The sequence below is a fragment of the Lagopus muta genome, chromosome 5 (genome assembly GCF_023343835.1).
Source record: "Lagopus muta isolate bLagMut1 chromosome 5, bLagMut1 primary, whole genome shotgun sequence".
NCBI lineage: Eukaryota > Metazoa > Chordata > Aves > Galliformes > Phasianidae > Lagopus > Lagopus muta.
The window spans coordinates 21890856-22159056 of record NC_064437.1 but is presented as its reverse complement, the minus strand read 5'-3'; the positions used below and the strand labels follow the sequence as shown (position 1 = coordinate 22159056).

The 268201-nt window shown below is 35.7% G+C and overlaps 2 long non-coding RNA genes across 4 annotated transcripts; both read left to right on the top strand.

Moving 5' to 3' along the window:
- The first annotated feature begins 84439 nt into the window (after positions 1 to 84439).
- On the top strand, positions 84440 to 96516 carry LOC125694142 (uncharacterized). Its single transcript, XR_007377425.1, has 4 exons — positions 84440 to 84521; positions 93744 to 93810; positions 95702 to 95761; positions 96048 to 96516. It is a non-coding gene; the product is annotated as an uncharacterized LOC125694142 (long non-coding RNA).
- Positions 96517 to 103781: 7265 nt separating this feature from the next.
- LOC125693565 (uncharacterized) lies at positions 103782 to 263332 on the top strand. Of its 3 annotated transcripts, XR_007377151.1 has the most exons (6): positions 132622 to 132679; positions 162640 to 162713; positions 185362 to 185504; positions 247076 to 247222; positions 256721 to 256800; positions 261778 to 263332. It is a non-coding gene; the product is annotated as an uncharacterized LOC125693565 (long non-coding RNA). The 3 variants fall into 3 exon arrangements; XR_007377152.1 differs by lacking the exons at positions 132622 to 132679; positions 162640 to 162713 and adding an exon at positions 103782 to 104633; XR_007377153.1 differs by lacking the exon at positions 162640 to 162713 and having other exon boundaries at positions 132595 to 132679.
- Positions 263333 to 268201: the final 4869 nt, after the last annotated feature.

Sequence of the window (268201 nt, the reverse complement as noted above, 5' to 3'; positions counted from 1 at the left end):
AATTCAGTTTTGCTGCAAGAAGAAGGTGCTGCTTTGTTAAGAAGTGCAAGTAAGTGAGTTGGGCTTTCCTGTGAATCTCTTGTGTTATGCTGGCCCCATATTACTGAAAACAGTATCCTTCTGCTAGTGCTGGACAAGCCCTTGTCACAAGCTTTGGAAATCTAGACTTAACTGGTTGGTATGGAGAAATCTTGAAGGACTCAATGCAGCTTTCTGCAGTTTTCATTGAAAAGCCCTGCCCAGCCATTAGCTAGTCTTTATATCCATTCTTTTGGTTTGGGCAGAACAGCTCTTCCACAGGAAGGCTCTGTTATTGCTGAGAACTGAGTCTGTTACTCAGGATATCAGACAAAGAAATTCTTTTGTTCCTCTGAGTCCAGAAGGCATTTTCATGACAGATTTCTTTTAAAATTTACCAATGAAACTTTCAGCAAATATTCTGGGGATGAGTCTATCATTGTTTAGCAATGTCTGGGCACAGTAGTTTGCATCTATAGTCTTTTACTTCCTGTTCATTGCATTCTGTCTTGTTCTGTTCTCTTCCTGTGTGCAGCTTGTTCTTCCCCGTCTGTTGCCCATGCTTTATTACTTCTCTCCTTTTCTGCTCAGCACTCATTTTCCAAGCTAGGCCAATATCTCATGCTGCTTCTGCTTATGCCCAGTGGCAGAATTCCCAGTGTGATGCTCTGACACAAGATATTCCATCACAGGTTCTCTGGACCTTAAATATTTAAGTGTTTACAGTACTGTCTTTTTAGGTATGCAACAGAGTAATTTTAGGCCCAAACTCTGCATATGCAGCCATTCTTTACCTAGTATAGTGCAGCCATTTCCTCAGTGACAAAGAAAATATTGAGTCAACCAAGTGTCTCTGGTGAGGATCCTGAGACATCTGAGTGGGGCACACTGCAGCTGAGTGTGATGACTGATGCTGGATCAATACTTCAATATGCAGTCTTTTCTAGCCAGACGATTCTTTTTCTTCAAAGATTTGAGGAAAAATTTCTTCATATAGAAAGGATGTGCATTTTTTTTTTCCCCCTTCATTTCCACTTCTCCAATTGCAAATCCATTACAGTTCAGTTTTATTGTCTCCAATCTGCACACGCTCATATTTCAGGGCATCTTGGGAGTCGCACTCTGTCGCAGCTTACTTTTAAAATACTTTAATCAAAGATCATTCTTTGTTCTATGGCCATCCTCTATGGCTTCATAGATATTCACAGGCGCTGACTGAGATCTCTACTGCTTTAAAGCAGTAAATTCTCCTATTTCCTATATTGTTTATTTTCTTTGTGTCTGTGCTCTTTGTGTGTGTGTGTGTGTGCGTGTGTGTGTAGGCTGTTTTTCCTCATCTTTCATGTGGAAATGCTTTATGATGACTGTTGTGATCGAAGATGCATAAGAATATGTTCTTTGATGTAAGGAAATCATTCTGCCCAGAAATTGATGCTGCAGCAGTTTAACTCTTCACCGCCTTGCCCCCAAAATCATGACTGGAGGTTGAAACTCACAGTAAATTCAGGCATTGATTTTTAAAAAATCTTTATTAAAAGAAGAAAAACACTGCCAATAACAGCAAGTTTATACTGGGATTTAAATGTAATGATACAGTGTGTCATGTATTTGAAGAATGATAGTTATTATTCCATAAAATCCCCAAAGCTGACTTCAACAGAGAAGATCTCTTACCATGAATTCTTATCTACTTAACCTCTTCCCTCAGAGAGAAAACCCCAAACTCTCTGCAGTTTTGTGTATATTTTTCATTCTGCAGGCTACAGTTGAGGAAATTTCCAATGAAACCCATGGCATCTATACTTCTGTTTCAAACAGGCATTTCTGTGGCCTTTGGTGACCGAAATGAATGTTCTCTTATGTTCTTAAATAGCCTGTTTTGCTGGGCAAGAACTTTTGTTTTCTGAATTCTGCAGTGTGATACGAACTAGGCATGCAGTATGTAGGCAATTAAGGAAGGAGGAATCTATTTTTAGTATTAAACAAGTTGTCAACAGAATAATACATTCATAGGGGCTGCTGTATTGTGCTCAGTGACATGGCTGTCTTATCTGGCTGTCAGTCTTGTGTATCTGCTGGAGAATAGCTATCACCTTAATCAAATGTCTGCAGGATTCTGTCTTCTATAAAGGGAAACCTGTGGAGTTCATCAGATTTAAAGCCCAGGGAGAAAGAAAACCTAGAAGAGAAAAAGTCCAGAAAGCTTTTCAGATGTATGTTTTCTAGCATAAAAAAGCTTCAGCTCTGCCAGAGGAGAAATGATTTTCACTTCAGCAGACTGCAATATTCAAGAGAGGAGAAAGAGAAGACATGAAAGTTACATATAGCTGCTTGTTTCACGTTGCTGCTTTCTCAATATTTCTCACTCTATTTATCAAAGTGAGCAGCTGTTTTAGATAAGATCTGTAAAAGAAGCGCATTTTGAAGGCTTCATGTTGTGAAATTTATTCTTCAGGTTATTAGACAAAGATATTTTTTTCAGTTATTGACGTACTAATTGGCTTCACTTGTTGTGTGGGAATACTGGCTTTTTTCCGCATTCGTTACTACCTTACTGTGAAAAGATAACATTGCAAAAATCAAAATAAATGTTAGTTATTCTTCTTATCTCTTGGTTGTTTAACAGTAACCTAAAATCAGTGCTTTAATCTGCTGCAAGCATTGTTGGTTTTGTTTTTTTCTTTGTTTTAACTTTTTAAAGCATTTGGTCAGAGGCTTCTGCTGCCGTATAACTAGTTCCCAGCAGAAGCTTCAGGGTTGCATGTGTGGCTGGAGGTGAGAGCCATGCAGTCTACCTTGTTCTCCATTTTTCCTTCAGTGAATTTAGGTTTGGACATCTCCAGACCTAAGACTTGGTAGGAGAGAACACATGGAAGAAAGGCTATTTATGAAGCCAAGAATGGAAGAAAAAAGGCAATAAATAGTCCATCTTTCCCATTTGGGGAAAAGACATGACAGATTGCTGGGTCACAGGTAAAGAAAAGAAAGTAGAGGTGAGAAAAGGATGTGCAGCCAGTAATAGTAGGTGAAGGAGCCTTGCAGCAGTCTCTAGTGCGTAGGCCATGAAACATCTGTTTTAAATAATTCAACAAAACAAACTAAAACCTCCCCTACCTCCATCTCAGACTCTTCTGCATGGGATAGATTTTTTTTTGTCATACTTTTATTTTTCTTGCCTGAGTGTATTTAAAAAAAAAAAAAAAGGGGGGGGGGGGGAGGGGGAGGGCAGGGAATCTCTTCGGTCTCCAAAAGTTGGAAGTGTCTGTGCTTTGAATACCAATGACAGCTGTCCAAGGGCAGAGTAGGGAATGAATTACACTGGCAAAAATCCTGTGGATGTTTTATCGTTGTAATATCAAGAAAAAATATCATTTGTGGAGTCAGAGTTTCTTCTTACTCTAATCTGAAGTATTGTAATATTCTTTTGGTTTTGTTTTATCTAACCTGCTTAAAACCTTTTGCATTTTTAAGACCCTCTTGGTATCTTTACACCATTACTCATCAGTATGAATATAAATTAACTGGCTGTTATTACGTTTTTGGGTTCTTTGGTTTTTGATAACACACAAGAAATTTATTCCTAAATACCGGAGTGGTGTAGTTTGCAGGGATTTCTATGGAAAATGGATATATTCTGACTGCATAAAAAAGCATCTAACTTTCTACACTTGCATCCTTCTGAATAATGCTTAATTGTGGGGCAGAATTCTGTTATAGGTCTCAATAGAAGAAGATTTAATATATCCCTTTTTTCACCTTGATGGTGTAGCTGAGGTATAAATGATGCTTTGTATCAGTCAGAGCTAGAAGCCAAGCTGTCATCGCTTAATAGACAACTGCCATTTGTGCTGGATATGAATTGGAAGTACAGGAAAATATAGTGTGTGGGGGAAAAAAAAAAGTAATATAAATAGCTTTAATATCAAGCTTTATGAGATTGCCTAGATGAAAAGAAGGGTAATGTTAATGTACTTAATACAAGTAATGCTTTGGAAATGGAAGCCTAATATGTACATTATATGTCATATAAACAGTATTCAAGTTACAATACTGAGTTGAAAAACATGACGTTTATTTTGAATTGCTGTTTTTGTCTGTGAGACTGGTAGGTGTGGAAATAACTTGAACAGTTGATAGCCTGATATACACAACTTAGTAGAATTCTCATGCAGTCTTAAAGACAAAAGGTGATAAAACAAGGTTTTCTGGCAGGAGTCTTTTTTTTTCTTTTCTGCCTTTTCTTCTGTAAAATCACGTGACTTCTCAAAACTCCAAGATGTGGCTTCTAGGAGAAATGCTGCTGTCACTGGAAGGAAAATGTATAGTGAAAAGTGACAGATATCAGGTGGCAGAAATTATGCCATCTTAAATATTTATGAACTTGAAAGTAACAATGTATTTCTTTGTCTGGAAGATTGTGTGGTACTGGAAGTTACGTTCCAGATATTTTTTGTTGCCCAAGGCAGTATTGTAAGTGGTAACTTTGAATTTAGAAAAGCTATGTTTTTGTTATCTTCAGTCAATAAGAGAATTAGGAAGTGATAAGGAATTATAAGTGTATTTGGTGTTCAGGAAAGTATATCAGATGGTTCATCTAAGAAGACATGTTTATAGAGTTTGTATTTCTTATTGTTTCACTATATTTTACAATAATTGTGCTTTTCAATCATGTTGCATGTAGTTTTTCAGTGAACAACATCTTACTGCTGCGGTTCTGCTATTTGTTTCATTCTTTGATTTTATGTCTTATAATCAACTGCACTTCAATGCTTTGAGTATATGAGAAAGCAGTAGTACTGATAAAGCACTCAGAAAACTAACAACATGTCTGAGACTAACATCATAAAAGTGGAATAATGCAGGAAGTAATTTGCCTTGTGTTCTTGCGTTTAGATGCAGTCTTGCCTTTGGTAAAGTGGAAGAAAATCTAGTATGCAAAAGATAGTGTAGCCTCCAGTGAAAGACCATAAGGATGCTGACTTCTCCTACTTGCATTTCTTAAGGTACAATGAGTGCTAAATAATTCAGTGCTGTTTCAACAGCATCTCCAGTTCACATGCCTCAGCAAAGTGCTGAGTGTGGTAACAACTGAAGACAATTCATAGTCAGTGAGTTGCCACAGTATGTCAACGTGCTTTTAAAGACCATTGCCCTTACATTGCCTCGGATGAACAGAGCAAGTTATTTAGAGTTAGAAAAGTTGGAGTTTTTGGAAGTGAAACTGCAAGTATAGTATGGAGTTTTAAAGGTTGTTTAATTGTGCTTTTGTTGCTGTTTTAGATGGATTTGAACAGCATTGGATAACAGAATGGCTTGTGTGAAGGGTCTTTTTTAGGCTAAGTCATCTATTCTTGTGAATCAGAATAGAGTTGTTTTTTATTCAGTAGAGACTTGAGGAGAATAAGTTTGTGGGAAGTCACTAGTGACATAAAATCGGATCAAATACAGTGTTTATATATTTTTTTCTCACAAGGAAATCTCAAAATCCTGAATCAGAACTTGAGAGACCTTTTAGTCTCACCCAGTACCAAGACTGGCTCATGAATTTTAGTTAGCTGAAATGACAATATTTGATCTAGTGTAATCTATCAGTAACAGGAACATAGATTAAAGATAAAACTTCTCAATATTCTCAAAATAGAAGACAAAACTAATTCCATCGCCTTAAAAGTGTTAAAGAAGTTTACAGTTTGAAAGAGAAGGTAATGGAAGTTCAACGTGTGTGTAGACAGCTTGAGAATAGAGTTTCTGGATTAATTGATGTATGACCTTTTTAATTTTCAGAACATATTTTAATAATGTTTCCATGGGTCAGTGCATTTGACAGGTTTAAAGTTTACACTTGGTCCTTCAAAATCCTGAGGAAGACTGTTCAGAAAAATCTGTGCGCTTCTAAGTGCCCCCAGCATTACTTACTTGAAGAACTTATTTCGTAACTCAGCTGTTTTCATAGATCTAGGTCTAGAACACATACGATTCATTTTTCTCCATCTCTTGCTTTAAAGCTCTGTGGTTCGATATCCTACATCTCCAGGCAGTGCTTGTGGTTCAGTTCTTGCTTAGGTCTTTTACTGATGTATACCATTTGCAGAAAGCAAATAGGACCTTGACAGTCTATTATAATCAGAGGAGCTATGCTATTGCATTTTTTTTAATACTCCTTAAGAAGCATGACTTTAATATTAAGAAGACTACTTGCATCTTCAGGCAAAACTTCAAAGAGGGGGCAAAGTTACTAATGTAGATGTTCTTAACAATTTATCAAATTCCCATGGTAGTATGCATCTTTGCCTGGAGCGCTTAGGTTCAGTTTCTTTTTCTGTCACAACAAAAACCCACCTTATAGAGGAATATCCTAAAACTCAGGCATTAAATATCCGTAGGCTGAGATGATCTTTCAGGCTGTCTTATCGATTTAGTTTAAATTTGCATGAAGCACCCTAGAACAACAACTGGAACTCATTCAACCTTCCAGTAAATATTTTAACCTCTCAGACTAGAAAATCAATCTGTGGCCTAATGGATGTGCAAGCGTAATAGAATTATCTCAGAAGAATGTGATGAATTGATTATTTCCTCAGAATTCCTTATGAACTCAAAATCCTGGAAAAACCATATCCCCTTTAATGAAGAAAATCAACAATATATATGCAGGGCCCAGATCTGACAGAAAACCAAGTGCATTTTCTCATTGGAAACAGGCTTTTTCTAGATATGTAGTAGGATAATATGGTTCTTATAGCAGATATGGAAACTTGGGAACTACTTTTATCTTAAACAGGATCATATTGCAAATTTTATCAAAATATGAGAAGTTTTAGTTTCAAGCATTGTAGTTGGGCTGAGTTTGGTAGGCTTTTATCCAGTCATTCGTGTTCCTCTTAGGCTGAAAACCTTTACCCTGTGAGATCCATTTTTTTGTTTGTTTGTTTTTCTCTTCCCACTGTTAGTCAAATGAAAGGAACAAAAAATGCTTGTAGCAACAAATATTTGTGTACAAATACACATAATATATTGTACTGCTCTGAAATATTGCAGCACCTTGGTGTTCCCAGAAGAGATGAAAACTTGTTGAACTAGGAGCTTTGTACACAAACAATGTGAGACAGCCCCAATCCAAGTTTAAAATAAAATCCGGCACAATAGACCCAGGAAACAGTGGCATTGATTTGCTCCAGGTAAAGGTCATGGCCAGAATTAGAACACAGCGTGCTACAGGAACACTTGAAATGAGATTTCCTGCCTGCCAACTCAGTGTGCTTTATTGGACCACAGTGCTGTTGAGCAACACTTTTATCTTACCAGCTATCCCTTGGGGAAAAACAATGTGGAAAATTATGAATAAGGCAGTCATTCTAAGGCACTGTCATAAGGGATTAATTTAATCTTAAGATTTTACATTTTTGCCTTCTTTTCCAGATGTATTTTTCTATTCAATTGTTTGGGAAAAAAATATACAGAAAAAGTGGAGGGAAACACAAGCAAACTTGGGTAATATTACTATTCCAATGAACAAACCTGATCAATGATAAGATGAAAACGTAAATCTAAAAGCATGTTTTAAAGATAATCAGTTTCCTCATATGCTTCGCGTTGCAGCCTTAGGCTTCATAAGCGAAAACATTCTTTTAATTTTTTTTTTTTTTTTTTTTTTTTTTTCACCTCCTCTAGCTACCAGACTAATTTTCTACTGAGCTGAGGTTATTCATCCTTGGCTCAGATGATAGAAACTGATAGTAGTATCTTCATGGCTAACATTCAGACTGAATTTTTCAGGGACAAAATTATCTTTGGTTTTCTGAAGAAAAAAAAAAAAAAAAAGAAAAAAAGAAAAAAAGAAAAAGTTATTCCAAATATTTTTTAACACTTTATTTCCCAAAATGAAATTAGATTGTATATATTTTTTGAGATTGAAATTAACCATTGTGATCAGCCCTTGTGAATATCTTTTGTAGAATCATAGAATTGCTCAAGTTGGAAAAGACCTTAAGACCTTAAATATCAAGTCCAACCATGGCTTAACCATACTACCCTAACTGTAACAACCCTTCGCTAAATCATGTCCCTGAGCACCATGTCCAAATGGTTTTTAAACACATCCAGGCAGGGTGATTCAACCACCTCCCTGGGGACCCTACTCCTGTGCTTCACAACCGTTTCTGTGAACAAGTGTTTCCTGATATCCGACCTAAACTTACCCTGCTGCAACTTGAGGCCATTGCCCCTCATCCTGTCACCTGGCACCAGTGAGAAGAGACCAATCCCACTCTTGCTCTGAGCGTCTTTCAGATATTGGAAGAAAGCAATAAAGTCTCCCCTCAGTCTCCTTTTCCCCAGACTGACCAGCCCCAGTTCCTTCTGTTGCTTCTCATAGGGGCATATTCTCCAAGACCTTCGCAAGCCTTGTTGCCCTTCTTTGAACCTGCTCCAGCACCTCAATGTCCTTTGTGTACTGAAGCACTGTAATGGTGTTACGATTTTTGGTTATCGATATTCCACATCATAACATCATGTCGTACTCTGGGAGTTAAACTGTTAAAGTTCCGGTCACCTGTCCGGAAGAGAAGAACTACATACCTCAGGGGGCTTTGTAGTCAGAGAAGAGATATAACCTCTGGCAAGATAACCTGATGGGCTCTTCTTCATCAGGCTCTCCTCCCAGCTGCTCAATTGGACTGTGCATCTCTCCTCAGTGTTATGGTGAGGCCTATCCACCTTTCAGATACTCTCTATCATTATATTTGATTCAATTCTAATTATATCGTATTATAGTGTGTTATCTTGCATTCTGATACCATATTTAGTAAATTAGTTTGTTTCTCCTCAGATTGTTGCCACTGTTATTAATTATTTCGAGGTCTCCTGTTTCCCTTTTCCAGAGGCGTGCATTTTGCGATTTCCCTCTGCCCACGCTGAACCAGCCCATAAACTGTTGACAGCCCAAAACTGAACACAGTACTCGAGGTGAGGCCTCACCAATGCAGAAAACAGTATTGCATTTAATTCTTGGTTTGTAGCCTGTCTTTAAACATTTTTCTTCCATAGTTTCTGCGTGCTTTGCATGCATGTCTGTAGGATAAGGTTGTAGCATGGTATCCACTCTTCAAGGAATCTTTAAAAAACAAAAGAAAAATGAAAACAAAAAATAAAGATAACTAATCTGTTTTTTTTTTTCTCCCATACACAAATATTTTTAGATGCATGTACTAAAAATGTTTCTACTACATCCACCACGAACAACTTCTGTTTGCAGGGGCAGTTTTGGTTTTAAAGAGAGTATTAACTATTTTTTTTTTCTTCCAAGCAGTAATTGCATGAGTGAAATTTGCTCTTTTTTTTTTTTTTTTTTTCTGTCAAATCCTTTATTTTAGCCATTGAATGAATTCAGGAATAAAATATGAATATAACTGGGGCATACGGTAGAATAGATTTGAAATCTATTTTAAGTAAATATCTGAATTGGTTGTAGACGTGTGTTCTATTTTGATTTTATGATGTAATATTGTGTACGTTTTTGTACTGCAGTACAGTAAGTTTTGGTTTTCCTCCGGAAGTGTTACTGATAATTTGTTAGTAGGAAAAGCTTAGCAATGGCATACTGGTAAAAACAAACAAACAAAAAAAACAACAACAAAACAAAAAAATCTGTGATATCAACAGCACAGAGATTCTTAGTCTAGAGATAGGCAACTTCCACCCCCAATTGCTAAGATTTCATTTTCTGCCTGTTCATGGAGGTCTTAAATTTGTTTCTGTCCTTAAACACAGAAAATGGAAATGTGACAGGTTTATGGGGAGGGGAATTAATAGGTCTGAAAAGTATGGGGAGCAAAGGAATACCAATACAGATGATCAGAGAAGCAGATCAGAATTTGGTTTGAGGAGGTGAAGAAGGCTATATAAATAAATAAATTTTTAAAAAAAATTGGGAAACTAGTGTTTGAAAAATATGCTGTCATAAATGGCCATGTTGATAAATGAGGGCTCCTCTAAGTCTTCTCTTTAGATTTGACAGTATTTTGTGATGATGTAAGGTGTGGAGTAACTGCAATTGTTTGCTTCTTAATTAAGAATGTATGTTTCTATCAGTAAGTATAATTTGAAAAAATTAACTATCTTTTCTTAGTAGAATGTGGCAAACTACTTGTGATAATTAGAAGTCTTTTTAATTGCAGATGCACTAAAAAACTTGCATACAGAAACTTTTGTCTGTGTAATACATACTGCAGTGGGGTTCCAATTTTGTTGGTATTTTTCCTTGGGATTGCAGCTGTGATAATGTAATCTTCAAAATCCTTCTAAGCACGTGGAAAATCTCCCTCTTTAGCTTAATGAAAATTTTATCACATAGTATTTTTTCTCATTTCGTATAGATTCACAAGACTGAATTCAAAAGGTATTTTTCTGTTTATTCCCTTAAAACTGTGGGAGTGTTCCTACAAGACAGTAGGGACAGATGAAGGTTCGCTGGTCCTGCTTTGACTTTATTTTTCGCCTTCGACTCTTGGCTGGTACTCTCAGGTTTGCAAAGGACGGTACTGAAACGTCTTATTCTCCTGTGCCTCCTGTCTCCGGAGAGAGAACACGTACAAAGAGCACATGAAAGAAATCTGCCTAAAAGTAGAAATTTGGTCATTTTCTGATTTAAACTGGAACTTCTGACATGGTCTGAGGTGCTGTACATTCAGCTGGTAGATTCTGTGTATTCCCCAGGTTTGAGAAGTAGTCTATTGCAGTTTAGATGAATCTCAGATATGACCAAACCTGTTAAGAATGTGAAGACCAAAGCTTTTCGTATTCTCAAATAGAGAATGTACATGTAAGCTGTGTGATTCAACCTGTTAATATTTATTAAGTGTGAATAATTAAACCTGTCTTCAACTGTGAATGTTTAAGACAGCAGGATTGCAGGTTTGCTTGACCTTCTTGTTGAAGTCAGGTGTTTAAAGATACTTGAATGAATTATCTATCACCTGAAAGAACAGCTTTATTGCTTTATTATTGTTTTATCTCAAATATAACCTGGAGAAGTAGTAGCTTCTCTAGCTACTCTCCAAAAGAAGTAAAGGAGAGAACATAGGGTGTATATTTATTGCCATAAATCAATATAGATTTTTTTACCCTAATGAACTTGCATGGAGTTTTACAAGCTGAATATATCCATCAGTACAATAGACACAAGTTGAAAAGTTTGTGTAGGGTCTTCTGTAGGTTTCCTCCTCTTTAATACTCAAGTCCAGGTATTGGGCAGATCAACTAGAGATGAGACATTACCAATCCTGATACGTGTCCCTCTGCACTGCTTCAGAACTGATATCTGTAGCTAGCTCTTGGTTCTAATTGTCTAAAGTGGTCTATGTCTAGATCCCTTGGTATGTGGGCTGCGTATCTGCTGCACAGTTGCTAGAAAACTCTTCCAAAATACTGTAGCTGGCAGCACAATTTTTCTGACTTTACTGTGGATTAGCAGGTGTCATTCTGCTCACTGTTCTTCCTATTTCTGTTGCTGTCACATCCATATATTCTGATCTCATGCCTCCACATTGAAAGTATGCCTTGTCTCACCATACTTTCTAATTTGCTTATTCCTATGGTGCTCATCTTTTTTCTCTTAGCAGAATAAAGATTTTTTTTTTCCACCAGAATTCAAGATGAACAATTTCAAATATATATATATGTATATATATATATATATTTAGCAAAATCGTCTGCTCATATCTGCAGTTTATATTGATTTTTTTTTTTTTAAGGCACAAGTAACTTGTTTTGTATTCCATGTTACATATTGAGAGCTATCTTGATTACAGCTACTATGCAAAACCTAATTAATTGAAAAATAGTCAAGGAACCTTTTCACACCTCAAATATATTCTCAAATTTTGATAGAGTGTATACTAATCAGTTTTGATCACAGTATGGAGAAGATCTTGATCACAGCAAAGCTTGATTTTGTGGACCGGCTTGCCTCATTCATCTTTTTGCACTCTTTTTTTTTAGTGTGCATCAGCCATGAGTTCGGTCTGCACCCATCTCTGTAACATACACAACTTGCATCCGCTTATGAACTAAAGCAATATGATCAAAGAGAAGTCATGGGATTTGTGTTTATCCTTTAAGGCCAATTTAAACTGAGGAGAAAATCTTGCTGTAATGAGTTCCTGTAATAAATACTCCTTTAATATAGGAAGCAAAAGATTGATCAACAGTGGAATTAATATCTATGAATAGAACAAGAACGTACAGCTCTAAATATTTTAATCAACATAAGTTGTGTTATTATGAGACAACATAATTACATACATGCCATTATTAGGAATCTCTTCAGGAAAAAAAACACAAATGATCAAAAATTCGCTAACATTCTGTGACTAGTTTCTCCTTTATGAAGAATTCTGTATGATTTTTAATGTGAGATTTTTTTTTTCTATTTTCTACTTATTTTGGTATCTTTATTGACACAAAGCTAAGTTTTTTTTTAAAAAAAAACCTTTCTCACTTTCTTAGAAGGAAAACTATTTCAATATCTCAGAGCATTATTTTAGTAAAACTATAATGTTACATAACAGTTCTCTTGAGTATGTAGGTCACTCTGAAAGTAATGTCTCTTATTTATTTCCACGGAAACTACAACAGGTAAAAGAGCACACTAATGCTATTAGATAGAGCAAATTCTCATCTCCAAAACACTACTTTTTTTTAATATGGTCACCACCATTATCTATTTACTATCGCCTGAAATGAACAAGAGCCCGCAATCTGTTCTTGTAAAAATCTGAACCAGAGGTGGTGATGCACTCTTGACACTTCTGAAACACACCACTCACTGCCTCTGTGCTCATATCCACTGTTAGATCTCCAGAAACATTCAGCAACCAGAAGGAACTTTAATGGGTGCAATTTCTTCTGCGTGGAGAAATTCAATTCCATACTTCTATGTTAGACATCATTTAGTCATATTGCCTCCCTGCTGCCATTTGTCACATAGCAACAACATTTAATGGAATGCTAGTGGGAAGATTTAACCCCCACTTCCATGTCACCAACATCCACCTTTGGTGCTGTGGGTCAATGTAATGAAATAGGAGGAATTAATTTTGGAACACTCCCCATACATTGACTGGTGAGACAAGTGAAATGCCGTGACAAGAGTCACTTAACCCAACTTAGCAATTCCTGGGATAATGGCTATCTTGATTTAAATTTGTAGAATTACAAAACATTTAATAGAATTCAACTTGTAGTTGAGTTAGTAAGAATTATGTTCAAGTTATAAAAATATATTTATTTCCTATCAGTTTTGTTCAGAGATGTGTATGTAAAAAATGCTGCTGTTGCCGGAATGTGTGCATGCATGGTTATGTAAGTAGTTCCTTTCCTTTGTATCTGCTTGTAATTTTGTTTTGATTGTTGATAATGTTTAACGCTAGCCGGAATATTTCTGTCAGAAGAGGTGGTTATTTCTTGAAATGTAAGAGGCGCAAAGAGGGCTGATAGCAAGAGATGCTGTTGTCACAGGCAGCATCTACCTTGGTGATCATGTGCTAATTCATGACTTGAATCAAACTTATCTAGAGACTAAACACAGAACCCTGACTAACACACTTGACAGATGTTTGCACAAGTGCTTTGATTAGCAATTAATAAACATCTAAATTGACAGCAGTTATTTAAAATTGTATTACCATACTTACTGTCATTGTCAATAGGAGGAAGATCAAGTTCTATGTGAAAGAATTGGGTTGTTGTGATCAAATCTTAAATTTTAAGAGCTGTCTTTCCATTTAAACCAACATCTAACCCAGGATGTGATTCTCTGGGAGCATCAATGCAGATAACCTCTTCCTGAGATATGTTTCCTGATGTTTCTGAATAGTGGTTGGTACAACGTGAATCATGCTTGCTTACAGGCATAAATCTGTGGATGTCCATTTGCACATAAACTTATTCAGATTTATGGAAAAGGCGCTAGAATAGACCCGATCGTGGTTCCTGAACATTAATTAATATCCTTTCTTTTGATATCATTCTTACCTACACATGTCCTCTCAGCATATGTGGACTCCAGTTCTATGTCACACTACATGATTTCAAACCAGCATGTGAATGTGGGAAAGGCATTATTTGGAGAATGGCCAGGTTTGAGGAACTGATGGTACGTTTCTACTTAGTCTGTGAAACTGGCAGAACTGCAAGGGACAGACTTGATAGCCAGACCTTTTCCTTTGTTTCATAATTACTAGCTGATTGAGGGCTCCAGTTAGTCTGTAAGTGTATTAAGATATGGCCAAATAGACTGAAAGAAACTCTGGTTCATCAGATAAGAATCTTAAGTGTGAGAAAATTGTTACATGTATTTTTGCATTTATTATTTGTAGATTATTATCTCTGCATATAACCAAAATGGAAGTGTGTGTAAAATACTGCCTTTTTGTACCTTTAAATAGATGTCAGTCATCAGTAGCTAATAGTTAAGATGTATTGCATTCAGAAGAACTTGATGCTCTGGTTATCTTGTTTTTTTTTTTTAATGATTTTTGATGACTTGTTCCAATCTCCTTTTTCCTGTCCAAATAAAGTCTTTCCTTCAACTGAGAGTGTGCAGAATGAAATTTATGTGATGTGGTGTTTATCCACAATTTTGAAAGTTTTTCTCCTATATTTGTCACTTCCTTTTTGCCCTCCTTGTATATATGAGGGAATGGTATATTCTCTAACAAAGTTTTATGCCAAGTCTTTATAAACACTATATTTTTAATATGAAGGATAGGTCTGGATAAAAATCTGTTGTTGATGTATTCCCTTGTCTCATGTTTGGCTCCTATCTCTGACTAGAGCAATAGCTTTGTTCAGTATTACAGACACGTGGTGCTGGTGTTCTCTAATTCTTCCTTTGCTTTATAAATTTGAGCTGATTACTGCCAGCATATAAAATGTATTCTGACTCAATTAAAATTTCAATCCAAAATCTTTTTTCCTTTTTTTTTAATGAGGAATAAAAACAATAATGAAAAATCTTAACAACAGAATTTCAAACTCAGTAGGGAGTTTTTAAATTATTTTATCTTCTTTTTTTTTTGAGCAATTTATTCAGCAGTTGGAGTCTCTTCTGTAAAGAATCTTGATGGACATAACTTCTATTTTCTCAGCTGGAATTCAGTAGGTGCAATACGTGGCATACGAACTTGAAAGTTTCAAGTACGGATCCCTGCAATACTGTATTTGTTACCAGCATCCATTTGGAGTAAGAGGTGCTAGTTAGTACCCTCTGAACCCAGATACACAAGAAATTTTTTACCCATCTAGCTGTCCACTGACCATAACGTTATGGCTTAGACACAGCAATGCTATGGTAGATGCTGCTGAGAGCCTTGCTAAACTTGAGATAAATGGTATTCATTTGTCTCCTATACGGAAATTCAAACACTTCATCATAAAATGCAGGCAGAATGGTCAGACATGACTAGACTTTACAAAGTTATTCTAGTTGTTCTCAGTGAGCACACAGCACCCATGCAGAGAAATGTGGTCCTGTGGGTCCTATGATGTTCTCAGGGACTGAAATCAGGTAAATGTGCCTGTTATTCTCTGGGTTGATCTGTCATTTATTTCTACATTTCTACTAAATGACGGGTATTTCAGCCTTCACTAACTGAAAGTGAGATACTTGGACAAACCTATTTGGTGTTTTGGTTTAATAGAGAAAAGTAAAAAAAAAAAAAAAAAAAAAAAAAACCTTTTGATTTAGCGATTTTCAGGATCTATTGAGTCTATCACAAAATAATTTTGTTCTTACATTCCTGTCCAGAATAACGTATGAAAATTCTGGGTGATTTCATTGGCTTATGGAGGAGATACTGCTGCTATTGTTTTTACCTGCAGGATATGCGACCACCTGCTGGTATTTGATCAGGTGTTTATTATAACCATCCCGTAACGTTTCTGCATTTATTCATTCTACTTCTGTGACTTCATTAATCTGGCAAAGGGCTTGGAAGCAAGATATAGAAGGAAGGTGTTAGACTCTGTAATAGCTACTGTTCCAGCACATAGATTAAGTAGAATTTTCAGAAATATAGTTTTAATGTGAAAAACAAATCGATTCTTTATTACATTGCTGATCTACATGGTTTGTTTGCCTGCATTCTACGACGATAGCCCATAAATGAAAAATATTTCTTAATCCATGCTAGAGGCAAGGGCTTTCAAAGGAAATCTTGACAAAGTTTCTTTATTTATCAGATGCTTCTTATGAATTTATGCAAACTGGAATACAAATAAATCATTTTTATATATCAGTGCCCTTTTATAATTGGGCATAAATGGTTCCTCCTGGAATTTAAAATTTATCACTGAAGACTGAAGCTTACAGTCTTTGTATTAAGAGGATGGCACGTGGACCAACACGTTTTTTCAGTTACATTCCTTTGTGGTAGATTGGTCAGACTGAATTAATTTCTAGGGAGTTAAACGATGACTTCCCATTTTGTATTTTAAACAGCTAAACTTCTGTATCCATGTATTGTGCTTAGGGTTTGAGGGATAACTATGGAAAAATTAATAAGCTCTGTAAAGAAATATCTTTGAATTTACTTTGAATCTCTTGATGAAGCATCTTCTAAATCAGAGTGCGTGTTTTTTTTGTTTGTTTTTGCCTGAGCTGTATTGGCGTCCTATCTTTAACAAAAATTAAGCATAGCTGAAAAAAGACACACAAAGACTTGATCAGCTCAGTGCAGTATTCTGAGTAAATTAAATGGTGTTCTAAATTATTAGTTCTCATGTTCAAACTGTATATTTGTGTTAGAGATTGTATGGATCTCTAATATTGGTTACAGAAGAGGAACAGTCTTATACGCTGCATTTTAAAAGCAAATAGATTTGTTTGGAGCCTCCTTAGGCTTGTGAGCTTTCATTGACATATGGTACTGATAATGGCTTTTGACCTGAAGTGACCTTACCAGAAATTGTATCATATGTCAGTGATTATGAAGAGGGAAATGCTAGAAATAACATGATTTTGCTTTTATCGGCTTGAGCTTCAGCTTGAGGAGAATTTCAGTCCTTTGTTCAAAATTGTTTTCTTTTTCTGATGTGTCTTGAATTAATCTCTGAGATAGCACAGATGAAAATTGTTGCTGTTTAGTTGACTAGTGTGGTACAGCAGAAATATTGTGGGCCATCATTTCAAAATATAACACAGTGTAATGATAATGATTTTAATGGGGTTGTGTAAATGGGTTGTATTTCCAACACTGTCAAGGGCATGAATGGTAGAAATTACTGCTAATTTATGTAAACTAGTGTTAATACTTCAGTACAACTCAACATATGAATATTATTTAGCTAATTTGGTACTTAGTACTTATGATTCAATTATTTGTCCTTGATTTTTTTCTTAATTTTATGTAAGGGGGAAATTTAAAAAAATATTTGCTGTTGAAAAGTATCTGATCTCAGTTATTATGAAATAGATCTTCTTTGTACAAATGAAATTACACAGACCTTATATTACAGTGAATCTTGATTTTTACCCTTAGTCTTTAAACTAGTCTTACAAAAGATTGGCAAGTATTAAATAGAATAAGTAGGTCACACGTGTGAGATTATGCTGCCCCTTATCTTTAAACAATATTCTAATTTGACTCCAGCACAATGAAAGGAAATGAGTACTGTATGTGCTCCCATGTGAGCTGTCAGAAAGATAAAACTGAATATTCTCTAAATCAGCTTTTCCATGGGCAACTGCTTCATCATCATTAGTATGTATATCCATATTAATATTTAGGCCACCCAGTTATCCTAGACTGAAGCTTTTCATAATTTACAGCTATCCTAAAATTTTCAGTAAGAATGTCTGTATGACCTATCTCAGAATTAACTGCTGATAAATTTCTATGAATCCTCTCAAAGATTTTTGATAAGGAGTATGAATAATTGTATCTATCAGTTTTCAATAGTTGTGCTTATGCACAGTGTGGTGATTTCTAGCCAATCTATTTACTTCAGTCACGTCTGAAAGGACTGGTCACTATAAATTGCCTGGGCATTTGGAACTGAGACAGTTTTGCTTGTGAAGATAGACATACAAAGCTTCCAGAGTAATATCTAAGCATAAGGTTCAGATCGGAGAAATTCTGAATACTGCCCAGTTTATATGCATATTATATTTTTAAGTAGTCTTTAACCAAATATGGGAAATTTTTAAAGTTGTTCATAGGCCACTCACAAAAGGATCCCTTGATCTGATTGAAAAAATTAGCTTAAGACTGGATGTTCATTCATAATAGAAATTAGGATAGTTGAGAGTGGAATAGAGATGACTGTGCACAAGTTTCCCTTAACTCTACCCTGCAAACAAGTGTACGTAGCTGATGCTATGATTATTGGAAGCACTGTTTACATCTGTCAAAGAATAACATTGTAAGCTGTACTGTACAAGGCAATGTAGACTGTACAAATTTGAGTGATTGACTGCTGTGGCAGCAACATAAAAAAAAATGGAGGGTTCAGCCCATTGTTCAGTAGAGATGGATTTTCAGATATAAATTTCTGGGTCGGGATTGACTGCATTAGATTAGAAGTTTTAAATATCTTAGAAAAGCCGAAGAATTTTTTTCATCCCTCCCTCTAGAATCCTATATACGGAGTGAAAAACAAACGTTACGTCTCATCTTAACAATTGTGCTATTAATTACAACTCTGAGAAAGAAAGAAAAATACGTATGTATAAAAAACCCCTCCAACTCAAAACAGAAATCAGCGAACCAGACATCAGAAAAACACATAATGTTTGGAGATTCTTTTGGTGTGAGAGCTCATCCATAGTTGAAATCAAATTATGCTGCTCCTCAAGACAGCATCTGTGTAGCTTCAAACCAGGTGCTGTAGAACTGGACTAGTGCATTGATAAGACAGTTTTATTTTCTTAAGAAATGATGAAACTCAATTAATTTGGCTAACAGAAAATACGTATGTGTAAAAGTGCGTGATCCTACTAAAGCCTTTAGAAACCAAGGAAGATCTTCAGTTGAATTTCTTAAATAAGTGTTGAGAAAAGCATATTGGATGATACTGAAGAATCCTAAACTGAAAATAAATCTTACAGATCTATGTTTTTCAGGATTAGTCCGTGTGTATTTCCAAGGCATGCATAAACAAGCTGGTGTTTAACAGAATCTATTAAAACATAAAATTAAATTAGTACAGAATTTCAGTATTTCATTAGGGAAATAATGAGTTAAAGTTTAGCCCTTCAGAGTGTTTTCCTGTTGATATGATGAGGTGAATATCTTAGTCTTAGACCTGATGCCTAAATGTGAGAAATCAACATAAGAAGCTAGGATCAGAGGAATCTTTTAGCTGCTCTCTTGTGTGGCATCACTGAAGAGGAAGGAATTTAAAGTTTTTAGGATTTGGAGCTTGAGGTTTCTGAGTGGTCCATGCATTTTGTGGAATAGTATTCAAGGTTTTTTGTCTTGTAAATTTTTATTGTACTAATGTATATATAGAGAAAAATATCCTGCAATTTTATGGTTGGACTTGGAAATACTCTGAAAATCTTTGAAAATCTTTTAATTCTTCAATACTTCTGTTGCTTGTTTGGTTTTGCTCCTTTGCCATATTCCTTCATGAGCACTGGAGTTTAGCAGGAGTTATTTTGTTGCAAGTTTAAAGGACCTTGTCTCTGTGTAGAGACTTGCATGTGAGTCCATGCAGGGGATAAACTTTAATTTCAATACTGGTATCTTCATTTGTTAGAAGTGTAACTTCTCATGCATTGCTGTGTTCAGTTACGAGCTGATTAAGGTGAGTTGGACACTTCTAATGAAAATGTCTCAACTATTGCTGTTTACAGTTAGGGCGAATATGACAAAGTAAACATTTATGTTTCATCCTCTAGAGAAAGGTTATGAAATAGTGACTTAGTAAGTAGATTTTAGGCAGAGGTTGGAGAGGGGCTACAGTTGTGAGAAAGCCTGTATTCAGTACACAGAGATCTAAACCATGAAAAGCATTTTTAACTCTTGGAGTGTAAAAGATAAAAATAATATTTCATGTAGATTTGTACAAACTCCTGTCTTCCTCACACTTCTTGGTATATCTTGCTTGAAGCTCTTTTTGTGCCCTTTGTGTTAGCTGCCATCATCCTATGTTAAACAGTTTGTCCTAAAGCGCAGTTATTCTTAAGTAAACACATTTTGCTTCACATGGTGAGTCAAATGAACTCATGAGACAGAATGTTCTGTTTTTGAGTCACGGCTGAATTTGCAGATGGTTAATATGGAAATCTTAATTGTTGGAGTACTAAAAAACACAAAGTAAAAAGAAGTACTATTGATTTGTTAAATAATTCTGTTTCCAGCACAGTCTCCTCTGTGAATGATTTTCAAGGTATGGGTTAGTATATTTGTTTGTAGCAAGCACATTTGATTTAAGACATAAGCTCTCTGAAGAAGCTCTAAAGAAACTCTGAAGGTGACCAACATTTGTAGGTTTGACATCAAGAAAAGTCAGCAATCATAATTGTTTTACAGAACTTCTGTTTTACAGAACTCAAGTACACGTTAACCCAGGTAGTTTCCTGTTTTGGAAGTTTCTCACTTTTATTGATGCAGTTCCAACTTAAATCTTAGTCTAAATCTGAAAAAAAGTCAAAGGGAATTGTATTAATGCAGTTCTAATTGATGTCTTTAACATGAAGTTCTTTCACAAGTAGTTTCTCCCCTTCAGAAGGAACTCTGACTCAATCCAAGAATTGCAAATGAGCAGTGATGTCTATTAAATTTTATGTGCTTTGATTCTGTACTTTTATGTAAGTGATTTTCATCCTGTATAAAGTAGATCCATAGGATAAGCGTTAAGTCTTTCAGGAATTAGTGATAAGCTTCTTTGGCTCACAGCTTCAATAGTAGATCACTAAATATTTGCACCAAAAAATATTTAAAGATTTATTTAATCAAATGTATTTTCATGCAGTATTTAACATTGTAAGTCAATGTAAGAAATGCTTAGCTGTGCACTTAGAATATTTCTGTAAGCCTGGACTGTCTGGAACTGCTCTGAGCACATTGAATTATAATAGTAAAACATGGCAATGAAAATGAGAGTATTGTGATGTTCACTTCCATTCTGAGATGAGAAATCAGCAGTAGGAGAATGAGATTTTTGGAGAGACTCAATTAATAAATGAAGGCTCTTCAAATTTTCCCTTGCATAAGATGAATAGAACATTTCTTAACTTATGAAAAAGAGACAGGCAAAGTTCAAGGGAATGATTCATGCTGCAGCGTTGGTAGCAAACATTTATTTCTCTTTAATCTTTTCAGCAAATGTATGAATTCATGCTTAACCAGATTTCTGTTACTGAAGTATGCACATTTGTCTCCAAGCCAATTTTTTTATTCCTTCAATCCCTTTTATAATACTGATTGTTGTTCAGTGATACCTCAGAGTAATCAAATTAATTAAAGGCTACATATTATAAAATACTTAATTTCTCTAGAAACAAATAAGAATTATTGTTCTAAGCTGCCTGCTGCTTACTTCACTAAGTAGATTGAGTTTTCTTCTATAAGGTTAGATTTAGGAGGGAAGAGGGAAAATCCTTTTTTTTTTTTTTTTAATTTTTATTGGGCTATTAAAGGAGAGCCTGTGTATGGATCTCTCTGTCACACTTCCTATAGACAGTTTTTCATGTGCCTGGACAAAGCTGGACAAACAAACTGGATTGATAGGGTGTATGTTTGGGATGAATTCCCACGGTTATGGAGTCATAACGTAGAGCTCAACCTATGAGATCCACAGCTTTCAGGAACTGCTGGAAGAATTGAGAATGTCCATGGGTTTCTATGGATTTATTAGAAAAAAGTGTCTCTTAAGAGCTTGACATCAATACTGCACTGCTACTGTGTTATGTACACTCATGCTCTGATAGATTTGAGGCCAGACTTTTATTTCATGTTATTCTTCCTTTGTTCCTAGATTTTCTTTTCCTCTTTTCATGTAAGACACAACAGCAGAGAACTCCACTTTCAGAGTGCTCTAATAAGTATAGTTTCCTTTTTAAGGTTTTTATAATGCCAAACAACCTCTTAAAATGTCATTTGACTGATATTGACCACCTGTAGGCAGACAGCCAATCTGATTATGTCCTAGATGAAAGTAAAACAGCTTCCATTCGAAAACAAGATATACCATCACTCTTTTAAGACTGCCACAGGTAAAATTTGTTACTGTTACCATGGATAATTTAATATTGTTTAAATGATCACCACTCTAAATTAGCCATCCCGTAATGAAAAAGCAGTTAGGATTTCCTCATAATTTCTGAAGCTCCCTTGACTGAGACGTGGCTAGTAGAAACTAACAAATTAATTAAAACACATTCTATTGAATAAATGTGACGATATTATATAGGAAAAATACTATTTATTTACAATTAGTTTCTTAGTTGGATTTGCTCCTTTACCATTATTTTTTAGCACAGACAAGAAATTGGATTATTGCTGAGAGAAAATAATATGTAAAATGTAATTACTCTTAAAACAAACATCTCTTGTAGTGAGTTTTGAAATATTAATTGTTAATAAACTGTGAAAAACAGGTCATAGGTCAGTAGAATGTTATTTTCCTTCTTAATAGTACACTTTAAGTTCAAGGTGTTGATATAATAAATACTGAGCAAACATATATTTGGAGATTGTCTTGGCTACTGCAGTATCTTATTTTTCCCCATGTTCCATTTGCCTAGTCTCTCAGACATGACTTCATATTTTTCCCCATGTTCTGTTTGCCTAGTCTCTCAGACCTGACTGCCTCACCTGCCCTGGAAGTTTAATTAAAAAAAAAAAACAAAAAAAAAAAACCTTCTACAGAAGAAAGTTTATTAGTCTATGTTATATTTTGTCATTCAAAGATAATATACAATAACTCAATAACTTATGCTACTGTACTGTTATCCTTTCACAACCTTCTCAGAAATCAACACAACACAAACACAACATAGCACAGCACAACCACAATCAGCAATTATATAAAAACTAGCAAACTAATTACTTAATAAGACTGGAGCAACCTTTTCCTAGCAGTACCAGTCAAGAAGGACAAACCATCTACCAAGAAGAAGATCTTCTCTTGGTGTTATAAGGCATGTGTGTATAACTCATCTTGGAGAGTTCTATATTTAAGAAAATGAGAATAAATTGACAATAGACATAAATTTCCAATTGACCTTTAAGAACAGAAACCCCTTACAGATACATAAATAAGTGATATAGAAATGATAAGAAGCGTAAAAGCTTGGGGTTGGTTGGTTGGTTTTCATTTTTTTTCCGCTTTTCTTGAGCTCTCATTTTGTTTTTAATCTTTAGAATTATTCCTTTAGTGATTTTTGCATTACAGCAAGTTTGTTTCATTCTGCGTGAGATAATTGTTAGCAGATAATGTTTAAGGTCATTTCAGTTTTGTGTTTTACTGTTAAACGCTTTAATTTTCACTGAATTATGCCTTGTTGTCTATTGACTGCCACATCTTACAACTGATCTGTGGGCACAAGTTATACCTTTATAATTTGTAATTAACAGTATGCTTTATCCCTTTCTTTTTCCTCATAATTTGCAATTTATCTTCATTTTTTTTTTTCTGTTTTAAACATGCAGTGTAGTCCTTTGTGTCTGGAAAAATTTTTAGAAGTATTAAGCTTGCAGAAAATTGTTTTCCCCATGCCCATAATTCTGACACATTTTGTTTTTCTAATGCAGAAAAATAAAATTAGAATTTTATGTGAAGATAAATTGACGCCTTAAGCTTAAGTTACTGCTGATTTTCTACTACTAAAAGTTAAGTATCTTTTTTGAGAAATGTAAGGTTGGGATTTTTTTTGTTTTTTGAAGGGGGACTGACAATCTCAAAGCAACTATTCTAGCATGACAGTTAATCTCAGAAGAGTAGGTTTGCTGCAAATTAAAAACAAACAAAGCCTCCATTTACCTTGTAAAATGTTCTAACTCATTATATTTTGGGATCCAGCCTAATGTTTTTACAAATTAAAATTATGAGCTCATATCAAAGTAAATGGAAATAAAAAGGTTAATTGTAATGTGAATTTGTGTTCCTTCTATAAGCAATTTCTTACAGGACTACTACTGTGTCAGAAGTGAAATCTGAATCGCCAGATATTAGCCTTTGAAAACTGCAATTATTGCGAAGTCATATTGTTCATTATAAAAATGAGAAGTTTTAATTTGGTAAATTGCAAAGAGACTTCCTAGTTGTTATAAAATGAATCTTAACGCTCTTACTGTGGGAACCAGTAGCATTGCTTTTGATGCATCTCATTAATAACAAGAAGTCTCATTCCAGTTATTAAAATACTCTCGTATATTCTGTAGTGATCATTTTTGAATTTTCTACAGTTTGTTGCTTGCATTACTCCCCAGTGACACGATCTGCGTAAATTGTTCGCCAAGTATATACAACTGAATAATAATATTAAAAACTAATAACTTCCTTTGAGTGTGCAGTAGAATTAAGAAAAGAAAACATCTTTAAAAGTTTAATATAATGAAAAATTATATTGGAGCTTTAATATTCTCTTGCTTATGCTTCAGTTATTGCTTTCATTAAAGTTTTAATTTCCAGAGATATTGCTTTGATAAAATTAAGTAAACCTCTCTGGTTTTGGTATCTGTGCAGATGCTAAAAATTATTTGCCTTTTCCTCCTCATTTACTGCCATATACTTTCCATCATAATTACCTCACTAATACACATATATAATGCAGCAAGGCTGATCCATGAAAAATGATTTGGGACAGAGAGTATTATCTTCAAAACAAAGCATTGCAGTAAAAGAACAGAAAATTAAATTGTGGGGTTTTTTTTACTGCAATGCTCCGTCGGTTCCACTGATGTGTGTATTTTAAAATGATAAAACATGCTTACTGGGAAGAATACTTACCTTTTACAAATATCTTTATGTTTTCAAATAATTCTGTCATTTACTAATTACTACAACTATTTCATAATATAACTATGACTTATTAGTCTAAGTGATGCAGATGAGGCCACCGAAACCAGAAGAGGTTGGATCTAAAGTTGGATGAAGTCAGTGGGATGCTCCATCAAAAGAGGATTGGGCTGCAAAGTGAGCTGCTGGAAACGCAGTCATTGAAAGGGGAAGACTGTCTCCCAATTTATTTATTTATTTATTTATTTTAATATTAACCTTAATCATAGTATTTAACCATGGTATGTGTCTGGGTAATATTGTTTCCATTAGCTTTATATCAACTACTTAAAGCTGTGTTTGTATACATGCCTCTCTAAGCAAATAAAAACACAGACTCATGAATTAAAGCTTCATTTACAGATGATATAGGGCAGGAACTGCAAATGGACTGTGTACTGTGGAGGGGATATACATATGCACATATGTACTGATTGGTCTTTAGAGAAGAGGAAGAGGGAAACATTCGAAGTGATGTGTGAAAGCCCTTAAGGCTGAATGAAGTGGGTTTTTTTTTTGTTTGTTTGTTTGTTTGTTTTGGACTTTGAGACCAAAAGGAGGAGTAGTCCAAGAGCTCTAGTCTGATACTCTTCATGTAGGTGTGCTGGATTTTTTTCTACACTTGAGCTACTGTAGCTGCCTTTTACACCTTTTTGTAGCAGTTACTGCTGTATGTTGGCCTTTTGGTGAGCAAGGTTGAATTACTGTTTACAGTTTTACTGTTGAAAGCTAAATATAAAAAAAGCATGAAATGAACCATAAAATAAAAGGATTTTTGGAAAATAGACCCTATCATCCTAACTCTAGTAGTTTGTGAAAATAAGAAACTTTGAAAAAAGTCATTTCTTCAGAACTCCCCATGTACAAATAACAAATGAAAGTTCTAGGTTTTTTTCCCTATTTTATATTGTTATGAATTTCCTGTGGTGTTTTTTTTTTTTTTAATTTTAAATGGGATTTCTCTGGCTTGTGTGGCACCCAACTCACCACGAAAGATAGCCAAACTTTTCCTAAAACTGCCCGATAAGTTGAGCTACTGAAATCTCTGTTTTCTATGTCTGAACAGGTAAATACAACAATGTCTACTACTAACATAGTTCTATGCAATTGAAAATGATATTTAAAAACGAGAAATCTTTTAACTTAAATTGTGGACAATTAGGGAAATGTATAACAACACTTTCCGAAACCAAAGCTGATGCAAGTATGATCAGCTTAGCTACACAAAATTAGTGACCAATGTAGATGGTATGAATTGAATCACAGAATTGCAGAATTGCAGAATTGTAGGTGTTGGAAGGGACATTTGGAGGACATCAAGTCCAACCCCAAGCTAAAGTTGGTTTCCTATAGCAACTTGCACAGATAGGTCTCCAGACAGGTCTTGAATATCTGCAGAGAAAGAGATTCCATAAGTTCTCTGGGCAACCTGTTCCAGTGCTCAGTCACTCATATAGTAAATATAGTTCTTTCTTGTATTAGCGTGGAACTTTGTGTTCCAGTTTCTTACTTCTGCCCCTTGTTCTGTTGCTCCCTGCCAATGAAAAGAGTCAGCCCCTGTAACCTTGACTTCCGTACTTTATATACTTACAAACAGATATGAAATCTCCTCTCAGCCTCCTCTTCTTCAGGCAGAACAGTCTCAGATCTCTCAGACTGTTCTCATATGAGAGATGCTCCAGGCAGGACCTAAGTTTTTGAATTTTTTAATCAATTGTACTCGCAGTGAAGAACTAAAATAATTATAATACAATAAAACTTAATATTTTACCTAGATTCACTTTGAAGAACTTGACTTTAATCATCACATCCAGTCTTTTTTTTTATTATTTAAAGTAAGACTAGACCTCTAACACGGCCCCTAATGTGCTAAGAATATGTGTGTAACTCCAGAAAGTAGAGAAACAGAAAGTGAATCAATCCTTTACTTTTTCTAGCTTAAGACTGTTTGCATTTCAGCCAGAAAAGAAAGTGGTAAATTGTTTCATATCTATTTATATGTATACACATACTAAGTGATGTATGATCACATTTCATACATATACCACAGCTGTATGCAACTTTTGTACTATAAGTTAAACTGGAACATTATACTTTAAGCTGGTTGTGATACACAATTATCAAAGGAGATGAATATGCCTATGACACTGAAAACTACATTTTGCTATGCTATTCTTGACCCTTGATGGTACTTCTCACTTGCATGATAACGAGCAAGCCGTGGAGAATGCCTAGTGCAGCATTTGAAGGTCAATCTGCTTTGATACTGCATAGCAGCTGGAAGTACTTGGTGACACATACTCTAGAAGCTGAAATTTTTCTGAGCGTGTTTAGTCTAAAACAGAACAGTGTTTCTGATTACTTGCTACATTAGCAGTATCTACTTGATCCTGTAGTTATGGTTACTGTGTTCTATTAAATGTAAGAACAAATATTTTTCAGGAAAATATTCACAGTTTCATACTGTGTTAAGGAAAGCACTGTATGATAAATCATGTTGTATTAATCACTTATCCACTTAATAAAAAGAAAGAGGACAAGGGACTCAGCACAAGCTGTTTTAGAAGTACTCTCAAATACATGATTGTGGGGGATGTTATTCAAGTGAAATTAGATGTTGGAATAGTATACCTCTGAGATGGACAGAAATTGCTTCGTATATTGGCTGGTTCATAGAAAAAAACAAACTCAGTCTTCCAAAGGATTCAGGAAGATTAGGATTCCTTCCATTTGAATCTCTCTTATACTGCTTTTGAAAACTAGGTCAAAGTACTTGTTGCTATTACTGTCATTTAAAAAGCTTTACTTCAATATTCTTGCTAGTGAGCTTCAGAGAAATTTCATTTCAGTCACTGCTGTAGTGATTCAGATTTATGGCTTCTCAAATCATTGATGTTGTCTTTTTTCACTGACTGGAAAGAAGAAAAAGCAAGGATTTTTGTTTGCAGCAGTTCTATCAAAAATGTACAGAAAATTGTGCAGTGCTACAAAAGGGCAGACAGTTGAATTGGTTTTTTTAGGCATTAGTATTGTGGATGGCTTGCGGGTAAGCAATAGATTGAATATTTAACCATGTCTTGTTAATGCATAGCTATTTTCCTAATGACTCCAGGTTACTTCATTGTAATTGTGAACAAAGGAATTTTTTATTGTTCTCTAGATTTGTTATCTTCACAGTAGAAGTCCAGCAGACAAACTTGAGGAAAAACCACTGATTTCCCTTATTATGCCTAAGATGAAAACAGTACTCTAGACACTCACATGATACTCTTAATACTCAGCAATCATTCATCTTCTGTCAGAACCTCATGGCCACAGGTCATAGTTATTAGGAAAATAAAGAAGTCATTATCAATGGTTTATTCAGAATGCAAGGTGTACAAGTTGCTGTATGCAACTTTTTAAGACAAGTTATCCCCCAGCTCTACAGGCATGCACAGTGACCTTGACAGGAGATGACCACGAGTTCAAGAGATGGACTGAAAACAATATTCTGAGTTACACAATCTTGTCTGAATGGCTGCATTAGTTGGACATCTTCACAGTTAACTTTTTTTTTTAATTTGAAGGGCACTTCAAAAATTAAGCATTTTTAGAGTAATTTTAATTTACTGTAAAATTTTAAAATTATGAGTAATTCTGTATTTCTGCTATCTATGTAATGGCAGCAATGGTAGCAATACGTACTAAATGCACAGAACTGACTGAACACCTGAAGGTTTTGGTATCTGAAATCTTGTTTTCACTACTTTGTGGTTTGTATAGGTCTTTCGCATGGAGCAAGAGAATAATTTTAAAGGCATAGGAAATTAAAGTTTTATATGAGTTTCTGCCCACCAGGATTGATGTATCAGACTGACTTCAAAGGAAAATGGGTTTTCATGTTGTCTGCTGCTTTCAGTTTTTCTTATTCTAAAGGGGTGGGAGCTATTCATGCATCTTAATCTCTCTCGTACATTGCATCTGAGTCAAAGTGATCAAAGCCTTTTGGTTAATTTCAGTAGATTTTCAATAGGCATTCAAGTCAGTTTTGCTAATTGGAAGAAGCGAGAGAGGGAATTTTCAGCCACTTGAAAAGTGAACAAGTGCCCTGAAATTAATGCTGAGAAATATAGTTGTCTGTCAGTTCCGTGATTAGTTCAATAACCAGTGTGGTGATTTACTTCGTATGGAATATGCTTGCTGTATGACTAAATGAATCACATGGTTTTTTTAAGTGCATTGTGTAAGACTCCACTGTGTCTGAATAGTTATCTGTACAAACGAGATATCTTCAGTAAATGTAAAAACTTCTATTTTTTTCTTTTAAAGAGTGCTTTTAAACTTTTGACTATGTATCAAATTTTTCATGCACTAAGTATGCCATTTAGTTTCTTTGCTGACACGCAATATGATTTTTAAGTTACCTTATGACAAATGACTGTATGAACCACAGGAACTGGAGAGGGAAGATATAAAGCTCAGGTTTATTAAAGCTTGTCATCATGGTAGAAGTGATGTCTTGCAGTTGAAAAGCCAACTATGACTCCCTCCAGCACAAGTGACCCTTCCAACTTACCTGCACTTGTTGTAAGATCAGTCTTTATTTTGCCCAGGAGACAGACACATGGAGTGTGTTCCAACAGCTCCTATGAACAGCACAATGCATTGCAAGAGGAGAGAGGGATGAAAAAAAAAATCAACACAAAATGTGTTAGGAAAGATCAGTTATTCAAAAGTAATTTGATATATGTTAGCATTAAAGGAAAAAGAGTGCACCTACGCACTTTTGTAAATAACACACTTTCAACCACTTTGAACTGTAAGTACCTATTCATTTCTGGTCCAAACTTAATTTACTATATAATTCATTAATGTCTATTAATTGAAACCAATGGAAGGTCATGTTCATTTAGAACCTATGCCACCTGTGATAGTAGTTTATATGATGTATACATATGTCATATAAATTTAACTGGAATACAAATTGTTGCTTTTGCATAGATTTGGAAGTCTGTATTTGATGGTAGAATGACTTGTTGCCATCAAGCTGAACATCAGTCAAGTCCGATGTCTGAATGACTCTCCTCTGTTAACACTTCACAGAGGTACTGCAACCTGTTCTGGGCTGAAATCTGTGTAAGTTCACAGATGGCTCTACTAGTTTCACGTTAAGAATTGCTGGGCCTACCTTTGAGTAGGAAGGCTCAGATGGAGCAGTTGGCTGTGATTTGAAATATGCAGATGGACTTGCTCTTGAGTGACACCTACAGGATATTTTGCATTGGTTGAGATGAATTACTTAAGTCTGTTTCTATAGACACTGCATTTCCTCTCTTGTAGAAGATGAGTATATTTCCTTCATTTAAATATAAGCATTTTAGAAATTACATGTAAATAAGTTCTATATCAGAAGGTTTCAGAACATAAGGTAGAAAAATCAAAGCAGAAGAAAGCTGTGTCATTAACAGGAACGAGAAGCTGTAAAACCTAATATATTTAGGAGAATAGATTTAGAAAAGATATGTTGCAATTTTTCACAGTTGATTAAAAAAAAAAAAAAAAAAAGTTTGGTGAAATAGTAAGGCCAAGAAGCCTAAGTTCTTTGTTATTCTTAAACCAGTCAAATTCATCATTTGTGTGAAAAAAGAGTCAGAAATTGTTGGAGCAGCATTGATATAAGAATAATATTCATAAAACTGAGTTATTTTTATTACTGTTTGCACCGAAAGACTGGATGAAGAAATCTGGGCATTTTTAACATTATGTAATGTGCTTTGGATTTTTTCTTTTTTTTTTTTCTTTTTTTTTTTTTTTTTTTTTTTTTTTACAGGAAATTTACAGGAAAGGAAAGTTTGTTCTAATAACATTGCCTCTGCTGGCAGTCTGATTCCTTCGAGTAATTCCAGACTGGGTACTGTTAGCATAGTTTTATTGTTAATTTACAACTATTAGACAAATATTACTATTATATATATATAATATAATATTAGTAATATCAGTATATGCTATCAAAATCTAATAATCTTATGATACATCGAGGTGTAAGGGAAAACAGCTTGTTTTTGACAAGTAGATCTTCACGCCACACTATCTCAGCCTTAACTATAACAATGTGTCCAAACCTATATAAACATTAACAGAAACAAAGGCACGAATTGATGTAGCTCTCTCTGTGGTCATGCTGGCAGGATCACGATCACCACATCTGTGGAATCGCTGAATTGTCTATGAATGCCTTCCTTCCAGATCAGCTGTTATGTTCCACCTCTACGTAAAGAACTCTGCGTACTTATCATTGTTTCCAAGAGCAGTCAGAAGCAGTGGGAGTCCCTGCTTCCATCCATGTGTAATCATGCATGTATTCCATCTCCATGTCTTCTCCCCTCTTCCCCAGTTTGTGTTCAGATTTTTTGTTGTTTTTTTTCTGCTTCTCTCATGGATAGCCAATGTGATTCCTGTGACTACTATTTGAGCCAGGATGTGTGGCACAAAACGGATATAATTCTGGTTAAAAACCCCCAAACTTACCTAGTTGGGTCATAGAACTGAATATGCAGAACTGACTATTTGAGTACCTTCTGCCAGAGGCTTTTTTTCACCCATACAGAAGCTAAAGGTAAAATTGTCATTGATGTTTTTGAGCTCTAGGCCTTGCGCTGTTTGTAAAATTTCCATATTTTAAAGAAAACTATTTTTTAACATTAACAGCCATTTCAGTTGTTGACTGTCTAGCAGCAATTGCAATAGGTATTTTTATTGTATGAGTTGTCAAAATTTGGATTAGGCTGGGCATATTTGGAGCCAGCATTACTGGGATACCAACATAATTGACATCAATAAAAAAATGCAGCTGTTCAGACCCTGAGAATCCTAGATCATGGTATTTAATGCCTAGCTGGCATTAACTTAATGCCTAATCTTTCCTGGCTCAGAGAGCCAGGGGATCACAATCCATGAAACTTTATCAAAGTGATAGAATGAATTGGTGTGACTCCTAGGGTCTCCTGAGTCACTTGTCTAGTTTATGAACTTCTGTTTCTCAAATGATTGAGCCACCCACGTGTGGTTTTCAATGTTACAGAACAGATGAGGACTCCAGTCTGGGTGCCACTGATCCCAGAGCATGCTGCTTATGTCCCCCCACCAAAGCTGGGACCAGGAACCCTTTCAAATATTGTTATGCTTTTGGCAATAATTATTGCAAATTTTAGGAAGTGAAACTGCAATGACTGCAGGAGTTATATAGTCTTTAAGTGACTTTGCTTGTTTGTTCACTAAGGCAGAATAAAAAAAAGATACAGAAAACTTTTTGTAGTGATAAATTCAGCTTTCTTTTCAAGCAAAATAAGAATGTTTTGTTGCATATTGAGCAAACAAATATTTGATTAAATTGCCTAGCCAGACAGCTGCAAAACATTTCTAGGCATTGCTATTCTTAAGAAGAAAAACAATCCGTCTTCAAAATCATCCCTTAGGGTAATGCTGCTTCTCTCAGACTCAGATTTACTAATCTTCATCATTGTTACTGGAAAATATTCTTCTGTTGAGAATGAAACAGACACAGAAAGCTCCATATCTGTGCATAGGTCACATACTACACAATCACTTGATGCTGCTACAATCACTTGGTGGAACATCAAGATAAAAGAGGACCCACGTTGACATTTGTGTCATAACTTTAACATTTTTCATATTTGCATCCCGAGTTTAGTGCAGCAAAGCCTGTTTGCAGTCAGTGAAAATCTGAACATTTACTCCATTTTCAAAAATGAATTGAGGTGAACTGCAGGGAATGCTTTTATGTCTTGTGCTTGGTAGAAAGCAAATCACTGATTAGCAAATTGCTGATACAGCTGTGTCACGGGACTGTCCTCTGCACCACAGCTTGTTGGCAATCTGCAGGTTTTTTTATTGTATCCCAGCGGTCTCAGTCTTCTCCTTACACTGATATCCCCATCTGGTAATTTGTTAAAGAGATTTTTCAAGAGGTCGCCTAATGTAATATTTCATGCTTCCTTTCCTGAACATTGCATGCAATAAGTCCTTTTTGGCTTCCTAATGTCACTTAAGTAATTTCATCACATACTGAAGCGAAGATCAGCATCTTCTCTTAGGGATGATAGCAGCAATTATGATAACTTCTTGTCTTTTGACAATAAAGTTAAATAATTGTTTTTCCAATTTTCCATCTTTTGTTTATAAATGATATATTTTCTAATGATGTACAGGAGACTTGTGGATAATTTAAAACTTTTGGAGCTGTAGCATTGCTGACTGCCACTTATTACATAGCTGAGATTCCCTAAGCTCTACTTGCTTCAAATTCACTAAATGTTGATGTCTTTGAAATCTATGATCAAAATCTGTCTTGCCTAGCAATTTCTGTCTTGTTACACTGAAACGATACAAGAATACCTATGGTAACAAATCATTTAGTGCAGGCTGTTTCTATTTCACATTGAATAGCTGCCTTTAGTTATCTACATCAAAATGGCTGATAGACATCATCATTAGAATAGACTCAAACTAAAGTCTTTTTTATTCTTGGTTGGTTTTTTTTTTCCCCTCTCTAATAAAATATGAACTGAGGTGGAATGTATCAGGCACATGAAAGTTTTTCCTTCTTGATCATCAGTTTTATCTCTTTCATAAATTACTTTTGAACTATGAAACTCTAGTTTCAAAAGGATATTTCAAGAGCAAAAACTACTTCCCTTACACTATCAGGGTAGCATCTTCACGTCTGTGACCTTGTTCTCTTAAAATTTTTCTTAATCATTTTCCTCCTCCAACAAGCAGTGAAATGTGTATGAATCTGCTTTGTATATTTCATCAATACATCATTTTCCCAAATGATTGCTGGCTTTCAGAATAGGTGGACAAATACTCAAAGCTGAATACTTGGAGAGAAACACTGCTCATTCTTTTCAACATCCTTTTTTGAGAACAGTGTACATTTGCTCTTTGTGTGACCTCGGTCCTGGGAATTTTACCACATTCAATACTTATTGATGTTAGAAAATTTTGTTTGCAGGGCTGTAGTCATTGATGAGCTTTTTAATTTTAATTTCTGGTTTTGTTGCCATTAGTTTTCTGGAAAAAAGTATGTAGTAGGTGTAATTTCTTTTCATTTTGAGAGCAGAAATAGATTTTTTTTTTTTTAAATGAAAGTTTCTATTTAATTATTGTGGTGTCCTTGAAAAGAAAATCTGTACATACAGCAGACCTGGCCTTGTCTTTGTACTCTGATAATTAGGAAACCTTATTTAAAACTGGTCGTGATCTTTGTTCTCCAGAGATTAGAATCTTTTAGATGCATGAAGTTTATTTCAGAGTAATTAAATTCAAAAGGATTTTGGTCCAATTGCACTTGTTAATTTTTATTTTGTTCTTGTACATGAACCTTTTCTGCTTCCTGATTTAAAACTATTGTCAAAGAAGGAGGGAAATGGTATCATTGTTTGTGGTAAAGCACCCGCTTCTGTTGTAATTTGGTTATTCACAGGTGTGTAAGTGATCAGTGTGTGAGATGAGGTTTGATTTAACAGGCAGAGAGAGTAGGGGAGAAATAAGGGAAGGGATGTGCTTGAGAATTATGCTGTAGGTTGATAGCAAAAACAGGAATTCATCTTCAGGACTCCAAGTAAGTTTTTACCTGCAGAATGTCAACTTCAGGGCACACTGCTTTTCCTGAGGATTTGAACCAGTTTCAGTCTGGAAGAGCACTGTGTATTTGAGGATCCTCACCAGAGACCCACCCCTTCTTCACCCAGGAGCTATTTTTAAGTTCTGATACTTGCCCTTGGTCTCTGCTCAGTCTATGCTGAGATGTGTCTGTGCCCAGTCTTGTACCTTTCTGATGCTGATCCAATCCAGACCTGCCTGACACTGCAGACACCTCTGACAGTCTGGATGGTTGGCAGAAGCTGGTAACAATCTCTGGACCTGCCTTGCATACTCCCACCAGGCTGAGCCTTTGGCACAGTGGCACAGCTCTGCCTGCCTTCCTGTGGCTTTGGGCACCTGGCTTACTTTCCCTTACAAAACAACCTGCCCACGATGCTTCTAAAATTGTCTTTCTCTTTGTATGTGATTGTATGTAAGGTGCAAAAATGAAACAACAAAAATATCCTTCAAATATATGTACCGCAACATATATTTTTTTCTTAGCTGAGGTAGTAGCTTATATTGTGGTGTAAAGAAATTCAAAATCTGTCTTTCATTATTTTATTTGTCATGCTGCTTCTTTAAGGTAGATGTTGCCTCTTCACTATTCTCGTCATTATTGCCTCTTGCTGGACAATGTTTTATCACAATCTAAGAACAATATAAGGTTTTAAAGGAAAACTTATGATTTGCCTTAATTCTTGTAATGCATAGACCACTTCTTGGTGCTGTTATTTTAACAGTGTTGTTCAATGTAACAACAGTGAAATCAGATTGGATTTTGCTCACATTTTATTTTGCATGCCCATGCTGCCTAGAGATTACATGGTGACTACTATCATTATGTAAGTTGTAGAACTGGAAGTCGAAAGAAACTGCATAATTCAGTATCGGATTAATATCAGATTAGATCAGATGCACAAAGTATCTTTATATTTAATTGCCAAACTAAATCCTTTAAAATTCTTGTTTGCTTTTATGTTTTTGTGCCGGTGAGAAAAGCAGTATCTAATTTGGAAAACAAAAGGTGGTTAAAGAGAACATCCTCTGTAAAGAAACTAGGGCACTCTAATTTGCATACACTGTTTTTTCTACATGAAAATGTAGAAAGGATTTTCCACTCTGAACTGACAGTCAGATCCACATTGAAGTTTTTTGGCAGTCGCTTCCTGCATGGTTTGTCATATGTCTCCTCGATGATTTCTCATTGTTTGGAGGAAGGGGTGAAGGAGGAGGACCTAACAAATGTTAATTAAAAAAAAATAATCTTAGAGTTTGTTACTTGGAAATGTCATGCACACCCAGCAAAAGACTGTGTTATCTTTGAAGTATGGATCCTGCAAGGCAGTGTGGGTGGCAATGCAGATACTGCCACTGCTACATAGGTGCATTTGAAAAGATGCATTTGAAAGGCAGAATCTGTGTTGAGTGTAATCACCCTCATGTTTAAAAAAAAAAAAAAAAAGGGTTTTCAAGCTGAGTTTTATTATCAGGAATGCCAGTATGCCAGTTTCTTCAGAACAGATTGCCCTGGAGGCAAAAGCTCAGTGGAAATCTGTCTGGAAAGGACATCGCTAAACGTGCTTAAGTTGGTAAAGATGTTCTTATGCAGTCTACATCCTCTTATGCCATCTACTTCCCTCCTCGGGGAAGAACCACAGTGTATTTGCATAGGGACTCTTTAGTGTAAACTTACACTTTATGCTCTTAGGTAATAATTCAGTTTCGGAAAGACCAGCGGGTATCAAGTAGAAGAAACTAAAGTTTTCTACAGCATCTCATTTTTATTTCCACTTGATTAAAATCATTCCTATTTTTAGTAGAGTAATGCAGTTACCTACTGAGAAATGCCTGTGGGATCGTCTAGAACCAGTTAAAACTTCTGGCTTCTGTTTTGTGCTTTGTTAGGATCTAGAAGAGTCCCAGATCCCTTTGAAAGGTAATAAATTATTATAAAGTTTATATAAAATGATTCTCACTTGTAGTAGTGTCAACCAAAAACCAAAAATCACAAAACCATGACAGGTAGTTATAAGAATTGATGCTTTTGGGGTAGCTCTTTGTCTCACTGATAGTGCATATAAATACAACTAGTTGAAAAAAAAAAACAATTAAAAAAATACTGTTATATGCAAAGCTTAATCACTTATCTCACCAATAAGCAGGAATAAACTAGAGTTGATTTTGCTGGGTTTCATACAGTCAGAAAGCTCAGGTTCCATTTATATAGGACTCTGATGATGGATTTTGACATCAGAATTCATGTTTCTAAAATTGATAACTCCTTACGTAAGAAACAATAGCAACAAAATGTTTTGAAGCAGTAAAGCCTGGAATTTTGCAGTCCTTCAAAGCCTGAGACTTCTTCAATAGTACAGTTCCTTATTATTCAAGTTAAATGAGTGTCTTTGTGGAACCATCAGGATTTGAGACATTGAATTCCTCTGCGATAGTGCAATATTAGAAGTTTTTGCTTTATCCTAAAGGCAGTAATGTTTTGGATTGCTCATATTAAACTGCTTTTCAGAGATGTGCAAAATTTAACTTTATTTCACATTAAAAAGATAAACAGAAACAAAATTCTGAGTTCAATCACAGACTTTCTCAAAACGTGCGACATGTTAGATAAAAGCACTGTGTTGCACCTTCTGCGCTGGCTGATCTTGTGCTGTTTCATAAGAGGACTGTGTCTGTCCTTTTAAGGGGCTCTCCAATGCCTGTGGACCAGCATTACAGTATATTCCCAGAATATCTGTTCTTACCTCATACTGGTATTCAGCTCCATTTAACTCCAAGGAGGTTGTATAGTGTGGGAATCCTCCCACATTTTTACTGTAAAATGGCATTGACTTGATAATCTGTGAAGAAACTTGTCTTGAGGTAACTCCATTATTGCAGAAAAAATGCCTCATTTTCCTAGAAGTGCCTGTACTTTGTTCCCTCTCTTTAACAGTGACCTTGGGAACTGTTTATTGGAAGTGCTGTTTTTACTCTAATGAACATGTTTATATTAGAGGTAAGCAGAAACAGTGGAAAGGCAGAATTCAATAGTAGGTTAAGACTGTAAGAGAAGTAAGAGCATCTTCAGTTCTGCTTTTGTTTAAGCAGTGGTTGGAGAAAATCATAAATCTGAGCTGGAGCCTTACAATATGTCATCAGTTTAACAAATACCTCCCTTTGTCATGCATCCTGTCAAGGTAATAAAGATTTAAGCTCCAAAAATGTTCACACTGTGTATGAGAAACAAATTTAACAGGAATTCTATTTCCATTCTTTCAAGACATTCTGCCTAGCACTTCTGTATGGATCTTTAGGGATCATATTATTTTGAGTGTAGTTTTACTCAGCACCTCTGAGACCAACTGCTGTGAAATCAAGTACCTGCACAAGGAAATCTGTCTGCTAATCACATTTCTCTTGCCTCTGTTAACTCTGCAGTTCTTGCATTGGAGAAAAACCTTCATCCACTGTGGAACAGCATTGTGCAGCTCACGTAGACTTGCCCAGCCTGTGGAGCTGTGCTATTTTAGCAATGCCAGAGTATCTCCATAGGCCCATATCTACACATTAAACTCTATAATTTGGAAAGACTATAAATATACAAATGAAGTGGGCTTTGAAGGCTACACGAGATTATGAGGAGCATATTCTTTCTTTCTATGCAAGCAGGTGTGCTAGACTCATTTAGAAGAGAGCAGAGAGTGCAATAACTTCAGATGAATTCATGTGCAGCAGGATGTGAAGGATAACCTTTGTACCGTGTGTATGTAAGAATGCATTTCTCTGAAATGTAAATACAAGAGAATTCAGATATTTGCTCTCCAGCTGCAGATGTTTTGTAAGGATAAGGAAACCAACTTGTGATGTGGTTGCAAGTGGTAATCCTTATTATTCCCTGGAATAGTTTTTAAAGAAGGAAGCTACCAAATATGTATTGCAATACATGTCTGCTGTTAATTCTAATTTGTGTATTGCATAATACACTTAGCTTTTCAAGAGTATAAGTTTTGCAGTTTCAGGGTACTTAGTCAAGGAAGTATGACAACATATATGAAAGAGAAAATAAGGTAATGTGAAGAAGTGAGCTTGCTGCTCAGTCTTTCTGAAGCATATTTCATGTTCTTGTCTTGAGAAGAGTTTCACTGTTACCCAGAGAAGGTTCAGCAATGAAAAAAGAGCAGATGGTCTCCAGGAAATATCTACTATGGATGGAAGATAAGAATTTTCAACCCATATGTGTTACTTTTTTGTTGTTGTTGTTTGTCTCACTGGGATCCTGACTACAAAATTAGCAAAATGATTTGAAGCATGTCCTGTCATTATCACTGCTGGTGCTGTTTGTTAGAACTCCAGATGCCAGTGGTCACAATAATTAAAGGCAGATTAATCTTTCAACAGACACTTTGAATTTGTCTAAATGTACTTGGATGTTTTCTAAAATAAGGTGTTCTTCTACCATCAAAGAAAAGTGATCTTATTCATGCTTTGCAAATTGGGACAATTTCATTGATTTTTCTGGTGAGAACCTAGGGACCTTTTGAACTGGATTTTAAGGGACTCCAAACATTCCATTTCTTAGAAGACTGTCTTAAAACTAATTCTTGCTTCAGTGTTATTATCTCTCTTCTTAAACGGATGTTGCAGACATGTCCATTTTGAGGCAAATTTTGGAGTAGATCTTATTATGAAAATTTCATTCTGACTTAATTTTCTTGGGAATTTACACAACTTCATTGTTTTTCATGGAAAAGGAGAATCTGGTTTATTACTTGCCATGTTAATCACACTTTTTTTTTCAATCCATACAGTTTTATATCATCTTCATAGGTGTTTAGGAATAAGTCTATTAAAATACTTTAAAGAGTATTTTAAATCTCCAGTCTTCCAGTGCCGTAAATAAAAACAATCAGTTCTAGGTGTTTATGAAATCTGTACTTCAATGTTCATCTGTAGGCATGTTTCAAAATCTGTGCCTAGCACCTTACCTGTATATTTCTACCTTACTGTGGAAGTATTGCTGTTTTAGTGCTATATAGACTTTTCTAACTCTCTTGATTCTAAATAAAATAAAATTTATAATGATGTACTGTAGCAGAAATGCTGAGTCATGACTGAAGCAGTGATTGAGCACCTGGTGGGAAGGCAGGGCCAACCTGGGGAAGCTCAGGTGTGTGCAATGAACATGAGTGATGGAAGGGCTGAAGCCAGGATCCACCCCTTTCCAGACCTCATGTAAGTGCTGGCAGTGGAGGTGAGGTTATCTGTTGCTCCAGATCACTGTGTACCTGAAGCTTTCCAAATGTGAGCAGCTCTTTTCCTTCATTTCTCTATCTGTGGATGCTGCTTTTGGGCTTGTTCTCATTTGCTGTAGCCAGTGATTTTGCCACCGTGCTGCTATCATCCCACTATAGTATTGCATGTACCGAATGCTAATACAACAGTATGTCCTGAATATTACACGTGTAACAAGCACACAGCTTGTTATAGCCCTGCAAAATTTGAATAGCCCCATTGTCTGTGGCAAGCTAGCAGTTACATATGTTTTATTAGCCGTGTCACTTTGCAAGTAGGAAACAGTAATGGGCATGAACATTTTAGCGTCACTTTGTCATATTTGTGGAAATGTTGATTTTCCTGCTTATGTGAATCTAGGTATCGCTGGGGTCCAGATGGTAGGAAGCAAGCTTAGGGAGCAGCTACTCACACAGGCTGTCTGCAAGGCTGGAAGTAGCTGCTCTCGCTTCCCTGGGGAGCACACAGCAGTAGCAGAGCAGCACAGAAACGGGGCCTGCTCGGATGAAGATAGTCACAGAGAACTTCTAGCTATGCCTAGGAACAGGCTGTAATGCTGGCATGAGCAAAGCATGTGGAAAGGCTTGCAAAAGTCTCCTGTTTATATTAGAGGCACAGTTTAACGCTTCAATCTTGGATATATGCAGATAGCTTTCATGTACCAGAAGAAGTTTAGATTAGACATAAGGAAAAACTTTTTCTCTCAGAGAGTGGTCAGGCACTGGAATGGCTGCCCAGAGAGGTGATGGAGTCACCGTCCCTGGCAGCGTTCAAGAGGCATTTGGGTGAGGAGCTATGAGATGTGGTTTAGTGGTCTGTGGCAGTAATGGTAATGGGAGGACAGTTGGACTAGATGATCCTGTAGGTCCTCTCCAACTTTGTGATTCTATGATAACTCATGAGTTCTTTTTGTACTTGTTTGTACTAGGCCTTAACACTCTTACCTTAATTTCTTGGTAACTGATACTGATGTGTTGTCTCGTAGGTGTTTACGTTACTTCGCCTACTTAAGCATGAGATGACATCAGATAAAACTGGGATGATGCTTTTTATTTATTCCTGTTCTGGGAGCTACAATTATATATATGTTCTGGGTGAATATTCACACATTAATGTTAAACTCTCAGTGTCATTATATTAAAACATTTTGGGGAATTTACTCTCTTTTTCAGTAAAATGCATTTTCCTTTGTATACTTAATTCTTTACAAAACCAGAATGTTTTTGATGTATGTTAAAGATGCTTTTTAAGTTTGTAAAGGTCTTTTTGTTGGTAGCTGATATCTTTGGGGAAATTGCTGATGAACCAGTAGTTAAATCTATTGTGTTAATTTGAACACATGTGGCAACTAATTGGCACCAGTTGAAGCTCATGTGCCTTATGGCTTCCCAGCTGTTCCACAGAGGCTTAGGTCAGAAAACAGAACCTTGTCTTCTAAAGTTGAAATAAGTGCACCTGCCCAGGCAAGCTGCTGAGTTAAACACAAGAGGAATGTGCTGTAGTGAAAATATTTAAAGACAGTTAAAGTAATACTGTTGCAACTCAAGGTATCAGGTGTTCTTTTGTGTTGCCCTTCTGCCTTCATAATTACTTATTTTTATTAAGATTTACATTTGTTCTGTCATCTTAGACTGGGAACTAAAGCAATGTACTTGTTTTACATATGTAGTCTTTATGCTGTGTATAATGCTCAAATTTCATAAAGGAACAATGTGATGTTACAGAAACGGCCAGTGCTTGACAATTGGACAGTGATTTTATAGACAGACTGTGGGTTTTATTTCCAAAATGGACTATTTCAATGGCTTTAATTTGGCTTAAGTGTCTTATTTTTGCTAATTTACTGTGCTGTTATTGTGGTGGCAGAAAGGAAGGCGGGTAGACCTTATCGACCTCCCCAGACTGCGTTAGAATTTTGCAGCCACGTTGAATGGGTGAAAAATTGAGATTCATATTGAACAAACACTTGATTTCTGTTGATAACTGCTGGGGTAATAGCTATCAGTACAATAAGCACATGGTCTGATATTCATAAGACAGGTTGATTTTTCATGCTAATGATGAACATAGTCATACAGCACCTTTTTGGTAAGAATTTAATACATAAATATGCTTGAGAGCTTCTAAAATTGTATTCTGAGTGCAGCTGTCCTTACTCTTGAAACAGAACACTAGTGTATTGTCAAGAAAATATTTGGTCTTGTAATTACTTAACTTCTGCTTATTGTTTCATAATTACAATCCAGTTTACTTGTACTATATTTGTCAGGGTTTTTATTCTCTCGTTTTTTAGATAGAGCTAGTATGTCTTTGAAAAAACCCAATAGTTAAAAAGATTTATATATTTAAATTTGCTTTGCAAGTCTGAATGCTTTAATAAATGCTTTAAACAAAGCAGAAGGCTTTTAAAAGACTTGTATGAATTTATACAAATACTTTCCTTGCCTCAGTAGGGATTGTCAGAAAGACTTAAATCAGTAAGAGTATACAGAGTGATTACAATTCGTGCTTTGTTACACAGTTGTTCAGTGACACATTCAACTCTTGGTGTGTGCAGATGATATTTAAATAATTGCAAGTAGGGGGAAAAAAAAAAAAGAATCATTAAGAATACAAACTGGATATATAATCAATAGTAAAGACCTCATTTAAATAATAATTTTTAAACAAATTTGATCAGGACTAATTAGAGATTACTCCTTGCGTTCTAATTTGTCCCGCTTTGAATCCTGCATCCTGCACTTCCTTGTACCATGTGTTTTTGCCTGGTGACTTTTCAATTCTTGTTTTTCGTAGTGCTCTTAAAATGCTGCTGATGCACGTGTTAGTGGAGTGAGTGTGGGCTTAAAATCTTAATCTCAGTCTTCAGCCTAAGTGTAACATCACCTCTGAACACTGAACTGTTGGCTTTCCAGGATAAATTCCATAAGCACCATGCCTGTGTATAATGCTGTGAACTGTATGCGTATACATTTGTGTTCTGATTTCAAACCAATGCAGGATTACATTAAATACAGCAAATCTACTTTGTGATTCTGGAAGGACTCTTCCAAGATCATCAAGGCTGAAATAAAAACATGTTGCAGTGTAATGTAAGGTTGTAATCTAAACTTACTAGGCAAATTAGAAGTAGATTGTGAAAGCAGGCCACTGTCCAAGACAGAAGTTATTGATTTGGTAGGAAGATAATTATTAATTTGTTCTGACCTTTAAGCTTAAATACTATATTAGCAATTAAAGGAACAGAAGATGTTTTTCAACTTATATGGACTTCTGCTGAATTTATTTCCCCCCTGAAGAGGGAGAGAAAACATTTAGTATTTAAGATGTATGGTTCTCTTGCAGTTGATGATGTACTAATTAGTGTGTTTAATACTTCCTATTTATGAACTCTTAATGATTTTCTATTAGTCATCTTTAGAATGTTACATTTGGTTTTTAATTATGTTGTGTAGTTTGATTTATCCAAGTTGCATACTTCCTGCCATATCATAAAAGACATGCAATACATTAGCATATTTTTTTAATTTGTCTCTCTTTTATGTGTTGCTATTCAGCATATTCCTAACTTCCAAAGGCAGCTAATAAGTTTTCTCTTTGATTTCTTTTTTTTTTTTTTTTTTAACTTGTTGCAGTGTTTGTCACCTGGCTGGAACTGATTTGCCTTCTTTTCAAGTCTGAGGAAATCTCTTAAGTTTAAATTAAAATGTAAAGGATTCCTTTAAAGAAAATACTGTAGAAAGAAATAAGGCTGCAGTGAGTTTGTTCACATTTTCACAGTCTCAGATTAGTCAATACTTAACATACCAGGAATAATTCCACAAAAGTCTTACCTTTAAGTGTTTTAACCGAATCTAACGCTATCCACTTTCAAACACAATCCAGAAGGAGCCTGATCAACAGTACATATGTTTTTGATAAATTCCAAGCACTGTTTTCCATCCCTTGCCAAGCCTGCAAGTGCAGTGGTTCTTCTGTTTCCTTCATCTGTTCTGTTTTTTCTCCTACTCCAACATAGTCTGATTGCATTTTTCTCACATGGGAAGACCAAGGAAATTCTTGCTTACTTGGCTATGTAGGGCTTAACCCTTTTTTTTTTTTACTTTTTGCATATAGAACTCTTGTAAAGCAATCTCTGTGGCATCAAAATAATCTATAGATTCCCCCTGCCCAGTAGTGTGTGTGTGTGTGTGTGTGTGTGTGTATGTGCATGCACAGGTATATTTAAGTAATCTTATCAGGAAATAATTTGAGAATAATTTGAGAAAATATCATTTTGGGATGCATCTGGGAGAAGACTTCTCAAACTGTTCTGAGGTTCTGTTAATATTACCAGCCTCCTTCATAAAATTCAATAAATACCTTGTCCGTGGTGATTGCATTTGTAGAATTGTTTTGCACATTAAAAAGAATAATGGGGCCTGAAATATCTCATGTACCGTGTAAACTGATTTTGCATGAAGGAAAAAGTGTGATTCAACTGCAGTGTCACTGTGTTTTACTTGCCAAGTGGCACAAATGCATCTAATATGTAGTACACGTGGGTTTCAATTAGACTGCATGTCTGGTGCACATGAGAGGGGAAGTTAGCAGTGCACTATTCCTTCCCATCCACTGTATTCCATTGTTGCTTATGCAGGCTGTGCTCAAGGTACATGCAATTGACTCTTGACAAACATTGCTAAAAATCACATAATGATATTAAATATTTACAATTTGTGGGGCTGGATTACTGGCTGTCCAGGGTTGTATGCATCCTGTGAGCCAGGAGCTGGACAAGGCCCACATATTTCTGGCTCACCTTTCTTTGTCTCTGCCTAAAAGCAGCAGGGATCCCTCAGTTTTCTCAAGAGGGCTGCCAAGCATTCTCCAAGGCTTTCAAGCCTTGTCTCTAGAACTCTAGAAGGTTCTGGAGTTTTTTTGTTTGTTTTTTTTTTTAAAAAAAAAGTAACACAAAAGACTGCTGCACAAGTTGCTCTACATGTTGAGATGATACATGAAGAGATTGATAAAGTAGAGGTTGGAGGAGACTAAGAGGAGAAAAGGAGGGGAAGAGAAGGCCAGAGAAAATGTTGTTAGAGAACATGGGGGTGGGGGGAAAAGCCAGAGAAGAGCAGAGGGGAGAAGACCAGTGAAGGACAAAACACAAAATGTCAGAGAGGAGAAAAAGCTTAGGAAAAAAAGTCCATGTTTGTATTTGAGAAGTAAGACCTCTGCTTCTGTTTGAACTTTTGGTTGTTTGTATATCAGTTTTCACCTTAATGGAGCTTGGGAGTGAACTGCTGGTTAGCAGGGAGGCTTTATCCATTATGTTTTAACAGATTATCTACTCTTTGTCTTGATAGCAATGATGGGAAATAAATAGGATAGCAAACTTTTAAACTTAAATCAGCAGCCGTAATTTTATTTGTAATCTGCCACTATATCTTTGTGCAATAACAGTTAATTAATGAGGATCATGTTTTCAATGGTAATTATCAACCTTGTTTTCTAGAAATTCTCCTGTAGCTACAAGTCTTTATGTTGAGATAGTTTCTAATATTTCATATGGTAAGTATGAATGGTTATCATGTTATCATATGGTTCATATGATAACAATTTTCAATTATAATAAAGGGTGTAAATATAGGAAGAAATTTAATTGCTTGAAATTCTCTGCATGAGCAGAGGAAATCAGACGCATTGCATTTAATGTTTAGTTCTTAAGGTATCATTGATAAAACTCCACGTGCCTTAAAATTACTAGCTCTCATCCGCAGGGAAGTAGCTCCTTTGAGGGAAAGCCTATGGGAATTGGACCATTAACTTAGTATGACAAAGGTCAGAAGGATATTGAATAAAATAGTTGAGTTGTACATCACTTGTCAACAGAAGCTAACTTTTTAGAGTCTCCCTCGCATGGCAAAGGTAGAAGTACTCTTCATTTGATATTTGTTTCCCTTTAAATAGCACTAAAAGCAGTTCAGAGGAAAGATAAATGTAGCAAATGACAAGAGAATAGGATAGGCAATGCTGTGGATGCATTGTGTGGAAAACCCTGAAGTACCAAAACAGCTAGTATGTTCAGGTTGGCCTTTCTTCTTAAAAATAGTCTGAATGGCATGAAGCAATGTTTTAGCTTTTTTCCGTGTGATATTTATATTAATTTTAAAGGCAACTTGATTTTTTGATAAAGTTTTCATTTTGCTTAACAGCTTATAAACAAAATTTGGAAGAAAATATCTAAGGAGTTCATTTATCGAGCTAGGTATTTTAACTATTGTTTCTTCCTAAATTCTGATTATTCCAGTTAGCACAGTGGTCAAGAAAAGAGCAAAAGCCTACCATTCACTCACAGTAAAATGTTAAAGCTGTTTGAGGCCTGTATTCATACCTGGGGTTCTAGAGTAACAGGCTGGACAAAATTCAAAGCATCTATCCAAATCCAGCAACAACCATAAATTGTCAAACTTCAAATAATGAATACGAAATGTTGGCTGTCATGGGTAAAAAAAAAAACAAACAACACAACAAAACACAACAACAAAACCCAAATAATACAACTATTTGAGGCATTTTCTTTCTTTTTATGTGTCTCTAAATGCTAGAGAAATGCTGTATGCTTGAAGTGAACATACAGAGAGGAGGTATTTACTGTTTTAATTTCCCAGTAGTGATTTTCAAGAACAGTTCTATCTGCAGAAAGTTTGAAATAACTAAGCTAGTTTTCAAGTATAGGAGATAATTGTTGCTTCTCTCTATCGTCCACAGTGTTGACTGTGATGACAGCTTCTACAAACAAAATGCAAGCATGAAATAGTGAAGCATTCCCAAGCCATAGGAACTTCCTGTTTCCGTCAGTCATTCTTTCAAGGACGACTACTCATAGATTAATTTTGTACTGAAAATATGAGCTCTGAAACTAGGCGAGGTCTTGCTTGTGACCATGGTGACTGCTTCTAAATCAGAATAGCTGTGTCTCCCTGAGGACTCAAGCAGTTTTCTGCTAAAATTCCCTAATCTCCTTTGAAAAGGGTAACAAAAGTGGTAATAACCCTAAATTCACTTTCAGATATGAGGTTTTTATCTGTTAGTAAAGGAATGATTGATTTCTCTTGAATCTTTTGTGAAGGCCACATGGGCTAACAGACCAAGCTAAACTACCCTCTCATATTCATACATCTATGTGTTCAGGTAAGAGACGCATGATCTGGATGAACTAGAATTGTTTGCCCACTTCAAACGTCACAGTTTTTCCTTTAACAGCCTAGTGAAAGTTCAAAAGCTGTATCAGCACCTCTTAGAGTAAATAATATAAACTGCTGAAGGTTCACAGATGGTTAGGGATGCTCCTTTTCTTCCAAAAATCTCTCACCTAATTTGAAATGATGTTGTCTGGGGTACTGTAGCTTTATTTGATGTCATGATGTCTCCCACCAGTGCTAATTGAAAATTGCAGTGTTTTACCAGCGCACTGTGCTTGTACAACTGCTATGCTCCCTGTGCTGCACGAATGATTGATGTAAAATAACAGAGAAAGGTCATTTGAACACAAAGATTTTTAAAAAGCCATTGGAAATTATTTAGTTACAGGAGTAAAATGGTGTGATGGATAAGAGAAGAATACTGCATATGATATATCCTATGAAATTTAACTTGCTTAGGAAGATACATGTTTGCTGGAAGTCAGTGAAACTAAGACATGGTAAGTGTTGTAAATCTAACACTATTTCTGCTAAAAAAAACTTTGGCTGCTTTTTGTAGTCACTGAGTAGCTTCAGTTTTTCATTATACTGGACAGAGTTAAGGGGAGTGGGGGGGAATTAAGGTTCTTAATGGTCAAATGGTCAGTTGTTTATTTTTAATCAAGAAATAAGCCTTTGCGTGTTTACTAAACACACATACAAAAAAGGACATGCCTATAGAAAGAGATACATAATTCTGGGCACAGGCTGGTCTCTGAACTGTGCTAACCCCAGAAGACTTCCAGCAGCTTTCCTTTACGAGACACTTGCTGCTTCTTTTTATCTTGTTCTTGCAAATGGTACTTTAAAGTAAGTATGAGACATGAGGTCCTCCTCGTTTCTTGTCCAGGTTCTCTCACAGGAGATAATTTAAGCACTTCTGGGGATGCAAGAAAGTAGTTCATGTCATCTATATTTAAACATCTAACTGGTATCTAAATCAGAACTGTAGTCTCGCAGGTTGCACCTAACATAGTCGATGAAGAGAGAGAGCAGCATTCTGAATTACCCTCTGGAGGGCATGAGGCTGAACAAGCTTGCCCTGAAGGAGCTGCTTTATCACTGCAACCATAGGAGGAGGTGAAGCTGTTTCAGCTAAGGCTACCAGAACTCTAAAAACGTCTCTTGGTACTGATTATACCAGTAAACACAAAGAAAGTGAGATAGCTTAGAGTAACAAAGAAACATTTGCCACTTAGTTTGTATTCTAATGATAAAACCAGGACACTTATAAATTATTAGGGATATCCGTTTGATAAAATTTTGGCTGTTTAGTCACTAATATTTCTGGTTTGCTGTCCTTTCCCCCTCCCCTTCCCCCCCCCCAAAAAAAAACACCCATATATTTTCCCCATATATAGAGCATATTCTGGTTTCTTTTTATTTATTATCAGTTTTGACCAGGTTTTCTTGAATGCCAACTGATTTTATCTAAGACTGTCCTTTAATGAGAGCCTGGACAATAACTGATCACTTTGAATTTTATTCCTGGTAATTTTTCTAACCAAGTAGTTGCAGTACATAATGCTTTGTTTAGTACAAGTCTAACAGGCAGACAGAATGCTGGGTTTGCTTTATGCTTTTAAAAAATATATCAGAGATATTCACATGCCATTTTTTTTGTCTGAAGATAGAACAGAAAATTCTTCTACAAAAGAGAAATCTGAAATTTTCTCCAAAGTGAAGTGAGAAACCTAAGAATCTTGCGATTTTTTTTTTCCAGAGGTTAATGAAAACAACTTGTAGGATATTAACTCAGAAGAAAGAGAGAATGTTGTTAAACAGTTTCTAAAATTATATCAACAAAAGCATGACATCCAGCAGGCTTTCATAACCATTAATTTTGTTGGCAACAAAATTGGAGTGAAAAACAAAGAAATGCGGTTTGTATAGGAAGAACTTCCTCTTACTGTGAAAAATAACTGTTACATTGATGGTTTGTTTACATACCTCCTACTTAATTGCACTAATGTTTTCAGTCATTCTGAACAATACTCTTTAAAATTAGCAGCGTTGTGGTTTCACCCTGGTAGGCAGCAAAATATCACGCAGCCAGTAACTCACTCCTCCCCAGTGGGAGAGAGAAGAGAACAGAGGGGTAAAAGTGAGAAAAGTTGTGGGTTGATTGACAGATGAAGCAAAAGCTGCACATGAAGCAATACAAAATAAAGAATTAGTAAAGAATTCATTCACTACTTTCTATCACCAGGCAAATGTTTAGCTATTTCAGAGAATGAAGGGCTTCCTGAGGTATAACATTTACCTGGGTAAACAATATTCCTTATGCTTCTTTACCCCTCCTTTCCCTCAGCTTCTCATGCTGAGCATGACATTACAAGGTGTGAAATATCCCTTTGTCAGTTGAAGTCAGCTATTTTCTCTCCTTAGAAATGTATATTGATACTTTATTTCTCTTATATTGCTCATATTTTTAGCATTAGTGCCTTTAACGGCTCTTTCAGTGTATCCTATTTGTTGTTGCTCCTGAAACATGTGCCCAGTCTTATTATCCAAAAATAATTCTAAGTTTAATGGGACTACACATCATATAACCAGTGACTTCACAACGTCTAAACCTTCGAGTGGTGGTTGTGTTCGATGGTGCTTTGTTAGCTGCAGTGCATTTACTGTGGGTCACAGCTTGTTTTTGTTTTAGTAAGTTCAGATTCTATTTTTAACTCCTTATATATATCCACTTAAGTGCTGCTTTTACTGTTGCCTTTTTGCCTGAAAATACGGAGATGGTATGACTAATTGATATCTGATGAGGATGCACAGTAAACCATTGTAGTCGGTTGAATCATTACCTTATTTTGCTATCAAGATGGCAATCTTTTAAAATCAGACTCCCTGTTTGAGGGTACTTGTGAATCTAAGCCAGTGACAGGAATTGAATTCAGTATGAAGAAACTGAAAAATTAGTCTGTGTTGTTTTGTTTCCTCAATAAACGGTTCTACTGTTTTTTGATGCATCCATAAGTGTGAAAATCTCTGAACTTTTTTAAAGAAATTGTTTTCCCATAGTCTTCAAATAACGTTGAATACATTTTTTTAATTAAAGTAATAAATTTTCAGAAGTGTAGAACTCAGTGAAGCAATTTTCTCAAAATGAGCAATTGAAGTGGTGATATTAATATCAGTTAAAAGCATTTTATTCCTAACATTGTTATGACTATTGATTATTTGACATACTGGCTATGGCTTTTATTCTGGGGAGGGGTTGCTGATGTAAAAGCTGGTGTATGTGCTTATGGTAACTAATATAATCCTACAAAAATTAGATAAAATTTATGCTTCAGCAATCCTTTATTAACATGATTTCAAAGGAAGTTTTTCTGATGTCAATTCAAGCAGCTTTAGTAATATGTGAATGGATAGCATTAGTTATTGTATTGCCATTTGAACCCAAGGAACCAAAATCCATATGCTGTATGTGGATAAGAAGTGACTCATCTTTTTATTGCAGAAAACAGTAAGCTTTGCTTTTCTTTTGTATTTTATCTACCTATGTCCATCTTTAAAAATAGTTGGATATTCTAAGTTTAAAGCAGAAAAGTCATGGCTGAACTGCAGGTCAGATTTTCCCCTCATTTTACTACATCTGCACAGGGGTATAGAATATGATCTTTCCTGAAAACTTAATTGCCATTTCTGGATTTACATTAGCAACAGAATGATGAAATGGTTATTTGTTTGTTTGTTTGTTTGTTTGTTTGTTTTTGGCAGTGGTTTATCTTGGTATTCCTCAGGTTATAGTATATGTATAAAATGAAATAGTCACTGCTGTGTTTCTACACTGGGATCTCATTGTCAGTTTATTGTAGTATCCTTAGGGATACCAGCACTTTAACAAAAACTGACAGGTACGTTTTGGTGTGTGTGATAATTTATTGATGTAGCTCAGTGAGGTATGCAAATAAAGCATTCACTCTAATAATAGGAAGAGTTCTGACCTGCAACCCAACATATGGCTAGGGACTGTGCAGTTACGTGTTGTGAGGGAAAAGTGACTGGAAGTTCCTGTCAAAATGTTTCCTTCCGTTCAGAGATCTTCCAATCGACATAGAGAATGTTGGAGTCTTTCTTTCTAGGTTGCACTGAAATAATTCCATAACATGTCTTCATTAAGCTTCCTGTGGCCAATACCAGCCAAAGAATTGGAGAAAGGACAATAAATAACTTAGAGATTTCTAATTGACAGGAGCCAAAGTTATAACTTAGAGTCACCTGGAATAAGAACAAGATTTAGTTTTTATTTGGAGCAATAATTCCACGCAAAAAGCATTTTGATCTCCACAGTGTCCTCTCATGCTCATAGAACGTAAACTGCATGTGGGTGAAATGTAGGAAGGAGTGTGTGTGCAACAGTAAGGCTCTTTTGAAGGCAAATAGAACATTTTTTTTCTCTAGCTATATATTATTCTAATTTCATTTTGTATTACCTTATAGAGCTTTCTGTGAACTTCAGTCTTTCCAAATCAATCTTTCTCCAACTATTCATCAGTGTGGGAGTGCAAGACATGCTCTATGAATGATCTTATACTTCTGCAAACAGCCCCTTCTGAAGAGACATCTGAGAGAGCACAGACAAAGAGAGTTAGGTGTGATTCTTAAAGGATAGTTCCAGTAAGTAAAGAAATTTTCTCTATAGATAATATTTCTAAAGCTCTTCTGAGAATTATTTATTTACCCATAAGATTTGCTGCAGAATTCATAACACCAAATTAAAAACAAAAGTATTTCTGAATTTTTCTGAATACATTGAGAATCAGAAACCTGGATCCTTTATGGAAAAAATCACAATCTCATACAGTGCCTACTCTCAGCAAAGATTTCTAAAACCCCTGGGAATGTTTTCAGTTTTAGAACAAATATGTTACTTAAAAAAGTTGAAAGTGTTATGGCCTTGCCTAATCATGCTGTTCAAGTTAGCTACATATAACATTTTGTAAAAGAGTGGTTTGTGCTCAGGCATCTGCCTAGTTCAGGGCCTCAAAGCATCTTAAGTACTCAAGAACCATGCTATATCTGCATGTATCTCCAGCTTTTTCCTGAATGAAATGCTTTTGTTCTTTGAACGCATTTAATATGAAGAGAGATAAAAATCTGAATTAAAATATTTGTTCACGTATTTTGATTTACCAACCTGTCTTCCTTTTCTATCTGTTTAAAGAGTTAGGTATTTCTTAGATCGTCACTGCTCACCTAGTCAATCTGTCCATCCTTCTAAATGATAAAGAATAAATCTGTGACTATACACGGCTTACAGTATGAGGCTTAGAAGAATAAGAAGCCATTTCTTGTTGTTCTAAAATTTCCGTGGGTTTGTTTTTACTACTTACGCTATACAGAGACTAGGAGAAAATTCTTACAACTGTCAAGTGCATGTGTTGAATGAAATCAGATTGCCGATAACTTCTGTTCTGAAACGTTGGGCATAAGCATCTTTGAGAAGCTGATTTCTTTAAATATTTGAGGAACTTATTTTCCACCTTTATGTGTTTATTATATTTGATTACATGTTAGAATTGTGTTATTGTGCTCTTATTGCACTCTGAACAGATATGATTTGTATTTTAAGGTACTTGAATGTACTTTAGAGTGCATTAAAAGAGGAAACATTGTTTGGAAGGTATTGAATTTGCTGAAAATAACATGGCTGGTAACTAAAATAGTGTATTCAGTGCACATACAAAGAATAAATTAGAGTTCTGTGTATGCCATTTATCCAGAGCCAAATATACTTGAAATTGACATTAGCAAAGGACCTAAGTAATGAATATGAACACAATTTTTTCAATCTGCATTAATTTAACAGAAAAAATAACCATTCCTAAACTTTCATGCAGAGAAATCCAGAACTTTTACACAGTTCTTTTTATTTTTTTTTTTCCACTATCATACTTAAATATGTAAAGTATACATTTTTATCTATGTTCATGCTTATATTTATGGCACGGATATGATAGAGTTCATGAATCTGGTTAATATAGTATTCCAATAACAACAGTGATATGCATTCAGCAAATCACCTGATGTTTGAGCAGAAAATAACAATTAGTTTCTGTGTTTTTCATCTTCTTCACTTGCACAGGTCCTTGCTGTTTCACTAGAGTTGAAAATAGTTGTATGCTTTTCCCAAAGCGGGGAAACTGAAGCCAGCTCAGAACATACTTTTTTTACAATACTTTGTGTGAAGAGTGACAATGTGCTTTTCAGTTAGCCTTAAAAAGCAACAAGGCATAAAGCATGATCCCACAGACTGCTGTGTGCTTTGTACTGCACTTACTTTCATTCATCATGCATTTTTATAATATATAGAATATAGTTTCACTTAAAATCATCAGTAATCTTAGAACATATTTCTTCTTCAGAAGATTTGCGTGAAGGATTTCCATACCGTTTGTACCTCTTTTGTTCTTGGAGCTCTAGTAAGTTTCCTTAAGATGCCCATGCTTATTTCTCTAAACTATTAATCAAGAACATTTGTATTCAGTTATATAGGTAGATAATTTTGGTTGATGAAATCCATTCATTAAATACGATTAGAATTTTAACAGTAATTACACTCTTGATGTTAATGTACTATTCTCCAAGTAAAAATAGAGCATTTGTGTTTGGTAGATGTTCAAGTAATTTCATTATCAAGAAAAATAATCGGATTGGCATTGACAACTTCCCTAATTGCAGTGCTTGACAGAAAGCCGATGCTAATTGGAATTATATATATTTAAAAATATTGCAGTTTGTAATCAGTATAACATGCTTCAGTTGAAACAATTTGAGTAACTACTAGGTTGCACTTCAAATTTTGTGTTTATAATGAAAGGGGAGTTATCTGTCACTTGTGAAATTTGAGCTTGATACTGTAAATATATCATTCTGAAACAGCATTTTCAGATAGGTACTCTTCTACGTGAAGGAATTTTATGAGAAGAGAATTCTGTTTATAAATATTTTAATTGCTTTTTTAAAGAATTCACTATTGCTTTTACTATCTATTTCTTAATTAAAACTAAGCAAGCGTAGCACAGACTTATAGCTATGTTTTCCCAAAATTACTTCCTAAAACTTTGGCATTATGTACTTTACATCTTCTTCAGTGTCTCTCTCAGCTAAATTATATGGTTGAATATAAAGAAGATACCACTGATCTTTAGCATGTGCTATCTAGGGAGCTGTTGGAAACATTCATTGTCTTTCCCTTAACGCCTCTAGTTTTAAAAAGGTCTGAGAAAGGCTGAGAGCCTGAAACTTACTCTCCTGTCTCTCTACTCCCCTTTCATGAGAACCCCCATGCTGAACTGCATCCAGCTCTGGCACCTGGACAAGGGTCTGTTGGAGTGGGTCCAAAGGAGACCACAAAGATGATCGGAGGCTGGAGCATCGTTCCTGTGAAGTAAGGCTGAGAGAGATTGGGTTGTTCAGCTTGGAGAAGAGCATGTTCTGAGAGCATCTTGTAGCAGCCTTCCGGTTCCTGAAGAGTACTATATGAGGGGTGTATAGGAAAGTTGGGAGACACTATTTATCAGGGAGTGTATAGATAGCACAAGAGGTAATGGTTTTAAAACAAATGAGATTAGATAATAGTAAGAATTTTTTTACTTGGAGGGTAGTGAGGAACTAGAACGGGCTGCCCATAAAAGTTGTGGATGTGGATTTCTGGGAGTGTTCAAGACTATGTCGGATGGAGCTTTGAGCAGCCTGGACTAGTGGTGTGTGTCCCCATTCATGGTACGGTGTTGGAAATTAGATAAGCTCTAATATCCCTTCCAACCCCAAATCGCTTTTTAATTCTATGTTCTGAAGGGGACACCAGAAAATTCAATATCTGACAAAAAAAAAAAAAGCATTCAAGCATTTTTCCCTATAAAATGACTGTGCAATCATACTGATTTCAGAGTGACTGCTTTGATATGTAAGTTACTTAAGTTACTTAAGAAGGTAAATCAAAACCAATTGATTCCTAACAACTTTTAAAATATGTCTGCTTATGGAGGAAGTGATAGGAAAGCCAGGAAATGCAGACTGGTGTGCATATTACTGTTTAAGTCAGAGTAATGGTGGCAGCATTTATTCAAGTTATACTGTCAACGTTCAAAAACTTTGCAACTCTTGAGAAAGTTCACATCCAGATTTTGAATTTTTCATGAACACACTTCTGCATCCAAAAATGTAATTCTTCGCTCTAGAGATTTGGATTCACTTCTGCTGTAAATGACTCTGGGAAGTGAGTGTTTTGTGTGGCCATATGAATGTACAGCATCTAGCAGTAAAAGTCCCTGAGTTACAAATTAGTAAAGATTGAAAAGAGCTATAACGTGCTCTCAGTGTTCTTGTAGACGAGTCTATTGATAGTGTCCAAATGTTGGGCTAGCTAATAGTTCAGTTAAGTCCAAAAATTATAGCTCTACTTTTACAGTAATTCTCACAGAAACAAATTACATCTTTCCAGCCACAAGTGAATTCTTTGTGTTCTTCTGTCATCAAATAGAATGACCTATGTTGACTTCCTACTTTGCATAGCTGGAGGACATGTATTATATTTTCCTTGTCCTTATTTCTTCTGCATTGCTGCAGTTATAAACAATGCACAGATTTAGAACTCCTCCAGGGGGTTACAGAGTAGCTTTGCATTTTGTACTACCATTCATAGTAGTAATAACAGTAGAGAACTTATTTCCTCAGCATCAGTGTGTATGTGACATACTCAGTGTCAACTTAGCATTGGATTGTTATTTTGAAATGTCTTTTCTTTTTAAATTGGAATTTAGAACTCCAAATGCAGAAAAAGAGACAATAAGAAGGGAGAAACAAATGCAAAAAGAACCACAGGGAGAGTATGGCTTGATCAAAGAGTTCTGAATAGGCAAAAAAGATTTCATTATTTGGAGTAAAAAATGCAAATTCCATGCTTTACATGTGACATAAGATTTATTTTCAAAACTGTACCGATGACCTTTATGGAAAGAAGAGATCTAATGATACCTGCAACATTTTCATTACTTACCCAGTGCATAATTTGAAGTAACTGTTAAGCATATATGTTTTGCCTAAGTCTATTGTTAATAGTGAAGTTTGTTTTAGTACTGAGTTGATGTTACCTCCCGTAAGAATGTGGGCAGTAATGCAATTAATTTGCTTGAAATGTCATTTAATCACTTTTGGATCTCTTCATGTTCCACTGGGGTGGTCTTTTCAACTGATAATTTTCTCAGAAATCCCAAACAATTGTGGAGAATTTAAATCTATAGCATAAATCCTCTAAAATAACATAATCTGAAGGGAATGTTCTAGCAGCATCTATATGCAGAAAGAACTTAGTTTTATACTTTCAGCTCTTCACATAATGCTCAGGAAAAAAAATCTGCTTCCACTGCATTTCTATAAGCCTGATGCAGTTAAATTTTACCATTAGACCTTCTTACCAAATACTAGCATTCTTCTATTCTTTTACAAAACAAGTGATTTATTCTTTCCTCAGCTCCATAACCTTCAGTGAAGCTGAAAATTGGTTCAGCTCCATTTATCTCAATAATATTACACCTACTTAGCCTAGCAGACTTTAATGAGTGTGTCTATGAGATACACTTCTACCCAGCATAGATTCTTCTTCTTCCACCGTGTCAGTGATTTATTTAAAAGAAAGTAAATGGTCAGGAATGCGATTTCAGTCATATGAAATAGTGAAGCTGTTTGCTTGATACTGTTTATTCACGCACTTGCACTGAGAGCACTGACAATGGAAAAGTTTGTCAGAAGCAATAATCAATGCACGGCAAAGGAAGTGACTTAACAACAGTGAAGCCACTTTGGTAGGAATTCTGCATTTAGCCCCTAGAATATTTATTCATATCAAAGCTGAGCCATTGCTTTTTATTGTGTGTCTGTTTAATAGAATACAGGTGTTATATACAGTGCATATAATGTTACTGTTACATGTGTGTTTCAGGCAACTATATGTATGACTGCTGTACTGTATTCTCATGTTTCTTCTCAATATATAGGTTTTTTTCAGTTCTAAATGACTCATCTGCATTTTGCAAATTGGTAGTTCAGAAGAGCTGTTTGTAGTGATAGACAAAAGAGCTGTCCATAGTGATAGACAAGTAGCCATTTTTCAAACAGGAAAAATAGTTCAAAGAGGTGTTTTAGTGATTTTTAATAATTCATTACGTTCTTACTGCAACTATTTTTAAAACGTAGCTAAAGAATAGGGTTTTATCTTTCATTGATAAGTAGTTTATTGTGTTATGGCAGATAAAAAATGTCTGTTCTGCTATTTTGTAGATTTCCTGTTGTTAAAAGAAAGCTGCACAACTGCAGAAATTGCTAGAAATGTCACTTGGAATTTTGGAACACTACAAAACACAGATGAATGAACTGAAATGGTGACAAATGTCAGATAGAAGACTTTGCTTTTACTATTCTATTTCATCAGATCTCTTAAAAAATTATCAACTGTAATAGATTTAAAAATTTAGATTAGGAAAATGAATTTTATTAGACGTATAGAGTATTCACTTAATCACAGTGAACATGTTTTACGAGCTTAAGAACAAAATGAAGAAAGTATACACTTGAATCTGGTAAGACAGCTATTATTATTATCTTTGGTAATAACTGTTTGAAGAATACACTAGCAGAGAATATTTCAGTTTTTACAATATATTTTTCTCTATAAGCAACAGATGAGTAATCTGTAGAGAAAGGTCTTGTTCACGTGGGTATGCAAAGGACTACAAGTACAGAGAAATGTCATATGACATCTTTTCCAAGTATTTGAAGTTTGAACCAAGCGCGCAAACCCACTAAGGACTTAATACATCATCGTGCTGCACATGCATGCCACTGGGGGAAGGTTGGTTCATGCACAGGCAGCTTATGTTCATGGCAGTCGGAGGGGAGAGATTGAGATTGAGAAGAGCAGTGCTCTGAAACACATTATTCTCAATGATATTTGTGGTGTAGATACAGCTCTTCCTTTCTTGCTTGCTACTTTCAGTCGTACTTTTGACTCATTCATTCATGAAGTAATTTTTAATTATACGTGCACTGTCACTTCATTCATGAGCTTTAGGTATCTGCCACAATGTGTTCCCATCTCAAGGGAAATTAACTTCTATACACTAACAAATTTCATTTTATAGACCATCAGAAATCATTTGCAAGATCTACTGCACAGGAAGAATAAGTAAGAATAAAGATGCATAGATGCACTATATGTTTGACAAAAATGAATTTGTTCTTCCAATGCCAAGCCTTCAAAATCCTCTTTGACTTCACAGCCAGTTTTTATGGATTGCAGACAAAATTCTTACGCAAAATATAAGTAGATTTTATGTTCTGTGATTTGCAATTTGTATTTGCAGGGAAAAACAGGGGAAATGATTTATATGCTTCAGCTCCTTACTGGGAAGATTAGTTTTCTTTTTGCAATGAAAAGAATTAAGAAGTAAAAACATTTCTTCCAGTTTGTAACTATGGGGAAGAAAATTGTCATTTTCTGTTTGGAGGGAATAGGATCAAGTCCGTTGTGGGGTGAAGCATGTTTACCCACTCTGAGTAAAGAGGGGACCAAATGTTCTGATGGTGTTCAGTTATAAAAACGAGGAACAGTACAAGGGGAAATAGTTTCAAACTTAGAGGTCAGATTTATGTTGGACATAAGGAAAAAAAAAAAAGTCATATTCAGTGAGGGTGCTAAGGCTCTGACACAGGCTGGCCAGAGAGGCAGTGGGTGCCATATTCCTGGAGACACTCAAGGCGAGACTGGACCGGGTTCTGAGCAACCTGGTTGAGCTGTGGGTGTCCCTGTTCATTGCAAGGCAGTGGGACAAGATGATCTTTTAAGGTTCCTTCTAACTCTAAGGATTGTGATTCTGTGGTTCTATGAGAAATAGTATTTCTTGCTTTAGGAAAGTTTGAGTCTTACTTCGTTGAAGGGTTGATTATATTAATATGTTTAGTTTTCATCAGAGTATGTAATAAAGTTAGTTGTTTCATGAAAGAACTTCGGTCTACCCAGTGGAAGATTTGGATGATATTCATGTGGCTGTTTTTGATGGGTTGTTGGAGAATACTGTTCAAAATCTGTTTTGATCTGAACTGTTATCAGGACAATAAATAATACTCTAAGATGTAATTTGGGTAGGTAGTAGGAAAGAAGCAGCAGCTCTGAATGTATTTTGCAGCAGATTTACATGCTTCTAAAAAACACATATTTCTGTGATTTTGCGACAGCCTGAGGGCATGCACTCAAACTGTGGTTTAGTAAGTGTATGATAACCAGGTTTAGCCTTGGTAATGGAGTGATGTACATTTTGCAGTTGTTCATGGGCTGATGGAATCAGATATGTTTAAGTGCTACAGAATTGCTCTCAGTTTGTACAGCTAGATTCAAGTTAATTGTCCAAGTTCATATTTATATTACTCATGCCTGCTCTTAACAAAAAAATTACTTAAAATTTGCTTGAAATCAGTGGAATTCAGAATGGCTTTGTGAATGTTTTTAAACCATGTGAGTTATTAAGTGATTTTAAACCTTGTAATGACAAGCTGAGTTAGATTTAGGGATATTTTTCTATTTTATCTAAGTGTTCTAAAAATAATACCTTTAGGCTGAGTCAACTTGAAGTACACGTTTCCTTGTGATGTTATAGAAGTATTGAGCAGCAGAAACCAATGCTAACATTTGAGCCTGAACTTCTGAGCAGCTTTCTTGAAAGCTTCAGTCTTTATGGATCTGTCTTAAACACATTTAAGACTGTTCTCAAGCAGCAGTGGATTAATATTTACTTTGTAAAGATAGCACAGAAGACTGTTTCATACTGTCTATTTTAAGAACTGATTTTATTAAGGAGAGATTTTTGACTACCAGTGGTATTTTAATTTAAAAACTAATTGTTTTTGCCCAAGGAAAAGGAAGATAAACAGTCAGACCTGCTGGTTCTGCCACTGCCACATTGCACAAGAAATTCTTGCAATGCAGTTTAGTCAAATGACAAAAAATAGAAGATAGAAGTAGGACTGATAAGTCATTGAACTTAATCATTGAGATTAAAGAATTAATGAATTAATTTTTGGTTAAAAAAAAAAAATTGGATACATGAAATCTGACCTAGATTCAGTTCAAATACTGATAGTCATATTCCTGATTTTCTGGGGTATTACTACTTAATTGCTGAGCTTATACAATTTTTTTTGTGTTGTTAAACACAACTGTTGTTCTTGATATATTCAGGACCTTGCTACTATTTGTTTGTTTTAAGATCTTGTTTCAATAAATAAAATCCATATATAATGACAAGTATGTCTAGATTTTTTTCCAAAATTATCTACTCTACCAACTTATTGTAAAGATGTACCTTAATTTTAATGAGGATGATTTATGTGTTCAGGAACATACGGCATGAGCAGTGCATCACAATAAAGGTTACTATAGTAACACTTCTGTAGTTTTAGGCTCATATTCCACTATATCTTATTTTATTTTTCAAGGGCTCTTTGTGAACACTTTTAAATTAGCTTATCACTTGAAAACACTTGCGAGGGACTTTTTACCACAATATTATTTAATATCGTTGTTATGGCAACAATATATTTCACTTGAAATTTTACCTGTGAAAAGACAGTGGCTCTGTCTCAAGCAAATAAGGAATGGAAAAAAAAGTTCATTTCTATTTCTACAAACATGGAACCATGTAACAATAGTGATTTAGCATGAAGCATAAAAAGCACCTACTGATGGGTTTGAGCTATTTTCCTCAGACTTTATTAACTAACACAGGGAAAATCTTTGGAGCAATAAGATTGATGACATGTTGCTCTTCGAAGATTGATGGTGAGGTGATCAGTTAAAGTGAGTTACATTGAGACAAAATAGCATAATGAAAAGTACGTTTCAAAGAATATGTAGAAGTCTATTAGCAAATGGAGCCATGAGAAAGACTGAAGTTAGAATGAAGTAATGTCCATATTCAAAAGGATTACTGGTTTGGCTGGCACTTGGTAAAACTATAACAAGAAAAAGTCTTCCTGCAAGAGTTTTATATTCTAACTATGTAATGCGAACAAGTATGCAGTGCAGGAAGTATCTTAATTTTGCATACAGAAGACTCCTTATTTTGATCCTGTCTTAATAGGAAGATCATGAAAACAAGAGTCTATGAGGTATCTGGAAATCACAGTAGGGATTCTGATGCTTTTTTCTACAGATTGTTAGGAGCATGCAGAAGTTCATATCAAAAGCCCTTCTGGGGGAAAATAAGAAATGATCCTGTAAAGAGCAGCTCTCATGTCCTTGTTCTATCCTGTCCATACATATATTATACTACAACACTACAACAGTGTCTGTACACAATCCTCCATTCAGTTGACTTAAATATAATTACAGCCTGAGATTAAGGTGAGTTTTTGTATATGGCAGCGGAAAGGTAACTGTATGTACAGATATATTCATGCAGTGTCATCACTGTTCAGGTTGGTATGGAAATTTAGCTTGTAGTTTTTTAGATAACAGATGTTTTAAATAATTTCATGACTGTTATTTATGTTGGTCAACTTGAAATGTATAGTTCACATTAAAATTAGCATTACAATACAAGTGCCTTGTCATGGTTTAAGAAATCATGGTAGGCATTACAGCCTACAGTCATATTAAGAATTATTTACATTCATTCTTCTGAGTAATGAATAAACATCTATATCCAATTTTTTTTTTAATTAAAATGAACAGAACAGCAATATTAAGCACAATGTAGTATTTCTTAGAGTGAGAAGTACAATACAATATTTCTGTAATTACTCCTAGCATATATCAGAGTATTACAAACTAAGCTTTTGGAATCCTTACTCTGAGAAATTAATAATTACTTGTAAATTGAGTCTGTGATCTGAAAAAATACTGTCTTCACCATTAAACGGCTTCTAAATAGACTGAAATTTTGCTAAAACTTAACTTCTTGTACCAGTAAGTGACACAAGAGTCTACTGCTTCTACATCTGCTGAGCAAAGTGCTTATTGAAACCTGCAATAATTCAAGTTTTATGATTGTACAGCTAATCTTTTTATTAAAGACATGCATATAGCTGAGAGAGAACCTCTTATAAAAGGTTGATAGTAGAATCAGTAATAAATAGCTGTGTGTAAGATCAAGAGTTATTTACTACAAAAGCTATGTTACTAGTTCATATTTTAAGTAGAGTTGAATGTATTTACATCATGAAAATAAATTCAACACTGAAGAACACAGTAAACATAATGGATAAATCATTCATGGGTAGACCTAGAGTCTGTATGCATTTGTGCAGTGCTGTGATGTCACCCAAGGAGCAGCTCCACGAATTTTTGATAATTGGATGCGCTTGCAGGTGTTACTGAATGCATTGCTTTGGGTCTTCATAAATAGATAATTTTGTGCAAACCCTCTCCTAGTTTTGATGCTGCAAATGTGAGTACTCCAATAATGGGATTCGTTTTGAAAATAAAGTAGGCACGTATTAAATATTGTATATTGTATATTATAATATATTGTTAGACACTTCTTTTAACAATACTATGTACTGGAAGTTACGAGTCCAGTTTATAATCTTTCAAGGTTATGCTACCATTTTTTGTTGATGAGATAGATTGAAAATATTCCTGAGACATATCCAGTAGGCAAGAGAGGGGTTTTAATGCATAAAACATCTGAGGCTTAGTTCTGCATGATACTGATTTGTTTATCTATAAAACTGTGCTTTTAGTTAGTTAGGTCAAATGTGTGCTAGCCTCTAGGATCAAGCAAGAAGATCTTGGAGAACTGCAGGTATTAATTTCTGCACAACAATTACTTCAGTGTGTGTTATCAGGTTGTGAATATCTGTTCAGATTTCATGCTATTCAACAAAGCAGATAAACACTTCATCTGTACCTGGTTAATTAGTTAGTTTTATTTTGAAAGAATAAGAATAAGCAATGAAATAATTGCTTGCAGTTTTTTCTGAGCAGATATTTTTTTAGTGTCAGAGAGATTACATATTTTATTATTTTGTAATATTAAGGCTTCTCTTAAACTATGTCTTATCCTATACGGGCTCTGCATCCAGCAGAATTTGTTTTAGTTAGTATTAAAAGGTTAGAACCAATAGATCTTTTGTAGATCTATCTGGGGTACCCAGGTGAGGTATAGTGGGGGACGACTGTGCCCATGTTGGAACTAGATGATAATTAAGGTCCCATCAGATCTAACCCATTTTATTATTCTATGATCTCTGATAAATCCAAACAATTCATCTTCCCTCCTCTTTGCAGGAAAAGGAGTTAGCAGATTTTACCATGAACATTTTTTTATTGCAGTATTAGAGGATGTGTCTTCAGTTTGTTTGAAATCCTTCCAGGGTATTGTCAGAAGTGCAGTCTGAATCTGGTTGACTACTCAGTTGCTGTTGGATCCTTAGGCCAGTTTTACAACCTATCTTGAATACTTGTACAGGACAGGGATGGAAATTAGATGATCTTCAAGGTCCTTTCCAACTTGAGCCACTCTACAATACAAGGATTTTTCCCAAAAGCAAGGAATAATTAGCATCAGCATATCTGTGTAAGCTGTTGCGGACTCCTCAACACCCACTGTTTGACTGAGCCAGCAAAGGCTTCATACTTTTATCCAGGGAACTTCTGCTAAGAATAACCTTCCATCATGCGTGGCCTTCATTATAAAAAAAGGAAATGTCTGATTTGCAATAAACTGTGTTCTTGCATTTGATGTTCAGTGGAAGAAAAATATTTTTTGTGGAGAGAATATAAACGTTCAAAACACAGCATAGTAAGGATTTGTATAGCAAACCTTTTTTCATAGTGATTTGCCATACCAAATATTGAATTAAATAGAGGTGAAATAATATTATTCATTCAAACTGGTTTTGTTAGAATAATTAAACTGTGTCAAAAAGATTTCCCTGCACTTTGTTTCCAAAATAAAGTGTAGATTTATGAGGGATTCTTTCAAAAGGCTTGCGTTCAACTTTTAGGGGTCACTGAGGAACTCTGGACTTTGACTTCTACACTGGAACATGGAAAAAACTGATGTAAACTGTATGGTATTCACTGTGCTCAGTGAATGGCAGTAATTGACAGCAGTTTATATAAAGAAAATAAAAACAGAAAGAAAAAATAAATAGGATAACATGAGAAAACAAACTAGGCTTTCTGAGATAATGTCAAGTCTTCTGCTCAGCAAAGCAACTAGTTGCCTGCTGCTGTTACTGTTTTTCCAGTAATGTATTGCTTAAAAATTTTCACTTTCAAGCTCTGAATGTTTATCATCTCTGGGCAGTGAGACTCCATGTAAACTGAAGCTGACCATGGTGTGAATTACTGTTATACTAGCAGCAGTCTCTGCTCTTTAGCAGCTGTACTGCAGCATACAGCACCACATGTTGCCCTGCTGCCCAATAGAGATTTCATGGAATCTCTTATTTCTCATAATACTTCAAAATTACTTCGAACTACTATGACATTAACCCGAGTGCTCACTCCAACCGTATGCTGATTTGTTGACCTCGCAGGTTATTACCAAAGCAGCATTGTAATTTCCACTGTAGCACTATTGTAATTTCTACTGTATGAGAAATACTGAGTTGCGAGATGCCTTTGGTCTTTCGTGACTCAGACATTAAATGTATGCTTTGACTGTTTGACCTGGATACTCAATGGCTCTCACCATCAAATATTTGGAATTCACTAAGAATTTATTAGACTGAAAATAGACAGCTCTGAACACTGAGTGCAAAAGTTTCTCATCCTTTTATATTTGCTTGACTTGATTATTGAAAGCTGTGGTCAGCTCAGGCTGCACTGCACCACAGAAAACACCTATATTCTCTTGAACTGACTATGAAAAAGCAAACCTATTCTGTTCAAGTTCCTGCCAGTAAAAGCCACGCCACTGGCAGTGTAGTCAGCAGCTATGTTTCCTCCTCACCTGCCCTGTATGTGGTCATGAGTTTATGTGGCCGCATATTCATTAAAATCAGTCCGCTGGTCTGTCCGACATCTGGAAGGGGATTGAAACTACCCATTAGGAATATGGGTTGCAATCAGATAAGGTTCAATTTAGTGTGAAGCTGAACTCTTGGTCTATGTTGTAGCAATGTGTTCTACCTCAACAACCATAATAATTTGCTTGACTATGCAATAAATTAAATTTACAGGTGCTGCTCTGTAGGTAAGACTTACGGTCATTACTCAAGTTTTGCGTTAGCTGCAAGTTTAATCAAATTTGAATGCATATAGCTTGTCAGAGATCAAAACAGAAAGTTCCTAGGAAATTAGGTACTGCTAAATTGTCACAACGCTGAGTTTCGCTGTTAGAGTATGTAAGCAAGATATAAAGGAAAACAGCTCTTGTATAAAACGTTGCTGTGTATTCTGTGTTCTGTTCCTTAAGTGCAGAATTACTGGCAAGTATCACCTAACAGGGCTGCATTGGAAAAGAACATTTGAAGTAACGTATTATTCAAATCTTTCTGAAATCACTATGACCCATCTTATTAATTATTTGACTTTAAAAAAGGGTAAGACAACTTTTTTTTTTTTTTTTTTTTTTTTTTTTTGGTCAGATAGAATTGCTGAAAATAGTTTTGTGGTGTACACGATTATATTCCATCCAGTTTTATCATTAAAGAGTGAATTACTTGGTCAGAAAGCCACGTGTCAGCTGTGAGAGCAACTATTATGTAACTCTTCAAGATACTGAGTTTGTAAAACAAAATATTTGCATGCAGTGATTTTTCGCATGCACACAATGACATTAAACTGTGAAGAAAATGGAAAATTCTGGATGTAGCACTTAGTGGCAGTTTGTTTGAAGAGATGCACATCCTAGAAGCATGGATATTTGTCTGCCTGTACAAATGGTGCTTTTGAAAATAGGCTTCAAGTCTTATTTGAACACATTTTTAGTACCTTTGCTTACGGTTAGATAATAGAGGAAATGTTTCAAGTACTGTTGTTCAGAAGTGGACAGCAATAAAGAAATCTCTGCACTGCAGGAGCATAATGTGGTGCAGAGATAAAATATGTTATGACTTTTACCTTTTTCTTCAGTCTTTTTCTCCTGACAAGTTTGTTTTCTGCCTGTACACAAACTTGTTTCTGCAGCAGAGAGGAGAGCAGTCAGGCAGCTCTTCAGTTGCTTCACCATCTGTTTCTCAGCTCTTTTTTCAAAATCCTTGCTCAGAAGCCCATAAACTGTGTTGTCTTCTGGACACAGGTGAGGATATTGAGGCCTTTTCTATTATGCTACTCTTTCTTTGTGCTTGTAATTTGTTTGCTGTAATTATGATTGAATTAATCCTCAGCAGAGGCAGAAGTACCAGTGTGCATCAGAAAGGGTAGAGATTGCCAAAGTCTGAATAAAAAATGAATGTATGTATTCTTGTTTTAAATACTGATTGAGGTCAGTTGCATCATTAATTAAGAAAAGGATGTCAACTCACTAAATTCATTACTTCTATTTAATGTGACCAATCGCAAAAAAAAAAGCCATGAGTGACTTGTTGAAAGGAGCAGATTTCTTAAGCTTCTTTTGAAATAGCTATCAACTTTGGCTTTATTGATTGCCTTGCATTTTTAGAAATTTCTTTAGGAGTCTATTTTTAGGATCTTCTTTTCAGAATTTGTCACTAATTCTAGCCTGCAATTCATTTTTTTTTTCTTCAAAACAAAATCTGACATAGGCAGCTTCTCTGGCCTGTTCTGTGTCCTTATGTAATCTTTAGGCTTATTCTGTGCTGTGCACAATGAAAACTTCTTAAGTATCTTTGCTGCATTTTCAGCACTGTCTGTCCATAAGGGAACGTGTAAGCACTGTGGGCCAATGCTTTAATTCAAAATATACAGAAAATGAAAGTAAAAAAAATCATACCAGAAAGGATTCCATTGTTGGATAATCTTTAAAAGAATAGAAGTGTTCAAATGCACAGATGATAAGAATCTATATGGGACTCTACCACTTCCTATTGAATAAACAGGATTCTGTGGGAAATTTTTTCCTAATCTGAAGCAGTATTCTGATGTCTTTACGATGCTGATTATTGAAAAGTGGAAAGGAGAAGAATGATATCACGGTGCTTTAAAAGGGCGAGAGAGATCTTTTTGCTTATAGTCACACACAATACTCATGATTGCAGAGAGATACGTTACCATTTTCAGCCATGAGATCTCTACTTATGAACCCACGTTGCATAAAGTGTGGGACTACAAGATTTTGGCTTGTCTGGGCTGCACTGAGTGAAGAAGAATTATACTGGGCTGTCTATAAAATATATAATAATGTGTGTAAGTAACAAAACTTATGTTTTAATGTATTTTTTTAAATGTAAGAACAGATCAACAAAAACATAAAAGTAGTGGGATCTGGACAGGCTGGAGAGCTGGGCTGGAGCCAATGGGATGAGTTTCAACAAGGCCAAATGCCGGGTCCTGCACTTCGGCTACAACAACCCCAGGCGACGCTACAGGCTTGGGGCGGTGTGGCTGGAGGACTGCATAGAGGAAATGGACCGGGGGGTATTGATTGATGCTCGGCTGAACATGAGCCGACAGTGTGCCCAGGTGCCCAAGAAGGCCAGCGGCATCCTGGCTTGTATCAGAAACAGTGTTGCAAGTAGGAGCAGAGAGGTGATTGCTCCCCTATATTCAGCACTAGTGAGGCCGCACCTCCAGTACTGTGTCCAGTTTTGGGCCACTCACTGCAAGAAAGATATTGAGGCCCTGGAACGTGTTCAAAGGAGGGCAACAAAGCTGGTGAGGGGTCTGGAACACAGGCCGTATGAGGAGAGGCTGAAGGAGCTGGGAATGTTCAGCCTGGAGAAGAGGAGGCTCAGGGGAGACCTTATTGCTCTCTGTAACTTCCTGAAGGGTGGTTGTAGTGAGCTGGGGGTCGGCCTCTTCTCTCATGTCATTAGTGATAGGACCAGAGGGAATGGTTTCAAGCTACGGCAGGGGAGATTCAGGCTGGACATGAGGAAGTATTACTTTTCAGAAAGGGTGGTCAGGCACTGGAATGGACTGCCCAGGGAGGTGGTGGAGTCACTGAGCCTGGGGGTGTTCAAGGAAAGGCTGGATGTTGTGTTGAGGGACATGGTTTAGTGGGAGCTATTGGGAATAAGTGAACGGTTGGACTGGATGATCTTTTAGGTCTTTTCCAACCTTGGTGATTCTATGATTCTATATTTCTGTGAAATTAATGCATCAACTTCTGGTTCAGTTGAAGTGGTTCAATTCTTAGTGAGGTCTCAAGATGCTTGTCAGAGAGTTTTGATTAAATCTTACTCTTCCTGTGACTCATCTTTGAAAAGGTACGTACTGCCAAAAAGCAATGACCTGAATGAGGTGTGATTGTGAAGTACAGGATATTTTTCTCTGTTAAGACTGATCTCATAAAAACCTACTAGAGAGACATGATCAAACTTATCCTTGAGTTGAATGTCTGATTGAAACTCTACACATTCCATTTGAAAATGTGCAGGTAATGTATTTATGTTATTTGAAAATGGAGTTGTAAATATACCACTGAGTTTTTTTTTCAGAAGTCTTGAAACCTGTTCTCAAATTCCTTTCTAAGAACTGAAAGCACAGATACATAGTTGTTGCTATTCACAACCAACACATCAAAATGCATGAAATTATTTGCCATAACTTGAGCTTGCCATAATTTAAGTTTCTTTTCCTTTGTTTAAAACTTAGCATTGATAAGGTGACTTTCACCTTGAAGAGATACGTTTAACTCATGTAAATGGGTGGTCAAATCCGTCAAAATAACCTTTGAGTTTTAGCATAAATTTTCCTTTTGGTTCCATAAATGATTTGATTTCATTTCTCATATGATAAAATCTTTTTAGCATCCTATCTCGCCTTAGCCTCCTTCCTTTGGAAAAGCAAATGATGTCCCTATCATTAGCATCCATATTTTAAGGAGCTCCTGGAACTGGAGATGATTAAATCCATTGGACTTGGGTCTAGCTTTGGTATCAATTTGTGTGACTCTATCTTTTTTTTAAAACTTACACACACAAATCTTGATATCCAATGCTAGGATATTTCACCAAGTATGTTTCTAGTGGTAGTTGCATCATCTTCTATTCATTTTAGAAGTCCCTACTTTTTTACAAGCTGTCACTGGGGCACCATCAGTAGATATTTGGACAAATTATACCCACCACACTTTCCAAATATTTCTTAATAAACTTAGTATCTGTAAATGGTTTTGATTTTTTTGCAGTGAGATTTGCTACCACTTAACTAGCTTTTATAACAGAGTCCGTTTGAGTTATAACTTCTAAAAAAGATTTTGTTGAGATGACAGATTTTTTTTCAGTTCCACTATTTTGTCTTTATGAAGTATTCCTTGATGTGCATCAAATTTGGCAGCATGTTTTTGCAGGCAATGTCTTTTCAAATTGTAATCTTTGAAAACTGACACGGTTTCCTTTCAAAACAAGCATAGTGATTTATTATTTGTCTGGGCAAAAAAAGTACTTGTGTCTTGTTGCTCGTGATTTTTCTTTTTCTGGGTTCTGTGTTCTTCTGGGGTGCCATCATGTAGATTAAAATATCAATATCAGCAATCATCGCTCTCAACAGGCAGCACAAGTGCATGCCACGTGTAATACACGTGGGGTTCAATGTGACTGAGTGTGTGTGACAGGAGTGAGAGGAAGAGTCAGCACTGCACTGTGACCTCCCCTTTTCCCCTGATTCCAGGCCAGGCAGTGCTGAACACACACTGATGGTTTGGCTGTTGATAAGCAATGGGTGCGCACCTAGGGCAAAGCTGCCCCCATCTATGCCAGGCCGTGTGTGGCAGTGTGCTGCGGGTTGGGTATGACTAGCATAAGGAATGGTGTAATGTGGGAGGTATATCTGTTCTGGTCTGCTTGGCTTTCATTTGAATCTAAGTCATGTTTATTATATTCTTATCCTGTGCCTTGAGTACTGAGGCATAAATTGAACTGACTATATTATCCTTCAAAATCCTGTGAGAGGAGATGTAAAATAAATGCAGGTGTCATTTGCACAGCAAGAGATAGTAGAGATGAAAAGCTGGCATGCCTTGTACAATGCTGAATGCCATGGAAATAATCAGTTTGCCTGATAAAGTTTATAAACAAGAGAGGAAATTAAACACCAAGCAATTTGACATGATGGAGCTTTCTTGACAGGAGATATCTGGCAAAATAAAACAGTAAAGAAGCAGCAGAGAAGTCTAAAGGCTGTTGAGGTGTGTAGGCTTAATTTCAGGGCGCAAGAGGATGAGAAGAAACTGACAAACTGATAGAATACTGTGGTATATGTCGTCTTGAAGTGTTTAAATCTGTTCTGCTGTAGCATTGAGTGTGCTTTGCTTTTATTAGCATATATATGCCAGTTATTTCATTAACTGACTTTGTTAAATGCCTTGAGACATCTTGTATCACTTAATGAAGTTAAATATGGCAAACCATTCCTATAGCTCTATAAAGCAAGTGTAGTTAAGAAAAATATTTGCATACTGTAATTGTTTGAGAACATTGCAAAAAAGAGCATTTGGAAGAATAGACCTTGCTGGATATCGGTCCTAAATTGCAACTCTGAAGCAGAAATACTGCATAGCTTTATGAGAAATGAAGAAAAATAGAAATATGATTGGTTTTATAGTCTTCTGCATATATAACATTCAGCTTTGTTTAATGCTAATATTTTTCTGCTGCCATTTGTGGATGTGGTTGAGTGAGTTCTATGAATATTAGTGACTCATGCACCTAAATCTACTTAAAATATCCAAGCTTTTATTTGCTATTCAGCTATTTAGAATAATGTTCAGAAATCATATCCAATCAATAAAGTTCAGGGTTGTATCCAGGTTGGCTGGTTCAACCTTCTGTCCTTCTAATACAGCTGAAAGTAAACTTTCCAAGGTTTACTTAAGAACAAGCTAATTGACATGCTTGCATTCTTAGCATGTATTGCGTGTATAATATCAGCAGAACAGAAGCAGAGCGCTTGCATGTAAAACTTAGTGACTGTGAGCTCCCTGTAGATGAACTCTAAGCAGCTTTCTATTTTCTATGTATGAATATAAAATGTTCTGGAAGAAAAGAATACAAGCATATCATATAGAATATATATATATAAGTTCTTGGGGCATATGGAAAACTATTCAGAAAACATAAACCTATCTTGAGACTAGCTAACCTTACTTGGATAGTGTTTTTGGCTGTAGGACTTGCTACACCCAGAATTCTTGAGAACTGGTTTGGGGTAGGTTGTACTTACATAAGAAAAACTGTGTGTAATAGAACTGCCAGATCTGAAAGGGAACAGGAAATTTGTACAACCAGAACTGCAAAATATTATCACTTTATTAAGATATTTGTTGTCACAGCTTAATTAATGCAAAAAGGGATACTTGAGTGGATAATTAATGAATTTTAATATTTCTTCCTTACAGTCACAGTTACAACTGAAAAAAATGAATGCAGTGTTACATTAATGACCCTCCAAATAGAATCTGAAAGAATGGCAACTTAGAAAGATGAATTGTTTTATGACAAGTTATCTAATTTTATTCAGTTCTTCAGATTGTCTCAGTTAAAAGGGGAGGTTTTGCCTCCAGAAAGAAAATTCTGAAAAACTCAGTAACTGAGTAAATCCTCCCCTCTCTCAAGGCTCCTTAGTTAGCTCACTTAGGTGAATTCACCCCAACGAAAAGAGCAATCATTTCCTCATTCAGTCTTTAACTATCATTAATTACTAAAGTGTTGAACACAGACCCTTGATGGCCTTCTATACAGGTACATTTCTCCCAAGGAGCAGTGATTAAGCTGTAACAAAAGTGGAAGGGTTGGAAGCTACATAGAATATACAACTTTGGTTTAAAAAGACAGAAACAAAACAAAACAATCAAACAAACAAACAAAAACCTCAACAATTTGATGCAAGAAAATCATTGTTCTGGGGATACAGCTTTCCTAAGGTGGGTTTCTGCACAAGCTTAGTTTGTATATCTAAATCTGTATTTGAAAGGGAATGGCTCTTTTTGAGAAAGCTGTGAAGAAACAAAATTTCTGGATTGATGATATGGGGGGAAAAAAAAGATACTGAGGACTTTGTGTATTGTTAATTTTGGAGGACTTTACCTCAGACAAGTGCCTTTTGCTGTTGAGACAACTATCCCCAGTAGAGCTGTTAGATAATATTCAGGAATAATGCTTTGCTTTTTTTGAGCTTTCTCTTACTTCTTGCCCTTGCAGAAAGTGATGTCACAAAAGTATTCTTGTAGGAAAGTTAATATTTAGCATACGATTTTTATCATTCAGTGTATACTGTAATTAACATACAAATTGATATTCACAGAGTCTACCCAGTTGTCTTGAACTTAATAGAGAATATTGTATTGGGAGATATATTTCCACAATCAAAGATAATCTCTGCATCTCAATTCTACAGCTTTACAGCTACTCTACTGTAGTGTTTTGCAATTTGAGATGAAATTCAATTCTTCACATTTCCACATTTCATTTGGTAAATTTGAACAGTGCATATGCATCTTTTCCTGAAATTGTTGAACATCTCTTAAGTGATTTCAATGTCAGGTCAACTCCTAATTCACTTTTTACTGCCAGCTACCCAGTGGCATAGTGGTTTGTTTCAATTTGCATTACTGTTTGCAGTGTATTTGTATGCGTGATTCCTTTACAATAACTGCTTTTCTGCTATGGCTGAGTCTTGCATCATTCCTCAGTTCTCTTCTGGGGTCTCTGCACTTAAAATTTAGAACAGTACTGAATAGTATGAAGTTGCCTAAAGTGGTGTTCATTTGTTCTTTAATGTCACTTTTTTCACACTTGTCCTCTGATCTAGTATTGATCACTGTTGTAGGACCTGTTTAGGTAACCAATACTTTTTATTGTGGTGCTTTCTATCTCCTTTTTTTTTTTTTTCTTTTTTTTTTTTTTTCCCCTCAAAGATCCTTTTATGTTTTACTGAAGTATTTTCTGAGGCAGAGAATTCTGAATGAAATCCAACTTAAACTAATCAACTGATCTTCCGCAAACTTATTCTGCTGCTTCTTGGTTCCTATTCTTCTCATTTCTTTTTTACCTGCTCCTCCTGCCTATATTCACAAAATCTACATTGTAAAGGTATCTTAGAGCTGCACTGCGATCCTGCCCTTTTGTACACAATGTTTCACAATGTACTATTTTTTTTCCTAGTACTGCTAAATATTTCTGTTTAAGTTGTTTCCTTTTGGGTAAACCTTGTAACCATCTTTCTCTGATAATTGAGTTTGATATTCTTCAATCACAAGAAGTAAATCCCTCTTCTTGATTTGTCACCTGACCATGTTTGCTCTCATATATATTACTCTGTGTGTTTTTATCTTTTTTTCTGTCAGAATTTCATCTATTCTCATACATCAGCACAGTCCTACAGCTTATTTGTGCCTCCAGGTGTAATGCACTTACTGAACTCAATCATGAAGTCACTGTCATTGCTGACCTCAACTGTGTAGCATAGCTTTTGGTACCTTAAAAGGCCTTCCAATTCTTGTGTGTCATCTAAAGCAAAATTTAAAGTAAATTTGTCTTTATGCTTAATGTTTTCTCAATGTTATTTTCTGCTAGCCCTTTTTCAGGAGTTATATAGCAAAGAGGCTACGTTTGCCAAATGTCACTTCTGACCGGTGTGTTGGAACCCTGGTAAATATTTGTCCAATTTACAGCTTTGCTGCTGCAATACCTAATACCATTTTCTGGTGCAGAGATGAAACTTCTGAAATATTTACATGATCTCAAGCAAGTTGCAAGTCATCAGCTGAGGCACATTAACCCTACCCTACATGTATATTCCTTGCTTATTGCCAGTACAAAGTAAATTAGATTTACTTAAATCATTGGGAACTAGATGTGGTAATGATCACAAGAACTTTCAACAGCAGCAGCAGCACATTAATATTTAATCAGCTTTCAAATTAACTCTGCTTCGAGAAAAGACTGCGCTAGATGATCTCCATATGCTCCTTTCAATTTAAATTCTTCTGTGACTCCAAATAATGCATTTTCCATTTAGAACTTCAGGAAATACAACCATTGAAGAGAACAAATAGAAACCCTTTTAAAAATTGTAGTATGGATTAAATACTCTTACCATGTTTAAATTTGTTTATTTAAATAGATTTGTTCATTTATTCATTAGTCGTTGTTCACACGAGATTCTTCTGTGCAGATTCACAAGCAGGCCACAGTCTTCTCTTCTGAGGTATAGGTTGCGGTCTCACCTTTTGACTTGCTTCTCAAGATCCTGAATTCTGCCTTATAGTCACTTTGTCAGGATCTGCTCCAACCAAACACTACTAACTGTGTCCTGCTACTCAGCCACAATAAGATCGTTAAACTCAAGGGGATATTTTCTAGTCATATCAACAGGCTTTTGCTCCTGTGAGTCACTAATACTGAGGCTTGTTTTTTTTAGTCATTATGACTGAGGATATATATGCTGCCTGTAAACTTAACTAACTGTCTGAAGGTTTTGTTTGTTTAAAATTGTCCATAACATAACTATTTTGGCAAATAGTGCTTTTCTGATGCCCTCAATATGTAGAATTTTAAAAATAATATCTATAGCCTGGTGCATTATTTTTGGCACAAATTTGTGAGGGTAGTTCCCTGGACTCAACAGATTTATACAAATGGAAAACAAAAACGTGCATTACAATTGATTTAAAGAGTACACTTTTAGTGACCTTGAACAAAACTATATACCTACTCAGCCTGTGGTAGTAAAACTTCAGTATTGAGATGTGGTAGCATGAAAGATTTTTCCCAAATGTATGAATATAAAATAAGAGCAGAGGTCATCAAAGTACAACCACAGCATGATACTAAGGGCCCCTGAGCTGTAAAAGAATTCTCTAGTTTTGGAAGTAGCCATGCATGATGAAGGCATCAGTTGCCACAATGGCTCTTGAGCCCAGAATCTTGAAAGGATTTTACACAACTACTGTCCAAAACATCTTTGAGAATTGCATGTTTTTCAGAATACTCAATTTTGTTCCCCAGGATGAACAAAGAAAGAAACGAAAAATTTCTATCTTTTGCGAAGAAAGATGGGTTCTTGTTGTTGGCAGTTCCTCACTGGGTGTATCTTGTTTGACTGTCATGAGAAAATAAAAGATTTGGCATTTATCAGTTTGTCCCCATTAAGAAAAAATGACTAGCTCTGTTATGATGCTCTATTCTTAGCAGAATTTTGAGTGGATTGAATTATGTCTTGACAGAGATGCATTGATATGATAGGGTTTTGAAATGGATTCCATCCATGATAAATAAAATAATTTCTGTTAGGCTACTGTAGTGGAAGCTACTATTTTCACAAGCTTAGCATTAGTGACTAAAAAGCTGTAGACAGATCTATACAAACTGCAGTTTCAGGGGACACCGTGTTATTGACTGACATTTGGGATTTTGCCCTAGAATATTATTTTAAATAATGATGCTCAAAACTGAAATGAGAAGTATTGAATTAGGATTACCTGAAATCCTTTCAGTGATTATTCTGTCACTCAAGCGGATATTGCCTGGTCTACGATTCAGTGCATAGGTGAGGTAAGCAAGAATTTTGCGGATAAAAAATATTTGATAGTTTGTACAGGAAGACACGTATTTCTAAAATCACATCCATATTATTATATGAAATAATTAAACCAGAGATTAAAAAGAATTTTAAAAAGTCTTTCTAATTTCTTTTTATCTTGTTTTTGCAATCACCTGGGGAGAGGACTACTGCCATGTAGCAGAGAAGAGCTTGAAAATAGGATGGTGATCTTGATTTACAGAATATGATGCAGCAGAGATTAAATTGCATTAAATTCAGTGTTTTATGAGTGATGGTATGGGCTACAAGCAAACACCTAATCTGATTAAATCTCATTTGAAGACTGAGCAAATTATTTGATTGGTGGTACCATGTCTTCCTTTAGAATAGGATAATAGTATAGTAGTTTGAGATGAAGAGCTAAGAAAATTTAACCATAACATAAATTGTCCAGAATAATTCTTGTAAATATGGATATTATTTAAAATGTAAAGCCAAGATTATATTTATTGCTTCTATATTTAAAGCAACCTTCCATGTTTGTTGTAAAGATTCTGTGATTTCACCTGTGGCTTTAGCAGCATTTAATTTTTGATGTGTTTAAGGAGGAGATATAATAGTAGATTTATAAGCAGTAGAAGATTACACATTTTCTCTATCAGTAACTGGTAAAACTTCTGTAAATTCAATTGTTTAATTTATGTTTCATAGAAAGGGTTTACCTGAAATGATGCTTTTTCTGTCCCTTTTGTAAACTAGTGCCTAGGTTTTCATTTGGGAGGCAGAAAACTTGTCTTGTAAAGCTTGTGCTGTATATATCCCATCCCAAATTTTCTCGTTGTAGAACAGCTGAGCATGAAAAATATTCTCAAAGAACTTATGTGATTTAAATTTGTACCAGTCCAGAAAGCCATAAACTTTATATGAATGAAGTCTCTGCTTTACATCTTCCACAGTTAATCTCATTATGTGCATAACAAATATCTAAATAAGTAGCAGCTTGTAATGCTCAATAGATTCTCTTGTAGCATCAATCTATGTATGCTGTTGTTGACATCTGCAGAAGATATGTATTTCAATTCAGTCTCACGCTGGCAAAAAAATTCTGATTCAGATGGAATACTTTAGGATAGTGGAACTGTGGTGTTCGTATAACCAAAGAAAAACAGAAGTTAACTTACAGGGAGCAAAACAAAACAAGAAAGACAAAAATAGATATATTTCTTTTCTCAGGCATTATGTTTTTCTATTGTTGTAATTATAACAAATAATCTTCTTATGTGGAATACTTGGAGATTATCTTGCCCTTGGTGATTCTTCCAGAGACTTCGTTACTGGAATAAAAGCCCCATGATAATTGGTCATTAAAGCAAAGCTGCAAAAGGCCATGTACAGTTTCCCTCTTAGGAGAGCTGTAATGATAAATCAGAAAAGGATAAAATAAGCATTAGTAGCAAAGCAGTCCTGAGATAATATAGCAACATAGCAATTTTATCTTAATTTCTTCAGTCTTTCCAATTCTTAAATGATATCTGTAAGACACCATGTTAATATTAGAGACCATTTCTGAAACCTTTTTCATTTTGAGGAGTAATTTGTGTGACAGCTTCATGGAAAATCATGGTAAGGATGAGCATAAGTCATACCAATGCAGAAGTTATAATTTTTTTTTTTTTCCTGGAATGAATGTTTGTCTTTTTGGAAGAGATTGGCACTGTTTTTCAAGAGAATAGTAAATGAAATCTGTGAAGACGAATTGTTCTGAGAGCTGATAGATGTAGTACCATTAGGAAAGACAGAACATGTTTCTGCCAGGCATGTTTGGGAGTAGGGACTTGAATATTTTCATTAATCTTGTCATAGCGTGTTGCTGCTAACTTCCACAACAAAGACAGATTTTCATTTGTAGCAGTGAATGATTTTGAAGTCAAAGACTTCCCAAGCTTTTGACAATCTACTTTTTCCATATTCAGTTACTTCATATAGCTTTCATTCTTACTAGAACTAAGTAATTCATTTCTTAATGGAATTGAAGTAACTTAAAAAAAAAATATAAAAAGAATTAAAAAAGCTGTACACGCTACTTCCAAATCAATTAAATTTTGTCAGATTGTTTTCTATTTCTGAGGTTGAGAAGTAACCCTGGTTAATACTTGGGTTATTCAGTAATGAGGTCCACAGGCACTGTGGTGACTTGTGCTGGATTAGAAAGGTCAAAATGCTAGTTCTTCAAAACTAATAAATCCCTACTGAAGTTTCCTTATTATTTCAGATTTCAACGAGTATATCTCACCTTATGCACTTCACATTTACACTGGAAGAATTTGTTATCTGCTGGCATCATCCTGGAGAAAAAGTAAAAGCAAGACAAGACCTAGGTACAAATATTGATCAGGATCTATTGACAATCATTTTGAAAGCATCGATAGGATAGCGATTCAGAAGCAGTGCTTGATAGCTGCAGGAATGGCAGTAAGAGAGAAGTGACTTTGCAGACATGCCATGTGTTGTATGGATGTTTGTGGTTCCAGAAAGCATTTGCTTGGAGAGTGGTCTCAGAAACAACTCTTTCTTTTGTGGAACTGGTTTTGTGTCAAGTCTACTTCAGGCTGAGCAGCGTAAAATGACACTGAAAAGAACTGTTTTGAGTTCTATCTTATTTTTGAGTGTAGCATCCATTTATTTCTCTGTGGGCAACCGTTCATTGCAGCGAACAAACTCTGTTCATAAGCAAGGGAAAAAACACTCTCAAGACTTCTTCTTCAGCATCAGGAAGAGAAATGTTTTCAAAATAGCTTTAAACAGGAGTTAGAAGCGTCTTCAGCTGTTGGCTCCGTGTTGCTTTGCAGACAGTTTTTTCTCACTGTTTGAAACTTGAGCTGTATACGTTGCTCTGGGGACTCCCTTTTCCTCATTGGTTCTCAGCAGCCCAGGACTAAACATATCTGATTGCCTAATATGTATCCATTAAGCCAGTCATGAATAATTGCTGAAGTGGTTTCCTTTAGTGGATGAGTGTCTGACACTTTTCTGATGTCTTTTATTTTAAGAGCTTAAATTGATTGTTAAGCTCTTAAATTAAGAGCTTCATCCTGAATAGCCAAACAAATCGCAGTGACATTTTTGTTATAACCTCAAGGGGAAAGGCATGGAACAATGAAAGCACAATTCCTTATCTGTGTGTCTGGTACTTCTGAGGAACCAGTAAGAATTCAATTAAAAAGCAGAACAGAATTGCAGCACGAGAATCTCACGCTAGGCCCTCTTCAGCTGGGAACTGGAGTTGTTAGACACTATGGGACTGTTTAGGATCTCTGCCTGAAGTGGAATGAACAATAACTGCTGGAGCAAAATAGGCTCAGGTTTGTACAAATCCTGCAAGCTCAGTTTTCAAAAAGGCACTTAATTATGCTTACAGGTGTACATGTTTAGATGCATGCATTTATATATATATACATTTAATATAGTAAAATTAATGAGAACACTTTAAACCTTAAGTAGTAGCAGATGGCTAGGTAGTACAGAACTGACAGAAAAGAGAGAAGGGAAGAGCAAGTAGGCCCAGGTTGTTGTTTGGTTTTTTTTTATTTTTTAATTATAGCTATATTTTCTAACTGAAGGTGAGCAGCATTTTAAATGTACTGGTAGGTGAAGCACAAATAGGAATAGGCTTAGTCTAGAAATGTTGAAGTGGTATGCAAATAAGAATTGCTCTTGTTCACAGGACTAATTTAATAAAAAACAACTTGAATTAAATAAAAACTTAGAGTTTTTTTGCTGTATCCTCCTTTTTAAGATTAATAAAATGTATGCCATTGGGCTTCTAAGTGTTAAGATTTGTTCCTGATGACTTATTTAACAAGCGTGAAAAACTGAAATGCAAACAAAGATGATTGATTTGGTAATTTCATTTGGATTATTTGTTTTAGCAAGCAATAGTACTGGAGAAGCAATCTCTTATAAGCACACAGATGATGGATCTGAAAGGGCCCATCACAAAAGATCCTAAAGGAACATAGGAGGAGGATTGTGATGTCTGTCAAATGAACAGATCAATAAAAAGTAGAAATGGAGCAGTAGTTCTGTAGTTCTGCTCATGAAAGATGCGATTATTTGCCTTATGACTCTGTTTTAACTGCTGTGGTCTCCCTTGGGGTCACAACTGCTAGTTTGGTAACCACTGAAGTAGAGTGAAGAGTTAGCCAGGAGGTGTGGAAATGAAGCTTGACAGCAGGCGGAAATGCCTTCCAGCAGAGACAGTTCCCTCCACTGCTTTGAACTGCTGGTCTCTATAGCAAGGAAGGTGTTCTATGTTGGTGTTCTTCGATGCATGTCAAATAAAAGCTGTATGGAGGTACACTACCAACCTGTTGTTAGCCTGTATTTGAGATTATGTAAGTAAAAGTATAAAAGCATATATTACAATAGCTCTTCCACCACCCACACGTTACGTTCTGCCTGAAGTCATAAGAAAACTTATTTTCTTAGGTTTGTCCACATTTGTTTCTTATTGTCTGACTAGAATTAAAATTACATATTGCTCAGTCCAGGTTTTCTCCTAATAAGAATAGCTTATTGCAGTCTAAGTCAGACTTCAGATGTTGAACTACCCTGTAGTAACAATTTCTGTTATTACACAGCAGTAAGCTATAAGCCTTCGATACATGATGCCTAATGAGTTACTGGTACAACAGCCAAAGATCATACTTGTGCTGAGGAGGAAAATAAAGCTTCACTTGCAGGAGTTTAAGTAGTGACGAGGATTCTCTGCTAGTTCTCTATAGAAGGAAGGATAAGTGCACAGTCTGCTCAGTTATTTTAGGAGGTTATTTATCTCTGTGGGTGTCAGGCAGACTCGTGGTAACAAAAATATGCGGTGATTGACTGGAGTGCTGCATCCCCTGCTCACACTATTGCAGAGGGCATGGCTGGCATCAGAGCCACCCTCAGCTCTGCCTCTGCTTCCACTACAGACCAACTAAATCTTTATTTTTAATTACTTGTTTATGATGTGTTTGTATGAACTGCATGGAGCTTCGTTATGGATGAATACACAAGAAGACGTTACTTTATTTGATCAGATGCTTGCAAATTAAAATAATTTTGAGTTATTAATAAGTGGTAACTGATGGGTAAGTGTGCTTGCATCTCTCTAACAAGGTGACAAATGTCCATACTTTCAGAACTAGCTGTTTTAACGGGAGATAATGGAAAGATTCAAGACTGTTTGGGATCTGTATTTTGAAACAGCTAGATCTGAATGAATGTGAAAAATCCTGTTTTGTGAATTTAGTATCTTCTACTGAAGTTTTGATCATAAAACGTGTTTGTATGTTTGGCTACCTAGGCTTGTGTAAAAAGGGGTATCTGAAAGTTTGTTTTAACAATAAAATAAATGAATCTAGGATGGAAACTTAGGAAGGTGGAATGATAATAAGTTACATGTGAAAGAAAATTAAGTTTGAGAACTACTGAAGAGGCAGGCTGTTCGAGAGCAGAGAAAGAATGTTAGAAGATTGTATGAAGAGCTGTATAAGAATGAAGTAATGTGGAGTTAATTGTAGGTTACTTTATTCCATTCATCCGAAAAATCGGAATTGACTTCATTTCACAGTATTCAATTGTTCAGAAGTTTGTGTATGTTTATTAGTGACATAGTAATTCTGCTTTTAGGAAGTACTTTTCTATATATATATCAGTTTGCTATAATTTTTAACAAATTTCAAGTACTATCCAGTGAGTATTGTCTTGTGACTACCTCTATCTCTTTGAAGGCTGGACTACAACGGATTTCCACAGAAAATACTATGCCACAGATTAGTGCTTAATTATTACATAGAATTGTTTAGAATCCTAGATGAAAGACACACAAAGGGAAGAATGGCAACTTGTAGAATGCTATTAATTTGCAGTAATTGATTATATTCAATGCAATCACTGAATTTTATGAAACAGTCAATAAGAATCAAATCATACATATTTGCAGTCGCAAAGCTTAGTCTGTCTTTCTTATTAGAGCAGCTGTGATTCATTTCCTCCACAAAGAGGGAGGGAAATGGTTTCATGAGGCAGCAAAAGGGTCAGGAGATGTCAGAGTAGCTTTCTCACATAGAATTATGTGCAGAGCATCCGTATATAAAGCGTTACTCATGAGACTCCTTTTTGCTTCGTATTTCCTTGCATTTGTTTGGAGAAGATTAATTTAATCCATTGGGATAAAATAAAATGTTAGAAGAGGAGGGGTATGACTAGATCATAGTAAACTTGTCTTTCTGTCTTTAAACAGTAGGCTGCCCACATGCATGATATTTTGAGGGGCAAACAGCCCTAGCCTGAAGTGGAGCTTAAAAGAGAAGACATTTACTCCTTCTGTAAACCTACAGTGATAAAATATTTTGGAATTAGAAAATGTACCATTTACTTTAACGAATTCGCATAGGAAATTGCTTAGTTATATACTTGCTTATCTTTGTAGCACTCCAGATCCTAGATTTAGTTTTCATTCAATTTCTTATTTCCATTTGGAAGGCCTTCATGTATTTTACTCTCTGATTATAACAAAGTGGATGCATAAGCTCTTTTTAATTATGAAAGAAATCCAAGATAGCAATAAAGTCTAATAGTTTGGTACTCTGTGCTGATAAATTGCTATCTACAATCTTTATATCAACTATTTACTATTGAAGTCTAGGATCTTATGAGTAGAGCTATGCACATGGTAAGATTTCTAGCATGGTTTATTTAAATCAAGAAAATGCTAATGATAAAAACACGCCCAAATGCTGAATTAGTCAATTTGTCATAGCTGAACAGTGTATCACCATTAAGGCTCCTAATGGGTTTTGTGAACTGAGCAGCTTCTCATCTAAATGAGGTTTTCCAGGATTTATATGTCTTTAACTGTTAAAGATTTGTAGATGTTGAAATCAAATTTAGGTGCCAAGCTGAAATGTATTCAAATGTTATGGTGTTGTTATTGGCTTTTCCCAAATGTTATCAAAATAGATTCACAAGGTAATAAATACCTACCATTTCAAAATATACTAATAGTTAGAAAGAGGAGATTTTTCACCTTTTTTTTTTTTTTTTTTTTTTTTTCCAAATAGTAGATGACTGAGGCTATCATGAATGCAGAAAAACAGTAATGTACAGTATTTAGCGAAACAAGGTGAGAGTAAATACTAAACAGGACAAGAATGTACTCTGTTATCTCATCTGAAGTACTATATTCATGGAGTAGTTAATTGCTATGCTAAATACTTTTGAATTGTATGTGTTTGATTAAATTAGCAGAGAAATTTAAGAAAATGCAACAAAAGATCAGTTTCTGGGCAAAGGAGTAGCAAGCCTTCCATTCTGTTATCCCCCTCAACCAAACAAAACAGCCTCCAGCATAACAGGCAAGCCAGGACTTTAACTACCCTCCTGGCTCAGGTCTGCTAAGAGTACAAAGCAGCCTGGAAATCATAGAATGATAAATGGCTTGGGCTAGGAGGAACCTTAAAGATCATCCAGGTCCAACCTTTGTGTTGTTGTCACAGTTGCTTCCAGGATTGGGGCATCCATATCTTCTTTGGACAGTCTATGCCAGTGCTTCACCACTCACTGAGTGAAAACCCTCCATCTAGCATCTGATCTAAATCTCTCCTCTTTTACTTTTAATCCATTCCCCCTTGTCCCATCGTTATCTCCCTGTCTAAAATCGGTCTCTGTCCCCTTGCAGGGTTTTAGAGTCGCTTGAAGAATTGGTTTGGAGATTATGATTTGCTTTTCTGAATCCTAAACAGACTGTTTTCATCATAAAATTATAATAGCTGATATGTTAACAATTTTCACTCACCCCAGACACAATCTGATGCTGGATTTTGGCCCCAAAATAGCCAATTTACGCCAGTGATGAATTGATATTCATGAATGGCTGTGCTGACTGCAGGGCCTGAATCATAACATGAAGATGAAAATTTGATGTGCTGTCAATTTTTTTTGAAATACATCTTCAAATGAAATGCTTTGGATGAAACTTTCATTAGTATATATTGGTGGTGAGGCATGCTGCTGCATAATGAGGATTAAATACCAAGTAAGAAAGTGCTAAGTCTATACAGTGAATATTCTTCAAGGAAATTTTCTCCAAATCAGTCAAGTCAATCAGTTTTCACCCATGACTTGAATACAGTCTGATCCAGCCACAGAACTGCTTGCTTGTAAGAAATAAATTTCTGGCTTGTACCTAGGTTTAATGTTTGAGACTCCAGTCAGTATTGGCTAGCTGAATCAGAAATGTGAACTAAAGGCACTCTCTGTTATGGGTCAGAGCCTTTTCTCTCCTAATACCATTAAAATGATAACTCAAGGGTGCTTTCAGTTAATGAGGTTATTATGCTATCCTGGATTTGACCTTGGAGTTTATTACTCACTTAACAAGAAATGAGAAGCTGAGATATGTCTTTGTTGCTGGACACATCTTGAAAATTTTAAGTATAAGAGCCAATCAAAGCAAAAAGATTATGGTGGTGAATTGAAGCATATAAATTTGCATATTAATAATATTGCTAAGAAAAAACTGTGCAGTGGTCATGCAAATCTTTTAACTGTGGCTAATAATGGCTGTCTATCAACTGCAGTGCGGGGATCCACAGGCCACGTTCTCGCTGAGAAGCACTGGTCCAGCAAATTTGCAAAGTGCAAAGAAATACATAAGAAAACTTCCCTGCGTAAGTAAGCTCTCATTTGCTGAATATGTCCCTTAATGTTATATTTTGAACACCCTTACCGCCTTTTAATGATAGTAACTTTGACTAAATGAAAAAAAAATACAGTAAAAACCATCAAAACCCAGCATTGCTTATGAAATGAAAAAAAAAAAAAAACCAACAATCATTTGCTTTTCTTTAGAAAAAATAGAGAAGAATGTTTTGAATAGAAGAACAGACTTTGCTGTTGTGAAACTTAGAAATTAAAGCATTATCTCAAAAGATAAAAAGAAATAAAGTCTTTAGGTGTAAGGGGTTAAAATTTTCTTTTAGGTGGCACATGGAGGCTCAGTTGCCCTGGCTATGCAGTTTTACTATGGAGAATATAGAAGTCTGTATTTTCTAAAACTCCGAGGAGAACAAGGAACAAGTGTAGCTCACAGGCAAATTTAGCTTTGGGAAAAGAAGACATAATCAGATGATTTTTATTACTTCTGTTTGTGATACGGTGTAAATGATTTTGATATATTTTTACTTAAAGAAAACATAGTTTTTGTGCTTAAAAAACCTTCTACTTAATGAACTGGATTGGTTTGCAGTACTCAATAGAGAGCTTTTATTTAATTGATACTATGAATTTTATTACTACATTATGGTATTATAATCTGGTCAAATATATTTTCATGGACTTTGTGAATTAGGAGATGTACGATTTTAGAGTCTTTGTAAAAGCCTTTTTTTTTTCTTTTCTGGAGTGTACTTCCATTTTAAGCATATGTCCTTTTCTTTGAAGGATGTTATTTGTAGGTTTGTGGAGAGGAAAAATGTATTTATATAGTATACACACTTGCTAATACAGCTTAGCTTGTTCTGTTAATTCATGTTATACCAAACCTCTCCTCTTATCCCTCCTAGCTGAATACGTCTGTTAAATTTGTGTACTCCTTCCACAGCCTGTGACACGTCTACTAATTATTCTCCTCTGCCAGCAGCCTTAGTTTCCCGTTTGGTTTCTCTGAATGCATTGAAAATATTAGTTATAGGCATTAAACTCCACTCCATCGTTTTGTCCTGACCCTTACACTGCCTAATAAGGGGATGCCTTACCCAAAGATGGTGCTGATATTATATATGTGACTCTGAGAAGCAGAATAGGAAAGAGAGCAGAGCACGAAAAAAGTGCCGCTGTTACTCACGACAGTTCTCGTTTGTCCAAGCAGGTGTCTGAGCTTCTCATCTTCAGGAATGCTCTTCATATTTGAAAGCAGTTATAGGTCAAAATCAGCACAGGGCTGGATTATCTGCCATTTTTTCCTCTTGATTGTCACCTCTGAGTACCTCACGCTCAGTACCCTTGTCCTTCATATATCCATAACTATCCTGGGAACATCAGTTTTCTTTGTCTTTCTGTAATGTAACCAGCACCAATAAAATCTAATCTGCGAAACAGGTATGTTTCCTTTCTCACAACCGTGCCTATTTTAATCTACATTCAAATCTAGCTTTTAACAATATTTCTTAGTGATGCACATGAGCAAAAGAGTTCCATTACAGTATATAAAAACGTAAACAGCAAAAAGGAAATCCAGTTGGAAGTCACTTGTGTGCTCTATTATTCTAACTTGTATATTTAAAGAAGATAAAATGAGTGTTAGTCATTCACGTGGGTTTTTGGTCATCCATTATTCAGTTAAACCATTTTGACAGTACCATAATTAAGCTTCAGTTTTGCTTTAGTATTGTTTTTCTAGCATTTTGAAATGTTATTTAATATGATTACGTCCAATAATTTGAGAGTAAATAAATATTTCAGATATTCCAGTAAAATTATATATATTTGTGAGACTCAGGTAAAGATATAAACATAGCATTATTTTTCATTTTGATAATGTAAAAATCACAGAATCACAGAATCACAGAATTGTAGGGATTGGAAGGGACCTCCAGAGATCATCGAGTCCAACCCCCCTGGCAAAGCAGGTTCCCTACACCAGGTAGCACAGGTAGGCATCCAGGCAGGTCTTGAACGTCTCCAGAGAAGGAGACTCCACCACCTCCCTGGGCAGCCTGTTCCAGTGCTCCGTCACCTCACTGTAAAGAAGTTCTTGCGCATGTTTGTGCAGAACTTCCTATGCTGCAGTTTCCAGCCGTTTCCCCTTGTCCTGTCTCCACTCACCACTGAAAAGAGTCTGGCCTCGCCATTCTGCCCCCCACACCTTAGATATTTATAGACCTGGATCAGGTCCCCTCTCAGTCTTCTTTTCTCAAGGCTGAACAGACCCAGTTCACTCAGCCTTTCCTCATAGGAGAGATGCTCCAGGCCCTTCACCATCTTCGTGGCTTCAATGGTTCCAAGTGAGTATATATGTAAAATTATAAAGGCAGAGAAATTTCTTGCTCTTGTACTTTGACTAGATTAGGTGTATAGGTTTGTAATTGACCAATTGCAAACAAAAATAATTACAATTGAGCAATTGTTTTTAATTTTCATGTACTGTTTTTTCTTGAGATTTGTAAAAAAATAATCTTTGAGAGTAGTAAATAACAACATTTCTTAAAATAAACAAATAGATAAATAAAAATAGGTAAAGAAACATTTACTAATTACCTGAAAATATGTAGGTCGCCATGAAAGTATTGCCTTCTACTTATTTCAATGGAAACTGTGACAGAAACAAAGAGCACAATGACACTGTTTAACAGAAGAAATTCGGTGCTAAAATATCTGATTTTTCAGCATGATCACCACCATTGCCTGCAATGAACAATAGCCTACCTGCTGTGCTCATAAAAATCTGAATCAGTTGGTTTTATTACACAATTTTCAATTCTCATTTTCATTTGATAATATTTTAGATATTTCAGAATTGTTTTATGAGATTAGACAAAAGACAGAATTAATTCCAATCCAATCAGAAGAAAAATATTCTATAAGTTAAAGTTAAAGTTTAAGGAAATTTTCAGATTAATAGATTTTTCCACTCACTAGAGGCTCAGGTAGCCAAGGCCATGTTATCTTTTGAGTTTTTGAATTTATATCTATATACTTCCCAGAAACTAAATCACTGTGTTTTTGCAGTGCCTGTGTAGAGTAACCGTACTCAGAAGAATACTCAAGTATGCAAGTCTACCTGGTATGAAAATAAGGTTTCTTGAGTATTTTTTCACATTTGGTAGAATCAATGGATCTGTATGATCAAAATGTCTTATATCAGCCTTCCACTGAGTAAATTCTCAGTTTAAAAGATTTGTTCTCTCAGATGGCAAGTCTTAGCTGTCTGTCTCTTGTATCAAAATGTTATCGTGTTGTTCTTTTGAGTGTTAGGTAATTTTCTTTTAATTTAAAAATAATTTAGAAGTATAAACATTTGAAAAAACATCTGAAAAATTGGACATTTCTTAAAGTCAAAATTTCACTTTATTCCTTACATCCTTTCTGCTAAGCTGTAAAGTATTTTGGGAATCACTTGAAAGTAAGTTGAGTGTGAATGTATTTCCACGGATCATACATAAGTAGAAAAAGTCTAGTACAATGTTGAGATTACAACTGTGTTACAACTTTTATTGTAAGACAACACGAGTTTGAAAACATGCAAAAGATTCTTGTAAGAGTAAAAATCTTGTTTCAGTTTTTGATATTGATTCTTATCTACGATTTGGCAGCAAATGAACAAATATAGTCCAAGCCTACATTAGCAACCCTACAAGTGACTAACTTGGACAGCAATAAATGCTCTCTGAACAATTGATTTTCACATGTCTTCTTAGGTGTTAGACAGGATTATGGAAAACTCCATGTTAGCTGCTGAAGACAAATTCTTCTTGAGGAAAAGTGAAAAAGATAAAAAATAATGAATGGAAAGACAAGCCCATAAAGAAAGAAGACAGCAACTGTCTTAACATCCTAGCCAAACCTGGGGAAAGTAATTGTGGTGGTGTGATGCTCTTTATCAAGTTTTGTTAGCATACTGGCCAGATTTATGCTACTGAAATATCTGTAATGAATTTGGAAGCTAAAAAAAGAGTGGAAGGAGCAGAAAGGCTGCCATACACTTGCTTCAGTCTATTCTCATCCATTCTTCATCATAATTTATTACTGATGCTCCTTTTTTTAAGGAGCTTTAGTGATAGGATGAGAATAGTATATTCCCTCATTACTTTCTATACCTAAGCCTTATTTTCAGCATTCTGATTTCAGTCCATCAGCTTCTAGTGCTCTCATTAGCAGATCTAAGGCAGATACAGTCAAGTTGCTTTCTTTTCCTAGTTGTTTCAATTTCAAACTTTTGCTGACTACAGAAAAGAATTTTATTTAACCAGATTATTACAGCTTGTGGCAATGCAGATATCAGACTTGTATGTGAAGTATTTACTGCTGTTGTATTGGTGGCTACCGAGAACATATGATGTTTCCTTTTCAGTACTGCTTATTTGTTGGTATGTTTCTGTTATTTACCTTAACTACTCAGTAAGTTAAACAGGTACGATTCACCATGGTAAATAGGTACTATACTGCGGTATTTCTGTCTGTTTCTGTAGTACAATAAAATCAAAGTAAAGAACCATCAGACAATTGAAGACATCTGTTATCCTCTAATGTTTGGCATCTTGAATTACACTGTGTCATTTTGGAATTACAAATTTTTTATTTACCAGCACACACTTCTGACACACCCCAAGTCTTCAATTATATAAAACATATTTTTGATACGTGGCGTGTTTTAGAGGTAAACAAATCATAATTTTATATGTATTTATGATCTAAGAATTCCTTATATATATTGTAAAATTAACACAAAGTTGGATTTCATATGTCTTTGTTCTTCTGCACTATGCTTGTTAAAAGTTTGGTTTTGGTGTACAGTACAGAAAGCCGTACAGAAAAAAAAGAATTAATGTAAAGAATAGAAAAGCAAAATGCTTTCTCTATAGTCTTCAGATGACGCTTCTGGAAATTCAAGTACTTGCTACCTGCTATTCTCCCACTTTTTCTCCCTGAAATTCCATTTCAAACTAAGTATTTGTAAGCTAAAAATGCGCTAGAGATCCTGGCTAGTAAGAGGAAAAAGAATGTTTAAATTGATTTCTCCATTTACTTTGTGGTATTGTTTTTTAAGAAACCCATGCATTTTGATCAGTCCGCCAGAAATTTCTAGCAGCCATGTGCATGAAGTATGCTTATCTGTAATGCTCATCTCTAATTGACAATAGTGTCCAGCTGATTATAAGATCAAGGCTCAGTTGTGAACATAGAAGATTCTGAAACCGTAATGTACTTTTCATTATTTTATGCTAACAAAAATATAAGATTATTTTTTCAGGTGTAAGTTTCAACCCGTGACTTCATACTTGCTTCTCTCCTAAGTCAGTGAAAGTTCAGTGGTTATTGGCTCAGTAAGAAAATTCCACTTAGCAAAAAAGAATACATTGGAGACAATGGAAGTTTTGTTGCCAGATATCATAGAATGACTTGGGTTGGAAAGGACCTCAAGGATCACCAAGCTCCAGTCCCCCTGCTGCATTTAGGGCTGCTAACCTCCATAATTAATACTAAACCTGTCATATTCCTATTATCAAATCACCTGCTCTGTTATTTTATCAGAACTATCTTTTTAAAAAAGTATTGTTATATTTTTATTGCTAAATTATAGAAATATGTATTTGATCTTCCAAAAAGTTTCTTCTTATCCCAGCTCTTGTGGTAAAAAATATTTACTCTTTCACAAATGCTGCTGGTAATGCTGTGTCAATAATTATTAGGCTTTATAATTAGATGGGTGCTCTGTTTTTAGATAAAGTATCCAGCTTCCCACTTAGTGTAAGGATTGTGGAAAAAAAAAAATACCAAAACAGGTCACCAGTGTGACTGTTTAATACATAAACTATAAAGTATAAGTTTAAGCACCTCTTGTTAGAGAACTACTTGGAAAATGCCACTTTTTATAATGAATAATTTCATTAGCAGCTCAACATTTTTTTATTTTTATTTTTTTTGGAGGAAGGCTCAAAATGTGGATAGATCATGAGAGAAAAAGGAATAGAAAATGACCTGAGATACACTGTTAAAATGACTTTTCTTCTTGCAGAGGGAAAAATAACCATTGACCTTCCATTGACCTGGGAGGGAAGCTAATATAAAGTTGCAGGTTGAAACCACAGCAATTATTTTGAGAGAACAGCTAAGTAAAAGAAGGGGAGAGGATTCATGCTACTTCCTCTGACTCAAAGATGTATTATCAAATTGTAATGAGACCAAACAGACAGGAAAGGGCGCATTTGTAGTGAGATTAAATGTAGTTGCTAAAGGATAATGGACTGTATGCAAAACTCATACTTAAAGCTCATATATTAAGTGCATTTTTCAGTTGGAGGATGAGAGATCTCCTGATAGGTGAAGAGGACATTTGCAAATGATGGGTTGAAAGGCAATGTTACTGAATGAGCAGGTTAGGAGGGAGTCTGTAGCAGGAATGGATTTAGGATAGCAAGGTGTTTAGGAGCTGACAAACAAGTGTAATCATGCTAAGCAAAACAAAAACAATCTGTGAGGACTGGGCTTTAGTGGATTTCATTAAGGTCTGAATCAGAATCAGAGTTCTCTGAAAAATTACCTTGAAAATGGGGAAAATATTTTCTCTGACCCTATGCTATAGGCAAGTTTGGTAGACAAAATTATTCTTTAAATTTGTACTAGCTCATAGCAGGGTTTATTTATTTATTATTATTATTATTTTGCAAATGTGTTTCTGCTTGTTAAACTTGAGAACTGTTTTTCCCTTAGATATAATAGCTTTCCCAAGGGCTAAAGTACAAATCTAAATTGGATGCGCACTCTCTACTCATCAAGAAATTTTGGCAAGAGGCCACTGGGGAGTTGTCCACAGTTAGTGGAATTGCTGCATTTTAGATTCCACATTAATGCTTTCTGGGTATATCTCCTATTTGGAAGTCTGCACTGCTTGAGAAACCACATAATTTTGACAGAAATACATTCTGCTTTCGTTCTCAATGAATAATCAGAAGACTTTTCCTGTCCCTTGTGTGACATCTCTTAGTATAATGATGATTTTCTTTGAGTGATTTTCCTGGAATTGTAGGGGGAAAATAGAAGGAAAAAAAAAGGAAGAAAGAAGTCTAATTAAGAAAAAGGTGTCATGGAGAAAATATCGATGTATACTTAAAACTTCTGGTTTTATGTGAGATAATTTGACTTTTCTTTTTTAAGATGAAATCATTTTTATTTCATAACTTGAATATATCCAGTGATATAACATAATCGTAGAATGATTTGCTACAAAGAATTTGTGTATAGTAACTATTTCTTTTAATTATTTGTATGTGGTTGGGTTTGTTTTTTTTTTTTTGCTCTTGCAAGATTATACTTCATTTTATACGGTGTTTAAATAAAATGTGACATCTGATATCTATTGACTATAAAGAGGTTTAACTTTCAGCTTATTTATTCTGTAACATGCTATGAACCCTAACGAAGGCATATAAAACAATAACCAACTGAGTACAGTATTTGGAGGAGATATTCTATAGTTGTTAGTAGCTGTTGGCATTTGTTGTAGACCAATTTTAAGAGAAATAATGTAGTCATACATTGAGTTAAGCAAATGATTCAAAAGAAGGAATTGCACTAGATACCTCCATTTAAAAGGGTTTTGTATATTTTATTAAAAACTGATAAAATAGGGAAACAACAAGGAGGCTGTAAATCAAACCAGCTTTCATCTTGTTAAACTTGTATCTGAAAGACATGAGGTGTCATTGCTCTGAGAACAGTGATGTGAAAGGTGGGTGGTGATCTGTGTTTCCAGCAAACAAAGGTGCTCTGCTCTGAGAAGCAGTTAAGGAAGAGCAGCGTCCAAAAAAATAATTATCACTGATTTAAAAAAAAAAAAAAGTCAAGTTGAAAAACCCAAGGCCCCATACATCTCATGGGAATTTTGATGACAACTGAAATGCAATTATCTTTGCAAGGTCTGTGTGCTAATTTATTTAATGGTGTCATCCATAGCATTGGTTTTATTTGTTTATGAATTCTGGCTCTTTTTGTTCAGTTAGTTTGCAATGGTGGGTTTAGATAACATTATTATGAACTACTTCTGCAATCTGAGTTGCCAATATTTTCATTTTACTGAAACCCAAATATAGTAGCACTGTTATTTCCTATTCCTGTATCTGATGTGAAGTTCTCAAGTCAGATTTACTTATATATTTATGAACTAGGACATATCTGGTATTTGATTGCTTAATTTGGACTAAACTGAGCTTTCACAGAGTTCACATTATACTTATTGAATTTGAAAAGATCTGGTTATAAAACAATAAAGCAGTATTTCTTTTTCTCAGTCTTTGCCAAACTTGAGAAGGAAAATATAAAATTCCTCAGAAGTTTCCTCGTTTCTGTCCTGATCTCAGACTTGCAGCAGATCAAAAATGTTTTTGATGTAAAACATATATTTTATGATAGAAATGCTTTTCTTGTTTTGTTGCAGCACATAACTATTGAAACGAAACATCAGATTACAGGAAAAGCAGTTCTTTATTTGTTGGTTTGCTTTAGTGGGCTTTTCTTTTTCTTTTTCTTTTCTTTTCTTTTCTTTTCTTTTCTTTTCTTTTCTTTTCTTTTCTTTTCTTTTCTTTTCTTTTCTTTTCTTTTCTTTTCTTTTCTTTTCTTTTCTTTTCTTTTCTTTTCTTTTCTTTTCTTTTCTTTTCTTTTCTTTTCTTTTCTTTTCTTTTCTTTTCTTTTCTTTTTTCAGAACAACAATGAAGGCAAGACTACTTACAGATATACTTCCAACAAATAACTTTAGTTTTGTGTGAAAGTAGCATTAATAGATAAAGGGAAGATGTAAAGACCTTCAACTTGAGGGCTGAAAATACTGCCTCAGTTTTCCTGAGGGGCGGAATATCTGCATCAACTTGTTACCTATTTTTTTCTCAAGACTTTGAATTTATTTCTCATAATTATCTGCCATGTTTCTTGAGAATGTATTGCAAATGCAAACTTGTTCCTTTGCTACCAGTTTTGCTGCCACTATTTCTACTGATAGACATTTCCAGGAAGTACATCACACATTTGATTTTTCTATTTGGATTCTTTCATATGCGTTTGATAATTGAAAGAAACCAACACTTGCTGCCATATACTGTGTTGTAGTTGTGATGCTTTAGCACATCTGCAGTTGAAACTTTCAGGTGATTTCATAATGAGCAGACTTTACTATTTTACAGTTCCAAGCTAAAGAGAGAGAAAAGAGGGAGAGGAGAAAAACCAGAGATTGTAGCTCCACACCCAGTGGTGAGTACATTTGTGCTTTTCTGATTTGGGTTCACAGCTGCCTTTTTCCCTTCTATTTCATCTACGACTTCATACTGACTGTTCCATCTTTCTCAACTGATAAAGCTTGATTGCTCTGGCTTGAATGTTAAGGACATGGATAGAATGATGAACTTCATGATGTTGGACTGATACTAGTTTGTAGTCTGTAGAGATTGAGAAAGGAGAAGTATGAAGCCTTAGTAGTGGCATTTAGCATAGAAAATGGAATTGTTAGGATGGATTTTATTTTTCCACTGACGCTGTATGGAAGAGTTATTACAGAAATGCAGACTAGATAAATATGCTTTTTCACCTAATGGACTAAAAGTGTTGTAGCCACAACACCTTTCCACTAGAGTTAGGACTAAGGAAAAAAGTCTCTTCCTTCTTGTAAGATATTTTTTAGGAGCATATATCTCACAAAGAGAAAAGAAAAAGCTTACTTCAGCATAATGGACTTCATTAAAGTTTAATTCTTTCAAAATGTCATTTGGATCTCCTCTGAGTATTTATTTCCAAAAATGTTGTTCTTACATTCTCTAGTGAAAGTCTTTTCCTTTCTCCTTATTTTTTTTTCCTTCCTTCTTTTTTCATCCTTCCTTTCTTTTTTTTTTTTTTTTTGAGATATAACATAAGCCAAGAGAACAAAATGTACTGCAAACAGAGAAATCGCTGCTGATGCTATCTAAATTAGAAAACTCTGACTCTGCTCAAAAATACACTGAATTGTTCCTCATGTTTAACATGTTTCTTATGTTGATGTTTTCAAATGGAGCTGAGTAGGGGAAAAATAAAACACTTCTGAAAAGTGCTTCTGTAGAAAAAATAAATCCTTCTGTAATTCTTATTCTTTGTCAATGATAAAGTAACAGAAGACTTTTAGGGTTTATGAAACCAAGGTTCTCTTCTTCAGCCTGCAGTTTCCTTTTCTACTCCTCAAAGTTATCCAATTTAAGTATTTACCAAGGCTGGCCAGCTGATGCTGCAGGTACATTTGGTAGGTGAGACAGGCCCTGCATCTAAAGAAGCACAAATCTTGCTATCGCCCATATGGTTCCCCCTTTGCTGTTACTGGTGTTTACTTGGCCCATTGTGTGCTTTTTAAATCACTAACCACCACCAAACTTCTTTCCCTTCATTAGCCTATGTACTGATTCCACACAGTGACTTGACTCACTAAGAGGAGTGAGTGTCAGAGACAGCTGAAGGAATAAGTAAAGCTCTCAGTGATTTTAGGAAATCATTCTTGCATGTGTATAGTAGCAGTTGGAATGCTTTTTTGTTTCCAGCAGGTAAGATGGTCTTATTCTGATTCCATTCTGCCTGTTAAAGACCATTTCCTTCCTTTTTCTCCCACAAGAAAAGTTCTAGAAAGAGTTCTGAAACCTGTATTTTCTGATGGGTGATGGGAGGAAGGCCCACTTGGAACATTCTCAGATTCACTGCTGATTAGATTGCCATTCCTTTTTGGTTCAGTGTTTAGATACTTTTCATCTCATACATAACAATAGTCTCAGGTTATGAGATAGGATATAAGGGAGAACTTACTCTATCAGATATTCTTATTGTGCTCTTTGTATCTGTTGTAGTTTCCAGGGAGATAAATAGAAGGCATTGCATATGGAGAAACCTACATAATTAACACTGGGTAAATGGATACTGCTTATATGCTGTAGCACACAGACAGTGTGCATCTGACAAATAGAAAAAGTATAATTTCAAATCTCATACACGTATAGCCTTACATAAAATGTATATCACACAGAGCTTCTCAGGGTTTGCTATACTAGTAGCAGAGATTTGCAATGCCTTTTATTTTCTTCCTTAAAAAAAATCTTGAAAATTATAGTTGGCTTGCTTTTTATTGCAGTGTGAATTCAAAAAGATCTTGTTTCCTCTGGAGACTGCGAGCAGTTACATATCATTGCAGGTGGGAACTGTTTTCACTAAGTTGTCTCTTAGTTATGATATATAACACACCATTTTACCTAAATCCTGGAGTTGCTGGTACTTTCTGCGTGGCAACAACTAAGAATCGTATGTCAGTAATTTATAACCACATCAGTGAATCGCTGGACCATAGCCATAGTTTGCAATATCACTTTTCAGGGATTAACAGGTCTTATACCACGCTTTTCCATTATATCTTACAAAATCTGTAGGTTGCTGTAGAAATTATTACACGTTGAGACATCACAAATGTTTGTGCATTACAGGAAGTGTGAAGAAAATCTGCTGCAAGACATTTACTTCATTTCAGCATTCTGAATGCGAGCCTCACTTTTTCATCAGTGTACTATGTCATGGGATCCTATCACGTTAAATAAATGCATTAAAGATTGTATTGGCTGTGTAACAAGCCTGTTTGACATTGAAAGATTTTAACATGCCTTCTTTACCTAGAAAAAAAAATGAATACAGGCACATTTTATGGGCCAAATGACAAACTATAATGATTCATAGACCTATTTAAATGAATAATTGTCCTGTGTACTGTACAAGTTTATGTTGTACAATGGCTATATATGCAGCAGCTGACAAACTTCTTCTATGGAGATGTAAAAGACAAGAATTGGTAAAAATAACAGAACACAGCTGAGCCAGGCCAAGCTAAGAGTAAGCCTGCAGCATATTTCAAATGACCTCAGTGAAGTGGAGAGTATTTATTGACATCTGAAGGCTTCCAACACCCTCCCCCAACTTTATTTCAAAGTCTTTCTCGATTTACTATAGAAAGTCATGTTTTAAAGACCTAAATTAATCCTAGTGAAACGAATCAAGGCAAATTTTCTTTGTTCTGTACAAGATCTTGATAGAGAGATTTCTATTTTTGCTTGCTTAAGAAGGAATTAGTGTGGCTACTGTAGGTATAAGGGAATTGGAATTTATGTGATAAATACTTTAATTTCTGTCTTACTTTTCATTTCCTGAGCACTGTCATGAGAATTGCCTGCTGCGTAGGCAACTGTCACAGTGCAGCTGGGGGATGTGGTGTGTTTCTTCAATTAGTGCTGACGTAGCAAATTTATCTGTGATTAACCAGGTTTGATCAGATTTATTTTTAACCCTAGCATAGACTTGGACAGGTGTATGTGAGTCTTTGCTTTCATGTTACAACATTCTCTGTCACAATACGTGATCTACTTGATACACTTTATAGTATCACTATGCTTCTTTTTAAAGGTTCTTTATGCTTTTTTTGTTGTTGTTGTTGGATATTTGTCACTTTTGCTGTTTTTCCTTCACTATAGTCTGCCAGAAACCTGTCAATCCTTGTTCCTACCAATTTACTCATTTGATAGTAGAGAAATTCCGATTCCTGTGGTTGAAAGATCCAAAATTACATTGCCTTTCTATATTTGTTGTTAAAAGTTAAAATAATTTTAGAATAAAGGAGGATCTCACTGGTTTTTATTTCCATAGCATTAAGAACACTATATATATGTTACAGTATTGGTCTAAGAATAATTATTGAAAATTAGTTACTTGGCCAGATTCTTCAAAGAGACTCATATAGGGTCACAGAGAACAAAAAAGATTTCCCTTTTGTTAACATAGTGCCAGTACAAGCAAGAATATGAGAAAAGAAGGACAGGAAATCTCACTGATTTAATTAAGGACTTGCCTATTTCTGCTGTGGACAACACAGATTTGGTGTGGGGAACATTAATTTTTCAACAGTTAAAATAGATTTTGGTATTGAGAAAGTATAAAAACTCACTTTTCCTTCCCACCCTATAAAAAAGTACTTTAAAACACAACTTCCTGAGAAGAAAAACCTAATGAAAATAGAATAAGAATAAAAGTCAATGGCCAGTAAGCCTGCGATGCCCTTACAGAATCTCCCTATCATTCAGATCAGCTTTTCTTTTCTTTTTTCTTTTCTTTTCTTTTCTTTTTTTCTTTTTCTTTTTTTTTTTTTTTTGGAGGCCTTTTGGCAACAATAAAGACAAGTAGAAATAATCTTCAGATAACGTATGTCCCCAAGGCAATACAGAGTGCAGTCTGCAGAAAGAAATGAAATAACTTTCTTAAAATGTTTTGCTACAAAAACATATTTTTACAACATATATATATAAAACCCATAATTATGTGGACTAGCAAAAAATAATGCACTGCAAACAGCATTTCTGTTTCAGACATCTTGATGCTATTGCCATTTCAGAGTTCCAGGGAATTATCAGACAGTACTATAAAAATTTGCCCAAGCATTTCCTGTAGATTAGTGAAAATGCTGAAATCACACATTTTTATTCAGAGACAGAACTACTGATTTCTTTTCAGCCTAAGATTCTCACATTTTCTTTTCACCTGGTTTTACTTTTTCATTTTAGCAGATTTTAGTGTAGGGCAATGGGATGAGAAGTCTGTCTTTTTTTTTTACATTTGCACCCTTTCCATGCTTATGCTGTTAGTTTGTCCCTTCTGAAGAAAACAGGATTTTCCATCTCTGATCCAGTAAATGGAAAATTGTGTTGAAATCTACGTTGTGGGGTCATGAGAGGCACAGTGTGAAGGATAACCTATCAAAGGTTTATGGGAGAGTATACAGTTTGCGAGGGCTTCTGTCTCAATATTATGAATGAAGGTTCTCCTGATCTGCTGAGCTTTGCCCAGTTAAACCACATCAGCGATGGCAACTCTGCTGCCCTGGTCCTTTGGTTTGCTTGCATGTTTGACTGTGGTTCTTGATTAGTTTGTGATTCTAACCTTATTTAAGATAATTAACTTAAATAAATTAACATACCACATTTATGAAACCTGACAGGTGTAGATGAGCAGTTTTGTTGCGTAAGAACATAGGTTTATTGTTTACATATGAATTTTCAGTTAGAAATTACCTCTGATATCAGCTGACACCCTGCAGTTGTATTTCAGATCTTTCACGAAATTCTTGCATCTATGTTTGATTTCTGTATGGAGACAGAACTGACTGAGAAATATCACCTCACATTCACTCAGTCCTAGAGAGGAAAAAAAAAGTCTCTCGTCCTCTTGTGTCACATAGTTCTTGTTATTTTGACAATGATATATTTAGAAAAGACAGATGAATTGTCAATGCATACAGTTTCTTCAAGGAAGGAATAAGAGTAGAAAAGCAATATAAAGACGCTGGGGGGGGAGGGATGAGGGAGGGGGAAAGTAATATACTAACATTAACAGTGTCCATACAGGATCAGAGATACATGTTTATTAGTACCAGGATGCTAATAGTGTAATTAAAACTGTAAAGGTCTTTGCTTTGTGACATTAATTTCTTTTTATTAAACTCTAATGTAAGTAATGTAATTAGTGTGAATAAAGTGCAGGAGGGAGTTAGCTGTTCAGCCTGTAAGTTGGAACTTTTCAAGGTTGTGTCCAGGTATACAAATTTAAGTTTGCAACGGATACAGCTTGCAGCCTAGCAAAAATCAATAACCTCAACAAATCACATTACACAGAGTTATGTGAATGCCAATTAAGTAAATAAATGGACATAATGAGATGTTGTCAAGGAGAGATCTTAAAAGGAAATAAAAATGACTGAGGATGGAGAATGTAGGTTATAGGAGAAAAGGCAAGAATTCAGAACGACTGAATGTCAGAATGTCAGTCTGATTAGTAATCAAGGCACATTTGGATAATAAACATATCAGAGAGGTCTGCAAATCTTCAACCACATCCAGAATGCTCTAAAAGATGACTTCAGAAGTTAATTTATGCAAGCAATTTGTTCTCTGGTTCAAAATGACATGAAATATTAAAGACTATTTACAAGATGACTGTGGCATAGATTGTCAGTGTGGAGAATGATAAAAATATTAATCTGGGAAGAACGTTTCACTTGGTCAAAAATACATAAGATGGTAATGCATAAGCACAGGATGCAGAGTTTAATATGCTCCTGTGATATTTCTAAAGGAAGGAAAAAGAAAGAAATGCCTAAAACTGGAATTACTCTGCTTTTCCTTCAGTTTCACTGACATCCAGAGATAATGTGTTCCATGACTGCAGCTTAGGTAGAGATCTTCTAGGTTCTGTGTTGCTTGAACACCTGTCAGCTGGAAAACAGCTCGTCTGTGCCTGCTCCTCCTTGCTTGTTTTATCTTTTAGTTTTCTTGGGATGCCACAATCCTTGCCTTTTTAACAATTCTCCTTTCTCAGTGCAGACCTCAGGTTTGTAATGTAAAATCAATCCAGCCTGAATGAGAACTTGGTATTTTCCTATTCCATTTTTCTTTTCTTTTTCCTTCTGACTATTACAGCACATGTTTTTCTCCCCTTTCCTTCAGTGGAGACTGTTTCTTGTCTGTTTGATTCGGTAGTTATTCAGGTTCAGTAACAATGCAGATGTAATTCTAAGCAGTAACATTTTTCCCTTTTCTCTAGAGATGCCTTTTTTACCCATCCCTACAAGTGATTGACCTGTAGGTTAGGAGAGGTTATGCAGGAAAAGTTCAATGAGGGCGTACTGCTTTAAACTGCAGAAGCCTTTCTAAGGAGCTCCCACCAGAAAATTTACTGTGTCAAACAGGTCTCTACATTCACTGAGCAAAATCTTGTCACTCACTAGCAAAAGCATTTGGCATTTTTCAGTACCCGAAAATCTTACAGAGTGGTATTTGGGACCTGTTACTTTGCAATCCAACCACTTGTTAATTATCTTGCTAATGTATTGCTACTTTTTAGGTGTAATGTTTTTTTGTTTTATCTCTAGATGTACTTACAGTATATATACCCACATTCATTTTATGTAATATAAATATATGTTATCAAAGAATAGTGTGTTTTTGATACTGTGACATCCGTAATGGCTCTTTTACTCTTTAAAGCAGTATGAATTTTATTCAAATGTTGTAAAGACAGTCCATGGAGAATATTTTGAGACCATTTCTAACAAAATTCTTGCAGCATCACTATCTTCTGTGTAACAGCTTATCTTTACAGTCTTAAAATAATGTATTTTATATCTTTCAGTCTATCTATCTTATCTTCTTTTACCTATTATATCTCAGAATTCCTTCCAGAATATCTAGAAAAATGTTATTCACTTCTGAGAGTGCACCTCAAGAAATGGAAAGTATTACATTCTTATGTTGTATAGGAAATTTGTCTCACAGCAAGGCAGGAGAGATCTTGGAAAGTTGCATCTGAGTGATCCAAAAGTAGCTCTGAAATGCTATTTCAGCTCTCCAGGAAGATGAAAGAGCTTTTTACTTTCTTGTTACTATTATAATTTCAGAGTGACAAGTGATAAAAGCGGCACTGGGCTGAGTGCTTCCCACAGTTTTTAGCAGCATTTCTGAACCATATGTAATGCATTCCTTATTGACAGAAGTGCAGAAGGTAAGTTGTCCATTCTAAAAAATGGAATTTTGGAGGTTATGCTTCACTCTGCAACTTGATGTGCACAAAGGAACAAGCAATTAGCTGTACAGACATCAATAACACGCACAGATCCTTTATTCATAGCTATTTGAATGCTAGTTAGTTTGAACAGATAAACAGAGATAATGATAAACTGTCAGTTCAAGTGTTTGCAAGGCAGGTAATGATGACAACAAAAGAAGGGAAATGAGCTGAAGTGGGAGAATAAAAGAATTATAAAAACTTTTGAGTATACTGACACTTGCCAGATGACTTTGAAGTATATTTTGAAGAGGACAGTAGCATGATGAATATATGGAACAAAGCCCACACAAGTGACAAAAGCATAAGCATACTTCTTCCTTGAAAGTATCTGAAATCAATTTGGGCCCAATTTTTTTTTTTTTTTTTAACTTGAGCAGACTCTGTTTTTCCTCCGAACTATTGTATTCCATCTGCTACTGTTTGTCATTTTGTTTTTTAGACATACTGATAAGGCAGACCTTATTAACAGCTTGAGTCTTAAAGACTACAGTATAAATGTGAAAATAGTGACATACATTCTGTAAAACAGAATAGGTTGCTAATCCCATCAAGCAATCTATGCTGTTTTACTGTTATTACTTAAGGTTCCAGTGCTGTAAAAAATGAATTTAATAATGATTCTGAGAGTTCCTTCTTTAGACATACACGGTGTTTCTATCCTGTCTAGATTCTTTTTTCTTTATGTTCCTATAAACCATTCTGTACATTTTTACCCCTGCAAGAGGAAAAGTTGTCTGTATTGTAAGATTTGAATTTTTTTCTTCCAAAACAATGCTTCTATTTGTCACCATGCATTTTTTTCTGTCTTCGGAACAGTGGTACTCACTGCAAGGTCCTGGATTGTGTAGTTGCCATGAAGAGTCCTTACAGAAAGCTTATGGGTGATCATTAAGTTACAGAACAGCCATCACTGTATGTGGGAATTTTCTCTAACGACAGGTCAAAATCATAGAACTGCCTACAACAAGGTGATGGACAGAAAGCACTGGCTGCACAGATGTGTCTTAAGCTTGCCTTGTTCAGGTCTGCCTGTTGCTGAGCACCTCAGTCATCTAGAAAGGATGATAGAATCTGTTATGCAGAGAAAAATAGGAAGCACATGGTTTACATTATGGAGCAGAATAATTTTCTTTCATTTATGGTGGAAACATCCCACTGCAGGGACTGATAAATATGGATTTAGTACTGATAAAAATATGGCACTAAATGATTTAAGAAGGGTAAAGCGAACAGAGAACCACACTGATAATTCCATTTCCTTGATATGCTGTAGTTTCATGCAGGAATAAGAATTTAACTTGGAATGTAACCCCATAGGCTAGATTTAGAAGTTCTATAGGATACTTTGATTAAAAATCAGATAAATATGGAATTTGTCTGAATAATTTGATAGAACATTATAAAAATAATGTAACCTCTCAGTTCATCTGTATTTGTTAATGTCAGATATAATTATTCATCCAGTTTCCATTCATCTACCTCATTTATGTTCAAGGGTGGAACCTCAATTATTTCTTTTCATAAAAGTTTTTTAGCACGCTATTTAAAACTCATTGAAATGGGAAACATTAACATTATCTGCATACAAATGAACAGCAGGAGGTGAGGAGGGTAATGCTGGCAAATTTCCAAAGGCTTTGTAGTGCAGGTCAAACAGACACTTAGCATGTGAGGTCTATATTTAACAGTACTTAGCACTGGACAAATATTGGGGGTTTCAACAGTTAGCCTTTATCTATGAAACTCTCTGCTTGTAATGGGAAATAGCATAAATCAAGTGTCTGTGGTGCATTAGCATTAAAAAACGTTGCATTAGAGTGAAGGGTGATGTTCCCCTCCTGCCTCCAGCAGTGGCCTGGAGTTGGCTCCAGCACTCAGGAGCTCCTAGCGCTTCAGATATGTTTCTTGTTGGACACAACTACTGTTACTATGAATGGATTTCCTTAAATGCTGTGCATCAGTCTTTAAAGGATATTGTGCCTCTTCTTGTTAGCAAATTGAACTTTAGTTGCCTTGCTTTGTGCCATGTGCATGTGAAACAAGCTCTGAAGTTGATGCAGGCTCTCCAGGTGGTTCTCAAGAGGCCAGGCCACAGAATTGCTGCTCTGTGTTTCACAGAATCATAAAACGGTTTGGGTTGGAAGGGAGCTTACAGATCATTGAGCTCCAGCCCCTGCTTGAATCCCCTAAGATCAGGCTGCACAGGGCCACAGCCAACCCAGCCATGGGCAGCTCCAGTGATGGAGCACCCACAGCTCTCTGGGCCATAGTGCCAGTGCCTTACTGCCCTCTTCTAATTTAAAGCCTTTTCCCCTTGTCCTATGACCATCTACTCATATAAAAAGTCAGTCTCTCTCCTGATTATAGGCTCCCCTCAAGTACTATAAGGCCTTAGTGAGGTCACCCTGGAGCCTTCTCATCTGCAAGGTGGATAAACCCAACATTTAGTTGCAATAAGAATGGTGGCAGTTTCTTTATTCCACTGATGGCAAGCAAAAAGCTCCAGTGCTTCCACAAGACTTCACTGTGTAATAAACAGTACTAGAAATCAGGCATCCTGTTACATGAGGAATGGTTTGAAAACAGGAGCTTTCAGGGCTGTCAGTACAATGGTTCCCTATGACCCAACCCACACATGTGCCCAGCACCATGCCTGCAGTGGTCATGTGAAGGGAAGGACCAACACTGAGCACTCACAAAACGTCTGTTGTGCTTTCTCAAACTGTTGCCATAACATGCTAATAGCTATTTTATGATCTTACTAAATAATAATTAAAATTCCTAGTACCTGTCTCAGCTGATTAAGGTAATTATGGTGCTTCCTAGTACGGCAGTACCTCAGATTACTGTTGCTGTTTGCTTCTCTTGCCAAGAATAAACCAGGAATTTTTGCATGGCCTCATTCAGGAACCATTGCAGTTAGATACAAATTTGCATGCGTGCAGTTGTGCTCATTTTGTACTGCTTTCAGTGACCAGCGTGCAATGATAGGTCACTAAATGTCATTCCCTGATTCGTGTAGATGCATTAGGAACTTGCATCAAAAGCAAACAAATCAAAGAGAAAAAGCAGCTCTTCTTCCACGAATCCGCTCCCACGTGCGAAGGGCGCTGTGTTTCCCACACCTCAGCCGGATCGGTGCAGCTGGTTGAGGCGGAACTCGCGGCTCTGCTCCGCACGAGCACCGGCGCTGCTGGAGGAGCTGCTCCCCAGGCGCGCGCCCCGCCGCTCCGCGCGCAGGCGAAGGTGTGAGGGCGGGGAGATGCCGGTGCTCGCAGCTCGGCCCCGGCTTCTGTCCTCAATGCACCGCGCCGCTACGGATTTCTTGCGTCATTTTGGGGGCTCTTAAGGAGCCGTCGAGGGTTTCTGAGACTCTGCAATTCCGTCTCGACGCTTCCTGCGGCCGCTGGGTAAGAGACTGGGGCTTGCGGTTGTTGGGGCTTGCGGTTGTTGGAGCTTGCTCGTTGTTGCGCGTGTGCACGTGAAGGGGCGACAACCTCAGCAGTGCGTGGTTGATTTGCTTCTGCTTAATTCTGAGAAAGTTTAACCTGGTACTACAGAAGCGCTGAAGTTTCCACCTACGATGCAATTGCAAGAATCAATGATAATTTCACCCATCGTGTTGCCAGCACGGTGAGTTTAGCGCTTCTTCCTTCAAAAGAAAAGAGACAGAGTGCATCCAGTGCGCATCACCGCGCTCGCAGCTCCCCGCTTCTGCCAGGGGGAGCGGCTCTTTGCCCTGCGGAAGGGCGCTGGGTGGAAAGCCCGAGATTGCTGTTTTCTGAAATCAGATATCTCTTGATTCTCTTCTCTTTACCTAGTTAGCTTAGGGAATTGAATTCACATTCTGCGTCTGCTTCTTTATAAAAGGCAAAACAGGACTGTTCCTCTAAAATACCTTTTTCCTCTTTTTTTTCTTTTTCTTTTTCTTTTTTTTTCTTCTTTTCTTTAAAATGGATTGTGGAGGTGATGCTTCAAAACGAGGACTGTAAGGCTGGAATGTTCAGTTAGAGTTAAAACGGCTGACTCGCATGTTCGTGGGCTGCCGTTATTGCTTTCACCTGGCTGCCACCTGGGTGAGAAGCGGCGATGCCCTACAAACCTACCGTCTTGCAGGCAGACGTTTTAAAGTAGGTGGCAACGATTCCTACGTATTCAGGTCTGTAACTTTTAAAAAGTGAATATAACATTCTTGCGGATATAAATGGTGTGCTCATTTGTCCTCTTTCTTTTGCTTCATGTGTCTTACTAGTTTCCAAAACTCGGGGTATGTTTGAGTTTTCAGAAGCTGTGTACTTGCACGTGCACGCAAAGTGCAGTGAGCCTTAAAAAGGATCATGTTCTAATTCAGAGGCTCAGCTGAGCCCCAGCTGGACTGCTCGCAGGCTTTGAACTTTAACGTGTTCTTCTGTCAATATTTGTCTTGTTTGTTGTCTAAATGGACTTCACATTTTTCTAGAGATCAGGGATTTTATTTTTATTTTGTATTTATTTATTTTTCAAATCCCTGAATCCTCATTCTGTCACATACACGCACATTGATATATGAAAACCTAAACAGCAGTATTTCAAAAATAGCGGAGTAGAAAGTTGGTTTTCTAGTTATGATGGTTCTTTAAACATAGATGGGAAGATCACGACAAAACCTCTTTAATACAATTGGTACAGAACCTTAATGCATGTTTCTGATCACCGCAGACTTTATTGCTGTTTTCTCTAAGCCTGTAAATATTTTTTAAAAGCCAGCTGTGAGGAAGTAATCACAATTGGATTTGGCTGAAATGTATGACTGTTCCATTTCCTAAATAATGGAAGTAAAGCGGGAAGAGACTGTTTTAAGAAAGTGTTTTATGTGTTTTGTGCCTATTTTATGTATTTAGCATGTATTATTCGTACTGAATTAGCATGGAGATGTACGAATGTGTGAAAATCAAGACAGGTTGGATCTGGATTATATAAGAACTAAAATTTGAGCATTAATTATTTAATTATGAGTTTTATGAGTTTTAAATTATGACTTTTGTTTAATTATTTTTGCTGAACTAATGCAGTCTTTTTGCTGACTCTACTTGCTTTTTGTTATTTCTTGCTTTTCTGTAACTATGAAGTATTTTATCTTGGAACTGGGAGACGAAGCCATTTTAATCTAGCTTCAGTCTGTCAGAGAAGAAGACTGATGAGGGAATAAGGTCACTTTATCCGTGTACTCCTTATTCACCTCAAATTTTTCTTTAGGTCTTATCCATTTTTTCCTTCTGACACGCTGTTGGGCATAATTTGGGGTAATACAGTATTTACTTAAATAATGCAGATAAACTAGGGTGTTTCCTTTTCCTGTATTCGTTCACTGAGAAGCAACAGCAATTGTGAGGCAGAAGTTATTTTAGTGTCCTGAGGAAAAAAGAGTTTAGTGAGCTGTATTCTCACTTGTTTATTAGTACTGCAACAGTACAAAATGATACCAGTGAAAATTTGTGCTCACCAGAAGTGTTAGTCTGTATTCAGTCTTATCAGTGCTGGTCACTCATTTTTTTCCTGCTTGGCAGGTAAGAATAAATGGCAGATGGCAGTACTGTTTGCATTAGAGTGTTCATGCCTACTGCAGCATGATCATTCACAGGGTCATGTTTTCATTGACGCTGTTGTATTTTACATTATTTAATTATTGAGTAAAACTTGTTGCTTCTGTTCTGAAGGTTCAGGAAACCAAACACCTGATTAAAGTGACTACTCATGTATTGTTTCCTCTGTATGAAAAATCTCTATTGAGAAATATGCTTCTCTATATGGACTTTATTTCCTAATCCAGAGGAGATCTGGAGTTTCCTAAATAAGCAAGAGTTTGTTTGTATTAGGCTCTTCTGAAGTCTTAATACATAATAGAGTCTATATTAGTAGAGGCAGGTTTGTCTTTATGGCCTTTTACAAAGCTTTGTGGTTTTTTTCTGATATTCTACTCGTGTTAACACAAACTTATGCTTGCAGGTCTAGGCAAAAAAAGCTGGGGAAGCTCTGTTGGTGAGCCTTTCAAAGCTTAGCTTTCTGTTGTAGTGCCAGGTAAGATGGCACTGAATGCAGTTGCTAAGGGTAGTTTTAAGTTGGTTAGATATGCAATCATGTCTTAGGAATAAGAAGTCCAACAATAAACTCTTCATGTTTTGTATTATAGCCTTTCGGCCTGTGAATTAGAACATCTAATGATGTTTTCATTGATGCAAGAGTTGTGAGGCCAGAGCAAATTACTGTTAGTTCAAAACTTTTTCACCCCCTCGAGGCTCAAAGTATTTGTGGTGAGCAGTCACATTGTATTTATGACTGCTGTTAATTATGTGCAATTCACTGGGTCACAACTTCACATGTTAGAAATAATGCTCATAAAGAAAATCCAGTAAGATATAAAATGAGTAGCAGCATTATTAACTAGTGTATGTGGCAAAATGGAGCCTAACCTCCTTCCTCATGGGGGTTATCTCACTCTATGGAATTTCTGATATATATGTTTTAATATTTTGAATTTTACAGTGAAGCACATCTTAAAATCTTCTTTGTAATGTGCTGTCCTCAGTGTTGTACGCTGGCACTGAACGTTTTCAAGTAATGCTGTTCTGTAAACTTAAGTGTTATATTAACACAAGAAAAAAAAAGAAAAGTTACTGTTAACAATTCTCTTTAGAGGCTGCAGTAAGTGAGAAGCTAAAGTGTGACATGAAAGCATGTTTTCTGTCATCTAGGTGTATCGGCTTAATCTAACGTTCAAACAAACATAGTTCCAGTTAGCTAAGATTGTTTTTAATCTTAATCTGTGTAAGAAAACACTGACTGTTCTACAGAGTTGAGCAAGCAGAGAAGGAAGACAGCTTCTCTATCCCTATCATCAGTATTTATGTTTTTACTTCATAGCTATTAATTATGATTCAAGTTTAGCATCTTTCACATGAAATTTTATTTTTGTTGTCTTTTTTTTTATAAAAAAGAAGCTTTAAAGAAGTATAAGAAGTGTTTTTAGAAGTATATGATAATGCTACAATTGTCATGGCTGCTAATAATAGCAGCCTAATAAGATATGGTATGGTAAGGCTGTTGATTATAGGACTTTGGCTACAAAATGTTGAGAAATTAATGACATTTACCTAACAGTCTCCTTGAAACAGATCTGTAATACTTCGGCCTTTGTTGGGGTAAGACCAACAGCCATATTTGTATGCGTTGGGATTAAATTATTAAGATGATGAGAAATTACATTAGCCTACTGAACTGTAGTATAGTATGATCTCAGTTTGGATGATAAAGGGCTGCCATGAATGAAATAAGGAACTGCAGTTTCAAATTTGCAGAGGTGCATAAAACTGGAGCAGAGTAGACCAGCTGGTAGGTGGTGGTTACAAGATGACAGTCCTTTCTAAGAGCTAGAAAACAAACTTGAAAGGGTTTTTGAAAAATACAAATTACTGCTGTGAAGACTTGTCAGGGTCCCATGCCATTCCCAGGCACAAGTTATATGCTGGTTGTAAAGCTGAAAGTAGATTTAGTTCCAGCTCGCAGCTTAGGTGCATAACTGTATTTGATTGCAGTCCTGGTTGGTGGGTGTTGGGCAGGGCACTCACGGGATGTCAGTTGTTACCCAGTGTTTTATGGACACACCTCACTGCTCACTTGCTTTTTCCAAACATGCATTTAAATGACAAAGTAACTCGTACAGAAATTTGTTAAGGAAACTGCTACTTACAATGGGTGACTGTCATAAGATCAGGCAGAAGTTTCTGATGGCTGGTCTTAATTGGATGTTTCAGAAGAGCCTCTCTATCTTAATAATTTTTGCTGCAAGAAGAACTAAAACACCCAGACGCTGTGATGGACTGTCTGGACAGCTGCTCTCTCTGTTTCATAACTGTCTCAAAGCAGTGAACCAGATGGGTTCAGTTATCTGTAAAATAGACTTCTGGGAGCTTATGACAAAGAAAGTTTGTAGTGATACATGGAAAGCCTTACGAAGACAAATGTTCATTGCTTACTTTCTAAAAGGACCTGATGTGTACTAGCAGACTTCTTTTTTGAAAGTTACCTCACTTGCATCTTGCAGAGTTTGACAAAGTTGTAACCTTCAGGCAAAGAAATTACAGAAAAAAAGGCTTTCTATGCTATAAAGTGAGAGTTTGCTTTTTTTTGTGTAGTTTTGCATGTATATACACATATGCAGCTGTTCAAATACTTCTGGTATTGAAATTACTTTTATTGATCCTTGTTAAGATTGTTATTTTCTTCAGGTAAGCTTGCATTCTTCTGTATGCATGAGAGGTATATGTTACACGTTCTATAAATGTGATTGTGCAATGAAGCTATCAATTTAAATGCCCCAGAGGAAGTTACTGAGAGCTCTACATTGCATTTGTGTACTGAATGAAGCAGAGTTGCAAAGAAAAAGTACAGCTGGTAAGAACTTAAACAGAACTGGGAGAGAAAGAAGGAGTGAGAGAGATACGAAGTACTGTCTAGTACTTAAAGAGAGGAATGCCTTCCATATCTCTACATTGCTTTCTCAAATTTTGACTTAAAATAAATAACTCTTGTAATTGTGCCCATCCAGTTTTCTAGCAGCTTCTTCTTTGGATTGTGTAGTAATTTAAAAGATAACTTTTTCTCTGCAAAAAAAAAAAAAAAAAAAAAAAGAAAAAAAAAACCAAACCCCAAAACAACAACATCTTCCATCAATTTGAGCGTTACTGTTACTTTTCATCTTTCTTTGATGATATTATTTTTAAGTTACAAATTTATCACTTTAATACAAGTCAGTGGTTGAAGTGCATCTGTGTACTCTATAACATTGTGTAACTGGTGATTTTTTTTTTTTTTTTCCTTTTCTTAAACAGTTAAGTAATGACTGAATGGAACAGAGAAGAGGTAACCATAGAAGGTGGTTCAGGGAACAGAAACAGCATAGCTTTATTATTGAGATACCAATTCAAGCTTATTAGCCCTTATTGATGGCTATTTTGGCTTTCTTAAGTGCTGTTGCTGTGCACATTGCCGTATCTCATTAACGGCTGCTTAGTGCTCAGTGGAGTCTTGTTTTCATGTGCCTGGTATATTTCATTTTATTATTATTATTATTGTTGTTGTTTTTTACTAACTATGACTTGCCAGTCCTTGGTTTTGTTGCGATAACAGGTCATGACCACAGCTGTGCATTCCACAATACCAGCAAAATCCAGTAATGGTCGAATAAAAGAAGGTAGCATTTTCAATGAAAAGTTTTCTTCTTGGCCAGGAGCAAATGTGAAATCTGGATTTCGTGTCAAGAAGGTAGAAAATGTAAATGGCAATGAGTGTTGTAAATGAGCATGTGCTCACAGGTATAGCCAAAAGCTTTGTAAAGTAAAGGTTTTAAACTTGGTTCTTGATTTTTCTTGTTGAAATTATTTTAAGTACTTACTAAAGCTCTTGGAAGGAAAAACTGAAAGTCTTGCATGTTGCTGGAAGCTGGACTCCTGTCTGATTGATTGTTCAAGTATGTGAGAAGGCTAATGTCAGGAAAATAGAGTTAAATTTTTAACCCATTTTCTTCTAAAACCATTGTTGTGACAGATTCTTGCCCAGCATATCCTTATGGGTTGCATTCTAATTTCAGATTGTGAGCAAATTCACAGAAGCACTTTTACCTTAGTTTGAAGGACGTGAGAAGGGCTGGATTGACTTACTGACTGGATTCCTGTCTTTCTAGTTCATAGTTTCTATAGAAGATAATTACGAGTGTGAGAAGAGAAGACACTGCAGTGCTGGTAAAACTGCAGTTTTTGTCATCTTAGGGAGATATGGCAGGTTTGCAATGATTTCTTAGTGTTTAGTTTAGTCTTGAAACAAAGTTAAAGCCATGTGCGCCATATGCAACCTAAATCTTTTGTGTTACGCAGATGTAAATATAAACAATTTTCAATGAAATTAATGGTTTGACTTCAGGTTTACACTGATGCAATAGAGTTGAATACAACTTTACCTTCTTAACCAACATTTTTGTGACAGATAGGACAGTGTGTATATATGTACACATTACTTAATTGGTGTAACTGCCATAGTAGTTGAAGGGATGCTTTAGATCTTTATTGTTTCATAAAGAATAATAGAAGTTTAAATTCATATGCGTTAATTTTCAAAGATCATTACTGTAAATTGTCTGCTTGGGACATTCAGTGACAAATGTACGTGGATTTCAGTCATTCAAAAATAGTTCTTTCCATTCTATTTATTTTTGCCTGTAGAAATCCAGCTTGGCTGAAGTCCATTATTTTTGTTGTATGTTTTCAGTTTGGAAAGGAAATTCTGCATGATGAGTAGGCTGGTAACTAGATGGTAGGATCCTAAGGAGAATGAATTTATAAGCTCATAATTTGTCCTTCACTAAGCAGCCCTGCCACTATCTGTCAATCATAAACCTGTACGTTGCGTACTTGTGGAAAATGCAGGTTCCCTGGATTGTCTCCCATTGCCAGTCTGGGCAATGTTGCTCTGCTGATCTGGAAATTGGATGCTAAGAGGAATTTTATTACTGAGCTAGACAACTGAGAAATTTTATTAGTGGTGGAAATAGAGTATACATTTCATGGCTCGATGCTCGTAATGGTTGGCGATTTCAATCCCTCTTTGGGATGGAGGAAATAGAATTTAAGTATGAGATCCTAACTGATCTGAATCAGTAACTCCATTAAAGCTGCATTTATTGTACAACTGCTGACAGTGATCAAGGTATCATTTAATAAACATAGTGGTGATGCTACAGTGAAATCCATGTCCTTATAAAGCTACTGAACAACTCATGTTTCATGCTTTAGAAACATATTTTACCTACTTTTATAAATCATACTGTCATGGTAGATGGAGCTTAAAAGTAATAGCGTTTGTGTTATTAGTTAGGCAATTACTGAGATGTTGACTTGTAACATTTAGAAAAATATACTCAAAGAGTGAAGTACCTACTATAAGGTGTTTTGCTAGTCTAAACTATGTAAAATCTCAACTATTTTTAAGTAGGAAACAAAACTGCAACCTTCATGAGTGTTAGGGTTTTCAGTTTTTGGTGTTTTTCTCTGAGCACTCTGGATGCTTCCAAATAATCATAACAGAATTATGAAAGTTGACAGATAGAAATTAACACCACCCCCACCTTGCTCCCCTCCTGCCAAGATCACAACCAAAATGCCATCCCATTTGTTTGCTGAGTCTGTGAAATATTAGACATTCATTAGAAAGCCACTGAGCTGCCTAATAGTGTGGAAAACAGACTATTTACGTGTCAGAATTGAAATGTAAAGTGTGAGATCTGTTTCACATCTGTCTGTAATATTAATGAGATGGACTAACTTATTCTTTGTGCGTAGTAACAAATTCCCCCAAACGTGTATAATCTCTGCTAAAACTGTTTTAGAAATAATGGGTGTATTTTAAGTTGTTTGACACGCTAAAATTTTTTGACAGGAGGAGCTTGAAGCATTTAAAGAAAAATGACATTTCCAGTATATGAAATCCATTATTTTTCCATTTCAGGAAGGAAGATATAGATACTGATTCTTTCCACTTCCTTCCAAGCAGAGCCTCATTAAATCGATCCTGTTCCCTCCTCTGTTTCAACAGTGCATCAGATCTGATTCTTGCTCCAGTGATATTGAGAATTTTGCTATTATCTTTAACAGGAACAGGCCTTTAGGAAAAGGCGTTAGATGAACTGAAATGAAGAAAAATGAATGACAAAGTGAAAAATGACACTTGTAGATTATAAAAACTTGTCCCATTCAGCAAACAAATTGAAAGAGAAATTATTTGTAAAAGTATCTCAGTTTGTGGTCTAAACAAAAAACCCAACAAAAACATAATACTACTTCTACTCTAGCAGAATGGTTGCACAGTGGAGATGATATACACTAGAAAATTTCATTTTTGCAGCATGAATATAATATTTCTCTGAATTGTTTTGATGCTACTTTATAGGTAGTGCATTGTTGACTCTGTAATCAGAAGAAAAGATTTAATGCATATTGAAAGGCATAGGACCTCAATTCAGAAGTTTCATTGTGTTGGTATCAAGTATAACAGCATCTTGAATACTTAAAATCTTGAATGTTAATGGCTAACGAGATTATAATGGATTCTTCTGTACCAGTGAAGGCCTTGATTTTGTTTGAACAAGATTTTCTCCTTGCAAGACAATATGATATCTCTGATTGTTTGTGTTAATTGTAGGAAATGAGTGTCAGAAATGATTTATATTGTTTCTGGAAGACCGGTATCTCAGTACCCTGTTCTGTCCCTTTCCATTTAGACTGGATTCAAATGTTAATGTTAAAGACATGGGGTGAGAGGTAGGAAGTACTAAACCAGTCTCCAGTTTTCTTTTGAGGAAATTTTTTTTCTGTTTTCAGTCCAGAAGTTAATGCAATATGTTGTAGTATTTCTTTAAACAGTTGACAGGCATTTTTCTTCATTATATGGAAGGAGAATGTAAGGGAAAAATCACTTGAATTTATCAAATACAAAAAGATCTGATGTTAAATGGGTTAACATTGAGTTTGAGTGTTTGCCAGTTCACAGATAATGAGGATACTGTATTATCTGTTTGGTTTGGTTTGTTTCTTTTATTTGGAGAAGGAAAACAAAACATTGTCAAAGTTTTAACTTTGCATTTCCAGTGGGAATTCCTGCCATAAATGTAGAATGTGATTATCCAACCTGAAATTTTTGGTAAACAAAAACTAAATCAATGAACATGAAAAAGGATGCTGCATTACATCTGTTTTGTAAAGAAACATTCAGAGCTAGCTGATGAAAGCATTTTAAATCCAAAGCTCTTTCAATCCCCAAAATGCTGAAATGAAATTGGAAACTCCTGTTGCATTTCATAGGCTTTGGATTAAGAGCCAGTCATCAGGATGCTTGAAGCAGTGACCTAATGTTAAGAACACTTATGATTTTATTAGATTAATTGAATTGTTCATGATATTGAGTGCTTTGAGAGCTGTGCGAGCAGATGTGAAATCATTGTGTACGTAGATTTCCCTGCAAAGTAGAGTGCCAGGTGACAAATAATTGGGACAAACCAGAAAAAGCAGGTACAGAGTCTCTTTCCAAAGCTGTTTCTTGTAGAGCTGTTGTTTCCCTTAATAAAGGAACTGACTTCTGGTGTGATTTGCTAGGTAAGGCTTTCCTTAGAATAAGATCTTATGCCTTTACGTGTTATTGTGTATCCTCTGTGTATAGCTATGTTATATTTATATTAGCTATGCTTGTTCCACATAGCTGCATGTTTTGAATGTAGAAAAAGCTGATAGCTTGTTCATATGGGACAGCTGCCCATACATAATATATGCCCCATATGTTAGAAGACATCTCCTGACTGTATTATCAAAGGCTTTTTTTTTTTTCCCTAAGCTTGATATCCTTTATTCAGGATTGCTTTTCATAAATAAATAGGACATAATTAAATAGAAGATGACCATCTCTGTTTCCTCACTTCATTTCTGTAATTTGTTTTCATGCTGTGCTCTTGTTATCATATTTCTTTTGTTATTAGCAGTGACAAAAGGAGAAAAGTGTACAGATATGACAACTGAATATCAGCTATTCCTAAGGAATTTTTTTCTTATTTTAATACTAAAAAGAAACTTGGGCCAACAATTTTTATTATCAAATAATTTTTCAGATGATTCTGGGTAGTCAGGGTTCTGCAGTCTGTAAATCATAGAACCAGAAAGCGGCTTGGGTTGGAAGGGACCTTAAAGTTCTAACCCCTTGCTACGGGCAAGATTGCTACTTACTAGATTGTATTGCCCCAGACCCCACCCCAGTCAACCTTGCTCTCCAGAGATGGGGCATCCACAGTTTCTCTGAGCAAACTCTTTCTGTGAATGTTGAGAAATTTCCTCACTCGTTTACTTTCACACAGGCTCGTTTCTCACATGTCCTTTGTTTTGTGTGACTCAACTGACGGCTTGACGGTTATCAGTTCACTGTGTGTTTTTGTGAGTGTTTGAGCACAGTATTTTAGTGAATCTAAATAAAGTAGGACTTGTACTGTAAACTTCACCGCATGGTTAATGAAGAGAAACAGCTAGCAAAATTGAAGAATATATCTCTTTCATAGAAGTTCTACTTTAGAAAGTATTTTTCAGAAAAAAAAATCCACAAAGTTTAACTGTAATTAATACAAAATAGCACCATCCTTCAATTTTGGAGATGTACTGAGACACTGTATACTTTTGGGAGGAAGAACAATTTGCTATTTACTTGGAAGTACAACTATATACACAGTCTAAACCTGTATTCATTCAGAAGATATGATGTGTATTTGTGAAAGCACGTAGAGCAGGGTGTCATTTCCTCTAACTTAACCATATGGAAGACTTGATAGAACCTTTCAGAGAAGCAGCTAATTGCTATAAATGTTACTGGTTACTAAATAAGAGTTTGTATTGCTTGCTTACCTTTGGGTTAACGTTAATGTTCTTTGAGCTTTTTCAATCAGAATCTTAGAGATGTTTCATCTAACTTTATGAAGAAGTAAAGATTTTAGTAAGAAATTTGCTAGGTGTTGAGGTGTTAGATCAACATATCCTAGATAGGTCTATCATCCCTAATGAAGGATTTCAGTGTACATTCTTGGTTTATTTATTGTTTGATAAAACAAATGAACTGATTGTGTCTCATAAACACTATCTAATGTACTGACAGTGCTTGATGAGAAGCTTTAATGTGGTTTCTAGCTATATATTAAAGAGTACCCTATTGTCCTCATAGTACCGCATTTGTTTTTGGGTAGCAACTCTTGCTACAGAAACCTAGAATGAATAATATTTAAGGAGGAATTGGGGCTGGACTGTGTAGTTAAAAATCAGCAACAAACACAAAGAGCACATAGATTTTAAATGAAATATGAAGAATCATATTGTTTCATCAAAGACATTTAGAACAAAGATGAAAAGCACTGTGTGGCTTCTAGCAGCCATTGCGTGGCTTGGGTCCTCAGTGGCTCCTCCAGGCTGCTGGAGAGGCTAGCTTTAAGTTTCTTGGTCTTCTGATAGATATGTCTAATGTATTCTCAAAGGGCGCAGAAAAAATGAAATTGGCTTATTTATATACTTGATGCTATCTGATTCTTGATAGAAGCATAACATCTCCCACTGCTACTGCCTACTGTGGGAGGAGGAAATAAAAGGCAAAATGTTCATAACAAAAAATAAAGATGTGGAAGATGCTGAGAATAGTAATGGCAAGCATTGGTGGAAATATCTTGTCTCAGATGGGTATTTTAACCAGTAAAAGAAATCATTATGTAGTTTGAAACTGTCAGTATCTCTGCTCTGTTGTGTCCCTCTTCATTAGAATTTTCATGGTTTCTCCTTCTAATGTAATCCTGACTTTAGGTTTTCTAAGTAACATGCTTATTAAGCAGAAAATAACTCTGGAATGATAATGGAAACATCATTTTGATGTTGGTGAGCTGAATTTGAAACAAGTTTAAAGAAGATATGTATACCGAGCATAAACTAGCATCTTTTTTCTTGCCTAGTGCTAGTACATTTTGCATTTCAGCATAGCCCTGGTTTGACTGCAAGGCAGAATAGGGGAGAAGCATCTTTACAATACTCCAGTGTTTTTGAAATACGTATGCAGCTTCTGGTGCTCAAGACACATTTACCACCTTAGCTATTAATATGGAAATGTTAGAAATTGAGCCCTTAAAATTCTAAAATTGAATGTAAAGTGGAAGAAATTTTTTACCTCCCGACGGAATTGAGGGCACGGGTCATCTTCTGTGTTTCCTGTAGAGAATAAGAACGTTGAAAGAAATGGAAAGGTCAAATCTATAAATACTTTGCTTCATGGCTGGTGCTACTACCAAAACTTTGAGTTCTTTGACAGTGAAATGGCCAACGGCCTACTGGGCTTGCAGGGTTTCCCTTTGCTCAAAGGAGGAAGAAGGTCCCTGGGGAAAACTAGCAGGACTCACTGGCATGGCTTTTCAACTAGGTTTGAAGGGGAAAGGGAATTGTAGCAAGCCTGTCTGTGATAAGGTGTTGGACAGCATAACTAGGTTAGATGGACAGGGTGCTAGCAGGGGCTGAGCAAATTGGAAGTCAGTAGATGAGAGTTAGAGAACAAGGCAACAAAGGGAGTCTTGGGGTTGGTTTTCTACTAGAGCAGCTTTACCAGGCTGAGCCTGTTGATGAAACCTTCCTCCATCTACAAGAGGTATTTTGATTGCAGGCTCTCATCCTGCTGGGGGACACCAACATCTGTTGGAAAAGTAGTGCACCGAGATATAAGCAATCCAGGAAGCTCATGGAATGCATTGAGAATAACTTTTTGAGCCAAGTAATAGACAGCCCCACCTGGGGGATGCAGTACTGAACCTATTTGTTCATCAGTGAAAATGAACTACTTGGTGACATCAAGATTGGAAGCTGCTTGGCTAGTGGATACGCACTAGTGGAGTTCAACTCCTCAGGGATATGAGATAAAGAATAAATTCAGGGTGCTAAATTTTAGGAAAGCCACTCTCAATGAGAAAAGGTAATATCACACCCATTTTTAAGAATGGTACAAAGGATGACCCAGGGAACTTCTAACCTGTTAGCCTCACTTTTGTGATGGGGAAAATCATGGAGCAAATCCTCCTGGAACCTATGGTATGTGGAAGAGAGGGAGGTGACATGGATAACCAGCATGGCTTCACCAAGAGCAGGTCCTGCCTGACAATGTAGTGGCCTTCCACAGTGGTGAAACTGTGTCAGTAGTCAAGGGAAAAGCCAGGTCATCTAGCTGAACTTCATTAAGACCTCTGACACAGCCCCACACAGCATCTCCCCCCATAATGGAGAGACGGATTTGATGGTTGGACTGTCTATTTAGTGTGAAACAGTAATGTATGGTACTTAAGAATCAAAAATGAGTAAATATCTGTTGTGTTGTAGTTAATAACTGTTAATGATGTACATGTTCATGTACAAGATTGAAGCTGATAAATGAGACTCAATTTAATTAACCAAGGGTGATTGAGGAGGCATATTCCGCAACAAGCAGAGTTCTGTTACGTAGAGATCCAGTGTAATCTGTAAGTATTTCATCATTGTCTTTGCCTATAAGTGGTGGTGGTTGTTTTTTCTTTGTTTTGTAAATCCATGTGCACACATGCCCAGAGAATTGGACTTTTAGACTTTGTATAAAGTGTAGAAAATTGTAGAGGTTGTGAGTAGGACTATATAAGTTTATGTTGAATGAATTACTGAAAATATTAGCCTTAAAAAAATCTTGAAAACAATTTTGAGACAGGATTTTTTTTTTCTTTGCCAGTGTTAATCTATTAATCTGTGAAGTGTTGACCATTAATTGCTAAATGCTTATTAAAATGAAACTTGGAGGAAGAGAATTGCACAGAAATTGAGCTTTTTTTTTTTTTTTTTTTTTTTTTTTTTTTTTTTTTTGTCTGTGTATAATATAATAACAATAGATGTACTTTTCAGGCAGTGAAAATCAAAGTATATTTCCTCAACAATGTGTAGGCATTGTCCTAAGTAATAAAATAAACTTTGTGAATATTTGCAAATAACATTCTGGCCATTTAATTTTAAAAAGGCTCCATTTGTCAATTCTGAAAACTATACTAGTTATTAGACTGCCAGTAGCTGCTGTCTGTCTTTCTTGCTCCTGTGTTTGTACATGTATGTGTCTGTAAGGCTGTTGAAGCATTTGAGCAAAACAGCACTTTCATAATTATTCTTGTACTTCCTTCTTATTAAGAGCTTCCCTTTTATTCTGCTTGTGTGCATTTTCAGGGACTCTTAAAGTAAAAGGAAGGCGGTCCTTTCTTGTCTGGTCTTACCACTGAAAAATTAAAAACTTTGAGCATTCAACAAAATATTATTGATAAAATTGTCAGATCTTTTTCGCAGAGTTTTTTTTCATGGCCTGATGTACTTATTAGATCACATCTAGCGAGTAAATATTGCAAACAAATGTAAGCAAATTCTCCTTAGGCTATGGCCAAAAATAAAAAAATATCAAGACTCGGGCAGAATTTGAGATTATTGGAATTATGAAGTCAGAGGTTTAACCTCCCCAGATGCTGGCAGAAGTCATCTCCTCTACAGTGCCTCACTGTATGTCATATGAAGGACTGTTCCTGTAAGAGAAAACAGTGTCTGGTGATTAAGACATAATGGCACGTATTTCTGTCTTTAAGAAAGAGGAGGAAAAATAATTAAAATTAAGTTGCAGAGCTGTTCTCCAGTCTGCAGTCTTTCTCATCCTTTTGAGTCATGTCTATAAGTGCAATTAATTGGGAAATACTGTTTATTGCTGTTTAGTGACAAGAAGGATCCTACAACAGTGAGATTCAGTGTTGCTCTAAGAGACCTTTCAGCATCACAGAGATGCTAACTGTACAACAGCAGAAGCAGAACACGCATTGGTACGTGCCTGTTCCAAAGCACAGAGTGATTATTTCCAAGTCTGTAAAGAAAACAGAGCTTCCTCAAAAGCTGCTGTTCTCTTCCTGTAGAGCCACAAAAGGGATTCTTTTATGTCAGATTTTTGTGCCTGCAGGTATGCATGGAATAATCAATGCATGAGGCAGCAGCTGAGCTTTGAACTTTTTTTTCTAGTCAGGCATGTCCACAGTGGCATTGCAAGAAGTGTTCTGTATGACCATTAGTATGTTGTTGGTTTTTATTAGTGATTTCTATTTCCTTGAGGGCTCCATCGTTAGTCTACTTCTGTAAATTTCCCTTTGCTGTTTTCCCTGCACCTTTTCGCTCTTCCAATATCTACAGGACAAAATTACTGTATCATGAAATACCTGCTGTGGACTGCTATCAGGAGAATATGCTAAGGGGCTATGAAGAGGTACTGTAAGAAAAAATGAAATTGTGTTTAGCCTGGATTTCAGCTTGGTTTTGCACAGAAAAAATAGAGAAAACTTACTTGTTTTGCACATCGAGGAGTCAAAGTGACATGAAAGGAGTTAGACCCCTTCCTGCTTACTATCTCTTGGGACCGTCTTCAGTTTTTGTCATTCCATCCCTAATCTCAAAATCTGGTTTTGGAGACAGTTGAGTTTATCCTGTTCTTGGATGTTTTTTGTGGAAAGTGAACATGCTGCTTCCCCCTCATTCCCCACCCACATGAACAGTTTCAGTAAGAACATAAGGTAAATGCCCTTTTCTTCTCTTTGTCTCTGTACTGTGTTCTGTGATTTAAATACTGCATTTTCTTTACCAATGTTGACCAATTCTCATCTTCCTACTGAGCCCAAGTAACTGTCCTGGCCTGTCCTTAGGCTGCTGGTTTCTTCTCTTCTGCTCGTTTCTGGTATCTGCCTTCATGCTTTGCATGAATAGATAGGAAAAGTTGCAACAGACACTGTTGTATACAACCAAAATTCAACCCAGCATAGCACTAATTTAGTTTGGACTAAAATATCGCTTCACAGATCACAGCTGATACAGCTCGGTTGCTATCACATACATTAAGGCAGAGATAGCCTTAGGAAATCATTAAAGAGGCACTAGACTTTCTCAGAGTGATTCAATGCCATGGATTCATTATATGATGCTCAATTCTCCCCATTTCTGGAAATGAAAATGTCTCATTCTGGAAAATAGCATATTCTAGCTGACATGCTTTTATGCTCAACCAGCAATGTGTTTTGAGATGGAAGAAAAAATTGGCCTGTTCTATTTAAGAAGTCCTGTTTAACATATAATTTTCTTTGTTGACAGTGCTGACATGCTTCCGTCTCTTTCTGGAGATCTGGCCGACTGCTACTGTGAATAGTGGTTGTCTTTTAATCTTTTGGTTTAAAAAATTGTTTCTGATCACTGGTTATCAGAAATCTACCAAGACATTAGGGTCAGATCTGGACACAGTGTTTTGTTGGAAAACAGTATTTCTTTTTTTCCTCACAGGTGATATAAAATGTTTCATGCTGTAGCTGGCTACCTAGCAGATTGAAATTAGTAGTCTAATGCCCTTTGTTCATCATTTATTGACCATTTTTTGTATCATGGTTGCCATTTTCAGCTCCAAACCTTTGCTGTGGTGTGCAGTGACTGATGTTTGGCTCCGAAGGGTGTTGTTAAAGCCACTGAAAGATGTGCTAAATGTCTGTCCCTCTTTAGGAAGCAAAATTTACAGTTGTCTATTGGGCAAGGAAATTGTTCTGTGACAACTGATTATGTACATCACATTTTAGAGACAAATTTTGATGGTGGTAAAAGACAGTGGTTAACAGTAATTCTCTGCAGACTTGCAAAGCATCCAAATGCTGACCATTGTTTCCTTTCATTCTATTCTAAAATAAGAAATTTACAGTAAAACCTTTTCATTCCCTCTTGAGCAGTTCATCACTAGACAGCTCTGGCAAAGGAAGCTAAGCCTGAAAGCTGTTTTTAGTCATGTGGTGGTTCTGGCTTATGCATTTCCAGTTCTAACCTGGTTTGTTCCTGTCTCTGATGTACAGTGCACCACTTTACAGGCAGATGAATATGAGTGTTCAGTGCAGATCTGGCAGGGTCTGAATCAGGACACCTATGTGCATATGGATAAAAAGCTGTCTTTAAAAAACAAACAAAAAACAAAACAAAAAAAAAAAACAAAAAACCTCAGACTTCTGATTTGATTCTCAATTCAGACTTGCAAACAGTTGTATTGGTACAAGATGAGGAGTGACAGAGCTGCTAAATCTGTAACTGCAGATTAGGAAAGACAATTTCTTAAACTGGCAAAGCTGCTCAAGACCTCATTTTGTGAAACTTCTGCCCCGATTATCTTTTTGTCAAGTAGGTCGCTGATGGAATTAGCTTATAGACCATCAAAAACCAAAGAAAAGAACAGATAACAACAAGAAAGCCTCAACAGAACAACAAAAGCTTTGCATAATGTGTCCCATTGGAAAAAAAAAAAACAAAACAACTTTGAGTCAGCTTTGTTTGGCTGATTTTTTTTTTTTTTTTAGTATCTAAACTTTAATTTTTTAAAAAATGTAATAAAGCTTATGGCCTGGCAGAAAAAATAAAAACTATAAACTTCACATTTCAAGTTTAGATCAATGCTAAGGTATCCTTAGATAGCTGTCTTTCCTTGAAGGAGTAGAAAATTATGCGGGTTTTGATTTTTGATTTTTTTTTTTTTTTTTAAAGTATACATTTCAAAAATAATGTAGAGATAAAAACTTAAGTCCAGGCCTAGGAAACTTGTACAATTTCAAGATTTTATTCTGTACTTCCTATTGCTGGACAGTAGAAATTTAATTTCTAATCCTTTTGACAATCTCTGGAGTTGATAATACTGCCAAACTATTACTAAACTATTTGCTGGTCATCTAGAGTACAACAGAATGTAATGATAATGAGGAGTACTATAAACATGCCAAGCTTTAAATATTGTTTGTGCTACCTGTATATTAATATAACTGTTCTGGAGAAATGTACTGTGCGATGAAGCTTTTAATGGAGACGCTCATTCTGGAACTACAATAGTTGGAATAAAATTTAATGCTGTAGTTCTGCAGTGCTTTTACTACTTGTTATAAGAAAAAAAGTTTGAGTTTCAGTAGTTCGAGAGTAAATTTGCAAATACATTGTAACATAAATGACATTTTTTTTCTGAGAGATTGTTAAATGAATTACTATTGTAAAATTAGTTACAGTGAAAATTGTCTTCAGAGTAAATTAAAATATATATGTATGGTTTTGTTTATGTTTAGAAAGGGTACAAATTGCTGCTATTTCACTACATGTGTTCAAATAGATACAAGAGAAAGCATCAGAGGTGACGTGTAGAGTGTAAGATAATGATTTATCCTAATGTATAAATTACACTCAAATCTTGAAGGAAAAAAAAAACAACTCTGTAAACAGGTATTGGGGATGTCATTATGTTATTAGCAGTGTCTGCTGATTCAGTATCTGTGTTCTTGATGACAACGTAGATGGTAAAGCTTTGTTATCTCTAATGGAACTCTGTTTTGTTGTGAAATTATGCCCAGGATCTCCATCTAGTTTCTATTAAAGAGGGAGCTAAATACCTGTTCTTAGCTGGGATAAACCAGTGCTTGTAAAATAATTCCACACCACTGCTTTGATTCCTATGCTCAGTGAGCATTGTTTGTCATGTGAACTCTTTTCACCCACTCTTGGAGCAGAATTACACTATTGAAGAATAGAGTGGGTGTTTTAATCTCTTCTGGAAAATGTAATGTTTAAGCTACAACAGCTGAGTGACCTGAACTGAAAGTGCAGCGAAGCACAGCAGACATAATTTTTTGGCTTGTTTGCAGTCCATATTCAAACTTGCCTAGGCAAAAGAGTCAGTGTTAATTAAGGTTCTTATTGGTAAGCAAGGGTTGCTAAAACAGGTAGTTTTAGGCATTTTAGTCATAAGCATATACAATAGAAGTGAAAATTTCCTTTTTCTTATGTTTGGTGTACCTCTGCAGAAAGTGAAGAGAGCTTCTCCGCTGAGAAGATTGTGTAGTTAGAACTAACACAATTAGTGCTGTATTTGATTCAAATAAATAGATGTAGTAGTTTCATGACAAAAGCACTTTTAAAGCCCTGGAGTTAACCAGCTGTATTTAGTTAACGTCTGCAATACAAATGACAGTAGAGAGTGAATATTTTTTTAAATCATGCTATTTAGTTCACTTGCTAGTAAGGCCATAGGACTTATCTCAGTTTACAGCACATTAGGGTGCAAAATGTTGATGCCAGAACAATTCCCAAAGCTGCATATGTAGCAAAGCATTCTCTTGGTGCCTCTCCAATGCAAATTTAGCTACCTTTGTGCTGTAATGAGATAGGAAGTGATTTTCTTGGTTTTTGTAGGCATAGTCTATGCCTAGCCTTCTTAAAGGCAGTAGAATCTGAACCTTGCTGTTTGCATTGTCCTAACTCCCTTATAAATACTGGAAGAACTGTTACAAAATATAAGGCTGGAGAACAGCTACCAAATGGGAAAATTAAATAGGAGCCTTGTAATCATAGCATGTTGGTATTTGAATTGCACCCAAGTAATGTAGTTCAGTTTTGTATATGGATGTAGATTTGATCTTGGTTGTCAGGAAAAAAAGAAAAATCAACACAAAGGCAGCTGATTAATTCTTGGAATTGTACATTCAGACACTATCTCCAATCTGATCTCAATTGTTTTAAAATGCCTGTTGCTCTGGGACAGAGTTTCCACATTTGTGAATTAAGTTATTGATTGATATTGGGGGAAAAATAGGAGAAGCAATAGCTTTAACAGAAACTAAATGCAGGTGGATTCTTGTATTTCCCAGAGGTCCTTCAGTTATATGTCAGAGGAACCCAATGCATATAATTCAGGTTCATGCTTGACTATGAAACAGTGCAGTTGGTATTCTGCAGTGATTACATTTTTGAGTGACTTAAGAAATTTTTATTACTCAAGAACATATTTTTGAGAATTCTGTATGCAGCATCAGAAGTTTCTATTTGGAAGAGGTTTCCATTCCATAATAATGTTTTTGGTTAAAACCAGCCCAACGTTTTTTTTATATAGCCTGTCCATCTTTTATGGAAGCCTATCTTACTGGCTAGTAGGGAAGATTTACCTTTATTGTGATGAGTCAGAAAGGTGTTTTTTTAACAGCTGAAAACTTTGGAACTGTTTAAAAATTACTTAAATTACTTTCCATCTTACTCAAGGGTGCGATCGTGGAAGCTGTCGTCTTTTGAGATAAAGTTTAGCATAGACTTTCTGAAGTACTTTTATTTATTTATTTATGAGCTTTAACAATTGGATGAACACATAATCAATGAATATACAGGTGTTTTAATTAAGAAATATACAAGAGAGTTTGGCTAAGCAGATTATTACGGCAAAAAGAATAGAGAAAGGTCTTATCCCTGTCCTGGGTTTGCTAGAAAACTCCAAAAGGAGGGATCTCCAGAAAGAGATCATTTCTCCCTGGTACTCAGCTCTTAAATGAGTCTAGGAGAGATGGAGCTAAGCTCTACCCCTTCCGGCAGCACAGGTGAATTGCCTTCACCTGTGCTCCCAGGGCTGACTCGTTGTTTGCCTCAGGTGATCAATCAGAGGTTCAGGCCATGACTCAGCAGTTCCCATACAATGAATTATTGTCTTTTATCCTGACTGGTATGAACTGTATGGAATTATGCTTGCCTCAAGGTGATCTGAGTAAGATACTCCTTCCATGTTCTATTGAATATTGAATTGAATATTCTATATTCAAGTTTTACACAATATTTTGTTGTTAACAAGATTGCTTTCATTCAGTGCAGGATGAACTGATCCCTGTGTCTAGCTTATATAGCCAGTAGGGTTCTCTGGAATAAAATGTACTGTATAAACATCAGACATAAAAACTATGCAATTTTTGTAGCAGTTACATTGGAAAGCATCAGTGATATATGTATATGTTTACTGCTACAGTGCTAGGTATAACAGCATTATTTTTCTGTATTTCTAGATCAAAATAATGACTAGTTCCTTTTAATGCAAGGTGTTCTAAGTTCGTAGAGCGTTCAACGTAACTCTATCATTGTGGTACAGAATACATCTACAATTCAATTTATCTTGGCACTAGCTAGATACATTAATAAATGAAAGATTTGTTAGAGGACAAGTCAGCTGTTTTGATTTTATCATTGGCATAAGGAAAAAAAAATCACTGACATGAATCCTGTTTTATTGTCTTAGCCACTGGTGAGTGCAAAAACGATGCCTCCCATTTATAGAGCTGTATAAGTTAATCTGCAATCAAAAATACAGTCGCTGTTAAAAAAATCAAATTAAAAGACCTAACATGAGTGCTAAAAATAAAATTTCTATAACCATTATTATATTATATTGAGAAGTCAAGACCACTTTGGCAGGAGATTAATTTCTAATTGTATGATTTATGTGTGTTTTCATTTTATATAAATGATCGTATGAAGTACATAGTTCTTTCGTAAGTATTTTCTGAATAGAAGAGTTATGTTTTCTTAGATATTGTTATGTAATGATTTGCAGCTATTGGATGCACGTGAAGAAAGACTAAAGACATAAGGTACTTTTTAGTTACCTAAGGTATTATCAGTCAATATTGTGTCTGTAAGGTTAACATATTTCTTTGGGGAAAAATATGAGAGAAAGGAACATTGTGAAAAAGTGAAGTGGAATAAAGAAAGGAGCTACAGTAGGACAGTTCATAAATCTATAGATTTGTAGTATTTAAGTAGGTTCTAATTCAATTCCCCTGCTTTGAATCAGGACCTGACAGTTGTGTTAATTTGTTTTTGAAGAAATCAATAGAATTGGCTGTCTATATATTCTTTTGTTATGTAGCGATAGTCAACTTTAGGCACACAGTCAACTGATAACATTTTTAGGTTAATTGGCCCTCAAGTCCTGTTCTCAAAAGCAATAAAAACAGCTTAGACAGAAGTATCTATGATTTTGTTATTATATGAGATAATCAAGTACATCAGACAGCTTGGAAATTTTACTTTCCTCACCTAAAAAATGAATTTCTTCTTGTACTTTTGCCTATTGTTTATGTCAAAATAATTTTGCAACATAAAGAAAATGTAAGAAAGTAACAGCATACTTCTAAATTAAAAAAATATAGTTTACAACATGATGGCTTCACTTGATGAGCTTTGTCTCAAGTAGATCATGTTTGTGGATTTCTGAATTTTCGTAATGAGCTGTAATTGTTCTGTTGCTTCTGGGACTGGGATACTCAAATTGCTTTCGTCAAACTTCAAAAAAAGAAGAAAAAAAAAGTATCCAACTGAAAGGTGTAGATAACTAGAATTAATAAGTAACCTCTCTTGACTGTTCAGCAAACCCTGGAAGCTTGCTAAATGCTCTGTTTTCAATGTGATGTTTAAGAAAGGCTTAATATTGAAGCCACAGTATTTTTTTTTGTCATTTAGTATTTGTGCTCTATTTATCAAACAGTAAAGCATGAGAAAAAAGAAGATACAATGACAAGAAAGTTGTAACAAGTAAAAACAAAGAAAAAGAAACAGTTATCTCTGTAAATCTTACTTTAAAAAAAGAGATTTAGATATTTTTAAAAGGAATCCTAATGTCACCAAAAATACATACTGAACTTTTAAATGCAGTAAGTAATTATTATGCCTTAAACTTTTTTTTCCCCTGTTACTAGCCGATATACAGCAAAGTGAATAATTGGATGTTAACTTATACCGTGTCACATTGAAATTCCTGGGAGAGTTCTTTGTGTGGTATATTTCAAACTCTTGCCAGCACCAAGAAGAGACTTATGATTAATATAATTCCATTTTTCATATGATAGGTGTCTAGCAATGACAAATGTTTCCACACGTAGCAATAGAAAGGTTCTGTGATTTTACCAGTTTGAGCACTGGTACCTGACATGTAATGCACAACTACCTTCCCCTTGAAGGGGAACTCTGCGAGTGAATGCAAACATTTGGGTATCGATATCCTCAAGGCTTAATTGCAGGATAGTTTTATTCTATAGTAGAAATAATTTCGGAGAGATCAGCTCTGTTGTGTTTTTTTTTTTTTCTTTCCTCCTGGTAGTAATAATTTGACATATAATCATTTTGCATGTACCGATGTGACAAGTTAACAAAAGGCTGGCATACTGGAAATGATGGCTTGTACAGAATCTTTTATCTCTGTTTAGTCTATGGTGAAGTTTTACAATGACGAATGGCTTTCAATTCCCACACTCTCCTTTCATGGCACTAACAAATTTTCATTCAGTGCCAAACTTTCAAGTCAGACAGATTGTACTTTACAACTGAAAAACTTCCATTATGGGACAATTTTAAAAACTATGCTGACAGTAGTAAACTTGCTAAATCAGTGTTTGCAGCTTTTCTACATCTTTTTTCTTTGCAGTTAAACTCATGTAATTAACTCTTCTTCTGTAAGCAAGTCTGCAATAGCACTCCTGCTGCACTGTATACTCATATTCATGATGGACTCTTGACCTGCTTTTTGTACTAACCAGTGTATTTTCTCTTAGAATAACCTCTAAAAATCTGCAGAGATGCTTAAATCTAAAGAGCATGAAGGGCTACAATTATTGTGGAAGCCTGGGGTACTTGAATACAGCCCTTACAGTTTAAATACAAACTTGCACTGAATGTCTGTTAAATAATAGCATTAAAAATCCTTTAGGATAGGAGAAAAGATGTGGAAAGTTAAGTATTGCCGAACTTCTGTTTTAGCAAATTTTTGTAATAAGGGTATTAAATATTTTTGTGGGTCAAAATAGGAAGTGTTAAGAATAAAATACTTGAATGCGAAGATAATTTTGCAGCTACATATGAGGTTCTGGTTTATTATTATTATTTTTGTTTAATCTGGAAGGTCTCATGTCTATCTTCTATATGAAAGGGTAGTATCACTATTTTTTTTTTTTTTTTGTACAGGAACAGATTCCTACTCTATTTATTCAGGCATTTGTTATTTTCTAAGTTCTTTAGTCCATCCAATCACTAGTTAGTATCCTCTGTTTTTTTTCTGCCTCTTCAACATTTAATTATCAATTTACATGATGTGAGTGTAGTATACAGTGAAGTTAGGTGGGAGGGGGGAGGAGAAAATAGCAGGAAATAGTTTGACAGAACCTAATAGTATTTTCTTCTTTCTTTTATTCTTTAGTAAAATCCTCAGAGTATTTTCTTTTCGAGGAGTCTCACAGTGTGTGTGTGTGTGTATAATTTTTATTTCCTGAAAGCATCAGTAGGCCTTAGCATGATGATAGGCGAGCAGCACAGTCTTGGTCATAATGTGAAAGTTGTTCTCTGTAATATTATGTTTCTAAAAGAAAAGCCAATTGTGTTGTACAGATGAGCACTTGAAAGTTAAATGCTGACAGCGCAGTCTTATGCAGCGTTAGTCCTTTAACTAGAACTAGGTTTATCTACAGGACTCCACCATTATGAAGCAGTAGTAGCACGAGTAGTTGTATAATCAGTTTAGGCTCAGTGGATACATAGGTTTAAAGTGGTGTGATAATTAACTCAGGCTTGTATAAATTGCCATTAGAGTAATGTTCTGATTTTTGCTCTTCTCTAACAAAATGTGATAAAATAATGAATGCCTTAATGTCTACTTTTTCTTCCAAACCCCTCCCCCCAAGTTCCATTAGTGATGATGCTGTCTTATGTTATTTCCTTAGCATAACTGGGTAGGCATGAATAAAAAACATTCCTCCAATGATGTGTTGGGCATTTTAGGTGTTCTTGGGAGGTGTATAGGAATCAATAAATGTTAGCTAACTATACAGTTCGGTAGTTGCTCATGGTTTCACTCATTCTGAGATGCCCAAAAACAATGTCTGTGCTATAAAGCCTGTTTGCCTGAGAACTTCTTCTGAGACTTCTATTCCAGTAACTTTCATTGATTCCTTTTCCTCCCAAGTTTTCTGTTGTGATTGACAAAGGTTGTGTGTGCATCTATTCAGGATGCAGTACACTTATAGATCAGCATGTTGGCCAGAAAACAGTTCCAGATTGGCTAAAGTTACCTTTTCTGTTTTTTTGAAAGAGGAATAGTATAGTTAAAAATAAAATGATGAGATTTTTCACTGAGGTTTCCTTAAGAAATTGAAAGCACTATAAAGTCAAAGTAATCTTAGAACGAATGAATAGCATTTATCTTTTTCAAAAAAGAAAATAAAATCCCAGATGAGAGATTTTATTTTTTTCCTGTTGGGGAGCAAAGGGGAAAAAGCAGAGGAGGGGTGGTGGGTTGTTTGCAACCTTTTTTAATAGTCACAGGATTCAATTGCTATTGGAGGTTTTAATAACCTAGTAATGTATTATAAGGAGATGGAGCAGAAAAAAAAAATTCTTAGATGTGTTGAATTTTCATACAAAGAATAATGCAATTAGACATAGGCTTTTGAAGATTAGACTGTGACTGATAAGATGAAATGTATTTAGGATGTCAAGGTTGAAGAGAATGGTGAGAGCAAGTGTCTGGTAGCAAGTCATGATCCCTGAGATAGGAAGGAGGGAATAGCAGTGAAATAAAAACAATGATTTCAGTATGACATGCTCCATTACACTCAGAATTGGTCAGTAAAGCCTCCTTAGAGGCTTCTTAAAGGCAGTAAAGAAAATGACACTCTCTCCAATTAATAATATTAAAAGCACAGATGCATACTGTCCCATTACAGAAAAGAAGCATTAACTACATGGAATCACTCAAGCAAGGTCGATCTTGTTACCCATTTAATTCACTTCTCTTGAACCAATCTGGTGATTTGCTGGTCTAGTGAGCAAACTTGAGAACTTCTAATTTTATATATTTGTGTGTATATACATACATACACATATATATATATATATATATATATATATATATATGTGTGTGTGTATATATATATATATATATATATATATATGGTCTGTGTATATGTATATACATATATATATCTCTATAAATATATGCAGGTATCCCTCTATGGACTTCTATGTTTGGGGGAGGCTTGGAAATTGTTCAGTAGAGACAAGTGCAGTTTATACTTCAGCCACAAAGGAATGGTACACAGTTACATGAGAAGGAACAGCCAGCTAATTAGTCATTTTAGAAATAAAACTTGAAGCTGAGTAATCAATAAGACTTCTGAATGGGATAAATAAGTTGACTAGACTAAAATCAAGCACAGGAATGTGTTAGCAGTCCTGAAGTACCAAACTGCTGCTACTGCAATGGAGAAAACTTGCTGAGCATTATAGGCATCCTACTGTTTTCTTCAGGTTTCAACAAGGAAAAATGAGATTATATTTAAGAAAAAAAGGGAGGGAGGAAGGGAGGGATTGTCGGAGGATCAAATAGTTAACTTCTTTATTGTTTTAAATGCGCTGTAGTAGCTTTAAAAGTCTGAATATAAAAATGCATAAGTATGTATTTTAAACAGCATGCTATTACCATGGGATTGTCTTCAATTTAGTCCTGGTTCAATCAAAGTGAGCACAGCTGCATGTGTTTCAGTTCTGATAGGGAACGTTGTGAATGCTAACAGAGGAAATGCAGAAAGTGAATTCTCATCCATCACTTTAACACACTCCACTATGGGCTGGACTGAGATAAGGAATTCTTGTCACACTGCAATTTCCAGCTTTCTGAAATACTCCTTTTGTGCTTTCTGCCTTCTGGGAGTGGGGGGGGGGGAGGGGAAGTACAACGTGAACATTTGTGGAAAGTTGAGTGAAATTGCTCTGAAGTTGCCTCTGATGTAGCTCCTTGATGAGTTTGTTTCATAAAGGATGAGCTTGGTTTAAAATCTGCTTTTAAAAGTTTGCCTTCCCATTTGAATTTTTTTTTTTAAATTGTTACTTGATGGTGGGATCTTCTCATTTCCAGTGACTTTGTATCATTTTGCACGTAAAAGAGTTGTTGAAGGCTGTTTGTGCTCCGTTATGCAAAATCTTGTTTGCTTTTTACAGAAGCTGTTAATAATAAGCCAAATAGCTGTACTGTCCCTTATTAGTACTTAGGTACTTTATTATACATATAGCAAGTGAAATTAGAGCACAGTATGGTAAAGACTTTGATGTGTCTGTATACTTAGAGGGCTGTTTTTTTTAACTGATATTTCATGTAAGAAATAACTGGAGGGCCTAAGTGGTTATCTGCATTCAGTTACAGAAGGGATGAATCTGTGCTTTGTAAATACCTGATAGTCATCCTACTATTGTTCTGCATTAAAGCGAAACAAAGCTTACTCAATTTTCTATTAGCAGGTCTTTATTTAAAACTGTAATACTTAATTTAAAGCAAGGCTAAGATTAGCAAGGTATTTTGTTGGAAGTTAATTACTTTGTTAAAAAGGTTCTTCTGTAAGCTTAAGATTATGTGTAATGTGTTGCAAAATATTTTAGGGAGTAAACATCATTGAGAAAGAGAGAACCTTCTCTTAAATAAAATTTACTTAAATAAAATTTATTAAGAAGGATCAATCCTTCTTAATAAGTAAATTTTATTTAAGAGAAGGTTGTTTTTATCCTTAACTAAACAGGATATTTGTCTCACATCCTGTAAAGTATTTCCTAATTTTGAGAACTGATCATTGTGAAATAAATATGTAATCCTTTCAATATCAAAGTGAAGTTCTGTTTTGAATATCCCTTAAAGATGGTCATGTTTCTCTAATCACGTTCAATTAATATGACTTTTTTTTCTTTTGCTTACCATATTTGTATGGGAACTGTTGAGTCAGGCCTGAAGCACTGATTGAGCACCTAGGGAAGGTCCTGGTCAGCCCTGGGAGCACAGGTGAAGGCAGTTCAGCTGTGTGAGCAGAAGGGGTGGAGCCTGGCTGCACCTCTCTTAGACCTCATTTAAGGGCTGACTGCCACTGGGGAAGGATCTCTGGTTTGAGATCCTTTCTTGTCAAAGCTTTCTGCTGTGAACCTGGAATCTTTTGATACAGGTAAGCAATCTTACTTTTCTTTATAGCACCTTTCTATTGTGCTGGTCCTTCTGTCATCACACCTTTTTTGTAACGCCTTTCCCATTCTATTGATCTGTCTAATTGCTACAGTATTTTAAATGTAATGCTCTGCTGTAGCCATTCAATTGAATTTAAGAAATGAAATCTTTAGCAAAGTAAGTCTTTTCTATTCTTAAATAGATTTCTGAACATTACTTGATAATAAGTGTATCTGCTTAAAAATAACAAAGTTTTGTTAGTGACAACTTCAGAAATACGAAGTGGTGCTACTGGGAAGAATAGGCCACTATTGTATAGCAGACCAATAACATGCAAATATTTATTCAGGATTTTCTGGCTCTAAAAAAAAGGAGATAAAAGCAATTAATTATTTATGAAGTGGTGTGTTTCATTGCAAGCTGGAATCTCTGGATATTGGGAGTAGGAAGTAATGTGTAGATTAGTTCTGCTTATTTTTCAGGGTGAGGTATGGTATATGTAATATGGTGAAATATAGTTTGGTCAAATTTTAAAAATGTAAGCCACTGAAATGAATTAATTACATAACATCCAGCCACACAGTTTAGCAGCAAATTTTTATGTAACAATTAGCTTTTTGTTCTCCGTTTTGAAGGGCTTTGTTTTCAGGATTTCTTTTTTTTTTTTTTTTTTTTTTATAAGATTGTGGTGGTTGTTTTTTTTTTTCTAGTTTATGCCTTGTCTTGTAGTCTTACAGCTCAACTCTATCATTGCAAAACCTTATGTGCAAAGATACATGACGTACATAGTAAAATGTGTTCAATCTTGTAATAGGTAGCCATTGGCTGTTATCATCAAGGATTCTGTATGACAGCACAATTCACGAATAATAACTTTATTGGTGTCTCTTTTTACTTCAGATAGAGCACCTGATAAAGAGGTTAAAAAGTCAGTGGGTTTCAGAGAAGTCAGAGAAATCTAAAATTAGGAGTACTAGGCTGACATTAATTTTTCTGTTTTTATAAGTGCAAGCAACTACAAAGATTAAAAAGCTCTCTTTTTGAAAAATAAGTGGCAGAAGCACATTGATTTCCAAATTCATCTGGCTATGCCAGAATGACATAGTGTTTATTCACTTTTTATTGTAGGATACATTTCGTTTGTGTAGTTTTCCCCATGGGCGTCTATTTCAAAGACATGTAGCTGTAATGACAGCGATTTGTTATTCAGAAACTTTCCCACTAAACAATCAAGTCCTGATTTCATTTCTTCTTTCTCGTTTGGCCAAGAGATTGGGTACTGTTTTCTTTCAGTGGAAAAAGAAGAAATGTTGGAAGTGAAAGGAATGCAAACTTCCATAGTACTTGGTAGAACTAATCTATTTTTTGTTTCGTTCCTTTGTTCTTTTGCTCATTTTTCACTTTTTCGTTTCTTCCTTGATTAATTCAGTATTTCCACAGTAAGACCCTATGTGCTGTATAACTGTGCTAAAATCACACAGGATAGATTTGGAGGCTTTCAGATTTCTGAAAGAATCACACAGAACTGTATTTTGGTGTTGTGAATGCCCCTCTTTGCTTTTTGAATCTGTGTTCTTTAATTTTAGGATGAATGGCAGGTATCATTTTGTCAGTTTGAAACTAGATTGTTTCTGATAGATGCATTTCAAAACTTAAAGCACACGTGATAATCTTTAATAGAAAATTAAATCTTAGGGACTTAATTCATTGCTAAAAAAGTAGAGTGAATTATCCGGAATTCAAGAATGTAGGACTTAAGCCAAGGAATTACAAGAGCATGTTACTGTCTATTATCTGTTAATCTTGTGAAAGCTAACAAAGTGGTTGAGGTTGATAGGAAAGTAAGAGGAGATGTATGTGAATCTGATTCTGCTTTTATTGTAGTTTTTAAGAACCTTGGCAGCAAATTGACATGGCTTTGTTTCTATTAGATGGCATTCTTAAAAAGCAAGCAGTCTTTAGTATTATTTCATAGCTGAGCACTAGTGACGTGACTGTATAGCACAAATGCAACAAGCATCCTCTCAGTTCGCCACTACAAAGTATTTCATCCATAATGAGATGATGATTATGTGCCCTGGAGTTCTCTGTCTTGCTACTTAATGCTCTTCCATGTACGTAGGTTCTTTCAAAGAGGAGACAGTTAACAGTGAAGCACCCCACTGCTAACCGCTTGGGAGTAGTTCAATAAATCTGTTTTTATAAACAAAACATCTGTCTGGAGAAAGGTGGGAAAGTTACTTGAAAACATCTGTACTTCATCTTTTTAAACAATGTAATGGGAATCTTCTGTAATATTTATGTAAGCAGCAACTGTGAGAGTGGATCAATAAAACTACAGATTTGCTACACAAGTCTGTGGTTTGCCACTAACTTAAGACAACTTAATCTTGCTCTGTATTTCATGGTTGTTGCCAAAGGATAGTGTCTTTCTTTGCATTGTGTGCTTACTGTTCATGCTTAAACAGTTTTTATAATGGGAAACCTTAAGGCTTCTTAAATATTTCCTTGAGAATTGCACATAACTGTAATTTTTTTACTTCCGTCTATTCACTTTTTTACTTATACAGAAAAATCTTGAAGCTCTCTTCCACCCCTGCCCCTAACAGCTGAAGTGTTCTGTAAATCATTCTGGTGAGCATTACTCCTGGAACCTCTTGTATAAAGTAACTCTAAGAATACCTATGTTAGAGGCAGCAGGTTTTTAAAAAGCATAGAGGATTGCAGAAGTCTACTTTTTGTCAGTTTTAGCCGTGTATTTCCCTGCTAGTACATTGGAACTAGATGGCAAGATTAACTGAGGCAAATTTGTTCCTCAGATCTATATGTTCATTAAATTAAACTGCATACGCTTGGATGTAAGTTAGTATTTCAGAGTTAATGTCATCCCAACTGGTGTAAATGAATAATATGTGAATGATGTAGTTGACAAATGTAACTGTACGTAACTTTTGGTAACAGGAATTGGTAAATTTTTCTGTTTATTTTTCTCCTCTTGGACGTCTGGCTTTTTCTTTTAGGGTGTTATAGCAGGCAACTGGAATGATCTCTTCTATGAACACAGCCTGAAGCCAAAGAATATATTTAGATCACAGGTTAGGAAACTGAAGATACAGGTATTCTGAGGAAAGGCAATGCATGATTTCCCTAGTGAAACGTATCTTAAAGTGGGTCTTCTCTGGAGATCTCTTGTGAAGGACTGGGCTTTGCAGCATTTCACTGTGCTTGTGTGACTACGTGTTCTTCCTAATTACTAACACCTTGTGTTGTGGGCATATGACTGAACTGTGTATTTGGTCTGCTGCTAGTTGAACCAAAACACTGGGTTACAGTTAGCCTTCCTACAGGAACACAGACCTTTCTGAACATGTGGGCTACAAGTTCTTCAACAAAACATGCTGGAAGAGGTGGGTTTAAATTGCTTTCCAAATCTTCACTCTGGATGCAAATCACGAGGAAATATACCTCATCATGTACTTTCCTACATGTTCTAGTATAGGAAGGCAGCTGACTTTGCAAAGTGTGGGCTGGGATACCTGTTCGTTCTTGAGTCTGCATATCTTCTCTAGTCTCTTCTTAGCTTTCAGCTGGTACACTAAAAGCTACTTCTAAAGCTAACAGTTAAGGAGAATGATTGTACTGTCTTCAGTGCTGTGCCCCAGGAGGTGTGTACATATTTATGAGGGCTGTTGTGGAAGTAGTGCCTCCTGTTTCTATTCTGGCCCACGATGTCAGAGGTGAATGTTGGTGGTCTGGCAGTAGAGGTTAAACCTTCCTGCCAGTATTCCCAGGATTACAATATCAGGAATTGAAAGGGACCTTGACAGATAATTTAGTTGAATCCCCCTGCTGGAGCAGGAGCACTTCTCCCTTAGATTTGTTACCATACGACAGATGGCAGCAGAGGGGCAATCTGACAGAATCACAGCTGACATGAATGTACAAAGCCAGGGTGTGTCATTAAATTCCTCCATGCAGAAAACATGGCACCTATTCATGTTCATGAATTCCAGATGAATGTTTATGGAGACCAAACAGTGTCTGTGAGCACAGTGAGGCAGTAGGTGATGTGTTTCAGCAGTAATGACAGTGGGTCACCTCTGCTGGTGCAGACTTTTGTGAGCACAGCATGAAGGCTCTTGTTGATTGCTGGCAAAAATGCGGTGGTGACGGCAATGAAAACTAGTGCTTTGTAGCTTTATCAAATAGTGTTATTGTGCCCTTCATATCTATTGCAGTTTCCAGGAAAATAAATAGGAAGCATTACTTTCAGAGCAACCTATGCATATAAATGATTTTTCTGGTCTTACTTAAAACAGAATGAAGTTTAACTTAGTCTTAAATTTTCTGTAGCACCCCTGATCACATTCTTTTGTTAACTATATGGAGCATATTACTGCTAAGTATTGTTGATAATTATGTTCCTAGAGATCATTTCTATAGAAGAGCCATATGGTGTGGTGCGTAAAGTGCTTTTCAGTTGCCTGTGAGTGACTAATTTTGAAATGAAAGCATGCTTATATTCATGCCTTGCATCAAAATTTCTTGGGTATGTAAAGAAATGATGGAAAATGATAGAAAGAAAATGCTTTCATTTCTGTCACTTTCAGCAAAGAGAATCTATGGTTTGTTCAAACATGCACATGCATCAGTTAGGAAATACTCAGTATTTAATGATGTTCCACCAAAACGTTCTGTAGGTTGGATTGATAGAAAAAATTGTACAGCGGAAAAAAGTGGAACAATAACTCATCTTCCTGATTTGTTCCAGCAGCTGAGGCAGGTAGTATATTTGATTGATTTTAATTTGGAGTTCATAAAAGTTTTGCCAGCAGCATACTTTCTTCTGTTTTTAGAACCTGGGAGGGAACATTATGCTTCCGATAAGTTAGAAGGAAGGTTGCAGATGTGCCGTCTTTGTTCACAAGAACATAACTTTAGTGTGAACACTTAAGTGTAAACAGCTGAACAGTTATTGGAATGCCTTCATGTGATCTATATTTTCAACTCATAAATAAGCAAAGCCACAACCCTTCAACCTTCTGATTTATTGTAGTAGTCACTCTTGTCTGTTTTCTGGATATTATTATTATGGCAACGCACACAGGAAGTAAGTGCCGCTATGAATTTCTTAGTCCAGTTTCTTTTTCTGCATTTCACTGTAATCTGTCTAGCCTAATGTGATGTATTCCAGATTAACTGAGCAGGAAGGTCATTCATTATAGCCAAAAAGGAGGGAGCTGAGTTAAAAGCCTCATTACTCAAGTAAATGAAAATTGTCTTTTTTTTTTTCTGATTACTTGCTGTTCGTGGAGTGTGGACAATTTCGGAGTCCCTTTTTAAAAAGAAAAGAAAATGGTTTCACTGTATCGCTTACAGTTGTTCAGGAAATACTAATTGTTGTCCTTTGCAGGAACAAACACCTTCTTCTTGTTACTTTTATCTTGTTACGAACTTTGAACAGTGGAATTTCAAGTAGTAGTACTTATGTTGCTTTCATATGGTATTCATAATACAACTAATTGGCAGCATTTAATAATTTATGTTTATTTAGTAACTTTAAAATTTATTCAAATATTACTTCCAATACTGTCTTAGGCTCAGAGGAGGTCCATTATAGCCATCTTTACAATGCAAGATCACAGTGTCATTCTAGCTGGTTGTACTTGCTTGCCTTAACTGAAATCTTCCCACAAATTGGTTTTCCAAATACAAGTTTTGAAGCATGTGCCCTAATACGGGACTTCCCTTCCTCACTGGGAATGCTCATCTGACATGTGAATAGAAATTAAGAACAAACCTTCACTGCATTCCTGTCATCTAGAAAGTAAAAGACAAATGTTGCTCTAATTTTGTCTTATTTATGCAAGAATCTAACAGAAAAAAATTGGCAACAGAGAAGCCTGATTATATTTTTAAAGTACATTGTATGTGTCAAATTCTTAGGAAAAATACTCCACAATCATGTTACCAGAAGTGTGTTTTTTTTTTGTTTTTTTTTTTTAATTTACAAGGTATATCTCTGTAACTCGGAGTTTGGAACTGCTAATGAAAATGTGGGCACTCTTGGTACCTTCAAGAAGAAAATAGCACTTAGCTTCAAAATTTGTTGTTACATACTGAGATGACTGTAATAGTAATTTTTAATGCAGATGTACATAATTTACATCGTTATGATATAAACGCATTACTGTTGAGATACAATTTCCAAGTTCTGCTTAAAAACATATTGCTAAATACAGAAAATACAGATAATGTAGAACCTTTATGCTCACTGTGCATAACAAAAGCTGGCTTAAGTAAAATTAGCTAATCTAAGTAATGCTGAAGTTTGTTTAATTTAGACAGTATAGCAAGAATGTTAGGATTGCAGCCATATCTGGCACAAAATTTGACAAAATTGGATAGGTATTATCAATATATTTAAACATAAAGTGAATTAAGCATTTCTGACCCCCATTTTTTTTTTTTTGAGAATGCTACAGATTTTACCTGATTTTTTTATTTTTTTATTTTTTTTTTTTTTACTTCCTCAATACTTAGACTATAGAATTTTTTTTGTTTTCAAACTACGTTCCTATCAATTCTTTTTTTTAATATTTTGTATAAGATAAAAGCAGAAATCATGTTAGGGAACACTTGACTTCCAGAATTGGTGAAACGTAAAAACTCTGGCTATTAGATAGGAAACAGTTGAAGATACAGAACAGTTTCTATTAGGAACGGGGGCTGTGGAGAACACAAGGGGAAGGAATTGGGGGAATTTCACGGGTTATGAACCTGCAGCAAAGAGGAGAAGACTCATTTAGATAGCACAGTCATTAGTAATGGCTCTGGCAGCTCCAGTGCACTTCTCGAAGCAGGGAGTTTTCCTTGTCAATGCTGTTATCCAGACTTTTTTGCTTTCCATTTTGCAAGTGCTGGTGGAATAGCAGAAAAACTTAAAAGAGGAGAGGAGAAAGGAGGGTCTGCATCTGTTTTGGTGAAGATAAGCTCACTTAGAAAAAACATTTGAGGTTTTCTGTGGAGTTCTTTCCATTGTCTTAATGCCATGCTTAAATGTAGATGTCAACAAACAGGCTAATCTTCAGAAAAGAAAGTAAAATAGAAAAATCTGCAAGTATGAGATAGAGATTGTCTATGATTAGATGCCTTTAATATTCCCCTTAGTTTAAAGGAAAAAGTGTTGGAAGAATAAATTAGTCCCATAGCTTATTTCTGCATGTGGTCATGGTTAAACACAGTCAATAAGGAGAGCAAACAGTGTTTGTTTCATTTTGTTTTTTTCAGAGAAAAGTGTTGATATAATCAGAATAAAAACTTGATCGCTAATGTTACTTTAATACATTACTGGTTTTTCAAAGTCTCTCCAGTGCTTAAAATACATCATGTATGGTTAAACAAAATAAGCATCAGCTTTCTTGGTTGCTTTTTATTTCTTTTTTTTTTTTTTTTTTTTTTTTTTTTTTTTTTTACTTATATATGTGAAGATTTGCAAACACAATCCAGACTGTGAGTTTTCAGGATTTGGAAAGACATGATACAGGTGACATGTTCATATTTTCTGCTTCTTGGTATTCATTCAATGAAACTCACCAGGAATCACGATTTGGTGTAAAATTACACATCCTTTTATTCAGGTTTTTCAAAACAAGTTTAATTTGGAAACAATTACAGTAGTTAGAGTGGTTGAATTGAAGTCAGAATAGAACTTGAATGGGATGGAGAAAAGCAGTAAGCCTCACTTCGCAAATAAAGAGGGATGAGCAAGGTTTCCCAAGCTTTTTAAACAGTTAAGTGATTTTTCTTTTTATTGGTCATTTTTCTGTGTAGATTTACCACTTTGCACCTCCCCACACTGTAATGAATTTCTGTTAAAAAGGCCAGTTTGTCACTTTTTAATCCTTGAGTTTATCAGGTAAAATAACAATGTCAAATACGTTTTTTTAATACTCACGAATAACACTACTTAAATATGAGCTTTTCCACCAGTGTGTTACTTTAATGTTTGAACTGAGACCTGTGAATGAATCTATCATGCTGCCTATGCGAGTCTTAATACATTAGCTTTCAGTTGAGAAGAATACTAATAACTGAATTAGTTATTATATACTAGCTAAACAAGTTTGTTACTGAGAAACTGACAGTATATGATTTATGCCAGTGATTCCTCACTCAGACATAAGTGCATGTCTTCTTCATAAACGATGAAGTTTCACACGACATTTCGGCAACCTCTTTCTCTCTGGATTCTTGCACCAGCTTTCCTGCTCATTAGACTTGCTGATATTTAATTTCCCTACTGAGAGGGTTATGCACAGAAGGCAGCCGGCTTAGGAAAAGGTGTAGGATCACTTTAACTCAACAGTTTCACAGATCTTCGCCAGGGGTTTGAAATAAAACTGAGTTGGTAGGGTAACCTGAGTTGGTAGGGTAGTGACTCTAAGTTTGGGGCTGACTTCAGGAAGATTCTTTTCAAGTATGTATTTTGCAGTGTGATGAAAAAGCATCTTGTTCAAAACATTGATCCATGTCAATTTTGAACTGTGAATTACTTGTAAACAATAAACTGAGAAGGGTGATTTAACAAACAAAATAATAACTTATATTTTCTTTTTTTTTCCCCCCCCCAACTGCTAGTTTGTTATTGAATCAGGATTAATCATTTCCTTAAACAATTCAGTTCTACAAATCTCTGCATTGGTGTTCAGTGGCAGCAGAGATCAGTTTTGTCCCTATGGGTGAACAATTATGGTTCTACTTGTTTATTTCCCAAAGTCTTAGCACTTTGCACAAACAGGCAACTTTCATAATATTTTCTGGTGGCTTCACTATTTATCAGCAATTTGATGTCTACTGAATGAGCGTTCACATTCTTCTTCTACCTCACATTTTCTGTCCTCTTTAGTTTAATTCACCTTGTTTATGAACTGATCTGCAAAAAAAGTTCTGCTGTCTTTCTGTTGCAGTGGAAACTATATGATTGTTTCAGGGTACATCAGGGAGTTAGCTTGCCTCTTTCACTCTCACAGGCTGTCAAAGCATATGTAGGTGCTCCACCTCCTGAATTTCTCTGACTATTTCGAAGGTGGCAGTGATGGCTTCGATAAAGGGTCACAATAATTGTTTTTTTCCTTAAGTAACTTGTTCTGTTTGATAAGCTTAGGAAAAATACCAAATGTTAGAACAACCGAGGAGTCTTTGCATGAAAAAACAAGTACTTCATAAAAACTAAATCCTTGTTGCACTGCTAGTGAAGGCATTCAGCGCAGCGGAGTGATCCAACCCTATTAACTAACAAAATAAAAAATATCAATCCTGTCATTACATTTATTGTGAATAAGGCTTTCATTCACATGTGTAATCTAATTATTATTGTGGGAAGAGTCAGTGAAACTCCTAACTACTAAACCATCTAAACTGTAAACCAGTAGTGTTCAGAAGGTAGATGTTCGCTCAGCACTATTGCTCTGCTATGTGCTTTTTGATGTTTAGCAATATTGGTCACATGAGGGCTTGTCTTGGCTCAAGTACTTGTTCAGGACGGTTAGACTGAAGGAAGGACACAACTCCATCAGCAGTATTTCAAAGATTGGTTTCAAAGATGAACAGCAATAGGTTTTTTTAACTGTAGTAAACCACTTAGAGTTAAATAAAAAAATAAATGTTAGTTTACGTAATGTACTTTTGTGTTGCATACAAAATTATGGACATTATACTGTTTATTGGAAGACTAGCAAAAATGCAGCTAGGAAGTAATTTAAGGGAGTTAGTCCTACAATGGATCTGAAAGAAGTGAAACGTAGGTTTGTATGTAAATTTCCATATGTTCAGGGAGTTTTTATTTGGAGTTATATCTAAGCAGCATATCTGTCAGCTATATAAACCCTGACTAAATCTAGCATTTTCAAGGTTCTGAGCTCATTCCCTGCTATTTATTTTTAGGCTCATGTTGGCTTATTCTGTTGTTTGAGTTTCTTTGGTGATTTCAGATGGGTTTGAAAACCCAGTGCTCTCTGATCTTCCTCACCAGTTAAAATCAGGTTGAGTTTCCTCTGCTGAAACAAGAAGCAAAAAGAACAGGTTTTCTTGTTCTTTTACCTTAAGTAAGATCACTGAGGCTTCCAGCGTGTCTTTTCGTGAACATTGCAAGTAAAAAGCAAGTCTGTAGTAGTAGTAGTAGTAAGCCAAGGGTTCTTTTTTTTTCTGTAGGAGGAAGTAAAAATGGTTGTTATTCAAATTCATACTGAATTTCATTTTAGTACATGAAAGATGTGAAATTTAACAATTTATTTTCCAAGTGAAAGATGCTTGTTTCCTAGGGAAATGAAAGAACGTTATGAGTAGTTGTTAGAATGACTTCCTTCTGGTAGTTGAACTGAAAGCTGCAGGTGACTTCAAGTTGGATGGAAGTAGGGGGGATGGTGCTCTAAGGCAGATTTGTAGCTATTCAAGACATAGAATTTGGATCTGTTATATGCAAAACTAAAAAAGTGTAAAAACTAAAAAAAGTGGGATTTCCTTGTCTCTAATATCCTATTTATATCTCATACATTTTGATTTGCTAAGCTGCTGGTCCTGCTGGAAGCATTTGCATGTGTTGCATTTTCTTTTTTTTTTTTTTTTTTTTTTGAGAAACCATCCAGGTATCCTGTTATTGGAGGGCAAAGAGGGGAAATGAACTTGGACTTCAGATTCTGTAATAAAAACTTTGACTTAAGATAAAATGGAAAAGTAGTATCTGTGTTGGCATGTTATTTGTTTTTTTCCTTTGCATAGTTCACCATTGCCATTGATGGTAGATTTCAAATTTAAATATTGAATGCTATTGATTTGGAACTGTGTTTTTCAAATCAAACTTTCTTAAAAATAGTATGAGTTTTAACCTTGTAGTTAATTTAAGTCAGATCTCCTCCTGAAACCTGAAATGACTATATTTATTATTCTCTTACTGAGAAGTTAATTGCTTCTTATGTTTTTTTTTTTTTTTCATGTGACCTTAATTCATGGTTTTTACTGTCGTTTATATCACCTTAGTAAGATTGTATGTACCCATGATTAGAAGCCAGGAAGGTTTTGTACTCTGTTAGATACTTCTGTCATCAGAAAGCTAGTCTTACATGAATAGGAGCTAAACTTCCCTAGATACCCAAGAAATTCTGTGGATATTGAAATGACACTGTTGTTACTTTACAATAAGACATCATATGTGATGTCAAAGAGATCTTTCAGCCAAGAGAAGAACTTAGGGCCTCAAGTTTTGAACCTGTTATCTAATGGAGTGAAACTACTTACAGCCATAACTGTCCATGCCTGAGAAGAAGCACGGTTTCTATGATCCAAAAATGGATAAGCTGTCAGTGCTCATTGTTGTTATGCCATGAAAGCATGCTACATGATGTTTTCTTTTCTCTACTTAAGCACATTGATTTGACAGCAATGAGGGTGCTAAAAAGCTTAACTGCTTTTTCAGCTTCATAAGAAAAATACATACTTTCTTGCACTAATACAAAGTAGATAATGTATTTCCTATTTCAGAATCTTTTTTTTTACTTATGGTGTTTGTTTTGGTATAGATTTTTTTTCCCCCAATTGTTATCATAGAATTAACTTTAGTAATTCCATTTAGATGATGTACGTCTGGTAGAATTCTAGGAATCAAACTCATCAAATTGCTTTTTTAATGACAGTTTGCCTCTGAGGTGTTAGTTGGTGAGGTTGTGCAATATGTTTTAGAAAATACATTACTTTCACTGGGAAATGGTTTATTCATACAGTAATAACAAAAATGCATTTCATGGTCAGGGACTGCATGTAATTCAGTTCTGGATCCTCTGCAAATCTTCTTTTGTACAACGAGTGAAAATATGATCTACCAGCAAAATGACTCCATGGTGCTGGTAGTTATAGAGGTTTTGTAGGTTTAAGCATTAAAAACATACTCTGCTACTTGAAAACTGCATAGATAGAATTTTATCTCTTGAGAATTTCAATAGATTAGGAAGATGATGGTAAAGGAATTGTGCTATATTTGTAGGTGTTGAGAAAATTCATAATTTTTGACCTGTTATTGGCCGATGTGTGTTCATATTGGGTAACAGCTTTTCTGTTCCAAATATGAACAGGATAGAAGAGCAGCGAACTTATTTTGGTTATTGGCACTTAGCAGGTCATGACACAACCATTATTGTACTTTTTGATAATGTGATGTACCATACTAATTTTTGTTTCATACTTTTTACATATCCATTTGCAAAGGTCATTGGAAAAAATCTGATTACTTTGATTCTTTGCCATTTCATTAACTAAAGAGCTCATGTGATTACAGTATATACTTTTCTTTCTCTTTCATGCTTTGCTACATCCACAGAATGTAGCTTAACTTAATATCTTTCAACTCACCTGTATTCAAATGCAGTTATTTCAATTTGAAAATGTGACTGATAAATGAAATATTATCTTATTACCTGAATATTTTATATTTGTAGTGAGGATCCAGTAATAGTAATAAGTCTTAGACTATTATGTATGACTCCCTTGCTTTGATATATTCACTGGAATGCAAAATCAATGGATGATTACTTTCCTTGATGTGTGTGCAAAGATCCTCTAGGGAAGGTACTTATGCTGTATTGTCTTAAATTTCCCCTTTAATTTTTTGAGCTACAGATCTCTTTTAAGATATCCAATGTGAAAGTATTTATACATCAGTATATGGACTTTTCCTCACATATTTAACTCAAGATGGGCAAAGGGAAAATGTCTGAACATTTTTTTTTTTTTTTTTTTTTTTTTAAAAAAAGGGATTCTGTGATTTGGTAGAACTTATGAGGTTTGTTAGGGAAGTTAAAATGATTTTATTTGAAAAACAAGCCCATTGCAACTATTTAATCTTGGAAACATGCAGAAGTGCATTGGGCAAGGGGGTGCAGTTCTTCATGGATGTTTCTCTTTGTCAAATGTCCCAGAGGGATGTGCAGATGGTGTGTAAGGGAACATGAGAGGAAGTCTGGAGTAGCCAAACTGCCCAAGAGGTCATAGGTCCAAAAAGTTTTTTTTTTCTTTTTTTTTTTTTGCTAAAGATAGCTGTCTTTTAAAGTAAAAAATAGGTATTAAAAAGATACTCGAAATAAAGGAGGTGTCAGCTTCAAGAAGTTCGAAAGAAACATGAAAATATGTAACAACTGCATCCAGCTGAAGGAGTGACAGGGCAGCAGCAGCAGGAATCCCGTGGATATCTGTATGTGTCTCTGTGACAGCTTTTTTTTAACAGCGTGTGTGCATTAGCAGGTTGCAGGGAGCAGCAGGCATGCTGTGAAGCTGGAGTTTGTTCTTTTTGTCTGTATCATCTGACTTTAGTGAAAGCTGCTGTCTTACTGAAACTCCCGAAATAAGCTTTGGATATTGTCTTAATCTTAAGGAAGACAATAGGAATATTCCAGTTGATTGAGTTGAATTTTGACCATCTAATTCTGATTAAGTAGTCTGTGGTGGCACTGTTTTACCTGTAATGCCGAGAAGTGCATGTTTTTTTTTTTTTTTTTCCAAGTCTGTAGTCTGCTTAAAACTTTTAGTTTCAAGGTGTCTCTTAGTGGTAAATCATATTTTTTTTTTGAAGTCTTCCTGAGGATTGTCTGTAACTTAACCCAAAGTATTTACAAAAAATTACGAAAAAATTTTAAGGAGGTTTTTTTAGTCGGGATCGTTCTCATTGTTATAAAGTTCAAGCTGATAGAGCAGGTTAGCTTCCCGAAAATGCTTCTTAGGGAGTTTTCCTAGATATTTTGTGGTTTAAAGCCATGATTTTTTTCCTTTTATGAACTGCTGATCTTATCACATCATCCTTACTGTGGAGGATGAGTTTCTTAGATGGAACATTGTTGCTATATAAATATTTGAATGTGTCTTAGTTGAGGAGATATTATATAGTAGGTAGTCATATTTAAGATGCTAGAACAATAATTTTACATAGTCATGTGCAGAATACATCTGTATCCAGGAAAAAAAAATAGCTTGAATATTGTGTTTTTAATTAATTGCAAGTAAGAAATGAATGGGATGCTGCAATGGGTCTTTGTCAGTCCACTAAGGGAGAGTCCTTCCAGTCCTGAGTAATTTGTCTGGGGAGATATTATGTTGACTGGACAAGGATTAACCATCTGGCGGAGATGTGGTAGGAGTATTTGCTTCATAGAGGTGTCTTTGTACTGATAAGCCAGTAACCCAAATACTTAAATTTGGAATTTCTTAGTGAAATGTATTTTCATTTTTTTAAGAATATGCAGTATTATTCAAAGCAATTCTTATTTCAGGCATAAATATTTCTATCAAATTATGTTCAGTTTGTGGTCCACACAGACAAGAATGGAAGAAGTCTTGACTTGTAATTATCTATATTCTGGGATGTCAGATGCGTTCCTTTCCATTTTCCTTTGTGGAGGGGAGGAATGCATGAAGAGAAGGCATTGAGGGAAACAGACTATTTCTGATATATCCATCCATCAAAAAAATGTCTTCTAATAACTTACAATATATCTGCCCATATTGGCAAGAAACACTTGCCTTCTGCTGACGTACCTTAAATTAGAGCTGCTATTGATTTTGATTATGGACCCAAGCTGTTTTCAGAAAATGTCTCTAATCAGCTGTACTGTTATAAATATGATGGAATGGTGAAATAATGTTTGTGGGTTGACCCTTTTTATGCATACATGTCATTAGACTATTTTCTGAAATACAATTTTAAGGAATGTATAAGAAATAAATTACTCAATATGCCAAGAACTTCTCTAAGTACTTTTTCCTTGTTTACCTGCTTCTTCTAACTCATAGTGAAACTCAGTTATTTGGCTGCATACACAGAATGGGAAAATTGTTTCCTGATTTTGATGGACATGACTATCAAAAGCAAGTTATTAATCTGATATGCTTTCCCTAACAATTGCTTATAAAATTATTGCTTTTCAATGAGTTATCTGTTGCTAGAATAGCTTTTAAATATGTACTGGAATGAAACTGCAATCTGATAAAACTAGATTATAACTAGATTTTAAGCGCCTGTAAATTTGAAAGACAGATATTTTTAATTGTCTTTCACTGTGTTAGAAACAAATACCAAATGAGTTGCATTTTTTTCTCAGAGTTGGAGATAATGGGGAGAGTATTTTCAGCGGAGAAGCAATTGCTCTAGAGAAAGAACTATCTGGAGGGTATGCTGCTTGGCTGATTTTTAAGTGTGTAAGTTACAATTTTGAGTCTAACAGCTGCTGACAGAATCAGGAATATTCAACTTTTTGTCAGTACAGCACATTCAGCTAAAATTTCTCCAGGAGCGGAGGGGAGGATTTCTATTTTTTGTGCTGTCACAATTAAACAGTAATTACTGATAGTAATAATTGTGATCAAGTAAACAGGAGATAAAGCGTTCTTGATTACTGTTTTAAGAAGATGATACTTCCAGGACCTCTGGTACTGCTTCGTTGCATTTTATTTAATTTTTTTCATCTGTTGTGAAAGGAGAGGGTGTTTTGGTGGTTTTTTTTTTTTTTTTTTGGTAACTGCTGAGTTGTTTACTCTTTTTATTGAGCTGTGTTGTTGGTATTAGTAAAAGTTCAAGGCCATGATCCACAGCTTTTTTTTTTTTTTTTTTTTAAACACTGTAATTTACTGGCAGTAATTGGGCTTCATCATTCTTCTTTTCTTCTTGGGACAGTCTATTTGAAAAGACACACCTTTAAACATTCAGGACTTCTAATTCCTAATTAGACAAACCTTTATATGCAGTGTTGTATCTGGCACACAGAGAACTTGAGTCATGATTATTTGAAGTGAAACTTCAGGAGCTGTTACTGTATCAAACTTAGGACACTGTCATTAATGCAAATGAGCCTCCTGTACATTGTTGTTTTTTTCACTGTAACTTGAATCTGAAATGCAAACCACAGTTGTGATCATACTGTTGTTGAGACAGAAGCCTTAGTTTACGTGCTTCAGTTAAATTGTTTCATACAAGCAACAGAATTACAAATGAGACATCAAGAATGACAACAATCCTTCCATTTGTAGGTGACCATTAATGTTCACTGAAGATCAATGTAAGTCAAAAGTTGGCCAGCCATGTAGTAAATCAGCATGAGATACACATCTCTTTTGACACCAGTGAAGATACTGCAGTATGGACTCAGATCCACATGGCAAAAGCATAGACTGTAAATTTCTGGTTTTTAGTCCAATTTTTAACAATGATGTTTTAGACAAAAAGTCATATGGGTCAAATACTCGTGAACATACAAGTATTAAAGGTTGTTTGATAGGAGTATAGTCTATTTTCCAGAAAACACAGTTGAAATGAATATTTAGAGTGTTGCGCTGCTTTTGGCTCTAAGTTGCAAGCTGTTTATAGCGCTCCTGAGGATGTTCCAAGTTATGCCAATTGGAGGTGCTTGTGCTGTCTCCAGTTTTTGGCTCACCAAGGACTAGGATTCTCTAGGTGCACCACCCCTGCCTTGGATGTTTCCCATTCTCACAGTCTGTCTCAGAAAAACCTTAAGCCATCTCGCACGGTAATTTCAGGCCCCTCTGCGCTTCTAGTCACCTCTAAAGTGAAAATAGTCTGCTCCCAGATCTTCCTTGCTCAAGTTTTATAAATCATCTGTGATGTGCTAAGCTAAAAGTAGCTAAGAAAATTGTCAGCACTTATAACGTTAGGATAAATAATGGTTTGTTCTCTATGTTATGGAAGAGCATAGCTATTTATAGCACTTACACTGTCCCAGAAAATTAGACTGCAAACATCTGAATCTTGTAAGTGGTTACACAACGTTGTGATGGAGACTGCACTTACTGTTAATCAGGTAATGAAGCAAGACAAATATTATTTTCTTATGATTTCTCAGGTTTAGAGAGACTGCAGAAATACTAATTTGACCATTGCCCAGGAGTGTTCTCAAGGCCTGTATGGCCAAAGTGCTGTCAGGTAGAAATTTCTAAGAACAGTGTAGGGAGGGCACGGATTTGTTTGGCTGGAGGGATGAGAGTGCAGGGTTGGGTGGGGAAGGACAGAGACTGCATTATACTGTGTACTGAGAGGCTGCTTGGTAATGACTTGAGCTAGAAGTGTAGCAGGAACAACACCCTTGGTTTACATGTGCTAAATTCCAGTTCTCTGATGGCTGAGCTGTGCATCTCTGCTTCACTCATGAGAAATCTTTCTGTTGGATACATAAATCTGTTTATTCTATTTTTTTTTGCATGCAGAGTATGACAACTTTAGCTCTTGACAGATAGGTAACCTTCAGAGGATCCTGAAAAAGTGCATGTAAAAAACTTGTAGGCTTTCCATGCTTTATTTTTGTTTAGTAACTGTAATGTTACTATATGTTAATTAACAATAAGTTAATTTGACTGTCAAATGTGGACTCCAAATCTTAATTAGCAATATGTAAGGGTAAGAATGACATTCCTTATGCCCCAAAGCACTTGAGAAATGAAGCACTGGCACAAGGACAATGTGAAGTCCATCATATTGTCTTGGTTTCAGAAAGCACTGAATCATAAATCACATGAGTCAGAATGAAGGTGCGATCATGATTTATTTGAGATGATTCCTTGAACCTTTTGTTCATTTGCGCACGTAATTGAAAATCAGTCCTTTTTTGAAAATGATGGTTTGAAGTGCTTGACATTTAGTCAAGGTGACCACAAGCAGATAAATTCTCAAAAATCAATAATGCAAATAGTGGTCTTAGGAGAAATATCAGTGTGAGGTCGTCTTTAAAAATGAAACTCACTTTACTTGCATCATTTCCCTTTGTGAAAAGAGAACAAGTCACTGGTTTAATTAATATCTATGCTATGTGACACTGAAGTGACTGCTTGTAGAGGCAGTCTGCCAGTAAGAGCTCGTTTGTGTTTTTTTTTTAATATGGAGGAAATTTAGTCTAATTTTAAGCTTGCGTACTCATCTTCTGTTAGCAAAGCAGTCAGCATAATAAATAAAAGCAACGATGACAGGTTTGAAACAAATGATATGAATTGTGTATCAGCAGGCATACTGTAATATGGTTAAATTTTTTAACAAGACGGTTTCTGGCATAGGAGAGAAAGAAAAGTTCTTGTTTCCAGAAGATAAAGCCTATACGGAAGGATTATGTAAGATAAAAAGTACTGAGGACTGTGCAGTCCATAATTCTGTTTTTTTTCCTGCTGAAAACTTCTTGATCTTCAAATGTAACTTGTTTGGATTTTAGTTTGTGGTAATTCTTCTAGTACTTATTAATGCTGATACAATAGTATACACAAAAGCTTGCTGTATGCTATTAATTAAACTTCTATAAGAAGTTGCTTACTAAAAGAGGGAACATTTTTAGGATTTATGAGAGGATATGTGTACATTATATTATTTAGAAGCATCAGCTTTAGTTATGGTGAGAAAACGCAGAACTGAGAATCACAGAATACGTGGGGATGAGCCCAAAATGCAAAGTGTTTGAAGTGTTGTCTGTTATATCGTACTATGGCGAGTGGAGTGCTGGGGAAAATGAAATATCACGTTTAATGTACATGCACTTGCAGTATATAAACTCTGTTCAGATAAATGCAGGTAGATGCATGAAGCACCCCCACCTTTTTTGAGGGATTAATAAAATGGAGCTTTAAGAAAAGGAGACATCACAGAGCTTCTATCAGGCTTTTGAAAACTGTGACAATTTTTATAGAGCTTTGACACATTTAAGCTGGTGAAGGCACATCTGCCTGGAAAGGCAGTGGAAAGATAACTGTTCGTAGTTTGCCTGTTGAGTTATGTTGGTGTTCAAAAGTCTTTAAAAGCTCCAGTGCTAAGAACTTGTGCAGTATCAGTCATTTTCTTAGTGCTGGTAAGCCAAAAGTTTAGGAAGAATAGATTAAATGCTAATCTGTTAACAAAATGTATGCAAGGCACTGTATTTTTTTGCTGTGCTCCTTGGTACTGAATTCCCAGAACTGTGTGTCTTTGTCAAGATTTCTAAAATAAATTGTCACTTGTGACCATTCAGCTGCTTTGTCATAAAAGCCTTATTCAGTGAAGCTCTTGAACACCACGTAAGTACCTGCATAGCTTGTGGGAACTGAAGTTAGATGCAGACTGAAGCTCATCTGGCTCCAGAGGATGTGGGGAAGTATTTACAGTAGATGTACTATGTTAGGAGAAATAATCTGTACTCATATTTTCATCTGAAATAGTGAGTAGCTCTGCAGTAAAATTTCCCAGTCAGGAGTGTGGTTTCTGAAGAAAATATGATCATCCTTATCAGCTGTGCTTTGCATCATGGACCCATGAGACAGAACTGGGCAGACATACAGTCAAAGTCTCTCTCACAAGTGATGCTATTGAGCTGAGTTCACTCCATGACAGCATATAACACTGAAACAGTTGAAGTATACTGTAAAATTGCTCTTTAGAAAAGAGTTATCTCTTGTCAGGCCTGAGAAAGATCCAATGGAGTAGTCAAAGAATTGTGAAAATAATTCCATAGCAATCATTCAATAGCAAATTCAGTAGTGACTGTAAGTCTCATTCAGTGATGGTAGTCTCTTATGGTGCCGGAAACAGCTCTATTTTCTTCTATTTTCATTTCCGAAGTTATCTCAGTAGTGGCTCAAGCAAAACTATGTATGTCAATACCTTAGCAATGTATGAAGCCTATGGTTTGTGCTCCCCTAGTAGTGTTCCCAGCATCTCCAGAGCTGCTGAGACAGGTGAGCAGCCTTTCCTGCAAAGTAGTTAAGTGGATTAGCTGGCTCTATGGTCTGCTAGCCAGCAGCATGGCTGTGCCTTCCTGCAGGTTCTGCTGCTGAAGGAAGGCACATCCCACTATTGCCCATCTTATGTGCCTTAGTGCTGTTCATATAAAGAAAGCCAGGCATTATATGGTTCTGTGTCCAGAAACACAGAACCATTAAAACATCTTTTAGATACAACACTCAAAAGCTATATGGTGGCCCCAATTTCATTATCTTTTCCCAGAGGTTATGAAGACTAGAAATTTGTGTTTTTCTAACTACTGCTCACTAAAAAAGAAATCTGATATTCTCATCAGCTGACTGGTCTTCAAGGAGGAAAGAAAATCATGAGTTTTCTGATGTACTTCATAAAACTGTAGGAGCTGGAATCACTGTGTTCGGTCAGGCTTGTGAATAAGTGATTTATTCTGTGTAGAACTGAAATGCATATAAAGGTGATTAAAGATGATCTGTTACTGTGGACAGACCATAGCAAGCAGACTGTCACATATATGTGTGTGAAAGTGAGGTTTTAAGACCTGTTTGCAGTCCTGAGTCAGGAATGATAGCACAAGAAAGTCAGTCGGCTAGATTTTGTAATGGCACGACTGAACAGTCTGCTCAAGTGTGCTGATATCTGCTGGGTAGTATTGTCACATTTCATAACAGCATTGGATAATATAGAATATGACTTCCTCGGTAGATGGACACCCTGGAGGTGGTTCAGCTTGTCATACTAGATAAAATGTGTCCTTTGCCTCTGTATTAAAGTTCATCTGTATTTGCTCAAGTCTGATGAAATTAGACAAGGAAAGTTTAGAATAAAAAAAGTCAAACAACTCAAATTAAATGAAAAACTATGCCATGTGACAAAATGAATAACATTTGATTACAGCGTTAAAAACATATTGAAAGAATTGAAGTAAAAGTATATAAATGTTGTAAGCAATACATGACAAATTTACTTTCATTTGTTCTTTGGAGTATTAATACTGCTCTTGTTCTATGATGGGCATTAAATAGTTGATGGTAATTCCCTTTGTTCTTAGCTTTTTTTAAAAAAATTATTGCTATGAACAGTATTTAGGGTTGAGGAGTTTAGTAAACGTTTTGAATAGTAGAGGTTTTTTTCATTTTTCCGCCTTGTAGTGACAATTACCTTTGTCTAACATTCTGTAGTTTTAGTGGTCTTCTAATTTTCTCAACATTTGTCATGCTTTTAATCAGTCTCTATCAATGTTGGCATTCCTTTAGCCAGCCATTCCTTTAGTCTTTCCAAGGTTTTATTTCATTGTGTATTAGAGTTCAATGTGATCGCACTGATGGCTTCCATTTATATAAGTGCTAGTGAGCTGTTCTCTCCAGCATTAACTATTGCTTTCTCTCTGTGTCTGCATGTGGTTTTTCTCGCACTTTTTTTATTTGTCTATGTACATGCCACAGTGAAACATTCAATACGTAAGCAGAAGTGTTAAAATGCTGTTAATCCTAGGTTTTATGCCACCTGTGTAGCTGCATGCTGTGGGTTTTTTGAACAGTTTAGCTTGATCAATAATACAATCCTGACAGTTAGCACTAGGTGATTTTCAGAAAGTGTCTCCCTGGTTCTGTTACTATAAATCCCTGTAGGTTTTTTTTTTAGTGCTTTAAATAAAGAAGGTCTAGTGTGTTATACGCATATTGATAGCTTTCATAGTCTTCAAAGAGTGGTTTATTCAGAATAATTTGTATGTGGCTTTCTAGGTGAACAAAACCATCATTTTCATAAATAACACACTGTTTGTGCTCAGCCTGGAGTTCAGTGGCACTGCTTTTGATAGCTGGATTTGCAAACTCTAAATAATAATGTTCAGGCAAACTATCAATGTGGGTTTGTGTGTAATTCTCCATGTCCTCTTTTTAACCTGGTAGAGCTGAGGGCTACTGGGAGGGACGCTGTTTACTGAATGTGTTCTCCAAAACACATTGTAATTATTTCTACTTGACCCTTTGTCACAGTCTGTGATGTTTTGTAGTGTTCTGTCATTGGAAGAATCACCCTTCCTCCAGAAAGCCTGACATGAATGAAAGCGATTACTGTTTCCTAGAACACATTGCAGATAAGGGAAAATGTAATTGCTTCAGACTGGAAAGCTAACCATAACAAATGTTGTCATCTTTTATCAATGATAACAACAGGTGAAATAAAAACGACTAAGAAACATTTTTTAGAGATTATGCAGTGTGTATTGTAATTGTTTGTGACAGGCTGAACCTGAGGCTGGTACTGACCCTTTTTTATCTATTTGCTATGAGGAAACAAGAAAATAAAAGCCGTGACTTTCTATATTGGTAGCACATGCTTTGGGACAGTCTGGTTTTGTTTTGCTTGTTTCATGAATAAATTTCCTCAAGAAGTAGCTCTATCAGGGTCAGACACAGACATTTATTTGCTAATGATCTAGCATGCTACTATATTAAAAACTAACTCATATTAATCTGTGGATGAAAAATGCTTCTATGGTGAAGTATTTACAGAATATCTGGTGAAGTAATTATAGTTAGAGACATACCACATAACAAGTCCTATTTAGTATGCTTTTTAAGTGGTAGATGTAGAAGGGATGATTTACAAGCTTGCATCAAAAAGCAATGGCTTGAAGGTTTAAGATGGTAAATAATGCGTAGAGCAGAAAAATATTTCTTTGGGGGGGGGGGGAGAAGAAATTACATTTTCATATAACCTAAAGTAACACACTAATCTTGCATTATAAATTACTTTCATTTACTATGGCTGTATAATCCCAGACAGATGAATTTTTCAAATATGTAAATTGAAGAAACAGCTTCAGAAATCCCATAACAATATTGTATGGATGTCTCCCACTCTTCCTTTCTCAAAACCTCTGTGTAAGATTTTATTGACTGGGTAATGGCATAGTTTAAGTTTTATGCAGTTGTCTTGTTTAGTGTCTGTTTAGACAAATAACAAGCCCAAAATACAACTACTTCTTATGTAGTAAATCAGCATCATCAGTTCTGAAATCAATACATGTATCCTTAATGGCTTTATTTTTTAGATTAAGTTTTCTTGCCTTTTCAACAACTTTCAGAAATGGGAAATACTTTGCAATTTCACTAACATTTCATGTCAAAAGTAAGGTCATTCCCAGATAGAATACATGGCTACTGCGTTTGTCATCAGCTAAGCTGTCCTGAAAGATTTCTGCATATGGATGTTTGCCAAAAACAAAGCCAATATTATTTGATCACACTTCACTTTCTCCATTGGTTTCTCACCTCTTTTAGTTCTAATGAAATGTTTTTAACTGATCTGATTATGAGACCTGGCTTAATAGTTTAATAATAGGGTCTGGCAAATTTCTTGATGTGTCTCGCTGACTTGAACTACATGCAGGATTAGGGCCAAAGTCTCTCATAATCCATTCTTCTTCTGAAGTCTGTAGAGGTATATCTCCTGTCTTAGTTAGGATTGGCAATGGCAAATGATTTATTTACAGAGAGTTCTTGTTTATCTTCACTCATAAATACTAGTTTATCTACTGCTGATGATTTGTACTAGAAAGTTCTACATGGCAGTCAAATTCTGTGTATATTAATCTAAAGTGAACCTCTGTACGAATCTAAAAGCTTTGGCAAATAAACCTCAGATATAATCTTGTTTATTCTTTAATATAAATCTTTATATAGGAAAGTACATATAAATATGTGTATACATACCCCTAACAATGACAAAAAAAAAAAGTATTACAACTAATGTGGCAGGAGAAATGGCCTGAACAGACATCTGGGAATAGATAAGAACAGCTAATTTATGTTTCTTGTTGTCAACACATTCCTTATGACCTTTAAGGATGCCATTTATTAAACTCATTAAGCAGAAGGCTTGTGATCTTCACATTGGGTGCTATTTTAAAAGGTGAGCGATAAACTCAAGAAAAATGTATCACTATATAGCTACTATGAGTGTCTTAATTAATTTTACAATGGTTTGAGACTTCTTATGAATATTAATAGTATGGGAACCATAATAATTTGAATATTTATAATTACTGTGTAAAAAATCTTTCTGAGATTTTCTCCCCACATCCCATCAAATCTCACGGCATCTTATCAGGCACTGTTTTACACTCAATGCACAAGACTGTAAAAAGGATGCAAATTCTTTATGTAAAATGACACAATTTACAAGAAAAGTAGATGTGAAGCAAGTACTTAACATTTGTTATCTACCCAGGATTTTCTTGTGATTATTTTAAGCCCAAAAACTCAGTTTTCCCAGTGAAAATTTTGGAAATGAAGATGAATTTCATGGGAAGAACAGAGCTCGGTGTTAAACCCAACTCTATGTCCAGTCCAGTAGATAAAAACTTTCCATCTAGGCTTCTAGTCCACTGCTATTGAAATGAGAGTACCGAGGATTTAGTTTTCTCAGACTTAACAGACAACTTCTGCAGTAATTCCCCCCTCCTTTTTTTTTTATTTTTAGTGAAAAATGTCTAACATAATATCCAAGCCTCCTCTCAAATTAATTCTGGGCTTTAGGATGTTGGTTGTTTCAGCCTTATCCAGTTGTAATATGTATTATGCTTAATATAGAACATATCCGATTTACTGGTCAACTGAAGCATTTTGTAGCATATTGTTTTTTGTTCAAATTCAGACAAAGATGCAACTTAGAAAAATGATGAGACTATTTCATCTGGTTTTAGTTTGCTGTTCATTTTACTGTTTGTTTTTTGACAGAAACAGCATCATGCATAGTATATAATATGAAAAGTGCTATAAATGCTTGTTCAGGCAGCAATTGAGGCAGTTGGAGAAAGTGCAGAGAGGAATGTAAATGAGGCAAACTTCCATTTTCAAGTTTGTAACACTTTGATAAATTTGAACAGCATTCAAGTGATTTGCGGATTCTGCATTAAAATTTTCAGCAGAGTTATATGTGAAGTTTTTCTGGGGAAGTTAAATTCAGATGCATCTAGATGAACTTGTAATACATAGCATACATGGCTGCAGGATTTCCTTAGTGGTCTGACTGATGCACTTATTGTCTCGCTTCTTGCACTGTCCTTCTTTGGCTGCACAGTCAAGAAAGTAAGTTATTAATCACTGTTAATATTGGATCTTTACCAATTATTTCATTCAAAGCTGATAATCAGCAAGCAAGACAGCGTCCTAATTTTGCTGCTCTCTGAATGCCTTTTTAGGACAACCATTTGTGTCTCACAGATGGGGAAGCACTAAGAAAAATCTGTGTACTTCACTGAAGTTAGAAAGCATCGGGTATATGGTAAGGTAGTTGAGTGTGAGTAAATAGTAGATCAAAGGAACCAAAGGGTCAAGCAATTTTTCGTTTGGATATTGAGGCAGCAGGATCTCCAGGGCTATATGCTCTTATTGCTGCTATTCAGTGAGGGAAGGAAAGACTGAATGTTGTGGCAGACTATTCTGGCTATCTGAATGGTTTTTCTTGGTAATCAAAGCTAATGCTATCTGCCAACAGTTGTACCACACCTCACTGTATGTGATGGATGATAAAATGACAGAAAACTTAACTTTCACAAAGTCACAGTAAGGCACAATCTGTGCAACAACACACTCTTAATCTAGCTATTAGAAAACAATTATGAAAATATTAGCTCACTTGTCAGCACTAAAGATGTTAAATGAAATATTGAGGAGATAAAATGAGTATTAGAAAAACCTTGATATTTTGCCCAATGAAAATGGCCCTCTGTATGTGAGAAAGATTGTCTGAATATTACAAGACTTAAGACGGTGTATACACAGAAGGATTATTTGTTTTGCTACTGTTACAAATGTAGAGAATACTTCTATTTCATCAGCTATGCTTATATTCTCCACTATGAACTATGAAAATATTAGAGGAAATGTAACTCAAAATAAATACCGGAATCCAATGCTGGGTAACCATCTTTCTTTTTAGAGTAACACCTAAATGGGAAAAAATACAGGAAAATGCCTGTAGTCAGCACGTAAAACATTACTGCAACTGGATTGATACTACAAGGAAAGAAGAAAAGTGATTTAAGTTCACAGGCAGTGAGGTGTTTTTCCGTTCTTAAATGTTAAAGAAAATACTGCTTTAGGATTCCAGGAGGTATTTCTGTCCTTTGCACGATATACTGAGATATACATCTTGTGCACCAATGAATGCTGCTGGTAAAGTGGTTTCTAACATCGCTTTCTTTACCATTACAATACATTTTGCGCCTTCTTTTTTTAAAATGAAAAATGAGGAAAATAAATAAGAAAAATAGAAAGCAAGTATAGCTCTAAGACTTCAGACCTAGTACACTGAGGATGATGAAGTACTTCATGTATAATGAATAGAGTTTTTGAAGTCTTGTTTTTTCTGCCCTTTTCCTTCCTGCTAAGGATACTATACAGTATTTCGTTTTTAGCTCTAAACCCTCAAGCTAGAGTTCTAGGAAATGGCTAATATCGTTAACATTTTTTTAAGCAATGAGTTTATGTAAAAAAAAAAAAAAAAAAATTCCTCAAAACAATATAAAAATGGAAAAGGAATTTCATAAAGAAATAAAAAGCAAGAGTGTATTTTTTTCCCTGAAAAATAGAGCTGCTACTTTCAAATGGTCTAATGGTAGGCTTTAGGATATACTAAGAAAATTAGTATTGAACTAAATATCTGTACAGCTAAAGCATTTGTAGTTATCTTGTACTAAAGCTGCAAAATCCTCAAGAAAAGCTCCAAGCTAATGACAGTATGTGAAATCTTGTCTCAGTAAAAGAAATTATCCACCCTGAATAGGCTACTAAAATGAAGGTTAGGTTGCAGATGAGACTGAGAATGTTGTCTCGTTTTTCTGTGTGTGATGCACTGCACAACTCATCTTCAGGGACCTGCTGTTTCTGCCATTCCTGATAATGGGCTGCTGATGATATTGGATAATATTTCTAGAGACAGACCAATATTTGAATGCAGTGCAGTAGGATCGGAGTTATCAGTAATTCAATGCGTGTGTTTTTAATAGTAATGAAATGCAGTATTGAAATTAGTTTTAGTGCCTTGGTTGTGACCTTGCAGTTCTGATTATTGCTTTGCTGAGGCACTTTGCTAGTATTCCTGTCTTTTTTACTATCTGCTTTCTTTGTGTGCAGAAATAACCTTCCCTGCACACCTCCCCTTCTCCTCATTATGTCACAGAGGATACTCCATGACTTCAGATGCACGAACCAGCGTGTGCAGAGTATGCAACGTATGTAAAATTTTACTGCATACTTGCTACGCGGCGGCAAGAAAAAAGTGCAGAACCAAATACACTGAAAAAGTGGATGTGCAGAAAGAATAAACATCAGAAAATGAACTGCCACTGCAAAAAGGAAAAAAAAAGGAAGACATAAATCTCTTATAAATGAGTTTAAGAAAGCCTGTAGAGAACTGAGCTTACATATTCATGATTTTGGAAAACACTGAGTCTCCTGAGAAGTGAATATGAGTGGGATCCTTAGAAGAACATAATAAGGGTTGGATGTTCAGTGAATAGCTGGTTATGCTATTTCTACTTCTTTCAAAGCAAAGTCCTTTCTATATTTTTAGCAGTAAGAGTTGGTTGATTTGATCTATAATTTCTTGGAGGTCTAAACAATCAAGGACAAGTAGAAAAAGACTGTCCGTGCTTAACAAGCTGGTAAATATACTAGTGGGAGATGTGTGCAGAGTGCTTCAGACTCAAGAAGTAAACAATTTATACAGCCTTTCCCACACACATCTTCAGTCCTCATCTAAAGCTCTTTTATACTAGCCCTGTGAGCAGTGTGACCGGATGGCGGTGATGTAGGACCAGTTTCCTTAAACTCACATGATTGAGTTTCCACAAACTATCTTGCATGGAATCATAGAATCACCGAATAGTTTGAGTTGGAAGGAACTATAAGCTTATCCAGTTCTACCCTCTGCCATGAGTGGGGACACCTCCCACTACATTTGATTGCCAAAGCCCATCCAGTCCTTGGACATCTCTTTCCCTGGGCAGTCTGTGCGGGTGCCTTGCCAGCCTTATAGTGAAGAAAATACCCTTCCCTCAATAAAGGGAGCAGGTTCCTTTCCTCAGTGAACAGAAAGATTTCAGTTTTTTTTGTTTTTTTTTTTTTAATCAGCATTTTAGTTGAACTTAAGACTTCATAAGCAAGAAAAACAATATTTAACCCTTTCTACATGGACTGTTTAGACATGAAATCAGACCTACAATGGATGTTCTTAATGACTCTACATGTTGGGCCTTTTATCATCTTTTTGTTTAACTTGAGTATCTTAATTACTCCCCGAGGCCGGTGATAGGAGGTGGACACATAGCATATCCAGGCTAGAGTACTATGGTTCTTGGGACCTTACTCATTGGTAGTCCCACTTGTGCTGCTTATTAGATTCCTGGGCTGTTCTATTTATTGGTTTCTGATCAACACTGAACTTAAGATATTTTCCAAGTTTTTTAGATGTGTAAATGTTAACTGTGGATTTTTACAAGTATCTTAATTTCTTAACAGTCACAAATCCAATTAGGATTTGGATCTGTTTTGAAAAACTCAATGCTTTATCTCCTTAATTCTTTTGAAAATTTGGCATTGTTACTCTTTAATTTGGGATTGTCTTGTGCACAACCGGAGGCATTTGGAAAGAGAATCTGTGAGCAGGCTGTTAAAAATATGATGCAGTTAAATATTGATAGAGATATACGTGCAATAGATAACTAGGTTTTAATGATACCCTACTGTAAGGATTAGTATGCTCACTTCCCATGATAAGAAGACCAAAGAAATTTGGCTAGCAGGCTGATGCTAGGAGGAGGGAGGGAGATGTTGGCCTCTGCCCTGCCAAACCAGAATCATGATGTTGCTCACTTGCCATCTTCTACCCATAGCCTATTGTGTTAGGATTGTATACCACTCCATGTCCGTGTGTATTTCTGCTGAATAACAGAGTAGCTAGCCTGACTTCAGCAGTTCCTCCTATGAAGGCCCCAGGGCTTTTGCTCAGTGCTCAGCACAGCTGTTTAGTAAACCATCTTGGTTATTGTATCATGCCAAGGCCTTGCATCCCTGAAAGATGAACAGTACAGGGGAGGTGTGGGGCTTACTGATTTGGACCTGTTTTTCCTATCAGTAATAATAACTATTATTATAGCTATTATCAAAGCTACTACATGAACTGTAATATATTATGTCTTGGCATTAAAATATTCTAAAGTTTGGAGACAACATAAAGCTTACTAAGTCAGTAGCCTAATAAGGTTTGTGCACTTAACATGTGGCCATCATACATTCTCGCATTCTTGCAAACAGATGTGGATTTTCAGAGGAAGATTTTATTGCTGAGGTACAGATGCATGAGCATCCCTCAGCTCATATTGAAGGTGATGCTGGTCCTGTTTTAAAATAAATAAACAAAACCCTAGGGCTGCAGGGCTGAAAGCTGATGATTCAGAACCTGGATGGCAAAGGCCTTATGAGGAACTTAATTCAATAACTGTCTTCTGGCTAGAAAAAAAAAAAAAACCAATTGTGTGATTGGAGAGGCCAGCCTCTGGTCTGAGGATGACACAGAATTTGCATGTTGGAGACATAAAGAAGAAACTATTTAGACTTCTATCTTGCCTAGAGATTTTTATTTTGCTTTATTATTTTTCACGCTATGCAGCTAGATGACTCATTGGCTCCTAGCTAGTGCCAGCATATTAGTGTTTTCAGAATCATGCTGCCTCTGACCCTATCTTTGTTTCCTTTGTAAGTATTAAAAAAAATCTAGTAATTGCTCCTCTCTATTAATTTTATATTTACACACCAAATTTATATCATATTTTAATACATATAGTGTAAATTTAATAGTGACAGTTCTTAATCCGGAATTATTCAGATTACTGAACAGAGGTTGTCTCAGATGTTTGGAATACTCTTTACAAACAACTGATTGATATGTGGAGGGAAACGGAATCTGAGTTTCTAGTGGGTGAGTTGTGGCTTTTCCTGAGTAAGAAAATCATCCCTCTGACACAGTTGTTGATTTCACTCAGCATGCTTTCATTATTATGATTTTAAAAAGGGTTGTGTTTTGAAAACGTATTTTTCTTCTGGAAAGGAGAAAGGAGGGAACAAAATGCCACAACCAAGTGCTTTGTGTTGGCTGACATGCATTTTTTTTTTTGGTGTCTCCTTGAGATGGTGTTTCTTGGTCTAAGGAAGATCTGTGAAGACTGAAATAGAAAATGAGGAAGCAGGGAGGAGTGGTTACAGTAAGTATGTGCAATCCAGAAAAATATTTTCTTGGAAACTGTTGAAAGTAGATCAGTAGAACACTGCAATTAGAAGCACTGGTGTGTGTTTTATGTTGTCTTTAGTATTTTCAATTGAGAAGATATGACTGCAAGGATTTAGTTTTTTATTCTTGCCCTGATTTCAAGTTATTATTATTGGTATAAGGTCCAGAGAGCTAATATTTATCCAGCACATTTATAATTGTTGAATGCATATGTTGTTGCTAGACACTTTTCGGTCTATTTACTCCCATCGATATGGTGAGCTTGTCAGTGTTTGCTCTCATCTCTTCTGCATTCTGATGGTGGTGGTTTTTTGAGTCCCATCACTCCATGAGGAAGCATAGTTGTCTACTTGAGAATGTACTTCAGTCTTCATTGTATATCAAAGTACAGTAAATCTCCTATTAAAGAGTCTCTAATAATGATGTGTAACAAGCTTAGTGTGGGGGAGAGTTATGCAGGCAGAAAGATATCTTCAGAAGCACTTAAAAGCTTGCAGAAAATCCTCAAAAATGTTTTATTTGTTCTTAAGCTTGCATGCATAACAGACTGATGGATGTCTAACCCAGCAGTCCCAATGAGGCAGAATGCACAACAGCTCTGTCCGCCAGCTTGTGTTTCTATTTACAGATAATTAATAGACTAAGCTATAGAGAACATAAACTGTCAATGAAAAGTATAAGGGGACTCGTTTCCTCAAACAAATTAGGATGGGCATGGCTTTACAGAATGTTCCACATTAAAATATTTGTTTGTAAATGAGCCTGAAACTTTAAGAAATCAGGGCAGACACTGAAGAAGAGGCAGCATGGCAGAGGCTGTTCTCTGTGCAGGTAATTAATCTTGCCACAGGCATTCTGTGCCAGCCACAGTTTCCCCAGCATGTTCTGAAAGCAGTGGAGACCTATGCTGCTGTTCCTAAAGTGATAAATAGTCCCTAAAACATTAGGCATGGATGTGTACAACAATCCTCACCAGAGATAAATAGAAATGTTTTTTTTTTTTTTTTTTTTAAACTTCTGAATCTTGTTGCTGGGGTCAATGATAAATGTGTTAACTACTTTGGAGGGAGGAATACACAGACTATTTGGAAAGGATTTTAGTTTTTTGGGATTAATAGCCATGGAGAAATTAATGAGGAACATTAATTTTGTAGGAAATGAACTTAATAGTGGAGGTGTCCCTCGCACAGTCACCCTCCATCCTTGGGAGGGAACAATACCTGCAGTTCTGGGCTAAAACAGCTATTGGCTTCAAGAATGCTGACACTGTTCCCTAATTCAGAGCCAATTCCCTCATTCCCCCATCCAGAGCATCACACCGATCTGCTGATAATTTTGGATGGGTCTGGATGGGACCCAGAAGAAATGAGCAGAACTAGCTGGAAGCAGAGAAGCTTGGCTATTTGACAAATGTGCTAACTGAAAATTTTACATGTGATTTCACCTCCAATTAATCGAGTGAAATAGCAGCCAGTTCTGTCGGTGGAGCACCTGGAGCAGAGCAACTTACCCGCTCCCTGGGCTGCGCCATGACTGTCGGATTGGGCTGCAGCCTTGGCACTGGGGCAGGCATCACATGTGAGGTGGCTGGTGAAGGTGTCCCGCCTGCCACATTTCCTCTTGTGACAGCCTCTGCTGGCAGGTGGTGCCTGTAGGTCCTTCCGTCTGACATTTTTAGAGTTTGCTCCTGTCCTGTATGCAGATATGCCGGTATTCTTTGACACATCTTAGAACCTGCAGGAGGTGAAGAGCAGGCTGGGCTGTGTCTTCCTTCTGCACCACTCTTTTTACATGAGCTTGACATTTGTTCACTCAGTTTTGAAGCCAGTTACTTCCTTGGATTCTTTCCTAATCTTTCAGAAAAACACCTGTGTGCATTCTCTGTATTTCACAGAATAGTCTGTTGGAAGTAGCAGATGAGTAGCATCTTCCACAGCTAGGTAGATAAGGACAGGATTTGTTTGCAGAGTGAGGTCAAAGACAAAGCAGAAGTACAGAAGCAGGCCATTATTGTGAAGTACTGTGCTGGCGGGAAAGGCTTCTCTTGAAAATACAGACAGTGCTGGAGATGTGTTCCTCTTATTCAGGCATTGATTTCAAGTGTTCTGTGTAACTTTTCTGCTCCAGTGATGTAAGATTCAGCTTTGGCAAGAGTGATCTCTTTTATAGGATGCTCTTGCAAGCAACTGCATGGACTAAGTCTTGTATTTAGTTAGGGGGTTGTATAGTCATGAAAGTATCTGTTTAGAAATACAGACTATCACCTATTCTCTTCCTCTCACAGAATGGGAACCATAACCCTAAATAGCACACCTGTCCTTGGAAATTGCCAACAAAGGATGTTCAAAGCCTAAATTAAATACTGTACTCTAGTCTTTGCCTAGAATAATCTAAATGGTTGATCAGTTCTTCATACATCAGTCTTATCTCTTGTTAAGGATACAAAACGAGACACTGATGTGATCTGTATTTTAAAAAAAAGAAAACAGAAGCAACAATTTGATCATAAGAAACTCCCTGTGAAAGGAGGATTTATTTTCCACTGCCAGGGAAGGAGCTAGGAGGCAAATCTAAATAAGTTTCTGTCTTTCATGGTATGTTGAGAGAATTGCTGCTGGTCTTTAGTGAAGTCGTTTGTTCTTTAACTAAAACATGCTTTAAGTTAGTAAAAATTACTGATAATGAATGCTGACAATATTTCATGTGAAATATTCATTTACAAGGAGTAGAGTGTAAAAAATCCTGGAATGTTTGATCAAAGTGGTGTATGTTATTTATCATTTCTTACAGCTTTGTTTAAGCTGCAGTAGATCAGAAATATATATAAAATGTTGTGTGTACATTATATACCTGAAAATTGACATATTCTCAGTGGATGTGAAACTGAAATTGTGAATAGAAAGAATACACAGGATTTTACTGTGCATTTCCTGGAAGGATGCTAATGAATGAAGTCCAGGAATTGAGCAGAGATGTGAAATAAACTTTTCAGGTTTTATTTTTTCACCTTTGATGCAAAGCCTGATAGTACTTCTCTATTTTGCTGTAGTTATTTCAGAATGCTTTGGAGCAGAACTCCGCAACTGTTTTCATTTGAGCCACACAAAAAGTATTTCCTTCATAATTTTTGTTTGGAGGCATGATTTTATAAATCTGAATATAAGTGTATTTTTCAGACTAGACCAAAATAGAATACTCTTGTTAATCACTAAAACATTGTTAACTGCAAATTCTATGCCTTGTGATTCAGTCTATCTCACTTTATCATGTCCAGCTTTTCAATGAGGACAGGAGATGCTATTTCTAAAATAAGAAAGGCAGAAAAAGGAAGTTTTTTATACCTGAGCTGCTGCAGGTGAAACACACATGAAAGGCTTCCTGTAGCTCCACTTGAGGCCTTTCAAGAGCACCAAGTGGAAGTGCTCCCAGCCTCTGAAACCTAGCAAAAAGAGCAATCGCCAAGGATGCAGAGTTTCAGGTCTTCATTTGAAGTCTGAATGGAGTCGTGCTTCTGGTCCTTTAGAGTGTGTTTGGTTCAGTTTTTCATTTTCAAGAAATTGGAAACGCAGGAGACGTTTGTAGTCACAGTTCTGTGTGTAGCCAAGACTTTGCTCTTGTGGCCACTTGAAACAATGCATCTTACAGCAGTATTTTTTTTTTTTCACTTTAACAGGTAGTTCCTCTTTGTGGGGGGATTCATCTGCAAAGCAGGTGGTTGGTTTAACTAGTGCCATTTCTACATGAATGAGGAAGTTATTCAGTTCCAAAATTTTGCTATATACATAGCCTAAAACCCTTAGCAAATTGGTTAGAAACTTCTGGGTTTAATGAGAGATTTTTTTAAAAATAAAGCTGTACTTCAATCAATCCTATAAAAGAAAAACCCACATGAAATGTAAAAAGGCAAATAACTGTGTCAGCAAGAGCTATTCTCAGGAAGTCCTGTGTGTTGGGAACTGCTAATTGGAAATTGAAGGTCAAGAAAAACATTTCCCTTGATTTCTGCACATCCCCTATCACTCCACTGCAACCTTGGTCTTTGGTCAGAGTCGAGGAGTTGAATGAAGTACTTAGGGCTGCAATAATATTATTTAATAACATTCTGTGCAGTTACAATTAAAGAGTGTGTCATAACTATGATGAAATGGAGTTTGTAAAAACAAAACAAAAACCCAAATATGCCATAATATTAGAGGATATCTATAGTAACCTCTAAAAATTGTCTTTAAAATTATAGCAGGTAGCTGCTGGGACTGGGCTCAAGCAAACTCTGAGGTGGTGATTTTGGCTTCAGCCCAACTTCTGTGTAGGTGAAGAGTGGGCTGGACAAGACAGATTTCAGCAGAAAAAGCTGAAAATGAGGTTTATAAGAACAGTGTATATCCACTAAACCTGAAAGATGTATGGGAGACCCTGTGAGAACTCTCGAGTGGCAGTAAATGAGTGGCTGTAGTTAGCAGTAGTGTAATTACAGCAGCTTCTAGGAAGTTATGAAATAGCTTGCTGCTGTGGTAATTGGGATGTAGAAAGTAGAAATGAATTATTTGTGAGTTAGCTTAAGGAAGAAAAGCAAACCAAAAATATCTTAATATAAGCTTGAAACCTCTCAAAGAACAGTGTCATTCAGAGCAATCAGAAATATATCAGGCTTTCAGATAAACAACAAGAGAGAAACTTGCATGGAGAAGTAAGGCCTGGATGATTGTGCCTGTGACAGTGGAAGCTGATGGCACTAATGGTGATCGCAGTACCAGTACAGAACTGTGTGCCTTCATGTGCAAATGAAACATTTGGTGGGTTGGCTTGGCCTGAATGCACTCTGTTCCAGCTTTCAGAGCACGTTTACACCTGCTGAGGAAGCTGTTACTTGCTGTAATAAGCAAAATGGCAGAGGTCTTTTGCTTAACTTTGGCAATACAAAGAAACAAATGACTCGATATTAGTTCTGTGGTGATGTAAGGAGAATCTTCTGATATTTTCTGATGTTTGTTTTATTTTTATTTTTAGACATAAGTAAACATGTTTTCACTGCAGATGTAAACGTAAAGGTTTGGGCTTCTGATGCTGGGATGTACTTTAATGATTTGACAGTGGTATCTGATTTTGTCAAGAAAGAAAAAGATAAAATCCAGAACTACTTTCACCTGTTAGAAACTTTTTATAAACTTGGAATTAATACATTGTTATATCTAATTTATATCTATATCTGGTTTTGGTCATGTGTTTTTGATTATGGGTGAATATATTGTAGGTTCTAAATGTAAAAGAAAAAAAAATGGCTTTGATTTTTCCTGCAACAAAATTTAGTGCTGAGGTTCAGCTTCCATGATTTTCCTTGGTCTGCCCTTCATTTTTCAGCTTTCTGTCTCTGTCTGTCAAGAGATGCTTGCAGTCGAAAACTTCTGTTCTAGTACTCAGCTCCATTCAGTGCTTGTGCATTAGGAGTCAAATACCAGATGTCAAAGACACACGGGTCAGTGAGTGTTACAGTGCATGTCTGAAAGAGGATAGTGTGTATCCCTCATTGGTCAGCCTGTGCACTGCCAATAATGGGTACCAATTCTAGGCTAAGTTTTTAATTATTTTGTTAGGCAACGCTAATTAAAAAATCTGGGTAACTGATAATACAGCATTTGTCATCTGAAAAGCAATCTCTTTGAATAGAGAATTCTGGATCTTTTTGGAAGACATGGTGGATTGTATATAGGGAGGAAAGGTTTTCATTCTCATGGCTCTGGCTAGCGTTGCATGCTTCCCTTCTGTCCTTTGCTTTGCTCAGCCTCGATCCATCTGCTCATGTATTTCTTCATAGCACAATTAGCATTTACTTTGTGTACAACTGCTATTAATTTTGTCTTTCTGGTGAATTTACATAGGAAAACTGCACTTTGGGAGACTCTACCCTTGACTAGAATGTAAATCTTCCTTTGGGGGAAAGAGTATTGACTGATGCAGAGGAATTTATGCAGAGGTGGTTGTGGTTCTTGTAGCTGTTATTCTGTCTGGATAGCTTGTGCAGCAAAACTCAAGTATACATGTTGAATAAATATGCAGATAAAGTAAAGGGAGGTTAGCATACAGAACAGTAAATACCCAGTAAGTTTTACTGTGCAAAATAATTGTTCTTCCTGGTGTTAATGTAGTCACGCTGATAATACATGTAGCTAAAGCTTGTTTTCAAATTTATTCTGATCAATGTTATTAAGCTATGGAGTATTACTTCAATCTTAAATATTTCTTAGGAATTAGACTTTATCTTGATAGAGTGAAATCTAGCAGTTACATTTTCTGTAAACTTTGACTATTTTCTTTGTGAAGACGTTGGACTGCAGCTTCTCTTGGTCCATGTTGTAGCAAAGGATCTCAAATCTAAGTCTGAAGAGTCACTTTTATCTAAGTTTGAGCTCAGTCCTAGCTGATAATGATTGAAGTAAGGTGATACTTTTAGTTCAAGTGTAATACTGGGCCACTGTTCTCAGATAGCTTCCTGTTAACGTGGGGCCTGCAGACAATATATGCGTGCTGCTGCTTCATCAGCCCTTGCTGGGGGCTTTATTTGTGACCTTCAAACTCCAATTTCTAAAAAGGCTTAGGAATATGTCTGATCATCAACTTGTGAGATTGCTAACTCTGAGATTTTTCACCTTATTAAGGAGATTACTTGTATGCTTAAGATTTGCCTTAGATCATGACATTTAAAAGAAGTAAAGTCGACCCAGAGATAGAGATAATGGCTACGGATGACTTATGAGTACCTATGGATACTAAAAAGAACACCATCAAATGATTTGAAAAAATAAAAAGTACAAAACCTCGTAACGTTATAAAATGTTACTTGTAGGAAAGAAACTTCTTGGACATCCAGGAAACCACTTGAATTTAATTGTGGAAATTATGAGAAATCATAACTTAAAATACTGAACACCTGGGCTTGGATTTTTCTCTTAATATATCATCTTTTTAAAACAAACCACTACGTTCTGGCTTAAAAATTGGATTTTTAAAATTAATCATTTATACTTAGTTGAAAAAAGACAGATTCACTTGATCTGTCCTCCAGTTTGACTCTTATTAATTTTATGGGCAATAAAAAAAAAAAACCTTTTCAGTTAGTGCTTGCTGTTATTCTCTGTGTAGGGCATCTGAACATAAATTTCTGCAATTAGAAATGCCATGATAAGCTTAATTCTTGTGCTTTTGTGGTTCTTGAAGGTACAGAAAATCTTCAGCTCTGTAAACCAAATTTGCAGCCTTTGGAATTGAGCCCATTTGTTGTCAAACATCTCTAGAGGACCTGGAACTTCTTAACATAAGAAAAGAAGTGAATGATCTGATTTGTTTGGTGAAGTAGTGACTAGGTAAAATTAAGAACAGGAACAATTCTAAGGATTTTAATGCAATTTCTATCCTTGATTGTAGTTCAGTTTCAGAAAACTGGTAAGAACTCTGAAAGATATAACTTCCTAACACAAGATTGCCTTACAGTAAAACAAAAAGTCCTGCAGGACTTCTTACAAAGCTTGCACTGGTTAGGTATGTTACTTATGTGGGTTATGTATTTTTTAAGCTTGCCTAATGAGCAGAAATGTAGGTTGTGAATGTATGTAATCTATGTACATATGTGTATATTTGAAAAAAAACAAACAAAAAAACAGCAGTAGCAAAGACTTGGGTTCTTTCTACTGCTCTAGTTACCTGCTGTCTTCTCCTTCATGAAAAATAATGTAATTAGATGATGAGAATTTTAGATGATCAGATTACTTGTGCTACCAGCTGTGGGTGTGACAGAATTTGGTGTTAGTTGGTTGACAAAAGGTTGGCCAAAATGAGACAAATATTTTAAATAGGCTTGCTTAGAGACATCCTTGCATGTGTTATACTTTGAATAGACGTTGACTTTAGGAGGTTGAATGCAGGTTTGGAAATCTCAGACATAGCAGTCAGAGTTTTGTAACCAGTGTTGGGTGCTGTGACTGCCTTCTGAGTTCATACTGTCTCATGATTTCCACTTAATACAATTTTCTACTCCGTAAAAAGGAGTAAAATGTTTTTTCTGAATGCCTATACTTAATGTAAAAAGAAATGAAAAGTGTTCTTTGACTACTAGATAGCTGAAGCATTCATGAAATCCACACAAAGCCTTTCTTTGTGTCCTTTCAGCTGTAGCAGTTGCAGTTAATTGCTTATACTTTTCCCAGAGGTGCATTGGCAGAAACACTCCATTATGGTGGTGCATCAGCACTGGAGTGTGCTGAAATGTTTTCTTATGTGCTGGTTAAAAAAAAATAATAAATAGGATTTTAAAGAAAAAATATGTTAGTGCTAACTAGATATGTCAGATATGGAAACATAAAACCTTGTAGGCAAGTTAAATAGTTGGCTTCAGGATTTCTATGAGAATATTACTATAGAAAAGGTAAAAAGGAATTTAAAAATTAATCACAATTTAGTGAGGACTATGAAAAGTAATTCAGAAACAATTCTGGACACTGAAGATGCAGAAATATGGACAAGTTTATGATAAATAGGAAGTGTTATGTTCGATTTCAGATGAAAGAAGTTGCTACAAATATAAGCAGTTGAAGGCCAGTGCCCTATACAAAGGACTTATAAATAATTAAAGACATAAAATTACTTGGTTTCCACTATCAATATAGGTGGAGCTACGCTACTCTGAGATGTGTAATAGAATCATAGAATGGCCTGGGTTGAGAAGGACCATAAAGATCATTTAGTTTCAACCCCCCTGCTATGTGCAGGGTTGCCAATCACAATGGCGATTATACCTGGGAAGGAAGTTTGTGTTGAGTTTGTGTAAAATATTCTTCCTTCGTGTTTCCAAAAGTCTGCTTTTTTTTTTTTCTGATTCTGATCTGCCCGGATTCCCTGAAGTCTGTTCCATGAGGAAGTGACTGATGACCACATCACAAACATCTTGTAATGAAATTCCTGGTGGAGAATCCTGTTAAGTATCTGTTAACTTCATCTTTCTCTTGTTCCTTTCACTTCTGCAGCTGCACACTGCACAGCCTCATTGAAGAGGAAAGGTCCCCAGTGGCTTTTAAAATGTATTTTTGAAAAAGCCAAGGAACTTATGACCCAAAAAAAGAAAAGGGACACAAACTTCTTTTTTTTTACCAATTTGAATAAGGCTTTAAAGTGTTTTGTGAAATTGACTTGAGAAAAAACCATTCTCAGTGTATGTATGGAAACAAAATGATATGGGATTGATGGATTGATTGTTTTCTAGATAGAAAGCATCTGTGTTTTGCCAAAATTCAGTTGTTATTGACTTTAATGAACTTGTCTGAAGGACTCATGAAAATGAGACTGGTAGAATGTAGAAAGAATGAAGAACTGTTGTTATTTGAAATTGTACAGTTTATGTCATCTGTGTTTGGTCCTTCCTCTGTCTTTTCAGAAGAGTAGTTTGAGGGAGCTAATCTGCATTGATGCCAGTCAATAAAGATATATTAAAATAAAATGCATTGCAGCTTGTGTGATTGAGCTGTTAATACTTAAAAGGCTTTTGCAGAGAAGTTGTGAAGTTCAAATCTGTATCTGAATCCACTTGCTAGTAATACTTCAATTTGCTTTTGAAATGTGTTAAGAAATATAGTATGTAAATTAAAGTGGAATAAGACTTTTCTCATTTTTTGTAGCATCTTGGAATTTGTCAAAGGCATAAACCTATTTGAAAGCCGAATACCAGCACTGTGTTTTTGTATGATGACACAACATTTTATTAATGGTCAGTATTTCATTATTTGTGATCATTTAATATTCAGTAATGTATGTCATTTGATCTCAAAAGTAAAGTTCAAGGAAATATTAACAATACAGGATTGCCTCCATTGAAAAGTACTTTAAGTCAACAAAATGGTCACGCAATTTCAACATCTTCTTGTCCTGGGTTAAATTCTTCCCTTGAAGCATAATGTAAAATAGAAAGGATGAAAATATAATTATACTTACAAATGACACATGCTTTGCAGACTGTTTATTTAACCGATCTCAATGTCAATGTTCTTTGAAATATTATGAATTTAAAATCATAGTAGGTTAAGGACAGGTGAAGAAAGAGGCAAGTGTAGTCCAACAGCTGCTGTGTGCTGTGATACAATTTTTAAATTGTTTTGCTTAATGCTTGAAACTTTGAATAAAGAGCAGAAGTCTAATCTAAATGCGTGACATTAGCTAAAAAGACTTTTGACATAATTGACTGTTGAGAATTAGGCAGTGTCCAGATCAGTTACTCAGTCTGCCACGGCAGGCAGGAGTGAAGCTGCCTGCTCATTTGTGCAGGTAACCATTGATTTACTTGCATATTTTCAGAAGTTTTCTATTTAGCACAAAATTTTATGTCAGGGATATGGTACTCCAACGTTATCACTACACACAATCTGTATTTTGTTACATGTATTTACTATCAATTAATGTGTTTGAGAATCATATTTTTTTATGAATAATCAACATAAATATGCAGTCACTGCAGTTAGGGGTTGTAGTTAGGAATACTGTTAGTAGAGTGATGCTACAAACTTAACTAGAAATATGGAAGTGTGATTAAAAAAGAGAAGCTGTACCATCTGCTTGATACATGTGCAAGCATGCAGAGTGATTGCGTGTGTTGTACATTAATTTGCTTTCCTGGTTATATGAAGAATTGATCACTATGCATTTAAACACAGTGCAGTGAGATGGAAGCATGCTAAGCTTCCTGTGCTCTCTGACAGTGAATGCACTCTGCTGTCCTGTCTCAGGAGACTAGAAATTCAACTACGGTGTCATTAAATACGATGCTCCTGTTTTTCTGGTGATGCTGCTCACTGCACTGGGTTAAGAATGGAAAGGGTCTGCTGTTGTATCAGATCATCATTTCAGTCCAAACTTTAGCTCCCTTGTGCTTAGGGTCTGCAAGTGTGTCTCTTCACCATGTGTTTCTCCTCATCTTAAAAATCCTTGTGCCCCAATGTGAGGTTTCCCTGCTCTGGTAGCAATCACATCAGAGTCTCGTGGAGCTGCCTCGTTTGCTCCCTCCTATGTCAGCAATAGCAAGGTGTACAGTCAGTGAGTGATGGGCATGCATCTTCACAGTAATACAAGAATTCATCAGTGTGGACTGTGGCACAACGTAGTTACACTCGGAGTAGTCATCATATAAGTGTGTGACCTACGTCTATGAAAAATTCTGATATCCTCTCTTTTTTCCTCACTTCTGGTTTGACCTTGGAAGTACTTTCTATTATTCAGTATTACTCAAAAATAGATTCCTGTTGGTCAGGTGTGGTTGTAGCAGAGTTCCTTGTCTTTGTTCAGCGATTCACTAAGGAATCCTTTGAATTTGATGTGGAAGAGCTAGTGAAGTATTCAACTGGTCTGAAATATTCTGCATGACAGATCAAATGAAGAGATGGTAGATAACAATCTTTATAAGGTTTTTGTCTTCCTCTACAGGCTTAAGGATATCATAGTGTTTAAAAAGTTCTGAGGCTTTGATAGCAAGCCCTATCACATAGGGCAGGTGAATGTGAAACATTTTTAAATGTAATGGACAAGAAGTGCTTGGGTATTTACTTTTTTATTATTATTTGAAGCATTGAAAATGAGAGGGGGAAAAAAACTCAAACACCATGTTACAGGCCAACCTCGAGGCAAGTTTTCTTTGAGTGTGCCTTGGACTCTAATCTAGATGGGCTCCCCTAAACAAAAATGGTTTGAGTAACTTAGTTTTATCCATAAGCTGGCAAGAAAAAGGCCTCCAAAAATAGCTGTGAATTTGAATCAAGTAGAAAATGCCCCAACCTTTTTCTGTTCTGCTGCTTGCTATTTCAATTCCAGTTTGTGTATTCTGAATTTCAGCTTTGGCCACAGAACCAAAATTGTGAATCTTCTGCTGAGAGCTGGAAAGCTGGGATTTAATTTAGCTACCACAAATTGCTGTTCAACATTCGTAATGTTTCTTGTTCATACTGCTAGGCTGTTTTAGTTTGAAGTTTACAGAAAAGTGATTGAAATCCCTAAAATTCTGGTTCCAAACTTCTCACTTCAAGTACACGGCCTTTGGTGTTAGATGACAGTCATCTGAATAATTTAGCTATGGAAACAAGAATGCATTTTAAGAATCTTGAGAAGAGCATCATGCAAATATTTGAGCAAGAGAATGGATGTGATCTTCAGCAATTTTTTTGCAGTATTGTTCTATTTCTGTCCTAGCGAGTATGTGGATTGTCTTTTGCTTCCTTGAGTGCTGGAGCCTCCTGTCACAGATGTGTCAGTCCACATTGTATTCAGCAGCTCTAGTGGAACAGTGCTGCAATAATGACTGTACAATAAGCTGTTTTAGGAAAATGTTCTGAAACCTAATTTGATTGTGTGTAAAATTCTGATTGTTAGTGTTCTTATGAGAAGAACTCGATTTTTGAAGTGGTGTTGCTCAGTTCTGGTTTTAATTGCTATTGATGCTGTGTAATGTTTCCCTTCTCCAAGTGCTATAAGCAGGCTTCAGTTCCTTATATTACTTCCTGCGTTCTACAGTGAACAATTAAACTTGCATAGTAAGAAGAACATGTACATTTTTGGGTCCCCTGTGCCTTTTTTGGCACTGACTGGGTCCCCTCTGAAATCTCTTCCTTTTTCTCCTCCCCTAAAAAAAAAAAAAAAAAAAAGCCTAATGATGTTTGTTTTTGTTGGATTTTAATTGGATGTCCTTGAGATATAGTCAAAATACCATTGTTTAACCCACAAATGGAAGTTTATGCTCTTGAAACTGGTAACCAAATTCCTACTGAGAGCTGAAATGTTTTGAATGGGGAATGAGAACGGAAGGAGAAAGTGTGTTAACAGAACATAGGATGACTGCGACAGAAACTTATTATCTATTCAGCCAGGGTACTTTCACAAAAAAAGAAGTGCAATTGTATAAAGAGTTGGTGAGAATGTCAACTGGAGACTATGACTGTCTCCAGTTGCTCAAGATCAAGGAATACAAATTCAAAGAAGATTGAGTGTAAAGTGCTGTTCCTGTGAGGTTAAGAGACAAATATGCAGCAGGGAAGATGGGGGAATGAAAAATGACAAAGAGAAGGGAGGTTTGGAGTGCTGATGAGTCAGCTAAGTGTGAATTGGGTTGTGCCTGTTCTTTGTGAAAATTAAAAGTGGGAACCTCTTGGAAAAAAAAAAACAACACACATTGTTATGTATGAGATCTTTGAAGTGTGCGTGTGACTTGAATAGTATAACTGTAAGGTTGTAAAATATTCACATTAGATTTTCTGCTAATGAACCTCCGAAGTGACTTCATCTTTTGCAGATGTTTTTATACCTTTATATATTTTCATATTTTGAGTAAGTAGTCTTTGACATACTCATTTAATCATGAACTGCTTAATTTTGTTCACTTGCTATTAGCTATTTTACAGTATTGGATTGGTACTTAAGTAATATACTGTAGCTACTACTAGCTTGGTAACTTAAGTGTTCTGAATAGCATTAGAATACAGTCAATATTTAAAATTCACATATTTCTAATGTGAGATTATATCATATAAAGGTACATTGAAAAGTACATTTGAAAATGTGAATTATAAAGTAGCAATTAATGCAGTAAGATATATTGACAAAGCTTAACTGGATGCAAACAGAACGTAATAGAATTGTAAACAAGGCCAGACTATGAAACAATGTGAAAATCATTAATTTCCAGAGGAAAAAAGGAAGATGGTTTACTCTCCGGAAACTTATTATTTAAAGGAAATTATTCATCTGAAATGAATTGTTTAACAGGAAGTTATGAATCAGAGTACCCTAAACATGCAGAAGAATTGTTCAATTATATTTAAATATCAAGTCATCTAGATATCTATGCAGGTACCTGAAGATACCGTTCAGTTTTCTTGCTGTCAAATGTCAAGACAGCTAATCTCGTTGTTTCCTTTTACACTTACTTTGATCTGTTATTGTCCTTTATAGGCTTTATTCCATTCTTAGCATTTTACCTGAGCAGAGCTGGTTTCTCCAAGGAATCTGGGGATCTGTCTTGCTCCAACTGACAGGAGGGAGAAGAGGTTCTTTTTAATATATGTATATCTGGCGTGAGATTAAGAAACAACGGTTCAAATGTTGATCCGACCAGTTTATTCCAGATCCTAATTAGGGAGATGGGAAGGGGAGGACAAACACTATTATGAATTAGGTAATGGGGAAGGGAAGGAGGGTGATAGAAAAGATAGGAAAGAAGAAGGAAGGAGTCTTTATAGGAAGCAAGAGGGAGATAGTCACCACTGTGGATCCAGTGTGTTTTGTAGTTCAGTCACTGATCCTCAGTAATCGTGGGTCGTTGGGTGGTGGTGTTCTGTTGATGATGACGGTGACCACGGCGATGATGGCCACTTTTGAATGGTAGTACCAACTCATCAATAAGTCCAAAGTGGTAGAGTCAGCTCTCCTTGGAATGGCAGCTTCTGGCTCTGGGACCTCAGCATAAACTCCTTTGTTCCTATCTTCTGGGCCTTGGCAGCAGATAATAGGGAGCAGGGATGCCCACCTGCATCCTGTTTTTCACAGGACACAATGGTATAATTCCCCAGTTTTCCCATACCAAGCTGGAGCTATTTAGTTACAGGGCAGATCTTCCACCAGTAAACACTCCTGAGCACTCTCTTCCAGAGGCAAGCAGCTCTGGAGGAAAGTGCTTTCGGATGTCCACAAAGTGATGTTGATTGTCACATGGTAGCACCCATCACTTGCCTCCTCAATAAATCAATCATAATCTTATCACAAGAAATACCTAGGAAGTGATCTTTGAGCCAAAAAACAAAGAAGGATTCTTACAGAATCATAGAATGGCTTAGATTGGAAGGAACATCTAAGGTCATGTATAGTTTCAAACCCTGTATCATGAGCAGGGTTGGTAGCCACTACGTCAGGCTGCCCAGAATCCTACCCATCCAGGAATGGGGTGTCCACTATTTCTCTGGGCAGCTGTGCCAGTGTCTCACTACCCTCTGAGAAAAGAATTTCCACCTAATGTCTCACCTAAATCTTTTCTTTTTTTTCTTTTTTTAAAGTCATTCTCCTTTACGTTGTCACTATCAGACCATGTAAAAAAAAAATCAGTCTCTCTCCTGCTTAAAAGCTCCTTCCAAGTACTGGAAGGCCACAAGTAGGTCTGCCTGGAGCCTTCTCCAAGCTAAACAATCCCAGTTCCCTTTCTTCATAAGAGGGCACTTCTAGGGCAGAGCGGAGGGGGACAGTCACCTCCATCTCCCTACTGTCCAACTCCTCTGTTAATGCAACCCAGGATACTGTCAGCTTTCCAGGCTATAGGAGCACACTATGGGCTCATGTCCAGCTTTTTGTCTACCAGTACTCCTAAATCCTTCTCTGCAGGGCTGCTCCCAATGAGTTCTCCTCCCAGTCTGTACACGTATCTGGTATTGTCTTGACCCAGTTGTGACACGTTGCACCTGGCCTTGCTGAACCTTATTTAGTTGACATGGGCCCACTTTTAAAGCTTGTTGAAGTCTCTCTGGGTGGCATTCCTTTCATCAGTTGTATCAACTTCAGGAGTAAGCTGAGTGGTGATTTTGTAATTATACATAGTAAATAGTGAAGTAGAATACAGTCCAGACGGCCCCAAATCTGTATATGGCATTGTACAAAGATGCCTCCAGACATGCAAAGAAGGAACAGGCGAGTAATTTCCCACAGTCAGACATTATGGCAAGAAGAACAGAAATGAGATGTCACTATACCATGCACGGAACTATGTTAAATGTATTCAAATATTATGCCCAATGGGGAATAGTGACCACTTAATAAATATTGTTTTGTTTTTAAAGATTTGTAATTGCATTTTTTTTTTCACTATTTTTTTGATGAAATCATTTATATTTATTCTCATCTAGCAGTATTCCTTTATTGGTCTTCCTTTTAGGTAGCTCCAAACAAGTTGTTTTCTTCTGCTAAGGGAGAGAATTAAAACTGCATGAAATTCAGAAAATATAATTTCAATAAAATGTGTGATCCTTTTTCCTTTGCTAAAGGGGCTAACTAGAACTATGGCAGTTCTTTGACTAAAGAGTCAAAGATTGATTAAAGAATTGCAGTCCTGATGAGTTTTAAGAGCATTTTGCTAAGCCTTTTTATTTTTAAGTTATTTGCTGTTTTTTGACTGTGAACTATGGCAGTGTTTGTATTTCACAGAGTACTTTAGGCTGATATACTAGGGTCTGCGCTGAAGTAGCTGTCAATTTGGATCATGGTTGAAGATCTGCCTGTAAGAAGATAATGTGGAAGAGTATATAAATAACTGCCTCTATATACTTTGTTTCAATGTTACTGTGTGCATATATATGTATATAATCATCTTTATCATAATGAAATTGAAAAAAATGGTGAATGCCTCTAATCAGAATACAAATTGGTTATGAGAATGCATAGTACGCATCTTAAAATCAATATAAGATTGTTAGAGACTGATTCAAGTGAATTTCTGTTTTTGGGAAAAGCAAAGATTGTTTGCCAGTTAGAGAGGGCAGAAGCTTATTACAATTGGTTCCTCATATATGCAGTAGTAGTCAAAGTATCTCCATTACAATATTGACCATGTCTGCTCATGTCAATTTCCACTGGTTTACGTGCTTTGCATTTAGAATTGTCTGTCAAACTGATGCTGACTGAAAGTTTCAAATGAATGACTCGGTGTGTATATGAGAAGTTCATCTGTGTCGAAGGTATTGATCTAAGTATTTTTTAGATCAGGGAACTTTTTATTCATCTCATCTAACACACCTACTTAAGTTGATAACTAGAGGAACTTCAGCAAAAAAAAGGTCTTCTCAACTACAGGCCGCATCAAATAAATTTGCAAGATTTTTCTTACAAATGAACTTAATGTCAGTATGGAGTTGGCATGCATATCTCTTTCCTCTCAAAAGGAAAAGAATGACATAAAGCTTTCTTCATTCTGTGAAAATGAGGTCATGGTAAATGGACTTTTGTGTTTACTATGGCAGTTGTAACTTCTTTTTTTTTTTTTTTTGTTTTGAGGTGTTAAAATTGAGCTCCAAGAAAACAAGGAGCTGGAGAACACAAATCAGAAGTGAGCAATGATGTTCTGTATTTTAAAAGAATGGGATAGTGGGATGTTCTCATATGGTGCTGTTGTTTATGGATTGATGGCCAGGAACTCAGCATAATTTCACAGGTTGATGCCATGGTCTCATACTTCGTGATCTTCTCAGAGTTGTTTCATACAGGTTAAGGTACTGTAATGAGACCTATTGAAAACTAACAGACTTGCTGATGAATTAATGTAATTATCAAATCCTTTTTTTTTTTTCTTTTTTTTTTTTTTTAATCAATTGATGTGAGTTCTGGTTGGAGCACTTCTAAGGAAGTGAGCACAAAAAGATTAGGTTCTTGATGAAAAAGAATGTATTTCAGTTAATATACTCTAGGCAATAATGAACATTTTCAATGTTGATAATGAAAAGTATACGTGCTCCAAATAGAAGTTAAAGCTTGAGAATTTTGTTACCAGTACCAGTGTGTAAACTGACAGATTATGCAGTGCCGTTCATGGGAGTTAATGTAGTTAAACATCTGTTGCTGTTCTAGAAACCTTAAACCCAGAAGAGCATTTTAGTACCTTTTTAATCATTCCTTCAACTCATGCTTGAGCTTGTCTACTAACTGTTCCTTGGTGATGAATGAAGTTGCAGCAAAAAATGGCTTTCAAATGAATGAGGAAAAAATAGGATTTGAAAAAATAAAGGATCAGTTACTGCATATCCCTCTCAGCTGTCTTTTGTTAGTCTGCATGCCTTTTAGACAGGGTACCAGTGCAGAAATATTTTTTATAATCCTTATTCTTAATTGAATCAAAGTAAGGGAAATTGAGGTATACAAGGAAACTTGTCCAGTGATTACATGAAACAAATTTATTCAAGATGCTGTGTATCTGTTTACAGGATGTTGAGCAGCAATCCTTCTTTGTTTATGGAAAAGAAAATGTGCTTTGTAAGAAAACTGTTCATGAGATGCCCAGAAGTAAGGCCTCATCTGGAGTACTGCGTCCAGTTCTGGGCTCCCCAGTACAAAAAAGACAGGGATCTCTTGGAAAGAGTCCAACGGAGGGCCACGAAGATGGTGAAGGGCCTGGAGCATCTCTCCTATGAGGAAAGGCTGAGTGAACTGGGTCTGTTCAGCCTTGAGAAAAGGAGACTGAGAGGGGACCTGATCCAGGTCTATAAATATCTGAGGTGTGGGGGGCAGAATGGCGAGGCCGGACTCTTTTCAGTGGTGAGTGGAGACAGGACAAGGGGAAACGGCTGGAAACTGCAGCATAGGAAGTTCCGCACAAACATGCGCAAGAACTTCTTTACAGTGAAGTGACGGAGCACTGGAACAGGCTGCCCAGGGAGGTGGTGGAGTCTCCTTCTCTGGAGATGTTCAAGACCTGCCTGGATGCCTACCTGTGCGACCTGCTGTAGGGAACCTGCTTTGGCAGGGGGGTTGGACTCGATGATCTCTGGAGGTCCCTTCCAACCCCTACAATTCTGTGATTCTGTGAAAGCCTATGGGATAATATAATCTGAAAGAAAATTAAGTACTTTAGTGTTCAAGTTGTTATATAGCTAAGAAAGTACTTCTGTTGTTCGTGAACACTCAAATTGTGATTTTCTTAATCAAGACCTTGCTGCTCTAAGCTGTGTTATTCTCAGAAGTAGTGTTTCCAGAAAAAGAAGGGAAGGTTGAACATGCTCATCACCAGTGCTTGCCTGTGTTTTGTTTTAGGAAGGAAAGTTCTGAGAATACCAACATCAATTAGCAGAAGTTTCCTTAGCCGAGATACAAGAAAAGTGGAATGAATACTTTAGTTATGCTGCTGTGAATGTCTTTTTCTAATTGTATATTGCCCTTGTAAACAAACAATGGCAAAGCACACACGAAAGAAACCTAAACAACTAAATATACTCAAAAAAAGAAAAAAAAAAAAAAAAAAAAAAAAGCCCAAACCAGCCAAACAAAAGCCCTATCTTCTATGTAACTGTGAGGAAATACAAGCTGTGGTGAACTTGTTAGACCTTTTGATCTGCCTGGCTGTATATGTGTGAGACAGTTACCATCCCTGTATGTCTTCTGCAGAGATGGTTGTGGGCTGATGCGTGTAGCTGCTATTTACTGCGTGAAAGGAATTGGGATACTGTGGGTTAAATGTACTTTCCTAGTTTGCAAAGATATCCTCTGGTCAATCTCCTGCATTTAAGCTATTAAGAGGTTAGTTTTACACTGATTATTAGTATTTTTATGTTTTGTTGCACTGTGTCCATGTTATATGTATTTTATTTTTTTTGCTCAGAATTAAGACTGGTAAATGTTATGACCTGAGCATGTTTTGTCCTTCAGTTGCTGTCATTCATCCTTTCTCATTTCCCTTTCTAATGAATCTAAAAAAAAGTTGAAACTACCTCTTCCTTCATTGGTTGACATAGAAATCTTCTCAACCTCTGTTAAAGTGATCGGGAAAGTAGCTGCAGCCTTTTAGTTATGTGCGTGAACAACTTTCTTATCTCTTGGTCTCTGCTTTTTTTCTGATTTCTCTTTTAGCAACTGATGAAACAGCTGAGAAATGTGCATTCCCAAGCTGAGCGATTTGCCACCCACAAACCCACGGCTGCTTGCATTTGATCTGTTTTCTATGATATGGGCACAGAAGTGGTGTTCTTATATCTTCTGCAGAAAGTTGTAATGAAGATCTTAGACATTTCTAGGGAGAAAATCAAAAGGCTTTCCACAATTTTCCTGTAGCAAGAAGCGCTGTCTTTTTAGGGGGTTCTCAGACTTGGTAATTTTCCGAAACACCAAAATAAGCAATAAATGTTAAGTGGGATTTACTCAAAACAGTTGAAGTCCAGCAGTTGCAGAACAGTGAGGAGTGCTGGGTATACCTGACTTGAAACTAACTGTGGAATTGCTGTATTTTTCAGCTTTTCAAAGAAATGCATGCCATTTTCTGTTGGAAATGACATGGAATATTAGCTGATGCTTTAATGTTATAAAAGAAATATTCACATTTCTGGTTTAAAAGGGTTTCAATTGTTACAGGTTTTGTCTGTTAACTGAACAGTCAGTGACTGTATCCGTGCTCTCATGCTCTGATTAGTCCAGTTATTAATTGGCATACTCACATAATATTAACATAACAGCTTAGTCATTGAAGTGCTTCTGGTTAATTAAATCGGGAGAAAATGCATGTTTTCATATGCTTTCAATGCAGCACATTGTCCTTGCATGCATCTGCAATCACTCATTTAGACATCTAAGTATGCAGCATTTTCCAAAGAAGAATCAAGACTCTTAAAACATAAAATAGCAAAGGAGGGTGCATTTTTAATGTCAGAGGTATAGATCCATGTTTCTGTATTTTAGTTGATTTTTAATATTTGATATTTTAGGGTGATCATTTTATCATGGTGTTTGTGGTACACTGTGAATTTTAACACTATTTTTAATATGGATGCATTGGTTTCGGCCAGGTTTTTTTTTTTTTTTCAGTATATATAGAGATCTTCCTTGCTGCTTTGATTTAAGAAGAAAAAAAAAAAAAAAAGGAAAAACAGGGAGGGGCAAGGAATGAGCTTGGAGTAGTTTGAAGGTTGTTTTTTTTTTTTTTTTTTTTCTTCCATTTCATAGAATGCTGTTTACACCCTATGCTGTTTTTTTTTCTTATATTTAGTTGAAGAAAGGAATTATCTGAAAGCAGCTATTACCTCTGTTCCACGTTCGTTTCTGGCATGAAGCACCAAAGGAGATAAGGGCATGAGGTGAAAAGCTAGAGATTGTACTGGGATGGCTCAGATATGGAATGGCAATTGCCTGGAGTGTAAAGTAAACATAAAATAAATGAAAAGAATCATCTAGCAGTCACAGGGAAGGAGGAGCTTCTCAGGGGAGTATTAAATGACTTCAGAGTGAATGAGTTTGTGGTGGTATTTCTCATGTAAACCAAATACCGCCGTCTTCCAAAATAGGGTTTTGTAGTCTGTTTCACCTTTTCTCTAACAATGCAATTCTTCAAACCGCCTTTAAGACATAATATTTTCTAATTTCCCAATGGCAGGTAGACAACTTAGGGTATTATGCAACTTAAACAAAAAACCCTTGATTGTACAATAAAGCAGAGAAATTCCCTTGGATGATTTTATTTAACTCCTCCGCATTATTAAAGATATCTGAAGCAAGGTGCTTAGATTGCAGAAATAATGAAAATGTTGCCCTGTACACTTTTCCTGTACTTTTCCTTTCTTTAACTTCAGTGTATATGCCGTTAATATCAAGTAGTACAGTTCTTTCAGATGTACAAAGTGAAATTTTTCTTCTGCATCACTCAATATTGATGGAAGTAATTGGAATAGGATTTCTCAAATGAGTAAGGGTAGCAGAACTGAGCAATTCTCTAATCCTGAATCAAAATTGAATTCTTATATATTTTTTAAAATGTTCATTCAGATTTAGCATGTGCAAATAAGACCAAAGCTTGGAAACACAAAACCAGAGACAAGTGTTAGACTATCTCTACCCTCTCATGCCCAATTCTGTATGTGTGAAGTAGCATTATTCAGCTATTTACACTTAACTCTTCTATCAGTTGTGGTGAAATTCAAGTTTGGATTTGAATAGTATAGTTAAGGAACATGTGTATGTCCTATTGTGAATATGTAAACACAACTGAAAATGCAACGTTCTGCAGTCACTTCCTATGCCCTTGTTAAGCTGGTGCTCACTGAACATCCAGAAAATTATTCCTACAGCTGTATTTGATAGAGACTTTCAAAGGCCGCAGTTTGTGAACTAAGTAGATTTTTATTAGCTGACTGTTCTGAAAAATGTTACCTGTTTTCTTAGACATGATTTTGTATTGCTGTCAAATCTGTTCATATGTATCATAATTTAATGTACGGAAAATAATTATGTTTGTGACAGGCAGTCTACATGTTTTTCTTCACATTTTTCCTTTTGACTTCTTGAGTGATGGTTCTAATTTCTTGGTTGCAAAAACTTAGCGATACATATACAAAAAAGGCAGCATCAGAAATATATTTTATAATACTGCAAATGAAATAGTTTTCTAGTATAAATATGTTGGGAATATTATTTTTACTTCTAATTTGCAAAATAATTGCAAAATCTTTCTGCAGGATCTGATTTCTGTGCAGGCTGCGGAAACCTTACATCTAGTTATCTGCAGATTTATTATTTAATACTGATCTTTCTGCTTCTAACAGAAAAATGAACCTAAAAAAAGATGTGATCTTGAACAGGAGTGAGAACACTCAAAAGCAAAGTAGAACTGGGAGGCTAAAATGCAGTGTTCTTTTATTTTATTACACTACTACCCATCTTACAACTTGGAAAAAAACTTTAATGTGCAGACATTAGGTTTGTTTGCCTGACCTTCAGGGGAATAATCTGTTCATGTTGATTTATCTGTGACTAACAAAACCAATATAATCAAAACACAAAAACCGACAAAGAATTCCAACTTAACAGGAGCAAGCAGAAGATTCATATTCTATCCTTCCTGCCTCTATTAACTGCATCCACTTTTTTTATAGGTATGGAGAGAAGCAGCTTTAGAAGATGCTCTTGACAAAAAAAAAAACATATTTGTACGAAGTTTGCACTAGACAAAAAGTGATGGAGCTGAAGACAAATGGCAACACTAACTTCTCAAGGCACTCTTGACAGAAGTCTACACGTGAGTCATATTGAGTTTCATTTATTTATTTATCCAAAACTCAAATGTATCATTTATAATTATACCTGATAAGACAAGGCAGGGAGAAAAAATTAGATCTCTGTAGAGCCACAGATCTTATTTATTTGGTTTATTTACAAAAGCTTAGCAGTTATGATGGGGAAGGAGGGAATCGCAAAATTCGATCAGGATTTGTGTTGGTCCATTTTTTGGAAAGCCTTGTCTTCACGATCCTTAGCATCAGGATAGCTGTAGGTAATGAGTAATATGTAAATATAATATTTACTTGCATGTTAGTTATTTATTTATATGTTGTGCATATTTACACTGATTGAGGAGAAGGAGAAATTCTTTACTGAGAGATCTTCAAGGAAAAACTTGCAGGACCGAGGATCTCATTCTCAGCAATAAAAATATGCGGGAATTTTGTTGCTCCTTGATGCTTTCTCCACTGAAGGAGAAAGCAATTGCTTGATTTTAATTTTCTGATGCTCATATGGACAAAGCTCATTAAAAATGCCAAAGTTGCAGCTAATATAAAAGCTTCAAATCTTATCACCATATAATTAATATCTGCTGTTGATTTATGTCCAAGGTACACTTAGTAGCTACGGAGTTGAGTTGCTTATCCTGTCATTGTGTAGTCTACATTGAAAAAAAATGAGAAATCCTGTAAAAGGTCTTTTATTGAGTTTATAGTTCTTAGCAATAAATAGTTTTATTGGACAATTAGACAATTACGATGAGCATAGGTTAGCTTTCGAATTTTCATTCCTTGAGTAAGGCTCTGATTACACAATTCTTTCTGTCCATTGTATCACTGAAATATTGAACTGCCAATTGGCTCACTTTCAAAACCCATCTCATTTACAATGCCAGTGCTCTGGGACTGTGCTTTCTGCTTAGATCTCTGCTAGCTCTCTGTCAGGCTCATGCGTCTGAAGTGGAAATCTCATGATCTTTTCTGGCGCTGACTATAATAAGAGACCATTACGGAAGATGACAGAGCTATATGATTTTCATGGTTGTGTAATGCTTAGTTTCAATCAGCCCATTTAACAGTTTTCTTCTTCCCTCCTTCCCTCCTTTTCTTCTCTAGAGATCTGTATCTTTTTTAATTGAAACTTGAGAATAAGTAGTTGAAGCTGTTTAAACTGTAAGAAGCAAATGTGAGAAGTATGAAGAGCAGGTCAAAATAGGTGTATGTTCTTCACTTAGTTTCACTTATGCTTTGGTTTAGAGGATTTTCTCAAGTTTGTTTACTGAAAAAGTCTGTGTTAGGAGAGCTGGAAAGAGCTGAAAGCATTCCTACTAACCATACTTTAGCCATTGAAAATAAATGATCTCAACTGTAGCACAAATTTTGTTTGGAAATGTCTTGACCCAGTTTAGAGGAAGGCAAAGTAAAGGTGTCCTGAAAAGAGTAGTGACCTTTTGTGTGAGGGGGAAGACAAGGCTCAAGCTGTTCTTTGGCAAGCCAGCAGAAAGGCCAATCTTAATGCTGCAGTTGGCTGTCAGCATATTCACCTAAATATGATTTGTACTTTCTGATAATATAATTAATGCTAAATAGTTGAGAAAGGAAACATTCTGTGCTGTGTGCAGCTGTGATCTGAAATCACAAGTTTTTTCATCTTTCCATTACTTAAATAGTTTCGTTACACCAAAAGTTTGGCTCACAGTTGGCTCTCTACTTAAGAAATTAGATACTATTCATTATAATCAAGATGAAAGACTCCAAGTCTCCAGCTGACTTCCTGGAATAAATTTGAAGGCTGGACTGAGTTCTGGGCTCACTAATATGTAAAGCAAGTCTGGTACTTAAGTAGCACACTGGAAGGTGACTGCTATTGATATTGTTTGCACACTCAGCTTACACATAAGCTAATAGCAGTCCTCCCATTTGAGACTCTTATTACTTTCTAAAATGGGATGACTAGGTTATAATCAGCTCAGTGGTGAGGAATTTTTGAGACAACACAAATGTAAATAGTAGTCATAATGTTATTCATTTAGATGAATAATGTCTAATCTGCATTGGTGATCCTACATTTCAGCTCATTACGTCTCAGTGTCCAGATCTCAGAAGCAAATTAACTGAACTATTTGTATTTAGGTAGAAAAAAAAAGTGTTCATTTGCTGTGTATAAATGAACAGGATGGATTATCTTGTGAATGCTATTAATTTTATCCTTAAAAACTGGATTTCAATAAGCGCATTTTATAGGTATTTAACTAGCTTAAGGAATCTGGTAAATGAGAAATAAACTACCCTTTTCATCCTTTGGAGAAGTTGTGAACGTTTCACAAGCATAAAGACTAACAGAGTGCTGATGTTTGTGCCAGAATGTTTGTCTGAGCCAAGTATAGCTCAAATTTGTAATGAAAGCTTTCCAAGCTCCCCAATGTGTTCCTTTTCATACTCATTTGATGTTTTTCTGGCTTGACTTCATTTTTGCATATAAGAATTCTGTGCTATCTTCAGAATCAGCAATATTGGAAAACTCTAATGCTTACAAAGCTAGTTAAATATATGCTCAAGTATACACTCTTCTAAAATAGAAATCCAGAGGTTTCCCAGCTGAATGTCAAAGAGCTGTTAAATCTTCAAAAGCAGTGGCTCCTATTTATTTCCCTGGAAACTACAACAGGTGCAAAGAACACAATAAAACTATTAGAGCAAATTCTTAGCTGTAAAATCTTCTTTTTCACGCAGTTGCTACCATTAGCTGTGTGTTTTCACCGGTGAAAGTGTAAGTGAAAGCAAGTTCACCACTTGCTTCTAAAAATCTGCACCAGCAGAGGCAACATGCTGTTAGCACTGCTAAAACGCACCACCCATCACTTCACAGCCACTGTTTGGTATCCATAAGATGTTCAGCAGGCATTAGTGAATGTCAATAGGTGTGATTTACGCTGCATGGAGGAATTCTGTGACGCACCTTTGCTTCATACTCACTGGAATGTCAGATGCCGTTCTGTAATACTGCCCCTCTGCTGCCATCTGTCGCACAGCAACAAACTGGCAGAATATTGGCAGGAAGATTCAGCCTCTATTGCCAAACATCTGACTCTTGACACTGTGGGCTATAATAATAAAACAGGAGGGACTGCATTCAAAGCAGCCTTCGTTTTTCTCCCTCTTACTTCTATAGGATAAAAAATTATTGGTGCATGTTGTGGTACTCTTTAATTCACTCTCTTTAATTCAAAACACACACCCCAGCCCTTTTTTAAAGGAACAACTTAACGAAATAAAGAACTTCATAACTAATTAAGAAGATAAATTTATTCTGCTAGTATTTGATTCTCCTCTTCACGTGTATAAATTGCAAGGCACAGGGCTCAGTCGCAGCCATGAAATATTGCCATCTCTGAAGTTACTGGGAGTTTTGCCATTGAACAATGGGATCAGGATTTCAACCAGAGCATTCTAGCAGACAAAAATCATGTCTGGGTGCTGTGCAGCCTTCCTGTACAAAGCCAGAATCCTCTTGGAGGGCAGAATAGTGTGCTATGAATCCTGAAATGTAGTGATTTTCAGAAGATGACACTGAAAGAATTATAAAATATTAATTTCTTGAAGTACTGCTTTTCGTATGGAGAATGCATAGAAAATTCTTCTTAGAGGAGGGTAGTTGCTTCAAAAGGTGTATAAATAAATATAAATTGGAAGAACTATTCTCTTAATAACTTTTAATGCTTTATAAATACGTCAGATTAGTTTTGCATTACTTACCATACTGAGTGCTTGAGAGTTAACACTGGTGATAGTGATGCTGCTATGTAGCTACCATGCTTTTTTCTCAGTTTAATTTGAGAATGACTTTGATGTGATTTGTATTTAAGGTAACTCCACCTTATTTTTCTTATCTGTAGCTTTTTTTTCCTTTTTTTTTTTTTTTTTTTTTTTCAAAAGTCAGTTTGAGCAGATACCATTGAGAAAACTTTTTATTGTCTCCTAATGATGCTGTGAATAATAATAAAGATTTCTATCTCTGACCTATGTTGCAAACAGATGTTTGAAGAACTTTTTCAGGTGCTGTCTCAGTTGTTGAATTGTTCTGCTATGGGTAGTGTGCATCTTAGAATGATTTGGCTGCAGACTTGGGCTTGAGCTGCTGAGTATGAAAGATTTAGTATGACCTTGCTGTATTGTCTTTGTACCTGTTGCTACTATTTGAACGAGAAGTAAAAGGGAAGTTATTATTGAGGATGCTGATGCAAATCTTACATTTCCCAAAAGATGATTCTGTAGGCAAGTCTTGTCACATCACTTTCACCAACCTAAGTAAGTTCTGGCTAAAAAAGCTCTGGCTAAATTATGGAACTTAGCCTTTAACAACCTTGATCATGTTTTTTGGTTTTTGGACTTTGTTTACACGGTGAATGAACTGGGGCTCCTGTTAATTGCTTACACCTCAAAATTTGTGATGGAAATTTTATTTTTTCTGACTTTCTTTTCCTACTTATAGTATTCCAGAAATTGACTTAATATCATACTGAGATTTAAGAGGGCAGTCCTTGATGTAAATGATCTGTCTAAAACCACAGGTATTTGCAAACCTCAGTGATCCTTGCCTTGTTTACATAAATTACTTGAGGGGAAAAAAATTAGTGATTTGGATTTGCACCTCCCTTAGGCCTGCAGCAGCATAATATTTGTCGCTCTTTATTGTGTCTTGTTCCATTTTTTCCTGTTACCTGTTAAGTATTGTCATCAGTATTTCCTGGTTGTTTCCTTTTTTGGATAGTAGTATAGGCAGGCAGTTGATCTGGAAAGATGAAGCATATACAACCTCAGTAAATACTTGGATGGTTTGCTTCTGACTGACATGAGCTTGCTCATAGGACAAGTCTCATTCACTTCTCTTTTCCCACTACTTATATGATTCTGCTGTTAGCTTTTAGAGTGTGGATCAGTACAGTAAATCAGTTACTATACGCTCCTAAAACCATAGGGTTCTGTTTTGTACAACCCATACTGAAGCAGACGAGAACGGGAACGAGAAAAACTAACAGCTTATTATATATTGCACTTTTAATTGAATGTTTAAAAACAAAGCTACTGAAGTGAGTATTTTACATTTAGTTATGAGATTAAACTTCAAAAGTCAACAGAAGAAAGATTTCCTCTTTCAGTATTAAGAAGTGATTATTTTTTTTCTGGCATTTGCAAAGAAGCAAAGTTTTAGTCAAAATCCTCTTAGCTGGAAAGAATGAGAAGAATTGCATATCTGAATCTTAATACTGAAGTTCAAAACCATATCTCCTTTCATATAGTAGTGAAACAGTTATTTTTTTACTTCTGAGGAATTTGTGGAGCTTCTCCATTCCATTCAATCCAAACTCAGAACAACTGAAAGAATATGTGGAAAAATTTGAGAAAAAAAACGAGGAAGAGTTTTTTGTATGGAGAATACTATATAAATCCCTACATTTTATGTAATTAGGTACTGTAACACCTATTAACTTTAGATTTGGATTATTTAGAAGGACTTTTGAATAGTTCAACATAAATAAGAAAAAAATAGTTAATTGATAACGAACCTCACAGCATAGAGGTTTAGTCTGGAAAACCCAGCTCATGATTATTTATTTTTTGAGGTGTCAAAGCTTTCTGTAATTATCTTCTTGATTTCTGAAATACTTCAGTGCATGTATTTCCTGTTATTGATTTCTATTCTTAATTTGAAGGATGACTCAAAATAACTTCAAGAGCTTTTGATTAATTGCAGTCTATTTGTGATATCCATTATGTATTAATAGACTGCCTTATTCCTCTGCAGCTTTTTTTGAGATATGAAAAATGCCAATGAAGTGAAATAGAATTAAATTTCCTTATTTAATAGTGTTTAATGTAATCATTAAAAAAATCCATGCAGAGTGATTGACTTATGGAAGTAAATTTGTTTGCCTGCAACTCTCGTCTCCTATAAGTACTTCAGAACCACCTGTAGTAAAGATTTGGGAATCGACACTATGATAGGAACATATAGTTTTTGAAACATTGGGTATTGAATCCTGAAACTAGGATTTTCAGGTGTAGTAGTTCAGCGTAGCTCCGACAGTAACAAATTTTCTGCTTCTGCTAAAGATTAAACCCATATGCTGAAAGGTATATTATGTTTTGGATGCAAGTGTGCTTTTCCTAATGGAATCAATAATCTATTGAAGTACACACAAGATCAAAATTAGTCATGGAATTATTCAGGTTAGGACTAGAGGTCTTGATGCTGTTTAATTTGTTTAGTGCAACTGAAGAAATTATCATGCATGTGATGCAGCATGGCAGTTGGCTCCAACAGGAGATGGGTCTCCCACGGAGAAATCAGGACCTTCTAAGAGTAGTCCCAGAGTAATTGTTGTGGCTTTGACTCCTGTTAATACTATCACGTTGAGAGTTTTAAAATGATCACTGCAGGACCTACAGAAGGATTTCTGTCTTTTACTTATAGTAAATAATACCAATACTGTGTATGTCAGTTATGCAGAATAGTTATTTATCATCATAAGATCTGGAATGCTGTTGGTGAGATGCAAAACTTAGTGGGCACCAGTAAGGTGATGTCTGCTTCAAAAATGGTATTTTATTACTCTGTTCTGCAAATGGCTCTCATGGCACTGCACTCTGTACAGAGACTTCTGTACATTTTGACAGTCAGGGATACGGTATTTTGATAGTTTACTGAATATGCAAATAGTACTAAAGATATTTAATGTAAGGCTATTTTTATTGTTTTTAACTCTTTCCCATCTAAGAACGTGGAAGATATAGTTTATCTTTTAGTATTAGAAATCATGTGTTTCACTAGAACTGATAAACTGATAGTTATGAGCAGCCTGGATAGTTGTCTCTTTTTTTTGTGTAACAGAGCTTCTGAAAGCTGCTTGTATGAATATTGTCTTTTATAGATGGCTGGATCTAGTAATAGCAAAGTAATGAATGCATTTGAAAAGTAAATAGTTGAATAACAGTACTGTAACTCAGATTCCTTTCCCCATCAAATTTATGTGTAGTAGTGAGGTAACTTTATTATCCCCTAGGCTCTGTTTAGAATACATTAAGTTAATTTTTAGGAATTACTAATTCTAAATGTCAATACTTCATATGTGATTTTATACAAACTGCATCTGATGGTATTCTTTCTATGTAATATGATTTAAAGCTGCAGAGGACTTGCTTTGTAGAGATCTTATTAATGCAATATGGAGTCCAGTATGGGATTTAGTACAGTAGAATGAAATGAGTAAGGGCTATGCACAGGTTTTGTCAGTGCTATGGACACATTATAGTGTGGCAGCTTTATGAAGTTGTGATACAAAGTACAATGAGGCCCTCTTGAGCTGGAACCACTAAGCCGAAAACCAAAGCCTGAGAGATAATTGTGGAAGTTTGCAATCTGTGAGATCAGAAATAAGCAACTGGCTCTCCAGTATCATACTATGTTTTTTTTTTAAAGTGTGTTTGAATCCCGAGAGTTTGGTTTTTATATAGAAGCACTGTACCAAAGCAGATGAAGATGCTGTAACCTGGAGGGTTTGCTATTATTTTGCACTAAGTTAGAATGTTTTCTTGGTCTTGTGTCAGTCCAAAAGAATATGGCACCCTCAATCTGAGATTGCGTTGGAGGAGTTGATGGTGTCAGTCTTCAAGGCAGAGAGGTGGACTTAGACATCTCCTTGGCAAGGGAAGCCAGAAATGAAGTAGGCATCTCATCTCCAATGTGTGTTACTGGGGTTTATGTAGGCTTCTATGTGGACCAAAACCAGTATGGTCTAAAGTGCCAGAACCAGTTCTGATTCTTCCATGTGAGTGTAATCTGCTGGGTGCCATCCATTCTAGTTTATTCAGGCAGGTGTGAAGTATCTATGTACTGCCTGTTAATTGTCTTACTCCACTCAGTAGTTGCAGACTGAATGTTGTAATATTCATTTTGTACGCACTTTTATACAGCTATGCCAAACATTCATCACAAAATACTTTGCTTTGTCATCTTAATCAAAGCCTTAAAGTATAGTTTAGGTACATGGCAAAGAGAGTAAAGTGACAGGTGGAACTTTCACAGAGGGGAGACCCTCTTCCTCAACACTGGTGCAGGGTGAAGCCTGTATGAAAGCACCACTCAGATCGAGACCTTGTCTTGTAACTCCCTAGCTCTTAGGTAGCCAGGAAAACAAAGCACAGGTAACTGTTAAAGAAGGGGCTTACCTGAAAGCTCTGCCCTACATCTGTCTTGTTGCAATGTTTTGGATACATGTGGGAAAGAGACAAAGAAACACGGGAACTTCTAACAATTCTGTGTACTTCGTGCCACACTGGGGAAGGAAGTAAAAACCTGGTAGTAGCATGTGTGTTGATCAAAACCTCGCAGTAACCAACAGACTGATCCACAATCATGAGCAGGAAAATGAGAGACTGATCTGCAACAGTATGACTGGGAAAGCCATGGGCCTTTGGCAGCCTCCTAAGCTGGAAGACCTAAAACCCAGACATATGCTGCAGGTGTATGAGCCAGCAAGGGAAGCACAGGGCATGGGGCTGGGCCTCCAGGAGGTCCCAGACGTGCAGAGTGGTCAACAGTGTCCAGTTCCTGTTACTCTGGGTCAGTGGTATGCTAAATGGAAGGGGCAGGGAGTGTAGTTGGTGCAGAAAATGCATGTGAGAAATCTTAGATGAGAAATTGCTTTCTATTTCACACCTGTTTTGATTATTTTGTCATTATTTATTGATAATAAAGAAATATCAGTACAGTGCTAATTTTCATAGCAGTGCTTGATTCAACTCTGTGGAATTGTTTGTTGTGTACTTATAAATAGATACACTTTCAGTATGACAATGTTATTCATAACTTTGAAGAACATTTTGAGCAGGGTACTCATCCGGATGACCTTAAAAAGTGAATTATTCTGTGATTTTTTTTATTTATTTATTTTTTTTTTTTTTTTACAATTTTTTCTTTGGTAGATGTTTATTCAAACTCATCATGGTACAAGTAAATAATGCAAATAAGAGACCTAATGGAAAGCATTTGCTTTATGAAGACCATTGAGGAAAGGAAAAAAAGGATGTTAACTGAAATGACTGTGCAGTAGATTTAGGAATTAATTTTTATTTTTTACCTTTTTTTTTTTTTGACATTTTTTACTGAACCTATTATGTGGACGGTAGCTGCTTCTAGTAATTGTAAAAGACTCAGGCTAACTGTTGGAGGCACTTGGGAGATTCTCTTTTATTTCAAAGACTCTATTATCTGTTTTTAAAGAAAAGAAAAGAAAAGAAAAGAAAAATAATATGCTACTTGGTCTTCGGTTTTATACTCATTAACCAAGAGTGAATCCCTCCCAAAGCAATTTATGAAGGATAATGAACCAAATTAATTTATCATCAAGATACTTCAACTAGTGTTCTCAATTTTGTTCAGTATCATAAAATTGCATCATTATTTATCTCTAATTTTAATTCTTAAGCTAAATTGTTTACTAGAAGGAATATTTACTGTGTCTCTCTCCAACAACGATCTATTAAGCACAGAGTAAACAATGACAATAAATCAAAAGCAAATTGAGACGACTGCTGACTTAGTGAACTTGTAGTTTCTTCATGTAGCTTGTTATGCAAGGCAGGCACTCTCAGTTATTTGCAGCTTCTTGTATGTCACTAAAATACTGCAGCTCTCTGTAAAACTTACAGAGGTGGAGCATAACATGGAGCACTTGGATGTGGTAGAACCTGCTTCAACGTGACTCCTTCACATGAGTTGTAATAAAATAAAATCTCTTAAATTAGTTTGACCAGACTGAGTAGAGAGCAAAACCAGTTTTGTGATGACACAATGGATTCTAAAATGGCTATGGAAATTCATAGGGGCAGGTCAGCTTCTGTTTGTCTTCTTGTTCCCTATTAAGGCAAATACCTTTCTTAAATCCAGCTGTTTCTGTGACTGCACCTTAGCATTACTGTTGTCATGGCCTAACTGCAAAATCATTGCCTAACTGCAAGCATAGTAAATTCCTTTCACTCTGCATTTGACTAAGTAACACTGTAGTTGTCAAGGAATATATAGAGTACTTCTTTGAATCTATTGCTATTGTGTGATTATGTATATCAGATACTAAATTAAGCCAAAATGAGGGGAGTTGCTCTGCTAAGGAAATTTTTTTGATGTGCAATAGCAACTATACAGCATTTCTGCTCTGGTAAGTGGTATAGTACAAGTTAAAAGGGGGTTGTAGTATATAATTAATAGATTAAGCTTGGCTTAATCTGAATTACTGATGTAGATTTATTGGGCAAAATACGGAACTATTTGTAGAGAAATGAATCTAACAGTATGATTACACGTTTAAAGTAAGTTAGAATATTAAGGTACTAGTGGCTGCAGATATCAAACTATAAAATCCTCACTTTTTACATAATTAAAGGAAGCAAAAATTTTTTAGCAGTTAAGTGAAAGGAATAAATGGGTTAATGTTCTGATAACTGTGAATTGTGGGAGTCAGAGTAGGGTGCCTTCATATCTGCAGTAGATTTACTATTTGTAAAAAATTGGATTTGTGCAGCACAGCAGTAAAGGAATCACTGCTTTGGAATTATACATATTAAATACCAGTGCAAGATGAAATGCAGGGTGCTGACTGCCAAGGACTGCAGAGCTAATAGGAACTGTGTTGTATTTTTGAACTTGGCTGAATGGGGAATTTCTGCAGCTTCAAATTATGATGTTAAAAAAAAAAGATGAGGAAAGTCTGGAAGTCTGGAATTTACTGGGGCTATGGAACTGTTTCTAAAGGCTTGTATTACCTTTATTTAATCGACTTAATTGACAGGTTAAATGGTGGGAGCTGTAATATGATATTATATTGATGTTTCGTTGGCATAGAATAATCTTTCTACAAAGATAGCAGCAATGAATAAATGTAAATAAATGCTAAATGTTGTCTTCTAATAGTAAACATAATACACGCTGAATGAATTTCTTAATTTTTCATTAGTCAGTTAATATAGTGTCTTTTTTGCCCTCAGTATTATCTCCAAGAAAAAAATAAACAGATTTATCTTCAACATTAGAGTTTAAACATACCTGTGATCCATGAGTATACAGACTTGTATTAAGGAAAATAAATACTTAATTGTTGGTGTCTTAAGTGTTATGCAAAATAAGCACAGGTTAGATCTCAGAAAATAATTAGAAATATATGATTTTCAAATTTTATAACTGTAAGTCTAATTTTGCATTATTTTAAAACTCTCTTCAATCTACGTGCATTGTCTTCATCTTTTCTCTCTCAATTTATCTTCCTTTCTACAGCAAGCATTTGAAGAGAGAGGGGCAAAATAACACATGCACACACACACAAAAATAAACTACTAGAAAGCTGGAATTGTTTCAAGTCTAGAGAAAATCAGGACGTGGCAAGAACTCTTTTAAATCACCATACACATAGTGTTCTTAGAGCACAATTTCGGCATGAGATTGCTCTGCATGTGCAAAATCTACTGAAGTTTTTGTTGAGTTGTAGATGTTTGTCCCTTTGGACTTTTCCCTAAAGTAATAAAAATCATTATACTGAATGAAAGCAGTATAGGAAAGAAATCCTAAAGGATGTTTAATTGTTACCAGAACTTGAATAAGATGAAAGAATATATATAGAATATGAGGCAGGAAGTTAATTCTTCTTCTGTTGCTGTAGATCAGGTATCAAGAAATGTTTTTGTCATTAATCCCTTCTTCTAATCCCACTTAGAAGCTGAGCAGAATTTGTGTACTGTTCAGTTTTGCAAATGGTTATTTTAAGAGTGGTTGTTGCCCAAGATATCAGAGGTGTGTTACTGTTGATTTCTGAGAACAAATGCATTAAGTTAAGACAAATGAAGTTTGCTCAACTGAAACATACAGGGAAGGAAATTTTGGTGAAAGTTCTAGAAGAATTTCTAGATTACAAGTAAATCGGAATACGTTCCAGTTTTCTTGAATATTAGTTTAAAATTTAGCTTTTTTTCCTATATATTAAATTAAAACATTTATATTATTCTTCAGTGCTCAGGTCAGGGTCCAAAAAGTCATCATTACATGTACAATTTCAAGTACGTAAGGAGAGAAAAACATGTAGTTACACGTGCGTATAGAGACTGTTTATATGTACATTTTGGCACATAGTATGCGTACAGATATATCTACTGTGCCACATGGACTTTGTTGAAAGAATGTGAAGTTCTACAGAGAATAGTTACTGTTATGTAATAACATCTACTAGAGTGCAAGAAAATAGGCTGTATCTCGCCTGCACCCCTTTTCTTGGAAAGGTAAATGATTATTTAAAATTATCTGACTTTCATTGTCATATTTTATTACGATTATAATTTAGTGACACACGGGGGAAATAAGCCACAAAGCCAAACCTTAGTGTTAGTTAGTCAAAAGTAGTTAAGGTATAGTGTAATTCGTGGCTAAGAGAATTTGTTTAAAAAGGGAAGCAATTTTACAGGAAAAGATTATTTCTTATTTAGGAAATAATTGTTTTGTTTTTGTAATAAAGGAAGTGCACTGAAATACCAAATAACTTAAAATGGATTTTTCCTTATAATACTATACTGCAACTTTTGTAGTAGTGGCTGCTCCATCCCTGGAGATATTTCAAGGCTAAATTGAATGGGGCTTGTTCTAAAGCGTGGAGCCAGCCTGTGGCTGAGGGTTGGAATTAGGTGATTTTTAAAGTACATTCCAACCCAGGCCATTCTAGGACTCATCTGATAATGATTTGGTACTTTCTCATGGTAGTGAGAAAACAGCACAGTAGAACACGTGAATAGTACAGCAGAAGGAAAAGAAAGTGTGTTAGTAGACTTCTGTGCATTTTTGTGACCTGTGATTGCCATCTTTATATTAGGGAGGATACTGCCTAGAGAGTTTCCTAATTTATTTAGAAAAAAAAGATATTTCTAGGCAGGGATTCAGGTCATCGGAATGTTCACCTTCGCTTTAAGAGCTGTCTGCATAGTTTTTTCTTGTATCGTGTACTCATGTTAGTATGCATATTTTCAGAACCTGATGTTCACATGAAATCAAAATATTTAATTATGAATAATCTGCTCAAATGATTTGCTTCATTTCAAATCTGTTTATATAATTATTTAATGGTGACTAAAATGAACTGCTAAAGAGCAGGAGCAGTCCAACAAAAGCTCACCTGATTTTAATTTTCAAGGTCAGTACATTTTTAAAGAGTACTCTCATGATCTTTCTTGCTTTTTTTTTTTTTTTTTTTTTCTTCCATTTAAGCAGCTTGTCCTAAACAGAGTGAATGCCATCTTCATTTGCCTTGGGACGTATGTCAGATTGTTATTCATGTCGTAGGTGATAAATAGATATCCCATTCAATATCCTTATGTATATTATCTGTTGCCAAGGACAGATTTCAGCCTTGGCTTCTGCAAGTAAGGCATTCCCATATTTCAGGATTCTAAATACAAGTTTTTATGTGAATCATAGCAGTTCCGGGAAACCTCTTTTGATCTTAACTTTGATGTGCCAGATCAGACCTCAATTCATTATGATATTTAAACAGGTGATTAACAGTAAACAGATGTTTGGATCAAATGTTGGACAGAGAATATCAATGAGCAGTGGCTGACATTCTGTTTCATACAGAATCCAAAGTACTTTAGTAAAGTAGGGATTCAGTCATAAGTTTTTCTTTTTTACATGAAAATTCCTTCTATCTCTGGAACTATTAGTACTAATGTGCCTCTGTTTAGGGAGAACACTCAGAGCCCACAGAGTTCTCAATTTTATCCTGTTTATTAATTGAAGTCAGAAATAACCTTAGGAGCAAGGTCAAGATCTGAAATTTGTTCCTGGTAGATGCTCTGTCTGCTTAGTTGCAGTTGTAGTTTCTCCCATGTTCTCTTTCTCTCACTGGTCTTTCTGGAAGATCATGGGACAATTTCTTCCAAGATGGTTTATGGTTTGTTGGCTAGGGAAGGGTGTTGTGGACACAACGTTTCTGAACCTTCCTGTTTCCTGGGTAATTACTGAAACAACTGGTCTTTCATACAAAGATACAGCCTTCCTAGGTCAATAGAAGTAAAAGGCATAATTTTACTGAATGTTAAGAAACTATTGGTGTAAAGCTCTCCTGCTGATACTTGTGACTATATCTTGCAATGCGCTTAACAACAGTCCGTGGTCATGTCCTGCTTTTAACATACATTTTCTTCAAAATATCAGTTTTAAGTTTGCATCACTGAAGTATGAGTGTAAGCATCTGTTTGTCTTTGCAAATGTGTTTGACATTTCCAAGATTATGGAAACATTAGCAAATTTTATTTTGAGGCTATGACTTACCCTTACAGTTATGTTGTGAAACAGTGATAATTAAGCTGGAATGTCTGCCATGGCAGGCACTCTGCTACCCGTCCTAGGATTGTGGAAAGGGTGCCAACTTAAATGAACTGTCTTTTTGTATCTTTGGGGAATTTAATGTTTATCTGTGGATTTAGGGGATTTAGTGTCAGAGGATCATTTGACTGTACATGTGCAATCTCACAGAACAGGAGAGATTTGGGCCAGAGATTAGAGAGAGAAGTCAAATTATTTTTAGCGTAGCTACCTCTCAAGTAAGATAGTTTAGGTACTCCATTCTTAAACGTATTGAAATACCATTCATTTTTATTGGTCTAAGATCTTATTAGGTAAGACAGTTGTTAACAAAATGTATTATAACATGAAAGAGTGTTTTCAAATTCATGTGGAAGTGAATTGACTTCAGAATAAATACTATGGAGATGATAAATTTAAGTTCCTGTGCATTGGTGCTCCTGTGGTTTTAAGGTTTGTCAAGGAAGCAAAAGGATTGTCTATTAAAACAGACAAACAACAAAGAGCATCTCTCCCAAAGAACAAACAAATCAACAGGAAAAACTCCACGGAATTAGTAATGATTGCAACAGAGGGCAGGGCAGGAGTTTACTGAGTGTAACCAAGCACTGATGAAAGAGAGGAGAGGTGGTGGAAAAAGTGGCCTCCCATGACTTGAGGTTTTTGTTGCAGAATTACGTTGCTTGCATTCTTGCCTTCTTCAAGTAAACATAAAAGTAAAACACATGGTTGGCAGTGTCACTGTTGTACAAATTAATTAGTAATACCAAAGTTACTGCAGGAGTAGCATTTTTTTCAAGTTGACAGTTGTAATATGTCTTCCTATTCAGAGAGCCATAAAAGTAATCTGAGCTTTAATGTATGCTTCATAGTAACTCTAATCAAAAATTAAATTTCTCCTATTAGCCACCTAGTCTGTACATGTGCAAATATATATTTAATGTATTTGGATTTATTAAATGTATTTTGAAGTTTTTTCCTCATTGCTCATGAAGTACTAGAACTAAGATGAGTGTAATGGGATTTCATTGTGCTGAGTCCAGCTGTGCTCTGGCATAATGGTGGCTGGTTCAGAAAGACACAGTTGATTCTTTGTTCTTAATCTTGATAAAATCTTGTCCTATATCTTTTAATGAGGTAGTATCAGATCTCTTTCAATAATTTGACAGGTTATTATTTCATTTCTGGAAATGAGAATATTAAATACATCTTTATATACTTTATAAACATGCCAATGAAGGAGACTGATATTTTGGGCTTTACTTGGTTGTTTTTAAGCAAATTACCGAAGAAGTGCCTTTAAACAAGTCACAATATATTGACAGGCTGGTACTATATTAAACAATGATGTATGCTCTCTGCAGTTCAGTATTCTTATGTTTTGATATCAGATCTTTTAGGAAAGGGCTGGTTTTGTGCTAAAGAAATTAAATTGATTTGCAGTATGTAAGAAATGTCATCTGATAGCATATGAAGATGCAAAATGGAGCAGAAACAAAAATATGTGATGAAGAATGACTTTGTTTCCATAGAAAAGTTACAAGCTGTGCCAAACCAAATATCTGTAGTCTCTAAGAGGAATCTGATAAGAAGCCATACAACTGTGTGTTGTGAAACTGAAAAACCCAGGCTCAGGAAATGTTCTTTACTATGGTAAATAAATGAAGAGTTCTTATTACCATAGTTGCTTCACTATACCTTGAGACATAGTGCAGATGTGATTATCTCTTCCTACCTGTGAGGAAGCCCTTTCAAGGACTTTAAATGCGAGTATAACACTACAATCTAGGGAAATATGCCAGCATATGATCAGAATAATTGTAGTTTTATTTGTTTTTCAGTGTATTATTTTAATAGTTTCATTACTCCCTGGCTGCCTTTTTTACATTATTGAAAGTGGTTTCAGTAAGTAATTATATCAGCAGAGTAGAATATCTTATTCGCAGACAGCCTTCCAGCTGAAAGGTAGCACGAAATTATTTAACATCCTACACTGACTTCTTCATTTTTTTTCATGCTTTTGTTTATTATCTACATACTATGGTAATACTTCCCCGTTCTGGAAAGATACACGCTTGATAGTCATCTGGACTCCTGTCCAAAGGCTACAGATGTGGGTTGATGTCTCTTAAATTGCTTTGTTTCTTCCCGTGCACCTTACCTTATTAGACACAAATGCTGAAAATTATGTACTTTGGTCCCCTTATTGCATCTCTATAATAATAAAAAATAATTGTATTTGACAAAGTGTAGTTGCTCATCTGAAGACTAATACGAATCACTCTGAATTGCCTCCCTGTTAAATAGCCAATGTAAATTTCTTTGTTCAGTTACAAAAGATCTTCAGACTGTAGAATTGTTTCTCAGATGGCTGTATTATCCTTGATGCAAAAGCAGTCACATTCTAATGTTTATAATTGCACACCTTGCTTGACCAGTAACTGATGAAGAATGAATTGTTATGATTCTGACAGTTTTCAATGTGATCGTCTTTTAAAGACCTTTGCTGTTTATATTGCTCTTAAACTGCAAATCAGAGCAGGAGACACCTGGTGTTAAACTCTAATTGACAGAGCAAGACTTTATGGCAAGTTGATAACAAGCCTGCTGGGCCAGGGCTGGGCTCTCATGCAGTTAACATAAGGCACTGTTAACAGAAAGCCAGTGGCATCCTACTAGCAATGTAGTGTTTCTCCTTCACCACTAGCTAGAGAATTTAGATTATGCTTATCTTTAGGTTCAAAACAAGCTGAAAGAAGTCTGGTTTTTTTTTTTGTGCTTCTGATTTTGGAGTTGCAAGAGATTCCAGCGGAAGAAAACGTTGGTTTTCTGAACGCGAATTCTCAGAACAGCCTAATGGCAGAAAGAGGTAGTCTCAGCCTTGAGTGTTAACAGTTGAGTGTAAGACACTATGCAGATAACTTTATTTCAAGAGATGACACTGGTTAGGATGTTAATGGGGCAGTACATCTGGTTCTGGTGCACTTTAGGAAAACTAGATTAAAAAAAAAGATTGAGAAAATCTTTAAAAACAAAACAAAACCCTCTGGAGTTCATTTACTGATAGAGAGCTTTAGGTGAGATGCAGCCTTTCGACAGGTTCTTTTTTCTATTTTTAGAAGGGTAGAGTGAGAGAGAGTACCGATAGAGAATGACACAGCTGCCAGTACTTGAGGTAAAACAGAAAGCCATATAAACCTTCTGTGTATTCATTTTGAATAAAAGTGAAGGTGATTAACCACTGGGATGCTTCCCTAAAGGAATGATCTTCTCTTTTGGTTAAAATTTAAACTATAAACCTCTGAAGAAACATTTCCCTTCAGGAACAAAATGTTGGGCTGAGTACAAGTAAATGAATTTAATGTAATAGCTCTTCATATAAGGTATGTTAGCCTTTCAGTCTTTCTGACTTATACTGTTAAATTAAAACCTAAGTACTTGATATACTGTACGTAAGTTGTTAAATGAGATATCTCTATCAGGAGTAAAATATTCTGAAAAAGTTAAATGTTCCAAATGCTTTATAACTGATGGAGGGAATCTTTTGTTAAAAGGTTAACTATACAACCAGATAAAGAACTAAGAGAAATATTATACAAAATCTATCTGAAATGCCATGAAGATATTACCAGATTGTATCAGTAGTAACCTTATCTTGCCTTAAGACTGTTGGGGTAGATTGAAAAGCTGTGTCCATTGGTAAAACAGAGGCATAGTAAGTGGTAATTGCAGATAACAGGCTAAAGCCAAAATAAAACAGTCTGGATTTTGAATAAAACGTTTAAAACCCATGGAGAAAAGCAGTAATTGAAACAAACCCCATTTGCAACTTACACATTCAAATAGTGGAATAGAATTATGCTAATCTAACGTATCTGCCTTATTGTGCTTTTCTGTTCATTATGCTGCATGCATAAGTATGAGATGGTTATTATCCCTTTGATAATAGTCCTTACTTATCTGCTTCAAATTGGTATGCTCTTTCTGAGTGCTGCAAATGCTGTCTTTTGAAGGATCTTGTTTACCAAATGAGCTTTCTCTGCTTGTTATATTGTATTTTAATTTAGTTTTGTTTACATCATGTAAAACGTAATTCAAATGATATTTACTAAGTTGTATTATAGGCTACTTGATGCCTACATATTGGTGGGTATCTCCCACATGATCTCTGGAGGATTCCATATCTATTTCCAAAGAATTATACTGCAGGATAAAAGTTGATAGTGACTGGCATCCTCTCTGGTCATAAGAAATGCTGGGCACTTTTCAAAGGAAGATGCAAGATGTCTTTGCAGCGTGCCTGATAGTGACCCTGGGAGGTATGTCTTTGGGAAACCTACCTGGTTATCACACCATCTGAGCAGCCTTACAGCTCTTCTGAGCTGTGCATTACTTGTCACTTTATCTAATATTTTTTTGTAGAAAGACTTTCTTCTGTTTAACATTGCTGCTTTTTCAGAGTACTGCCTGAGTGTTTAGTGTTTTGCTAACACACATTAAATACTGGTCACACAGTGAGATGTGACCTTGCATTTGCAGTGAGGTCCATGAACACTCTAGAGCATTTTCTGTGAAATGCTTTTGTGCCCTGAATTTCAAAATCTGTTCATCAGTATAATGCTGAGGTCCTGTTAAAATCTTGGTCTTAAAGTGCTGTTATGACCATATTTCAGTGTGAGAGAACTAAAAATAAAATGAGCAATTCTCTAAATCTGAAATGATCATTCTTATCGCTTCTTTCACTCACGTGTTTAGTTCTTATGTTTTCCTGGAATGTTTTCTTTCTAGTAGCACGGTATCAGTGTGAAGGCTGAAGAACACCTTTCTTTGTCTTCTATGTTAAACTATCAGTAAAACAATTGCTCAGAATTCTTGCTTGGTAGACAGGAATTTGAGCAATGTTGGGCAAAAAAATAGATAGGCACTTGGTTTTTTTTGTTTTTGTTTTTTTGTTTTTGTTTTTTTTTACCCCATTGATTATTGCAAAAACTAAACTGTTGCGTTTTTTCCTTTTTTGAAAAAAGAAAAAGTCCAGGTGAACTATGTTTATATTTGATTCTGTTGGTATGATTTATTTGCACTCTGAAAAGTAGATGTATATGAATTTCTTTCGGTTTCAGATGTAAATTGGGATCTGAAATGCTGTAAGAAATCTGCCCGAAATGAATTACCTCTGTGCATTTTCAAATTAAAATTTTCAGCCTTGGAGGGATATTAGAATTTTAAAGACCTAAATTCAATATGTACATATTGTAGGCAGCACTAGGGAAGAAAACAGTTTAATGGGACATGATGGCAAAGTCTTTCTGTTTCAGATATGATTGTAAGTTTATTTTAATTGCTGCAGAATGTATTTTTGTAAATGATTCTTGAGTGAATCACTGGAAGACTTGAATGTAACACATGATGCAGTAATATATTTCTGTAGTTTGGGAAGGAAAATGATCCAGTGCATTTCTTATGTGTATTCTCCTTTTATTGTAGTGAGAGTTGCAGAGAAATCCTGTGTAAACTTTGGAATGGCCCATGATTATGTTATAAATACTTAGGAACTTTTGTTGTGTATGGTTGCAAAAATAAGAAATTTGCTGATGAGATTTAGGTAACAATAAAATCAGTCTTCTGAATACTGAGGACAGGTTTTTTTTTACTGGATTTTGCAGGAGGGTATACTGAGATCACATATTTACAAAAAACATGCTCAATAAGAGGATGCTAAGCTCAGAGAGTGGTGTCTCAAAATGTAAAGAGGAGTTGAACTTTGAACTTCTGACTAAAATTTCTTAGAATGTGAAGTAGTTAATCCTCAGGTTTTGCATCTCATTTTTGGATATAGGAGATCTAAAATCTTCTTAAAATGCCCTTTAGGACACCAAAGATCCACTTTTTAGATCCCATCCCATTGTGCTAAAGCACAATAATTATTTTCAGAGGCACTAATACTTTCCCACAGATGACACACAATCATTTTAATTCTTTAAATATCCAATCTCATTCTACTCTGAAAGTGTAGTTGGGAATTAGGCAACAGTTATTTTAGTTATAATGTATTAAATGAATTCTACAGAGAAAAATTTTAGTAATTTATTTATTTATTTGTTTTTTGGAGATATATCAAAAAGTTTGTGTTTTTTTAAATGTGCCTAAAAGACTTATTTCAATTCAAACAGTGATGCATAACTCAGATTTAATCATGGCTGGCTTTCTGCTATGTACAAACTCCTTTTTCAGAAGGGAATGAATGCTGAATCAAGTACATCTAGGACCTGATTTGGTAAAGGACAAAAGGCCTGAGAATCCTCTATTTAAGATAAGAAAGCTATGTGTATTGAGCACTTATCTGTGTTGACCTCAAGCACTCTGAAAAACAGCAGACATAGATTCCGTCTAAGGATGGTTATGATTGCTATAAGAAGAGCACAACTTTCATGTCCATCACCACTATAAATTGGTATCTGTTATTTAATAATTTATTTACCTTGTTATACTTCAGATTTATGATAGATGAAAAAAGTTCAAAAGTTTCAAATGTTTTGATGATAGAAATTTTTTCAACAGGAAGTGATCAGAATGTAACTGTGAATAAAGAAATGATTTCCAGACGAGCAGTCACAGCCTTATGTTGAATGTGATATTAAAGGGATAGTTCTTATGTTTTCCAAACCTATTTTGAGTACTTAAACTTTGTGTGACTGAGAGAATTATGTATTTATAAGTATTTATTTGTAGAACGGATTACTGTAAATTATTTTTTTGCTGTTAAACAAGACTCACACAGTTCATATTGGAGCCTCTTGGTCTGCTCTAATGACAAAAATCCTCTCAACAACTTATATTCTCAGAAGAAAAAACAAAATATTTATGTTCTTTCATGGTACTTAAAAGTAGCTAAGCATCTATATTTGTGGATTAGAGGTTTTGACGTGACAGTAGGATCAATTAATATCAATTGTATACTTAAATGCATTACAACTGTATACTTAAACCACTTGCCAAAACCCAAGTGTTTGGACTTGAAGCATCACATCATGAATGAAGAGTAGCATGAATGTTTTTGAGCATAAACAGGAGTGTGCTTACTAATTTTCAAGTGCTGGTGTTTCACAGCTTCCTAGAATTTCCTTTATATTACAGTGAAAATTTGAAAATGTGATCTATTCTGCAAAGTTCTCTTTGCCCAAAGATGTGTATTTTCAGAGTGGTCTTTACGGTATATTAGGAAGTTGTTAATTCTTTACTTTGGGAGGGTTGCTAAAAGGAAATAAAATAGATCTTGATGATTCTGTTCTGTGCTTCTGCAGTGGCAAATAACTTTCTTGATTTCCTGGTGATAAAGGGAATAAAAAATTTGAATTAATTAACTACAAGTTTCTTGTGGCATAAATCTTGAGCTTATTTAGATATCTTTTAATCAAATTTTGATCCAAAATATAATCCATCTTCTGTGCTTATGTTAAAGGTAATTTTCTGTTATGCTGCATTTAGTTTCACTTTCTGGGAAAATTACTGTGATTCATTAGTGAGCACCTCTGTTTTAACTCATTGGTTCTGAGCTCAGTCATGTGATGGTGACATTATCTGTATTCTCTAATGAATGCCTAGCACTAAACTAGAAAAGGCAAATAAAAGTACAAGAATTATAAAATAGGTTATGTAGCAAACCCTGATTGCCATCAAAGATCCGTTTAAAAGATAATTTCCCAGTGATAAACAACCAAGCAGCAGAAGTAGGGTAGAAGTAGTAGTATCACACAATAATTTATGCTGAAAGCTAGAGAGCTCAGCCAAGATCAGGGTGAGGCCAAACCCCTACTCAAAGCAGAGGTTTTGCCCTTGAGTGTGATGATTGGCTTTTTGCCATCATCAGGAACCTCCCCTGTTCACCACAACATTTCAGGAATGACAGCAAGTGATCTCAGTGATGTTTGTTATTGTATGTCCCATGAACAGGCAAGATATCAATTGAAGAAATGCACAACGGAGTCTGGTTTTGTTTATTCACACAACATATGTTGTGAGTAGTACACTAATGATTATGGCAGAGGGCTTTGGTAGTGACTTTTCAGTTCACCAACTATTGCTTTAAAGAAAGGAAATACAGCATAAATGAGGAATTGAATTAGAAGGCCACTTTTAAATTTAAGCTAAAAAAATCATACAATAATAAATTCAATTTTAGCCTATCAAAAGCCCCTGTTCATCCCTACAGCCTCTTGATAACTTTTTTCTAAAAAAAAAAAAAAAAAAAAAGGTATCAACTGTTGTATTCCAGAGAGAACAATACATGATGCGTTATGCTGTTCTTTCCTACTGTGTGCTGACTTGAAGAATAGAATTTTTATAATCTTTAGATGAAATGTTAAAGCTAATTAATAATTAAATTCCTCTTCACTTTTCTGTAGTTAAATCAGAAAATAGGAAGCTTAGCATCAGTTAAATGGTTAACATTCCTAATATCCATCCAGTCCAGAATAAGGAGCTAATACTGCACTGAGATGATGAGGATATTATCTCCCTTGTCATGTGACTGTTTCCAGCTGTCTGCAGCCTTAGGCAGACATCCTATACATGCTACATTTAAAAGGTTAGCTCTGTATCTAGAATAATGTTTAGAGCCTTAGGCTCAAATTTGACTAAGTTTTGCTTGATATCTACTATCACAAGGATATATAAAGCAACTATAAAACTGTCTAGCCATCCTGTTAATCCCAGTTTATAGTTACTCTGCTTATCCTGGATAACGTGAAGTTGTAGGAGCAAGCGAACAAGTCTGGCAAGTTTACATTGAATGGAAGTTTACATTTTGAAGTACAATTATGTAGAAATGAAAAATAAATAAATTGGCAATTACATAGCAATTTATATGCTTGCATAGTCAAATTATGCACGAGACCCTGCTTGAACCTTCCTTTGAAAATATTCAGCAAGTGCACAGTCTAATCTCCTTTTATACACAGATGCACAGATCCATTTAAGTGACACAAACCCTTGGCAAATGTAACCGGTGTTGTAGTACTTGTAATGTCTCGTAATGTAAATGATCAAATATTAATAGCAAGGATGGACAGAGGCAATTTTTTTTGCATATATTTGCATAACTAAAATACTGGGGTCATTTTTGGAAAATGAATTGAATTTATAGAGAGGAAGGGGAAAATGTTTCTGGTAACCTAAAAACATACTCCAGTGAGGTTTACTCTAAAAAATTGTGCCGATTTATTATAGTTATGTGCATGATAACAGCTGCTTTATCTGAGTAGGGAAGAATATTTTTCTGTTCATTATGAGAAAATTTTTGATAGAATGCAACTTCTGAAGTTTGTCTAATTAAATCTATTTTTAGTTCTTATCTTTCATATGACCAAGAGGATAAGCCAAAAAGAAATAATTAAATTAACAAAGAATATAAAAAGAGAAAAGTAAGTCAGCATTGAAGTCTGATGTCTTATTTAGAATACTGTCTGAGGAACATAGCTTTTTTCTTTTTTTGATGCTTTTTATATTCTGTTTCTAGAGTTTACTAAAAAAAAAAAAAAAAAGGCAGAAAATTAACTTAATCCTGGGGAGTTTAGTTCTTCTCAAAATAAGTCTGACATCTTGAGTTGGAAGTGAATGAGAATATTCTGTGGGCAATATATTGTGTTTTTAGGTGTATACAGTTCCCCTCAAACAACCTTAAGCTTTTTCAAAGAATTGGAATACATTTCGATGATTAATCTGTTGCCTTATTGACAGGTAATTCTGCTTACTCATCTGAATGCTAGGACTCATCAATTGCTCACACTTGTTGAGGTCAATAGGAATAAAACCCCAAATTTCCAGAGAAGATTTAGGGAATTACGTACTCTCATGAAATTAGGCTTGCAAGCGCCTTGGAAACTTTACCATTACTTGAAAAATTTGAAGGTGGGAGGGGGGACTGTTTTGTCTAATTGCAACTATGTTGCAGTTAGATATCTGGGCTCCCTGATGTCAGTGGAAAATGATGATGATTAATCCCATGTATTTTAGCTATCCAAGAATAGCCTGTTTTTACATCAAATAATGCTTTCATACACATGCTAATAATAAGTTTTTTACAATGTGCAGTTTGTATTCAAGATGATATATTTTTATGCACATAGCTGAAGAACTATGTTGTGGATCCAGTATAATATAGCAGTAAATCTGTGTGTTAAGCTACAGATCCTGCTTATAAAAAGGGTTATATTTGTGTAATTAAGGATTCAGATTATTTCAAAGTGGTTATTATTGCGTTTTTTTCCTATTCTTAATAATTGTCTAGAAGATTGTCTAGAATCATAGAAGTTTTTGAAGCGGAAAGCAAGCATTAAACCAAATTAAACCAAAGCAAGCATTAAGTGCCAAGAATTCTTTTAGCTGGTTAGGACATACCCCTTGTTCTCTGAGACGAAAACCCCGCTTTGCAGTGACTACTTTTGCAAATACAGCTAAACATTAAATTTAGGGAGAGATTTCAAAACTTAAATTCTTCCATCTTGGAAGGTGGGGGAAGGGGAACTATTTTAAGTTCTAGTATATAGACTGTAAGAACTTTATTCACGTGTTAAGAGTAGGCAATACAATGACTTTTTTTTTTTTTTTTGAAATAATGTGATTATGATATTCACTTCCAAGGGAATTTCACTGTTATTTGATATCAATTAAGTTGACATAAAAATCACTTGTAATTCCCATTTAAAGCAGAAATATTTATCTTAAGTGGCAAGTTATGCTTAGCTTTTTTGATTTTTATGTTTATGCAATTTTATACCACTATTACTAATTTAACATTAATTAATAATCAGATTAGCGTTACAATGCTAATACATTAACATTGGGAATTGCTAGGATTTTGCTTTCAAGCAATTTGGCTGACGCATGTAGTTGGAATCAAGGGAGAACTTGTTAGAAAGCTGATAGAACTGCCTTTGTTGTACTCTGTTCCTAAATAACGTAGTGAATGGGATTCTCTATTTCTTCATTAACATGCTTTAGAAAAGGTGTGAAAGCATCTAGGAATTATTCCAGATTATGACTAGGAACTACGTTCTGAGCTATGGGATTAGCTTTCCTGCGGTGTACGTCTCTCACTTTGTCTCTGAAGGGAACTGCAATCATTATTTAATATCCTTCAAAAATTAGCATTCAGTAAACTATATAAAGGCAAAAATAGTCAATTTTTCTGTTTTATTCCACTAATCATAGATAGTGATTCCATGGCAAGATATTTCCAGAAGAAGTTTTGCGTTTTCTTTCCTTATACTGCAAATATATGCCAGGGAAATACATGCAAAGGGAAGGACCTGGGACGTATTGTACTTGCCAGTAAAGAATAGTTAAAGCTGCATCTCCACGTAGTCCTTTTGTTCCACAGGTGTTTGAACGTTCTGTGATACCCAAATATCTTTGCCCTGCTGGTAAATCAGCTCTTTGTGTTAATTGTGATTAGCCTGTGGACATGCTGCTGTCTTGAAGTCTGTGTTTGCTATTCAATGAATATTTCATGCAGATAAGTTTTTTTTGCCTCCAAATCATTCAGTGCTTGCTCAAGGAAAGATTTAGTTTATAGATAAGTTCTCCTGGAAATTAGTCTCTTGAGCCAGTCGCTGGACATGTATGAAAAGGTGGTGAACATGCAAACCTGAAAGCTCACATAGTCCTTATTCATAATTCTTATTTGTACTACATACCCTTTTAGAACTAATTCAGGAGCATTCCAAATTACATGATGTAAAAATAATCTCCTCTACTTACATACACATGTGGCTGGCTAAAATGGCATGAATTGTGATTATGAATTACTAGAAAGGAATTTCATGCAAAGGGTAAGATATTTTCAAATTGTCACTCTAAGGATCTTTCTAATTTTTCACAAAAGTGGGTTAAAGGAGTTTTGCTGTAATCTGTACCAACTGGTTTGTGTTCTTTTTTTTTTTTTTTTGTAGCCATTCTTTTTGTAAGCCTTAGCTTCCTTCAGCAATATTCCAAGTGTCCAATTGTGCAGTAGTTGTTTGGCAGCTCATCTTTCTGTTGTCATCAGAACAGCATCCATCTGATGACATACGCAAACAACCAGTTGACGACTTGGAAGCAATTACAAAGTAGGAATTAATGACCAACTCACAACTCAGTTGTGCAGAATTCTTTTGGTATTGTTGTACAAATTTTGAGTTAACAGCAACACAGGTAAAAAAGAAAGTGGGAACATACACAATAAGCTTGAGGTGTTAGTAGAAGGAAATTAGAATGTCCCAGCAAGGTGTATTGCACTGCTTTGGAAGTTGCGCAGCAAATGGAGACTCTGTACAAAAAGAATTGTATAAAGAACAGTACAGAACACGATATATAATAAAAAAGTTATCTTTATGGAATAACGTTTTGATTCATGACTGGGAAAAAAAAAAAAAATCCTGAAGGGAAAGGCACGAGTTCTCATTGTCACTTCTATCTTGATTTAAATGCAGAAATTAATACTCTTCAGTCTAAAACTGGTTCTACTGAATAGAAAATGCCACCATCTTAAAACATCGAAGCATGATCCCAGCAGTTGATTTGAGTAACTTATGTTTCAATAATGATGCTTTTGTTTGTTTCCTAATACTCTTTTTAAGTAAGAGTACTTAAAAAGTACTTTTTTTTAAGTTAGAGAAATCTGGGAGGAAGAAGTATGTGCTATTAAAAAGTACTTAGGAAAAAAAAAAGTCCTGCTTTTTGATGCCAAATTTTGAAATGGACTTGGAGACCTAAACTTTTGTCTTGCAGGAAATATTACTGGATGTGTTATTTTCCTATGTTAAGAAGCATTTCATTAAAGTCTGTTTGGTATGCTTAGACTATTCCTATCTCTACAATTTGTGAATTCAAGCATCTACTCTATAAACTAGATCCCTCTATATGGTGCCACTATATCTGTAGCTGAAAATGGTTTAAAGCTTTCTGAAGGGAAAAGGTGTTAGGTATACAGCGAATGACTCAGCTAGCATTAACCATGGGATTTCAAAGTAAATCTGCTTGTTTAGTTTCTTGCAAAAGAAATCCTCCAATTGTGTATGTACCAAAACTACTCTTAAAGGTGCATATTTATTCTTGATATTTTATTAGTTGCTAAACCTGTGGTCAGCTGTGTCAGTATGTGCACTGGGAACAGAACAAAGAAACAGAACAAAGCCCAAAGAGCTAGTGGCAAATGCTCTTGTGCATTATTTGCCCTGGTTACAGAGAGCTTACATTTCTGTTGTCTCTTAGTGGGATTTAGTAGATACTGCTTTACTCCCCCAGGTGCTGCTCTGATGACTTTTTTGTTGGCTTAACTGCTGCATGCAAACCATTTCGTAAAGAAATCAGAATACAGCCCTTCAGAGCTTTGTGCAAACCAAGTTACCCTCCACTACTGTGGTACAACACAGGGCCCTCAAAGAGTAAACTATTCATTGTTAGTGCTCTTGTGAGGTGCCGCACATACACCGGAGGAGATCTTTCAGCCCAGATGATGTGAAAGTAGTAGTATTTCATGAAGTTTTGGAAGAAAGTGTCAATACGAGGAAATAAAATCAGGACTACCATTTCCGATCCCTGCTGCCTTAATCACTAGCTAATAAATCCAGACCTACAGCGCTGTATTTCATGTAGTTCAATTTTAAGGTTGATACAAAAATATTTTTTTGACAGCTAGATGTCTTGTCAGCCTCTGCGGCACCTGAGATTTGGTTTGCGTCCGTGGGACTGCTCTGTCTTGATACCAGTGTTGTTGTGTGTTAATGATATCTTTTGTGGTTGTGAGACAATTTGAAGAGGCGGCAGTTTTTTCTTTGCTCAGGGTTATATACTATATTAGGAAATAAACAGCCCATGCAAGCTTTCTACTGTAACCTGCTGAGGGGTAAATGGTATAGCTAACCAAATACCAGACTTGTTAAATGGTCCTTTATTTACCTTGAAATGGGATCCATTTGAAATACAGGCCTTTTCAGGTAACCATCATTTAGCCTTTTGTATGTTTCTTGATCTTTTTGTACACAAAATTTTGCACTTCACCACAAGATGTGAGAGAGAGATTGCAAATATATCAGAAGCAGCTCAGACTTTTTTAAATCGCGCAAGACATTTAAAATTGCTCTGGAAGAAGTAGGACAAGCCAGCCAAACACTAGGGAATTCGACATGAAAGTTTGATTCAGATCACATGGATAAGTCATACTTCACGTTCCTTCTTCCAGCTCAGGGTAATTCGTGCTAAAATTCTAATCAGGAATGTATTTCTAAATGTTACCTCCTACTAGAAACAGCCTTGTTTCTCTGCACCTTATTCCTTTACCGTTTTTCTATAAGGACGTTCTCTAAACAGCTAAATAATTCTCCGCATTGCTCAGCTTTTGGGGTTGGGGTCTGGGAACTTTCACTGATCTTGTCACTTAAAATTCTGAAATGCCTCTTTTTGTCTTACTAGAGACAGTCACCAGTTTTGTGAATTGTTTTCATACAAGTTTGCCCTTCTGTCTTCCTTGAGGGTCTGTCTGTTCAAGATACTTTGAAGTCATTGGGAACAATCTCATTTTCACGTTTCAGAATTCTTTTTTTTTTTTTTTAAGTGTGTCAGGAGCATCTCAGTTCAGTCATATGAATCTCAGTTCATATAACAAGAATGCTTTTGGCATCCTGACAAGAAGGATTGGTCTCTGTTCCAGAATATTTATTTTCACTTGACTAAAGGGAATTCAGTCTCAAAGTTGTTTGATTAACTTCAAGCAAATGTGAGTTTTTCTCCTCTTCTTTACAGGCAGAATTTGTTTTTAAAAGAATAACTCTTTGGCTTTTGTACAGTGTATTATATGAACACATGGATCTGAGGTAGGCACAAAAGTTGAAAGATGTGAGTTTGTGTGGCTAGTTAATTATTCTGAGTAAATTCACTGTTTTTAAGGCAAAAAATGATACTAAAATCTTCTGTGAAATATCTTGCACAGTTAAAATCTTAGATAATCAGCCAGTTTACACATGATATATGTGCAGTTATCAGTTTCTTGTCACATCCTTCCTCAGTATTTCAAAGTTAATGGTGGCCTAATTGCTAATTTGTAGGTTGAGTTGACTGGAGTGTCTATTCCTTACATTGCCCTTAAGACATTCATTCCCTGCTTTAGTATGAAGTAAAATTCATTTTTTATCTGTATTGTAAAATACTTCGCAATCTCTTAAAATAAGTTCAAAATGTCTGTTTTCCCGCATGTGTATGTATGTATAAATATATAAATGTTTAGCAAAAAGAATTTTCTGCATTCTCTAAGCAAGAAAGTTAGGTGAGTCAAACTCATCCTTAACTTGAGAATCAATGCACAAAAAAGACCATATGCAATCAAAAGCAGACTTAGCTATAAAAACATCTGAGAAATGAAAATTTGGTTTAAGTTCTGTCATTTCCCTTTCTACACTTTTCCATGTTATTTTTTTGAGTAAATTCTTGTTATGTAGCATTATCTTCCTTGTCAGTTCTTGGGTGTCACCATGCACTATCAATCTATCTCCTCTTTGTTCTCATTAATTATTTTCTATGTAGTAGAAGAAGCAGTTTTTTAGGAAGGTTGGTAAAATTCTAAATATGGAATTTCTTTCAGTACTTATAAAATACTTTTGTAGCCTATGCAGTTTAATGCATTTTTTTAGCAGCTCAATTTTTTTCTAGAGCCTTTCTTGCAGTTATACTTAATATGTAAATCTTGATCACTTTATTGAATAAAATAGTCCTTGGAGAACATCATTCAGATTGTGGGATTTCTGTAGAAAGTTTATTGTTGGGACCTGTGATATTAATTCATAGAGTTGGCTTTGCAGTCACAATCTATAAGATACAGAGAGTCAAACATTAAAAAAAAAAAAAATACATTTGGCAGTAAAAGATTGGATTTTATGTGTGTATAGATGTTGAGAGTATTGTGCATTGAAGTCTCAGTTTCCAAAGCACATTCATCTCCTATATCTGAAATATTATATATTGATTATGGGATGAAGTTAAAGCCAATTTATATTTTATTCTCAGAGATGAAAAGGGAGTGGCAGTTTTCTCTTGTGAGCCAACTCCAGTCAAGGCTATGCTAGAATTAAGGCAAAGAAAGGTTTATAGAGAAGCCAAGGGTTTATAGAGAGGATCTGCTCCTGTGCAGGATTCTAGAGAGAGATGCATTCACATTAAATTATTGGGAAAAAAAAAAAAGAAACATTTTGTCTCATAGTGTGCAGCCTGAATTATCTAATTACTGAAAGCTATTTCTGAAGTGAACATTCAGACACCACCTGATCTTAGAGTGTACTTGAAAAATAGCAATGTGTGTTTTATGGTACTCCTATCCAGTTGGTAGTTGGTTTAAAGCAGTAATCAAACAAAGAAGAAACTCTTCTATATAAACAAATTAGGAAACAAGACAAGTTCACACAGGTGAAGCACCTATTCTTGACTTCACTTGACCAGTTAACAAGTATGCTTCTGCTTTAGAAATTTTTTTTTTAAGAAAGTCTACGTGTTACCCATGCTATTTCACATGATATAGGATAATATAATGAAAAACAGATTCGTTTTAGTAGTTATTGTTGCCATACTGATCTGTTTATTCATCTGCTTAGAGAAGCCATCTTTGAAATGTCCTTTTAAGTTTTTATCCATATATTTTGTCTTGTGTTTTTCATTTCACTTGTAGAGGTCCATCAAATTGATATGGGGTGGAAGGATACACTGCCATAAATATGAGGTGTTGCATCAAAACTGGTTACTGTCAAAAGTCAGTAACACTGTAAGTGTTTCCTCTTTTAAGCAATGCCAATGTCTTCCAAAGAGGTATCAGATATAGTATCGCCAAATGTTACAGTACTTCCTGTATGTAATGTAGGTGGTTACATAATACTTTCTTCCATTGCATCATGTATCTGGCTTTTTACTTTTTGTAAAAAGTGTTGCATTAGATGTTTCTTATGTATTAACAAGTATGTTATACTAAGCGTAATGAAGATGCTCAGTGAACTGATTTTGAGTATTATTATTTCACATGAACCTATCAGAAATGCATATTAATTTCATTTCTCTAGGTATGTAAGTCATTAAATAGAGAGAAGAAAAGTTATCTTTTGTAAGTAAGAAGTTTAATAATTCTACTGGAATTCAGTTCCTTGAAAGTCTGTATTGTTCAGATGGACATAGACCAATCTTAAAACTCTTAGTTTTGCTAGTGAAACTGCACTGTATTTCACTGTTAAAATGTATCTTGATTATGGGATCTGTTTCTTCTTAAATTTACTACTGAAATAGTTTGGATATACTTTTCTCTGGTTTAAGCCAGATGCAGAATACAAAGCCTATTTTCTAATCTTATACCCACTGGGAAACTCGTTGACCAGCATAAGAACATAGCTCTGATTTTATACATTTGTTGCTTTTATTTAGCAGTCAGGCCCTTAGTAAACTCTGAAATATTTTCCATTGTTTGAACTTGCTACTTCCCTCAGGAAAGCTTTTCTAAAATTGTCAAGCTTGCCAACAGGCACATCTGAAGTATTCTTTGTCTTTATGTAAGCTCATCAAAATGAATATGGATGACTTCAATCTAAGTGTGTTTGCACTAGGAGCAATATTTTATCAAAATAAATTTTCTGACTCAATAACTTTATGGGCAGTACAGTGTCCATAAGCACTGACAATGTCAGGCATCAAACCTTTATAGCTAGAAAGCTGGCAGTGAAGTTTTATGTAGTGTCCATTTTATACAACTGCCTACTACTGTTTCAGTGGCAAGCTGCAGTCAGGTGAAAAATGTTTTCTCATATATCTTTTGTGCAGATCTAGGAGGTGATTAGAGCTGGATCTTCAGCAAAGTCAAAAGTTGTATTCCAGATGTTTGTGAAACCACTGTGATATAAGACAGCTAAAGGAAGGATGTTATGTATGATTTGGTTAATGTGAAATTTCAAGATAAGAGTAAGTCAGAGGATTTCACTGCAATCTGCAATTGCTGTTAAACATGCAAGGTGTAAGTACTTGTCCATGTGTGTTAAAAGTCTGATCAAGGGTTGTACTTTCCCTTCCTTCATTCAGCCAGTATTCAGTGTAATACTGCCCTGTTCTTGGACTAAATTTCCTAGGTGCTGTGACAACATAACTGTGTTTTAGTAGTAAATGTGTTACGAAGTCCAATTTGCAAACTTGTTTGTAATAAGATTACTGCTAATTACAGATGTAAATCTTTATTTAGAACCTTTGTTCTTTTAGGCTGATATCTAGACAAGTAAATCACATTGAGATTTGCCAAAACTGGGCATTCAGCTCACACTGGCAATGAAAATCACTTACATGTTTATAGGTACAGATGCTTTCTGAATAATTTTCAATAATTTCTGCATTTAAAACATCCTTAAATTTTCTAGTACTTCCATTGCTTGATTATTCTATCTGCTGTACTTATAATTGTGCAAGCATAATTATAACTAGGTATAATTTCTCACTGGGGAAGTAATAAAAACAAGATCAGTCACAAAGCTGATTACTAAGCCAGCGGAATGCTGCCAGTGAATTAAAGCTGGGACTCATTCATTTCAGAGCTCATTCTGGTTCTTCAGTCCATACAGGTTGAATGATGGATGGTGGAACCTATGTATTGAAATCTCCTGTGTTTCCTATTCCTTCTAAAGCTGCACTGATGTTTCTTTGCTCATCATTTTTTTTCCAAAACATAAATATGTATTTAGAGGAAAATAGATGAAGTACTCTTTTCTTAGTTACAGTGAGTCTCTGTGAAACTTCCTAAAAATATGAATTTATATTTTGTCTTTAATTTGCACCTACTTGGAATCTCTTCTTCAGAAATAAGTTAGTCCTTAAAACTAAAATTGGAAGTGAACCAAATCTAAGTTATCTGAGATGAATATCTTGTAGTGTATTAGGATTTGTGTCACAACAGTTTTTGGCCAGGTAACCACTGAGATATTTTTGTTTGGTTTTCACTGAGAAGTGATTGTGCTTGGCTTCTGCAAAGTTTTCGTTTCTTTCCTTACAATCAAGCTGTTGATTCCTTACACTTCTTTACCCTAGAAGTTAAGACAGTTCTGTGTTTTTCATATTCTTGATTATCAATCTACCACTTAAAGGAAAGGAACAGTTACTTCCCTTGATTCTTAGGCAATGCAGAAAATTTGCTTGCTTCTTTGCTAAAACTGATTTTTTTTTTTTTACTTTAAAAAAATATATATATTTTTTTTTTCTCTTGAGATGTTTACTGAAATTCAGTCTTCATTAGGCAGCAACTATTTCAGCTGTGTTTTAAGTTTTTTGTAAATGAAGATTTACGGTTTATATTTAAGTATCTATCTGTTGGATTTCTGGATGCCTAATAGCTTTGGGGACCAAATGTGAAATTCCTGAGAAATATCTGCATTACCTGTGAAGGATACTGTGTGGTGTGCGTGGGCAGTAAAAACTTAAGATATGTCTGATACAGTGTCAATCTGCATCTAACATTGCTCTGAACAAAATGGCAGTGAAGGCTTGTTTATGTACTTGACCTACTAATTCTCGAGAGAATCAACCTGCATTTCATATTGAAATTCATAACAGTTCTGTGTGTATGAGGCTGGTTGTACACATTCCTCTTCAATTATATTATTTCTGTAGTATGTCTGTCTCAAAAAAGTAGAAATGTGTGGTATAGTCTGTGCTGTTTATAACAGAAATAAATTAGTAGTAGGTTGATTGATGAGACAAAACAGTTAAGCTTCTCTGATTTATTTAAATATTATTTCAAACAGTGTGCAAACAAAGTTTAGCAAGTGACACTTAAAACTCTCATTAAATTGGCTTTCGATTTCAGAATTCTGTGTGAATGTATGCGTTCTCTTTACCATGAAAGCAGATAGGAGTACAATACAGTACATACCTCTGGCTTAGAGATTACAGGATTACTTGACCTCTGTCATATTTCCATGTAGTAATTCACAAAAGAATAATGTGATGTGCTAATTTTAATTGGAATTGTTTTAAAATAAAAACCTGAGCGATTCAGCCTTTACCAGTACACTTTTCCAAATGTTCTCTCAGCAATAAAGCTTTGTGGATATGTGACCTACGCTAGAATGATGTGTAGCAGTTGGATAAATGATGCCTGTGGACAACTCTATGTGACCAATATCCACGTTATATTTTCCGTGCTACAGTATTTCCAGTCCCAAATATTTCAACTATATGAATTGCTTCTCACTGTTGAACATATTTTTTAAAAGGAAAGTTGTATTTCTTCTTTTTTCTTTCTGCTAACTCATGCATAATGTATTATTGAAAGAGGAACTCCCTTTAATGAAAAGGACAGATTAGAAGCTGAATCTAAAAATATCAAATTAAATTTCAGATATCACCAGAATTGCATTAAAATTGCAAAACCTAGCAACCCCAATCTAACTGTTAAGACTCTTATAATTAGAAAATTACAGGTTTGCTGATGAAGTTGCAGCACAGCTGCTTATTGTTTCTGCTTTTATTGAAGGAACTGCAAAGTTCAGTGTTTCATTTTTCCCCGGTCGATAGTATTTAAAGTGCCTAAGAGTATTTTAAAATTAGAATCCCTAATTTTAGAGATCTAAACAGAACAGGTAAACTGAGTATTGTAGGATGGAATTAAAGGTTGGCGGTTCATGGAGGTTTTCTATGTACTTCAGTAGAATTCTTTAAGCACAGAATAATTGAGGCTGGAAGTTCTTTTCGGCATTCATTTGGTCCAATTTTTAGGATTGCGTAAGTTTAACTGTATTTTCATTTTTTCCTATGTTCTGAATATATCCAAGGTTGCTGACTTCACATCTCTCTGAGCAAATAGTCACGAGAACAGTCCAAGACCAATTAGACTTGACTCCATAGTTTTACGTGGGAATGCCGATCCTGCCTGAGCCCATCAGCAGCCTGCAAAATGTGACTGTATGATGCGTATCACAGCTCCTGACTCTGAGGTGTGTTTTAAACCATATCACAGTTGGCATCTTTTTTTCCCCACACTGCTTCGTAGTGGGACAACTGGATAGATGGATACCAAAATAAGTCTATAGTCTTTTATACTAGAGAGGCTCTATTAGCTGCTGCTTTTTACAGCTGGTGTTTGCTTTGGTCTTTGCACAGGATGTAAATCTGTGCCAGCAGACTTGACTGATTTATGGTAGAGCCTTGGTGTGAGTCAGTAGTACTCAAACCATTCAAGAACCAAGCAACCTCATTTGCTTTGCAGTCAAAGCAGCCACTACCAGGGAAGGAGCCTATGTTCCAGTCATTAACTGACCTTAAAATAGGTGAACTACAAGTGATTTTCCCCTTTGCCTGTTTTTCCTCATTTTTTTTCCTCACTCTGTCGTTTCTGATATCAGCCCCGATGGAGATATGACTGTATGTATATGTATCTAACAAACTTCATCATTTCTGATCCACAGAATTGGGAATTTAACATTTGACTACTGTCAGCGTAGGTGACAGGAAAAAAAAACACCAAGCAAAGTTTAGAAGACACTGAAGTAAACATGGTCACGTACATTAATTATCTGTAAGCAAGTTGAAAGCATTTTGAGCGTTAGGTTGTATATCTGAGAGGGCAGCAGAGAAGTTCCTCGATCTGTTTCCCCAGGGCAACCAGGGTGAGTCACGGAGTTCTGTATTTTTGCCACACTCTTCAGAGCTATTAAATGAGAAGCTAAGGACTGTAACAAACATTGGGCATGTTGTGTCCAACTGGTGCTTTAGAGCTATCCTTCTTTCCAATATAAAGAAATGAGGAATACCCTTTGAATAAAATCCTAAGCTCCCTTTCTCAAGAAAAAACATAAAACACAATAGATTAAGATGAAAATGTATTTTGAAAACACAAGAGTTCTTTGCAGACAGATATACATCAAAAGAAAATAAGTTCATTATGATCTGGAAAAGAATTAATTATTTATAACTCTGAAAGTGTTTTGAGGCAGTTCTGAGGTTACCTTTTTATATTATTAGAAATAACGTGGAGAAAGAAAATTCTGTTGAGAAATGAAACAAAATTAAAATGTACTTTGGTTTTGCATCTGTCATATTTTGAGCTACCCTGCAGCTATATACATATATGTAAAATAACATGTACAAATATATATACAAATATATATGTAGGGTAAAACAGTTCATGAGAAAATGTTTGTGAATTTTAATAATAGCTTCCAGGGTTTTATGACCTACCAGCTCTGGAAATAACATTACTGGCTTGTAAAGATATTCTATTAAATTCATATGACAATAATAACCGTGGGTTATTTGTAGAAAGATAAAATTGGTCAAAGACTGATGAATTGTTAAGCAGTGACCTTGGTAAAATTAAGACTTCTGGCCCTAGATGAGGAGATTTTCAATGTTTCAGAGTGATGGACAGATACAGTGTATTTTATATCTGTGAATTGAAAACAGCATGTGGCAGATTGACATAAATTATGCCAGAGTATGTTTTTATTGCATAACTCATTTCTCTTTGCTGTAGGAGCCAAGAACATAATCTGTACAAAGAAACTACTGAAAATCCCAGTGCTTTCCATCACCCTTCCTAGATACACAAACATCTTTGAAACTCTAACACATTAGATGGAAAAGAAAGTTCTGTTTTTTTGTGTTTCTGAGCAGGGAAATACTTCTTTCTTTTGGAGAGTGAGTGTTTACATTTATGTAAATGGCAAATATGAACATGAATGTTGAAGATTCACTTAGGAGAGATTTCCTTTTTTAGGAAACATTAGAATAGAGCCATCCATTTTTCAAGAGAAAATGACATGGAAGTCACAGAGATTTTCATGTATTATGTTTAGAACAGCTCTTTAGAACAGTAACTGGTTCCGAGAGTATTTTGAAGTTAGTCCTAGATTGCTACTGACATTTGATCAAAGTGTAAAATGGATGGTCCTGCACTCCTGATTAGTGGCAAGGTGTGAGATGACTAGCATGTGAAGATACTGGCACATTAAAACCCTTGTCCATATTTTTTTTTTCTGCAGGAGAATCATCTCTATCGACTTCTGTACTGGGCCTTGTAAATCCTTAACAGCTATCCTTATTTTATGTGGTCGTGAAACTTAATTAGCACAGTAAAAGGAAAGATGAAGCAATTAAACTTGGACTTGAAATGAGCTGCATAGTCAGAAGTTTTCTTTGTCAGTTACTTAGGTAGTAGATAAAAAAAAAAAAAATGGTTCCACTGACAAATATACAGCCTTGCCTAATAATCAAAGATGCGAGATAGGACTTTGCTACTCAGAAATGTAACAAATCTCTTCATAGTATACTATGCAGTGCTGTCAACAAACAGCTGCAGCTCATTACATTGATGTATTCGTTAATGCTTTGCAGCATTTTCAAACAAAATCCAGTCAATTAGTGTAGATAGATTTATCGTAAATATGTGAAACGTTCAACAAAATGTTCTTTTCTCAGATAGATGAAAAAACTTGAATTGACTTCAAAATCTGTATTTCTGTCAGCAGAAAAGAACGATCAGGGTGATTTTCTTATGGAATGTTATCTGTTTAATTTCTCTTGTTATTAATAATAGAGTGTCTTTGTGAACATAGTGATTTGAAAATCATGTTTGAAGTATTTAATAGGAACAAAATACAACCCTGATTTTATGACAGCAGTCACATTTGAAAGGGTAAATTAATGTTTCCATAAAAATGAAATTTAATTGACGCATTTAAATGGCTGATGAATAGTAGAAATCCATCTATTCTTTCTAGAAAAAGTGGTTTAAGAGTTTTCATTTGCATATTCAACAAAGTGTAGGAAGCCAATGGCACAATTTAGAACAGAACTTATATTCAGGCTCTTATTCTTTAACAATCCATTGTTTTCTCTAATAGATGTCTAGGTGTTACTTTTATTTTCTTGAAAGTTGTTCACGTATTGCTTCTGAATTTGAGCACAGAAAAGGTTTGATAATCAGATACATGCAATCAATCTTGTTCCTTTTCATAGGAAGAACTCTTTTATATGCTTTGCTAAATGAAACCTAGAGGCTGTACTGACCAGTGCAATCATAGGAATCTGTATGCTGGTGCGCAGTTTACAGATCTGAAGAGAGTATGATGAAAGAAACAAGTTGATTTTGTTACTTGGAATTCGTAAAATTGCTGTTAATGGGGGATTAAGATCATTAAGGTTATAATAATGTGGCCAAAGTTTGTTTGTTTGACAAGAAAAAGTTACCTGGAACATGGCCTTAATCGCCTTTTAACAACAGTAGATACATTGCATTGAAAATCTGCAAATAATGTTTTTAAGAACTTAAACTGGGAAGCTATCGAGCTTTTAATTTGCAGCTATCTTGTAGTACACACTATTCCTTTTCAGCAGTTAATAAATAAATATGTGGCACCTAAGCCTGAAGGATGATTATTTGTTTTATCACTTTCCCCTTGGAGTTTCTTTCTACAGAAAAGATACTGAGGCCCTGGAATGTTTCCAAATTTTCCAAAAAAAAAAAAAAAAAAAACAAAAAAAAAAAAAACCAAAAAAACTGTGAACTGTCCAGAGCCCAAGTCTTATGGGGAGTGGCTGGGGGACCTGGAATTGTTTAGTCTAGAGAAGAAGAGGCTCAGATGAGTCTTCATACCTCTTTACAACTCCCTGAATACTTACCTTTTCCAGGTTACTTGTGATAGGACGAAAGATAATAGCCTTAAGTTGTGCCAGGAGTGGTTAGATATTAGGAAGAATTCCTTGTCAGAAAGAGTGATGATGCATATGATCATATTGCCCAGGGAGATGGCAGATCACTGTTTTCAAGAAAAGGGTAGATGTGGCACTGAGGAGCAAGGTTTTAATGGGCATGGTGATAATGGATTGGTGTTTGAACTAATGATCTTAGTGGTCTTTTCTAACCTTCATGATTCTGTGATTCTATTCTACGATTCCCTCATTCTAAACCTCAAATTGCAACAGTAACTGAATTCTAGACAAAACTGCAGCCCCCTTTATGCATTCTTACATTTTCTTAGCAATGAAGCACTGTGAATATGGTTCTCTTCAGCTGCAGCAAAACCGTTTAGGTATCAATGTGCAATTTTCTGGACTGCTTTGTTATCCTCTAGAAAGTACATCTCCTCAGCTTCATTTCATTTCTTTTCCATTGTAGACCTTTCTATGTGGAGGTATTTTTCAGATCTTTGGATAGAACTGTACCCATCACTGATACAAGATCAGGAAATCAACCTTTTAGTATAGAAGTAAATATTTTAAATTGTGTGTTGTCATAGGAAAACTCATTCAAAGAGAAGAAAATGAATTTATGAACCAAGTCTATTTATAATATTTACTCAGTTTTGCTTTAATAGAAGCTTGAAAAACTTCTATTCTCCACTGTCAGAAGAAGATAGATACTTTTCCTCAATCTACTTTAATTTGTTCGTTTGTATCCATCAATCAGAGAAGATAACTTCAATATTTTATGAGTTATCTCTTAGTTTGTGAAGACTGTGCTTGTACCTAATGTTTTATAGTGTGTGACAAAACTAATTGACAGAATTGCTTTTGTGTTAGTACATTTATTATGGATACGTCTGATGCTCTGTATCCCACAGAGCCACGATTAGGGGCTTTAGGCATTTCTTGTTTCTCCTGAAAATAGAGTATTTTTTATAGACTCTACTAAGAATTTACAAATATTTGGGCTTAGGGATAGCTATTATTTAAAGTACACCGACATTTGCATTTCTGAGGGGTTAATATCCCTGGAAATTTATTTTATTTGTTAATTACAAATGTTTGGTTCTCTGATTTGAGTGACTGACTAAAGTAATTTAGCTTTGAAAAATGCATTATGAAGCTTGCATGTAGCCATATCAGCTACTTAAAGAACTAGAAGACAACAAACTCACATTTGAACAACCTTACAGCAAATTCAAGTAGAAATCAAAAGCTCAGGCTAGCTACAGGAACAAATTCTATTTGGAGCATGTGCAAGGCAAGACAACTGCTAATCCAAACTGGTCTCAAATCTTGAGTGCTTTCCAAGTTGGTAAAATAACTTCTGTTCTTCTGTTTATTGTTGTTTTGATAGGAATACAGGGAATTTTGAACTAAAGTTTAAAACTAAATATTAGTTTTAAGTATTTAAATAGTACTGTTTTAAATAATGGCACCTTTTTCTTTTTTCTATGAAGAAAAACATTTACCACATATATTTCTGCAAATAATTTTAACTCATTTTTGTCCATTTTCATAATGTGAGGCAATACCCTCATTTCTATGTTTCCTGGTTTTCATGTGAATGTTGCAGTCTTCTTTGTACAGTTCTGAACAAAATGGGCTTTTACTTTAATGGAATTTGTTTTAGTGAAATACATCAGGACTACCAGATGGAGGGAAAAAAAAAAAAAAAAAAGAAAAGAAGTAACAACAAAACCCAAATGAAAACCAAGAAGTTATTATGTCTATTAATATCTTATATACATTTTTGAAGAAGTTAATTAGCAAGTAGCTGAACAATGTTTATGTGCTTATTTTTCTTGGACTACTAACAGCAGTGATACCCATCTATAGTATTTTTTTTTCCTCTCTGCTGCTTGCCAAAGGTATGGCTAAACAACAGCACTCATTCCTCCTGTGAAAAAGAAAAAATGCTCAAGTGAGTACTTCTTAAATTTCTTTAATTTATTATCTAAAAGAGGACCCTCCTCAATTTGATTAAGCTTATTTCAGATAGCCATCCTTTTTCAGTTTCAAAGTAGGTGTCTTAAGAAATGTTCTAATGTATTTCCTAATTTATTAAGGCATTTTCAAAAACCACTGCATTAATTTTAAAGGCTTTTTTTTTTTGCTATGGAACTCAATGGGCTTGAAATTTCTTAATGCTCAGAAAATTGAAATACTTGTTTATTTCAGTGGAATTTATTTAGTGCCACTTACGTGCTACTTATTTAGTGCCACATATATAGTGCTACACACAGAATGTTTGAATTTGTACAGACAAGACCTTTTTCTGCTATTTTCCTATAAATATGCTTCCTAATACAAAAAGAATGGATAAAATGAATGAAAGTGGTTTATGAAGCTTTAAGCGAAGACAGTGAAGTCTTGTAACTCTTTTCCACTTTTCTTGCAATCCAGAATGGGGAAAAAAATACAAATAAAACAATGGTTACTTGAAAGAAAAAGATTGAAGAATAAGAGGAAGTCTATATTTAAATACTCACATTTAGAACACAGTTTAAGAAAATGAGATGACATTCTGTGTCTTAAACTTTTTGAAGTATTGGATAAAACCAAAAGTGCTGTCTGGTACTTCCAGTGTATACTATCTGGAAAGTACATATATTATTAGTCAGTAAAAATAGAGCGGCTATATTCAGTTAGGTGTCCCAAGATTTTCAGGTGCCCTAGAGCAGTGTCAGGAAGCAGAATAAATATAAAATATTGCTTATTTCAATCAGGGACTAGCCTCTATTAAATTGAATGTACATGATCAGAAATATTCCAGCTCTTCAGAGCCTTGAACTCCCTTGTTGGAATTTGCAGCACACCCATATCTGTTTTTGAGGTTTCTGTTCCCTGTTTGAGAAAAGTCAACTTATACTCATGATCTATTTTGAAAATATAAGTTGTTTATAAATGTAGATCTGTCAGATCTCTTTCCTGAGTAGATGCTGATGGATAAAAACATTTTCTATTGCTTTTTTAAATGTAATCTACCCATCTGATAGGGCTCTTCTTTGAAAGTGTTAAGTTTGAACTACTGACTTAGTGAAACCCTACAGTAAGTTAATTAACAGTGGGTTGTAATCTTACTGAAATAGCAATTCTACATAGTAATTTTACCATGAAATCATACAAATTATATGTATTACAAGTCCTTAAGTTTGCTTTGAGTAGTAGGATCCACATCTTGAAGACCAGTAATCACGTGAAAGGAAATATTGAAAGAATATTTCCCTTTCCATTGATGTTCATAGATGCCACAATGAAAAGATGTGTCAGAGTGACCTGAAGGAAATAAAACATCAGTGACTGAAGTATGTTTCACTTGCATTCTTCTCTAAAGTGTAAGAAGATGGAAATTTGCCCTGATTTAGTGCAGAAAATTAATATGTACAAGACAAAAAGACAATTATGTAAAACCCCAGCCTTCAAAACAATGCCACTGTTTACAGTGTATGTCAGGTCTTAACGTGCATCTATTGTACAAATAACTAAAGAAAATGCTTTTTTTTCTTTTTTCTTGGGTGGGGCAGTGGGGGAGTGAGGTTTGTTGTTGTTTGCCTTGCCTCTGGCATTTAATTTTACAAATCAACGGAAATTGTGTTTTTCAGTCAATTACTTCATATAATCAGTTGTTCAAAATGTACAGTCAGTAATTGAAGTTGTTCCTCTGTAAAGGATTCTTTTTCTGTTTCCTTTAGTGGAAGAAATACTGTTGCATAGTCCTGATAATCTCTAATAGCTTCTTTGCAAGCTGGTTTGCTGCTTATACTGTCGGTCTTATCCATGGTAACCTAGTTCAAATTCTTCCATGGAGCTGCATCGTATTTTGAAATAGCGTGACTCTTGGAAAGCTTCTGGATGCCTATAAAGACTGTTGACTTTTGTTTTTTCCTCTCCAACTTATGGTTTTGTTGTTCTGAAAGCTGCTGTGCCATCAGTGTTTCCTAATCTTCTTAAAACTAGCATCATCTTCCAGCTTCCATACCAGTGGCTGAGGATTCATTGCTGGCCATTAACCACGCGCAGGTAGTAGGGCCTCCACAAGCCCAACGCTGACCTCTAGTGAGGGAAGTCCTAAGTTACAAGTTCCACACAAATCACCAGAGACTTCAGGGACTCCTGAGGTTGGAAAAAGAAGGGGAAAAAAAATACCAACCAGCATACCAGGCAACACTGGAAAAGAAAACAAGCTAAAAATATATTCTCTTAATTTAACTTCTTTTCTTTGAGCATAGTATAGTGCTTTAGCATATTTTCACTGCTTGTCCTTTAAATTATGCAGAGAGCAGGAGACTGTGATGCAGTATTTAAAGCGCTTGTTCAGGATTGCATTAGAAGCTGTGATTGCTCAGTTCTCATTCCCTTCTTCAGTGCTGACCTATGGTTGTTTCTTTCTGAAGACACAGGTAGCTGTGAAATTATGACACAAGGTTTTGTTTGTTGCTCCATATTCTGCAACCCTGAAATCAATTTTATATAAATTGCTGATCTAATCTACTTAATTTTTACTTCAAAAAATAAATATTATTAGTGAAGACAGCTTTATTTACTGTAAGGCTTCATGAGAACCGAATATGTACCATTTAAGACCCAAACTTTATATTAAATTCAAAACAGTGTTACTGACTGTTTGTAATAACCCTCAATTACATACTCATCAAGAATTAATCCAGCATAGATATATGTAGACAAAAAAAGTCACACAGACATATTTCCTTCAGCAGATGCACCCCTCATTGTTAAATCTCATCCCTGAATTTCTAAGTAGACCTAAATGACACAGCAAGAAGTGCAAAAAAGATGCCCACTGTGCATTGGTAATTCTTTAGTTTCCTGCCAAAGAAAAAGCCTTAGAATTTAACAGCCATTCTGAGAGGGCTTTGTTGTAATGTTGTTTCCATCGCTGTAACAGAAAATAGATTTGGAGGCTCAAATATTTTCCTTAGTATTGTAAAATGTATTTTGATTTAACATCATTTAGAACATCATTTAGAAAGCCTTTTGCATATATACTTTCTTGGCTTTGGGTATATATTATTTTTTCTGATGTCTAAAATTGATGCAAGTCCAAAACGCTTCCATTAAGTGAATTTACTTTTCCTCTTGAATGTGAGTGGCAACTGTTCACAGTGTTTCTAAACAGACTGTGTAAGTCAACAGAAAAGGAAGACAGACTGTCCTGAACTGATCAATGACAAACCCATCAGAAAAAAAAAATCTATTTATGTATTTGCTCTGTTTTGATTAGTGCTGTATTCAGAGCATTACTAGTGACTTCTTTATATCCTATGGCCTGGACTTACTGTTTCTCCCTGTAAATAATGTGCCCATAACATTAATAGAAATTTGAACTTATTAACTGAAGGAGCCTGTGTCTTCTGCATTTAAGAATGTGCCTTCCCTGTCAAATCATCGACTGATTCTGATCAGAAATTGCTGTGTGGAAAGATTTGGAGAAGGCTGTGGTTGTAAGACCTTTCTTTTCCTTCTAGGACAACTAATTCAGGCTGCTTTTTTTTTTTTTTTTTTTTTTTTTTTTCCTTTTTCTATGTCTAGTCTTCACTAACATCTGAGAGAACCTTTGGGAATGAACTCCATGAGTCATTCTAGCACCTGCAATAATCTGCATTCATATCTCATCATTCTCTCCGAGCAGTTGGGTGCTATATAAATCTATTCAGAAGGAACATAATGAAATACAGTTTAATGGTCAAAGTCTTAATGTACTCTGTACATGAAGTGCATTGGCTCTTCTAGGTCTGTTACTGAATATGCTTCAGTTATACACTCTTGAGATGTCAAATGTCATCTTGAAACTTTCTGACATCTCAAGCAAGAAACTTTCCGTGACAAGCACTGTCCTCTTCCAGCACTGTGTAGTCTCTTTGAGAATCTCTTAGTGATTTCAGAGTGGCTTATTTGCTTCTTTTTGAGCAAATGACTGAAAGGCGAGAGCTGTGCCATGAGTATTTGTTCCACGTCTTATGCCAGGTTGCTGTGCTCTGTGCACAGTTTGGTTTTTTTTGTTTTTTTTGTGGTTTTTTTTGGTTTTTTTTTTGTTTTGTTTTTTTGTTTTTTTGTTTTTTGTGGAACCACTTTGCCGGCATCTAATTTCCTATTCATCATCCTGAGCATAGATACATAATGAAGGAATAGGGATTGCAGCAGGCAGGCAGCAGGGTCATACATGTCTTCCAAAAACCAGGATTCCAGTACTTTCATTGTTTTAGATAGAGCTTTTAAGCCCTAAAACTTATTTTCAAAAGTAATTTAGAAGTCTAAATCAAAACAGCACCTAGTAGAATTTAGGTTAAGTATCATACACTTTTTGAATTGTGCTTAGTTTTCTAGTTCTCTAAGAAAGTTGGTTAGGTTAACTGTTAGAATGTTTTCTATGTTCTGTTCTTAAAATTGTTTCCCTTAGTAGTTCTAAGCCACTCCGTATTTTGTGTTTGTGTCAATTTAACTACAGCTTTTTTTTTTTTTTTTTTTTTTTTTGTATTTCTGGTATCTGATAGTGTTAAGTTTAAAATGTAGAAATTGCTTTGTCACTTCTTATCTAACTGGCAGACCTCTATGAGAGGGTGAGAGGAGAGCACTTTGACCTATACTAGGAGGATATCTGGGCAGTGTTAGTGAACTAATATTGATTCTGCTCTAAAACTTTATTTACTTGAAGTTATTTATATTAGGTATGCTTATATGATAATATTTCTCCAATAAAGCACTACCAAAAACTCAAATAAAACACTACTATAAACAGCGTAGCTACTTTTATCATCTTTTATTATGGCGGAAACCCTAATTCAACCACTGAAGAACTACCTTCAATAAACACTATTTTTTAGAAGGATATAAATACGAATCTTGGCAAATCCTTTTAGTGCAGCTTACCAGATGTAACAATGTCTTCAGTCGCCCAGTAGGATGCTGTAAAAGAAAAAATACTATTTTTTTTTTTTTTTTTTTAAGGAGAATTGTTCTTCACTCCTAAATGTACTAAAAAGTATTTGACATGAATAAGTTTGAACATGCAAAAGCACTACTCTATGTTTTCTAGATGAGTACAGTTTCACAATTTTATCTGTATAACAAGGCAGAGCAAGTATTAAATATCCTAGCCTGCCCAGCCTCCTCATCTAGGGAAAATCCCTGATGGAAAGGAAAGAAGATAAATGACAAATTCATCATTTTGAATTTGTTTTTAATAGAGTATTTTCAGGAAAGCTGAAATAATAATGATTGAGCAGCAGTTTAAATCCTCTTAAATATAATCAAGGTCAACACAGGACACTCATATAAAAAGGTATAGATTAGATATTTTGACCATAAAATCCAGTTGATAATGAATCCGAAAATAAAACCTCTTCTGTGTTGTGTAATGCCAACGTGACATCTTGATGTCCGTATAACCTTTTGCTTTTCTGTCAATATTATTGGGCTGCACTGATTGCAGAGATGGCATTAAGGATTGTCAGAATGAAAGACATGTTTTAATAATAAGGCAATTATTATCTGCTTATGATGTATGAATGTAATAGTTTTTTAATGTGCTGAATTAAACTCTATCTGCTTCAATCGATGTGTCGCTAAAACTATGATCTATAATTTATTAAGAATGGAAGAATATTCGATGTTGTGAATGTATTCTAAGTGGTGCAACAAACACTTGTTGCTGAGGCATAGATAATCAAGAAATGGACTGACGTGTACAATTATTAGCATCAGACTGAGGTTTAATGGTTGGTTTAATTTAAGATGAAGGACTTTAACTGGTAGCAGCAGAAGCTGCATCTCAGTGATTGCATAAGCATTATTAATGAAAGTCATCATTTTTAACAAACTCACAGGGCTGTCTTTGTTTGTTAAACAAACAAACAAAAACACTTTTTCCTTTTCAAATTTAGGGCATGGTCTCTGAGGAATTAAAACAAATCTTTTTCAGGGTTCAATCCTGTGTTGTTGCTTTCCTTTTTTAAAATTTTTATCCTTGATTCCAATACATAATTAGTATGTTGATTTTTATTTTTTTTTTTAAAGAATATTCAATCATTTTTTTTAAGTTTCATGCCTAACTTTACCTAAGCAAATATTTGTTACTACACTTTCTAGTTTTTAGAATTATGGGAGTGCTTATGCTTTGGACTGTATTGTACAACTTGTCTAAACTGCTTTTAGTTTTGTTAAAAACATGATTAGTAGCAAGAACAAAATTGTCTTGCAGTTTTAGAGACTTAAATTTTGCTTCTATGTTGCTGATGCTTCAGTTAAACTGTGCAAGTATAGTAGTACGAAATGTGGTATATGCAAAATGGACTGAATTGCAATGATTAGAGGAGTCAGGAGTTTAGATAACCATCTATTTGTGCAGAACAAACATCAGCTGTGCTAACATAAAGCACAGCTAACATAAAGGGGCTTTGTGTTCATGAAGCTATCGTGGTAGAACAAAATTCCTTGTGGAAGTGGAGCCAGACTTTGCAGTGACATGAAACTTTTGCATTGCAGAGAAGTCAGAGCAAATTTTGGCCCAGGTTAATGAAAGGAAAGAATAGTAAGGCACTGCATTTAAAAAATACACGCTCTGTACTGTCAGTAGTGAAGAAAACAGTCCACAAATGATCCAGCAGATATTAGAGTAATGCACCAAATGAAGAGTAAATTTGCAACAGAAGCCCTCTCCCACTGAGTGCTTCGATATCAGCAAGAGTCATGTGAAAAACAGTGGAAAGGAAAAAATGCTTCAGGGGTTTGACCCAAGTTCAATTCTGGGAAGTTTGTGTAACCTTGCAGCATAAAGCTACATTAGCTACTATTAACCCTTATATTCCTGTTGTTCATTTGAACAGAATGGACAACAAACAAACTTAAGAATGCCTAAGAACAGCTCCTGGCTTTGTCAGCTAAGCTGTTTATATATAGGAATCTGTCTGGGTACAAATCTTGCAAGATGAATCCATGTGACAACTATCTGTGGGAGTGTCTGCACTGTAATGTACATGAGAGAAAAGCAAATTTCTAATTAAAAATGGTTTAGCCATGGCAGGGTGATAAATGATCCTCACAGAGAGCTAGGCTATTACAGTAGATTTCTGCTAGCAAAACTGTTGATTTTCTGCACAGTCACAGCATTGTGCAGTGCAGGTGGGAAGGAGGCCTGGCTGTTGCTGCTGGTCTGGAATCCAGGCTGTGATGGGAGTACATCTTGTTCTGTCAGCCACTTTGGAACAGCCTTGAGACTGACTTCCTGATCCAGAGCCTCAGATTTAGAGAATTCTTCCTGTTCAGGTTTACTAAAATAAATGTTTTGAATTTTTGTGCTGCTGAAAAATCATGCACTCATTTTAGGTAGGTTAGGAAAGTATCATTATTTTGATTCATCAATTAGCTATCTTTTGAAGCAGATAGGAAAATGAGCAAAGTACTTACGAGAGGTTCTTCAGTGCGCCTGAATGCCAGTTATTCACCTATGTAATTAACAACTTCTGTTACCACAAAGTTCGTATTAACACAAACGGACCTTTCCTGTTCTGTGACTTACTTCCCTAAGCATTCTAATCCTCCTAACACAGGCTGTAGGCTGTGTTATAAAGGGGGGGAAAAAAAAAAAAAAAAAAAGTGAAAGCAATTTTCTAGAACCATGTACCAGTGGATTAGTTTTTTTTTTAAAAAAAAAAAAAAAAAAAAAAAAAAAAAAAAAAAAAAAAAGTTTATTACCAATGACTTGATCTCGGAAAGCCTATTCTTTCTACTTACAGTGAGAGCTGCATTGGAAATTTCAGTGCAGTCAAGTATGTTGGATTTGATTGAACACTAATTATACCTCAAACTATAATGATTATCTTCTCTATAAAATTACTGATACGAAATGGGAACATTTCAGAGGAAACACAAGGAATGCGTTCATAAACCTGTTAATTGCAATTCATATAGAATGTAAACTTGTAACAAATTTGTCATGCTCATTTATTTTGTTGTTTCGGAGAGGAGTTTTGTTAAATCAGATAAGAGTATGCTCCTTAAGTCTCAGTTCTGCAAGATACTGCGATAGCGTGTGCCATGATGCTGTTAATTCTGGTATTTTAGCCTTATAGAAGTCATGAGATGTGCATGTATTTTATTCATTAACCAGACAGTAAAACTTGCTTTTCATCATGAAGATTATTTGCTTCTACTCTGTAGTGGCTTTACCATGAGTAGTCTGTAATTCAGCTTTATCTCTATGAATAATTTTTATAATTGCTCTTATGTGCACCCTGATAAAATACTTTGCTGGTCCTTGCAAATAACCTTTTAAAACCTGTGAATATTCTCTCTTCTAAAAAGTGAACTGTTCTTCCTTGCTTTAATTGGCTTCTTTGGCTATGTTTTCCTCTAGATTTGAGGTAGCGCTCTAAGCATTCTCATTCCTTAGTTAAACGTTAAAGAATTTTAGGAAAAGCAATCTGAAATACTTTTCAGAGAAGGAAGGATTTACAGCCTCCTTAAAATGAGATAGCAGCACAAAGTCCAAGGATTCACAGTAAAACATTTCCTAAATATGAATAGAAGAAATTTGTATTCAGATGATTAAATGATTAGAGGTGAAGAAAGTTTCCATATTGAAAATACTGAAATTACTGACTTTGGAGGGAAAATGCTGATGATTTTATACATACAGATAAAAACACACATATATGTAGACACACACAGCTTTATATTGAAAAGTAGTGTCATAGAGAAGGTAATTTGCTATGTACCTTGATCTTGATTTGCAGAATAGAATAAGGATTTAATATCAATGTGAATACTTAGGTTTTAAGAATTAAAAAACAGAACAGTTGCAGAATAATAGTTTTTAGAATTACCATGTATTTGCTAGATGTAAGTGGGCTTCAGAATCCCTGCAAGGCTGAAACATGTCATTTCTGAATGATTCCATTTTTTTGTTTTTGTTTGTTTTTCATCTGGGATATTCACTCTTAGATTTAAAGATACAAATCAACTATTTGCTGGTGTCGTTTTTTTCACTGAAGTGTCACTGTTGGAGGCAAAGTCACAGCATGTTGCTTTGTTCTGGAAAAATAATCTTGGTGTTCCAAGATATCCCTCTGGCATCCCTGCCAAGAAATGATTTCTCTGTGAGAATACAGCTTGATTGGTTAGAGAATAAAAGGAAAGATGCAAAGGACATATCACAGCCCTTTTTCATCTTAAAATTTTCACTTGTTCGTGAGCTTATGATCTAAGCATCCCTACTGATTTTTGTCTGTTCTTTGATATTTATTTACTATGCATCTTGGATCCAAGCATGTGCACAGTGAATCACTTTGCAGATGCTTATTCCAAGGTCAACTGAAGGTAGTAGAGTGAGATTTAACTGCATGGTATGAGTTCTAAAGACAAAACCTGAGCAGCAATAACTTTTATCTGTAATGCAGTCAAATTAAAAGCAATATGCCTCAGAAAAATCAAAGAAATTATTCCCAACTCACAGCTACAGCTATGGCAAACTTGAACTTCAAGTTGTTTCATCTGTGGAGCTTCAAAAAAAAAAAAAGCAAAACAGAATATCATAATAAAGGTGCATTTTCCCTCACCTTGAAGATTTAATTTTTTATCAAACTAGTACTCCCCTTCAAATTCAGACTGATCATAAAAAATATTATCTCTATTAATCAGAAGTCAAAGAAACAAGCAAAAAAACCATTTCTCTAATCTCAGCTGTAGTGGCTGCTGTTACTCCCTCTATAATTAGATGCAGACTTCTATCAGAAACATAGGAATTTGGGTTACAAATGAAGACATAATAGTAAGAGCTTAAACGGCTCAGGCTTTAAAATAAATGGATATACTTGAAAGATGATATGTAATTAAAGCTACTACAATTCCATTTGTTAGCACAAACATTAAGGAACTTTATATAGCCAAACTGAGCACAAGTTTCATGTAATTACATGCATACTGACAGAATACAATCAGATTCACGCATTAAACACTGGAGCGTTGTACACTCAGTATGCTGAGGAGAAGTGAAGCAAGACACAAGAGACCTCTTTTGCTTTAGAAGCAAAACTTAGGGAACATAGTGAGACAGCAGACACTGCAACAATAAATATGACAGAGGAGAAGGAGTTGTGCAGGGAGGCGGCATTGGCCTACATGACTCGGGTGCTTTGCTGCCCTCCCTCCTACTTATGAGTGAATAATCCTCATCGTGTTTGTTTCGCTTGGTAGGTGCAACTCATTTAAAATATTTTTTTTCTTCTGCTAGTAGAAAGGAGCATCTAAAATAAAACGAGTTAGACTTGAAGTACTCCAGACATGCCTGCTAGGGTTCATTAGCATTTAATGTTCATTATAATTAAAAAAAAAAAAAAAAAAACACATTATTTTCTAATGCTAGGCTTTCTACAGCCTAAGAAAGGCCAAAATTTCTTGCTGCATCTATTACATGGCAGAATTGGAATTTTGATTGAAGTTGGTTTTTTTTTCAGAACAGGGGAACATTTTTTTTGACCCTTAGAACTTTTGGAAGGAAATGAATTTAGTGTTTTGAAATTCTTTGAAGAAACTGAGGTTCATGGGTTGGTCCTGATGTCCAGCTCCAGAGCTAGCAGACGGATCAAATCAACAAGGTGTTATAGACATGGCTGGACTGAAAGTTATATAACTCGGGAAGATTTTCAACAGTGCATCCAAGAATGGAACATGCAAATCTTTAGTATAACTGGGACTGTGAGATTTAATGAGCTTGCATGTGCACAGCAGAACTAATAGATATTAGGAATTATTTCAGAGCCTTGCTTCTCTAAAACTTTTGCTAGAAATCCTAGGATTTCTAGGCAGCATGAAAGTTTTGAAGCCTTGTGGTCTGTTACCTAGAGGCTGGGACAAAGGAAATCCATTGTGTCATGGATTTTTGAATGATGACCCTGGATTTAAAAGTGTCATTTTATTAGGGCCATAAAGTATCTCAAGCTCATACTCAAATGTGCTCCTATCCCTTCTGGAAGCATAAGGGACTGAACCAGTGATTGGTCTTTGATTCAACACAGGAGGAGGGAGTTAGAATCACAGTTAACAATTACTGATCACACTCTCGTTACTGTCTGTCACGTATAGGTCTAATTTTGATGTACATGCAATTGTTCCCTTTATTTAACCAGTTTACATGAAAATAAGCTTTCAAATATTAATTCTGAGCGTTACTAGAGTGCTTCTAATTACTAGTAGGTTAGCACCATTACACTGAAACAAATTTATAAAATTGACTTATGTTTTTTCTTGTTTAAATGTCAGTTTTCATAGGTAGAGAAGCTGCTTAGACTCTCAAATCCTTGCAGTGCTGTTTTTTAGAAAGGTAATCAGATGAGCTTCAAGGCTACATGAACCGAAAGCACTTTAAAATGCTTACAAAATGAATATTATTTATGAAATCAGTTGTGGTACAATAGCTGTTACAAATCTCATTTAAATATCTTTGAGGTTGATAGGATTTGCATATAAATTTATATTCTTAAAAAGTAGTGTGAGAGCTGATTTTAGAACTCAATATTTTGCAGTAATACTTAAGGTGTCCTCTGTATGTTGTTGGGGAAACAATGAAAAATTTGTTTCTAGATATATTAGTCCATGAAGCTGAGTACAGTGAAACTGTTAATAACATTTAGTGCAGTTCTTGCCTGTGAGGATGCAATCTTTTTTTCTCACGTTTCCTTTTTTTATTCACTTTAGTCATTACCATACAAGAGGAGTTGAATGTGTCATACTCAGTATATGACTGCTAAAATATCCGCCTTATAACTTATGCCCCAGAATTTGCCAACTGTGTCACAAATGTTCTCTCTGAGCAAAAAGGTAGCAATTAAATTTGAAAAGTAATCCTGTCTATACAGTCCACTTAATCCCCATTATAGATAGAGCCAGAGGCTCTGCTTGGGCCTGTGATTACCTAATGGGTGTGAAATGGTGAGCCTAAAATCAATATAAAAATGTTCGAATCTTAATAGTCCCAAACACTGTAACTTAGTATTGTGAATGGTATTGTCCTGGGACGTTACTTTCTCCCAGGGGGCACTGAATGTAATAGCATTGAATGGAGATGGGAGCATTGACTACAACAGCTTTTCAATGAGCGTACATTTACAGGACCCATCAGGCTTGTTTGCTTTCTCCTTGGTCCAAGTGGTGGAGGTGACTTTCCCCTGGAGCTCCGTGCCCCTCTGCAAGTAAACACTTGCTATGTGGAGTCTTCGGCACCCGCAAGGCAATCTATCTTTTCTGTACAATGTGGCACCTTAATTTTGCAGCTGTTAATACTGCATTAAGTCATATTTTCTGCAGATACTCATTTTTAACATACTCTGTTATGAGTCACTTTGCTCAGTATTTTACATCTCAACAGTAGCTATCTATTTATAGTTGAATTCCCTGAAGACATTAACTATTTCTAAAGACCTTTTTCACTCTTAGACCACTTGTGCATTTTACAGAAATACATTTTTCTTTGTATTTCTATTTTGTATAGAGTTCCATGCTAGCATACAAAACAACCAAATTACTAAAAGCCATTCATTCTGATGAATACTTCTGCAAATTGAAAACCACGATGATACAAAATTTTTTACTTTACTCTTTCCTTTATCTTGTCATGTTCTTTTAGGTGCAAATTCATAAAACCTCCAAGCTACTCAGAAATTAGCCCTTACCTTTTCTTCTACCTTTATTAACTCTTGCATGTTAGGAGCTCTTGCTTGAGAACTAGTATTCACTGTCGTCATTAGGAGACAACTGTAGCCTGACAGGAATATTTATCTAAAGGTGTGCTAGCAGGTGAAATATAAATTGACTGACTCAGGCTTTGTCACCCTCAGCTTGACCCTTATTTTATCAATCCACATTGAGAACATATATTAGATAGGAGTATGTATTAAGAATAATAAATTATCTGAATAGTCTTTAATAGATATAGCTGTCTTCAGGGGGCTGGGTGAATGTGAATGGTAAAAATCAGAGAAGCTATATATATGGAATATAAGTAAATCAGTCTTTGAAGTGATGTGTGTTATTATAAAATGCATTCCACAATCAAGCAAAAACCTAGGAAAACCAATCAGCAGCTATCTATGATCTCAGAGAGTTAATCAAATTAGTCTTGTTTAAGAATGTAACAACACCTGCCCCAGGATACATCCTTTAATTCCTAAACCACAAAGGCAGCTGTATTCTTCTGGACTGATGACAGAAAATACATCTACAAACAAACGAACTTCTGTCTTGCTATTCTAAGAGTCAGTGCAGGGAGAAAAAAATAAAGTGAGGGAAATTAGCTTTCGTTTTCCTAATGCCCTAAATATCTTCCTTTGAAATACATTCTAAAACCAATTCTACAACAATCTTAAAGTAGAAAAGTTTTATATAAGTTAATGCATGTCTTTGACAAAAAAAAAAAGAGAAAGGTTTGAACATATTTACAAAAAATGGAAGGGGCATTGTGCCAGGTTGTAAAATAAATAAATCATTCTGAATTCACGCTGTTCCAATGTGCATTCACTTGATTTTAAGTATCTAAATTTGTTTTAGAAGGTGCTGCCCATAAATGACTGCAGCTCCTAAGGTTCACTGTTGCCCGATAGACATGATGTTAGCAGAGGTAGATCAATGACAAGGGAATAGGAGAGGGATGTAATTAATAAGTGTGCCTGCTGGTAGGCAGGAGAAATGGGAATGTGAATGCAAGCTGGAGATTTCAACTTGTTCCTTTCAATTAGGTTAGTTGTTTCTTTTCAATTGAGTTAAGAAACGCATACAATCTGTTAGAATGTCTCTGTTGAGAGTGTAATAAGATAAAGTGCAGTAATTTGATAACTTGTGGTCATCTGAACATCCCTACGATTTTCCCATAGGCGACTCCATTGCTTTCAGTGGAAGTACTCCAGGGATGAATTAAGCCCTGTGCTCAGGGAAATAAAACAATGCTTTCTACATAGATTTGCTCAAAATGTGTTGGAAAGGGAACATCTTTAATGTTAGAAAACCAACCTCTAAAGTTTTCTTCTGAGTTAAGTTACAATGTAGTTTACTGACGTGTCATTTATACAAGTCATTGACTTCATTTTTGAATACCATAAAGAGAAAGAATTGAAAAAAGTGTTTTCTCAAATAAACATAGTACATTTTTTTTTTATTCTGACATTATTGTATAATGCTATTCTTAGACAGTAAGGCATTTCATTTCACTTATTAAAGGAACAACATGTCACATAATGTAGAAGGTTTGGTTTTCTTTTCAGGTTGACATCACTATTTTAGATTAAAGAAAAAATCATGTCTTATTAGGATATGCACATTTAGATTTTCTTGTATTTGAATTAAATAACATAGCATTTTATAAATAATCAATTGAAATAAGTTCAGATTTTGATGCTTCTTATTGAGAGAAAGTGGCAGTGTGAGAAATAAAATTGGGATTCTAGGTGTGAAATCTAGATGCCTTTAGTGAAGAACATAAATACTGCATTAGCAGGCTCCCTGAAGCCAAAATGGACAAAACAGCACTGCTTGCATTTAAACAATTAAATTAACTGCATTATTGTTGTCTCTCAGAAGCAGTGTTTCAATTTTAAAATTGAGGAATTTGAGAAAATGTGGGTTCTCCTGCAACATTTGGGCTGTTCAAGAAGCGAATAGAGAAATTGACCACTGTCGTTCTGTTGGCACAGGGAATTAATGCAAATTCAGCTTTGAATGTGAAGAATTTGACTTTGGAAATTAAATCTCAGAGTAGCAAATTGCTTTGAAAAATGACCTATTTGCTGTAATAAATAAGATAATCTTTTTCTTCTACTGAAAAAGCATAGATGATACCACTGTTGTTTTCATCTAAATGATTTCTAGACAATGAAGAGCCCACAGGATTCCTATTTTAACTACTGTTTTGTTTCTTGCTGCTCGTACTGCTGGTTTTGAAATCTGTAGAAAGCTACGCAAAACTAAAACTAATAATCTGCTATGGAGAAGAGGTGAGGGCATTGGTCTGTTACTTTTTCAAGTTTTAGTCTTGAGTCAGGCTGCCCTTATGGTGCTCGCTGGTCAGATATCATGTCATTTCACTAATGGCAATTTCACAGAAGCAGAATTAGAATATGTGGGCTGCAGGCACTGGGGAGATCTCATTACGGCCTTTCAGTATTTGAAAGAAACGTATAAACAGGAGAAAGAACGGCTGTTTACAACAGTAAGTAGTGATAGGAGAAGGATGAACGGTTTTGAATTGAAACAGGGGAAGTTTAAGTTAGATATTAGGAGGAAGTTTTTCACTCAGAGGGTGGTGACACACTGGAACAGGCTGTCCAAGGAGTTTGTGGATGCCCTATCCTTGGAGGCATTTGAACACCAGGCTGGATGTGGCGCTGGGCAGCCTAGTCTGGTGGTTGGTGATCCTGCACGTGGCAGGGGGGTTGAAACTAGATGATCATTGTGATCCTTTTCAACCCAGGCCGTTCTATGATTTTATGATATGATTCTTTGAAGTTCGTATATTGTAAGAGTACGCACAGTTTAAACAATGGCTTCAGAAATGGCATGCTTTTTCAACTGCTGATGATGTTTTCTTACGCCAGTCTCTTGCTTACATAGATTTGATTAATGTTTTCATGCTGGACAAAACTAATAATTATTAAAATTATTGTGATCTTTTGATAAAGATTTTCTTTTGGCTGCAAAGCATTTGCATAGACAAGACCAGTTCTGAAAATGTGAGAATCTGCTCTAAGTTGCATGCTATCAAACTGAGAAACAAGACTGCTGGAGGAATAGAGCAGTGCTGGGTATGAAGTTGTAAAAGCAAGAACAGCAGTGCTGTAGGATATACATTCACCAGCAGCAGCATTAGAGGTTGGAGGCCACTAGAAGAAATTACAAAATGATAGGCTTGGAGTTAAAAACATCCACTCTGAGGTTTTCTGAGTAGTTTTCCATATAACTTTAAACCTAAATCCTTTAAAAAAATAGTGACAAATTAATTGTTTATGCTTTAGTATTTAGCTTGTTCTATTCTATCACATGAAGATTGAGATAAGCAAAAGTCTCTTCAGACTTGTGAAATACTACTTCATTAAAAACCATGTTGGTATGTACAAATGATATTAAGTTTCTCATAGGTAATAGTCAGTGAGAGGGAACATCTCAAGATATGTTTACATTGAAACTGTAAGACTCTAATTGTGTGTGTGAGGTTTTAATTAAAGAAAGAGCAGAACTGTCAGAAAATGTCCTGAGAGGAGAGTAGCAAAGTAGTAGCATGATCAGGTGGGCTGTATCTTTCAGCCATCTCTATAAAATTCTTCAGGGATAGATGTGCGAGCAATCAATGCAGCATTTTCAGGGAGCAGCTTTTGGAATGTGCTCCATTTCATCTAACCTAGCAGATGAAACTTTTGAGGTGGAAATAGTGAGAAAATTTGCATTCTCCTGAGAGAATGAACGTTTACGTTGGGAAATATAGCATTAATACTTCATAGACTGAATTCAGTCTATTTGATGTCCAAAGCACTGACTGATGGAAATTTAGTGAGTTGTTGGACTGTGGCTAAACAATTCCAATTATTCAATTCCTATCCTAACAAACAGTCTTGCTAAAAATCTGCCCTTCCAAACAGCCTGTGAAGGTAATGCAAGTGACTGAAGCAATAGCCTTACTGTTCCAGAAAAGTGTTAATGAGCCTTATAAAAATTTAGCGAACAGCGCTTGATAGAAAAGACAATGTAAATTCTGGTTTCGTAAAACTTTTTAAAAATAATTCATAGAATAAAACAAGAGTTAAGGCCTCTTCACGGTTGTAAGACAAAGTCAAATAGCACTATATCAACATAAAGAATATTGATTGTTTACCAAGTGATTAACCAGAATCAGGTTATAAAAATGGAGGTCAGTGTACGGCTTGCCAATCAATGTTACTAGCAGTGCAATAGTTTTCTGTCTCAGGGATTTCTATTAACTAGGAAAGCTGTGGTTCACACAGCAGGGTATACAGACTGTACTGTAAATGTAACTCCATATTTTGAAGATGACTGTAATAGGCAAAGGTGCCACAGCACATTGATGACAGGAGATTCTGACAGCTGATCAATTAATTTCACTCAGAATTTAGTTATTATAAGTCCTTCTAAGCTGTGTTACTGTGACAAGGACATACATTTTGGAATGCGTTGAAGACGAAAAACTGGAAACTCTTTTTATGCACTTGGTAGTGCATAGAAAATAATTTGTTTTTATTCTGAAAAGACACCTGAAGTGCACTGCATCTCAGGTAATTATAAAATGCTTCCCAAGGAGACTCCACCAGACAAACCAATTGTATAGACTAAGACAACAAATACGCAACAACCATCCATAACACAGTAGCTGCAAAGTGATAAGGCAACACCATTACTCTGCAAAATTCACTACACTATATTTTTTGCTTTTAGAGTCTTACTGTTTTCTTTACAAACCTCCATGTATAGTACTAAATATTTAATTGGTATATTTATGAGCAGCAACATCTTTGGCATTTCCTTATGTGGTTGCTAAACAAATATTTAATTCTGGTGCTTCTGCCTCTTCTGTCTTCTGATGGACTGAATGCAGGACTGATGTGCGTTCATTTCCAGTTCTTGAAAAAGCCAATCTTCTCTTGCCACATCGGTGTGTTAAATACATCATAATAGAAAGGAAAAACTCCTTGTGAGAATGAGAGCATAGCAACTTGCTAGGCCTCAAGTTCTTAGTAATTCCATTCTGAGAAACTCCATATGGCTTGATAATATTCCTAAAAAATGGAAAAATACTTGGTATTTACTCCTTGATACTAACATGATAAGCAAACACCAAAAGCTTCAAAGGAAGAATATGACGAAAAAAAGCTAACAAGAATGCTGAAGAAATATAAATTCTAAGTATTTCATTTATTCAAAGCAAGCTTTACTTTTCCTTTGAAACATCATCATTTATCATAGAATGTGTTCATGTAAAGCAGGAAAAAAAAGTCCTTTTTTAAACTTCTCCTCTTATTTTTCTTCTTTATGTAGGTCTCACAGCCTAATATGCAGAAAAATATAACCACTTTGGAAAAAATTGTTTACATATTCTACTTCCTCCCAAATACTTTTCTAATCTTACTTGGATTATAATTGCAATGGGAATTAACCCACATATCTCTTAACTCTCTGCAGTAAAGTGTTCAAAACTGGTCTGGTTGACCTGCATGTAGTGAAAATTCTTTGGTTATCAAGCTTTAGGAAATTCTGTGGGTTGTGAGAAATATTTTTTCAAGACAAGTTAATTCCTGTAAGATTCAAAGGGAGAAAAGTAACTGAGATATGCAGGGATCCAGAAGATCTAAGCTTCGGCTCACATACTGGCTTACAAGAAATAAGTTTTTTTGTGAATTGAAGTTTAATGAGTTAGAAATTTAACTACTAATTTTCTTGCTGGAAAACTTAGAAGCTTAAATCCTCTTTATCTGAAAAGAGAAATAGGAAGTGAGTTTTACAGAAGATGGTACTTGCATATCTAAACTGCTTTGTATTTGTGTAATGTCTACGTGCATAAAATTTACATTAAAGTAAATTTCTTGTCTAGGCGTGACACTAGAAAAGAGGTGCAAGGATGGTAACTTGGAATGTTTGAGAGCTAGACAGTATTTAATGGATTTTAAGACACAGTACGTGTCTTAAACATAGGCGTCATTAAAATTTATTCAAATCTGTGCTCTCACAAAACAGATAATAAATTGTGAGCATCTGGATGTTTATTTAGAAGCAGTTTTGTTGCTATCATGCGTGAAAACCTATGAGGAAAAAAAGTGTGTAGGCACATACACCTTGCATTTCAATAGTCAGTGCTCTTGGCTGTAAAGGCAGAGACAATGAAATACTATGATTTCATATGAAGGCTTGACATCATTTTAAGTGAACATACCTGTTCAGGAGTTTGGGAATGTGAGAAAGACGGAAACCTGACTGAAGCTCAGAAGGTGTCACCATATAGCCATGGTGAAGGACAAGGTTAAGAAAGCTATACTCACTGGTATTCAAAGCTGCTATTTGTCTTTTGCCTTTCAAAGCTCACTAGCTTCACAGTATCTGGGGTAGTGACAATATAGACTGTCCTACTATAAACTAACTAAATGTAAGGACATTTTTCACTGCGTATGTTTTGCTAGTGCAAGTTGTCTCAGTCAACTGTGTACAGTTTATTTCAGAAGTTTGACAAGTTGTTAGGTCTAAATGCAGTGAAACATGACAAAAGTGCTTCATTTCATGAGGCATCAAATGGAGCAGTGAAACTTTTTTTTTTTCAAACCATTAACCAAACAATCTCACTTAAGTTAGCAGAAAACTTCAATTTATTTGGTTCTTTTTTTTTTTTTTTTTTTTCCTTTTGGTACAAAAAAACCACAGCTGTATGTATTGTCATAACAAACAAATCCTTTGGTTAGTGGTTTTTAAATAGAGTGGGAATTCCTGGGACTTGTGCTGTTATCTGAACAGGAAGCCTGTGGCCTGTTACAAGTGCTAGAAGTAGTGGTGACGCTGTTTACTGAGTTATGAGGTTATGAGGTTATCCAAGGGTAGAAGTTAAAAGTTTTGCTTGACGTCTGGGGCCTCAAAATGTTGGCTTTGCTTGTAACTCAGCCCTTTGTAGAATAACACAGTTCTCACTTTCACAGAGGAAAAGAGGCGGCTCTTTCCTTTCCACACTTAGTTTGGAAAATGAATAAAGATTAATACTCTAGACTGTCCAAACGTTCACGCAGGGCTTGAGGAAATCTTAGTCAGTGCACTTAGAGCTTTTTAAATTGTAAATCTGCTTGGGAAGATTCTTGAGAGAGTCTAATAGAGGTGAGGAAAGAGTCCAGACTTTTGAAAATGATACAATGTGACCAATAAATGAAGGATAATAAATCCTTAGAACTTTAATTCAAAATGTGAAGTTTTACTTTGAATCCTTTCAGTGCCCTTTAGTGTAATAATTTCATTTATTTTGCATTTCTGGTTTTTATTTTAATTACAGTTGGGGTTTTTTAGGTGTGTTTTGTAACTACTCGTGACTTGGAAAGACTCAGAAATAAAACACGAAGTTTGGTTGATTAATTTTAGAAAATAGAAGATGAGAAATTCTTCTCTGATCTACTTTGTCATAAGTACATTTTAATGGATATGTCTGAGATACAGTAGTTCAGTTGGATGAGACCTTAAAAGATCATCTAGTCCTACTGCATGATGAGCATTTAAGGGCTACCCAAAGTTTGCACATACATACAAAATATATACACATATATATTCCTAATGCTCAATCTGAAACTCCCCTTGTGCAGCTTTGTGCCATTCCTGTGAATCCTGCCAGTGTTTCCGAGGGAGCAGAGCATGGCGTCTCTCTTTGCTTCTCCTCCTGTGGACATTGCAGAGCATAATGAAGTCACCTCTTGGTCTCCTTCCCTCCAGGCTGGATAAACCCAAGTGTCCTCAGCCTCTCCTCAGAGGAAGTACCCTCCAGCCCTTTTATCCGCTTTGTTGCCTACCTCTGCACACTTTCAAGGACCCAAACATCATTTTAAATTGTGGATTCCAGAACTGCATGCAGTATTCAAGGTAAGGCTGCACCAAGACAGTGTTTTATTCATCCTGAGTAATTTGTACTGAGATTGCGCTGTGTGTTTCACTAGTAACATTTTACTCTGGTTTAAGGAATAGATTTACTGAGGGGGAGGGATTATACAGTCTCTCTTGTCCTCCCACATGTGAGATGGATATATTCCCCATCACAAAATACAGCTGCACGCCTCTGCAGTTTTCCTTTTCCTTAGCCTTTGCACCTCTGACATTGTGGCTACATCTGTCTATAGACTGCAATCTCAAAGTACTATTAATAACTTCTTGCTGAATTATAGTTTTTAAAATCAGCGTAGTCTATCTGTATTCCAACTACAGTCAAAGAATGGTCTTGGAGTTCTTTGAGGAGAACTATTGCTGTCAGCTTCAGTGCTGGTGGTAAGGTCACCAAGGAGGTGATCTTAAATGACAATGTCATGAACTTGCCAACTGATTCTTGCCAGCTTGCTGGGACTGTGGCCAAACCCTTCAATGTGATGGACAGGACAAGTACAGATGAAGCCTTTGCCTTGTTTGTAGCTAGAGAATAGCTATGATGAATAGAAATTACTTTAGAATTAGAAATATAGAAATTACTATAGAAAACTTATTAAAAAAAAAATTGTAGCTTTATAGTACGTCCTGAACTCCATTTTACTGAAGTAATTCATTAGGAAAAATTATGAACATACTCAGGAGATTTATTTACAGAATTTCAAATTTAATACAATGCTGAGATTCGAGCTACCCTCTCTTACTCTGGGCTTGTAATTTTAATTTATATTAAGGAGCTGTGTCTGTGCATGAATTGAAAATGCTTGTATTCCTAAACACTTATCTGCTCTATTCAGAAGTGTTCTTCTGTTTATGAATGATTTAATATTGAGATTATTCAAAATTATATGTGGCTTGATTTTAGCAAATAATGCCTATAATTATTTGATCATTATTTAGAAAACAAAAGTTAGAAAAAGTTGAATAAATAAATGACATCTTTTATACGTGTAGGATCCTTGTTATCTTCCTTCTTACCTTGCAGTGTTTTGTTTCCTTATGCTGTGGAAGTCAGCTTACCTCTACGGTGTTTCTATTCTTATGGGAATTAACATTTTAGGGATTATTTATTATTTTTCTATATTGAGAAGCCATAAGACATTACACGTCTGAAAGGATATAGAGGTCTCTTGTCCAAGTCATTGCTCAAACAAAGGCAGTTATGAGCTCAGGCTACTTTATTTGAGGCTTTATCCAGATAGATTCAAAAAGCCTCCAAAGATGGAGACTGCAACTGTATGCGTGAATATTCTAGTGACAGTAATTTCATCATGATAAATTCATACTCTGATACCTACAGGCTCCCCGGAAAACTGCATCTCACAGGCCCTATCTTAAAGGTTCTTGACTGCTCTGAGGCAAGTCGGTGTGCAAGTGTTTAGAATTTACATCCGTCAGTACTTCCCAGGTGTTACAGGTTATCTGTGTGAAATACTGGCTACTTTGCTTAGCTGTACTGAAATTAGTGGAATTAGACATCTTTATGCCCATTAAAGATCAGGTCAATTAGCATATGATAAGACTTTTAGGTGAAGTACATGTAATATACTAAAGAGCTAAGCGATTGAATTGATTGGGTTTGGCACTTAAAAGCCAGGAGGAAGAAATGACTTTCTGATGTGCTTAATAAGGGCATATGGGGCATATTATACTTGACAAGAAAATGTCAGTAATATAATTAACAAATCAGATCTCACACATAAGATATTTATAAAATAAATTCACATTAATTCTTTTAACATTAAAAATGAGTCCAGTAATGATTACAAGCTCTGTCAGTAACTAATACGGCAACTATATAAGCTGTCTTTATATGTTTTATTCTTGCCAGAAGCAACCTTGGTAGAAATATTTACATTTTTACAAAAGACAGCATTAAGTTCCTACTTTTGTGGGAACTTTATGGTAGCTTTTGTTCCCACTGAATTGAGGAGCAGCAGAAATTATTACTTGCTCATTTCTAGAAAGTAAATGCCTGATTACATAGCAAAAATTGTAAGCTCTCATTTGGGTAAGTTCCAAAGCTAAATGTTTCAGTACTGGGTGTGCAAATCTTAGTCTATATATCTTCATTCTCATATTGCTTAATTTGATAGAGAAATAGATGAAACATCTGCCCTATATACAGTAAAGGAGTTCATGACTATTTGTTTTATAGGAAACTAAAAAAATCCTAGTAACAAAGAATGTTATTTATTTGGAAATAATAAAGATGAAAAAGGTCACTTTGAACTTCACTGGAAAGATACAGAGCAGTGATATAACATTCTAACTGTATTATCAGTACTAGACTTTATAGTGCATTGTTAGACTGGTCCTTGAAGTAAGCATGGATTTTCCAAATCTCTTTTTACTTTGAATTTTTGTAAGCATAACATTTAGCTCTTACATATTCATAAAGGAAACTGCGGTCGTCCTGAAAGTAAATAAAATTATGAAAAAAAAAAATTTTACAAGGAGAAGAAAGCAGGAAGGTAATCACTGTTATCTGAAACACATACTCTATGTTTCTCAGCAAATGTATTACTGAATAGAGTGGTCAGACATTAGCATTTTTAATGTCTCCTAACAGCATATGACAAATGTGTCATGAATAATTAGATAATGCTAACTACTGAACAGTGCTTAATTCACTTACCTGCTGGTACATTTGCCCTTTCTATCTGACAGCTCAAGCTGAATAAATGCTATCTTTGGGCTCTGAACCACCAGCTGCACAGGGCAGCAAGGTCAGTTTCTCATATCACAGAGTGAAAGCTTTTAATGCTGAATAGCAACGCAGATCTCGAGTCTACTGTTTGAATGGAACTGCTTAGTGTTGTGAACTGGTACAGCACTTTGCACACTGAATAGATGGTATACTTAAAATCAGGATTTCAATATTGGTGACCGCATGAATTAATATCAACGAAAAGTTCAAAGGAAAAGAGTTTCTTGAAATAGACATCTGTGTCTATATGTATGTCAAGAATGTTTTTCTCATATGTTAAATCAAACAATGGCCAAGTCCTCACCTAATGAAAACTTTAAAACAAAAAATCTCTGCTATTTTCTGCTACCTATAAACTAATGATTTGGAAGTTGACTTTATTGTTCGATTTGAACTTCAGATCATTAATCATAGAATCATAGAATCACCAAGGTTGGAAAAGACCTCCAAAATCATCTAGTCCAACCATCCACCTACCACCAATACTTCCCCACTAAACAATGTCCCTCCGTACATCTAAATGTTCCTTGAACACCTCCAGGGATAGTGACTCAATCACCTCCCTGGACAGCCTGTTCCAGAACCCAATCACTCAGAGAAGAAATGCTTACTAATATCCAACTTAAGCTTCACCTGGCACAATTTGGGCCATTCCCTCTCATCCTATTGCTGTTACCTGGGAGAAAAGACCAATCTCCATCTCAGTAAAACCTCCTTTCAAGAAGTTGTAGAAATCTTTAAGGTCTCCCCTGAGCCTCCTCTTCTTCAGACTGAACAACCCCAGTTCCCTCACTCTTTCGTTTAAGACTTGTGTTCTGGACTCCTCACTAGCTAAGTTGCTCTTCCCTGGTCACGCTTCAGGGCCTCCATGTCCTTCTTGTAGTGAGGGGCCCAAAACTGAACAAGGTACTCACTGTGATGCCTCATCAGAGCTGAATACAGAGCTATATTAAAGCCCACAGACTCCTTTAAAAATGTTGATGGACCTGTAGTGGATGTGTCTGTATTTTATGGATTTCACTGCATTTGTTTTAATTTGTAAGTTGGATGTACAATGTTATGCTGGCCAAAGTATTCACACACCTTTAAGCCATTTTATTGGCTAGAGCCAACAAAATCAAATTTACAATTGCAAGAAAATTGAATACATTGGCAACCTTTGCCAATGTTATCAACAATTAACATTTTAACAGAAAATGGTATTGCGGGAAGGGCCAAGACCCTACTCCAAATTCCACTCAAATCAATGGAAGCTTTCACACTGACTGCAGTGTACCTAAAGGTCCTACTCTAAAGCTCAAGGTTTCATTCTGGAAGGCTGCTCAGTGCTTATGATTGACCACTGAACAAATGAAACTGGAAAGAAACTTTATCTTCTAATGGGCAATAATATTTTAAGTATTAGGAGGTGGAAACATTTTGCTGTAAACAGAATAAAGATGAGAGAAAAAGATTTTTATACAAATAGGTAAATTTGATGGTATTTAAAAAAAAAAAACAAAACAGCATCTAAGTATTACTGCTATCTGGATCACCCATGCTTAAGCAGAAAACCAATTAACATCACTTTTATCTATTTTTACCCTAGCTTTCTTAAAACAGCTTCTTTTTTTTCTTTTAATGTCAACTCTTAAGCACTGGAGAAAAAGATGCATGGAGAGCAACATTACCAACATGAACAAATAGCAGTTGGACAAGAAAAGGAACAATTAAATTTTTCTATGATTCCATTTGTTTGCCATAATCAAAGGGAAAAAATGGGGAAAAAGAAGCTAGAGAGTAAGAAAGGAAAATACTAATGAGATTGTAGATGCTTTTGACAGCAGAATGTTACAATGAATAGCGCAAACAAGACTGAATGGAAATGAAGGCTGATAAATAAGGAAAAAAGGAGAGAAATTAGATGTCAGAGTCTTCCGCATAAAGATGGCGATAGAGGTTTTATGATGTCTTTTCACATTTTCCAAATTTGTGAGAAAGTATTTCATAATCATTCTTGAAGTTAAAGTCTAACTTAAAGCTCAGTGAAGCTGATTCAGTTTTAGGTCATTTTTCTTTTATAAAGCTGAATGTTAAATTCTGCCCTTCTCAGCTTGTACTATGTCTGTTCATTGCTTATAAGTAAAAATGCTTTCTGTATCTGCTTGAAAGATGCATTTTGAAGATGAGATGGGAGATTTTGCATCTAAACTGAGCAAGAGGGAATTTGGGAATTTAAGAATCTCTGAAATGTGCTTCTCTGCTGTGCTTTTTGCTATTGAGATCCAGTACAGTTGTTTCTCTTTGTGGGAGGAGGTGCATAATTAAAGAAAATGCAGTGTCTTTGGTGAAATGGATGCTGATGTGTCGTGGGAGGAGGTGATTGTTGGGGAGGAATGAACAATGTGTTGCATTTAGTTCTCTTGGTCACACTGGTGTCTTTTTGTTGGGAGACAAATGGTAGAAAATGGTGAGTTTAGAGAAGTTCAGGAAGATGCATCAACATTAGGTTCAGCATTCCAGGAAGGAGAGAGAAACATATTTGTGTAAAAGACTACTAAATCAGAAAAAAATAATGATCTGTAGGTAATGGTGGATACCTGGGCATCTATGTTGATGGTTTTATACTATATATATATATATGCATATATAGGCATATATATATATATATATATATATATATATATATATATATATATATATGCTATACTATATATATATATGCATATATAGGCATATATATATATATATGCATATATATATAGTATGTATATATGCATATATATACATATATGCATATATGTATATTGTATAAATATATATTATAATATATATATACAATATATGTAGTATAAAACTATATGAATGTATATATATGTGTGTGTATATATATATATACACGTAAGTAATTTTTGTCATTTTCTCTCTGCTTATCTTGAACGTTATTGTTGTAAAAGACAGTTCTTTATCTTCCTAATTTCATGGTGATCATATCTCAATACTTAATCCTTACTTAATACTTTTAGTGCCCAGAGCAAAAGAGCACGGTCACTATCTTGTTGCATGTGTGGACTATACCTAAAGCATTGATCACATAATTAAAGCCAGTACATACTACTGTAACACTGAGGGAATATTAGTAAGTACAGGAGGATCAGGCCCATTGTAAATCAAGTTCTGATCCAGACTGTGATTGCTCATGGTTTTCATTGTCATCATTATCTGGAACATAACTTTTAATGTATGTTCTAACCACAGTGAATGCTTCAAAATCGTACAGTCCAGTAACCATTAGATTGGGTATTTATGTGAACCAACTATTCCTTTTTCACATAGGACCAAACTGGATGGTGTATGGGCAATCATTTCATTAAAGGTTATTAGTAGGAGTACTTCATTTAAAGCTTAAGATCCTTTGCCTACACTACTTACAGAATATATAACTAGAAGGCAAGATTTCTTTCTTTCCAAACAACTGCTGCTGCTCTTTTCTGTTCAGATATGTGGCTGCTAGTCAACTTGCTATGTTGTTTTTCATATCCCTGAATCTTTTGTAGGATTTCATTATCATTTGGATTTCCAGAATGCTCTCTATCTCTTATGATTGGCAGCAACCATGTTATTTTCTTTTCACCGTGTAGAGATATTCTTCCTTTTTTCGATAGTGCAAAATGATGAAAGAGTTTTCAGACTGTGTGATCAGTATCATAAATATCTAAACATATTTGTTTTATTTACCAACCAAGTACTGGGTTCTTACCAGATTTGTCTTTCATTTCTTTGTTTTCTGACACATGTTGTGCTATTGTTAAAACTTCTTGGCAGTAGGGAAGAACTCATGCCTGTGGCTAAATGGAAAAGTGATGCTGTCTTTTCACTGTATTCACAATACATTTGCTATGCTGTTCACCTTACAGCTCTTAGTATTGAGTGAAATGCACTCTTCACTCTTTAATCAGACGTGATACCTCATTGTAATTGTAGATCTGCAGCCAAAAAAAAAAAAAAAAGCCTGAAGAATACTTGTAATATAACTGTAATATGTTCCAAGATGATCAATGATGGCTCAGTATTTAAGTTATTATGGAGCGGAGAGGTTCCATACCTGCACCATACAGAATCTCAAACTTTGCAGTTGGAATGGAAATACTACTGTGGAATCTCTTGCAAGTTTTGAAGATCACCAATTCCTTTTCTGTATATATGCATTACATATTGTACATGGACAATCATGCATAGTAGTTCAAGTAAGATGAATATATCCTAAATATGTTGCATAAAAACTATATTTGGGGCCTCCAAAATTAATTTTACTACGGAGTTTTAAATGTGAGAAGTTTGGCTTGTCAAGTAGCCGAGTCACCAAATGATAATCTTTTCTGTACAATGGTCTGGGTGAACAAAAGCAAGGTATTTGCACTTTGAGTGAGTTGAGATTTGAGGAAAAAAAAAGGCTGATTAGTAGTTAAGAAAATATACTTTGTCTTCTATATTTGAGCGCTGTACTAGGAAGTTTCTTAGAATTACGGAACTGCTACATGTACAAAATCTATTATATAAAAAGTAGATATTGATTTTTTCATAATTGTTGCATTCTGCTACCAAGATTGTTAGTTTCAGTTAACCTATAACTTTTTGTTTGAGAGAAACATTAACAACTTTTTGTTTGAGAGAAACATAGATCAAATATACAGATCTCAGAGCATGGGAATGGCAGTTGAAGGCAAACAGAAGAACAAACAATTGTTCAGTTTTTATTTTGCTGTGAGTATTCACGGTTGCATTTTGACACAAGATTAGATCATGAATACATAAAAAATGTGTTTCTATGCCAGGATAAAACATAACTTAAGATCACAAGCATCGAACTTTTTTTTAACGAATTAACATTCCTCATTTGTTTTCATTTATTTAAAGAACATTGAGGTTATGACCAGCAGACATTTAAGTAATGACAGTTATATCTTAATTTTAATAATGTCTTAAACACAAGCATACACTACCTATAATCAAAGAAAACAGGCGTTGAACCCCCCTTAATAGAATTGTGTTTGCATTTCCGAACCACTGTTAATTCCACAGCTATGCAAACCTACTGTCATCAGGGTTAGTGTTCTCTTTAGAAAATTATTTTGGGAGAAACACAAATTCACATCAACCACTTTGCTTTGGATAGCAGAATGCATCTCAGATTTTCTTTTCAGAGCAGCCTCCATTTGAATAAATGGGCAGATGTCTCTTGGGTAAGAAATCAGAGAAAAGGAATAGGAAAATGTAAACATTGAAACTGTCAATGAGGTGGAGGGAAGGATACTCAGAGAGCTGGGAAAAAGGAAAATAAGAAGAAATAATTCCTCAATTCTTGGTTCAGTGATGCTATTTGGAGAAAAGTTGACTATAGAAGTACATTTTCCATGTCTAAAAAGATTCTTCTAAGATAAGGAGCATTTGAAGATACAGTTGGTGCTGCTTGAATATTGCTGACTAAATCTTTTCTCCCGAAAATGAGAGCAGTAGGCACTGACGGTTTCCAAGAACTGAAAAATTACCCATTGTTTAATTAAAATCTTTCCTGTTTGATCTTGGACTAACAGATAATTAAAAGCCCTGTCATTATTCATAACTGAATGGTGATTATATACAAATATATATATATACAAATTTCAGCTCACTGTAGTCAGTTAATCATAGAAGGAATTTGAAAACTTGGAGGGGAGGGGTTCTAACTTGATTTTTGCTTTATTTTCTTACCTTTAATTCTTCTATGAACATACTTTGAATTTTGAAATGTTGTTGAAAGGGTGGCTTAGCTGACGTGATAGTTTGTGAGAGCAGAACGGTTTTAAAAATTGCTTTGTAGAGGATCTTTCAGTGAAATCACATGACCAAACATCATGGAGATTCATTGTCAATATTTCTTGGAGAGCAGTGCTGCCATGCTTTTGCAGATGCACCTGCAGAAGTTAATGGTGCACGTATAGCATTACATTAAAGTGCTGTAGATTTTTATTATGAACGTAGCAGAAAATGAACAAACCTTGATTAATATGGGCACATTTGCTGACAACCCTGTGCACTCCTAATGAAATAATGATCTGTTACTTGCTGTTTCCTGCACCTTCTCTCTTGTCTGTTTCTGTGTGGCATTGAGTGTGGTTTACTCTATGGACTTACTAGTTGCTTCTCTAAGAAATGTAGTGGTCGAGCTCTAGCTTTGTGCTTGTTTCCCATTATTTTCCTTTTTACTCTTTAAAAGATCAGTGATGCCGTTTATACAGTTCACATTTCTTTTCTTTACTCAACTTGACCTGTTCTTCTTATGTTTAAAGTAATCCAACAAAAAACATTGATTGCACAAACTCAGAAGGTCCTCTGTGACATGAATTTGCCAGCTGAAGTTTTGTCCTGATATTTTAAATGTATAAAATACATAGATAACAGAACAGAACAAATAGTAGCTGGTCTGTGAAGGAGTATATGTAGCACAGAGAATATAGCTCAGATAAACCCCTAAATCTCTCTTGCTGAGACCAACAACAGTGAAATCCAAGAGCCCTTAAGTTCATAAGGCACTAATCTCTCGCTGATCTTGAAGCACAGTGGGATACATTTTCTTGACTGTTCTGAATACTAGTTAAATAGTTGAAAAAGAGAAAACTTCCTTATTGCAACAGGCCACACAGCAAACACAGCCCTAAAACTTGAGTTAGAGGCAAAGAACTCTTAGGGCAAAAAAATATATTTTAATTTTGCAGAAATATCTTTGGCCTACAGAGTTCAGATTGGAGAAGATCCAGCCCAAAGGAGCAACAAAAAAGGTGAATAACTTCACAAGGTAAGTCTGAATGAAATCACTAGTAGATTTAGTTTTCATTTCATTTGAAAACCTCTCATAAAGAATCGAGTATCGAAGCAAGGATCTTCAGACCTTAAAGTCCAACTAGTCATAGCTATGGGACTGTATACGACAGCTGTTTCTTCTAGTAATTCATATCAGGCATCATAAATGAAGAATAAGACCTTATCTAAGAGTTCTTATTTCACATTGTTGTTAGACTTTCAATCTATTATTAATATGGGGCAAGGTGATTTAAAATCAGCATTAAAATGCATGTAAAGAGTAAAACATGTCTAAGCCCATTAGCTAGAACTAGGCACTGAAGTTAAAATTTGACCTGCTTGATGTGTTTCTGTCCATATGTGCTGTGTTTGGATCCCATAGCACATTGTGGTGTATGTTATTTCATGTAAAATAAAAACAGACTACTAGTGCATTGTAGCATTAAGATCTGAAATTGTCTGTAGATCTGATGGCTTTTCAAAACTTAGGACAGTATAATGCTAATTTTAATTGCTTTGCGATTAAGTAGTTTCTTTGAAAGCTTCTTCCTTTTTAATAAATCTGTAGCACAGCTCTCAGAGGCTCAAGAAAAAGTGCTTCATGGCCTTTTCCTTGTCCTCAGAATCTTCATGCGTAGATGTAAGTCAGCATCAATTGTATCATCTCCAGTCTAATTACCTCATTTACATATTTCATGCTTACTGCTCAGAACGCTCTGTGGGACACTGATGATTTAAATTGTGTGCTGTCAGACACAACCAGTTAAGGGGGATGCATTTTTATTTTATTATATTATTATTAAGATTTGCACAGTACATTTGCTATTAAGCAAATAATGTGTAGTGCTTCATATAAAATAGTATGTTTAAGAGTACTTGCAAAACCAGGCTTTTAGAATTTCAAATTTGCTGAAGTTAGGGTGCTTGTATCATCTGTTCTCCTCTCCCTGTTCTATTGCTCCTTACTGCATTTTGGGAGCCTTGGATTAATGAACGCTTTTTCTTTTTTTCTTTTTCCCCCCATTTCAGTTTGGGTAATAAACTCTCACTTTCCTATCAGTTACATTTTTGAGATGATACATCATAGAACTAGAAAATTGCATACAATAGAATAGCACATAACCTATAAAACATTGAACTGGTGGAGAATATTAACAGTGTACAAGTAATACAGTGAGTTCTCATAGCTATAGGTCAGTCATACCTAATTAAAGATGTAACTTGGCACCCTTCACAGTTGGATGCTTTAGGAGATAGAATACTTGAAGTTTGACTCCGCATATAAATTTCAGCCTGAGTTTGGGACCCTTGATAGCACCTAGATACCTGGTACAAATCTCCCTTTAAAAGAAGGTGACTTCTTGAAGTTTCCAGATAAGCAGGAACTTAACTGTGATATCCCCTTAAGATTAGGCATCTTTGTGCCCAGAGGGCACGTAGGCTGCTTTCTTGCAGATCCTCTGCTGAAAGGCAGAAACTCTGGTAATCTGCTCCTTGCAGGCAATGTCACTCTTGCACATTCTGCTTTACAGGCTTCTGTTGAGTGAGTTATTTTACATGCAGAATGCAGAAATGTCATGGTTCACTGACTAATGGCTTGTAGCCCACTTGCTTGTGTAGCAAGATTAATTTGCTATAGGATGAACCAAATGAGTGCTCCAGACAGGCAGGATGTGTGTCCTTTCAATGGCTGAAATGAACAGTTACCCTAGTTGGTACTGACCTTATTCCTGCTGAAGGGCAGCTTAGTATTGTTCTTTCATTTGAGGAAAGATATTGCCACTCTTGCTCTCCTAAGTACTGCTAAAGAATAGCAGAATATGGCTTGTAATAAAGTGTAGAACTCCACAGAAATGTGATCCTTTCAGGTCCTGTTCTCTCCTGAATTGTATCTTCAGTCATTTTGAGTACAAACTTTCTTTATAGTTTACACCTGCCCTGTAAAAAATACTTTAAATGAACAAGAACTTGCTGAGATCATCTGTTTACAGATATCACACGTGGATTGCTGTCCATCAAAAGAAAACTGCAGATTCACACATAAGGCTGAGATCTGTATGCAAAGCTTTGAAACCAATAGGCATATATCTGAAGCCACTGCACGTAAGAGGCCTGCTGTTAGAGTGCATATTTTGTCTGCAGCCTGAAGAGTTGTACAAAACAGCATCAGTCTGAACAGTAGAGGTAATTAAAAAAAAAAAAAAAGGGCAGGAGAAGATTTTCTAAAATGTAATTCATAAAAATTTTTGAAACTTTTCTTCTTTACTCTTGTCAGCAGTACGTAATGCCTTATACTGCTCAAGAAGACAGAGAGAGTACTTGACTTCTTTTTAGTGCCCTCAAGATTCAAGGTGTGTGGAGTTGAAGTATTTCACTGTAGTGCTCATTTATGGTACCTTTGGATACAGCAGTTTTTTAACATCAAGCAAAAAAAAAAAAGTGATGAAATACAAATATCAAATACCTCAAAGCAAGATTACTATAACCACCAAGTTAATAAAATCACAAAATGATGCTTACTACCTCAGCTATTGAACTCTGTGTTAGTACTGTTCCACACACAAAGGAGCTGATATTGTGTTCATTCCAAGCCAAATGAAAACATTAAACACAAAGTCAGCTAACTCTAATCTAGGCATATTTCTTTTAACATCCATAGGGTCTTAATAGCTACATCATGCATTACTTCTGGTGTTCACTGTTCCAGCAGTTCTACCCACACAGACCCATTTTCTCCATCTGCATTTTAACCTTGCAGTTGTTTTATTCAGGCTTCTGTGATCAGTAATTTTTGTCAAGAAAGAAACAAGTTACCAGAGCCTAATGGCTTTGACTCTAAATGTCCTGTTTAATTACAGTGTCCTAGGCAGTTATGCTGCTCTGTGAGCATTTTTGGCAACATTAAGACAGAAAAATTCATCTAGGAATAGCAGTAAAAGGGTAACTGTTTTCAAATAGAATTTGTAAATTTAATTATTTAAATCTACAAAAGGTTCTCACTATCTTGATAAATTAAAATTTCTATATTTCAGTTTACCTTAGTTTATTCTATATTTTAGTTGCTAGACTTCACTTACAAAAATAATTCCACTTTCTGTAGGATATTTTTCTATGAGAGTATGAGCCAAGTTGATGGAGGATTTTTATGAGCATAATTAGTTGTAAATCTTAAATGCCATTGTAAACATTTTTTGAAATTATTTAACATGTTTTTGGATACGTGAAGCATGCCAGGATTCCGTCTGTAGTCCTAGATGTACAGGAAGTTATATTCATGACACCGAGTGCTTCCAAACAGCAAAGCAGTGCTTTTTCTTCTTGGTTGTTTTTTTTTGTTTGTTTGTTTGTTGTTGTTTTTTTTAATCAAGGTATCAAATCTCCAGATCCTTAATTAATTCATAAAATATTCAGATAGTTACCATTTAAGTGAGTGGAAATTAAGAATTGATAATGATGTTAAAGTTGGCCTGGTACTGTCTACCCTTCTCCCAGAGGAGGCGAATACTTAATCCCTATTGTGGTTTTGAAGAGGCAAACTCAGAATTGCTTGCCATTAACTCAGACTTCTTAGAAGTCAATAGTAAATCTTATATCGATTTTTGCATGGTCTAATTAGGTCAGTTCTGAAGCTCCAAGAATCTAAACTGGATAATTCATAGTTATGCTCTAAAATGCCCTTCCATATGTTCCAAAATAAGTAAGAAATCCATCAGTCTCCCAAATAAAATTATTCCTGAAGCTGGATCTGCTTAGCTTTGTTAAGCAATTTTGGTAATCCACAGTTTTGCTGTTGGTTCAAAGTTAGGGATCCCTGAAGTGAATTTAGAGAAGAGAGATTTAGATTAGGTCCTGAGGTGCTATGCTCTGCTAGCTTTGAAGAAAATTGTAATTACTCCCATTTTAAAAGAGCATATTCTTATCATACTGAGCAACTGAGTAAAATTACATTGCTTTCAAGAAGAGCTTTTTAAAATAGGTGCTGAGATACCGTAGTAATGATCAGCTTAGTAAAAATGCTTAGACAAAACGTGATCTGATAAAAACGAAATGTGGCACAAGACTAATTGATAAAACTTCCTCGTTAACTGAGACTATTTGTAGCTTGTCAAGTATAAAGCTGCTCAGATCAATTCTTTGTAATTGAATTTCAGAGGAATATTAACGTAGTCTGTTGTAGTAATGAATTTAGTAGATTGTCTGCATGTTTTGTGTATATCTTCCAAATTAAAATTAAGTAAATATATGGCTAAGGCATTTCACAAATGTTGCTTTAGTTATTATATTAAAAAATGGAACTTTTCTCTAATTTGCTTCCTACTTAAAAGTCATTTAAAAGCTTAAGTGAGCTTGAAAATCTAGGAATCACCAGCTACTGGAAAGGAGATGTATGGAGAATGACCTGGGTGTTCTGGTTGGACAACTGGTTGGCCATAAGCCAGCAGTATGCCCTCGTGGCGAAGAAGGCTAGTGGTATTTTCAGGTACATTAAAAAGTACATGGCCAGTAGATCTAGGGAGGTTCTCCTTCCCCTCCTCTCTGCCCTGGTGAGGCCACGTCTGGAGTGCTGTGTCCAGTTCTGTGCTCCTCAGTTCAAGACAGTGAATTTCTAGTGAGAGCCCAACAGAAGGCTTCAAAAATAATTAGGGACCAGAGGCATGTTAAGGAGACAGAGAGACCTGGGGCTGTTAACCCAGACAGGAGAAGTCTTAAAGAGCATCTCAGCCATATTTATAAATAACTAAAGTGCAGGAGACAAGTGGATGGGTTCAGACTCTTTTCAGTGGTGCGGGGACTGAACAAGGGGCAACAGGCAAAGACTGGAATAAAGGAAGTTCCTTGAAAACATGAGAAATAACTTTGTTATGTTGAGAGGGGCAGAGCCCTGAAACAGACTTCCCAGAGATGTTGTGGAGTCTACATCTTGGAGATACTGAAAACCCACCTTGATGCTTTCCTGTTCAACCTATCGTAGGTAACCTGCTTCAGCAAGAGGTTGGAATAGATGACCTCTAGAGATCCCTTCAGGCCTCTGTGATTCTGTGATTTGGTGTGATTCTGTGTATGTGTTGACCTGTTTGTTTTGAAATTGAAATTACTTTGCCTACTAATGGTTTTCTACTGTTCACTTGGAGGGTTTTTTAATGATATTTACTCCATTTTTCAAACTTAAATGAATCTACACATTTAGTTTATACCTGAAATACAGAACTTGTATAAACAATAGAAACCTAAATTTATTGCTTTCCTGTAAAACAATCCTCTGTTTATTATAACTCTGTGGCAAAAATGATGGCTTGCTATAGTGCTGCTCCTAATAAAGACTCAAATGTGTAGTAGTGCATAAGGGACTTCTAACGAGCATTCAAGGTTCTAATACTTGCTAATGTCCTTACTTGCTATTAATTCATAAATATCCCCTTGAAAATGATAGCTGTTTCTCATACATGCATTAAACGTTGCTTCTAGGTGTGTATATGAGCAAATTCACTTCTCTATGATGTCTAAGAAAATAGTGTTTGTGAGATTTGTACCTTCTTAAGATGTCCCTGGGGTTCCCGTAATGATTTTGCCTCCCTTGTAATATCTGCTGCAGAGCCAAAATATGGCAAAGAAATTTCAGACATCCGCTGGAACAAGCATATCACAGTATCTGAATTAAGGAGCTTTTTTATATTAAGAGCATATTTTATATAAAAATAATATGAAAGCCAAAGGATGGAAATTGAGGAATTTTATTATTTTTCCCAGTGTAAGAAGTAGTTATAAAGGACATTTTGTCTCTTATTATTGTCTCTTACTACTGACAGCATTTTTGCCACTGTAAATGAGTAATATTATCTTGAATAATGATTATTTTTCTGTGATTTCTGTAGTACAAGATTTATCTGTAAAATCTAATCTTGTTCAAATATTCCTATATCTGGACTACTATCAGTACCTCTAGAACAGGAAGGAAAAAACAACAAGAACAACAAAAAAGCACCTAAATAATTCATGTGACATAAGAAAAGACAAAAGGTAATTGAAATTGATGTTTAGTTGTCTGGGTGATGAAGTGGAACAAATTTCTTGTCTGTATTATCACTGAGAGGAATCTGGGGCCTTTGTGGTTAACCACCCATCCTGCATGAGGAACATGTGGCTCCTTCAGAAAGGCTCTAAGGGCTGAGCAGGTTTCCTCCCGGATGTTCCTCTCTACTTAATTGCATTGTGGGTGACATTTGTGGTCAGCAAGCCTTGAAAGAAACCTCATTTTAACTCTCTATAGGTAAAATCAATACAATTTGTTTTGCAGCATTTAATCAGTTCTTTTCTTTGCTGTTACGCACTGCAGTGTAGGATTCAATTTTGGGGAATTTTTTTTAAGTGATTGAAGTTCTACCTAGTAGAATGTAGTAGATCTACTATGATTGCTGGCTTCATGAAAGCATCCTCAAGTTGTTGTACATGAAGTTGTTAGGCTTTTAAGCATTTGGTGAAAGATGAAAGCTGATCCCGTTTTTTGCAGCACTATTTTTCTGACTGTGCTCTTGCCTGAGTAGCTGTGAAAGCTGTCTATGATTGTTTTCTTAAGTAAATAAAATATGCTTAAGTAATAACTATAAGCAAGAGAGGGGAGGTTTTTGTCATCTATAACTGCTGTTTCTTTAAGAATTCACAGTTTGAAATTTAGACTGGTTTTGTTCCCAGGTGCAACTGTCCAGTCACATTTTAGGACTTGTCTGTGCTGTGTGCAGTAAGGCAAAGCTGTGAGTTCTGTGGTGCTTAATCACAAGTAGGTAGTGCCCGAGCCTTTCAAAAGAGGCAGAGTGAGAGGCAGGCTGTGCGGGGAAGGGCTTCAAGCCCTCAGACAATATTAAGAAGGCAAACAGGAAAGCTTTGATTAAAAAAAATAAATAAATAAAAAATGCCAACTTGCACTGCTGCTCTGAGACTGTTCTGAGCTATTCTGTTGCTGTTACTTCAGTGGAATTTGAACAATGTGGAAATAGAACTTTTCATGTTTTAATATTTCATGTGGAGTTTCTTCAGTACTTCATTGTGAAATATAGACTATAGAATTATAGAAGTAATAGGAAAAATATGTCTAGCCTTATCGCCTTCAGAGAAAAATATTTCAAAATCTATCAAAAGCATTTTAGATCAGCTGAAAATTCATGCATTTGTAAGGAAATTACAGAACTTTATGGCTTTTTTTTCTTTTTCTTGGGGGTGTGTGTGTGTCAGGGAAGAGTCAGGCTGGTTGTCAGGAAAAAGTTCTGCACCAGAGGGTCGTGGGCATGGAATAGTCTGTCCAGGTCAATGACCACAGCACTACACTGCTGGAGATTGAACAGTGGTATGGATTTTGGGTGATCCTGTACGCAGCCTGGAGTCAGACTGGATTATCCCTGTGGATCCCTTCGAACTTGCAGTATTCTATGATCCCGTGACTCAATCAATTCTAGTTTTGCCAAGTGAATGCATACTTCACATGCATTATTTCAGACAATTTTGGCGACAGTTAACATTTCCTATATGCTTCGCTGCAGGAAAATGGGCTAAATCACTAATCTAAAAATGGTGGATTGTGAAATAATCTAGATTGAATGAAATGAGATCCTTTAACAGATTTTTTATGAACTGGCAAGGTTAAGTCATAGCAACAACGTTTTTTGCAGGTTGTTGTAGGCCTCCAGTATCTGCCTGAGTAGCTGAGTGAAAAGAGTTGTGCCTCCGCACACAGATCTGTTGCACTCACCCATGGCACCTCAGCCCATTCTACCCCTGCATGACTTTGCCATGCCAGCGTCTGAATCTTTCCAGTTGAAATGCTTCTATGGTTTATAACAAAAAATAAAGGACTGAATGTTTGCTGGGAAAAATGTTTGGCAAACAAAAGCAAAGGATAATTCTGAGCAGGACAGCAGTGTCCATCTCTGGTAGATAGCCTGGTCAGAATTTGTCACCAGTGCAAGTAATGCTACCACTTCTCTATACCCCTCTGAACAAGGGGAAATGCCTTCTAGAGTGAAATGCCACTATTCTGAATTCTGCAATCTGTCAGCCTCTGCTAGCTATCTGTAAGTAATTATCACAGTCCCACTGAGAACACACAGGATCTGTGGTGTAGCGGTAGAAACAGAGATAAGATGATGATGTGCAGATTTGATAGACTAACCCGCATAGAGTTTCTAAGAGTAGGATCAAGCAGCTGTTTCTTTGTAGATATTACATAAAGTGCTGCAGCAATAACTTCTGAATTTTTATCCTTCACTTCTCATTGTACTGCTCACAGAAAGTTTGAGAAAAACAAAACCAGTTTCTCACTGGCTATCCATTTATTGCAAATCCTTATGGCTCACCAAGATTTTGTAATAATAATTATTCACCATGAGATTTTTTTCCCCTCGGTTGTATTTCAGTTTTCTGCATTAGACTAAAGTGATATTACATGACACAAGTGATTGAATTCACTGATAATTTACTTCTGAAAGCAGGATCGTGGAGATTACAAATGAACTGAACAATCACATTGTTATAGTAAGGAATGAAGTATTTTATAACATCATTTGTATGAGATGAAAATTCTGGAAGTGAAAGTATTACACTGAAAATTAAAAAGCTATTATCAGGGTAGGAACTGGTACTAAATTAAATAGTTTGCATTTTGGAGGGACATGATCTGTGATCAAGTGATCTGAAATGTGTGACTTGAAGTCCCAACTTTTGAACAGTTTCACATTATGCAGTTTCCCACTTTCAGCACAGATGTTGCATTGCCTCCTGCGGTACTGACCTAAAACCAGGCCAGGACCAAATGACTGCACGCACACACCAATATGATGAACAGCAAAATGGCGTTTATTACACGTGAACTCTAGCTTATATAACCTATGTGCTTCGTGTACGCCCCTAAGGCACGTGCCACACATCAATCATAGAGCAGGGAGAGGGCCTATCGCGTCACATCCCGTGGGGGGGTCTCTCAGTCTCGCAGTTGCTGACAACATCTCCCCCTCTCCAAGCTCAAGAAAGTCTACTACAACTCGAGAGGACCCTAACCGCGTACACCCCGAAATCCCCGCATTGCGCCTATACATGCCATTGTCCTCTCGGTTAAGCCTTGCCCCGTTACATCCCGATTCGCAGAATAATCCTACCCTAATAACCCTATAGCCTATTAACCTAATGACAACCTATTAACTTAATAATCCTAATGATTTAATCTTAAACGTGAGTTCTACATAAAACTATATATTGCATTCTTAGATGATGCTGATTTGTTCGTCTTAGCATTTGCCATACGAGTCATTTGTCTCAGCATACACTATACTTATATATGTGTAATATACCTATATACCTAGTATGACTATATACTTATATACCTATATGCCTATATGTATAATATGACTATAAGCACTAAGCATATTAATGTTAGACCTAATGCAACTATAACTGAATATAGAATAGAGTTAAACAGAGCTAAACATTCCCGTCGCATTGATGAACCATCCCAGAAGCACTTCTGTCGCCTTTGTTTCGGCGACCCTGACTGAAGTCTCCTTGTGAAAGTGTTCCGACAGCCCCGGCCAGTTTCGCACGCTTTTCATGACACCAATATGGTGAGCGGCAAAATGGGCGTTAATTGCAGGGAGCACATCCTTCTTAAAACTTTCCCCATGCCTTAGGGCTACTACCTGACCAATGGACATGTGGCATGTCTTCTTTCTTCCTTATTTGGTTTATCCTGTTCTTCTCCCTTATCTTCAGGTCATTTGTTGCCATGGTTTCCCAGGGGCCAAGGGGCCCCTGTCGACCCTGTTCGACTGCCTCAGCCCATTCAGTTAACTACATTTCCCCCTCCCTAAGCACAAGCCAATCTACTACAACCTGAGAGGACCCTAATCGCGTACATCCCGAAATCCTCGCATTACGCCTATACATGCCATTGTCCTCTCAGTTAAGTGTTGCCCCGTTACATTGCAATGCACCAAATAATCCTACCCTAATAACCCTATGAACTATTAACCTAATAATCCTAATGTCTTAAGCGTGAGTTCTACATAAAGCTATATGCTGCATTCTTAGATGATGCTGATTCATTCGTAAAGCATATTAATGTTAGACCTAATACAACTATAACTGAATACAGAATAGAGTTAAACATAGTTAAACATCCGTTACAATACGTACGTGAACCCAGTTACAATCTTTCAAGAAGCCTATGGTATTCCAAGCATTGATTGCTTAAACGTTATTGCAGACAGTTGATGAAGCAAGATACACAAATTAGACGCAGGCTTTTCACCACTGAGCAGAGGGAGGTCCTATCCCGTCACATCCCGAGTACTCGCCTTCTTCGCCTGTCACAAAATCTCTCCCATGCTCAGTGAAACCCTGCTCTGTTATACTGCGAAGCACCTGATAGATCTACCTTAACAGCCTAGAAGCCTACTAGCCTAAAAATGAGTCTTACAAGAGGCGATGTAGTGTATCCTCAGAGAATGCTGAATCGAGTCGGGACACTCGCCTAAGCAAGCGCCACATCTTAATATATATTATAATTATCAGTACTAAGCATAATAAGGTTAAACCTAACACAACTACAACCGGATGTAGTACAGTGTTGAATATTCCTGTCGCTGTGGGAGACCATCCAAGAAGAACTTCCCACCAGTGGCGTTCTCCATCCTTCTTTACTCTCTCTAGGACACGATGTATCTCTTCTGTATCATGGTGAACGGTGATCAAGGTTTTCTGTCCATTGTCTCTGACACGTTTCAGCAATTGGTGCAGGTCGTCATGTTGCAAAAGCTTCCTTACCAAGTTCCTTCCTTGGTAAGCCAAAGCGAGATTCATCCCACTTGGAGTAGGTGATAGGTCTTTAATCACCGTGTAATTATCCTGAAAGAACTGATGTGATGTCGCCAACACTTAATAATTAAAGCCACATCCTACAATACTAGTAAAGTTATAGACAGAGAGATTAGAGTGACTGCTGAAAGCTCTAGTGGCACTATCTATGCCCAATATATACCAACATTGTCTCAGGTACCTGTTGGAATGTACCTCAAGAATAACAAACGTCTGTTCAATATCAAGGCAGATGTCTCAAGCCTTGAGAGCATTGCTCTCACAAACCAGCCATATGGAATTACTTGTTCTCCAGGCCTCAATCTGGCCACCTGTCCATGAAGGGAACCCATTCTGATGCCCACAGTGCATACTGCACTGGCTTAAGCACCATGCACATCAGATTTGTTACATGCTGAAAGAGAAGGCCTAATGCTGTCAGGATTTCTAATGCACTTAAAGCGAGGAGTGATTTCAATTCCCATTTCTCTGCACAATCTATCAGGTGTGTGATGCCTTTCAGATCAAGGAGTACCCTTTCTGGATCTCTGTTATCATTC